The sequence below is a fragment of the Colossoma macropomum genome, unplaced genomic scaffold (assembly GCF_904425465.1).
Source record: "Colossoma macropomum unplaced genomic scaffold, Colossoma_macropomum, whole genome shotgun sequence".
In the NCBI taxonomy this organism is placed as follows: Eukaryota; Metazoa; Chordata; class Actinopteri; order Characiformes; family Serrasalmidae; genus Colossoma; species Colossoma macropomum.
Genome location: NW_023494799.1, coordinates 39,304,693 through 39,552,261, shown reverse-complemented (window position 1 = coordinate 39,552,261; position 247,569 = coordinate 39,304,693). Strand labels below are relative to the sequence as shown.

At 40.5% G+C, this 247,569-nt stretch overlaps 4 protein-coding genes across 6 annotated transcripts; 2 read left to right on the top strand and 2 right to left on the bottom strand.

Annotated features, from left to right (window-relative positions):
* Nucleotides 1-12,718: 12,718 nt before the first annotated feature.
* Nucleotides 12,719-30,173, bottom strand: copb1 (COPI coat complex subunit beta 1). Its single transcript, XM_036586513.1, has 22 exons — nucleotides 30,042-30,173; nucleotides 28,272-28,423; nucleotides 27,923-28,152; nucleotides 27,176-27,345; nucleotides 25,739-25,853; nucleotides 25,544-25,636; nucleotides 22,956-23,093; nucleotides 22,735-22,854; nucleotides 22,541-22,648; nucleotides 22,192-22,338; nucleotides 20,180-20,325; nucleotides 19,875-19,971; nucleotides 17,409-17,569; nucleotides 17,178-17,298; nucleotides 16,860-17,087; nucleotides 16,486-16,665; nucleotides 15,368-15,512; nucleotides 15,153-15,272; nucleotides 13,769-13,914; nucleotides 13,588-13,677; nucleotides 13,326-13,481; nucleotides 12,719-13,044 (listed from the first exon to the last, which is right to left on the bottom strand). Exons 2-22 carry the CDS (start codon nucleotides 28,360-28,362, stop codon nucleotides 12,985-12,987), a joined length of 2,862 nt encoding a protein of 953 aa, XP_036442406.1. The 5' UTR covers nucleotides 28,363-28,423; nucleotides 30,042-30,173; the 3' UTR covers nucleotides 12,719-12,984.
* Nucleotides 30,174-39,240: 9,067 nt separating this feature from the next.
* pde3b (phosphodiesterase 3B) lies at nucleotides 39,241-136,942 on the top strand. Its single transcript, XM_036586538.1, has 16 exons — nucleotides 39,241-40,640; nucleotides 115,147-115,197; nucleotides 119,922-120,170; nucleotides 121,592-121,737; nucleotides 122,375-122,493; nucleotides 122,684-122,900; nucleotides 124,427-124,518; nucleotides 125,627-125,802; nucleotides 128,212-128,346; nucleotides 128,796-128,907; nucleotides 129,110-129,223; nucleotides 130,658-130,857; nucleotides 131,060-131,263; nucleotides 131,494-131,655; nucleotides 135,445-135,688; nucleotides 136,486-136,942. The coding sequence occupies exons 1-16, from the start codon at nucleotides 39,717-39,719 to the stop codon at nucleotides 136,701-136,703; spliced, it is 3,363 nt and encodes a 1,120-aa protein (XP_036442431.1). The 5' UTR covers nucleotides 39,241-39,716; the 3' UTR covers nucleotides 136,704-136,942.
* Nucleotides 136,943-140,425: 3,483 nt separating this feature from the next.
* Nucleotides 140,426-149,992, bottom strand: LOC118818967 (vitamin D 25-hydroxylase). Of its 3 annotated transcripts, none has more exons than XM_036586541.1 (5): nucleotides 149,914-149,992; nucleotides 143,180-143,321; nucleotides 141,911-142,540; nucleotides 141,477-141,803; nucleotides 140,426-141,365 (listed from the first exon to the last, which is right to left on the bottom strand). In XM_036586541.1, the coding sequence occupies exons 2-5, from the start codon at nucleotides 143,193-143,195 to the stop codon at nucleotides 141,184-141,186; spliced, it is 1,155 nt and encodes a 384-aa protein (XP_036442434.1). In that variant the 5' UTR covers nucleotides 143,196-143,321; nucleotides 149,914-149,992; the 3' UTR covers nucleotides 140,426-141,183. The 3 variants fall into 3 exon arrangements, with proteins under 3 accessions (XP_036442434.1, XP_036442432.1, XP_036442433.1); XM_036586539.1 differs by lacking the exon at nucleotides 149,914-149,992 and adding an exon at nucleotides 143,834-144,181; XM_036586540.1 differs by lacking the exon at nucleotides 149,914-149,992 and adding an exon at nucleotides 143,736-143,786.
* On the top strand, nucleotides 142,162-154,309 carry calca (calcitonin/calcitonin-related polypeptide, alpha). The gene is made up of 6 exons (XM_036586542.1): nucleotides 142,162-142,334; nucleotides 151,093-151,170; nucleotides 151,594-151,816; nucleotides 152,514-152,605; nucleotides 153,072-153,206; nucleotides 153,826-154,309. Exons 4-6 carry the CDS (start codon nucleotides 152,520-152,522, stop codon nucleotides 154,013-154,015), a joined length of 411 nt encoding a protein of 136 aa, XP_036442435.1. The 5' UTR covers nucleotides 142,162-142,334; nucleotides 151,093-151,170; nucleotides 151,594-151,816; nucleotides 152,514-152,519; the 3' UTR covers nucleotides 154,016-154,309.
* The last annotated feature ends 93,260 nt before the right edge of the window (nucleotides 154,310-247,569 follow it).

The following is a 247,569-nucleotide window of genomic DNA, read 5'->3' as shown; positions in this document are numbered from 1 at the left end:
CAGTGCAGGAAAAGGGGATCAGTCAGTGCTACTCTCTGAAGGTCATGGGCAGCACACATAAGCAGCACCCTCCTCAGCACTGACAGCACAGTAAACTACGGAGAACGCAGAAGGCACGTATGGCAGCAGCGGCAAGTAAGGTCGAGGTTTGCACGACACTGGAAATGGTGCGTGAGTTGTGGCAGTGGAGTGGGGTGAGCTTAACAGAAGAGCAGAAACAGTGGCTGTGGGGTCCCTTGCGCTGTTCCAATGACATCTTTGCAGCCCCGGCCCCACTGGCTTCTGTTGGCTAACGAAGATGCTGTGGAGCAGAAAGTGAGGGAGATAGTAGCTTCAGGAGCTATAGAGCTGTCGGGCAGCCCCTGGGCAGCGCCGGTGATCTTGGCAACCAAAAAGGATGACAGCTGCCATTTCTGTGTGGACTGTTGGTGGCCCAAAGCTGTTACAAAGCGAGGAGCGGGACTACGAGGGTGAGCGTGCATTTGCTGCTCTCCCTGCTTGGCTATGTGAGGCACATGTGCTGGCATTTCCTAGGGGTATATTAAGGGCATTGGCGCCGTCCTTTCAAAAGGTGCAGGACGCAACTGAGAGAGTCATTGCATACTACAGCCAGTGCTGTCATTACGAGGCCCACTTCCGGCCTTCATCCTGATCACGCATTGCTGAACTGGCTCATGCAGTTCAGAATGCCTGAGGGTCAGAATTTAAGGTAGATCGAACCTTATGCCACAGAAGTTCACCACTAAGGCTCTTTGCAGGCTTCCATAGCCTCTGGATGCACGATGAGATGCTTTACTGTGTGTGGGAGGAGCTGGGGCCTGGGAAGCTTTTGTGTCAGCTGCTGTTGCCGTACAGCCTGTAGAAGACGGTGCATGGATCAGCAGGTGTAGGGCACTTTGGCATGGCACGACGCTGAAACAGTTCAAGCAGAGGTTCTACTAGCCAGACTGCCGCGAGGATGTGGAGCTGTATGTGCACTGCTGTGATCAGTGTATGACACCCTGCTTCAGTCCCTCCACTCTGGTGCATCAATGGGCATTATGGGCCCCTTCCTTGCCACTGATACTGGGATCCGCTACGTCCTTGTCGCCATCGATTATTTCATTAAATGGTCTGAGGCATATGCAGTCCCGGACCACAACACGGCCATGATGGTAGAGCAGCTAGTTGAGGAATTCTTCTGCTGGTTCAGGCTGCCAGAGAAGCTCCACAGAGATCAAAGAGAGCTGTTGGCTGTCATAGTCACATCTAGGCCATTTCTGCCCTGACCTCTATGGCAGGCATGTCAAACTGGGGACATTTCGGGCCAAATTGCTGTGGAGATTAGCGTTTACCTTCCTCTAACGCCCTGAATTCAGTTCATGAAGGCCTTGCTGAGCTGAATCAGGTCCGTGTAATTTGACACTATGCTGAAGTCTGCAGTGTTTTAGCCCGTGAGGACTGGAGCTTGACACGTGCTCTGTGGTGTCCTCTTCATCCTGATCATGCATTGCTGACTTGGCTCATGCATTTCAGAGACTCTGAGGGTCAGGTTGTGAAGTGGATCAGATGTTACACCACATGGGCCCACCGCTACAGTGCTTCGCACTGGCTCAGACAGCCTCTGGACACACGATAAGATGCTGTACTATGTGTGGGAGGGGCCAGCTTTGCGGATCGTTTCAACCAGATGCTCATCACTCAGCTCGCCATCATCACCACAAACTGTGTCTCAGGAAGGGACACTGCCCCAAGCTCTTGTCGGCGTGGGAAGGTCCCTGAATGCCTGGGCTAAGTAGTCTACCAGGTCAGGTCCCCCGCTGAAGGGAGGCCGCGGTGCGAGCAACGTGTGCCTGCACGCCTCAGAGATTTTATTTGGGCCGTGTGGGTCGTCGGGATGGCCAAACACCCTTACATTCAAATTTACACACACTCCTATCACACAGGAGTTGGATCATGCAGATGTGCCAAAACATTTGCATACACTCATTTTATGATAAGATTCAGTGACGATGATGATGACTGATGAATAAAGGCCTGGTGAGGACGGTAGGAAAAGAAGGTGAAACATGATTGGTTAAAATTATTTATCCCCACCTGCTGGTGCAAGATGAAGTAATCAAAAATCAGAAGACATAAAGCACACAGAAGTCATTACATTTACGTATGATTATGGGAAACTATTTTAAATGATATGGTATCATGAATCGTGCTTAATATGACCAGGTACACAAATTACCAGCAGAAGTCAGACTTTGCAGAGGTAAAGCTGTTCAGCAGCAACAACTACTAAGGTAATCGTTGCGATAAGTGTTACTTGCTAAAGTATGTAGGAATTTGGCAAATTACCATTAGCATTAGCATTAGCTAAATGTCAGTACAGTGACTAGGTGGCTTTGATCGGTGGTAAACCATTTAAACAGTACTGTCAGTATTTGTTAGCTAATTCAGACTAGCTAATAAATTATACAGAAAGAACTTAGTAAATTTATTTGTTTCCTTATTAAAGAAATAAGTCAAGTCGTTTTTTATAACAGGTGTTGTCACAAAGCAGGTTTACAGAAAAATCCGGGTCCGAGCCCCCATGTGCGTCGCCAGTGGCGACAGTGGCAAGGAAAAACTCCCTCAGAGCAAAAGGAAGAAACTTTAAGAGGAACCAAGACTCATTTCTTCTTTTCACCCCTACCCCTTGTTTTCGAGTGTCACCCTAACCCCTTTGAACTGAGTTACAGGGTAGTGGTTGAAATCTCCCTCTGAAATGGGACCCTCAAATAAAAAGAGCATCACTTCATTAACAGCTACCAGCGCTGCTCTGTAGGCGACCCTGCCAGTCTGCAGTGACAGCAGAGGAGGGTAAAGTTCACCGTTTCACCTTAAATGGCGCAGCAGTTACATTCTGGCGCTTCAGGTGTCAGAACTGCTGGACTATTTAAGGTGGAACAGGAAAGTTAGCTAGCTAGCTACCGAAACATTAGCATGTTATCAGTGATTTTTTATGCTTATTATGAAGAAAAGAATAATACCATAATACACTGAAACTACATTAAACTAAGATAATATGATGGTTATCGTAATTTTTTACAGAGAAAATTCTCACATTTGTGGGTTTCTTTGGTCTCTTGTTCAGCCATCTTGCCGGTTTTTCTTTTTTCCTCATAACTCTCTGTTTGGAGTCTCTGAAAAAACTCTGTTTGGAGGGTCATGTAGCCCCAACACTTCACCCTCCCCCTCTATCTCAACAAGAATCGGGACACCCTACCCTAGACGTGAACGTGAAAAACAGAGGGCTAAGGGCTCAGTGGTAGGGGAGTGAAAGGGGTGAAATGAGACTGGGCCCAAGACTCAGAAGGGGAACCCATCCTCCTCTGGTCGACACCGGACAGCGAACAGCGTTAGATAAGCCATAAGAAGCCATTAAGTGTTTTTTTTTACGTTTTTTTAAAGAGTGGGTGTTTTAGGCACAGTGCTCAAAATGCTGGTTAGCTATCTAACTCACTGGGAGCAGAGACGTTATGAAGGAGATATATGCGTTATACGTTACAATTACATACCTTGTGAAGGTAGGCAGTCAGGCACAACTGAAGAGACTTTTGTTTTGTTTAGTGGGCCCTTTTGTAAGAGACGACTGCGGAAAAATCTTCCCTAATTCTCATTGGCATGAGGGAAAACCAGCTTCATTCCGACACAGTCCCAACCAGCTCAAATAAGGAAGTTTGGGTCTAAGCTGTTTTTCTCTATGGGAAGAATGAACAGTATTTTCTGCTGTCTCACCCTGGAGTATTCAGAAATGTTCCAAAACGATAGATTTTGTACTAGATACACATTCTCCTGAGTAGCACGGCGTCCTCTGAATTGTAAAGTCACTTTGTAATTGAAAACCAAATATCAATCAAGCGAGCAAGTCAACATTCCTGTGCATTTAACCCCTTAAATAAACAGTTTTATTACACACTTCTTTAACCTAAGAATAGCTCAGCCAGTTTGCACTGAGGTCCCAAAAGTTACTTAAAAATGAGCCTTAGTATGTGATAAACTGGGATATTAAGGGGTTAATTGATGTTGCATGAAAGTAAAGCTGCTTTTGTATGTAAATACAATTATACACCAAAACCAGCTACTCAGACTGTATCCTACTTTTGCTGAAGCCACTTAGCTACCACAGCTGATGAAGCTTGCTTGTTTGTGCCGGGTATTCTGGCGGGTGTTTTATCTGATGCTCAGCAGTGTTAGCCTACATTTGCATTTTGACTCTTTAATCACCTCGCAATCCAGGGGCCCCTGTGACCTGTATGTACAGTAAAACATGGGCATTCAGTGAAGTGTATTGGGGTTGGAACATTTGGTTTACCACTGTGGACAAGAGCAGTGATTTCATTTTTCCCCTGAAGTAAAACACTGTAAACCCAGAGCTCCTTATTTAGGCACAGTGTGGACTATGAAAAGATGACACATCCTCAGAGGCCTATTGAGGAAACACAAAAGTGCAAAAATATCCACTTAAAATGACCAGCTTTGTTCTTTACACCAATCAGGCATAACATTATGACCACCTCCTTGTTTCTACGCTCATTGTCCATTTTATCAGCTCCACTTACTATATAGGTGCACTTTGTAGTTCTACAGTTATAGACTGTAGTCCATCTGTTTCTCTGATACTTTGTTAGCCCCCTTTTACCCTGTTCTTCAGTGGTCAGGACCCCCATGGACCCTCACAGAGCAGGTACTATTTGGGTGGTGGATCATTCTCAGCACTGCAGTAACACTGACGTGGTGGTGGTGTGTTAGTGTGTGTTGCGCTGGTGTGAGTGGATCAGACACAGCAGTGCTGCTGGAGTTTTTAAACACTGTGTCCACTCACTGTCCACTCTATTAGACACTCCTACTTTGTCAGTCCACCTTGTAGATGTAAAGTCAGAGACGATGCTGCACAGTTTGTGTTGGTCATCCTCTAGTCCTTCATCAGTGGTCACAGTGCGCTGCCCACAGGACGCTGTTGGCTGGATATTTTTGGTTGGTGGACTATTCTCAGTCCAGCAGTGACACTGAGGTGTTTAAAAACTCCAGCAGCACTGCTGTGTCTGATCCACTCAGACCAGCACAACACACACTAACACACCACCACCACGTCAGTGTTACAGCAGTGCTGAGAACGACCCACCACCCAAATAGTACCTGCTTTGTGAGGGTCCATGGGGGTCCTGACCACTGAAGAACAGGGTAAAAGGGGGCTAACAAAGTATCAGAGAAACAGATGGACTACAGTCTGTAACTGTAGAACTACAAAGTGCACCTATATAGTAAGTGGACCTGATAAAATGGACAATGAGTGTAGAAACAAGGAGGTGGTCATAATGTTATGCCTGATCGGTGTATCTGACAGTTCATAGTAGGTTCAGGGGGGAGCCTGTAGGAAATAATTTAGCAGCCTCTATTTTGTTAAATTTTTTTTTTCAGTGCTTTTTTGAATCCTCACTAATCATTAATCATTACACCTTTACTAGTAACTGGTTTCAGTTACTCAGTATCCAACTACTCAGTACATAACTAAAACGTTGATGTACTTCTCTGAGTATTTTCAAATCATAATAGAGAAGCATGTTTGTGAAAGAAGGAATCTACTTTTTACTGCGCTCCATTTTCGTCATTCACACTGAGTTCCTAATTCCTTTTCTGTTTTTAAGTTCATCGTGTTCTCTCGGTGACAGCACCTGCCACGCTCTGGCTTTGAAGCGTTATCAATTTATTTTAGCACAAAAGAAGCCGAAAAAGAGAACAGTGCCTAACAAACTTCAGTTGCTGTGCTGACAGGTGCTCGATTTACTAAGAAGTTCCACTGCAGTTCGACAGAAAACTCAGTACGTGACGTTTTTAGCCTCGGTAGGTACGTTTCCTCTATTTGAGTCATTATTGTATTGAAGTCTTTTACTTGAGTAAAGTTTTTGATGCTGCTCCCGCTGGTAATTATTTGCTTATCAGAGCTCGTACAAATGCTGAGAGACAGATATCTCATCCTCAGAGGCAGAGCAGTGGAACAGAGACGCGAGGGCGGGCCTGGTGTGTGATGTCCACGGTGCTGTCTGTTTTCACAGCTGCAGAACAGTGACTTCACACCCACTGGTCATTAACAAGTCCCAGAATCGATTCCTCTCCCATAATGGCCCAATGTGTGAGGGCTGGGCCCAGCTAATGGACCCAACGCTCCGTCAGATTCACCCAGAACATGACCTCTCCAAGTCTAAGCCAAGTGTGAAAGCAGATCAGTACTCAAGTCCCTCTTGATAGCGTTCAGCGGTTTCACAATGAAACTGACGTCAGGCCTGGTGACCCCAGACAGCATATTGGCCTTCTTTCGGGTATAAGAATGCTCTGTATGCTGTGTGGAGTGTCATTTACATGCTTTCTTTCCTTTGGCTCGCCCAAGCCACCTCTGCATGCCATCACTTTTGGGTTGCAGAAATAACAAATCCTTATTGACTCCTACTCCTGGATGGAGCCCCAGAGGAATTTGAGGAATTTCAATTAACTCGGAGTCCTGCGTTACATCCAGCACTCACTGGGACCCTGTGCAGCCCCAGAGGAGGAGAACTACAAACTGGGGTTCTTTCCAGCACATATTGTCCAGGAAAACAAAATACACTGAATGCAAAAGTTTTCTTTTTTATGATGTTTTCTGCAGATTTTAGGGCAAAATAGTATATTTGCTGAGTTTAACACACTGAAAACATATAAACTCACTGATCCTTTTCTTTGCCACTATACACCCTTTAACTGCTGCTGCACTCAGCACTTTAACTTTAGACTCATACTCTGCACATTGTAAGGTTTACAGGTATGACTGTGAGTGAGTGAGTGAGTGAGTGAGTGAGTGATGGTAGGAATGCTTGTTTTATTTATGTTATTTTATTTTTATTTCATTCACTACATGTAAATGTCTGTCTGGTACTGTGCTCTGTGAGCTCCTGTAACCAAAACCAAATCCCTTGTATGTGTAAGCAAACCTGGCCAGTAAAGCTTGATTCTGATTCTGATTCTAATATAAAATGTGCCATAACTTTTGCACAGGCTACATTTTATTTTATTATTTTTTTCCCAGTGGGCGGCAGGGTGGCGCTGTCGCCTCACAGCAAGAAGGGCCTGGGTTCGATTCCTGGCCGGGCGACCAGGGTCCTTTCTGTGTGGAGTTTGTATGTTCTCCCCGTGTCTGCGTGGGTTTCCTCCGGGTACTCCGGTTTCCTCCCACGGTCCAAAGACATGCGGTCAGGCCAACTGGACATGCTAAATTGCCCCTAGGTGTGAGTGTGTGTGTGTGAGTGAGTGTGATTGTATATGTATGTCTGTCTGTCTGCCCTGCGATGGACTGGCGACCTGTCCAGGGTGTATCCTGCCTTCCGCCCAATGACAGCTGGGATAGGCTCCAGCACCCCACCGCGACCCAGAAGGATAAGCGGTTTAGATGATGTATGTAAGTATTTTTTTCCCACTGTCAAATTCAGCAAATAAACAGCAATTGTGCATTACAGTGTGCAGAAGTGTGTCTCTGTAGAGGACATGTAGCTTATTTTCACTTAGAAAATCAACAAAACATGTCATTTGACCAGCAGCCCCCAAACCTTTGCATACGACTGTAGAGATTATAGCCATTTTAGTTAAAATTACAGATATAAACTTTAATCCTCTGTTTTTCTTCTGTTTTTCTTTACTCTGCAGGAATTCTCTGAAGACACCCTTAAAAACTCAACGTTAAACCTGTTAAATAGTGTTTACTGCTTTATAGATTTTCACTGCAGTAGTTAATCCACCATAACAAACAATACAGCAGAGATAATCCTTTTTTTTAAAGCCGTAGGATTTTATTGGGAAATCCTCATAACATACGAAACGACTGGATGATTCCTATTTTTGTGTCATTTTTTCCATCTCCTGCACATGATTACATTTTTCCAAGATCAATAATGTATCATGGTGATATTGAGACTTATGATTGCTAATGCTGCGCTGCGCTAGTCAGATTTTCCTTCAACTCATTAAACGACATGCTGGATGATGCTTCCTTCCACAGGAAGGACAGCTCTGTCCAGTTCGGTTCCAGAGGGAACGCTTTCACCAAATAGAGAGAGCCGGGGAAACAGAACGGCTGAACGTCTGTGACGTCTCCAAAAAGACAGATGATTCCAGTTTCATTCATTCACTTCATCTAAAACTGTTTCTGCCGGAAAAGAAAGGAAATTCTGCTCCCCATCAGGACTCCAGACTCACAAATGACTCAAAAATACAGACAAATCGAGCTTCATATACATCATCAGAACTGAACCAAATTTTTAAAGCTGGGCAGTTGGTTCTCAATTAGTGGGCACTAGTAAAGGCACTTCTTAACCACCCATCACGTTGTGAATGTGGGCATTTTTATCAGCCATAACATTATGACCACCTCCTTGTTTCTGCGCTCATTGTCCATTTTATCAGCTCCACTTACTATATAGGTGCACTTTGTAGTTCTACAGTTACAGACTGTAGTCCATCTGTTTCTCTGATACTTTGTTAGCCCCCTTTTACCCTGTTCTTCAGTGGTCTGGACCCCCATGGACCCTCACAGAGCAGGTACTATTGGTACTATTGGTGGATCATTCTCAGCACTGCAGTAACACTGATGTGGTGGTGGTGTGTTAGTGTGTGTTGTGCTGGTACGAGTGGATCAGACACAGCAGTGCTGCTGGAGTTTTTAAACACCTCAGTGTCGCTGCTGGACTGAGAATAGTCCACCAACCAAAAATATCCAGCCAACAGCGTCCTGTGGGCAGCGTCCTGTGACCACTGATGAAGGACTAGAGGATGACCAACACAAACTGTGCAGCAGCAGATGAGCTATCGTCTCTGACTTTACATCTACAAGGTGGACTGACAAGGTAGGAGTGTCTAATAGAGTGGACAGTGAGTGGACACAGTGTTTAAAAACTCCAGCAGCACTATTTCCCCGAGATCCATGTGGGACATTTATGTGGTGTTATGTCCCACAAACAGTCATAACTAATATTTCATGATCATTTTCCAAGCTCTCCTTATCCTAATCGTGCCTTTAAGACTGATATATGTAAATGATGTATGTATGTGTAAATGATTTATGTAAACAAGGTGCAAAATACTGGGGGTCCTGGGTATCTATGGGTCTCCTAATTGACCACTTGGACCCCAGTTAACGTCTCAAAATCAAAATCCTGAAAACAAACATATTGTGGCGTTATGCTGACTGTTCAGAAAAAGTAGACGCCCAAATACAAATTCAGGCAAAGTCAGCTGCAGCACTGCTCTGCCTCAGGGTGACGCTGTAGGAAATTGGTTCACCCAGTTGGTCTTTTACAGCCTAGCAACTGTAACTATGCTCGACATTCCTCTGAAAAACTTCACAATGTGCTGTAACGTATTGGTAATTCTGAAAACTTGCCCAATTCCCCAAGAGACTGGGGGAAAGAGTGAATCGTTACTCATTTCTCAAACCGAAGATGCTGAAGCTCACAATAGTGCTGCTATGGTGGGTGAATTAGCAGCCACCCAACTCTGAAGTAGCCAGCCATCATGGGACCCCCCGAGTGCCAGGGGGTATTTTGCTCCCTGTATGCAAATGTGTAAAAGTTCTGAATGGATGCATTGTATTGTGCCTCACTTAAAAAGCAGTGCAGTCTGAAAGAAATAACGTTAACGTGTGGGTGGAGCTAAACTGCTTTAGACAGCTGACAATCTGAAAATGAAGCTAAGTGAGGCCTGCAAAGCTGGGAAAGGCTAAAAAAGACATCAAAACGCTTCCAGCTCACAATTTCCACCATGAAAAATGTCATTAAGAAATGGAAGTTAAGTGTAAATGTGGAAGTCAAGAACTGGAAGAGCAAGAAAACTCTCAGACCCGACTGCTCATACGTCCATAAAGGCAAAGCAAAACCCCCACAGATGGACTGTTCTCGCTGACAGTCTGATCATGTCCTACACTGACATTGCAAACTGTTGCTCTTCTGTTCTGTCCTTACATATCGCATTAATTCACGAGCATCACAGTCACTGAATGTGCTTTCAACCACAATTTCTAATCTTATTTACTGATGTATTTCCCATACATTTATATGCAGATGACCGTTCACTGAAACACCAGCCAGTTGAGTGATCGAAGCTTCTTTCATCAGTGCTTCAAAAATGTACTTTAACAAATCTCTTTTAGAGCCAGTTAAATATTTCCCTCTGGCTATCTTTATCCAAATTTGATGGATCCTATTAGACACCCCTACCGCGTTGGTAGATGTAAGGTCAGAGCTCATCTGCAGCTGCACAGTTTGTGTTGGTCATCCTCTAGTCCTTCATCAGTGGTCACAGGACGCTGCCCACAGGACGCTGTTGGCTGGATGTTTTTGGTTGGTGGACTATTCTCAGTCCAGCAGTGACACTAAGGTGTTTAAACACTCCAGCAGTACTGCTGTGTCTGATCCACTCACACCAGCGCAACACACACTAACACACCACCACCACGTCAGTGTTACTGCAGTGCTGAGAATGATCCACCACCCAAATAGTACCTGCTCTGTGAGGGTCCATGGGGGTCCTGACCACTGAAGAACAGGGTAAAAGGGGATAACAAAGGTATGCAGAAATAAAAATGGATGACAGAACTGATAAAACGGACAAAGAGTGAAGATGGGTCATCCTACAGAAACGTCCACTTTTCTCTCTCCATAGGAGTCACTGGTGTTACATAAGAAAGTTAACACCAGTGACATTTTTAATGAAACAAAAATATCTGCTACAGAGTATCAAACCACATGTTGTCAATCATGGAATATCCACTAAAATATGTAATTTAATCCATTTGTGTTCTATTTTTTCACAATTACCTCAGAATAAAGTCGGTCACACCAGTGACTTCAGCTAAAAGCTTCATATGAAATCATGAGCTAAATGAGAAAATCTCTGATAACTGAAAGACACAGTGGACTCACCATGAGCTTTTCTTCATAGATCCTCAGAAAACAGGTAAAAGGAAGTCGAGTGATGTCATCAGTGTGACTTTTATTTCAAAATAAGAGATTTTTGTTATGCGGTAACACCAGTGACACGACTCCTGGGGACACACTTTCATAATATATTTTATAATATTTATTTGTCATTTGTTTTCTTTATGTCATTTAATTTCTATATTTCATAGTCATGTATAGATTATTGTAGTTAAAATTGCAGAAAAATTTGTTTTTTTCTTCAAAATGTGGCCTCAGCCTTCACACATGACTGTGGGGACGAGCTCTTCTATGGTGCTTGGAATTCTATATGATTGATTTAAAAACCAATATTGCTAAATTGAGGCTCAAGAAGGTGTAATTATTAAAATAACTTATTGTTTTATTTTAAAATATAAATAAATTGTAACCCTAACATGTTTTTGAAGTGTGATATATCTGTAAATGCTAAGGGACACAAAAATGGACGTTTCTGTAGAATCACCCAGATACAAGGTAGGTGCACTTAGTGGCTGGTTGGTGTTTATCACTTGCACCTACACACTACATACATACACATTCAGGAATACTGCTCTTATATGCTCTTGTTTCACATGCCGTATTTTATTTTATTATGGAATATCTCTTATACTTTAAAATACACTGCACCACTGAGCCATTTCATTCCTGAACACACACAAGAAATGTTGATGTTGGAGGCCTTTGCAGTGATAGAGTTGAAATAAGCAATCTGCAGTGATTATGAAGTCTGGCGCTGTGTGGAGGGACGCAGCAGCAGTTAAATGGCCTGTGTGGCACAGTGTGGGGCCTTTAGTTAACAGTGTGCTTCAGATAAAGTGCTCTCTCTCCCCCCCTTCTGGCACTGGATTTTAATACACACAGCACTCAGTGCAAACAGAGCTGATCATTATGCAATGGTATCTTAATTCATTAGTAAATAATGTGATCTTCTGCAGCAAAGAGCTACATGATCTCCACTTTACAAATTACATGTCAGTGACCGCTGAAAGGTTTCTAAAAGGTCACTGCGCAACACACACTAACCATCCACCACCACGTCAGTGTCACTGCAGTGCTGAGAATGATCCACCACCCAAATAGTACCTGCTCTGAGGGTCCATGGGGGTCCTGACCACTGAAGAACAGGGTAAAAGGGGGCTAATAAAGTATGCAGAGGAACAGATGGACTACAGTCTGTAACTGTAGAACTACAAAGTGCACCTATATAGTAAGTGGAGCTGATAAAATGGACAGTGAGCGTAGAAACGAGGAGGTGGTCATAATGTTACGCCTGATTGGTGTATATAGACAGTAGTATCAGCACTTTTCTCCCTTCTAATATTCACAGTAAATCTGCCTTCACAGCAAATGTACAGGGCATGGCCAACAGCCAAGTGTAGCACAGCATATAGCAGTCTTGTTTTGGACGGCTCCAGAATGAGGCCCACACACAGCTTCTTTCTCTAGAATGCAGGCAAGCTATACTTTAACACAACTCGTGTAAGACTTAGTCATCTGAAGTGCATGTGACCTTAACTAAATCCTCCAGACTTCGCCCAAGAGAAGACATCCTTTGTTGTGTCAACTGTGGTTATGGGGCAGAGACGTTAGCTGGCTCCTTACGGGTGGCACATTCATAAAAAGGGCAGCGGTAAATTTGGCAACATGGTTCGTATAAACAAAGACTGCAAAGACTAAAGTACCACATGACAGAACTACATGAACTAAAGGAATTCAACAAAGTACACTTTGATGGTCTATGTGGAGCAAAGTTTATTGATTACAGATTAATGAGGACACAACGCTTTGAGAACATCCTGTTGTAGAAACGTTGAACAATCCCCTTACGCATACTTCACAGGATTATTTAGCCTGGCAACAAAGCACTGTGTGCACACAGGAGTCAGGAGAGAAAGGAGACGAGCGATAGAGGATAGAGGAAATAAAGATAACCACGGTGCTTCCAGGTGAATCCTCCCCTTCAGCTACAGTGGCCTCAGTTTGCCTCAAAGCTTTATGAGGCAGTTTTCTTCTGGGAGAGATTAATCTTGTCACCCAGGCTCAGGGCCATACCCTATGTGGAAAAATATGGAAGAATTAGTAATAAAGGAGTCTATACAGCAGGTAATGTTCGTAAGAATTCTTTATGTACCAGGCAGAATGTTAGAATACCCTTCAAATACCCTTGAATTTCTTTTATTCAAGGGTAAATACATTTTTTTATTCATTCATAACATTATCATCTATCTTTTTACCTATACAGTTGCTGGCACAAGGGGCAATCTAACTTTTAAAATGTATTAATTTTTTTCGTGGGGAAGCAAAGAGGACACGGGAGCACTGTGAGCGGCTTACCTGGCTCTTGGCCCGGATGCGAATGTGGCCGTTGACTGGGGCGTCCGGACCCAGGTGGATGGGTTTCTCAATGCTGACATTTGCCAGGGCATCCTCCCCAAAAATGGAGCGGGCATAGAGATTGGCAGCCATGAAGCCACAGATGCCAGAGAGAGCCTAGTTTTCAAAGACAATCCAGATGAAAAGTCATGCATAAACACCTCGTTGAACACCACGTGACGGAGCGTGGATGAGGAAAAACTTCAGATGGCGGTGGCTTTACCTTCTCTGGAGTCAAGCACTTCATATTGGTAGAGCTGAGGATGTGCTGAAGATACTCGTTCAGATCTGTGATGTTGGTATTAACTGTAACCTTTAGAGAGGAAGAGAAGAAAAGTAAATACTATGAAAATGGGAGTTCCTTAGCATCATAGCACAATCAGGAATACTGCCTTGTCACTTGCCTTGTTTTCCCACTCAAATTCAGCCCACATCTGTCTGAACTCGGCATCTGTGCAGGAGGCTGGCTGGATGTAGTCCATGATGTCGATGTGTATGTCGCTAAGGACAACACAGTTTCTGTCGCTGGCCGCTCCAGACACGTCATACACTGCCAACCACGCAATTATATTAGCATCAAAAGATGCACAGAGTAATGTAAACATGTATTATACACGAATCAGTCATAACATTATGACCACCTCCTTGTTTCTATGCTCATTGTCCATTTTATCAGCTCCACTTACTATATAGGTGCACTTTGTAGTTCTACAGTTACAGACTGTAGTCCATCTGTTTCTCTGATACTTTGTTAGCCCCCTTTTACCCTGTTCTTCAGTGGGCAGGACCCCCATGGACCCTCACAGAGCAGGTACTATTTGGGTGGTGGATCATTCTCAGCACTGCAGTAACACTGACGTGGTGGTGGTGTGTTAGTGTGTGTTGTGCTGGTACGAGTGGATCAGACACAGCAGTGCTGCTGGAGTTTTTAAACACCTCAGTGTCACTGCTGGACTGAGAATAGTCCACCAACCAAAAATATCCAGCCAACAGCGTCCTGTGACCACTGATGAAGGACTAGAGGATGACCAACACAAACTGTGCAGCAGCAGATGAGCTATCGTCTCTGACTTTACATCTACAAGGTGGACTGACAAAGTAGGAGTGTCAGAGTGGACAGTGGGTGGACACAGTGTTTAAGAACTCCAGCAGCACTGCTGTGTCTGATCCACTCAGACCAGCACAACACACACTAACACACCACTACCACGTCAGTGTTACTGCAGTGCTGAGAATGACCCACCACCCAAATAGTACCTGCTCTGTGAGGGTCCATGGGGGTCCTGACCACTGAAGAACAGGGTAAAAGGGGGCTAACAAAGTATCAGAGAAACAGATGGACTACAGTCTGTAACTGTAGAACTACAAAGTGCACCTATATAGTAAGTGGAGCTGATAAAATGGACAATGAGCGTAGAAACAAGGAGGTGGTCAGAATGTTATGCCTGATCGGTGTATAAAGACAGTAGTATCAGCAGTTTTCTCCCTTCTCTTCATTACTTTAATATTTACATTAAATCTGCCTTCACAGCAAATGTACAGGGCACAGTGTACAGTGTAGCACAGCATATAGCAGTCTTGTTTTGGACGGCTCCAGAATGAGGCCCACACACAGTTTCTTTCTCTAGAATGCTTTAACACAACTCGTGTAAGACTTAGTCATCTGAAGTGCATGTGAGTAAGTGGAGCTGATAAAATGGACAATGAGTGTATAAACAAGGAGGTGGTCACAGTGTTATGCCTGACTGGTGTATAACAATGCATGTTAACAGAGCTGTGAATACATACCAATATTTCCAAATATAATGCCATTTTCTGTGGAGGCCACTTTGACGTTGGCTTTGATGTTGGCAAAGTCATGTGGGGCCAGAGTAAGAGGAGACGGCTTCTCCACCAGCTTAAGGTCACCTGCGATGAACAACAGGTTCACGATGAACAACACATTTAAAGAATAATGGAAAATGACAATACGGGGGTCACCGTTATAGGAATAGTGTCTGTACCCAATGTGGCCAGTTCCAAAGTGCAGTTCTGTAGGGTGTCACTGGTTTGATTGACCACCAGCACGTCCAGGACTATGTCGTACTGGTTGACATGGACGTAGGCCTCAGCATAGACCGGATCTGAGAAACCTGTCAGCTGTGTCACCTGTGTGGGGGGGGTTATAGGTTGAATATATTTTCTTGAAACATTTAGGTTTCAAGGTTACATAAAAATCAAATCAAATCCAACTTTATACTGAATCATACAGACATCAGAGGAAATAAAATACTTAATCTTCTTTAATTCTCACATTATACATTAGTGCTCAGCAACAATTTGTGGAAGAATCAAGATTATTTTGGTTCTTCAGCAAATTAGCAAATGTTCGATCTGCACTAATGTATAATCTGAGATTTAAGGATTTAATGAGTTTTACTGAGAACCTACAGTTGTATGCAATAGTTTGGGCACCACTGGTCAAATTATGCGTTTTGTTGGTTTTCTAAATAAAAAATAAGTACCTGTCCTATACAGAGAACACATTTCTGCACATTTTAAAACACAATTACTATTTATTTGGTGAATTTAACATATTAAAAAAAATATATATACACAATGTGACACATCTTGTAGTTTGTATTTTAAATTTTTCTCCAAGTTGTTAAAAATCAGCAAAATAAACAGCGGACACATCTAAGTGTTTCCTGAAGAGGATGTATTAACTACAAACAAAACATACGGTTTCACTGTGGTGTTAAAACCTCTGCATACAACTGTATAATATATAACTTATGGAACTTATCAAATGGTTTTCAGTCTTGGGGCAAACATGATCTAGCAGGCCCGACCGAACTGATTAGCCAGGGTCAGTCATCAGTGTGTGTGTAGAAGAAGAAAAACCCAAAGCAGGACGTCTGACGTGGCAGCAGGCATTCCCTGCTGAAAAACTGAAACGTCTGTACTCCGAGGACTCGGATCACCTGCCTAAACCCATTTAGCCCGTTTCAACCCACTTTCACTGAAAAAGCGGTCAGCCAAACTACAATGCCATCTGCTGGCCAAATATCAGATACTACACTTCCCCGTTCCTTTCACCTCACTGACATGAGTTAAGCTGCAGAACACTGTGGTCTCATACCTTGTTGAGTTTAGAGGCGAGGGGGTCAGCCGCCTCCTTTCTTTGTGTGTTGCCCATGGCAGCCAGCAGGCTAAGCTGAAACTGGTCTTCTTTAGAGGTCATCTCATTCTTAGCAGTCAGCTGCATGAACGAGATGGGGTCGTCTGCTTGCACTGTCACGTTTCGCTTCTCCGATTCTTTCTGTGGATCAAAATCAGAGTCAAAAAACAATATAACAAGTGAAAACAAGCATCTGCACAAAATACATTGTGCTATAAATAATGACAAATGTAGTATTAAATGAATGAACTGTATTATGTATTCTGACATGACTCAGTGCAGGTAAGTGGAGCGTGAATTGACAGATTTAAATGCGTACAGATGAAAGTGTTCACCTTCTGAGAGAGCTTCTCCTCCTCTAGGCGCACAGTGAGCATGTGGGACAGAGACTTGCGGCACTCCTTGTTGAAGATGTCATTCATGAGGGGTGAGCACTCGGACAGCACCTTGAGGCACAGCGAGATGCGATCCACGTCGTCGTCTGTGATAGGCTTCTTTGGCAGAGAGGACTTGCCCAAATGGAGCACTGTAGCCATGATCAACATGGCCTCTGCCACAAACGACTGAAAACAGGAAAAAAAGATGATCAGAACACAGAGGAATCTGCTGAACGGTACCTTTCATGAGAGCGTTATGGGTCACAAAGTTCTCACGTTTTGCTTCTTTTTGTCTTGAACGATGGCTACGTAGCGCAGGGCTACTTTAGTGAGCGTGGTAGCAAGAGATGCTGCAACATAGAAGTCTCCATCCATGAGAAAGCCCCTCAACGGAGGCCTGCAGGACAAAGAAAGGAATGGTCAAATAACAACAAAGGACAAACTTGAACTTTAACAATTAAATCTCAGTCATGGTTAAAAAGAGAAGTAGCACTGTGGAAGCTGTACCTGTCCTCTTCTTTCTTGGAGGGTCGGGAGGAGCTGAGGGCGCTCTGAGTGACGTAGGTACCCATCTCGGTGACCAACTTCTGGGCTGGTGCTGCACTCACCTCTTCTTCTGGCTTCACCTCTCCAGCCTCCTTCTTGATTTCGTTCTCCACTATGGGGATCTAGATACATAAAAACCATACTAAACTCATTCATTGCTCATAGTAGTATGAGAAATATAGCAGCCACCAATATGAAACACCTACATTTGACTCCAGGGATGCATCAATACTATCGGTTATCGGTCTGCTACCATGCTCATTTACTCATACTGAAATTTCCGCTGATACCACGTGCCGTAAGCCGAGTGTACGCGGCTGCACTAATGAACAAACAACTCAAGATGGCAGTGAAGGACGCTCTGCTGTGTTACTGACTCTATGACAGAGGGACACAAAGTCACTGGTCACTGTGTGATTTTAGCTTGTTTTTATTTATTTTATTTTTTTTATTTTATTTTTATTGGGGAAGCCTTTTGAAAAGAGCATAGAAGAAAATAAAAAATTATATCAAACAATTGTAACAGTACTTCAATTAGCACTACAATTATGACTAAGGACAGTTCCATTATGGGCCTATTCAGCTGCTTTACTTTGAATGCTTGTTTGCTTTTATATACCCATATAAACATAAATGCATACACACAATCCTATTTTTCTAATCTATGCTTTTCTTATGATAAACATATTTTGATAATACCATCCATAGCAATAATCATTATAAAAAAAGCGGAAAAGAAAAAAATATATATACATAAAAAAGGTTACCAACTAAAAACAATTTACTTGACGTTCTTACAATTTCTGACTTTCCCTTCAAATTAGCTCCTTAAAAAACTATTTACACTACAAAACTGGAAGTGTAATCTTTAATTCAGAGGAGAGGACATAAAAAGGTAGGCCATAAAAACCTACATGAGTTCTGGTTGCCAGGGTCTTATATATCGTCGCTGTCCAATGAAAACCATGTATCTCCATTGATTTTTAGTTTTCTACATCATTTCAACACACCGTCTGTCCTTTACATTGTGTATAAAAATTCATGATGAATGGACCAATAGAAATGCTTTAAAATCACTTGGAACAAAATCTCTTTACATTGACGTACATTAAAAAGTACGAGTGTTTTTGCCCTCTCCTGTAAAGTTAATATTTTGAAAACACTTGTCTTTCGTTGGACAGCGACAATATACTAGCCACTCAGACCAAATCCGACAGAATTTGCCAATCTTTTTCCTTAAGAATCTAGTTAGCTTTTCCATAATATAAATTTCATGAACAACGTCAAACATGTCAAACAACTGAGGGGGCTTAACTGATATATTTTTTCCAAACTATCCTCTGACCGTGATATTTTCCCCTCCTTCTCCCACTTTTCTTTAATATAAAATGTACTATCTTTCTTTTAGCTTGTTTTTAAGCTGACTTTACTCTGTTTGACTGAACAGAATTATGAGGTATAAATGATAATTCAGTGATTCTTTTGGAAAATAGGCTACAGACATACGTACATCACCACCTGGCTTCTACCTTCACTGCACAGTGTTAGAAGTGCTGCTCAGTACTCAGTGCAAAGCTTGTTATTCTGAATGAAACAGGTTTATTTGAAATTGTTCATTTTTTGATCTGTCTGTAGAGGCTGCGTCTCACGTAGCACTGGACCGAGCACTTTTGTAGTGTGAATATATAAATTGTAGGCATTGTCTGTCATGATGGTCTATTCAAACGTGCAGTGTGAGTCATCAAAGAACAATACTTCTAAATTTACACAATGTACGTCTGGCTTTAGAGGACATTCAACTACAGCCCAACCAGCCAAACAAAAAAAATTAAAAATAAATCCAAAAAACTAAGTTTAAAATGTGCTGTTCACTCCTCAGTTCACACAGTCCAACTGGAAACTAAGCTATAAAGAACCTGTTTTGAATTCAGCCCAGACTGCATTAATGCACAGTGCAGGCCAGCCAATCAGAACCATATTGCAAATCAGTTTGTTATGTATCAGTCTTAAAGGCGCAGTAACAAAAACAGCCTGTTTATTTAAGTCATAAGGAAAGGCTGGAAATGGGCAAGCAAACATGAATAATTACTGTTTTGTTACATGAACCCACAGAAGACTGTAAGTCTACCTCAGGTAAAAAGGAAAAAAATACTAGAAAAATGTCGACTGTGGGTCCTTTAAATATTTTAGTCAAAATAAGGAAATTTTAGAGACCGGGTAGGGGCAGCTAACACATCAATTTTTACTGCCCCTCCTGGTATGAATACTGTGCTATTGTGTGCTGAATAGACACCACCAGCCCTAATTAAAAAACTAATTATGGGCAAAACATTTAGACATAACATGGCAGAATAATTGGAAAACTTATTGGGAGGGATTTCAAGCTTCATAATCTTCTTTTATAAATCTTTACAAGAAACGGCATACCTCTCCGAGTGACCTGCGCACTTCTGTCATGACGCTCTGGATGTCCTCTTTGGTGCTGCAGTACTCTCCCAGGATCCACAAAGCTCCTCTGTAGATTCTAAACCAGGAACAGACCATGTTCTTAACAACAAATGCAAATCCAGTAGAACATTTGGTAACAATAAGCAGATCTGAACAAACGGGTTAGGATTTAGAATCTTTAACAACTGTGTGAAACACGGCACCTCTTAGAAATAAAACCACAGCATTACGTTCTCCTGACGGAAAACAGAGCAATAACGTTCGTACACTACAGCAAGACTTACTTGACAGTTTTGATGGCATGGAAAACCTCCAGCATTTTCTCAATAATGAGAGGCCTGAGGTTGTCAAACCTCTGGATGGCCTCCCGCACAAACTCCAACACATCAGCTGCAGCGGCTTCATTCGTGTCACTCAGGAACTCCATCAGCTGAGGTCAAAAACAAACATAATTCACGATCCACTGCTGCCCACAATCCATATCAACGGGAATCATTACCTGGAGTAAGAGTCTAATATTTAGGCCCAGAAATTCGACTGCAATAAAAAAAATGTTATTTGTTGGGCCATATGGAGAAAATACACAATATGTATTAAAATATTAAGTTTTTCTGAGATTTGATACATTTGCATACATAAAAAGAACGAGCAGTGGTGCATTTCAAAAAGAAATTCTATAAAAAATATGATTACAATGATTTTCGATTTAACAAATGACATTCTACACTGCTGTCAATCTAACCATACCGGAATAACTATGCTCTCTGTATTAAAATATGCAGGTGGTCAGTGTTCTTGAAGTACTGGTTATCCACAATACGCTTGGGAAAAAGTATTGTGAGGTATTATCATACTGACCACCCGACACTGCTTGCTTAAAGAGGGATTCCACTGATGTTTCAAAATTTCTCCATAATTAAAGGGTTAAGATGTAAACAATGCCATTAAGGGTGTTTTGATGCAAAATGCTCCACTCTAGATAAACATACAGAGCCATAATGTTCACAGACGTGAGTTTAATATCTCTAAAAGCTCCTTCACACTGGGTCCTATCACCACCACTGCAAATAAATAGACAGTTAACCAAAAAATTGCATTAGTCCTGCGAATGGCTGTAACCCCTTACACTATTTGCCATGATAGCCACTGGCAAAGCTCCTCTGACCTCCTGATGTTATTGGTAAGGTCTGTTCTCCATTTCTTGTTTGAAAGCCCAGTTTAAATTGTAATCTAACCAGCTGAAACCTGAGAATGTTATAGTTAATTGGTATAAATTGGTGTAAATGGTATAATTTTAACTACATGCAGTAACACAAGACATTTACAGCTCACCAGAGATGTACCATACATCACACCCCTATAATGCCACAAAGGGTCCCGTTACATTTCTTGTAGAGATGCATATTACAAAAAAAAATGTGTTTCATCACATGGAACAATGCTGGCATCAGTGGTGGACAGTAACGAAGTAAATGTAATTCATTACTGTACTTAAGTCGTTTTTTCGTGTGTCTGTACTTTACTGAAGTTTTTCCATTTTGGGGGGCTTTTTTCTTTCACTCCACCACATTTCAAAGTCAAATATCTCACTTTTTACTCCGCTACATTATGAGAAATCTGTCCTTCCTTTTGGTTTTTGTGTGTAGAAAAACATAACATGTCAAAACGAAAGAAGCGCGAAGCAAAAACACCAATCAGGGCACAGCGGTCACTTAGTTTTGAGCTTGTTTTGACCTGTTGGACATACCGACCCAGCGCAAGCATACGGTTGAATGTCAGTGCAGCAGCGTTAAACTTTTTATTAAACTTAAACTTGTAACTAAGTTGCAAATAAATCTTTAACTTTGCTTGTTCACAAAAGGTTATTTCAGAGCCACTCAGTTCTACCTGATGGAAACTGTTTGCCTTCAGTGTTTTGTGCTGATGATAATTTTAATAGACATCAGCGTCACTAATTAATGACATCCTATTAAAAGACTGGTGTTACAAGAGTGACACTAGAATATTTTCACTTAAAATGAGTTGATAAAGCAAAAGCCTTGTTAGAAAAATGATAATAGGACATCAGAGCCATAATTAATCTTTTAGTACATTCACTTTTGATACTTAAGTACATTTGAAGGCAAATACTTTTGTACTTTTACTCAAGTGGAGGTCTAAAGGGAGGAACTTCTACTTTTACTGGAGTAATATTGTACCTTGGGTGTCTCTACTTTAACTCAAGTATATGGTTTGTGTACACTGGTTGGCACTGATGGAACCTTGCTTGCTTCAGAAGGACTGAATGCAAACTCACCACTGGGATGACGTTGGCAGCCATATCAGGGAAGCGCACACTGCAGGAGTGGAGAGTGCGCACCAGCAGCTGTCTGTATTTGTCTGTGTCCTCGTGCTCTGTCACGTTATTGGTCTTGATCACCTCCTTCTTGAGCACTATAACCAACTGCCAAAACAAAGTATAAGAGCACAATTACTGATGATGAGCAGTATTTCAGTTAATTTTCAATTTGCTTTGACGACACTGAAGGACATGGAATATTTAGAGCTCTACTGACAGCCACACCTTTCACTGACTTGGAAAAACCCTGCTGTGACACTAAAAGTGGGGAACGTAACCTCAGCAACATAAAACACGATCAACTAACCTCCTCTACATTCCGAGACGACACCAGGTCCAGGGCCAGCTGCAGAGTCTTCTTGCGGACTTCCAGATCAGGGGTGGTCAGAACTCTCAGGATGTCCATTACCAGATCCTGAGATCAAAACAGAGCAGTCAGCCATCTCTCTGTTTCCTGTGCCCTGTTCCTAATACACATTCCAATATGGGGTCTATACGAACCTGCAGAACGCGTTCATGGGTGGGGTGTTCCTTCAGCTCGATTAGCCTGTCCAGGACAATGAGCTTGACATTGTTATCGCTCTCTTTAATGATCAGATCGATGTAACACTGAGCAGCAGCCTGAGAACACATATATAAAAGGACTGTTTAATTAAGACTATTCAAATGTCAGTGAATTTAATTAACGTTCACTGGATACGACGGGGAATAACATGCAGCACCTTAATGGCAGTGGGTGCGCTGGAAAGGGTGACCAGCGTGCCTGCCGCCTCATATTTTACAGCTGGGCTGGAGGACTGGAGCAAGTTGTAGATGCACCGGATGAAGCGTGCTCTCTCTGAGGGGTTTGCATGACACACCTACACATTTGGAGCGCAAGATAATATGACATTACACTTACAACATAATACCTGACAATATGCCCCAAAAACCTAAAAAACACAGGTTTAATATGTTTTAATGTTCGCAGTCGGTCAAATGTGATCTTAAGTCTCCATTTTCTGTTTGTGGCAAAGTAAGAAGTAAAAACGTTCAAATGTCTTGAGCGTCTCCTACAGTGGGCAAAGTCGTTGCTTAGCAACAGCATCTCAGTGACAGCGGAGTGATACAGTGTTGGTGAAAAAAAACGTGATGTTATGGTGAAATAACGGCACAGTTAGAACACTTCTCAACCAATCAGCTCGCGTGGCCGGAACTGACTATTGTATAATTGTCATTAACATCGCCTTTCCACATGCAATATTTAAATGTTTAAATCAGGCTGGTGTGGCACCAGATTATAGTATGCAGAGCCTTTACAGCTGTGTTAAAGCTTTATAAAACACCTTGCAATCGCAGTGCACAGCGATCCAGGTATTTAGGTTACAGTGTGTTATGTATGCGTGCTTAGCAGCCACAACACAGACATGAGAACTGTGCACCGTCCTCCGCTGACGGTAAATGCTTTATGAGCATTAGCAACATTTACAATAATGTGCGTAAGCCTAAAAATAGCTAGCTTAATGACAGAGGTGGGAACAATGTCAAAGTTGACTTATAGTAGGCTGCCAGATCACGTGCCGGACACGCCAGCGCAAACTCTCTTGCGCGCCCTGCGCCTCAAGTCCTCCTCACAGCTCCCTGCTGTGTCTGTAAGAGGTGAGCAAATATTTTAATTTCTGACTATTTTAAAAAAGTCTGATGTCCGAGAGATGTACCACACCGTCTTAAAACCGAATGTTAATGCTTTTAAAACATCTCCTGATTTTCCGTTACATTATGATGGCAAAATCTCTGCACACAGCGGCTCATGCTAGGTATGCCAACTAGTGAACTGAACTTTAATGGTCATGAGCTGAGAAATGTGACTGTATGCTTTTGAAATAACAGAGAGAGAAGAAAACTGGTCAAAAACAAAGTTTCATCTCTTACTTTTATTTTTTTAAGCACTGGGGGGAAAAAAAAAAAAAGATCTCTTGAAGAACACCAGCCATCTGCTGTTTGTGAACTATAATAAAGCATAACAAAGTATGTGACTAACTTTGCACTGTTGAAAAGCAATAATAATGTTAAAGCATTTATCTGTTATCTTGTTGCTCAATAAATCCGAATAAAGAAAGTAACAGAGTTTTGTTGCTTATTTTAGGCCAGTTTCGCTTTTTCGCTCACTGTAGAAAAAGCAGGACGACTTTAACCTTCTAGGGGTTGAAAAACGATTAAGAGAGCCTTCATGTACTGTTGTTTTTTTTTTTAACTTTCAGTGTTGTTTCGATATTAATTCAAGGTGCAGAAGTGATTGAGAATCAACATTAGATTAGAACACGGATTCAATGAAGTTAACATTGGCGCTTAAAAGTTGATTTAACTCAGTGAAAGGATGGACAGAAACACCTGTTGACTTTCTAAAATCTGAAGCAAGAGCTGATATTGTACCATCTTTTAAATATGAAAGCTTTAAGTACTGTTAATCTGATGGTGAGGATTTTGATGGTCTCCCAAGACTTGCATGGTTGTTAGAGGTCTCTATATCTTTTAATGATGTAATAAAATTACTCAAACTTTCTTATATATTATCTTACATCAAACCTCCTCAGAAATATATCCTGAAAAATGAGTCATTTGTATTTAATGATCATTTTGATTGGAAATAAAATAAACAAACGCTGGTCTCTGATTTAGTGATGTATACAGATTTGATGACAGTGTGTGAGTATCTTTGGCTTTGTTCACACAGCAGGTAAAAGTGGCCCAAATCTGATCTTTTTCCTCATATGGTGACACAGATGTGTGTCTGTGTGTCAGTGTGAACAGCAAAAAACACATTAAATCTGATATTTTCAATTCAGATTTGAGGCACTTTCACAGGTGGTACTGAAATCCGATACGTATCCGATCTGCAGCAATGCGACTCAGTCTGAACAGCCAGATCGGAATTCATGCGACTTTCACGTCAATTTAACTCTATTATTTACTATAATTTCACGCTGCTGAGACCTTCAACATTTAGGCTGATGTTTCTGTACGGTCATGATTGTTTATCTCTGGAAGAGCCGCGTGAAGAAGCGTGAAGCTCTGGTCTTTTACACATGTGGCTCAGTTTAGAGCTCAGTTCAGACTGATGTTGCATACAGATCACATTTAAAAGATAACGTGAACAGCCAAACAAAAAAAATTGGTGAAGAAAATCTGATTTGGGCCACTTTTACCTGCTGTGTAAATGTAGCCTTTGTCTCCTAAATCCGTAGATTTAAGAACAGCAACCAGACACTGAATGCATTATTGATAAGTGTAAACTGGGCCTGTAAGTTTATGTATGATTAAAGGATCTTACCTTATAGATGAGTTCAACAATAACAAGCTGTAGAATGTCTCCAAAAGTGTGCACTTGATCGATACAAGTGCTTAGATAATCAAGAGCTCTGTCCTGTAAATGGACAGAAAGGCGTTGTTTTAGTCCAATGATTTTAATTCTGCACTCAAAACTGTAACTACTGAGTGTCGTTACTCTCTGTGCAACGTTCTGTACCTGGTCAGCATGGATCAGCATCATAAAAGCATTTCTCTTGCAGCTTGCATCTTTTTCATTTACAAGAAAATCATGGATCAACTCCGGAGCATCTGGGATCAAATTCTCAAAGTTCCTGTACAAAATTGGGAAGAAAACAAAATACATGGCATGAAACAAGACGAACAGCAGCAAATACACGACAAATGCTTAGATCAATGCTGCTGACTATTAAGCCAAATGGCAGATGAAAATCAACAATGCAGATCAAATCAACAGTGAAAGCACTAACATTACAGGGTTCATTTCACAATCATAAAAAACTACCTTTTCCAAAACGGAAGAGTTTGATGTGGCACATAAACACTTAAAATTCCAAACCAAGCCATTGACTCCTTGGTCCACATATGAAAACCAAGCTTCAAAAACAGCCTGGACTCACTATTTTTCTGATGAGACATTTACCTTTATCTGCCGATTCAACCTACAATAATTTAGCCCCGTCCATTCAAGCTTCAGTGTTTTGGGCCAGATTTATTTTTGAATGAGACACAATACAGGGCAGCCAATCAGAACAAAGCTCACTTACATATATCAGTCTGAAAGGCACAGTGACAAAACACAGATTGCTTAACTTTAAGTGATAAGGGGAGATTGAAAAATTGCCTAGTAAAAATGAATTATGATTAACTGTAAAAATAAAATTATTTTAATTATAAAATAATTATGGGTTTTCGGTACATAAAAGCAAACAAACATAAATGGAGCTTGAGAGAAAGAAAAAAACAGGATATGGGCTCTTTGAAACATGCAGACACACACATACATATATACATACATATGTACACCGATCATGCATAACATTATGCCCACCTCATTGTCCATTTTATCAGCTCCACTAACTATATAGGTGCACTTTGTAGTTCTACAGTTACAGACTGTAGTCCATCTGTTTCTCTGATACTTTGTTAGCCCCCTTTTACCCTGTTCTTCAGTGGTCAGGACCCCCATGGACCCCCACAGAGCAGGTACTATTTGGGTGGTGGATCATTCTCAGCAGTAACACTGACGTGGTGGTGGTGTGTTAGTGTGTGCTGCGCTGGTCTGAGTGGATCAGACACAGCAGTGCCGCTGGAGATTTTAAACACCTCAGTGTCGCTGCTGGACTGAGAACAGTCCACCAAACAAAAATATCCAGCCAACAGCGTCCTGTGGGCAGCGTCCTGTGACCACTGATGAAGGACTAGAGGATGACCAACACAAACTGTGCAGCAGCAGATGAGCTATCGTCTCTGACTTTACATCTACAAGGTGGACTGACAAGGTAGGAGTGTCTAATAGAGTGGACAGTGAGTGGACACAGTGTTTAAAAACTCCAGCAGCACTGCTGTGTCTGATCCACTCGCGAGAGTGTCTTGTGCTGCAACTATGACTCAAACTCAAACATATCCCACTAACCTGTAGATGGTGTAGATGGCGAGAACTGCGTTGCGGCGCACGTAGCTGTGGCGGTGCTCCAGGCAGGCGCGGATGGCCGGCATCAGTGGCTCCAGAAGCTCTGACTCCTTCAACTTGCACAGGAAGCGCAGTGTGGATCCCCGGATGAACTCATTGGGATGCTGCAAGTCCTGGACCAAACAAATCAGTATCTTCAGAGCTTCTATTGCTACTAAAATATCAGCCTCTTAACACTCTATTGCACAGTGTGGCCACATGGCAACAATTACTTTCTCTCAATATTACTAAAAAGCAGTAATATAAAATCTGTGTTTTCCTATTTAATTGTGGGAAAAGGGTCTTTTACTTTAAAAGGACAAATAACTTATGATATTACATGACCAGGAATTCTTATTATTATGTTGTTATTACCATACATTCAAAATACCAATTGAAATTGTGTTTCCAGTATGTGCAAATATTGGGTCGTACATCACCAAGTATAAGTTGGATTTGTTTGGTCTTGTTTTCAATAAAAGTATGTTTTTAGAGAAAAATAAGATTTTATGATGCTTTTTATGGCAACAATTTACCAAATATCCCACTTAATTTTTAGAAATAAATATTTTTTTCAAATATTACTATTATTTAAGCAATTTTAAATAACCAAAACACATTAAAACATTTTTGATCATGTTTAAGTAATAATTCATGCAATAGAGGCTTAAACGTTTTAGCGCGAGTTGCAACGTTATGACTGACAGTTACCTTTCTGTAGGCGTCACAGACCAGGATCATCTCCTGCAGCAGTTTGCCATCAGGAGTTGTTTTGGGCACAATCTCCCAAAAGACCAGCAGCAACTTTTTGATAGTGTGGTCTTGAAGCGGGAGCACAAACCGGATAATGGTCATCAAAAGGCCTGGCAGCTTTTCACCATTCAGGATCATGATGATCACCTTCTTCAAAGCTTCAGTCTTGGCTTTTATCTCCCCCTTTTCTGTTTGTGCAACAGAACAAAAAGCAATTGACCACTTAAACTCATCAGCGATCCTGTGTGGAAACTACACGCAAAAAATTGGCATACTATGAAAACTGGATCACAGGGCAGTTGATTACCTAGATCAGCTTTAAGGCTGACTTCCGACGGGGGTTCCGAGTCATTAGGTACATTGATCAGGGTATAACACACATTCTCCGCAGCTGTCATGGTGCCAGACAGATCCTCGTCCCTACCAGAGACACCAGGCAGTGATTATGGATGTGATTTTCTGAAAAATGAATACAAGACAGTTCACAAAACACGCTGGCTAAGCAAAGGAGTTTAATGCATGTAAATGAATCTCTCCTTCATTTAACCAGCTACACTGCAATTTAGATCTCAATGCAGTCGTGTATCATCAAGCTCGTTAGAACTGTTACTTAATGTTAGTCAAAACTAAGTTATTCAGTTACCAGTGGTGGACAGTAATGAAGTAAATGTAATTCGTTACTGTACTTAAGTAGTTTTTTCGTTTATCTGTACTTTACTGAAGTTTTTCCATTTTGGGCGACTTTTTCATTTCACTCCACTACATTTCAAAGTCAGATATCTCACTTTTTACTACGCTACATTATGAGAAACCTGTCGTTCCTTTTTGTTTATGTGTGCATAAAAACATAAGATGTCAAAACGAAAGAAGCGCGAAGGAAAAAACACCAACCATCATGCTTTTGATAATTTTAATAGCCATCAGCGTCAGACTAATTAATTAATACGGTTCAACATCAGTGCAGCAGTGTAAAATTTTGGGAGAGTCTATTCAACATAAATGATGAACTAACCTAACTTTGTGTAAACAGACCACAATATAGAAATATGTACTCATATGCAGTTGTGACTGACGTGTCTTTATCTGAATTTATACAAACACATTTCATTTTATAGTAAATTAGTTTTGGCTAGTTTATGTTTATGAACAGAGACCTACAGATGCAGTTTAGTAAAGGAAACTCATTTGTGAATCTGAGTTTAAAGTTTTTTATTAAACTTAAACTTGCAAATAAATCTTAAACTGGAACTTTGCTTGTTTGTAAAAAGTGATTTCAGAGCCACTCAGTTCTACCTGATGGAAACTGTTCGCCTTCAGTGTTTTGTGCTTTTGATCATTTTAATAGACATCAGCGTCACTAATTAATGACTCTATTAAAAGACTGGTTTACCAAGAGAGACACTGGAGTATTTTCACCTAAAATGAGTTAATGAAGCGAGTCTTGTTATAAAAATGATAATAGGACATCAGAGCCATAATTAATCTTTTAGTACTTCTACTTTTGATACTTAAGTACATTTGAAGGAAATACTTTAGTACTTTTACTCAAGTGGAGGTCTGAAGGGAGGAACTTCTACTTTTACTGGAGTAATATTGTACCTTGGGTGTCTCTACTTTAACTCCAGTACCTGGTCTGTGTGCTTCGTCCACACTAAACTGGGAGAGGTTAGTTTGGGTGATCCGCTGTTTTAGTTATCTAGGCGGGTTGGACGGCCAGTCACTGACAGAGCTAACCTAGCTAGCAGCAGTTAGCTGCACAACCCATCAACACTGATTCAACGAATTAGAGAAATATAAACAGTAAACAGCCTCAATACACAACAGCTGGCTTTTTAAAGCTGTTAGTTCCGAAATGCAGCGGTTTGATGTTCTGTCGTTTGAAGTTTAGACTGAGCTTTCGACATTTACTGCCAACGTAGCTCGTTAGCATTAGCCTAGCCCGCTGGCTGCCTACGTGGATAACCGAGGCTTAACTACACCGACACGGCGACGGGCGAAGCGCCTACTGACACAATAAGAACACGGTCAGCTCATGCGCTAAAACCAGTGGCTGGTGCGGCGGCAGGTTCTTCCCTACCTTTACGGCGAGCTTGTTTTCCTCCGTTCTCCTCCGTTCTCCTGAGTCCGATGAGGTTCAGGATCCGAATGACGTGGAAGCTCCTCAACTCGGCCACATCAATACTACAGGCAGCGAGGAGGGACATACGCGCGTTTCGCGAACGAGAGAGACAGATGGAGAGAAGACCTGGGGCTGAGGCCCAGTCCCATTCCTTCTTTTCACCCTACCCCTTGTTTTCGAGTGTCACCCTAGTAGTGGTTGGAATCTTCCCTCTGAAACGGGACCCTCAAATAAAAAGAGCATCACTTCATTAACAGCTACCAGCGCTGCTCTGTAGGCGACCCTGCCAGTCTGCAGTGACAGCAGAGGAGGGTAAAGTTCAGCTCCTCACTGCTGGGCTTTAGTTACATTTAGGGCATCATATGATCTTCAAAGAGGGGGGCAATTATTTATTATCACCCACCCCTAATTCTTCAGTGATATGAAGCTGAAGTCACCAGATTCTTGTTCGAATTTTCCCGTTCCACCTTAAATGGAGCAGCAGTTGCTCCATTAACTGCTGGACTATTTAAGGTGGAACGGGAAAGTCAGCTGGCTAGCTACCGAGACACAGTGGTGGGGCGAGGGGAGTGCACTCGTTACACAGGCCCTGAAATACTGTTTCATCATCCAAATAGTGCATTAATTAAGCAGTAGAACACAGAGGGAGTGTGTTGTCGCGAAATAACATCCCGGCTGTGATTTGGTCGCCGTAGATCATCACAGCCGTGATGTTATTGGCGATAACACACTCCTCGAGTGTTCTATTGCTTTAATACAACAGTTAAATAAATACAGTAATAAATTAATAAACTGGGCCGTGAACGCAGCGTTTAATATGTTTTAATGTTCGCAGTTCCTTCACCAAATTATAGTTCCTTAACGAGCAGCTTGTTGCTCCGTCAGAGTAACGAGCTCCGCCCACTCGCTGCACAGCCGGCAGTTCGTTCTCCAGCTCCACTCAGACCAACTGACCGTTTGGGAATTTAGTGTCGTCTCATCTTCAGAGTCTGACCAAATCGGCTGTCGGTCAAATGTGATCTTAAAAGTGTCCATTTTCTGTTTGTGGCAAAGTAAGAAGTAAAAATGTTTGAAATGTCTTGAGCGTCTCCTGCAGCTGTCAAAGTCGTTGCTTAGCAACGGCGTCTCAGCGGAGTGATACAGTCTTTGTGAGAAACCCGTGATGTTTTGGTGAAATAACAGCACAGCTAGAACACTGCTCAACCAATCAGCTTGCGTGGCCGAACTTTTATTAGCGGCCGCCACATTGCCTCCACATGGCCGCCACATTGCCGCCACATCGCGGCCACTTTCACAGGAATTACTGGAACCGCTATATTCCTTAATAGGTTGCATCCTACAAGCCTTGCAGGCTGTAAGTTTATTATGAAGTAAATAGATGTCTGAGTAAAAAACTCACATCACACATGAGTTCATAAAGCCCCACTAAAACACTGTGTAGTTATGTTAGCCTGTTATTCTGGATTGTTCAGAGAATATTTAGCAATGTAATGGTTGTTTGGTTGATGTGAGGATTTTAAAAATGTTTTCTGATTATTTTTTCTTTTTCCATCGTTTTATTTGACTCATCAGTGAGATTATTCAGCTCTATATTAGTTTTATTTTTTGAAGAGCTTCTGCTTTTTTCACAGAACAGCTCTGCCACCTGAGAAGGTCGGTAAACTGGTGTTGGGTGGACCAAAGTCAGAAGCCCCATTCTCAAAAGGCTGAGACTGAGAATGAAGTGAGATATTTAAAGGCATAAAAAAATACAGGATACCTGTAAAAAGACACGGTAAAGAAATGTTGAATTTGCTTTTTAGTTCTTAAACATTAAATATTAAATGAAATAGTAAATATTAACTATATACAATTGTGTTGTGTTATTGCCAAATGAATAAATCCAAAGACATAAACAAGAAAAAAAGTAAAAAATAAAAAAAAAGTTAAAAATAGTCATAGATAGAAGAAACATTATATAATTCAAGTATTCTTTATTTAATTGACACTAACAAACATACTTTAATACAAGTGTTAATTACTTTGTAAACATTATTTATGTCCTAATAATGCTGATGGTCATGGTTTATTAATGTTAATAAACATAGTAATTAATGCTCATAAAGCATTACCAAAACAATTACAGCAAAAGAAGAAAGAAAGTACGAAAGTAAATGCAAAAAACGTGGACTCTTAATTTATAAGACAGGGACCGCAAACATCTAGAAGATGAAATGTTCATTACATAATTAAATATTTAATGTTGTAATTTCTACAATAAAATTGAACTGCTTTCCCAATTATTTCCATACACATTTAAAGTTTGTCCTTTATTGTTATTTAAATATAAAATACCCATTGATTTGCAATAAACCTACAAAATAGAATATCAATACAGTGTTTAATTATCTTTGCCTGTCAAGTTTAATTAAAAATGTAGTCTAGTTCAGCATCCTTAAATAGAGTATATACATAACGTATATATATATTTCAAATAAATTTATAAAATATTTATTGCAATATATGCAAATGGCCAAAAATGTATTTCTTACATTTATATTTAAAACACATTTATTTGTATTTGTTATTATATTTTTCAATTGTATGAAATTTTAATAAAGGTTAAAGATGTAACTAAGCATAAATGAACTGAATGAACGGTACTGACTTCTGTGTTTTGCATTGTACCTTGTAAGAAAGTCACACAAAGTATTTGCCAAATAAACACGATATCAAATCGTCAAACTACAGTGTATCAATATCTGCAACACTTGCTTTTGTCCTGTTAAAGGTCCATTTACCAACATTTACAATTAAGATACCGGAGTAAATTCATTTCAAGACATACAAATTCACTTCAAAGGGTTTCCAAACAGTAAAGTGCACTGGACGACGTACTTTGGCAATTTTCATACATTTTCAAATGTACTTCATAAATACATTTACATACATTTACTTTTCTATAATACATTTCTATGTGTAATATTTCCCCATAAATTTTAACGTAATATATTTTAAGTGCATTTCAAAATATATTTTCTAATATTATTAACATGGCAAAATATTCTGAAATGCATTTTTGTGTTTGGAATGTATTTTGGCGTGGATTGCAATTTATTTGAAATGTAAATGTAAATTTAGAAGTGACAGAGCAGCGGTGAAGTGACGGTCGCTAATAAAAGTGGTGGCGTTGTGGCTGTGAAGTGGCCGCGATGTGGCAGTGAAGTGGCAGCACAGAGGTGGTCGCTAATAAAAGTGGCTGCGATGTGGCCGCAATGTGGCTGTCGCTAATAAAAGTGGCTGCGATGTGGCCGCAATGTGGCTGTCGCTAATAAAAGTGGCTGCGACGTGGCCGCAATGTGGCGGTCGCTAATAAAAGTGGCCGCGAAGTGGCCACTTCATGCTGCCACAAGGGCAGCCACTTCCGTCTGTCACCCGGCACACAGAGATCCAACTCCTACTGGCAGAAGTGGTGTGACAGGAACTGAATAATGTGTCAAATCGAGTAGCGTAGCTTTGTAATTACAAGAGGGAAAATAAGTTAGCTTTCTAAATTATGAAAAATTAACTGTGGTTTTACCGTAGCAGGGTATCCATCTGTTTTTTGGTGGAAAGAAAACTAGAACTGCGTTCCAAAGTCCAGGCTGCATCCAAGGTAGTGAGGGTCCTCGGTAGGACGGTCCTATGAAGACTCCTTAGTAGCCTGTTGGTCACACAAATGAATCAGTCCTAACGAGGCTGCGTGGTGACACCACCAGAGCGGCGCCAAACTAGTGAGGGAGCTGGTGAGAGGAAATGGAGCTGGTTTATGGAGTTTGTTGCTTTTTCTTTTCTTCATGGAAACAGAGATGTTCTTACGATAAACTACACATACATACAAATACTTCTAAATATAATAAAATATATGGACGAATTCTTTAATTAATAGGTCGTTTTATACTTTATATGTTAACAAAGATGAATTCAAGTACGTGAACAACTTATACTATAAAACATGCTCTGTTCCAATGCTCAGTTTTCTACAGAGCCCAGTAGGGGTCACTAACGAGAAAAGGAGGAAAATCTGCCCCGCAGTTTAGTAATCCGTACTGGCAGTTTATAAACTGTGCCTACAGATTTGTGACCCATCCTCTCGTTTAGCAAAACTGTACCAACGGATCTGTAAACTGTACTATAAGCCAGATTTTCTTTAGGAAGATAAGACATGATTCTCGGCTTTCCTTACTTGCAATTCACTGGTATTAAGTTCTGTTTGCTTCCAGTTAGGGGGCAGGACCATTTTCCACAACTGATACGTGTTCTATGCTCTATTGTGAATAAAATATGGGTCTATGAGATTTGTGAATCATTGCATTCTGTTATTATTTACATTTATTTACATTTTACACAGCGTCCCAGCTTTTTTGGAATTGGGGTTGTATATTGTAAATATTCATTAATGACTATAGGTTAAGGATTTAATATTGAAACCGACTTAATGTTCTAACAATTTTTAGGGAACCCTTTTAGTCACGGGCCTCTAGAATCATCCTAACTTTTCCCCCTTAGGGTGCATAAAGCGTTTTTGACTAGTCATATTACCTGGGCAACATTGTTTGCCGTATAAAACCGTATCTGACAAGTTTCTGCGCTCATTGTCCATTTTATCAGCTCCACTTACTATATAGGTGCACTTTGTAGTTCTACAGTTACAGACTGTAGTCCATCTGTTTCTCTGATACTTTGTTAGCCCCCTTTTACCCTGTTCTTCAGTGGTCAGGACCCCCATGGACCCTCACAGAGCAGGTACTATTTGGGTGGTGGATCATTCTCAGCTCTGCAGTGACACTGACGTGGTGGTGGTGTGTTAGTGTATGTTGTGCTGGTGTGAGTGGATCAGACACAGCAGTGGTGCTGGAGTTTTTAAACACTTCAGTGTCGCTGCTGGACTGAGAATAGTCCACCAACCACAAATACCCAGCCAACAGCGTCCTGTGGGCAGCGTCCTGTGACCACTGATGAAGGACTAGAGGATGACCAACACAAACTGTGCAGCAGCAGATGAGCTATCGTCTCTGACTTTACATCTACAAGGTGGACTGACAAAGTAGGAGTGTCAGAGTGGACAGTGAGTGGACACAGTTGAAATGTATTTAAATATATAAATATACGTTTATAGTTTAAGTTGACCCTGTGAGAGTTTTGAGTCAGGCACCAGGAAGAGACGGGAGCAACACAACGTATACATTTAGAGAAATCAGGCAAATTAATGAAGACGTTAAATAACATAACAATCACTTAATATTTAGCCCATTTCAATATTAGTTTACAGCAAAATAAGAAAATGTAATAAACTCATTCTAAATAGTGTAGCAACTATCAATGATAAAAATAGTAATTGTGCTGTGTGCAAATGTTTATGCACTTTTAGTTTCAGAACTTATTGAACTCATCAGGCCTTCAGTGACTCATTAGGACTATGTAAGAATTGTTAGGGAAGCTAGTGAAGAATTTTAATTAGAAACTGTTGCTGACGACAACTCAGGAGTGTAAAATTCTCTGACTCTTCAAACCTTGTGATAACACTCAACAACCATGTGCTCCTCTAAACAGCTGCCTGACGATCTGAACATGAAAATAATTGATGCCTGCAAAGCAGGAAACAGGTATAAAAAGATGGACCCTCACAGAGCAGGTACTATTTGGGTAGTGGATCATTCTCAGCACTGCAGTAACACTGACATGGTGGTGGTGTGTTAGTGTGTTGTGCTGGTACGAGTGGATCGGACATAGCAGTGCTGCTGGAGTTTTTAAACACTGTGTCCACTCACTGTCCACTCTATTAGACACTCCTACCTTGTCAGTCCACCTTGTAGATGTAAAGTCAGAGACGATAGCTCATCTGCTGCTGCACAGTTTGTGTTGGTCATCCTCTAGTCCTTCATCAGTGGTCACAGGACGCTGCCCACAGGACACTGTTGGCTGGATGTTTTTGGTTGGTGGACTATTCTCAGTCCAGCAGTGACACTGAGGTGTTTAAAAACTTTGATCCACTCGCACCAGCACAACACACACTAACACTCCACCACCACGTCAGTGTTACTGCAGTGCTGAGAATGACCCACCACCCAAATAGTACCTGCTCTGTGAGGGTCCATGGGGGTCCTGACCACTGAAGAACAGGGTAAAAGGGGGCTAAGAAAGTATCAGAGAAACAGATGGACTACAGTCTGTAACTGTAGAACTACAAAGTGCACCTATATAGTAAGTGGAGCTGATAAAATGGACAATGAGTGTAGAAACAAGGTGCTCATAATGCCTGATCGGTGTATGACTGTGACACCTTTGTGACACCTTTGTAATTGTATGCCTGACCTTTTAAAGTGCATGCTTTCCACTGTCCAAAATAATATAACAATAATAATAATGATGTTAATAATAATAATAATAATAAACTGGACATATTTATACAGCACCTTTCATACATTGAAATGCAGCTCAAAGTGCTTTACATAAATTATGAGAAGGCAGACATTTGAAAAAAGTAAAAAATTGAGTAAAAGTGGTAGAAATAAATGAACAACTAAAAAAATAAGTAAAAAATCACTTAAATAATAAAATAGATGATAAAATAACTTATTAAATTAATAGAATGAAAAAAAATACAACTAGAAATCACAATAGGATGAATTAGAGACCAAAACTAGGGAAAAGCTAAAGTAAAAAGGTTTAAGCTACTTTTTAAAATTGCTCACTGAGGATGCTCGTTGTGTGTCTTGTGGGAGGGAGTTCCAGTTAGGAGCGAATACACTACAGGAGCACATACGCTAAATGCCACCTTACCTCGTCTTTTGGGTCTTGCTCCAGGAACAGAAGTTAATCCTGTGCTTGATGATCTTCTTAGCATCACTTTGGCAAATGACTTTAGTTACATTTTCAATGTGAGGTTAAAACTGAAGTCGAGTCAAGGATAACATTTAGAAATGGCAGGTAAGGGAAACTGTGGAGGTCAAGGTAAGATCTGGAAGATGAAGAAACCTCTTAGATAGAACTGCTCATACGCTGGTCAGAAAGGCAAAGTTAAACCCCCGTCTGACAGCAAAGGAAGGTTTAGCTGACGCAGGAATGGTGGTGTATCGTTCTACAGTGTAACATTACTGCACAAAAACGATTGGCATGGACGAACTATTATAAGAAAAACCTGTTCACAAAAGTCAATGGCGGACACACACCGATCAGGCATAACATTATGACCACCTCCTTGTTTCTACGCTCATTGTCCATTTTATCAGCTCCACTTACTATATAGGTGCACTTTGTAGTTCTACAGTTACAGACTGTAGTCCATCTGTTTCTCTGATACTTTGTTAGCCCCCTTTTACCCTGTTCTTCAGTGGTCAGGACCCCCATGGACCCTCACAGAGCAGGTACTATTTGGGTGGCGGGTCATTCTCAGCACTGCAGTAACACTGACGTGGTGGTGGTGTGTTAGTGTGTGTTGCGCTGGTACGAGTGAATCAGACACAGCAGTGCTGCTGGAGTTTGTAAACACCTCAGTGTCACTGCTGGGCTGAGAATAGTCCACCAACCAAAAATATCCAGCCAACAGTGTCCTGTGGGCAGCGTCCTGTGACCACTGATGAAGAACTAGAGGATGACCAACACAAACTGCGCAGCAGCAGATGAGCTATCGTCTCTGACTTTACATCTACAAGGTGGACTGACAAGGTAGGAGTGTCTAATAGAGTGGACAGTGAGTGGACACAGTGTTTAAAAACTCCAGCAGCACTGCTGTGTCTGATCCACTCGTACCAGCACAACACACACCACCACGTCAGTATCACTGCAGTGCTGAGAATGATCCACCACCCAAATAGTACCTGCTCTGTGAGGGTCCATGGGGGTCCTGACCACTGAAGAATAAAGTATCAGAGAAACAGATGGACTACAGTCTGTAACTGTAGAACTACAAAGTGCACCTATATAGTAAGTGGAGCTGATAAAATGGACAATGAGTGTAGAAACAAGGATCGGTGTATGTCAGTGTTTAATGGGTTCTCAAGTGTAATTACTCTTTAATATCTGTGTTATGCACTGTCCTTTTCATTGCCATTGTAACCCTGCAGTTTCCTCTGGGATTAATAACGTAATTAAAAACATAATTAATACCTACCTACCTATGCCACTGCAGTATAATACAAGAAATAGGCCTAAAACAAAACCCAGAAAAATCCTCAGTGCTTTTCAAACACTTTTCACAGTGTTATGTGTGTTCAGATGAATTTAAATAGCACTGCAAGTCTTCCATAAACATTAAACGTGGAAAACTACTGCGACTCAATGAATAGACCTACAATACAAAAACTATAATAAATAGGATCACAATATAACACAGAGAAGACAGCATAGGTGCAAAAAATAGAATACAATAAATTAGACAGGTATAACTGCACACTGTGAGGCTGACGGACAGTGTTAAAGGGGAACTCCATCGATTTATCAAACTTATAATTAATCAAACTCACTGCATAATTAAATGGTTAAGATGTAAACAGAGTCTCTGAGAATGGTTTGATGTGAAATGCATTGTTCTGCAGTTAGAATTGTTCACAGCAGTGGTGATACGAACTGGACGTCCAAAGCATTTAATACCTCCAAAAGCTACCTCAAATGAAATGGTTATGAATATGAGGCATTGGTTTAGGATAGTTTTGAGAAGGTTGTGGCCAAAGAAAAGTATTTTATCATATTTACCGCTATTTGACTGTGATTAACACTGCATATAGTAGTAAATAGTGTAGTATGTAGTATGTAGTATGTTTGCGTTGGAGACATTGCCACCCCTGGCTCTGTCACCACCACTGCAAAGAACATATACGAGTCAGTAACTTTCCCATCAAACCACTCTGAATGGTACGGAGCCCCGCTGATGACATCCTGTCAAAATAAAAATAATGCGTGGCCACGACTTAGTAAGGCGTGGGAATGAGATGATTAAGTCCTTGCCACAACTTAGTAAAGCGTGGCAACGAGATCCTAACGCGTGGCCACGACTTAGTTACCTATAATCTCGTTCCCACGCCTTACTAAGTCATGGCCACGACTTAATCATGTCATTCCCACACCTTACTAAGTCGTGGCTATGCATTAATTTTATTTATACAGGATGTCATCATCAGGCTCCGTAGGAATGGCGTTGTTTACACCACAGTGATTGAACTGTACAGAAATTTTGAAAAATCGGTGGAATTCCCCTTTAAAAGTGTAACCATGCAGCAGTATAAAACCTATTATTAGATTAATTATAGTGATCATTGGAGATGCAGTGTAAATACACACAAGTCAAAAACGATCCATTTAAGGTCCGCTGAAATCACTTGGATATGGAAATGATGGAGAGCCGCTGAAGACGGGCCTGTTTTCCCCACCTCGGCCTCTAGACGGTGCTGTAGAGCTCCGCCTTGCGCTTACAAAAAAAAGCCCCCAGAACCACAACAACAACATTTCACCTTCTTTTCCTCCTCGTAAGCCAAAATGCTGGAGCCCGTTTGAGCGAGCATGGAGCGCGTTCGCCCGTCGAGTGCAACGACCGTCGGTGGCGACGCGAGCAGACTTTAAAACACAGCCGAAGAAAAAAGAAGGGAGAAAGAAAGGAGAGAGAAAAAGAGCCGAAGCATGGCAGTGCGGGAGGACGGCGAGCTCATCCAGCGCAGCGGTAAGAGCAGGCAGCAGCAGCACGACGGCGCCGCCTCCGCCGCCGAGAGCCTGAGGAACGGCTACGTGAAGGGCTGCGTGACGCCGCTGAGGCAAGACGGCGAGCGCGGGCTGTTGGCTCACGCGTGCCGCCTGTGCGGCGCCTCGGAGCCGCTGCGGGCCTGGGCGGCCTGCGCTGGGGGAGCCCTGGCTGCTCTGGCCGCCGCGTGGCTGCTGGTGACTGCTTCGTCGTCATCGTCTTCGTCGTCAACGTCGCGCTGGAGCTCGGCGGCGACGGCGCTGCGGGCTTTCGCGGCCGACGCATGGCACTCGGCGAGCCCGCTGTTCAGCATCGGCTGTGCCTACTTCTTCCTCACGCTCTACCTGCGGCGGGCCGAGCGGGAGAGCGGCCGCGGCTGGCTGCTCGCTCTGCCCGCGTCCTGCCACCTCGGGGACTGGCTCTTGGCGCGTTTCGTGGAGAACGAGGATACGGAGGAAGAAGCCCAGGTGGTGGCGGCGAGCCGGCTGCCCCTCGCGCTAGCCTGCGCCGGCTTGCTCACGCTGGCACCCGCAGCTCTCCGGCTCCGCCACAGCGTGCTGGCTCTCGCGCTGGCCGCCGCCGCCTGGCTCGTGGCGCTCGGCGGGCTGGGCCGTGTGCCGCCCGCGCTCAGGCCCGCGCTCGCCGCGCTGGCGGGGACGGGAGGCGCCGCGCTCGCGCTCGCCTTCGAGAGGCGCTACCCGGCGCGGCAGGCCATGAGCGCCGCCGGAACTGACGAGAAAGTGCCCGTGGTGCGGCCGCGGAGGAGGTCGAGCTGCGCCGCGCTTGGAGAAGCGGCCAGCGCCTGTTACGGAGGAGCCTGGAAGATGCCTCGCCGGCCTTCGCTGCCGTGCATATCCAGAGAACAGGTAGGGGGTCGAGCCGGGCCGCTTTCCGCGGTGTGTTGGGGTTGTCTTGGCTTGGCACGTGGCAGCGTGGTTGCTGGTATTTGTGCGTCACTATGCGGGAGTTTTTAGTTGTAAGATCTTTTGCTCGCGCTACTGAGCTGAACTTTGGCGCTGGCGTGTGCGTCTGTGTTCACCCCATCATTCTCTGTCTCGGAAAGGGCTTCACGGTGGAATATAACCGATAAGCAGAAGCGGTCATACTTCCATTGGTCCATCTTCATCGCTCCAGTTTGGGCTGCTGGCAAAGCAAAGCACGCTTTTGCTCACTGCTGTATGGCCCAGTGTAGGAGCCGCTTTCTCTGGTGGCTGATAAAGTTGTATTTGCACGACTAGTTATGTCTTCATTATGATTTTGGGGTTCTCCTCTTGGTAAGGGGTTAGGGGTGCATAACTTGTTTTGCATTGATCTTATGCAGACAGTCTGTTTACTTCAGGGTGTTGGAGGGAGTCCTAGGCCAGAAGTGATGCAGGCCAGTAGAAATGAACTGAAGGACTTCAGGAGCTGCAGTCCTTGAGTGAAAATGTGTGCAAAACTGCACTAAACAAACCATCAGTAGTGCACATTACACAAAAAACCCAGGTGGTGAATATGGTCAAGATAAAACATGTTGAATGCTCTGAAACTTTAACACCACAGAATGTATTGGAGCACACGTTTTGGCAGGGTTAGCCAGTGTGCACAGGTTTTATTGTGCTGTTGTGGTTTCACCAGCTTGTAAGAAACAAAGTTGTGAGTTGTGCGAAACACTGATGTTAATTTACTCATTGAGTGAGAAAAAAAACTGTACTATAGGATGTTTGCTGTCTGCAGAAATGACACATTTAGTATAAGGTTAGGCCTGTTTTTGTTTGCTGCTGATAGGCTGAGATTGCCTTTGAATTTGTTGACCAGTCAAGTGTTTAAAAAAAACAAAACAAAAACAAACAAACAAAAAAAAACAGCCCAAAATCAGTGTTGAACTTCCACCAGTGCGCAATGTGTGACTCAGCTCGGCCTCATGGCTCATATTTGTATTAGAGAAAGTTGACCTTGAATCAAAGTCAGCATTGGCTTAGGTCAAGGGTCTCGCTGAAATATCAGAGTCAAGGTTGCCGCTGGTTAGCGCGAATGCAGTCGGTGAGTTTGGCGAGATGCAAATAGGGCAGGGTCCGGGCCAAAGCTCTTACTGACAGCAATCGTGAGTGAAAATGTGAGTGAACCCTGAGTGCTTTCACAATAGCGAGGAGCAGTGAAACTCTCCGTGGTGCTTGTTTGCTTATAAGCTTGTTCACTTGGTGCTCCAAGTGTTTGTGAGTGTGCTGTCGAGTGCAGCCTCGAGTGCACTGTTCCAGCAGTACTCATGAACTGAGGTCTCAGCAAGGCCAGTATTTCTTTCTTTATTTATTTTTTCCCCCTCTTGTTTAGACCTGTATGGAAAAACACTGTACATGATGTACAGTAGTTTGTAAACAGTAACTTTTATGAATTAAATTGGTCTCATTTTTTGTGTAGTTATTTCAGGATGTGCATGTTTTAATGTGAGCTACGATACCATTTTAGAGCCTATAACCATTGCAGAGCCCAAACCGAGCATGTGAGTGGTGGGGGTGGGAATAACCACCTACCCACCCAATTAATAATCTCATTAGAAAGAATGAAAGAATGTGGAGTTTGTCCTTTTTCTTATGCTTCATCTTGTTCATGTAATGTGCCTTGGCTGTTATGAAGTAGGCCTAAGTGGGTATATTTTTCATTAAAAAGTTTCATGTGTAATGTGTGTCACACTCCTTATATACTCATTCCTGGTTCATGTATCATTACTGGGCACGCTCCAGTGTGTAAATGCCCAATAAGCTTCATTCCTCATTTGGATTATTTCACACAGGCCATTGTTTTTAAAGAAAGTGGTGTTGTGTTGTGTCGTGTTGTGTGCGGTGTGTAAGGCCATTTTAAGAATGTGTGGTGGTTATTACTTGTTTTAAGTTATTTGTGTCAGCATAGAAATAAAGAAATAAAGTGTAAAATTGTGATTAAAGTGATGAAAATGACAAAATGAGCCTAAAATGAATTTGCTTCTTGCGAATTTGCTTTCTTTTTTAAGTGCACATGTGTAGTTTTTTGTGTGTGTGTGTGTGTGTGTGTGTGTGTTTATTTATGTACGTTTGTATGTATGTGTTTCTGTTGTCGGAAGAAAACCTTGTATCTCCAAAATGGTAACTTTACAGGAGAAGGAAAAAACCTACACTACTTTTAATGTAAGTCAATGGAGCCACACATTTTTCCAAGTAATTCTGGATCGTTTCTTTTAGTCCATTCATCGTTAAGTTTACACACAATGTGAAGAGCAACAGATATTTTCACATTGTCAAAACCCAAAAAACAACAAAAATGGAGTTACCAGGTTTTCATCCGACAGCAGCTCTATATATATATATATATATATATATGTGCATATATGTGTATGTGCATATATGTGTATGTATATGTGTGTGTGTGTGTGTGTGTGTGTATGTATATATATGGTGTGTGTGTGTGTGTGTGTATATATTATATTACATTTACATATTTATATGTATATATATATATATATATATATATATATATATATATATATATATATATATATATATATAATGTGTGTGTGTGTGTGTGTGTGTGTGTGTGTTATGTAGCTTAGTGTTTGACCACCGAGTGTTGTGTGTTGTTGTGTCTGTACTGACAGATGCTCCTATGTAAAGGTTTTGGTGATGTCCTGGTCAGTGCTTTCTCTCACGTGTGGCCTCATGACTTTTCCACTTGCACAAAGTGAGAAACAGCCCGGCACCTGTGACTCATTGCGTTCGCAGCCCTGCGTTCGTCACAGGCTGAGCTGTGTTTAGAACCAGTGGCAGGATTATGGCGCTTTTAAGGTGGACCCCTCTATGGAGTGGCCAGACTGTTTGAAATGTTTATGTGGCAGAGAACTTTAAATCACGTAAAACCATAACAAAGCCCGATCACTCTTAAACCCGGAGAGAAGGGCCGACAGTATGACGTACAGCTGCTGGTGGCCCTGGCAAAACAATGCCGTCTAAGTTAAGCTGTGGTCAAATTGTTTAGTCACAAATGTGTATTCTGAACCTGTGATGTAATTCATAGAAAATATTATGTCCTTCTGTTGTATCTAATTTTAGGTAAGATTTAAAGGTGGTTGCAGTAGAACCTAAAAGTTCAACCTTGTAACCTAATGGAGTTGCCTTTGTAACCCTTTGCTCTGTTGTAGAGCACATATTGACTTTGTTTTGTTTCCAAAATAAATCAGGTGTCATGTGGAAGTAGGCTTTGGGCATATCCTGCCTTAGGCATAATTCAACATTATCATCAAGTAAATCGTAAATTCCTCCCTCCCTTCATTACTGTTGCTATGGCAACCTGGTAGCATCTGCAGCACTTGTTGTAACAAACTAAAACATTAAGTAGCATGAAGGAAAATTGAGAAACACACAGAGGAGCACAGCTGAAACATTTCATAGTTATATTTTTGTTAGGGATGCATCGATACCAATACTGGTATCAGGCATTTTGCCCGATACTGTGGTCATTTACTCGTACTCATAAAAATTCACCAATACCAACTTTTTGGTACCAGCTGATACCGGGTGATGTAAGTGTACACCGCTGCGCTAATGGACGAACGCAGTGAAGGTGAACACGTATACACAAGTGCAAATTTTCCACAGTTCCCAAGTTTGATGACATTTTAATGGACTTTGCCTCCGTGTGAGCTGGACACAAAGTCGTCCTTCCGTGGACATCGCGCCTATTTTTAGCTTCAGTGCTCAGTGTTAGCAAAGCTGCTCAGTTTCTCAGCATTTCTGCTCAGTACTCAGTGCACAGCATGTTATTTTGAATGAAGCAGCTTTATTCGAAGTTGTCTGTACGCAGCCATGTCTGTAAGGGCTGGGTTTCACATAGCATCAACTGAGCGTATTCATATTGTGTGAAGGTGTCATAGGTGTTGATGATGGTGTATTCAAATGTACAGCGTGACAACAAAACAACAAAACCCACTCTTCTTTATTGCAGCGCAAGTCAATCCATAGCATAGCTTGATACTTCCTTTAAAATTAAAGTTTAAGGATTTAACTGTTAAAGTACATTCCACTCATTTACACAACAACTGCTTCTAAGAAGGTTACTGACTTTAGTCTGTTTGACTGAATAGAATAGCGAGGTATAAACGTTAATATAGTGTTATTTTTATTTATTTATTTTAAAGAGGCTGCAGAGAAACTGCATTGTCCTACCGTGAACGTCACCACATGCTTTTAGCTTCAGTACACAGTCTTAGCTTTATCTGAAGTTGATCATGGACAGAGCTGTCTGTAGAGGCTGTGTTTTGCGTAGAATGGACGGAGCGTTTACGTTTATCAAACGTCTTGGAGTAATAATACTAATCTAGGATCTTTCCTGGAAGAAAACCTCCAAAATAGTAACTTTACAGGAGAAGGAAAAACATACTTTACTTTTAATGTAAGTCAATGGAACCAGACATTTTTCCAAGTTATTTTGGGTCGTTTCTTTTGGTCCATTCATCATGAAATTTACACACAACGTAAAGGGTAACAGGCATTTTCAAATATGTCAAAAACTGAAAAACAAAAAATGGAGATGCAAGGTTTTCTTCCGACAGCAGCGATATGCTTTGTATCTAACGCTGAATAAAATTCCGTGACCTGATCTTAGATCAGCGCTTTTACTCCGAGATGCTTGATCAAAGTGGGCCAGCGTGAGTATTCAGATCGTAGGCTTTGCCCACACGTGACGTACAGCGTGACTCACACAGTGTCTGACTTTAGAAGAAGTTCAGATACAGCTCAACCAGCCAAGACTCAGACATAAAACTCCACACGTGAGCTCCTCGGTTGCGATGGCCACTACGCTACAGAAACTGATGTAGAAAGACAGATGAGGAGTAAAACTTCTGTACAGAACTCTTCTGATGTGGAGCAAAGTCTGCTCTTCTCTACTGCAGCGCTACTCAATCCAAGGTAGCGTTAAATTATATAACACAGCTTGCTAAGCATTCATTTTAAAATCTGCTAAAGTTTATGGTTAACTTGAACTGTTGAACTGCTTAGGTTGCATTTACACTAAAAACTACTTAATGCCAAACAGATTACTCAGTACGGTATCGGACTCGGTGTCATCGAGTACAAAAATATGTACTCGTACTCAGTCTGAAAAAAAAAAACGGTATTGATGCATCCCTGGGTTGGACGATACAGTCTTTCTACAGACCACCACGAATCATTGTACTAAAATGTATACTTGTTAATAGAAAATACAATGTATAAATGTGTTTCTGGAATTCTGGCCACCAATTCTTAATTTTTGCCACAATTTTTTCCGCTGCCATCTGTCCACCTGGGCTGTCAGTAGCCACGTTTACATGCAGCCTAGTAATCCGTTAATAATCAGACTAATAGCTCAATCGGAGTAGAACGCGTCCATGTAAACACTTCAGTCGGAATAGCCTAGTCCGATTGAGGCCATTCGGAACACAGTTTCCATCTGATTGATCAAGGTGGGTAATCCTGTAAATAATCCGTTAAATAGAAGAATAATATCCGTGTAAACGCCTGTATCTGATTACATTCCCTATCGGAAAGTTTAAGTCCGTTCTGATCATGTTCGTCGCGTCATAGTGAAAGTTTATACCGTTCAACATGGCGGAGCAGAAACTGGTCTGCAGAGGAGACGAAGTTTATGCTCTGATCTTTAAAAGACGGCGGTGGGACGGACGTCCAGCTTATGTGTCTCAGAACACGACGTCTTCCTCTCGGCCTTCTTTAACAAGGACATGTGAAGGACGTTTTCCTGAGTCTGACATCATTTTAAAGTAATTAAAAACACAAGCACTGCTCACTGCTGCTCGTCTCACTCTGACTGGACTCACGTGATGCTGGTTGTCATGGTAACGTCTACACTAAGCGGTTCTCTACACGTGTGTGTCATTTTGGATCTGATTTCTTGTGGTGTGAATGTAAATGGAGATTTCCATCAGATTGTTGAGTAGAGCGAGAATAAACATCTCAGCCTTAATCAGAATGTAATCAATCAGATTGGAGAAAACCTTTGCATGTAAACACAGCTAGAGAGGTCTTCTGCATTTTGATCCAGCCCTTTTTTTAGCTTTTAAATTGAAATAAATGCAACACCACTGTACAGATGTTCAGGGTATTATGTGTCCAGATGAACCATTTCTCAGCAACATGTTTCCACCATCTCAGCCAAATCATTCTAACTAATTTCCTTACCAACTGCTAGATTGTTCAGAGACATTTTTCCCTCACTTGACAGGAAGTGGTGCTTAGAGACGGTAGTGATTGACTGAGAGGCGTGTCAGACGATCAACTGGCATGGATCCTAAACTTCTCTGTTCCTCTGAGGAGGCCATGAAAGGTTAAGATGAATACTGTACACAGGACCTTGGGTACTCGTCTCTTTCACTAGCAGTGCTTTGAAAGGGCTTGTTTAGGGTGAGCGAGGGAAATGCTGCCCTTTTTTAGGAACCTGCCGCACTGGAGAGCAAACACTGAAATGTATGAGGTGGGCATTGAAAATGCACTGGTCATAGCAAAGCTTTAGTACTTTAAGGAGGGCAGTCAGGACTCTTTAGGGTCCTTCAACACAGCCAAGTCATTTTTGCAGAACCTCAGGTGAAGTTTGGTTTATTAAAGTACAAGTAAGGAAACTTGTATAGCTTTGTGTTCATTTGTGGTCATTTATGTGACGCCGCTCATATTTATTTTTGTTATATTTGGCATATTTTTTGGGTTAGTAACCATTTAATATTTCAAAATGATTCAGATTTATGAAAGCTGAGTTCTAGTCTTTAGTCAGACAGGCATATATGTAAATTAAACTTTTGTTCGTTGGTTTATTGGTGAGTCCAGTGGCCCTAATCTAACTGTCCCTCTGTTATCAGATTTTTAGACTGAGTTTTTAGGGTTAAGTCTAATCTTACCAGAAGATTTGGGAAGGATGATAAATTTCCAGCGAATTTGTTCTTGAACTTCTAGTCTGTCTTAGGAGCACCTCATAGCTGGGAAGCTGTGATGGAGGGTGCGAGTGATACATGAGAGAAACCAGGCTGTTTTGCAGGTCCTGGAATTGAGCCATCGGCTATTTTTGTCCGATGTTGGACATGTTTGTCATAGCCGCTATGAAAAAGGGCACGTTGGACGAGCTGACATCCTGTGTCATATGATGTTAAACATTTTGGCGCATCTGGAGCTTTTGACTTGGGATTGAAGTCGTGTAAGGTTAGCAAGGGATTTAAGAGCTTTCTTCCTTTAAATTTACAGCCAAATCTTTTTCATGTACTCAAGTCTCTGGCTCCTAGGTCATAATACACTACACACACACACACACACCACACACACACACACACCACACACACACACAGACACACACACACTGATCAGGCATAACATTATGACCACCTCCTTGTTTCTGCGCTCATTGTCCATTTTATCAGCTCCACTTACTATATAGGTGCACTTTGTAGTTCTACAGTTACAGACTGTAGTCCATCTGTTTCTCTGATACTTTGTTAGCCCCCTTTTACCCTGTTCTTCAGTGGTCAGGACCCCCATGGACCCTCACAGAGCAGATACTATTTGGGTGGTGGATCATTCTCAGCACTGCAGTAACACTGGCGTGGTGGTGGTGTGTTAGTGTGTGTTGCGCTGGTCTGAGTGGATCAGACACAGCAGTGCTGCTGGAGTTTTTAATGACTCACAGGGTAGAAGGGGGCTAACAAAGTATCAGAGAAACAGATGGACTACAGTCTGTAACTGTAGAACTACAAAGTGCACCTATATAGTAAGTGGAGCTGATAAAATGGACAATGAGCGTAGAAACAAGGAGGTGGTCAGAACGTTATGACTGATCAGTGTATATCTATGATGCATGTCTCACAGTGTCTGTTGAGGTTTTTAGAATGTCAAAAACTATTTATGTAAAAAAGTTCCTCAGCTAAATTGATTATATGAATAATGAAAGTTGTAGGTGAAAAATTCTGTTGTATCGCAAGTGTATAGTATTTACATCATATTTTCTCAATACACGAAATGCATCACAATATTTCGTTTTCTGAAGTTTGATAAGACGTAGAAAAAAGAGCCAGCGGTGCCAGGTTAAAAAATAGGTGAATAAAATTATTTTTTATTTCATATGATGCACTGTGTCAAGTTAAATCAGGCTACTTATGTTCTCTCTGTAGGAAAACCTACAGTGAGTGCTCTGTGTGTACTAACGATGTCCATGATGTAGACAGAAAAGCGTGTTGTGACGTGGTGTAATTTATCACAATAATCTTAAATATTGTCCTATTGGCCACTTCTGACAATGGTGATTAATCTCAGTAGTGAATAATGTGTTGCTTAGAAGTCTCTAACAGAACAAAAGCCATTTTGCATTTGTTTATTTTATACACCAAAAAAAGTAATTGGAAGAAGAACATGGAGCACACCTGTCATAAACTCTCGTTTATAGATGTGCACTTGTTAAATATGAAGTTGATTTTCAAAATTCAGAAAATACAGTTCTGACTCATGGTCACCTTGTAAAAAAACACCTTATGCAAGACGGGTCTTCAGGTTTTTTTTTGTCCTGGATGAGTGTGTTCAGTGTCCTTAGGACACCGAGAGTTTGTGTGAGCAAATGTAAATGAAAGTTCTGTCATTTACGTCAGAGACGCTTTTAGATGAGCCATTAAGATGTGGAAATGAACAGAGCTCTTTCTGACTGTCAGGTCTTTGAAAGTGTGAGATGTCCTCAGTTGGGAATCCCCTGTTCAGAGGTTACAGATTTGGAAAGATCTGTGTATTATGTATTTATGAAAGAATGAGGAGACTCACAATTCATAATTCATGGAGTGTAATTGGGAGTGGGTGAGATTTGTGTTTCGTGGTAGTTAAGGTATGAGTATGAGTTGACTGGGGCATGGAACCAAATTTGTAAGAAACAACATGCACTTGGGGCGCATAAATACCTTTTTGAGTACATATTTTAGTACTCGCCGATACTGAGTCCTGTATTATAATGAATTACTTAATTCTGAATAGTACTGTAAATGAGTGCAGTGTTTAACAATTAAGCAATAGATTAAGCAATAGAACACAAGAACACTTGTATAAAAGCAATAGACACTCAAGGTCATGTGTTATCGTGAGTAACATCACGGCTGTGATTTGGTCGCCGTAGATGTTATTGGTGATAACACACACAGTTAAATAAATAAAGTAATAAATTAATAAACTGGGTCGTGAACGCGGCGTTTAATATGTTTTAATGTTCGCAGTTCCTTCACCAAATTATAGTTCCTAAACAAGCAGCTTGTTGCTACGTCAGAGTAACGAGCTCCGCCCACTCGCTGCACAGCCGGCAGTTCGTTCTCCAGCTCCTCACACTAAATTCCCAAACTGTCATCACCACTGAGCAGCTTTTCAGTGACAGAAGAACAGCTAAACAACCTGGAATCAGCCAGAAATGAACCCAACACCATTCGCCAAACGTGTAGTCTGATCTTCAGAGTCTGACCAAATCAGACTGAGCCATAAAACTGCCACAATATCAAGTTCAGCTCAGTTTTGTCAGTTTTTGCCAGATCAGTATTAATGTTGTTTTGTTCCAGCCAGTCTGTAAAGCATCTTACAGCCCATTTAGTTTGGCGAATGGTGTTGGGTTCATTTCTGGCTGATTCCAGGTCGTTTAGCTGTTCTGTCACAGCTGCCGACTGAAAAGCTGCTCAGTGGTGATGACAGTTTGGGAATTTAGTGTCGTCTCATCTTCAGAGTCTGACCAAATCGGCTATCGGTCAAATGTGATCTTAAAAGTGTCCATTTTCTGTTTGTGGCAAAGTAAGAAGTAAAAACGTTCAAAGGTCTTGAGTGTCTCCTACAGCGGTCAAAGTTGTTGCTTAGCAACGGCGTCTCAGCGGAGTGATAGTGTTTGTGAGAAACCCGTTATGTTCTGGTGAAATAACAGCACAGCTAGAACGACTCTCAACCAATCAGCTTGTCTGTGTACTCAGACTTCGTTCACTGGCAGGTTGAGTTGTTTGTTAATTAGCGATGCGGTGTACACTGGCCTTACGTCACATGATATTGGTGAGTTTTTGTGAGCATGATTACGAGTAAATGAATGCGGTCTCGGCCCAATACCAGTATTGGTGCTGATGCATCCCTTACAAACACTCACAATGAATGAGACAAAACCCACATTTTGCTTGTCCTAAGGAAAAAGATCATTAGTTCAGAGGATAAAAGGTAAATTGTGTAAATGGTTGCTTTAATTTACACTGAACGAGAGAGAGAGAGAGAGAGAGAGAGAGAGAGAGACAGAGTGTCAACAACACATTGTGACTAATAGGCTCTCCATGAGCAAAAAGTATGATTTGAATACAAAAATTAGTTAATTCATTTTTGTTAAATGTGTTTTTCTAGTCATTCATGTAATTTTGGCAGAGTAGATTCAAGTAAACTAGCCTTTCCCCTCTGCAACAGCGCTTTATTATCCTGATTTAATTTTTGATTTTTTTTAATTATCCTAATTTGTAATTTCCTTTTTATTTTAATGATTTTCACTTTAAATCTATTGTTTTAATTTCTATTCTCCTTTACGTTTTAAATCACTCTTTATTTTCTCATTTGTAAAGCACTTTGAATGACAGCAGCGTATGAGAGATATATAAATAAACCTGCTTTGCCTAAACTCCGCAGAATCTTTCAGTTTTTCTATAGGAAATAAGTTTTGTGCTGCCATCACTGCTGCTGGGTGCTGATTGAGCCGACTCAGCGTATTGGCTGAGTAAAGCAGTTTGCGCTTGCTGAGTGCACTTACATGGACATTAATAATACAATCATTATTTGATCTGCACAGTTGTAGTCAAGTGGTCATGTAAACAACGCACTGCGGTGTCAGATTGAAGCTGTGAGCTGTTAATGTGATATCTTTTAGTTTTTCCTGAGCCCCAGCAGGACCAGACAGGGAAAAAGCCAGTAAACCCCATGGACTTAATTCGACACCACACCTGCACTAAAGTGTCAAGAAAGAAGGAAAGAAAGAAGTGTGTGTGTGTGTGTGTGTGTGTGTGTGTGTGTGTGTGTGTGTGTGTGTGTGTGTGTGTGTGTCCTTTTATAGATGCACATACACTGTGTAGAAGTCTGTTATTGGCTGATTCATGTAGACGCATCCCGTCACATTGGTTTACTGCATGTTAATGCTTTATCCGACTCGCAATTGGTTTGTTTGTTTGTATTCATTTCTAAGGTTATCAGGTCATTTAATGTATTCATTCATGTCCACAAGCTACGAAGTGGAAAGCGTTCCGTTTTAGGCTGTTCTGTGTTGAGGTAAAGAGGGCATTTGTCCAGAAAAAATACAAAGCAAAACAAAATGACCGTTTACAAATTGCAATTAAACATTAAAACACCAGAAGGCCCCCCCCCATTCAATTAGGACCCTCTCACGCACCCCCTCTTGTGTCTGATCAACCCACTACTCCCTTGCAGAACCATTGAAGCAGAAATGATCATTATTGTCACAGTGATATGAACAAAGGCTACTTCTGAAGCAAATTAAAATGCTTCTAAACCGAACTCTGCTGTGTATGTGAGACTCTACATGGCTGGACTGTATTCATGTTCATGAATTAATTATTGTTAGCAGAAACAGCCACTGGTGGACAGGAACAGTGTAATAGTAACAAAGTCCATGTAGTGCCTGAATCCTGTGGGCAGAAGTAGCTGCTGTGGCTTGTTTTCTCTTTGCCGTGGTAACTGACGCATTTGGGTGACGTCTTCACTAGTGAGTTAAGGTATAACGTGAGTTAGGGTTACCAGTGACACCATTGGTTATACCATTCTTTGTCCATCATTATTGGACTCAACTTGGAAATCAAGTCAAGTCAAAGTTTATTTATGTAGCGCTTTTTACAACAGGTGTTGTCACAAAGCAGCTTTACAGAAAAATCCGGGTCCGAGCCCCCATGAGCGTCGCCAATGGAGACAGTGGCAAGGAAAAACTCCCTAAGAGCGAGAGGAAGAAACCTTGAGAGGAACCAAGACTCAGAAGGGGAACCCGTCCTCCTCTGGTCGACACCGGAGAACAAACAGCGTTAGTATAAAATATAATACAAAACGGGGAAAAACAGGCGGAGCAACGGTTAATTAGATCGTTTTAGTTTAAGCAGCAGCATCATCAGGAGGGTCAGTTCATGAGGGTGAGGTTTGCACAGCGTAGTGCAGCGTGAAGCTCAATGGTGGTCAAGCCGGTCCAGAAGGCTGGTGAGCAGTGGCACCACGATCAAGGCAGAAGAAGCAACAGCATCAGACAATTCAGCAATAGAACACAAGAACACTTGTATAAAAGCAATAGACACTCAAGGTCATGTGTTATCGTGAATAACATCAGGGCTGTGATTTGGTCGCCGTAGATCATCACAGCCGTGATGTTATTGGCGATAACACACTCCTCGAGTGTTCTATTGCTTTAATACAACAGTTAAATAAATACAGTAATAAATTAATAAACTGGGCCGTGAACGCGGCGTTTAATATGTTTTAATGTTCGCAGTTCCTTCACCAAATTATAGTTCCTTAACGAGCAGCTTGTTGCTCCGTCAGAGTAACGAGCTCCGCCCACTCGCTGCACAGCCGGCAGTTCGTTCTCCAGCTCCTTACACTAAATTCCCAAACTGTCATCACCACTGAGCAGCTTTTCAGTCAGCAGCTGTGACAGAAGAACAGCTGAACAGCCTGGAATCAGCCAGAAATGAACCCAATACCATTTGCCAAACGTGTAGTCTGATCTTCAGAGTCTGACCAAATCGGACTGAGCCTTAAAGCTGCCGCAATATCAGGTTCAGCTCAGTTTTGTCAGTTTGTGCCAGATCAGTATTAATGTTGTTTTGTTCCAGCCAGTCTGTAAAGCATCTTACAGCCCATTTAGTTTGGCGAATGGTGTTGGGTTCATTTCTGGCTGATTCCAGGTTGTTTAGCTGTTCTTCTGTCACAGCTGCCGACAGGATGGTCAGCCATTCAACTCGGCAAAGAAAGGAAACACACAGAGTCAGTTCTGTAAAGAGGGACTGATCACAGATTACAGGGTTAACAGAGCAGCAGAGACTCCAGCAGGTCTAGTTATTACAGCCCTTTACTAAAAGGGAGAAACCAGAAAGGTAACAGAGACACGAGGCTGCCTGAGATGTCAGCGCCCCTCCACTCCACCGTCAGCAAACCTGAGTGAACCCATGAGGCAGCACCAACACTCCCAGTTTACCATAATACTCTGAACCCCCAGATCTGCACCTTTTATCTAACAGGAGAAACTAGTTATCAAAGGCTCCACTAAACAAGGGGGTTTTAGCCTAGATTTAAAGACTGAGGCTGTGTCTGAGTCCCGAACACTGACTGGAAGATTATTCCAAAGCTGGGGGGCTTTGTATGAGAAGGCTCTCCCCCCGATGTAACTTATAATAATTTTAGGTACTGTTAAGTTACCCACAACGGGGAAATTTCACCTCACATTTAACATCCATCCATGCAGTGAAACACCACATACACACTAGTGAACACACACACTAGGGGCAGTGAGCACACCTGCCCAGAGCGGTGGGCAGCCCTATCCACAGCACCCAGGGAGCAGTTGGGGGTTAGGTGTCTTGCTCAAGGGCCTCTCAGTCACGTACTGTCGGCTCAGAGGATCGAACCGGCGACCTTCCGGTCACAAGGCTGGTTCCCTAACCTCCAGTCCACAACTGCAGCACCTTGTGATCTAAGTAGGCGTGATGGTTCCTAATATGAGAGAAGTTCACTCAGGTGCTGAGGGGCGAGTCCGTTTAGAGCTTTATAGGTCAGTAAAAGAATTTTGTAATTGATGCGAAATTTAAATGGCAGGTTTGATAAAACTGGGCTGATATGGTCAAACTCTTCCTGTGAGACTCTGGCTGCAGCGTTCTGGACTAACTGAAGCTTGTTAAGGCTTTTGCTGGAACATCCAGACAGCAGGGCATTACATTAAAGTGTTGTTCCAGCTCAGATTTGCTCTTCTCGCTCGCCGTTTGAAACAGGTTGACTAATCAGCCATCCAAGATCAGCTGACCAAACCTGCGTGTGTTTTCTTTTTTCTTTCTTTTCCGCAGGTTAAGTCATCCAAGTCATCCAGTTGAGATTACACGCTTGACAGCTTGTTGAACATGGCAACAGTAACCAAGGAAAAGCGTTCTTCTATTGTTATGAGCTTTTAACAATAGAAGAACCCATTTTGGTGCTGTACAGAACCCTTTACAAAAAGGTTCTATATAGAACCATATTTAAACACGTTCTCCATCAGTCTAAAGAACCATATGCAGAGAACTCTTGGTAAAAATGCACAGGTTTACAGCTAGAAATGATGTTAAAACCATGGATTGTGTGAAAAACTACAGTGACTCCATTGGCCGTCTTTTTTATTATTCTTCATGACTCATGATGTGGTGTATCTTGCGGGGCTTTCCTTGGAGTTTAGTGGTCCTACCTCAGGAAGTCACATTTCCTGTAGTTCTGTGAAACTGTCGTGGGACATGAACTGATACTGTTGTCTTAGGGGACATCAGTGCTGAAAGGTCCATTTTTAATTCAAAGTCATTAGATAATAATTACCTCTGTTACTTGTGTTGTTGGAGTGCCATGAAGTAATGGGGTAATTTTAAATTTGAGGCGGTGCCAAATGTAGTAATGGACCAGACATTTGGGCTAATGCTCATATGTAGGGACGTACTGACCCTTGTTCACTATGATCAGAGATACAACTTGTTTACACGTGCAAGTTTTCAAATGTAGGTACTGCATCCAGATGTTGACTGGAAACGAGACCCGCGTGGAGCTGGGCTAAAGCTTTCGCATCGGTAAGCCTGCATTTGGATATGTAGGCGGACTAGAGTTCGCAATAGGAATTTTTAGCACCCGTCATGGTGTCCAGGAATGATGTAGACGAGTGAAACAGTCAGGCAATACTAATTAATACTAATTAATAATAATAATAATTCTTTATCACTTTTTAACGCAAATGTCTTTTTGTTGTAGAACTATTTGCCAATTACCTGCCCCTACGTTACGCTGAAACATCGGCCTGTTTTTGCATGTCAGTCAAACTGTCAAGGAATATTAGTGTTCCGTCTTCATCACTGCTGCCAACATTTATCTGAATAGCCTAGGTACGCTCTTTTAGGACACAACACCCAATCAGAGCACGTTTTAGTAGCATAGACACAAATCAGCTTTTGGTTACGCTTGAACAGCTTTGTTTTAAATCATTTCCAAGATCTTATTTTCTTTTGCAGGGAAATGAAAAAGACAGGAAAACAGAAAATTGTAACTGCAAAGTCTAGGCTGCAGCCGAGGTAGTCAGGTCCTCGGTTGGACTGTCCTATGAAGACTCCTCCTTAGTAGCCTGTTGGTCACACAAATGAATCAGTCCTAACGAGGCTGCGTGGTGACGCCACCAGAGCGGCGCCAAACTCGTGAGAGAAAATGGAGCCGCTGCATTGAGTTTGTTGCTTTTTCTTTTCATCATGGAAACAGATGTTGTTCTTATGAAGTACGATAAACTACACATACATACAAATATGTCTAAATAAAATACAATATATAGGCGATATATACGATATATGAACGAATGCTTTAATTAATCGGTCATTTTATACTTCATAATGTAACGAAGACGAATCCAAAGACGAGAACAACTTACATTTTAAAACAAGCTCTGCTCCAACGGCTTCGTTTTCCGGCATTTTCATGGTGCTGTTTTGTTTTTTCTCCTTTGCGTGATTCGTGCGCAGAGAACTGGGGGCAACTGAAGGCCTGTAAGGATACATCTGATGCGTCCTTCAAATCACTCAGAACGTGGGCTGCATTTCTAGGCTGTATATGAAGGGTCCTACACTTTGGAACGGTCTGCTATGACGTAGCGGCCGAGAAATGCAGCCTAGACTTTGGAAATCATCTACTGTGTTACGCTTAAAAATGTATGAACTTTGGGTAAATGTTGCTGGACACTGTGTCTAACAAGACTCTGATTTGTCGGGCTTGGAGAGGTTTTGTATGATTCTTGTTAGGTGTTCAATTCAATTCGGTTTCACTTTCACAGACATGCTTTAGTTTACAGTGGTAGTGAGGAATTGGTGAATTAGCATTTCGGGTCTGTGTTTGTAGAGCTGCTTTGTGTCGTAGTGCTGTTATGATGTTACTGTGCTGTGCTGTATGTGACCTGTGCTGTATGTGACCTGTGCTGTATGTGACCTGTGCTGTATGTGACCTGTGCTGTGCATTAGCGAACATTTTTTGTTGTTCACTGGTAGTTTTACAACTGCAAATCCTCACACTGTCATATGTGCCCCAAACCTGACTACTGCCTCATGATATTGCTGCTGCCTCGGTAAATAAAAGTGCAGAAAGTTCACTCCTCTGCCTCTCGGTGCTCTAACCAGCTCAAAAAAATTTGAGTGAGATATTAACCAAAAATGTTTTTGTTTGTTGTTTTGTCATTGTATCATGTTGTATCACATCGTAATACTTTTATCGTAATACTTTTCGTATCTTGAGTTTGCTGACGATACCCAGCCTTAGGATAGAGGCAGTGATATTGATATTGATCGCGCATAGGGCACCCGAAATATAGGGTACCGAAAATCATTCCAAAAACGCACCGGCCGAAGCATCTCCACACTACAGAGTACGGAAAAGTCTTAAAAAAAAAAATCACTGCCTGTTTTCGGTATTGGAGTAACTTTACAACTAATGCTAAACAACTCGCTGACGCACAGAAACGACATATTTATCTAGAACACAGCTAGGTAAATATGTCGAAGAGGTCAAAAGTTTGGCTCTACTTTGAAAATGCTACTGAGAACAGTTCCAGGTGCAGCAAGTGCCTTAACATAGTCGCTTCCAAAACAGGTGACACATCAAATCTGATGAAACATTTGATTACATATGGAATTAATCTCCATCAGCAGAACTGCAGAATTTCCGACTGCATGAAGAACAGCAGTGCGTCGCCGCCGGAGAATCTAATATAGAACTCTAATATAGAGGCTAAATATATTACATCCACACCAGTGTTTCCAGTGATAAAATACCATCAGGTTAACAGTTTACTGAGCTCCTTTTTCTCACTTTGCCAGATAAAACTAACACTCATTACTCTGCCGTTAGTCAGCCGTGAAAACCGGTTAGGATTTAGCTAAAACTAGCATGTGTTAGCTAGCTAGCTGGCTACAATTCAGCCACCGTATGAACTTATCTGTAACGTTGATATAATTCATGTTCAGTAGGTTTCATAAATGAGCCCTATAAACTACTTGCATGTCGTTTCGGTGTTGGAGGTGAGGGCTTTGACAGTGTTTGGGCCAGTTTACCAGTTCTACTCACACTAATGCAGCTGCTCACGGAGAAACAGCCCCTTTCACTGTAGCAGAAAAGCTCAGGATGTCAGTTGGGAGGGACGAAGAGCCACAGAGCAGAAACCAGTTTAATTCTTAAAGGACTGCAGCCCTTTTCGACTGCTGAGTCTCCCTGGTTTAGGTAGGACACGCAGATAGATCATTTGTTTTATCCCTCTATGTCAGACCTGTAACGGTGGTTACAGTTGTGTGTTTATGCTTTGTGAAATACGTTTTTCTCTGTGTTTATTTATTTAGAGAGAAGACAAAAGCATCAAATGCAAAGTATCAGCCCCATTCAGATATATGCCGTCAAACACACTAATACCGACTGGTTTGCAGTACAAAAACAAAATTCTAATAATAATTATTCCTTTTATGTATTTTTTGTCACAAGTTATCGAAAAAAGTATCATTTGGTATCGATATCGTATTGGTATTGAACATTTTCAAACGATACGCAGCCCTACTTGCGTACGCGGGCGACATCCAGATGCAGGACGCGTTTGGGTCAGGGACTAAAGTACTACATGGGATTTGATGGTAAATCAGTGACGGAGTTTTGAGGTAATTGTGTGTTGGAGATCTTTAAAAATAATAAATTGTCTGGTGTAAATGTCACAAATTTCTGTGTCCAAAATATTGGAACTTCCTATTGGTGAGGGAAAATTCAGTCAAGCTTAAAAAACTCAATTTCATCATTAAATTAAGTTTGTGTGTTTTGCTTGAAGTTGATATGTTTTCCAGATGAAAATGAAATGTAAGTAGATGAGGATGGGAACATATTTGCCGAATAAATACTGTTGATGCAGGCAGAGAGGTCGCATGACTGACCAGGTGTTTCTGTTTTTTGCCTGGTAGTGGCTACGAAACGTGACAGAGGTTGTCAGAGTGATTTGTTTTTCTTTGGCATGGGAGACGTAGCATGGTTCCAAATTATGCCATGGAGTGAAACTTATACAAGCTGAGCAGTAGTGCCCAGAAATATGCAGCAGTACGGTTGTGGTATGATTTGGTCAGACGGTAAAGAATGCTGTTCAACAATATACAGGTCCTTCACGGAGAAGAGAGCCTCAGTGTGCATCTCCTTTTTGGGGTAGTTTTTAACCTGTTTGCATTCTAGTTTTTGACTTGCTGGATATGAACTCGTTTTAAAGCTTCAGTGTTTGTCGTTCGAATGTCGGATGTATTGAACCTTCAACTTTACCCCTCACGCTCAGTCTGAAACAACACCTTGTGAAGTAAGTCTCATGAACACACTGATACCATTGTTTTCCAGACAGTATGAGTACCTATCTTTTAGTACTTGCTGATGCGGAGTCTGATACAATACTGAGTAACCTACTTAGATAAATAGTTGTTATATGGTATAAATGAGTGCGTTGTACCTTAACAGATCAATCATCTAGCTGATTTTTAATGATGTGCATTAGCTAGATATGCTACATTATACGACAGTTAGTTCCGGCCAGCTGATTGGTTGAGAAGTGTTTTTCCCCAAACACTGTATCACTCCGCTGAGACGCCGTTGCTAAGCAACGACTTTGACAGCTGTAGGAGACGCTCAAGACCTTTGAACGTTTTTACTTCTTACTTTGCCACAAACAGAAAATGGACACTTTTAAGATCACATTTGACCGACAGCCGATTTGGTCAGACTCTGAAGATGAGACGACACTAAATTCCCAAACGGTCAGTTGGTCTGTGTGGAGCTGGATAACAAACTGCCGGCTGTGCAGTGAGTGGGCGGAGCTCGTTACTCTGACGCAGCAACAAGCTGCTCGTTAAGGAACAATAATTTGGTGAAGGAACTGCGAACATTAAAACATATTAAACGCCGCGTTCACGGCCCAGTTTATTAATTTATTACTGTATTTATTTAACTGTTGTATAAAAGCAATAGAACACTCGAGGAGTGTGTTATCGCCAATAACATCACGGCTGTGATGATTTACGGCGACCAAATCACAGCCGTGATGTTATTTCACGAAAACACGCTCCCTCTGTGTTCTACTGCTTGGTTAGTTACCTTGGATCGAGTAGCTGTTCCACGTCAGAAAAGCACATTTCATAGTTTTGTTCTCACGCTCCTCATGTTTGAACAACAGTCTCTGTGGCGCAGTGACAGCAGGAATCACAGGAAAGTCTAGTGCCTTTGAGGAGTTTTACATCTTTTCAAAGTTTTTTGATTTGGCTGGTTGAGTTAGTGTTGAATGTGTTCTAAAGCCAGAAAATACTGTTCTTTGTTGACTCACGCTGTACGTTTGAATAGGCTGTCATGTACGAACAAGGCCTATGATTTATATGCTCACATCGTATGAAGACTCTCGGTCCGATTGACACGCTACGTGAAACTCTGCCCTTACAGTTTCTAATAAAGCTGTTTCATTCAGTATAACACACTGTGCATGGGGTGCTGAGAAACGGTGCTGCAGCAGCTCTGCTAACGACACTGTGCTCTGAGACATACACGGTAGGACAGTACCGACTCTCTCTGTAGCCTGTTTTACACAGACAGTTTTGAAATGATCAGTGTCTGTACACTTATTCCCCGTAAAGTTGGCACATACAGACTTTGGTAGCGAATGTGAACTTTTTCGCCTCTGTTTAGCTGGCCTTTGTGTGCCCACTATTGAGGAAGTGCTGGTGATTTTGTGTTTGTGTGTTTAACAATGGGCAGAAATCACACAGTGAATTCCTGTTGGAGTTTAAAAAGTGGGTTTGTTTAAAGTCACCCATGACTTTATATCGACTTGAGAAACGACTTTAGCAGCATACAGTAGGCTTGTGTCAGTATCAGGTGGTATCAGATGTTTGTATCGGTGCGTTTGGTAGTCATGGACGTGAACGCAGCATGACTACCAGCAGATGTTCTTTTGGGCCCGTTTCTGGGTTCATCAGGTGTTCAGTATTGAAGGACAGTTCATGTTGTTGTGTTACTTATGAGTTTCTCATTTTTTCTTTCTAGTGTACTATTTTACTGTAATGCATGTACAGTCAGGTATTTGGTTAGTATCAGCTTTACACAGTTTTAGTCTGTGTCTAGGTTTTCTCATTTGAATCCATATACTGAAAAGGCAAGCTCTGATCCTGAGGTGGGCCCTTTCAACACTACTGCGTATCTGTGTTATATAAAAATTGTGTAAATAGAATTGTTGAAATTTTTGAGCTCCATTTTTTTCTTACAAACGTCACTGAATATTAAACGTCATTGATGGTATTTTTTCCTGTTAATTATCTCAAATAGCTTAAAATGTTTGTCACTATTTTTGCAGTCTATACTGCACTTTATTTTTTTTATAATGTTCGTATGTTAATTATGTTGGTTATCAGTAGTCTTGATAACTAATAATCGGTATCAGTATCAGGCCTGAAAAATCATATTACACAACCCCTAATTGGAACAATATCGTGATAATACTTATAACCATGGTAATTTTGGTAACTATTATTGTGACATTAAATTTTCGTACTGTTTCATCTCTTATCAGGTATCAGCTGTTATTTAATTCTGATCCTGTTCTACACGTTAGTCAGAAGTTGTGGCTGTAAAGATGAAAGTACTGTGGAACCATTATGTGGTATCAGCATTAAAACCGTTGTTGGCAGTAACTCTGTTAGAACAGAACAAACTAGTCTGGAACAAAGATCTACATGCATTTGATATTTCACGAAATACTGATATTTTCAGAATAAGAATATTCAGAAACGGGCAACAGCCAGAGTCCATAACGCCACGGAAACAATGATTTGTTTTTGGACTGATGCCATTAACTATATTTAGACTCTGTAAACACCAACATCTCGATAAACTTGGACCCTGTGTTATTTTAGAGCTTTTTCCAGTAGAAATCAGCAGTTTGTGAAGAGCTTAAAAACATGCTTCAGCTAGCGCAGAACCTAATGTATAGTCTGAAGTGTGGTCACTCCCTCATTCACGGGCAAGATGACCAAAAAGCATGTTTTCACTTTAAGACAATATGGTTAAAAACTGTTAACTGTTCATTGTTGCCAGACTGGGCAAAATCCCCTTCATATGTAATCATAATTTATAAAAATGTCTAACTTTTTTTTACCCCCCGTATTATATGGTATTTCAGTTAAGGCTCATTTAAAACTGTAAATGAAAAAAAAACAATAAAATGTTAAAAATGGATTTTGAAATCCATATTTTCAACTGTTTAACATCTGAAAACGTGTCACACTGCTAGAAACTGTGCAAGAAGTCAATAATCCTATCAATTTTACAGCAGTGAAGTTAAAACAAGTTACAGTTCAGCAATTCAAGTACTTTTTTTTTTGAGATATGTGTAAAATATGCACCAATCAGGCATAATACAGGGTGTCCCAAAAAAATTCACTTCATTTGAGATGTGAATATCTGAGTAACTACATGTCCTGGCAAATGAAATTAAATAGGCTTCATGTTGAACAATACAAGATTTATTTATCAAAATTCAAACAAGAAATTCAGAGGGATGTAGATTTAATAACTGATTTCACAGCTTCACAAATGTAACACCTTCCGATACTGGTGGTCGTCCAGATCCCTTTGTCCAGCACGGACAGCCTTCCTCTCTGAACTTTTTGTGCCATGTTCAAATCTGCTTTCCAGTTGGTGCATTTATATTGACTTTTCTCGAAAATGCTGCTGCTCACTCTCGTTTGACTGTTTGAGCTATTCTAACACACAAAATGCCTTTTCATTTCTAGTGAACGCCAAAAAAAACATTAAACTTGGTTAGTTTTTACACATTTTGTTAAAATTTGAGATCATTTGAGGGAGAATTGGCTGTTATTAGAAATGATGTCAATTTTTTTTGGGACACCCTGTATTATGACCACCTCCTTGTTTCTACCCTCATTGTCCATTTTATCAGCTCCACTTACTATATAGGTGCACTTTGTAGTTCTACAGTTACAGACTGTAGTCCATCTGTTTCTCTGATACTTTGTTAGCCCCCTTTTACCCTGTTCTTCAGTGGTCAGGACCCCCCATGGACCCCCATGGATCATTCTCAGCACTGCGGTAACACTGACGTGTGTTGTGTTGTGCTGGTACGAGTGGATCAGACACAGCAGTGGAACCATCATTATTTGATAGCCACTTTTCTTTGTAACAAATGTCTACTCAGACTAGGGCTGAATATCGTTACAAAATTTGTAGATATTGATACCAAAATCAAAAGTGCTGAGTATCGGTAAAATTCTGTCAGTATTGATACCGATCTCAGTAACGCAGAGTGTGTCTTAGACCAGAAATGAGTGTGAGGTGCTGGAAATGGCTGTATTTACTGACAGTAACAGCTTGAAGACTAATCCAGAAACGCTGGTATCAAACTGCATAATGAACAGTTAATTAGTAGTCTAGATCAATTAGAACTATCATGCTTATTGGCTCATTGATGCTGATAAGACTGCTTAGGTCATTTTTTAAATGCTCTGTAGTATTAAAGCAGTTCAGTTGATACTTTTAAAGGTATTTAATTTCAGTACCACCCTGATTACTGATACTTTGATCTGTACTGATTACTGAACAATACTTTTCCCCTGCACGTTTTTTGTAATTACAGAACGAAAGTAGTTGTAGCTTAAGCCTGAAATGAGTGTGAGGTGCTGGAAGTGTGTGTATTTACTGAGTGTGATGGACTGCAGAGTAATCAAGAAACACTGGTGTTTAACATGCTTACAGAATGTAGTTTAGTCAGCCAATCAGCAGTCTAGCTTTTGGAACAAGCATGCTTATCTTGCTCAGGCCTGGATGCTGATAAGACTGACTACTTATGTGCTGAAATTCATTATTGAATGAGGGAGAATTTTTGGGGGGTATCCCCCTTTTTAATACCTTCGGACTGTCCGCAGACTTTACTGTACTATGCGGTACTGGGGTGGGGGTGGTGGGGGGGGGGTGTAAGTGACGTGGCGCTGTCCTGTGTTATTTCAAAGTCATAAAATAAATAAAAAAACCCCACTTTGCGTACATGGTCACCAAATAATTGAACACTGCACGATTTTCAAGGCATCATTCAGTAAATAAACCAGTGCTGTGAACTAGGAGAGGAGACCTGGTTAGCGTTAGCTTAGCTAGCATGATCACATCCAGATAGGAAGAGGATATGGCAGGAAAGCTGGCGCACCACTGGCTTTTTGCTCTGTTTTCTGGGTGAGTGGTGGAGCAGAGTGTTACACAAGATGCCACTTTTAATCACTTATTTTCTCCTCGCAGTTCAATTTACTAATTTTTTTTCCTAATTTCTTTCTTGTTTGTAGTTTATTGAATGGAAAAGTTGTGCGTTTAAAATCTGTTTGAGGAGATTAAGAACTAGTTGGACCTTGTGTGCAGGACGATAACCTGGGTGGACCAGCAGTGGCAGCGGAGAGCTGATCTTATCAAGCTAGCAGACCAATAAATCGCTGTTGTTGGAAGAAAACATCGTATCTCCATTTTTGTTGTTTTTCAGTTTTTGACATAATTTGAAAATACCAGTTACCCTTTACATTGTGTGTAAATTTCATGAAGAATGGACCAAAAGAAACGACACAAAATAATTTGGAAAAAAGTCTGGTTCCATTGACTTATATTAAAAGTACAGTATGTTTTTTCCTTGTCCTGTAAAGTTACCACTTTGGAGAGGTTTTCTCCCAAAAACAGCGATACGTAGCGATATAGGCAGCACTGCGAACCATACAACGTGTTCAATCCCAGCACACTAAAGCAACAACTCAACTTTAGATGATAATGATTCAAATCTGTGGAGAGAAGTCCAGTTTTGCGGTGTTTGGATCTGTAGCTGGGTCAGCTAACTTATCCCAGACTTACCCTTAATAGACCCAAACAGTGCCACGCCCTGCAGCACAGGCTTGATTCTGACTAACTGCTGCTAATATGACGCTAATATAGGATATGGAGTGCAGAGTTGAGTGACTGGTGTTGGTGTGACAAAGCTGAAGTAGAATATGTTGTGTGGTATGTTTGGCTCTTAGCCGTCGCTGAGACACTATCATGCTGAGGGTTTCCCCCTCTTTCTGACGGCGCCACCTATAGTTCACCAATCTGTGAATCCTTCTAAAATACAGATGTCTGGAACGCGTTTATTTGGCTGTTTAGACGTGAAATGGAAAACTGAGACATCATAATTTTGAAATACCATCATAATTTTTGTAAACCAGTGTATTTCTTATTACTGTTATGCTGCCCAACCTTGTCGTATTGAAGTTATTTAGTCGGTGCCTCCAAAGTATGCCATCAAAATTGAACGGTAAACATGCCATATAACTGATAGATAGAGCTGCTATATTACTAAGGGCTTAACATGCAAACATGAACCTCATGCAACCCAGAGTTGTGCACAACTTAGATATGTGTACAGTATCATTTGCATTAACTGTAAAAGTATTTACACCAATAATATCTAGTTTGCAAATCAAAATGACAGAAAAAAACAGTTTTGAACAGTGTGCATCACGTTATGCATGGATAGAACGTCTGAATAACTGCAATAACAGAGATAGTCCATAGTGCAGTTGGTGGAAAAAGATCTGTGCACTGTTGACAGGGCAATTCCACCAATTTTTCAACACTTTCTGCGTAATTTAATTGTGCAGATGTAAGTTAAGTTACATTTTAAAAGTTTAATATATACTGTATTAAAGCAGTTAATGGTAGTGGTATTATACTATGACATGCTCAGTAGCAGCGTAGATGGTAACTCGCTCTTACCGTAGCCAGCAGAAGTGATGCTAGATGCACATACAAAGGAAGGTAAGCCAGGGGAAAAGACCATACATAAGAGGTTAATAAAACAATCTAAACATTATGCAAATAGATGGCACCAGGAACCAATTGAAATAGACCAAAGTAACACTTACCAGCTTAAAATGAAGAAAGCTCTTATTCATGTGGGTTCAACAAGCAGCTCCTCTGTCTCTGCACTCCACTGTTCATGTGCTGTACTTGCAGGTCTCTTCACCTTTTTCTTGTCTCTCCTGGCTCCCTCACTGGCCGTTCCCCGAATCAGTCGTTGAGTTACATCGCTGACCATCTCACACTGCAGGACTTGTGAACATTTTAAGCTGTTGAAATCAAACGTTTGAAAATACAGGACCTTTGATTTATTTTGGAGCTAAAGATTACGTTCCCCCCTCACGGTACCAGAATATCCATGACATCAAACGCTTCCGATTGAGCTTCCGACTGGAAAAATTGCTTCAGAGTGTGAAAATTTATCAGAAGGGTCAGTCAGTCAGCTTCGCTCATTTACATGCATTTATTGATGTCAGTGAGGGAAAACTGATTAAAACCAACAACAGGGAGATTTTTTTTTGTTTTTTAATTGTATAGAACTTACTGAGTCAGAATTTTTGTCAGTGGCTGCAATAAGAACCAGAAGTCTGAGGAATTTACTGGCTCTAAAAGTCACCTCATAGAAATCGCGACCCCACGTCTGGTTCCTGTCACTGTCATTCTAAAGAGATCTGAATAACCAAGTCCACCATTTCACATCAAACCATACCGAATTACTCCGCTCAGTCTCAGTGATTGAATTTTAGTTAACAAAATCAGTGGAATTCCCTTTTGTTTTAAGCATCGTGAGCTTTAACTATAAGGTTCTACTGGACTTTTGTTAAAATGTACTTATGAGTTATGTACACATAGTTTGGTTAGCATAATTTAGTGCTGATTGTTGTTGCTGTGGTAACTCATTCCGAAAAACAACGCTTGTAAAGTCTGTATTTAAAAAATTAAAAAGATTATAGGCTCCTTCTTTGAAAACTGCATGCTAACTTGACTTTATGAGGTTCTTATCTATGGTCCAATGAGTGTAGCTGATGAGTGAGAGGAATCCCAAAGCTCAGTGGGCTGTTTTACATTATAAGCATTTCATTTTGAGAAACTCTGAGGGCAGCTGCAGTGAGACGATGGCAGTGAAGCAAGAACAAACAGCACAGAGGCCGTATCCAGAGTTAAGTTCTCATAGCGCGGAGATAAAACTTAAACAGTGGCGTTCAGACGTCAGACTGCTCGGACAGTCGCGCACGTGTGGGGTGGGGTTTGTGCAAAACAGATGCTTCTCCCAGTTATCCACCCTTCAGACTGAAGTAAGTCACCGAGGTCAGTGTGGAGAAATATAAATGACCTTATGAAGTTTGTATAAATATGTATAAATAAATACAAAAATAAAAAACAAAACTAAATATTAAAGGTTTTATGTAATATTTTTATATATAGTGATACCTCATCATTCTGAAATATTATCATAACATCTGTTGAGGTAACTTGTTTATGTCAAGTCGTACATACAGCTGCAGAAAGAAGCGAACACGAGTGAGAGAGAATATTTTTGGTGTATTGCAATAACTACATACACAAATAATTGATTTTTACTGTAAAATTAACCAGTGATTGTTTGCAAATACTTGAAAATAAAATGAATGTAGCACAGTGTACAACAGTGTATTCCACTGAATCAGATGCCTGTATATTTAGCTACATTTCAAGGATTTAAAGTATTTATGATGTCAGTTTGTATCTGAATCCGTCTGGTGAAGTTTTCATTCCAGCTTTGGTTTAGTTGTGGAAGGAATCTGTAATTCTAAACACTGAGAATGAAAAGGTTCTCTCTGCATTTGAATCATCCTAGAAAAGGACTTTTATCCCAGGGTTTAATGCTCAGTGCTTTAAAAGTTTGTCAAAGCGGTGACTTAAAAGTTATTAAAATTAACACTACTACAAAATTTTATTTTGAGAGTGAAATCTGGTGTTCAGTATTTCAAATGCGCACTGAAAACGGATGGAACCGTATTATTCAAAGCCAACGTTATAGCATCCTTAAGTAGAGGCCATAATGCGGTAGATCCACAGCATTATTCTTGTTATGGTTTGGGTTTGTTTACTTAAGGTACTGTGCAACCGTCTTAGGCACCTAAGCACTGTGATTAAAACCATTTACCTTGGCAGTACGTATTTTTAAACATTATATATTATTAGAATAGATGCAAATAAATATTTTTTATCATGAAAAAGCAGTTGGTGTGAGGTAGTTTGAAAAACAGTTAAGTTCTAGATATCTTTTACTCCCCTAGCAATTGCATGGATTTGTTGAACTCCATCACCAGCACATTTGAATTTAACATAACATAAATCGGTGATTAGCCAAACCAAATACTGGACAAAAACCACAAATAATACTGGGCTGCGCTGTGTAGAGACACTAACATATGTAAAAGCATGGCTTATTGTGTTCATTCAAAAAGTAGTATTTTCATGAGCAAATAAAAGTTTATTGCATAATTACAGTTTTTTTTGCTGGAACTTTTTCATGTGTCCAAAGTGTTTGCACAGTACTGGACAGTTAAGACATTATGACGGTTCAAAATGCTGAATTGTCATGTTGTGTTAATTTTGTTTTGGGACAAATGTATTTAACTTAGTGTACAACCTTTCATTGTCTCTTCCTTATCAAGCCCGAGTTTGTCTTGACCATGTGTTTTAAGTCCAGCAAATATTCCATAAAATGTAATATATCTGATGATAAGACTTGACCGATATATCGGTCAGCTGACATTAAGGTTTCACAGATATATCGACATGATGTCTGCATTACATTTGCGAATTGTGTCTGACTCTGCGTTTGTTTGTTCTCTGTCTGTGCAGAAATGTTTGTGGGATGTTCTATATTGCTAGTTATCTTCCTGGAGCTGTAGGAACCTTAACTGGGCTGCACTGACGTTAAGACTGACAGAGTTCAGTCTGGTAAAAAGTTTTTGAGAGGTTTTTGATTATGATCCTGTAGAATCTGGAGAATAGGCACTACCTGCTCACTGATGAGCTGATGATGAAGTTGTGTATGAAAATAGCAAATAGGTGAAAAAGCAAGCTTTCAATTTCAAAGAAAAAGCTAAATGAAAATGTTATTTATGTAGTATACAAAAAATACTAAAGTGTAGTAGTAATAATAATAATAATAATAATAATAATATGAATAACAATAATAATAACTATTTTGTCCCTCCAGCTAAATGATTACAGTGGAATGTGTCCTGAGCCGTTTCTTTCTACAGAATAATCGAGACTGCATATAAAGTACTGAATGTACAGTAAACCCTTGCCGGAAGCTTTGGCAAGTTTTCACAGAGCTGCATTAGTCTTCATTTACATTATCAGTAAAGATAAGTGAGCCACTTATAGAGGGGCTGCCATGCACGGTTAGCCTTAACAGCCCTAATGAACAACTTTACATTGGTAGAAGATTTTACTATTTTTGGTCTGATCATGCATTTGTGTGTGTGTGTGTGTGTGTGTGTGTGTGTGTGTGTGTGTGTGGTGTAGCTTTTTACGTCCACTTTCTGAGTGGATTTGGACAGCCGTTTCAGACGGCACACTGCGGTGACTGTAGTTTATTATTCTAATTTTGACTGATTATTCAAATCTGCTTTTGCGGATTCACTCATGACATGGCGATAGATACAGTGAGTCAGAATTAAGAAATGAATGGAATTATTAAATGAATCCACTGAGAGCACAGAAATAACTGCTCTACTTCAACTGCAATAACTTCACTTGCATTCAGCAGGAACACCAATGCCATCACAGTCCCATATCATTGACTTGATTTAATTGGTGAAATTTAATTAACACAAAATATTAAACACTACTGTATTTATACCACTACTAATACAACTGCTGATGATAAACGTTGTTGTTTGGTGTTGGTGGTAGTCGTAGTAGTAGTAGTTATGGTTGTCATGATGGAAGAATTTGTAATAAACTAAAGTGCTTAAATTAATGTGTAGGTTTTGTAACTAAAATTCATATGGTGGGGGGGGGATTGTAGGGAAGGACCCCACACCCCCCAGCATTTGATTTCAAACTGCTCCCATGGACATTTCAGTTTCGAAACACCCCCCCCCTTACCTCCTTTAGCATCCAGTTTGTTTGCTCTTCTCACACAGACTGCTGTGAAATACTCCAAAGCCAGGCACCAGAAAAAATACATCCAGTAAATAATAATAATAATAATAATAATATAAGTGATGTTTGTATTGTTTTGTAATGGTTGCATAAAGTGCTACTACAACAAAGCAATAAAATTCATATACCCAGAAAAAAATATTGTAAATTTTGCAAATCTTTCTCCCAAAGCAACACATTTTTGGGTTTGGTGCAGCAAAAAAATAAGAATTTGACTGTATAGGCGCAGCACTTATTGAAGCGCTGGTCTTAACAACGTAGTCGTCTTGCTGGTGTAGTAAATAATTACGATTTACATTAGTAGGTTTAGTCAGCTTAATATTTTTGAGGAGTCATGTACGGTCAGTAATGCCATTAACAACCTCAGAATATGTGATGGTAGAGGGGGTGTGTGTGTGTGTGTGTGTGTGTGTGTGTGTGTGTGTGTGAGAGAGAGAGAGAGAGAGAGAGTGTGAGGCAGCAGATCGGCGGAGTGGAGCGCCTCTCAGCTGTCACGTTCTCCTGCTCTAAAGCCATGTGGAATGATATAACATTGACGTCACTAAGCAGTGACGTACGAGAGTGTGACTACAGAAAAAAAGCCAAGTTTTACTTATTGCCCTGTACAATTTACTGACTGCTCTGCGCCGTGATCAGTGCGCAGACTGCACTCTGTATCCTGAGGGCACTCCGCCGTTGCATGTTTTGCATAGAGAACACGATTATGCTGCTCAGATGCCTCGCTGTTTTATTTTAATGCAGCATATCAGGAAAATAAAAGAGCTGATTAAGAACTCTTGGTTTTCAATTATTCTAAACGGGTTTGAGGTTGTGTGGCTTGTGTGGTTAGTAGGTGTAAATGTGGTACAAAGCCACCCAAACCAGTAGACAGGAACATCATCATGCAAAACTTGTTAATTGTAATTTCTTGATTGATAATTGCACTAATATTAGTATTAATATATTAAATATTAAGTTGACTAACATTAGTGTTTTCCCTAATCGTTCCTAAGTTATGGTTACCCAGAAACCCTGGTGAGGGGTGTGTGTGTGTGTGTGTGTGTGTGTGTGTGTGTGTGTGTTTGCGTGCTGGTGTATGTTAGAGCGCGTGGATGTTTTTTTATTTTTGCTTCAGCCTAACGTTACGCAGCGTGAACGTGATCTATAGCTGTAGTAAACCGTATACCCAGTAGAGACTAGTGTTGTAGATTAAAGTCAGATTAAGGCCGAGGTGGTGAGTCATTCTTCCTGCTTTGCCCAAAGTTACTGCATGACCAGTAATCAAATTAAAACCCAAAGTGGGACTGAGGCACCACACAGAGAGCTTCACATAATGTGTGGTTGCAACTCTGCGTTTGCCCATTAGAATTGAGTGGGGCAGTGTAGCTGGACAGGGGTCAAGGAAAGGCCTGGTTTTTGGTCAGCTAAAAAAGCCTGTCTCACTGAATTCCCTTCCAGCCCACACCCTCCTGTGTATGTGTGTGTGTGTGTGTGTGTGCGCGTGTGGGTGTGTGTGGATGTGGATATATGGATGCCAGATCATTCACGTCCCACACTTATGATTTTAATATTAAAATGTGTAACAAGTAATTACTATTTTGACTTGACTACTAAATTTACACTACATTGTATAAATGCTACAAAAATATTTAAATAACTGATGATGTTAATCAGTCTTATATATACATTTATGGATTTCTTTTTCTTTGCTGCAACACTGAGCAAACCTAAAATAATAAGTTTTTCCAAAGCTGAACAAATCAAGTTTTATGGCAGCATAGAGCACGGTCAGAAAATATCCGGAAACCTGAGCTCGGCATCCCTGAATTCACAAAAAAACGAGGTAAATGTCATCTTTTCAGATTCGGTATGTTTCTGTATGTCCTTTCTGTGGCGTTTATGTCTGCAGTATTTTGTAGTTTTGTGCTAAAGACAGCGCTGTTTGACAGTTATACTCAAAACCCTGAAAATGTCTGTATCTTGATGTGTCCTTACAGCAACAGCAGCTCTGAGTGTTGCAAAATTCCAGTTTTGAACAGGCCACGTTTTACGTTTCGGATTTTTTTTCTCCCCAATGTTAAATTCAGCTATGTGTGTTCTCTGTGAAGCATGTGATAACTTATTTTTGTGAAAACCACACACACACACACACACACACACACACACACACACACACACACGTTTGTCTTGCTATACATATGAGGACGTCCATAGGTTTCTATTGATTTTTGTGTTACTGTAGCTAAATAATACTAGACCTAACCCTAACCTTAACCTCAGTAAGGTTTTTCTGCTCTTTTAGTCTTCAAATAAAAAAAAAAATTTTGGTGAAAACAACACATGCTCAGGTGAGGACCAGCAAAAAGTCCTCACTTGAGCAAAAATGTCATATAGTCCTATTATAGTGAGGACATAGGGTCCTCACAAGTATAGCACTACAAGAACACACATGTAATTTAATCAGGGGTGCCTAAATCTTTGCATCTTGTTGTATATAATATATAGTGTGTGTGTGTGTGTGTGTGTGTGTGTGTGTGTGTGTGTGTGGTTTCATTTAAATATATTCTAAAGAGCAAATAAGATTTGCCCTGAATGTATCCTGTATCAACGACCTAAATTCGGTATCGCTGACCACTTTAGATGTTTCTGTGTTGACGTTTGAATGTGGCCTAATGTGAAGCGTGCATTTTAATGCCTACTTCAGCTGATGACCGCATTGTCAGGACCGAGCCGGACTGTTTATAGCCGCGTCTTTTATTTACTCCTCCAAACTTCTCCTCCTTCTTGCTTCAGGTTATGTTGCCCAACATCAGTTTTCCCTGAGTGTGTTTGGTCGCTCGTAATATGTAGCTGTCATTCAAATATTTGTAAACAATGCAGATGCTTTTTTATATTTGCTGACATATATATTATTATGGTATAGTAAAATATAATATTGTCTAAGTTAAACGTTGTCCTCGTATTAAAAGTTGCTGTCTTGTTCTGAACAATCTCTTTATTTTTTTTTTGTTGGTGACTCTCATTTTAGGAGCACTGCTCAAAATATCAACTCAAAACCCGACAAAGTGTCTCATTGTTTGTTTAAAACACAGAGTTTTCGTCCTCTTGCTATGCATTGTTTCAACACGCCGTGTTTCTCTCTGGGCCATGGCAGTTCAGACCTCTCACAAAGTGGCTGCCGGTGTGTGTGTGTGTGTGTGTGCGCGCGCTCGTGTGTGTTCGTGCGCTTGTGTGTGTGTGAGGGCCGTCTGCGCTGGCTGGCTCGAAGGGGTTAACATAGATAATGTGCTCTCGCGCTGTGTCTCTCTCTCTCTCTCTCTCTCTCTCTTTCTCTCTCTCTCTCTCTCTCGCTCTGCCTGCAGACTGAAACAGGATGCAGCGACTGCATTGTCAGCCTGCTGGTGTGAGTGCAAACAGATGAGGAAATGCTGGAGCGGCTACTCCAAAACTCGGTAACCCTGGAAACCGTTTGCGTCACGATCACCAGCAATTAGGTTGCAGCTCTTTAGTTTTTCATGCTGGCGCTGCCTGGCTAGGCTGAGCCACGGTTGCTAACAGTGAACTAGCAGTTCTGCAAGAGAATTTCTTTATGATCCCTGCTTTTCACTTTATGTTCAACTTATTTTTTTGTATGTATATATGGGGTGTGTGTGTGTGTGTGTGTGTGTGTGTGTGTGTGTGTGTGTGTGTACATATATGCTTAAGCTTTACTGAAAAATTCACTCACAGTAGAAGTGAATAAAACATTGTGTGTATATGTTTTTAGTATTTTAGTATTTATTACCTTCTTGGTTTTGTCTCCCGGCCGTAGATGGGGGTCAGGAGAACTGATCTCCGGGTTAGAAGTAGCTGCTCTACGGTAAAACGCAGCGAGTCTCACTGAAACAAGCTGAGGTTTAAAAGCACAACGGCATTTGTTTTTGGTTCTGTGCGCTCCAGCTAAACTTAACGTAACGAACATTTAGTTGTTTGCTGTTCATTTTACAGCCGGAGACCGTCTCAAGTAAGATTAGTAGAGGGTGAAAAGCCATGAGGCAAAGCTAACGTTACAGTGCGTCGCTGACAGTTAACAGGCAGCTTCTTAACAACCTTCTCTCTCTCGCTCGCTTGCTCGCTCGCTCTCTCTCTGTCTGACAGACAAAAATTGCTAATTTTCCTGTTTATTGATAAATTAGTTCTTCCAAATAATTGAAAAAATAGAAAAAGTAACTTAGAATGGGATATTTTTTCCCTTTGACTCCATTACATGTTAAAGCCTTGTGGATAAACTTGCAAACAATCTTTTACAGAAGGAAGAGTCCATTTTTTTTGCTCAGCATTGGCAGCTTCAAACATTGCTGAGCTATTTTGTGTTTAATGTGAAACCAAATATTCTCTATAGGGTTTGAATCTGGACTCTGACCAGCCAGAGCCATCAGTAAGGACCATAATATTTTGTGTGTATGTGTTATTTTATTTTGTGTGTGTGTGTGTGTGTGTGTGTGTGTGTGTGTGGATAAATATATCATGATTATATTTTTCTAATATCTCATGGAACGTTTACAGACCAGTTTGACAATCAAATAGAGGTGTTTTGTGTTTCTGAGGTTTCAGTCTCTTTTTATCTCTCGAGTTTAGCTGACGTCAGTGGTTTCTATGGATACGGCCAAAGATGTTAAACATTTTTGCTTCTTTTACTGTTTGTTGGTGAGTGTGTTTTTGCTAGCTGTGGTTAAGGGATGGTTCTTGTTAGTTGGGTATTCAGTGAATGGCGTGAGTCTGTAGTGTTGTTAGATTCACAGCTCTGATTAACGCCTCGCTGTCAGTATTGTGTTTGTAGCTCTGCTTCATGTTACTGCACTGTTAAATGCTTAGTGGGTGATGTTACTGTGCTGAGTGTGATTTGTGATTTGTGTTCGTGAACATTTAGTTGTTTGCTGTTCATTTTACAGCCGGAGACCGTCTCACGCATAACATATTAACCGCTGCCTTTGTGATTACACACGAAGAGGGTTCACTCCTCTTCCTCATCCCTGAGAGTAAACCACAGGCCTTAGAAGGATCCCTAACATTGTTGTGTGTGTGTGCGTGTGTGTGTGCGTGTGTGTGTGTGTGTGTATATATATATATATATATATATATATACACACACACACACACACACACACACACACACACACACACACACACACATATATACATATATAAAATGTGTGTGTGTGTGTATGTACATATATACATATATATACATGTATATGTATATATCGTTGTTGTTGGAAGAAAACCTGGAATCTCCATTTTTGTGTTTTTGTTTTTTTTTATTTTTGCCATAATTTGAAAATGTCTTGCTGAGGTTTTTTAGGTTTTTTCCTTTGCTTGTAAAGTTATCATATAACTCTCTCTCTCTCTCTATATATATATATAATATAATATACACACACACACAAATATGTATTATATGTAAACAGAAAAGTTTTAGAATTATGGAAAAATGAAAACAAAGAAAACTTGCGCACTTTTTCTGGGTAACTGTTCAAATTTAAGCAAATTTGTGTTGCTGACCGTATTAAGATCTTTGTAGTTCTGTTAAAGCTTGTGTACAGACGACTCTCGGGTGGATCTGATCTACTCTTCAGACACTTTTGTCACTGTTAGTGGTCAGAGTCCTCGCCAGCTCAGTGCACATTGTCCTTAAAAGAAAAAGAGGACAAACACTAAGAAATGTTGAAATTCTTGTGAATATTTCAAAGATTCTACTGTTGACTTAGATTGTTAGGCTGATAATCTAATTTGAAACATTTTGTATTAATTTAGAAAAAAATGCAAAATAGAAGCAGACTGTGTGTGTGTGTGTGTGTGTGTGTGTGTGTGTGTGTGTGTTCAGTACTATTCATGTATCTGCTGTCTTGTCATTGCATCATAAACATGTTAGATCGATTTAAGGTGGACTGGGTTTACGAGGTTAAATGTCTTACATACGCATTATGGCAATATGTGTGTTTTTGTGTATGTAAAGTGCTAAAAGGAGGTACAGAGGTTTTTAAACTAAACGATTGTTGTCCTGACAGTTATACTGTTATTTATATTTAGTTCTCTATTCATCAGAAGTTCCCTTGCCTCGCTGTCTTTGTGTCAACACAGCCTGTTCAGTGTCAGCGGCGCAGCCTGACGTTAGGGGGTCATTAATGGTCACACTGTGAGATAAGCGTCTTTTCTGGGACGGTGTTGAAGTGGCACGTCCCCAATTTGCACCTTTCCTGAGAGTACGGGGACTCTGGCCTGCTCTGGGACGACGTCCTCAAACAAGGAGACCATTCTGGCTGGGTATTAGCCGCACAGTCGACACTTCTCATTGGTCTGAGTGGACCTGGGATTTTCTGCATGGCTTATCTGGAAAGCTTTATTGCACCATACGGTTGCCAGCCATTCGAACAGTTAAGGTGGCCTTGTAGCTTTTAAGTCTGCGAGGGGGCTGTTGAACCTCGTCTGTGACCGGGTTTGAGTGGTGGGGGGATGGAGTGGGGTGGTTGCTGTTTGTCCATTTCACTGGCTGCGAGTGCAGGGAGCGCTTGGCTCAGTTGGTTAGGAAATAAGGGTCAGACAAAACATATGGGGAGGTCATGGATGAAGTAGTTGGATAGAAAAACCTCCACAATGTTGTTGTTTTGGTGTTTTTTGAAGGTACATGATGGCTTTAGTTTCATAATTACTGTTGATGAACTGAGCTGTAGGCTGACTATTCAGTTATTAATGTTTAGACTTGTTCAGTATTTACTTTAAATTATTTGGTAACTGCTGTAAAACTAATGTAGGTTATGTGATGATGACATGGAGTAGATGTGCAGTGTGAGGGGTTAAGATTCAAATTCAGACTGATTTTTAATGAGACGGATTATTCTTATTATTCTTATTATTCTAATTATTTTTCAAGTTTTAAAAAACACATCTGTGCCTGTCAGAATTGTGAATGCATTGTTCAGGTTCCTTAAAGGATCATTGTCCTCTGTCTCCCTTTCTCTCTCTCTCTCGCTCACTTTCACTCTCTCTTTCAATTGAAAACAGTGTCAGCGCTGCCGCTTTTACACCAAAAGACTGTTGCTAGGTGACTGCTGACGTCAGCCGTGGCTACAGAGGAAGGTCTGTGTGTTTAGCTGCCGAGGGCGAACCCCGACCAAGCAGGACAAAACTATGAACCGCTCTCAGTCCCCGCAGCCAAGACCTCTAAACTCCAAAGCTGTGTAGCTCAGCCCGAATGTGCTCCTCTCCGAAAAACTCCCCACACGATCGCTGTGAATGGCATATTCTGAATTACTCCAAAACTGCTCCCTTGTCAAACTGCCAAGTATGGCCTTCCCCCCCCTTCCCTCCTCCCTCGTGCGAGGCTCGGGCTATGATGACGTAGGTGCGATTTTGCAGAAGGGGAGAGAAAAAAAATCAATCACTTGTTGTGTCTGCAGCTCTGAGTTTTGCCTATATGGTGTCTCTGCTGTAAACCCAGACATGTCCTGAAGTTTCATTGCTTTTATTCTCACAAGTAGATCAACATTTTTTGAAATTGCTTTTAGTTTGTTTACTTATTTGTTTGTTTGTTTGTTTGGGTTTTTTTCTTTTTTTGGTTGGTCCAGTAAAATGAAAGGTGTTCTAGGCTGGTTTGGGAAATTTAAAATGGCCTTTGGAAATCGACAAAATCTTACTCTGAAAAGGTGTTTTTATTTCTGAATTTCTGGTTTTATTTGATCTTTTCTGGGATTTCTTGAAAATAAAGTGCTTTTTTTTTAACATTTATAGTGTATTGCTCTCTACAGTGATTAGTTAGTACGCTAGTGCAATTTTGGTGGCTAACTTACATTAAAAGTAATGTAGGTTTTTTCTTTACCTGTGTGTGTGTGTGTGTGTGTGTGTGTGTGTGTGTGTGTGTGTGTGTGTGTGTGTTTTATATGTAAACAGAAAAGTTTTTAAAAAAAATGAAAACGAAAGAAAACTTCCGCATTATTTCTAGGTAACTATGCACATTTGTGTTGCTGACCGTATTAAGGTCTTTGTAGTTCTGTTAAAGCTTGTGTACAGACGACTCTCGGGTGGATCTGATCTACTCTTCAGACACTTTTGTCACTGTTAGTGGTCAGAGTCTTCGCCAGCTCAGTGCACATTGTCCTTAAAACAAAAAGAGGACCAACACTAAGAAATGTTGAAATTCTTGTGAATATTTCAAAGATTCTACTGTTGACTTAGATTGTTAGGCTGATAATCTAATTTATAATGAAACATTTTTTTTAGTAATTTAGAAAAAAATGCAAAATAGAAGCAGAGTGTGTGTGTGTGTGTGTGTGGGTGTGTGTGTGTGTGTGTGTGTATTCATATTTAGTTCTCTGTTCATCAGAAGTTCCCTTGCCTCGCTGTCTTTATTTTAATGGTTCATGTGTATCACTTTTGTCCTAATTTCACTGTAGTGTTTATAGGTTTATACTGTGTTGGTCACTTTGGGATGTTGTGTCTTTTTGATGTGTTTTTTTTTTTTTTCTCTCCTGGTTACAATAAACAACACGGTAATAATCACAAATTGCATTTTATACAATACTTGAATTATGTTTTTACACACTTATCAGCTCATAGAATGTGTATAGGCTGCTTTAGTCAGTTAGCTGGTGCCGTTTGTGTAAAATAACATTCGGGTTTGTGTGGCTGTCCTGTTTACATTTCTTCGTGGATGATTGCTGCTTTTGCAGAGCTCAGAAGCTCGGCCCTGCGCGGTCCGAAAAACACCTCAAGGCATGCTGTGGCGTAAACCTCTTTCATATACGCTTGAATGTTAGTCGTAAAATGACCTTCGTAAGGAATAGACATGGACAGAAAAACAGTTAATTTAAGTAATGAGGCAGAAAATGACTGTCTGTTGAGCTTGGCGAGGTGTGTGTATGCCTCCGTGTCACTCTGGGACTCGGTGTGTGTTATGAATGACATGAGCTGTCGTTAGAGATAAACAGGCCACTCAAGCATGTGCCTAAATGAAGAGTGTGATACGCGTCTGTGGGAATCACGTGGCCATTAGTGCCGAGAGAGGAGTTGATACTTCAGTAAACACACACTCCAACGGTGCTGGCTGCACACTGTATTAAATCATAATTGTTGCCCACCCAAACTGACATGTATGACGCACAATAGCTCTCCACCAGGTTAATGACTGAAGCCATCAAAGTGGTGCTTCAGAGTGGGGTTTGATTCTTAGGTCTGTCAGCTGTGTGATGCTTTTTTGTTGAGGGGGACAAAAAAAGAGGACAGTGGTAGGATTGCTTGAGGATTCAAATTTATTAGAAAAATATATAATCATTGCAAATGCAGCAGAATGCAAAAACATTTATTTTAAAAAAAATTATGATAAGTTTATTTTATTGGACAGTTTGCGAAGCTGATATTCTATAACACTGGAAATGTCAGAGACCACCCTTCATACATTTAAATGTCAGTCAGTCCGGCCATTGGGTACACGTTACTCAATTTTAGGAGAGATTCTTGAGAAGATTCCATACAAAATGATCTATTTGCAAAAGGAAACGGGACATTCAAAGTGGAGTTCAACAAATGGAGAAAATGGGACGTGCAAGAACTGGTAGACCACCAAAACAACACTGTCACCATCAGATAGAAAGAACTTAGTTTCCATCTGTGCATCTGAGGAGATCTGGTTCCATTGACTTACATTAAAAGTAAAGTAGGTTTTTTCCTTCTCCTGTAAAGAAGGAGGGTTTCCTCCGACAGCAGTGATATACAGGTGGACAGTGCGCGAAGAAATACACAAATAGTAAGAGAAAATTTTCATGTATGTGGGAAAGGTAACTCTTGGTAACTCGACTGCAGATTTGTTTGAAAAACTGTATGTATTTATTTATTTATTTGTACATCTGGTAAAATGAAAGGTGTGCTAAACTGGTTTGGGAAATTCAAAATGGCTTTTGAACAAATTATTCTAAAACTCAAAGCAAGTTTCCTGAAAGGAATAGAACTTGGAAAGGACACAGATACTGGGGGGAAAAAATGAAACTGTGCTTCTGTTTTTGAAGCTTCTATAAACACATGCTTTCTTTATTTATGTCCTAATGCTGAAAAATGACTTAATCATACCTTAAAGGATGTTTTGATGGGAATTAAATAAGTGAAAGCTGGTCTCTGACTTTTGCACAATACTATACAAGCTGGATTATTTCCCTTTTTTTAAATAGAGGGACTGACCCCGTCAGTAGTCTCTAGGGATGTGGAGTGTAATGAACATTTTGTTGTGTTTTGTTTTCGCCTGCGCTTGGAGAAAGACTGCAGCAGCTGGAGGGCTTCAGCAGCGCTTTGAAAGAGGGATAACTCCAGCTTTAGAGATGTAGAAACACAGCAAAGCCTTTTCCCCTCCCACATGCACTGGGTGGAGTAACGGGTATGGAGGAGGAGGGTGTGTGTGTGTGTGTGTGTGTGTGTGTGTGTGTGCACGCCCTGGGTCGCTAAAGTTCTCTGGCATCAGCCTGTTTCCTGATAGACAGGCAGATCTGATCACCAGTGCTTGATGACAACAGAGACAAGCCTTCGTAGACACACACAGGCTCAGGTGTACGACAGTGAGCCCGATTCCTCTCCATATCATTTTCACCATAGGCATCATGGCTCACTGGACAAAGCCTGATCTGTGCTTCACATGCAGCTCCTCTGTGCCCTTGATGACAGGCCTGAGAGGTAGAACCTGCTAAGAGATGCTGTGGACGCAGGCCTAAGTGGTTTAACGTTACTCAGCAACATGTTTCCCACACAGACCCTGCAACCTTTTACTAATAATTACTTTAAAGGGGCAGAAAGTGGTCCCGTTATTTTCGCCCGATGGTCTCAAATTTAATTAGCGGTCAGTAATATGTGCCCAATATAATAAACTGTGCTACCATTTAAAGCTGAAAACTCTGTTTTCAATAATATATGTTGAATTTGTTTAAGGTACGTCTGTTAATTGTTTTTATTATGATTCAACTACTGTACAACTCTAATAGGTTTATTGTGACTAATGTGTAGGTAACTGTAAAGGGGGGGGGGTGTCCAAAAAACGATGACCTGTACAAGCTTCCGTAATGACGTAGTCATATTAAAATTAATATCCAACATGCCTTTTATTTGAAAACTGGTAATCATATAACTTTATTAAAGTAGATAATTATAGTACACCTTTTATAATTTAATAACTTCTTTAACCTTTTATTGACCAGCGTATATTTTGGTTTGTCCATCTGAATTTACATGACCAAATCGTAAGGCAAATTGTTCAGTAACTGCATGAAATACATGTAAATTTTTATTTTATTTATATATTTATTTTTTGTAAAAGCTCCCCTCAAATTAACAGAACATGTGTTTTATGATCACACATATTGCTATATGCTTACAATTTACTGCTGAAAGGCAAAAATCTTAGACGCTCTTTGTATTATTTTATAAAAATAATGTTTACAGTGCAGATCACTGAAGAGACGCCATCTGTTTATAGTTTATAGCCCAGATTTGTGGAAAAATGGGTCGACTTTCAGTAGAAAAGAAAAAAATGTGAGTTCAGCTTCTTTTATTATAAGGGTTTAAAATTACATCACCATCTATTTGACTGGAAAGAAGACAGTTAGCTTATGAAATATGAAAGTTATGAAGGATATGACAAAGTGCGTTTTGGAACCACCAGTGGTCCCAAGGAGTTGAAAAGGTTAATGACTGCCCAGAAACTTGAAATATTGAGTAAAGAAGTAGAAATACCTTCTTTGATCTAGTATTTAGTGTTTTAGTCTATGTTGTGTAAGTTATTATTGAATAAAATAACAGCAGTTACTAATAAGACAAGGGATTCAACTTTTGAACAGAAGTGTATATCGACTAAACCTGAATGTAGTTATGTACTGATCATGAATTTTTATGGCTGATTTTGATTCCAGTTCCTTTACAACCAAACTGGGTTATTTATCTATGTAACTCTCTGTCTGTCCATCCTAAAAACACTGTATGGGCTAAATGAATACATTAACACATCAGCGCATTTCCAGTTCTTTGTTAGCCGAAGTCCCAACTTGTATTCATTTATTTCCTCTGAAATAAGCCGATCTGAATTTTTAATATTAGAAATGAAGTTGACTGTTTTTAACTTTTTAATAGTCTTGTGTTGAAGATAGGAAGCAACTGGGTGTCCAGCACAGTTACTCAAGCATTATAATGCTACGACAGTTTTAACTGTAGCAGCACAAGTCAACCAAAATCAAAATAATAAGTTGGCTTATTAAGTGTTTTGAGAAATAAACTACCTATTCCAGGTAGGTTTTGGCTGATTTCTGATTTATGATGTTCTCTTCAGGTCATCTTGTTATGCCCCACAATCCCAGTTGGCTAATTTTTATCAGTGTTAAAGAATCGGCTTTATTTTTATGTACAGACAGAAACCACAGACTTTCTCTGTGAGAGAGAGAGAGAGAGAGACAGAGAGAGACAGAGACAGACAGACAGACACCAACTCCAGACCATGGTCCAGTCCCATTTCACCCCTCGCCCCTACCACTGAGCCCTTAACCCTCTGTTTTGCGCGTTCTCGTCTAGGGGTAGGGTGTCCTGATTCTTGTTGAGATACAGGGGTAGGGTGAAGTGTTGGGGCTACATGACCCTCCAAACAGAGTGATATGAGGGAAAAAAAGAAAAACCAGCGAGATGGACAAGAGATCAAAGAAACCCACAAATGTGAGAATTTTCTCTGTTAAAAAATTACAATGATCACTGTATTTTCTTAGTTTAATGTCGTTTCAGTGTATTATTGTCTTTTTCTTCATGACGAGCATAAAAAAATCGCTAATAGCATGCTAATGTTTCGGTAGCTAGCTAGCTAACTTTCCCGTTCCACCTTAAATAGTCCAGCAGTTCTGACGCCTGAAGCGCCAGAATGTAACTGCTGCTCCATTTAAGGTGGAACGGGAAAATTCGAACAAGAATCTGGTGAATATCTGACTTCAGCTTCATATCACTGAAGAATTAGGGGTGGGCGATAATAAATAATTGCCCCCTCTTTGAAGATCATATGATGTCCTAAATGTAACTAAAGCCCAGCAGTGAGGAGCTGAACTTTACCCTCCTCTGCTGTCACTGCAGACTGGCAGGGTTGCCTACAGAGCAGCGCTGGTAGCTGTTAATGAAGTGATGCTCTTTTTATTTGAGGGTCCCATTTCAGAGGGAAGATTCCAACCACTACCCTGTAACTCAGTTCCAAGGGGTTAGGGTGACACTCGAAAACAAGGGGTAGGGCTAAAAAGTAGATATGGGACTGGGCCCAGTGTTTTGTCTGGCAAGCTGCGCAAGATGTCTTTAGCTTTTTCCAAAGTTTCCCCAATCCAGAAAAGATGATGCCGATCAGAATCCGATAGACAGATCAACAGAAACGGCCCTTTTGAAGAGATTCTAACTTGGATGTCTTCGTGTGTTCTACTACAAGGTAAGAAGAACAAAACTACCCATTGTTTGGAACGCTCTGCATTTCTCACCAGTGACCCTTAAAGATCTGACCGTTGCTTACTTCTGACTGATATTCTCCTAGACCTTTAGATGAGGACTGGGCTACTTAAAATGATTTAGTCAGCGCCAAAGCCGGAGCTGTGCCAATAATATTTATTATCCAGGGGATGTTCTCTCCGCCTGTAATTCACGAGATGACCATGTTTGCCGTGTTTTTGTTTTCATTAAAATGCGATTCAAAGGACTGTATGGCGATAATAGTTTCAAAGACCCTTGGGGATCAAGTGGAAAGTGTTCCTTTGCATTCTTCGGATGCCTCGCTCTTTCAGCGATGCTGTTTGGTTAGTGCAAATTGACACCACATGTACAAGCTAACTACGCCGGGAGAAGATAAAGGATAATTTGTGTCTCAAAATGGCTGCTGGGAAAATACAAAAGATGATATTTGCACTCGGTTAATCAAGAGATGGCATCAACAAATATTTGGTTTAAGGGAAGCGGATTATAAGGGCTTTTGATGAACGTAAAGTGCTAAAAATATTTTATGGGAGGCGAAACACAGACTGTGCCTTTTTCCTGTAAAACTAAATTTGTATTTGTTTTTCTTGAGAGCTGAAATAGTTCAAAAGCTATAATTACTCAGTAGTTATGAAGAGATTTAAATGCTCATCTTTTTTCCACTTTGCCAAGTATCTTAACTGGATTTGAAATATTATTCGTAGAAGTGTGAAAAGATCACCTGACGCTCAGGCTTTATTTATGTAGCCTCTGATTGGAGATTGAAGTGGTACAGACTATGTAAGAAGGTGTTGCGTCATACTAGAAGTTTGGAAAATATACTGTTTTTTTTTTTTTTGGCAGACTAAAAAGGCGTTTAGGTTGTCAAACAAGCACTCTTTCTAGCAGCTAAAGCGGCGTTAGCTCAGTTATCACAGACTGTTGCTGTCGGGATTTGATGCTGCTACAAAAGTCCAAATTTTCCAGCCTGGATTTAATTACTGGTTCAAAAGTCCAACCTTTAAATCCGTCTTGAAATTTTCTGGCATGAAGTGTTCGGAGCGCACACATGACCGTTTCTCAGAAGAAATCTGCTTAGTCACGGTTCATGATACAGTAGCAGCAGTCGTTTTTATCTCTGTGGCATATTTACTGGCGAAGTAAAAACCTTTTAATAATTCCACAGGATGTGTAGATCCTTACTGAAGCTGCCTGGTAGGTTCATGGTAGATGAAGGGGGTGTAGCCAAGCCATGCAGTGCTGTTACACACCGATCAGGCATAACATTATGACCACCTCCTTGTTTCTGCACTCATTGTCCATTTTATCAGCTCCACTTACTATATAGGTGCACTTTGTAGTTCTACAGTTACAGACTGTAGTCCATCTGTTTCTCTGATACTTTGTTAGCCCCCTTTTACCCTGTTCTTCAGTGGTCAGGACCCCCATGGACCCTCACAGAGCAGGTACTGTTTGGGTGGTGGGTCATTCTCAGCACTGCAGTAACACTGACGTGGTGGTGGTGTGTTAATGTGTGTTGTGCTGGTCTGAGTGGATCAGACACAGCAGTGCTGCTGGAGTTTTTCCTCATAAAAACGTATCAGAGAAACAGATGGACTACAGTCTGTAACTGTAGAACTACAAAGTGCACCTATATAGTAAGTGGAGCTGATAAAATGGACAATGAGCATAGAAACAAGGATAATAAATCATAATGTTATGCCTGATCGGTGTTTATCTACTACTGTCTATTTCTACTGTCTGTCTGTTGGTCTATTTATTTATGTGTCACACAGTTTAAATGAAGTTGAAATTCCATAAGAAGTCAAGAACTAGATGAGAAATACAAAAGGAAATTAGCATGTAGCTGATTTATTTAACAGGAAATCATTCCTGTTCAGGGTTGCGCAATATGATGATATATATTATTATTATTATCATGATAATGATAAATATGTGACGTACAATATGGATCTAATTGGTACTTAAAGGGACTAAACAGAAATCAGTCCTGTTTACTTGGATTTAGTGCTGCACAGTGTGTGAAATGTTGAATAGTAATTGTGTTCGTAGTTGTGACTGTAATTTTCAGATGTGGTACTAGTGGCTCTTTTTCCTCTGATGACTAATGTTGGTCTGGCTGATGGGATACAGCAGTCATGCTTTGGATCAGGCTCAGGATACTCCAGCAGGATCTTAGAAGACAGAGGACCAAATGTACACATGATTGCAGGCGCAGCACAAAATGAGCCTTAATGTGTTTGAAATATGAGCCTGAATTTACCGTTCGGTTTACTAAGACTGTGGCTTATCACACGAACTGCGTGTAACCAACGCCAACTGACCACTTGTTCGTGAGGTGTGGTATTAAAAGGCACAGTGAAGTAATGGAGCAGTCGACAGGCTTGAGACAAAACAGTAACGTAAGAGCACGGTATTCCGTACACTTCAGTGTTCCGTACACTCGCAACTTTTCCTGTTTCTGTAATAAAAAACACTTTGTTGACATTTGTCAACGATACATCTGAGACATTGTCATATATCCCTTTTTCCATCAAATCGGTTGGAAAGACCATCTAAGCTGGGTTCAAATCTGTGCAAATAGTGACCGACCCCCCCGGCGCGACCCAAACATGGCGGGTGGGGAAATCCAGGGATGTGAATTTGAATGGGGTGGGGAAACTTTCACGGCCGGTTAAAATGTGTTTTAGCACGTTTAAATATCACATTTAACACTTAAACAGTGGACCATCACTATGAAACACAGCGCGTTCAGTACTGAGCTGTTAATCTGAGTTTACACCGTCAGCTAAGTGACCTCAGCAGCCTCCTTTCAGCTGCGCAGCTTCACAGCACTGACTCACTTTCCTGGGCTTCTTTTCATGGTAGCCTCATTCACTGCATATATTGTTTACATTAATTCAATTTTATAATCAGTATAATCAATTAATGTCTATTTTTATCAATTAGATTTCATAAAACTCCAAATAAAATGCTGGGAAAACACTGTACGGAAAACCGCTCCCTCTGTGGAAGCTGGTGTACGGAATACTGACGGCACAAACCGAAGACACAGACGATGACGTTTTTTTTTCCTATTTCTTTAAAAGTATTGGCCCAAATGTGACCAATCAAAATGCATCTTAGTTGCCAGGCAGATTTTGCAGAGTCCAACCAATCATTACACCCTGTATGACTTCGGGTTTTTCCGCAATAACTGCTGAAACGAGAAAAGTGCCGAAGTACTGTACGGAACACAGCACTCTTACGTTAAGTGGAATTTCAGTGATAAAGAAATAGAAACATCAATAAACCCAAAAAATTCTACAGGGGTTTTATTTTACTGAATCTGTGAAATGAGGATGTGGACTGTGGGCTTATTACGGCTGCATCACTGCACATTCTGCAGCACATCTTCTCACACGCGCAGACGTCCCAAGAGTTTAAACAGTGTTATTTGGGTGGTAAATATCCTTTCAGCACATGTTCGCTGTGTCTGCTGCCGTTGTTAACAGAATAGTTTGATGAAATCTAATTAACATGATTTTTCACTTATCCCAGGTGCAGTCCATCAGCCAAGACATGTTTGGTATCTGACGTCTGCTTCTCTAGTTTACAGTGGGAGATGCTCGACTAACATTGCTGACAACCAAAGCTTTGGTTGTCACCAAACTCATAAATGCAGATCTCATTGGCTTTTTTTTTCTTTTTAATAGTAAAACTGTACATGCAGATTATTTAAACATAAAATTGGAACTACCGTATCATTCCCATAATGCCCTGCTTTGTAGTATTAATCATAATCATTTTATTTTAGCATAGCTAAGCCTTAATCACTGTAAGACAGTTAGGTAGAGGTTTCATCTCGAATAACGATAAAGCTACGAAATTAAATGTTGCGTTTCCTTTTGTATAAACAGCCAACAGAACAAAGAAATCCAGGCAAGTCGAGTTTATCACTGATTCCCAAATGATAAAGTTCGTGTTACGTTAAATATCCTCGACAACTAACCTTCAGTTATACTTACAGCCTGTTGATTTCAGAGAGTAAAATGTGTGAAGCAGTAATAGCTCCTGTCACAACAAGCCAGCATCACCATGAGTAGCTCTTGAGGAATATATGAAGGGTTTTTGTTGAATGCATTATAGATCACTTTCAAAATGTTTTCTTTTTATGATGTGCGTTATTGGGAGTGGCTTTACACATACGAAAAATATCCATCCAACCACCATATGTTGGTGTTTTTTACCAGTAACCGCTGTAATTAGATATATTTTCCAGGTAAGCTCAGTTGGCAGGGTCAGGAATCAAGACCAGTTTGGTTTTTTGAGTTTTTACACAGATTTAGTTCTTATTAGGGGCTCTAGTCTATAGGCCTCACCTGGTCATCTGAGAACTGCATCAAATGGTCAAAAAAGCGCTGCAGAATCCGCCACATCAGCCACATCACGATGGACCTAATGAGGCACCTAAGATCTTCCGATCGGCCCTTCCTAAAAATCCTCTCTTGAGGGTTTACCATAATGTAGAACTGTAACTATTGAGAGTTTAAGTGTTAAAATCATTAACCGTCAGCTACGCCGCTCACGTCCACTCTTTGTTCCTCTTATTTGCCAACACACAGCCCCATGCTCCCTGTTTCAGCTCCATCTGCAAGCAAGTATTTACTTTCAGCAGTTATTTTGTCTTTCTTTAATTGAAATAATTGTTTAAAGGAAATGAATTCTTTTGCCCAAACAGCTATTGAAAGCATTAGTCTCCATGACGCATGTGAACCTAAGGTACTCACCAAGGGAACAGCAGTTCCACTAATTGGTTCCTCTTCTCCCATGTGTTAAATGCCAAATCAACCTCTTCGAGCCGTCGGCAGCTGCAGCTTCTGTATCTTGTGTTTCGTTTGTTATAATCTGCCGCGGATCACGACGTACCGAGAATGTGGTTTTTGGGAGCTTTGTGATGGGCTGCCTTGCGTTCAGACAGCCATTGTCCTTATCAGCTTCCCTTCTGGAGTCAGGGTTCAAACCCTGCTAATTACAGGATGTTTGCACCACAAACCAACGTATGGATAGTTACACTAGCAATTTCATACGCACAATTGAACATGTGAAATTAGTGGCGGTTATTACCTGCTGTTTAGTTATGGTATGTAAATGAATCCAAGAAATATTTGGACGAGACTGAGAAACAGTGTTACACTTAATTTTTTTTCTAGTTTTAGTCTTATATCTACATTTCCATGGGGGTCAAAGGAAAATGAGAAACCGGAGTTCAGTGGACAGTGGAACTCCTAACAACTGTGCAAGACCTGGTAGACCACCCAACCTGTCGCCCTCATAATGCACTATAAACAATATTTCTAGCTTTTGTCATTCAGAGCTGTAGTCTTGCATTATGAGACCACGCTGTGGGTCTGGAAGTCTGTGTTGCTGGTGAGAAGCCATTACTGAGAAATGGACAAAATGAAGATCATTTGCAAATCAAGCAGAGAAAACTGCTGGTGTTCTCAGAACAATAGACTGGACACCCCAAAGTCCAGGACAGAACTTTGGAGATGTGGAAAAATATCCAGGCATCTTGTAAATAAACTAAAAGCTAGTCTTCTAAAAGGAACAGAAGCTGTATTTTGATTTTATAATTTGTTGAGGCTTCTGTGTCACTTTTTGCTTGACGTTTTTTTTTTTTTGCTTTGTTTCCTAAAGCTGAAAAATGAATAAATTGAACTTACTGGCCTTTTTGACGGGAAATAAATGGGTGGTCTCTGATTTTTGTGTGCTGCTGTATTTTACATTAGTACATACATTTTCTTCTTCTTCTTCTTCTTCTTCTTATTATTATTATTATTTATTATTATTATTTTTATTATTACTCATTTTTTCCCCCTCTCTTCTGAAGACCTTGTGCCTGGTGGTGCTAATAATGGGAGTGGTACTGGAATTTTGGGATTTCAGTTTAAGGGGATTAGGAAGGAGGATTGGTACATGAGCTACGTAGTAGTTCAGTCAGAAACAAAGACGAGTCCATTTTAAATACTTGCTCATAAATAGACTGAGTGTTTCTGTTTTGTGGTTATTTTTCAGATCCTGTGCTTGGGGGTGGGTGGAGGGGGCAAATATTACAGGGTGTGGAATATTACAGTGTCTAGAAAAATATACCTGTATTGTAAATAAAACTCCGAAATGTTTAAGCACCATCTTCTCTTAGATAGAAAAAAGAGTAACACCCAGCACTCCAGTGTGCAGACTTATAATCTACAAAAATAACAAGTGATATCTTTGTAATTAATTATGCATTTTCAATTCCAAGAAGCATGGAGTGTTATTTGACTAACATAGAGGTCAAGATAAGCATGCAAGCTGGACTTCATTATGCTGCAACAATGTAGTAATAAATCATTTAGTGATAATTTTAGTTAATGACATGATAAGGAAGTGCCAGATGTATTTTTTTTAACTTTGCTCTGAAGTTTACTCAGTAATATGGCTGTTAAATTAATGTACATTAATATCAACCTCTGGAGCCTCGAATTAAAGTAGTTTACTAAAGGATCATAGTACAAGTACTTTATGAAAAACCATGAGTATCACGTAATATGATGCTGTTGGGTTGTTTATTTTTTTGTTATTACACAGTACTTTTAGGAGTCTTCTGCACAGCCTGCTTAGTGGTCACACCCATTTTATTGCCCATTCATCAACAAAATATAATACACGTACAAACCATCACATTAAAACACTGGTCTACACAAACATGTCACGTTTGTTGGTATGCCAACGATAAAAATCAAGCTTTTAAATTCACATTATCTAAAACTATGCATATGTTGTTATAATTGCTTGTTGCTATTTTTGGACCCCTCCCCAAACCCTCCAGCCACCCCAGTGGCAGCATAATTTTTCACCTGTTTCACCTGTTGTCGGAAGAAAACCTCGTATCTCCAAAATAGTAACTTTATAGCAGAAGGAAAAACCTTATTTACTTTTAATTTATACAACAGTTAGTCCGGCCATGCGAGCTGATTGGTTGAGCAGCGTTCTAACTGTGCTGTTATTTCACCACAACATCACGGTTTTTCACAAACACTGTTTCACTCCGCTGAGATGCCGTTGCTAAGCAACGACTTTGATAGCTGTAGGAGACGCTCAAGACATTTGAACGTTTTTACTTCTTACTTTGCCACAAACAGAAAATGGACACTTTTAAGATCAGCCGATTTGGTCAGACTCTGAAGATGAGACGACACTAAATTCCCAAACGGTCAGTTGGTCTGTGTGGAGCTGGATAACGAACTGCCGGCTGTGCAGCGAGTGGGCGGAGCTCGTTACTCTGACGGAGCAACAAGCTGCTCGTTAAGGAACTATAATTTGGTGAAGGAACTGCGAACATTAAAACATATTAAACGCCGCGTTCACGGCCCAGTTTATTAATTTATTACTGTATTTATTTAACTGTTGTATTAAAGCAATAGAACACTCGAGGAGTGCGTTATCACCAATAACATCACGGCTGTGATGATCTACGGCGACCAAATCACAGCCGTGATGTTATTTCGTGCTAACACACTCCCTCTGTGTTCTACTGCTTAAATAATTTTAAGTAATTTTGGGCCGTTTCTTTTGGTCCATTCTTCATCAAATTTGCACACAATGTAAAGCTAACAGGCGTTTTCAGATTATGTCAGAATCTGAAAAGAATGGAGATACAAGGTTTTCTTCCGACAGCAGTGATGTCCATGGTGAAACAGGCCAGGTCTCACACTTCCAAAGCGAATGAATTTTGTGTGCAAAACTTTGTGTCAAGTTCAACTTTGATGGACTTTAACACATGAATCTGTGCTCTGACCAGTAGCACTACTGCTTTGTCTGCGTGGAGCTCTAAAGGACGTACATGTTGGTAAACAATATCTAAAATTGTGAAATCATTCATTTAATCAGTGTCTACCCACAAACCTTTTAACAGGTCTTCCCCACAGGCTATAAATTAACACATGAAAAAGACAGTGATGATGGAGTGTCAATCAGGAAACGGTTGGTGAGCTGTTCAGCTTCCTAACTGTTATGTTAGCTCCTTGGCTAACCACAGCTGCACACCAGTCACTCCAATGCCACCAGTCACAGCAGTTACATACGTTTTTTGCTACAGATTAGTTTGCAGCACTGTGTTGTGGCAAATATATAAATATCTGACTTTTGTGTTTTTGCAGTTTGATAGGCAAGTTAGCCAGCTTGATTAACTGCGGTCACCCAACTGTTGCCGACCACACAGGTTGTGTTTACTACAGATCAGTGTGCTGCACTGAGGTTGTGAGTATATAATTATCTGATGTAATTATGTTCGTTTGTTTGTGGTTTTACTCTTATGGTTAGCGTGTTAGCCAGCTTGATATCTGATGTTAGCTGCTTGGCCAACCGCAGCTGCACACAAGCTACCCCGCTTCTGCCAACCCCAGCATGGTTTTATATATTTTATATTATATACTATCAATCAAGACTGATTTATAGACTGATTCTTGAAGTCAGTCTTGAGTATATGATTGTCATATACGTTCAGTGTTGAGTAGACAGTTGTCTGATGTAATTATGCTCATATTTGTGTTTTTACTCCTTATGCTTAGCGAGTTTGTTCGCTTTCTATCTGAACGAAAATGGGGAATTTTTTTTACTGCCACCAATCCAGACCAGCCTCAGTGCTCATTTCAGCAGGTGATGCAGATTGAAAATGTGTAGTATGACTGTGACTTAAGGCAGCATTCATACTCATACTTCGACAGGGCTTTTCATTTGGTGCCGGTTCATGATGGTTGAAGAGTGTAAGGACAGGAAATGCTGTTATGTACTATTTGTGAGTGTTTATGTGTGGCTTTATCGTTATGACTGGAAGTCTGGGCTCAGCACAGTTAGTGTAATTTCGTTTCCTTGATTTCCTTGCCCTGTGACGACTTCAGAACCCATTAAAGTAGGTATCTAAGGCTGAAATATTTGGTTTGAATGAAGCTGAAAAAAATAATAATGAAAAAAAAACAAAATCAGTGGCTTTTGTCTTTGTGCATTGGTGATACCCAGTGGTGGACAGTAACAGAGTAAATGTAATTCGTTTCTGTATTTAAGTAGTTTTTTCGTGTATCTGTACTTTACTGAAGTTTTTCCATTTTGGGCGACTTTTTACTTTCTCTCCACTACATTTCAAAGTCAGATATCTGACTTTTTACTCCGCTACATTATGAGAAATCTGTCGTTCCTTTTGGTTTATGTGTGTATAAAAACATAACATGTCAAAATGAAAGAAGCATGAAGCAAGAGCACCAATCAGGGCACAGCACGCCGTTTGTTTTGAGCTTGTTTTGACCTGTTGGTCATACCGACCCAGTGCAGCACACGGTTCAACGTCAGTGCAGCAGCGTAAAAGTTTGGGAGAGTCTATTCAACATAAATGATGAACTAACCTAACTTTGTGTAAACAGACCACAATATAGAAATATGTACTCATATGCAGTTGAGACTGACGTGTCTTTTTCTGAATTTATACAAACACATTTCTTTTTATAGTAAATTAGTTTTGGCTGGTTTATGTTTATGAACAGAGACCTACAGACGCAGTTTAGTAAAGGAAACTCATTTGTGAATCTGAGTTTAAAGTTTTATTAAACTTAAACTTACAAATAAATCTTAAACTGAAACTTTGCTTGTTTGTAAAAAGTGATTTCAGAGCCACTCAGTTCTACCTGATGGAAACTGTTTGCCTTCAGTGTTTTGTGCTTATGATAATTTTAATAGACATCAGCGTCACTAATTAATGACATTCTATTAAAAGACTGGTTTACCAAGAGAGACACTGGAGTATTTTCACCTAAAATAAGTTGATAAAGAAAAGTCTTGTTAGAAAAACGGTAATATGACATTAGAGTCATAATTAATCTACTTTTGATACTTAAGTACATTTGAAGGAAATACTTCTGTACTTTTCCTCAAGTGGAGGTCTAAAGGGAGGAACTTCTGCTTTTACTGGAGTAATATTGTACCTTGGGTGTCTCTACTTTAACTCCAGTACCTGGTTTGTGTGCTTCGTCCACCACTGGTGATGCGACAGTAGAGTGTGGTGGAATAGTGACAGGCTCTTTCTGTCTTGCCTTAGCAGCGAAGCCCTTCTACCTCTGGCACTACTCTTTCGATCTGACTCATGCTCTTTCTCGTTTTCTCTTGCTGTCTTCTTTCTTTATTCACACTTTAACTTTCCTCCTTCTCTGAATCTCTCAGTCTCCTTCTCGTCCTGACGTGGGCCTACGTTTTGGCCTAGAACAACACTGATATCACATCACCCCTCGCCAGTACAGGACCATTTTATTATTCCCATAAAATAAGTCATTACACTCTCACTTGGCGACAAATTGGCATTTTTAAGGTGTTTCGCAAGGCATTCCTTGGGCAAAATTCAACGTCTATTAAATTGCAGCTATTACAAACAAAGTATTTCGGCCAAATCATAGAGTGGTGAGTTGATTGACAATAAACTGTGATTTTGCACGCTCTGCCAGAAAGCACGACTAGGGAAGCTCTTAAACAGACCGATGGTATGTTGTGACATTTTGAGGCGATGGGCTATTAGAACAGGTTTCAACTCGCCTGTGGTTGTTTGGATGGAAGCGCGTTCCAGTTTATGATGCAGGTGTGCGCGAAGCTGAGAGGTTGAGCAGGTGAGTTTGGCATCGTGGATGCTTTCATAGTTCTGCATGCCATAACTCTGCGTGTGTGTGTGTGTGTGTGTGTGTGTGTGTGTGTATATGAGCAAGAGAGCTCTTGATCCAGCCTAGCATTTCCTTCAACAAACCAAAGCCAAGCAGCTTGTTTGTGGCTGCTGATTGATTGTGTGTTGATTTCTACTGATGTACCGATGTAGAATTTTTGGGCTGATGCTGATATTCATAGTTTTTCGTGTGTTTATATGCCGAGGCTGATAAATTCAGGTTTATAAAATGTGGAAATTGGGAGTGAAATGGCAGAACAAAACCTTGTATCTCTGAAATGGTAATTTTACAGAGAATGCAACAATTTTTACAAGCAATCAAGTTTTTACAAGCCTGTTCAGTGTGACATTTTAACATAAATTGTAAATGGAGTTTTCAAATTGTGCAAAAAAAGTGCAAAAATGACAAATTTAAGATCCAGCAGCGCAACGGCGACAAAATACTGTAAAATGAATACAATGCAGACATGCAGCCCAGTGCTGTCTAAACGTTCTGCTCTTCTAGAGTACAAAAAGTACAGAATGAAGTGTTAGTCGAATCCAAACGTCTGTCCAAGGCTCTTTTTTATTTTAGCATTTTTATTTTTTTTTTTTTAAAGCAAAAATCTCCCCACACCAACATGATTCCAACATCATTGTGTATCCCCTCTGATTTCTGTGCACAAATGTTATCGTGGTGTTATTGTGATGTTGTATAAAATATAATTAAAAAGCTGAAATTGAAATAATTCAGATAATTTCACAACAGATGTCTGTTTTATTTAACCCTTGATTTTTCTTAATAAAAGCAAAATAAATCTACAACAGAAGTTTTTCACCGTAGTTTTCATCGACTAGAAAGTTTGGCAAGTTCAAAATCAGACACTTTTTATATTGCGCCTGTATTGTACTGCTGCAGCTTGTATCATTTACCTATTTACTCCCACGGTCGCCTTTAAAAGATAATCAAATACGTTTATTATTTACATTTCAGATGTTTATGATAATTTCATTATATGCTGCGGTTTATGACTAAAACCTTTAACTGCCTAATCCATAAACACAGTGTATGAGGTCAGTGCAACTTAAATCTAACTGCAACAGAATAGGGGTTATTTTGAGGATACCACCTCAGTGCCAGTGTTTCTGCCATTAAATGTGCAGTTTGTTTTTTTTTGGAGAGTGTCCGTCCCCCAAACCTTAGGGTTAATTATCATTCAGTGTCGTGGCCCTTTGGTGTGTAGGTTTAAGGTCAGCATGGTGCACAAGCTTTTATATTTGTTTCAATATTTTACTAGTTAGTCTGAAATTGTTAGGAAAACAAATTAAAATGTGTGTAACATGGATGTGAAGGGTGTAATAATCATAATATAGTTTAATGCTTCCACACCTAAATTTCTGAAGGCTATTAATCACAGGTAAAGGCAAAATAGATAGAGTTAGTGTTTAACCGACAGCCCAGATAATTGTCCGTGAAAGCGGTGAGCCTTGGGCCCGGAGGCCTGGACACTTGTTTGTAAATGATTTACTTGTCAACATGCGAATTCTCAAGGGGTGCTGTGATAGATGGCAGCTCAGCTGGTGGTACTGCTGTTGGCTGCAGGTCTGTGGGCCCCAAGAAGTGAGCTGCGGCCCTGTTTATGTGTGCAGTCTATCCTCACTGATCCCCCCCCCCAACCCGCCCCAACCCTCGATAAAGCCAGATGTTCCCTTACAAGGCCTCCATCCCGGGACGATCTGGCAGCTATGGCCATATCAGGTAGAGCCTTCCTGTTGTGCTCCGTCTTCCTCTCCCTCGGCAGTGTGCTCTGCGGCACCAGTGCCAGCCCTGTTTGTATGTTTGACCCTGGGCTTGCACAAACTGGCCGGGCCAACGAACAGAGAGCATTGCAGAGCTCTGCTTTCCAAAGATGATAGTGTGTCTGTGTGTCTCAGTGAGTGCTTATGAGCAGAAAGGCCTGATAAGAATGTGGACAAATTAATTGCGTGTATTAAGATTGTCAGTTGCTCAGGTCGCTAAATTGTGAAATACTGGACTGAAAGACTTGGACCCAGTCCCATTTCTTATTTTTACCCCTACCCCTTGTTTTCGAGAGTCACCCTAACCCCTTGGAACTGAGTTACAGGGTAGTGGTTGGAATCTTCCCTCTGAAATGGGACCCTCAAATAAAAAGAGCATCACTTCATTAACAGCTACCAGCGCTGCTCTGTAGGCGACCCTGCCAGTCTGCAGTGACAGCAGAGGAGGGTAAAGTTCAGCTCCTCACTGCTGGGCTTTAGTTACATTTAGGGCATCATATGACTTCAAAGAGGGGGCAATTATTTATTATCACCCACCACTAATTCTTCAGTGATATGAAGCTGAAGTCAGATATTCTCCAAATTCTTGTTCGAATTTTCCCGTTCCACCTTAAATGGAGCAGCAGTTGCATTCTGGTGCTTCAGGCGTCAGAACTGCTGGACTATTTAAGGTGGAACAGGAAAGTTAGCTAGGTAGCTACAAAGACATTAGCATGCTATTCGCGATTTTTTTTTTATGCTTATTATGATGAAAATGACCAAAATACACTGAAACGACGTTAAAGTAATATAATACAGTGGTTATCGTAATTTTTAATGGAGAAAATTCTCACATTTGTGGGTTTCTTTGGTCTCTTGTTCTCCATCTTGCCGGTTTTTCTTTTTTTCTCATATCTCTCTGTTTGGAGTCTCTGAAAAACCTCCATTTGGAGGGTCATGTAGCCCCAACACTTCACCCTCCCCCTCTATCTCAACAAGAATCAGGACACCCTACCCTAGACGTGAATGCGCAAAACAGAGGGCTCAGGGCTGAGTGGTAGGGCGAGGGGTGAAATGGGCCTTGTAGTGCATTTTAAATGTAGAGGTAGGCAGCATGCAAAACTGAAATGTCACAATATTTAAAGACATTTTACGATACGCAGTATAAATCATGAGATTTAGTTTTTTTTTCCAAGCTTTGGCAACCTGGAACAGACAAAAGACCAAAGACCTGTAGTACCACATTTTAGAAGATACTGTCAAAACTACAAACACAGTGATGTTTATTCAACATTTCACACACTGCATGTTGTGATGTAATATGATATAATTTATTACAGTAATGAAGATTATTGCTTTTGCCCATCTCTGACCAGAGCAAATGATATGATGCTGTGTTAGAATTTCTTATGATTTAAAAGCGAATCTGTGCTGTCAGACATTTAAAATAATTACGTAAATAATCGAGATTAAAAGTAATTAATTTGTCCTTTGGCACCATGTTTGAATGTCTCTGTCATTTCAAAAGCTGAAGCCACACATGGCGTCTGCGTATGTGTGGGGACTTCACTTGCTGTTTACTTAGTTCTGTGCATCAAGTGGAATCGAACCTGTAATGGAAAAGTTGAGTGTTGTACCTCCTCTTGATACTCACCACGAACAATGACCATCTATTGCCCGGCGAAAGTTCCTCATAGAAACTGTTAAACGGTTCCACACAGACAACGTTTTCACTGTTGCTCTGCTGCGGCTCGAGCTGTTTGAATGCATCTCAGGGAAATTAGCTGAAGTCAGCTTTGTGTTCACCAGCTTCACTAGTTACATTATGGTGTTTGGACAAGTCTGGTAGAAGAAGCTGGCGAGCATGAAGCTGTTCATGTCTTTGTCATTAAAATGTGATGTCTTCAACTTTGTTTTAGGCCTGTTTCATCTTTGTTCCTTTTGGTCATCATTTTCCATTTTGGACGGAAACAAAAAGTGCGATTTTTGGTCATTTTCAGCCGAAGGTTTTTGGTTTTAGTATTGTGATTTGTTCTTGCCATATTGCTTTTACATGGGATATGACTACAAGAATGCCCTGCAGTCAGTGGTGCTTAAAGAGTGAAAGCCTAACTTCATCACTGGCCACAGGTCAGATGTATTATAATGTAGATGTCTTTTGTTAGCCGGCAGACTGGCAAATGAAAACAGGGCTTAAAGAATTCGAGCAGAACTGTTCAAGGTATCCATGTGGGCAGGGCACATGGCCAACATTCTGCCCGGTTTGTGTGGGCCCGTTTCTGCTCGGCAGCGCAGCAGAAGTCCGGGTCAACAGAGGATATTGAGCTCAGATAAAAACATGCACCCAACGCCACCTGCCTGCAACTATTTATGGGACTTTGATTTAGTGAGTGTGTTGCAATAAACTCGATCAGATCAAATCTGTCTGCAGGGTCCTCCCAGCACAGTGTGGAGCAAGGCTATTGGATACGTTGTCCACTGGCCAGATTGTTTGGTGTGTATTATCATTATTATTATTTCTGATATTCACTTTAAATAACGTTAATCACTTTTATCTTGTTGGTCAGTTCAGTCGGCTTGGGACACGCCGGCTTTTTCTTTCACGGATGAACGAAACGGACGAGAAGCTGAAATTCGGCTGTTCTTTGACGCAGGATAAGTGACAAATCTGAACCTGCGGGCCAGTCTGGATTAAGCAGGAGGAGCGGTCAGAACTTGAGGCCCTTCGGCACGGCTCAAAATGATTTTCTAGAACGAAGCAGGTTAAGTAAACTTTAAAAAGCAGACAGGAAAGACTGTGGCCTATACGAATAAACAGGAAGAATACGCCGGGCTGAGAGAGCAGCAGAGCCTCGCAGGCTGGAGACGTTTTTTCGCGCAGCGCTGCCGGAGACTGTTTAGTAAAGCAAGTCGATATGTCTCACACTCGTGCTAGAGTCTTCTGTGTTCCCTCTTTTGGCGCAGGAGCTTTCCGGCTCAATTTTTAAAAAAAATATTCTGCAAGGATTTTAAAGTAATAAGAGAGGAGAAAAAAAAACAGTTAAACAAATGAAGCTCGAAAGCTTCCAGTGTTTTCTGGGGGGGGGGCAGTAGACTTGCTTACAGTGGTGAATATTTCACACCAGCAGTTTTATGACTAAAAACTCTCGTGGGCGTTTAGTCTGCATTGTCCCGTTTTTGTGCTGGCTAGTTGACTCGTGCGACGGCGGCTATTTTTTGTGACTGAGGGCGCTGAACAAAGACGGAATGGTAATGGGCCATTTGAGCCTGAAACATGCCATTGTGGGAAAAAGTTCATCATTGACGTAATAGTGTTGACCTTCCTCAGCTTGTGGCATTTTTGTTGTTCCTGCAAACACGTGTTTGTCATTATGCAAGCTCCTCGCCGCCTGGCGCGCCGCCAAGAGCCCAGACTGGAAGCCTGCGCGGGGGGAGAGACTGACAGTTTAGCAGAGATTTCCGCGCAGAGTTAGTAGCTTTTCTGCTCTGCGACTGTGAAGTGGCAGTTTAATCTGCTTCTGCTTCTCTTTTCTGTGGCCCTTTTCTCAAAATGTGAAACGTGGGATGTGTTAAGGAGGGATGAGGGAATCAAACAACACCCGAATGGTGTTTATTTTCTTTTGCACAGTTGCTTTTGTACTGTAGCACATACTTTATTTGGAGGGTTTTTTTGTGGGTGTACGATTTTAAACATTTTTAGTTTTTAAAAATGTTTTTCACTTTGACTGGGGGGGAAAAACAATAGTCAGAGGTAAAACAGTAGGGCAGAAGGGAACATTCCAGTTTTAACTCTTATTTAACTTGAAAAACAAAAAGTTAAATAAAGGATTTTCACACCACTGACATTGACACCGTGCGTAATGTATGGCCCAAGAATAGTGTTAATAGCATTTTATTTCAGTGTCTGTGCAGCTGGTTTTCGTAGAATCAAATAACGAGGAGGGAGCAGGAAAAAAAAAGGAGTAAGGGGGTTGAAAAGCAGGGCTTCGTCTCTGTGCGACAGCATGAGGCTCGGATTTACTGCTGCAGAGGCTCGGGTTTCACTGCCAGGGCGCCTCGAACACATTCGGCCTCGTGTCCGAGCCAGAGAGCGGCCCTGTGGAAAAGCCTGAAGGCCTGAGGCTGCACGCCTGAGGTCAGCACTGACTGCGGAGGGTGGGGGCGGGTTAGGAGACTCAGAGGGACTCCACATCTGCCCAGATGGAGGTGTGGTTGGGAGAGAAGGAGGGCCCCAGGGAGACACAGCTGTGAAGGGGCTGGGTGCTGCTGAACAGCATGCTGCTGGGCTGGGCGCTGCTGGACAGCATGCTGCTGGGCTGGACGGCCCTAGACAGTACGCGGCTGGGCTGGACGCAGCTGGCCAGACCTGCAACTTGCGTCATCAGCATCTGGTTGCGCTGCAGGCAGGTGGCCTCACAGAGGCTGTAAATTAGAGAGCCGCTGAAGCAGCTGGTCAGACTTGGGGATGGCCCTTTTTACGTGACTGCAACACACAAGCACAGTGCTGTGCAGAATTTAATAATAATAATAATAATACACAATTAGGAGTAAGTCTTAGTGAACCAGTAAGTTTTAGTGTAAATTGTGATTTAAATTGTCTCTTTATATCTTACACACAGACGATGGTCCTGTCTCCTCTGCGGTTGTAGCCCTCTCGCTCTCGTTCTGCTAGATTGTCTTTTGTGTGCGCTGATTGTTGATTTATCCATATTTTTATGTGAGCAATGTCCATCCTAGTCTGCTCAAGGCATCCTGTGGTGCTGATGTTACTCATTATTAATATTGCTGATATTGTATCAGTGTTTTGCTTACGTCAAAGCAAAACTGACTTCCTTCAGTGATGAATTCATGGCATTGCAGTAGCTGGAAATAAGTGGGTTATTAAGAGAGCCATCAATTGAACTTTATACCATATAAAAGTATTCGAATGAGAGGCTGCTGGTAGGGAGTCATAGCAGCAGTGCATTAGCAGCTGGGCTTCAGGCCGGAGCTGTAGATGGTTCGAAGTGTCCAACTAGGAAAAAAAAACTGGTATTATTGATCACATTAACATGTTTGACAGCACTGATTACAACATATGAACATTAGTACGGTAAATTGTGATTTTTATGTCTGTCAGTGTGTTTATAATCAGACTAGACTAATGTGGAAAATATTAAAATCAATTTTAGTGAGGTAAAAATTATCACTGATGTCAGCCGATATCATTTTATTAGGGGAGTAACAGGACACTCAGTCCATGATTTGTTTGATTTTACTGGGTTCACCTTTCAGTATTTCTCCTTTAATGTCAGCAGATTTTATTTACATATCGGTCAGGATGCAGTCGTATGCAAAAGTTTGGGTGCCCCAGTTAAATTACATGTTTTTTTATTTATATTATAAGTGAAAATAAGTGAAAACACATCCTCTACTGAGAACACACTTCTGCACAGTTTAATGCACTTTTTTGTAATTTAACATTATGGAAAAAATAAAGGATAAAATGCCCTGTACAGAGGTTATTCATTCATATTTTGTTTTTTGTTTTTTTCTATATTTTTAATATTTTTGAACTCCACAAATAGGAACTGTGTACTAATATGTGTTGGAAAATGCCATTTTTTTTGTTTCCTATGTGCTGCCACACATCTTGCGCATGATTATACATAATTATTGTCCCATTTATGCTTGCACACTTATGTACAAGGACACACTACCGTACTACAAGAAGTGGGCCGTCACACACATGCAAATTTAAACTCGCACTCTCGCCAACTCGTCTGCTTCTGTTTCTTCTGACGTCAAGGATGCTGTAAGCGAGCAGCTCCGGTTTCCCCCACACACTCAGTTGCTTTTGAGAGTATTCATTTCAGCCCTGCGAGAGCAGATGCTCTGGAGCTCCCCCCACCCCCACCCCAACCCCAACCCCTGAGGGCCCTCTGCTCCAGGCCATGCCAGAACGGTGGCGAAAGGCCAGTTAGCAGGCCGGTGGTGTGCAGAAGCGTGGCAATGGAGAGGCCAGCCAAGCTCCAGGTCCACCTGCCTCGGCCTGCCGGGACCAGCCCTACCTGGCCATTTGAGTGAATAGTGGCAGTTGGAGGGCAACAAATAGGGCAGATAGTCAACAACGGTCCTTATTTGTCAGCAATGTTGATTATAAAAAAAAATAGTTGATGTGCTGTTTATTTACAGGGATTCTACTGATTTTCTGGATCTACTGAAGTTATTTCTGGATAAGTAAATAGTGTGAGGTGTTAAACCACACAAAGTTATTATGGGAAAGGGCCATGAATGTTACCTGATGCCTGAGTCATTGTTTATAAAACACGTTTATGATGGAGAGGGACAGGCAGGTCATTATAAGCCGAAGTATTTCCCAAAAAACATTATTTTTTGTGTTTACCACTGTTTTACCAAGACACCTGTAGATTGACTGGTCTTTGTGAATAGTGAATAAAATGGTCATCATTGTGGTGTAGATGAGGGGTCAACTGATTATCAGCCTAACCGATAATCAGAATCGCATTCCTGACAAAACCCTGATCAAAATAAAATGCACTTCTCTAGTCTGACCTGATGTCCCGCCCACAGTGTTACTGGATTAAATGTGATGATGCATCGAGGACGGCCAACCAGCACGTCTGTAGTCTGTCTCTGTGTCCTGTGATGTGTCAAGTAAACCCAAACATGCTTTTCAGTGTTTGTGAGGGACGTGGGAGCAGCGCTCTCCCAACAAGAGGTCAAGATTGAACAATGCAGTTGGGAAAAAGCTCAGAGCACTTGGCCATGTAAATTCACTCACTCTAGCCAGACTAACGTGCGTGTAGCTGAAGCCCTGCCCGAAATATCACGATTGTTTAGTGAGAGTGAGGTTTCTGTGTGTGGAGCAGATGCGGTGTGCAGACCTGTACTGCTTCTTTAGTAGTTTAATGCGTTCAAAATATGTGTGCTGGAGCTTTAATGGGCGGCAAACTGTGCAAACAGACCTGCAGAAAGCGGTAAATTTTCGTGAAATCGTAGTTCATCAGTTTACATTTAATAAAAAAGTTATACACAATTTCTGCTCATTTTCGCCAGTTTAAAGTGCAGACAGCTGCAGCTCGCTGCTTACGAAGATCGCACCACTCTGCTTAGGCTAAACCAGCTGCTCCCATGGAGTCATGCAGTGCATTTTCAAGAGCCAATCAGAATCTGTCTGATACACTCAGCATGTGCAGCTCCTGCTTGCTACTACTAGAGGGGGCAGTCGTGGGAACCAGCCCTGTGACCGGAAGGTCGCTGGTTCGATCCCCTGAGCCGACAGTACGTGACTGAAGTGCCCTTGAGCAAGGCACCTAACCCCCAACTGCTCCCCGGGCGCTGCGGATAGGGCTGCCCACCGCTCTGGGCATGTGTGCTCACTGCCCCCTAGTGTGTGTGTGTGTTCACTAGTGGTGTTTCAGTGCACAGATGGGTTAAAATGTGGGTGAAATGGGACTAATAAGGGTCACTTTATCTTAATCTTAATACTCCTACTCACATGACATGCATTTTTGGTTAAACAACAAAATGGGAATGAAACATATAACATTCATAAACCCACTGTTTTGTTACTTTTTACCGTTAGTAACAGTCTTTACTGCATGTTTGCTCAGATGCTCACCGTAATATTTGTTTAGCCTGTATCTAGGATTTTTAGCTTCCACCCATAACCTGAAAAGGCACCTGATGTGCTTTAAACTCTGTCAGTGACTCATAGTATCTATTTGTTGTATGTAAAAATTGTGCAAAATGATATATTTGTTTGGAACCCCTTTTTTGAGCTTTTTTTCAAACATCAGTAACTATTATACATAAGAGCTATTTAAGTGATTTATCTGTTTAAAGATCACTATAGAGTGTTTTAAGTTACTGTTTTTGTAGACTATACTGTCTAAAGCTCAAAGCACTTTATTTCTGTCTATTTTATTTTTATTCTAACAAATTTATGGTGAATGAATATCAACCCCCAAATATCAGTTCTTGTGTCTGTCCTTGATTTGCTTATAATCGGTATCAGCTTTGAAAACACAATATTGGTCGATCCGTGTCATGATTCCTGGTTTCTATCACCACCACTGTAAAGAAACTGTCTCATTTCTCTACAGTGCACTATTTTACATCAAAATCAATACGTTTGTTGATGTTTGAACAATTCAGTTATGCTGAATTTTTACAAAATCGTTGCCATTTCCCTGTAAAAACAAATACACGCTGTAACGTTCTGTAATTTTCATATCGCTGCTGTCGGAAGAACCTCATATCTCCATTTTTGACATTTTTCAGTTTTTGACATAGTTTGAAAAGACCTGTTACCCTTTATATTGTATGTAAATTTCATGATGAATGAACTAAAAGAAACGACCCAACATAACTTGGAAAAAAGTCTGGTTCCATTGACTTACATTAAAAGTAAAGAAGGTTTTTTCCTTCTCCTGTAAAGTTACCATTTTGGAGATACGAGGTTTTGTTCCGACCACAGCGATGTGGTACATGCTCATTTTGACAGATTACATATTTTCAGGCAATATGGCTTCTTTTATATTGTTGCACCATGACAGAAAAAATCGCTTCATATACGGATGAAACACTGAATGATTGTGGTGCTGTTACTGCAAAGTGAGCGTAAACCAAACAACTCCTAATGGTTTGAGTAGTCAGTTAGTAGGGATGGTTCCTGGGCTCCTCCTCTTCGGCTGAGGCGAAGGATCAGCTCACTCTTTTCCATCTGTTTTTCAGAAAGCCGCTAGTCATGTGACCTTTATTTCAAACTCTTTACTGGCAGTTCAGTTCTGCATCTATTCCCTAGCTCTGCCCAGCCCTGCTGTCATATCAAAACACCCCGGCAGAGTCCTGAACCAGACCAGGATTTCCACCCCCCTCCAAACTCGGAAAGTCGCAGACAGTACCGGTGACCGTTCGATAACCCTTCCCACCCCCCCACTGCCCTCTCAAATAAACGGCAATGGATAAAGCAGACGCTGGTCAGGCCAGTCCGAGACAAAGACAATACAGAGCTGCCGGCAGCGGCTCCACAAAGTTCACAACCAGTCTTCATGAGGAAGACGAGACTTGAAGCTCCACCTTGATTGAATTTGTCGCGGCGACGTTAAGATTCTATTTGGGACTTTTGTTTTTAGAGCCTACAGTGTGCCATTGTGTGGAGGGCTGTGCTTTCTGGCCAAAGCAAAAAGCTATCCTGTATGTGATGTCATCGCAGAAACGCTTTCAAACTCTCCCCGTGGAGCACAGTCCATTACCTCATCATGGCTGGTGTTAATAATTGATAGGGCAGCAAGTGATGCATCAACCCATTTGCAGTGTCTGTTTGGTGGTGACCGAGCGCATAAGTCATCTGGTGTGAGGAGGCAATCTTGCTCTCTCCACTGTGAGCCTTTGGAAGTCCTACTTCTGTAATTTGGTAAAAGATTCCCCTTATGATTAGGAGGGGCACTTGAAGGAATATTGAATGACCATAAGTGCACACTAACTGTTTTGCAGTCAAGCTCTGAGCAACACCTGGACTGGACTAGACTGGACTGGACTGGACTGAGAGGAGAGGTTGGTGTGAAAAGGCCGCACATTGCTGGCTAACCCCGCCCCCCCGGTGCAGGAATGTTCCACAGTCCTGTGAGATCAAACCTTACAACCCAGCCCCTGTCATTGTTTTGATCTTGGATGGCAAACACTCCGGTCAGTTATATAGCTGTCAGTGAGGGTCTTGGACGCACCCTGTACCAGTGTCTCATTAAAAATATTACTCTTTTCTGTATACACCGATCAGACATAACATTATGACCACCTCCTTGTTTCTGCGCTCATTGTCCATTTTATCAGCTCCACTTACTATATAGGTGCACTTTGTAGTTCTACAGTTACAGACTGTAGTCCATCTGTTTCTCTGATACTTTGTTAGCCCCCTTTTATCCTGTTCTTCAGTGGTCAGGACCCCCATGGACCCTCACAGAGCATTCTCAGCACTGCAGTAACACTGACGTGGTGGTGGTGTGTTAGTGTGTGTTGTGCTGGTGTGAGTGGATCAGACACAGCAGTGCTGCTGGAGTTTTTAAACACCTCAGTGTCACTGCTGGACTGAGAATAGTCCACCAACCAAAAATATCCAGCCGACAGCATCCTGTGGGCAGCGTCCTGTGACCACTGATGAAGGACTACAGGATGACCAACACAAACTGCGCAGCAGCAGATGAGCTATTGTCTCTGACTTTACATCTACAAGGTGGACTGACAAGGTAGGAGTGTCTAATAGAGTGGACAGTGAGTGGACACAGTGTTTTAAAAGCTTCAGCAGCACTGCTGTGTCTGATCCACTCATACCAGCGCAACGCACACTAACACACCACCACCACGTCAGTGTTACTGCAGTGCTGAGAATGCTCTGTGAGGGTCCATGGGGGTCCTGACCACTGAAGAACAGGATAAAAGGGGGCTAACAAAGTATCAGAGAAACAGATGGACTACAGTCTGTAACTGTAGAACTACAAAGTGCACCTATATAGTAAGTGGAGCTGATAAAATGGACAATGAGTGTAGAAACAAGGAGGTGGTCATAATGTTATCCCTGATCTGTGTACATCATATTGCTAGAATGTCCTCTACAAATAATATGTTTACACATTTCAAGAAGTGTTGATGCAGGGGTGCGTGGCTGCCCAGGTATTTGGTTTTGGGGCCAGTCTTTAAATACTAAATTCTTTGCAACAATTTTGCACATATTTTGGAGCAGTGTATGCAAGTGATGCGGAGTGGAAGTGGAGACGGAAGTGGAACGCCATGATTTTACACAGTGTGGAGCGGCTTTTTTAGAAATTAGAGCGCCTGTGTTTTCTGTGTAAATACCGCATCGCTTCATTTCTGCGTATGGGACTCAGCGCCACTCTGCTGGTGCAGCCTCTTACCTGTTAACATGAGTGCTGAAATGAAAAGCAACACGTTTTGCGCCGCTCACGCCACTCAGAGGCAGCATGTGTGAAATGCTGTATGTTTGCGCTGCAAAACTGTCGAGCAGACCTGAACTGAAAATTCCCACCGATTGCAACCAAGTTCTAAAGATATTGCACACTATTAGTCCCCGGAACGGAGTTATAACAGAGTTATAGCGGAGTAATTACAGAACACTTTGAGCGAGAAGCGACACCATTCCACTCCACTTACATACTCTTTCTCTTTGGGAGTAAATAAGTATATTATACTATGCTTTGCGACTATGAAACACGAGTATCTTAACGTAAGTGCATTTCCAAGGACTTGTTGTTAAGGACGTGACTCAGAACACCGACTCTATCAATTTGTCCTATTCAGTTTGCGATCATACCGACCGAGCCCTTATCATTAGCATAGTGTAGTAACTTAGTAACAAACCTTTATTGAGTTTTAGTTCAGTGCAAACTCAGCTTAATACGACTGCTCCCCCCTAATAAGGTGATTAGGCTGTCAGAATATCCCAACTATTCTTTTAATGCTGGTAACATTTTCTGATGAGGAGATTTAGTGATCAAAATATTCTGCCTATACATTTTGATGCTAGTATCATTTTCTGACATGGTGATTGAAGCTGTCAAAATATCCCACCTACAGTTTCATGAAAAGTGCTACCTATAAATATCCAAGGCTAACTGCTGTAGCTGATTAGGCCTCAGTCTGGAAACAGTGAAAATGTATTTTCTCTGACTAACATCACTGAGGAAAAAAAGAGTATTATTATTTTTGAACTGTAAAAAAAGTTTTCAAATGTATAAATTTATCAAATGTAATTTTTTTGTGCTTCTGTTTTTCTAGCCTCATAACACCAGTGCTGTTATCTATGATAAACCCACAGCCCCTACTTTTATTTCAGCCAAAGCAGGTTTTCTTTTTCGGTGCCCACAGTTAACCATCTGCTCATTGTGTCTTTACAGATACTCGCACATCCCTTGTTGATGCTGAAACGGTGTTCAGTGTGTTACCCTGCTTCAGAACTGAAACATTGTTTTGAAGAGTGGGTTGGGTCTGGAGAAAACTAGCTCACAGGCCAGATTTGGCTCATAGGCCACTGTTTGAAGATGCTGCATGTAAGGTGTTATGGGCTTGGGCTTTTCTGGATAAACGAACTGTTTGCCTTGCAGGCACTTGTAGGTTCTTTGGCAATTGGCTGTTGTCAACAGACCACGGTCAGTTACTTGCAAGCACTGATTTTAAATCCGTGACATTTTTTGTTCCCCAAGATTTTAAATTTATTTTTAATTTAATAATTTACTTTTCTCTTTTACGGCAACATTACCTTTGATTTCCGTTGCTGCTTTATTGCATTTACTTGTTTCAACTTTGGAAAAACGCATGGTTTTGTAGTTCTAATTTCTCCATGTAGTAATTTGATATTCTTTGGGGTCAGCGGAGACTTCAGAGCGGGCGGTTGACCTTGTGTTTGGAAGGCAAACTGGCTGACTGCAAGAGCCAGGACTTTCCCACACTCGCGGCAGCTGCAGAAAGGCAGTGTGCTGTGAGGAGTGTTAGGCTGCACTGACGTCAGCAGACTGACACCCACAGAAACGCAGACGGGGACAACAGCACTCGCTGCACACTCATCTCTGCTTCTTAGCCCCAATGTTTTTCTCTCTCTCTCGCTCTCTCTCGCTCGCTCACTTGCTCTCCCCTTTCTGTCATACGTTATGTTAGTATTGCACACACCCAGAATCCACTACAGATGTAGACTAGATTCCAGCGATGATATTTTGGACGCGGTTTTATGCTGCGTAAACCAGCTCAACAGTCGAGATGCAAAGGCGCGAAAGCTAACAAACAGAGGTGCATCGGTTTTGAAACAGTGTTGTGCTTCTGAGTCTTACGATTTGGTCTCACTGTGTGCTTTTCGCCCGGCTGTGCCATATAGATGTTGCTTCTGACCGCTGACTGTCTACGGTCTACGGCTAGTGTGTTTTTTATGGCTCCTCCTGACTTTGTTGCAGGGGCCTCCTGCCCACGGGTCAGCACACTGGAGTAACGGCCTTATCAGCTCTGTTAGAGGTTAAAGTGTAGCATATCGGTGAAATTCTCATTACTGCAACTTTATTGATTTCCAGAGCATTTACCAACACTGTAGTGATTAAGAGGCTTGAGAAATTTTAAATGCTAATTCTGACCTCTGGTTCACCAACATGCAGAAACATTTCAGTAATAACAGAATTGTTTTTTTGTTTTTTTTTTAAATGTGTATATCAGTGAAATATTTTTTCTGAGATCCCCTGTTAAATGCTGGCATGTACAGTTTAAAACCAGAATTTGTCTGATTATTTTTTTAATTAGTTAGCTTGTAACATTTCTTTTTCTTTTCTGTTGCTGTAATGATATCTATATCTGTCTTTGTTCAGGAAGATATAAATAAAAATGTGGAAATAATGTAACCTCACTGTATCTTTCTGTATATACATGGCAAAAATGCACCCAATTTGCAGTAGTTTGATCAAAAAATAATTTAAATAAAAAGTGTGTGTGTGTGTATATGTGTGGGTGTGTGTGTGTGTGTGTATATATATATATATATATATATATATATATATATATATATATATATATATATATATATATATATATATATATAAACCCTTAAACCCTTTTTTTTGGTATTTTTAAAGATTTTGTATATTTTTTTAAATATATATAGTTGCTGTTGGAAGAAAACTTCTCCATTTTTGTCATTTTTCAGTTTTTGACATAATTTGAAAATACCTGTTGCCCTTTTCATTGTGTATAAATTTCATGAAGAATGGACCAAAAGAAACGGCCCAAAATTGCTTGGGAAAAAGTCTGGTTCCATTGACTTACATTAAATATAAAATATAAAGTAGGTTTTTTTTTTTTCCTTCTTCTGTAAAGTTACCATTTTGGAGATAAAAGGTTTTATAAATAATTTTAGATATTTTATTTGTGTAAATTAGCAGTCTAGAAACAAAAAAATTATATATATATATATATATATATATATATAAATATATATTATTTTTGTTTCTAGACTGCTAATTTTTCTAGGTCTCAGTGTTGTTTTATATCATTTAAATAATTGTTTTAAATTTTAAATAACATTTAGATTTCAACTGTAAAAAAGATTTCAGAATGAATAAGAATAAAGTGATGATAAAATTGACATCCAGAGTGCCTCACTTGAAACTTGATCAAACCTCAAGCAGTTATTAATATGACAAGTGATTCCAAACTTGAGGCTGTTTTGTATGCATGACATACAAACCCACATGCTCTTCATTCACTCTGTATGGTGCTCAGTCCACTAATCGATAGTGTCTTTCTTCGGTTTCTCTTGTCGCTGCCTGGTTTCACTTTTGCAGTAAATCTGTTATCAGTCTGACGTGACCGTCCCCAGATCACTGCTAACTCTTCCTTTATGCAAGCAGCCTCCAGAGTAATTAGCAATAAATGTATCGGAGGAGAAGAGGTATGATGAGACGCAGGCTCAAGAATATGATCCAGAGGGTTGTGGCTTATTGGAAGATATTGATGTGCAGCAGGTGGAATCAGTTGGGTTGTGTTTGCGTATTTGACGTCAGCCTCATGCTGGAAACGTCTTCAGACAATGCAGAGGTGATTGTATCAATAACGAATCGATCTGTTGTCCTTCGCATTCTTTGAACGTCCGTTTTTGCCCGTTCTCGCTTTTTAAAAGGCAGCACCGACGGGTGAACGCCAAAGTATAAACACCCTCATGAGTTATTGTTGTTCTCACAATATACCCGTAGCTTTTTATCTTTCCTGGAAAGCAGGACACGTCCACTGTTTTGCCCGAGTACTGCTATAACCGGAGAAATCTGAAACTCTGTATGTGGGTGGGTGTGTGCCGCCGTGTATTCTGTCGGTGGAGTAAGGGCACACAAATGGGAGCTGATTGCCACCACTCTGTCCATGAGCCTGTATCTCTGCTTCTAGAAAATGGAGGTGGGGAGGCTTGCATAGAGCACTCAGCATGTCACCTCCATTTACGCACAACGGAGCTTTAGTCAGTGGTGGAAAGTGTACTGGAAAAATTCTGTATTTTTTAGCTCTCCGTCTGACAAATAGCTGTAAACTTCTAACTGCGCTGAAGTACTTAAAATCAGTGATTCTGTTCGATCCCAGTTTTAGAAAAGTGAAGAAAAGCTAGTTGTGTGGTTCTTTTTTTGAAGCTGATGTTTATTTTCACTTTCCATGATTCAAACTAGATGTAAGCTCTGTATTTTAATATTTTAAGAGTTTGTAAAATGCAGCCTTTCTGGATGTGATAAAGTGTTGAGGTCCACTCACAGTGCAGTGAGATTGCATAAGCAGATATTCTTGAGGAAAAGCAATGAAGTGAGTTCAGAATATGTGCAGTAGTGGGGTTAAAATGTTCAGTGTGCAGAATCTGAAAAACAGTGGTTGTTCCTGTACCTGCAGTCTTTACCTTTACACCTGCATTAACTGTAGTCATGATAAAATGTGACCTTAACACAAACGAATGGTATGAATGTTGTAGTATTGAATTATAATTTATACAATTATATAATATTCAACAAATATATAAAATATTTTTTATTCCTTCTAAAAAAAAAGGAAAAAATTGTATAAACAGTGCTGTGCAAAAGTCAGAGACCACCCATTAATTTACTTAATGAATTTCCAGTCAAAATAGCCATTAAGTACAAGCTATTCACTTTTCAGCATCGAGAAGAAGTAGAAAACATATTTAACAGAAAATTACGCAATGACTAAATATAATTTTTTCAGTATTTAGTGAGTCGACTCTTTGCCTTTATTACAGCTTCCATCTTTTTTGGGAGACTTGGTTTTAGTTTTTTAAAGAAATCTGCGGGAATCTTTTCCACATCTCTAAAGTTCAGTCTTAAAAGTTGGTTGCATGATCCAAGTGATCTCAAACATATTCAGTGATGTTGAGATCTGGACTTTGGGTTGGTTAGTCTGTTATGAGACCCCCACAGTTGCTTTATTTATTTATTTATTTATTTTCATTCATTTAATTATTTTTGGTCCATTTCCGTTTTTTTAGAAACAGTTTCTTGGAAGCTGTACATCCTCTCAGACTCGTTTTAATGGGAGTGTTCATCGTTGAGTTGTCTTCTCAGAGTGGAAGGACGGACAGAAACACTAGTGGATGTTTCAGATCTGAAGAAAAAGTGGAGCTGGATTTTCTCTTCGCTCTCTAAGCTTTAATTACTGTTTATCTGATGGCGACCGTTTTGGTGGTCTGCCAGGTCTTGCATGGTTGTTAGGAGCCCCAAAATTTCCCTCTGCTCCCCACAGTTTTGGAAACAGCTGTTCTTTGGCTTTCCCCTTTTTTATACATGTGCGTTATCGTATTATCTAATCTCTCTGAAATGTCTCCTTAAAAAAAGAAGAATAACTTGTACTTGACTGTAAATGTAATGAATGAAGTCTGGTCACCCAGCTTCCTTTCTTTTTTTACCAGCTTATATATTACAGTGTTCAGCTTCTCAAAGAGACCCTCCTTGTAGATTCAGCACTGAAGGTAAAAAAAGCAGGATGAAACTAACCGTATGTTCATCTCGAGCCGCGTTCTGTCTCCCTCCCTATACTTCTAAATGTCGTCTGAGTGGCTGCTGTGTTTACGTAGGCAGGCGCGCGTATCAGCCGTAGGCCGAGTCCACTCTGAGTGGCTGCTCCCCTCGTCAGACCTGACGTTTTGAAGCGGGTCAGCGAGGACCCGAGAAAAGAGAGAGCTGTGAGTGTCCACTGTGTCATCTACCGTAAACAATTCCTCTCCTCCTGACCCATCTCTCCCCCGGCCCACTCCCGCCATCCTGGTTTCCATGGTGTTTGTACCATTATTTGCAGGCCTCTGTCGGGTTGCCATGGCAGTGCTTATTTGCCATAGTGAATGCCTGGTGGCGTTAAGCAGATGCTGATGAAAAACAGGGATCATCTCTGCCTGATCAATGAAACATCTGAACTTGGAGCAACCAGAGGTGTCTGGCCCCGCATGAAGAACAACACTAGCTAGCCACTAGACTGGCATGCTGTTGTGGCTTTTGCTAATTAGGATGCTTTAATTCCACTTTAAGCTCAAGTGTTTGGACAGTGTTCATGTGTCCTCTCTGCTGAAGGTTCCTTTTAGGCAACTAAAAGAAATGAGGTATAATACAGGTCCAGGGCTGGATTTGTTGGTGTATGATCACAGTACCCAGAAAGAAAGCCCTCTTGGAAAGAGTCTAGCGCTTCCCTCGCCACCCTCCATCTGCAGGTGTTTGAGAGCTCTCTGTATAAGCCGAGGAGGAGCCAGAGGACGTGCTGTTGGGACAGGTTTGGCACGGAACTGCCTGAGTGCCCCGCTGCTATTGACAGATCAGACAGGCAGCACAGGTGCAGGAGACTACCGCTTTGTCTGATCTGCCTTACTGAGCACCCTCTCCCAGCACACGCTTCTACGCACAGAGATGTCTCGTATATCACCAGTGCTCCCCCGTGTGGCCTAACTCGGTGCATCTTTTCAGACAGACTGCGCTCTCAGGGATTAACATGGCGACCACTCACCCATCCATACTTACAGCTCACGGCAGCAGTCAAAGTGTCCGATTATCACTGTCTGTGTAATATTACTATTGCAAGACGGCACCAATTCCACATCCAGCCCAGAGCAGCAGAAAATACCCGAAATATCACTGAAGTGTTTGTTGCTATATTACTATAGGTCACATGATAACAGCCACATGTCACCTAAAGATAACAAAACGTAGGTGGAGTAGCTGGTTCCTTTTTTGGAATAAAGGTCTAATTTTGTACACATTTGCACTGCGATACCTGTTCTGTTGTAAAAGAGCTCAAATTAATAAAGAGCTGTGGGTTTACATGTACAGTCATATGCAAAATGTTGGCCTTAAATTGCATGTTTTGTTTATTTATTTATAAGTGAAAATAAGTGCACATCCTCTACTGCACAGTTCCTGTTTATTTGCTTAATTGAACATATTGTGCAAAAAAAAACGAAGATAAAATGTGGTCTGTGTGAAAGTTATTGCATGTTTTATAGTTGATTTATTTTTTTTCCAATATATTAAATAGAAATGAGCAGAAAAGTGGCATAATGGAGTGTTTCTCTGTGGAGGATGTGTAACTTATTTTCACTTTGAAAATCAACAAAATCAAGGAACTGGACTGGAGTGTTTAAACGTTTGTGTACAGCTGTGATGTTGACTATGCATTTCTTCCAGGCTGGTCTTGTTTGTTTGAGCGTGGGGCTTTTAGAGGACTGTTTATAGTGAAGTACCTCATTGTAGAGCTTAGTGATTTTTAAAGGGAGGAAAAATGATTATCAGTATCAGCCGATACAACAAACCCATAGTGGGAAAGAAAAGTGGTACTGTGGTGTTTTAAGTAAATTTAGGTTTTACAGTTAAATTTCTTTAATTTATCCTGAGCAAATTTAATACTTGTCCTTTTAGTTGTTTTTAAGATGGCTCATTTTCTATTTTGTATTATAAACAATTTTATTATATATAAATGTTATATATTACATACTGTATTATCTTTTATTGGCATTTTACCATTTTTTATCAGTCTTTAGGTAGCAGAATTTTGCACAACTGTAAAACGCTGCTTTGGATCAGCTCGCTATCCTATGTATCTGAATGCTGCCTATCTGTGGCCCAGCTCTGCGATAGTGTTGTGGGACTTGGCTGCTGTTGGGTGACTTTTCTGCGAGACAGATAACGTGGAAATGCACTCAAATGACGTAGTTTGGCCAGATAAGATCTGAGAGCGCCATTGTTGACGTCTCATTGTGGTTACAGTGGTTTGCCTCTTTTTTTTTTTTTTCTTGTTTTCCTTTCTGCGAGAGGCCCAAACTCGCTATGGCTGCTCAGCCTATGAAATAAAGTAAACTTTGCCTGCTGATGAAGAATAGCTTCAACTTTAAGCTGCTTTGTTTATTTCAGACTAATTAAGTTTGTATGTATGGATTTTATTTGCTGTAATCATTTCTAACATGTTTTGGCTCTTGGCTGCAGCTCCACACAGTCTTGCTTCTCCACATGTTTTATTTTGAGCGACAGCTGTTGAATGATCCATGTTCTAAATAGCCTTTTTGTTTTTTGTCTCCTCCAGATGATCCTGTGGGACTGGGACCTAAAACAATGGTACAAGCCGCAGTATCAGGTCAGCTTTTATTCCGTGTTTGGTTTTCTGCTCAGTACTTTAGGTGTGTTTGCTCTCCCTGACTTTCAAGCGCTACTTTTACTCATTGTTTGACCGCGTTGCGCTTACGTCACCAGGGGCTACTTCATTTTCACTGATTGTTGAACGAGGCTCTTAAGATTAAAATAGGTCATTTGCTTAGATAATCTCATGATGTAACGTTTCCCTAAATGTTTTACTGTGATACAGGGTTTAAAATGTCTTTCTTTTTCTTTGACCTTTTCATGTTTTTTTTTTTGTGTTTAAAAGTAGAAGTGGGTGTCGAAATTCAGTACTTGTACAATGCCAACCAAATTACTCAAATACCACTGAGTACCGAAAATTCAACATCAAATCTAATTTTTCCAAAATCTTGGCTGAAAAGCAAAAAATGTTCAATATATATATATATATATATATATATAATATGACACTGTGACTGAAACATTTATAGATGCAGATTTTGTGTGTGTAAAAAGCAAAAATGGAAAAAGACGGGTTCTCCTAGGGCAGCAAACTCAAAGTAACTATTCAGTGATGGGAGAGGTACAAGATAATCCATCTGCATCCACCAGGCATGTTCAAAATAAATTCTAAAACAAAGAAATTCCTGTGCACACCATCTTAAAAAAAATAAAATAAAAATAAATAAATAAAAAATGACATCGGTATTTACTGACACATGGCAATATGTATAAAAATGTGCCGACACACTGGGGCCTCTACTCAGGCCTTCATCAGGACACAAAGGTAGTATATCGAATGGCACAGGAAAATATATATAAAATAAATATATATATATATATATATATACTAAAATGGCATATATTTTGTAAAAGCATTGTGGATGCAGATGGATTATCTTGTGTGCTTGTATGTGTATGTATGCATATATGTATATATAAATATATGTATATATAAATGTATATCTGTGTGTGTATGTCTACATATGTGTATATGAATAGAAAGACATTTAAAAAAATTACTATATAGAGATTTTATTTCTATATTTCTTGTATGTATATAAACATTCTTGTATGTGTATTAAAAATAAGATATTTTGTACAAATATTTTACATGGACTGATTTTGATATTTTAGAAAAATGTGTATTTTGGTATGTCAAATGTTTTGTTCATTTTCTGTGTAAGAAGAAGGTAACATTCTCTGCAGAGAGCAAATAATAATAATAATAATAATAACGAATGAATAAAACACTTGAAGAGTAAAATGTGCCATAACTTACAAACTTATATATATATATATCCACATATCCACAATGGAAAAGTGCTGGATGTTTGTGCTGTTGTGTTTTTGCACCTGTCTGTGTGTGTGTGTGTGTCTGTGTGTGTGTGTCTGTGTGTGGGTGTGTGTGTGTGTGTGTGTGTGTGTGTGTGTGTGTGTGTCTGTGTGTGTCTGTGTGTGTGTCTGTGTGTGTCTGTGTGGGTGTGTGTGTGTGTGTGTGTGTGTGTGTGTGTGTGTGTCTGTGTGTCTGTGTGTCTGTGTGTGTGTGTGTGTGTGTGTGTGTCTGTGTGTGTGTGTGTGTCTGTGTGTGTGTGTGTGTCTGTGTGTGTCTGTGTGTGTGTGTGTGTGTGTGTGTGTGTGTGTGTGTGTGTCTGTGTGTGTGTGTGTGTGTGTGTGTGTGTGTGTCTGTGTCTGTGTGTGTGTCTGTGTGTGTGTGTGTGTGTGTGTGTGTGTGTCTGTGTCTGTGTGTGTTCTTGAGGGTATTCACAGTGTTCTACAGTAAGTGGTGCATGCAGGTAGGACAGGCTGCTCTGTTGCACTGTGTGCTGTGGGCTCAAACACAGTCCTGCCCCAAACCCTGAAGCCCTTTGATGGCATCAGCGGCAGGGCCTCATCTGCGCAGCACAGGAGCAGGCTAGCAGCTAGCCTGTTAGCATGCAGAGGCCCGTTAGCCCCTTCCATCTGGCCTGTGCTGATAACTGCAACAAGGCCGAGTGGATTACCCTCAGCTTCGCTTACATAAGGCCTGCCAACTGACGTCAGAGCGCAGAGGAAGTGCTCACTGTGCGCTTTTCACTGCGCAAGCACACACACACACACACACACACACACAGGTGGCAGCCATACCAGCACTCTACTTTATTACTTACATCACGACTCGCTACAAAAAGCCACACGTCTGAATCTAATACAATCAATAAAATGATCTCAGCATGTACGCACGGGCTGGAAGATGGATTAGATCAAACTGGGATTATAGGCATCTGCACTTCTGCTGTAATATCATTAAACTTATGTTTCTCTGAGTGGATTTCAGAAAAAAAATGTCTCTTGTTTTTTTTCTTTGTGGGGAGAGTGGTCTGCTTTCAGAAATACTCATTCCCTGCAACAACAGCAGTTTACTTAGTCTTAAAAGTCTCTCCGGAGCGGATGAGCCAACCTGTGACCTGTTTCTGAAATGGCTGCCATAGCTGCAAACCACCACTAGGGGACATTAGAGGACCCCTAGTCTGTCCTGATGACCAAAAACAAAACAACTTTAAAACAGACGTTTCCAGCGAAGGAGCAGTTATAATGGATGAAGGTGGAATGAGCGAAATATGGAATGAAAGTTTTATTATTTTTGCTTTTTTATACATACAGTAAAAAAACATGAGACCACTCGTGAAAATGCTTCTGTTCTGCATTCCTTTATCATTTCATACAAAACCTTTCAACACAGATTATATTATCAGCCTAACAATTTAAGTGAAATATACAGTCTTTAAAAGATTTACATGGATTTTAGAATTTCTTAGTGTTTGGTATGTCCCTGTTTTGCTTTAATGACGAGTCTGTGCAAAAGCCTCTAGGTAGCTCAGATCCACCTGTGAGTTGTCTGTGCATGAACATCAATATAAAGGGGATAAGATTTTAAAAAATCTTGAATATTTACTTTTCATAACTGTTTATTTTTATTTTATTTTTTATTGCAAATTCTAAATTGATCTTTTATTCATTTCCAGGTTTAAATGCAGAAAAAAACATCCAGTTTTTCAATGTATTCTCTGACTTTTTGGAGACTAGATACAGTTTAGACAGGTGTTATAAAACACATTAATAAATAATAATGATGTTGAATTGAAACATCACTTAAATTGAACCTGTCTGTCAGTGTGAAGCAGACTAGGTCTCAAAAAGCAGCACATGATGCCACGTTCTAAAGGGTTTCATATACAGATGCAAAACAAAGTCATTGAAATCTATCAGTATGGAAAGGGTTATACAGTCATTGCTGAGGCTCCGGGTCTCCAGAGAACCACAGTGAGAGCCGTTATCCACAAATGAAGAAAACGTGGAACAGTGGTGGACCTTTCCAGGAGTGGCCAACCTACCAAATATTCCCAAAGAGAGCCTCAACGACTCATCCAGGAGGTCACAAACGAACCCAGACTAACATCTAAAGAACTGCAGGCCTCACTTGCCCCAGTTAAGGTCAATGTACACAATTCCATAATAAGCAAGACAAGGCGCAAACCACTGCTGACCAAAAAACGGCCGATACGCCCATGTCACATTTGCCAAAAAACATCTACATGATCCCCAAGACTTTTTGTGATAATGCTCTGTGGACTGATGAGTCAAAGGTGGTACTTTTTGGAAGACATGGGTCCCTTTACATCTGGTGTAAAGCTGACACCACATTCCACCATAAGAGCATCATACCAACAGTGAAACATGGTGGTGGTAGTGTGACGATCTGGAGCTGCTTTGCTTCTGCAGGACCTGGATGACTTGTCATAACTGATGGAACCATGAATTCTGCTCTCTATCAGAAAATCCTGAAGGAGAATGTCTACCTGTCAGCAGAAGCCCAAGTGCAGTTGGTTTATGCAGCAGAACAATGTCCACCTCCGAATGGCCCAAAACAAACAAAATTAAGGTTTTGAAGTGACTGAGTCAAAGTCCTGACTTGAATCCCATTGAGATGCTGTGACAAGACCTTAGACAGGCAGTTCATGCTTGAAAACCCTCCCATATAGCCAAATTAAAACAGTGTAGTAGCCAGAATTCCCCCACAGCGATGTAGAAGACTCATCGCAAGTTATTGCAAACGTTTGATTGCAGTTGTTACTGCCGAGGCCGGCACAGACAGTTACGGTTGATACAGGTTTTGAAAAATCTTTATTTTCAATAAATAGTATGATCATTTAAACGCTGGATTTTACTCATGTTGTCTTTATCTTATATTAAAATTAGTTGGATAATCTGAAACATAAATGTGACAAATTAGCAAAAATAGAAGAAAACAGGTGGGGCAAATATTTTTTTTACAGCGCTATATATACACGTGTGTATGTATGCACACACACACACACACACACGCACACACACACACACACACACACACACAGTCATATGCATTACCCCCAGTTAAATGTATAACGCATAACACATCCTCTACAGAGAGCAAACTCTGAAATATGGCAGTTTTTGCTGACCTAACAAATGTAGTTACAACTATATATATATATATGTATATATATATATATATATATATATGTGTGTGTATGTGTGTGTATGTGTGCGTGTGTGTGTGTGTGTGTGTGTGTGTGTGTGTGTGTATACATATGTATATGATGTTTAAGATGAGAATGCCAAACTGCCAAGCAGAGGTTCTAGACAGCAGTAGTGGACGCTTTGGTCATTACAGAAGTTGTTACCATGTTGTAAACAGTAATGATGTGCATGTTGTGCCTGCAGGGCGCTGCCTTTGGGAATGGTGTGGACCTCTCTGTAATAAATGAAGCCAGGAGCCTGGTGGCGGAGCTGCTGATGGACTCTTCTCTCTCTCCGCACGTTCTCTCCTCACTGCGCAGTGTGAGCAGCCTGATGGGTGCCTTCTCAGGTTCCTGCCGGCCACGTGTTAACCCTTTTACCCCGTTTCCGGGCTTTTATCCCTGTGCCGAGATGGAGGACCCCTCTGAGAGGGGCGAGAGGAAACCCCCTAAGGTAGGAGAGCAAGCTAGGCTGTCTGAGAAAATGAGGTATTTACATGAATGGGTCATTTCATCAAAAGAGAACCATTTGAGTCCACAACACTGATGCCTATTAGAGAAAAAAATCTAATAATGTTCTTTTATATATATATTATATATATATATGAATTCAAAGTTCTTAACTGTTACTTTCCACCAACTTACTTGGTGATTAAAAATAATTGTCACATTAAGTAAAATAATAACAATAATAATAATTATAAAGAATTTCGCTTTTATGCATCTTTGACAGGGTATGTAAGGCATTGTATGCATAATGTATTCCCCCATTACATAAAATAGATAATGAAACTTATTTTATGTATATATTTTTTGCAATATTCACAGAAAACTTATGTTAAACTGTTAACTGTTTAAAAAAAATGGATGGTCTAACTTTAATGACAGGCGGTTTAGCCTGAAATATCACAATCCCCCATCACAGTACCCTCTTTCACAAGTTCAGTGTTATGAGGATATAATTTGGTTATTTTTACCAAAAAAAGGAGAACGGTTATTAAAGTGCAAAAATCTGTCTCTGTAAGAGCAATATGTTATTGAAACTATGATGGACATGATTTATTGACATGAAAAAATATTTAAATTAGCATATTCATTAAGCCCCGTTCTCTCGGAATGACTCCAGTATAATTAGACTTGGCAGTCTGAAGCTAGTCTTGACAAATTGTGACAAATTTTTTTTTGTTGTTTAGTAAGCCTGCAGCTCACACTGTGTGGGTTAAACGTAAAGTGTTAAAAGTTTAGATATAGTTAAAAAATAAAAAATATATATCTGAAACATCTCTGACTCCGTTCAGCTAGATCGTATAACCTTAGCGTGTTTTGTACTGTGCGTCTGTTTTGTTATATGAGCCTATTTGCGACACACTGGCGTAAATGTTGTGGCAAAGCTCATTCCATTATAAGAATTTGAACAGGTATTATTTTCCACTAGTAGTACTGACATCAAATGGCTGTTGTGGCCTGTGTGATAGGCTAAAGTCCATCTTCATAGCTTGCTCAGTGCTAATTGGTAGGGTATGGTGTTCTATTGACCATTTATCTACTTTAGTCGAAAGTGCACTTTAGTCACTGGACTTGTCTTGGCTCAGCCGAATTTGGGGTAAGAATTGATGCCCCTTTGCCTTCAGTATCATTCTGTTATTTATTTATCTGTAGTCTCAGATGATTGGCCACTGTAGTGAACATAAAGTTTTCTTTGTAAAAGGTGAGAGGCTCTCACAAGCACAGAGCAGTTAGTGCGTATCAATGGGGGCTTGTTTTGGAGCAAACTTAAACTGACGCAACTCATTAACGTGTCCGTAACACCAGTTTCATCATGCACTTGCATGTTCTGTCCCTCTCTTTCTAACGCAGTCTCTTCCTTTCTCTCAGGGCTTGAGCAGCAGGAACAGTCTGCCTACTCCTCAGCTGAGACGGAGCTCCGCCTCCTCTTCCCTGCCTCCTCTGGAGACGCTCTCATCCCCTCGCTGGGAGCGCAGTAACGGAAAGAGGCCTCACGCTGAGCTCAGCAGTGGCAGGTCAGCCTCTGAAACCCGGCCCAGGAGATCATAACACATGCCACACTTAGAGCACTGCCACGAAACCACTGCCACTTTTGTACCCGTTGAGGAAGGCTTGGGGGACAAGACCCCCCCAGTGCCTCCTCCATATAGCATCAGCTGCAGTGCCAGACGTCACAGTCTCTATTTTTGACTAGGGATGGGGCATAAGGTCGTACACCATGGCATAAAGCAAAATTTAAACTGTAGTTCATTTTTTGCTGTTATAAAGAAATACAAAAGGCTCAAGTCAGTGATTTCAGTGTGTATTAGCACTTTTTATGTATATTCAGTATATTTAACCGTATCACGATAATACCAAAAATATATATAATTTATTTAGTACTATAATTTGTTTAGTACTATTCTATCCATATTTTTGAATATTTGAACGCTTTCTTTGAGGCTGAATTTCAAATTTAAACAGACAGCCGTCCAGTATGGTTTCTTGATTTTTCTCTTTATGCTTTTTCATTGTTGGTCCTCAAGGTGGCAGTGTTGATCAGACACTGATCATTTTTAGAGAGAAAACCTTGCAGATGTGATCTGTGTGAATCGCGTACGTGAAACATGAACTCTTACCCTGTAAATGTCATCTCTCTCATTTACTCTGCAGTGTTTCCAGCAGTCAGGGGTCTTTCTCCAATGGTCCCAACAGCAACCTGCTGACCATCCCCAAACAGAGATCATCCTCTGTAACACTGTCATATGGTCACACCGTCCCCAGAAGACCAGGTCAGGATTTTTTTACCAGTAGGGAAAGCCAAGATAATTGTTTCACACTATGTAACCCCCACCCCTATGGTAATGTTAGTCTTATAGATACTTATAGTACATTTTAATAGAATATTTTGGATAAAAGCATCTGTGTATGTGAGATATTCATATTACTCTGATATTGAAATGGCTTCAAATTTCTTCTCAGGTGCATCTCCAAGCCTGAGTCCTGTCAGTTCACCAAGCCACAGTCCGCCCGGAGCTCCCAGCTCCACGCTGGTCACCCGCTCGCCAGTGGAGTTCCCCGACACGGCCGACTTCCTCACCAAGCCCAGCGTCAACCTGCACAAGCCGCTGGGCTACACGCTCAGCTCACCGGACTTCCAGCAGTACCGCAGCCCTGCCTCGACCCTGCTGTGCACCAGGTACAAGCTAACAGCCCCTCACCTTCTCCTCACCCTATACTAGCGGCATAAACCACTGACCTCACAACACTTCAGTACGAATTCTTTATGAAACAGTTCAGTGCATGAAATCTCTAATTTCAAGGGTCTGTTTACAGAGTCTTGGAATGTAGACAATAAAAAATATATATTGTCCAACATATTAGGACATGCATCATAGAATATTATAGTCAATTACCAAAATTGTGCAGCTGAATCAGAACCTTTAGATTCATTTTGCACCCTTACACCTTGTCTTAACAGCAAGCGTGTGTTTTTAAATGTAGTATTTCATTGTGTAACTCAGAGCCTTTAGGAAAGAGGTCACTAATAGGTGGAGTCCGAGTCCGGACCCAGACGCTGTCCTATGCAGACCGGGACCTATAACTGATAAACTATGGAGATTTATTTAATTTCCACAGGGTGGTCCTGTTTTAATCGCCGTAACTTTTCTAGCCTTTTCGGTAGCTTTAGCGGCCCGGGATGCTCACAGACCAATTGCATGCAGTGTAAATATCACACATGACGCTACTCAGCCAATCAGATCTGTGCATTACGATGAGCACTGAGACTCAAGTGAGTGATGCACACACAGGGGAGGGACGAGGCGAGAAACAGCAGTCAGAGAAGAAATTGAGCCAGATTATTTTACATGCCGTGCTCTAAAAGAGAAAACTGACAATAAATGTTGTTGAAATATGACTGAACTGTACTTTATTTGATTTGATATTCAGTTGTTGACTGTATAAGTTGTTGATATACCTACTAGGCTACTTCAGTAAACAGTCTATGGCACTGAATCATAATACAGGTTGGACATTATGATGTTCTGGACCTTTGCTTGAGGAAATTTTCTCTATCTGGACCTTATTGAATTTTAATCAAAGACCCCTGCTTTAGGATGTCTGTAGGGGAAACATTAAGTCTGCAGATCAAGTCAAAATGTAAACAAACTACAGGCCTGTTGGTTAATAGCTCAAGACTTCAACTGCCAGTTGAGATCATGTCTACGATGAAAAGCCATTGTTTCGGATTATGTTGTTTTAGCTACGTATTTTACATTTGTGTAAATGATTTCAGTTAATATCCTGCTGAAATTTACAGGAAGGGTCATGCAGTCCCCTTTACTGTGTTTTGATGAATGACCTCTGGCCTAACTGCAATCATTTTAACAAGGTTGCATCATTACCATGTCAAAAATAGAAACATAGGATCCGTAAAAAATGGTGCGGCGCGTCACGCTCTGACACTCACAGGTGGCTAAGACACTTTTTCGTGGTCTCCTTATGTGTTGCATGTTAGGTCAGAGCAAATCCACCACACCTGATCGAACGAGTGATGGTCTTCAAAAGATCTTGATTAGCTGGGTCAGGTGTGTGATATTTTGGCTGGAGGTGAAACCTGCAGGAAGGTGGCCAGTCTGTTCTCCTTCATTCACATCTTGCGTTCTGTGTGGATCTTTAAGGGCTGTGTTGAGCTGTGATTGACAGTTGCTGTGTTTGTGACAGTTGTGGGCGGCAGATGGTGAAGGGCGGGTCCAGCGTGGAAGCGGGCGAGAGTCACCCGCCGTCAGCAACCGATATGCAGAGGAGACGCTCAGGTTGGCTGTGACATTCCTGTTACATCAGTCTCTCATTTCCCATGCCAAACCATTCAAAAACAGGATTAGGGTTTTCCTAATATTGCAAATTCACTCTAGTTATAAGACAAATGTTGATCTGGACGTCTGGTGGCCAAGTCAGGTCTGGTTCCTACAAAGAACAGTGTATATCCTCAGTGTCTTCCCTGTCCTACTTTTAGATATCCTACTTATAAATGTAACCTTTGCCTGAAATTCATAGATTTTATTTACACTTGAAGAGATTTTATGTGTTTGTGTGTTTGTCAGAGGGAATCCCCTCCATCCCCCCAAACACAGCACAGCAGCAGCTCATGGTCATTATTTAACCAGTCCATATAGTATTTTATTTCTATGAGCCAATTAGAACTTAGGTAACATCTGCAATGTCTCCCTGAAGAAACCGTTTACCCTGGTTTTCATCAGATTTGAGAGTAAGCTCTTTCATACTCGTTTGTTGATTTCATACAATTCTTCAGTTTAATGGTCTAACTTTATTACAGTAACATTAAACAACTTAACGGTCAGATAAACTATAATTAACAGTAGCTAACAGTTAAAGCACTTTAAAGTGGGAGGTAAAGTTTATTTCAGGTTCTCGTATTTGAATTGTTTTCTTTAATAGCTTTTGAACATATAGTGCAAAAAAGGTAAATATGTGTAATTTATTATTGTTTGTAACAAAGTTTTCTTTTGAAGTTGATGCCTTTTTTAACAGAATGTATTGATTTCTAAGGTCTGTCACAACATCTAAAAGCAGAAGAATTTTAACAGGTCAAAATACCTGGGAATCACAACAATTTCTGACATTAAAATATGTGAAAATATTTTACGGTATTAGTTTTTATTAAAAGTTTCTCCTGAGGGAAAACGTCTCCTATAATGGCTCTTTTCAGGGTTTCTTGTTTTGTCTGCCATGGTTCACTCATTATAGGTCTGGATCCATATTCCTCTACAACAGCTTAATGATGATGCCTGTTGTAAAAGTGCGAAGCAAATTCATGAAAAGTTGATGAACCTATCTTTTAACGTTGACCTGCGATACTGTTAGCAATTAAATCAGATGACCGGAGTATTTGGCTTTCCTCAGCTGAGGGGGCAGAGTATGGCGGGGATGGCCTTATCAGGGAGGAGAGCGTGGAGGCAGAGGCTCAGGGAGAAGGCACTGCGGCTGCTGGAAAGGCCAGAGAGCGAGGGCAGCCTGACGAAGAGGTGGAGGAGGAGGAGGAAAGCTCCAGTGTGGAACACACCCCATTCGAGCCTGAGGTACAGTAACCTCAGTGGAACAGTAAACATATCTTAGTAGAATTTTAACATTTTAGTCCTGCTCAGATCTCAGATATTGCATAAAATGTACGTTTAACTAAAGTACTCAAATTTTAGTTTAGCTAAAATACTAGAGGGCTTTGTTTTGTACTTTTCTTAAGCAGGTTCAGTCACCTTTGGCTATTTTTTGATGTCAAAAGGTGCTGCAACACGCTCTAGGTCTGAAAAAGAGCAGTCTTTACCGTCAAATATGCTAAAAATGGACCAGTGATGTCTTTGGTCATGTATCAAACAAAAAGTGAGTGAACGTCTGCCAAGAATCACGACGGCACTGTGATGATTTTCCCTTCAAACTCTCACACAAAAGAAACCATCTGCACACTGAGGTCAGCTTATGAATACAAAACAAATTTACCTCTGTATATTTCATGTAGCTTTGCTGAGCTGAGACAAACATTTTGTAATGAGCAAGCACTCTCTTCTGGTTAATAAGGCATATTTGTGCAATTCTGCCTCAGGTATTAGTTATTAGTTATTACATACAGCCGACCTCAGCTTAATCTTACGGGGCCAGATGTGATCTCATCATGAGAATACACGTCCGAGGACAGCTTGTTAAACTTTTGTTGCTGGATTGTGGTTCAGTCCTCTGCTAACAAGATCATCCCCACCCCATGTTGTGTTCACCGCACCTACAACACACATCCAGATGCCTCAGCCGTGCAAACTTGTTACATCCATGGGCTACGACAGAATTACTGTCTGTCTGACAGTGTCGACATGCGCACTATTGGCTGCCTTTACAAGGAACTGAATTGGTTTAACATTTTCACCCTTGGTTGTTCTCTCCCTGCATGTAGGCAGTGGCAGGTCTTTCATTCCTAACATTTACACCGATCAGGCATAACATTCTGACCACCTCCTTGTTTCTACGCTCATTGTCCATTTTATCAGCTCCACTTACTATATAGGTGCACTTTGTAGTTCTACAGTTACAGACTGTAGTCCATCTGTTTCTCTGATACTTTGTTAGCCCCCTTTTACCCTGTTCTTCAGTGGTCAGGACCCCCATGGACCCTCACAGAGCAGGTACTATTTGGGTGGTGGATCATTCTCAGCACTGCAGTAACACTGACGTGGTGGTGGTGTGTTAGTGTGTGTTGTGCTGGTCTGAGTGGATCAGACACAGCAGTGCTGCTGGAGTTTTTAAACACAGCGTCCACTCACTGTCCACTCTATTAGACACTCCTACCTTGTCTGTCCACCTTGAAGATGTAAAGTCAGAGACAATAGCTCATCTGCTGCTGCACAGTTTGTGTTGGTCATCCTCTAGTCCTTCATTAGTGGTCACAGGACGCTGCCCACAGGAAACTGTTGGCTGGATATTTTTGGTTGGTGGACTGTTCTCAGTCCAGCAGTGACACTGAGGTGTTTAAAAACTCCAGCAGCACTGCTGTGTCTGATCCACTCAGACCAGCGCAACACACTAACACACCACCACCACCACGTCAGTGTTACTGCAGTGCTGAGAATGATCCACCACCCAAATAGTACCTGCTCTGTGAGGGTCCATGGGGGTCCAGACCAAAGTATCAGAGAAACAGATGGACTACAGTCTGTAACTGTAGAACTACAAAGTGCACCTATATAGTAAGTGGAGCTGATAAAATGGACAATGAGCGTAGAAACAAGGAGGTGGTCAGAATGTTATGCCTGATCGGTGTTTATCACTGCTGTCAGAACAAAACCTCGTATTTCCAAAATGGTAACTTTACAGGAGAAGGAAAAAACCTACTTTACTTTTAATGTAAGTCAGTGGAACCAGACATTTTTCCAAGTTATTTTGGGTCATTTCTTTTGGTCCATTCATCATGAAATTTTCACACAATGTAAAGGACAACAGGCATTTTCACATTATGTCAAAAACTGAAAAAGGACAAAAATGGAGATGAGGTTTTGTTCCAACATCAGCATATAGAGAAGTTCTCTGTACATGACCTGGAATGCTCTTTTTTCTTTTTTGGCCAGTCTGGTCCTTGTTAAAGCAGCCAGCTGTTGCACAGGCAGACTAAATCTCTGACATGGTAATTAAGCAATTTTAGTTTGGAAGGATCGCAGCCTCATGGTCAGGGTTCCCATGCTTTTGTGTTCTAATGTAGCAGCCAGATTTATAGCAGTGAGGTCTCTGAGCAAGCATGTGGGTGATGGAGTAGCCTGAGGGAGAGAGTGGTGGGGGTCTAAACCATATGAAGCTGTTTGAGCGCTGACTGCATGATGGTTGAGGTTTCTCTGTTCCTGCTGATCCAAGGTCTGCTGAGTGATGTGTTCTGGAATGACTCAGCTGGGGATTAGGGGGAAAGAGACTGATCCTAGATCATACAAAATCACCATCTGTTGTTTATTTTGCAGGGTGAGCAGGAGTTTAAGTTGGACCCCCTGTTGGAGGACCACGAAGCCTTGATGGAGAAGCTCAACAGCTGGAACTTCCAGATATTCGATCTTATGGAAAGAACAGGAGGGAAGACGGGGAGAATCCTCAGCTATGTTAGTACACAGAGAATTTATGGCTTGACGCAGCAAACAAATATTTTCTTAAGCCCACGCTGTCGTTCCTGAACCAAAACACATTTTAAAAGAAGGTTCACGAGTTAATCTGCATCCACCCGAGTAATAATCCCTTGCTTTCTTATTTCTCTTTCATTTAATTGTTGCATTCTGCTGTTCCTAACCATAATTAGGCTTATTCAGCAAGATGAACGCATGTCAAGACACGGGTGATCCTTCTAGCGCTTTTAGTTTAATTGCAGTACATTATTCCTCTCACAGGATGTGATTGGCACATTGTATTGTTTCATGAGCCACAGTGGTGATGATCCTTTACTGCGCTCTTGTGTTGAGTCTGTAATAGTCTCTGCTCATCAGGGACTTTACGCCTCAGTGAAGGCCTGTTGTGTTTGTCTTAATGAAGTTTTGTTTGTTTGGCTGTCTCTCAGGTGGCGTACACTTTGTTCCAGGACACGGGTCTGTTTGAAATCTTCAAAATCCCAGTCCGGGAATTCATGACGTACTTCTGCGCTCTAGAGAACGGCTATCGTGATATTCCCTGTGAGAGTTAAATTAATGTTGTCAAAAGTGAAACTTTGAAATTCCATGCATCAGAGCATCCACTTTGGCAGCACCATCAATGATAATTTGCGTAATTGAAAATTATAGACCAAATGAAATGTATTTGACAGCCCACGTCGCTGTCTGTATTCTTCTCAGGCCTAGCAGTCAGAGACTCACTGTAAATGTATTTCCTCCTTAGATCATAATCGTGTCCACGCCACAGACGTCCTCCACGCGGTGTGGTACCTGACCACAAGGCCGATCCCAGGCTTTCAGCAGATCCACAACGAACACGTGACGGGAAGTGACACAGGTACCCAGCCACTCGCAGCCAAAGCCAGGCATGCCAATGGTGCCACGGTGACAAAACACCACATTTAAAATAAATTATTATTATTATTTTTAATGGATCGTCACACAGGGCTGTACAGTAGGGTGGAAACATTTGTATTCATAGCCGTTTCTCTGCTAATTATATCCCATGTACCTCTGATCCGTTGGGGATAAATCAAACCCAGCCACTGCCCGCTCCGTGTGGTTGTGGCCAGGAGCGACTGGCGTCCGATAAGAGAGAGCCTCCATTGTGATTGAGATCAGAGGCTGCCGTCGCTGCTGGCTCAGCATGTTCGGGACTTATTTTAAGAATGCTGATGGCCCTTTTAATTTCTAAATGGAGTGCAGTCTGAGTCACTCGGCTGCTGTAGGCGCTCAACATGGGAGAGTAAGAAGTGCTCACGCTTTAGAGGTGTTGAATCGCACAGGAAACCAGTGACCTCACTTGCTGGCACACGATTCTGCAGTGCAGATGATGCCCAGATGGGCATTTTAAGTATTCTAGTGGAACATAAACCGGTATGCCAAAAGGCTCTTTTCAAGCCAACTCACCCCGGGCCTGTCTGGTCACATCATGGCCTTCCATGAAAAAAAATTCAAGCAAAAACTTAATTTAACTCAGATTACAAATTTCAAAGCAGTACTTCAGTTTGGTTTTAGTGATGAATTTTTAAAGTTTGCCTCAGTAGGTTCTGAATCACATCTTAAATGTCTTACAGATATCTAATAATACTACTTAAACCCTAAATGTTTGCAAAAATCATTTTAAAAACTGCAAAATTCTATTTCAAAGATGAAATATTGCATAAAAATATATCTTCAAGTAAATTAACCTTACATGGGCATTTATTAACATGGAACCAGCTGATTTAAAGTTGTGTTGTATTTAAAGATTTTCATTCCAAAGTCTGTATTTCTAAAAAGATGTTATCAGTTATAATTTAGCATTGATATATTTCTTGTGTGTGTAAATCCCAACTGTGTATATCATGTAAAAGAAAAAGAAAGAAAATTCTTGAAATGGTCTGTAAAACTTTTTGGAAATCCTTCATTTATTTTTATTTTTTTATACCTGGTTCATATTTCACTTCAGTTATTCTCTAAGCCGTTAAACACAGTGTTTTAGGATGTGATTTAGAACTTCATGGGTAATAAATCCTAACTAAAATAAACATTTGGAGCACAGATGAAATTTTGCTTGGTTGCATGGGTTAAATTAAGGTCTGTGATTTAATTTTTTAAATGGAAATCTAAAAGTCGTCGGTGAGTTTGAGTGGAATTATTAAAACTGTTGTTTTCTATTAATGAAGAAAATTGTTGTGATAAATGAGCCCACAAAGTGGCCCACTTCTTTTGTGATTTTCATTAAAGTGAGCCTTTGTTTAAAGAAATTTCCTTTTTTTCCTCTCCTCAGATTCGGACAGCGGCATCTCCCCAGGCAGAGTGTCCTACGCCTCCTCTAAAAGCTGCTCTATCTCAGACAACAGTTATGGTTGCTTGGCCTGGAATGTCCCTGCCCTAGAGCTAATGGCACTATATGTAGCAGCTGCTATGCATGACTATGATCACCCTGGTCGCACAAACGCCTTTCTTGTAGCCACTAACGCCCCACAGGTAGCTGACAACAGACGTAATGTGATTTCTTGATTGTGGATATTAAAATATTGTTTCCAAAAAGTGTTTTTAGCATTGAAAAACTGTTGTGTGGTTCAAAGAGAAACTTATTGTACTGAACTCTACTCATTTATTTAAATAACCTTAGAATTTTTTTTTTTTGTTTTTTTTGGCTTTTGTCTCTTCCCCCTCTTTGTGACAGGCGGTGCTGTACAACGATCGCTCAGTTCTGGAGAACCACCATGCTGCCGCTGCATGGAGTCTTTTCTTGTCACAGCCCGAGTTCAACTTCCTGTCCAACCTGGACCACGTTGAGTTCAAGCGTTTCCGCTTTCTCGTTATCGAGGCCATTCTCGCCACAGACCTGAAGAAGCACTTTGACTTCCTAGCGGAGTTCAATTCCAAGGTGAAGAGCGCATGTTAAAATGCCAGTCGGCTCTCAGGAGGGTTTTTCTTTAGAATTAGTTATTTAGAACTCAACTCCAACACAAACGTGGCCAGAGTTTTAACCCCTGTCTGCACATTTTAGGTACAGTAGGCTTACCTGCAGTGAGACTGTGGTCACCTTTCAGAGGTGAACACGTATGGCGGTGGTTTTAACTGATGCATTTGAACTGTGTTCCTTCTTGTTAACAGGTTAGTGATGTGAACAGCCCAGGTATTGACTGGACTAATGAAAACGACAGGTTGCTGGTTTGCCAAATGTGCATCAAGCTGGCAGATATCAATGGGCCAGCCAAGGAACGCAGTCTTCACCTGAAATGGACAGAGGGCATCGTCAATGAGTTTTATGAGCAGGTATGTAGTTTTTTTGCGATACAGTTGTTAAAAAAACCATTTGTGAATTGGATGTTATGATACGCAGTGTATAAAAAAATATTTATTAATTGTTGGTCCATATCATTTCAGCTATATCATAGCAATTTTCCTCACTTTTTAACAAATAATTCTGTTTGATGTAGTAAGTAAACATTTGTTAAAGTTTCAAAACGTCCTGTTCACTCAGTCCACAGTCGATATATGAAAACTAAGCTGCCAATTTCTTTTTTGAATTTACTGTTTTTGGATGTGACAAAATATATCAGCTATTCAGCCTATAAACAGTTTAGCCCCACCCACTCGCACTAAAGTTATAGGGAGTGTTTGAACTGCTTTTTGAATGAGGTGCGATGCAGACTGCAAAAACAGTCTGTTTAATTCTAAGGGATAAAGAGAGGTTTAGAAAATGGTTATGAAAAAATTCTGATTATGATATACAGACAGATTTGGGTCCTTAAAAATATCACGGTTGCGCTACTGTTTTGTTGGTAAAAAAAAATATATATATATATTGTGATGCTTATTGTCTATTGTAAAAAATGTCAAGCAATGTGATGTTATATAAATCCGGTTTTATTTAAAAACACACTCTACGTTTTTACATTGTCTTATCATATGTGAACCTCTAGGACAGTGATCATAACCCAGATATGAAGAAGAGCCATTTTGCCCTTTCATTAAAAATCAAACTTGCGAGCCACAACATTTAATGTCCATTTGTCTGTGATGACCATTTTGACTGTGAGTGTCTCAGTACGTGCTAATGTACTAGTACAGGCTAAATATATAATATAAATGAAAATCCAGACTTACTTTGCTCTGCTTTAAGCTTTAGCTCAGCTATAGCCGCTTTTCTCGCATCTCAGGCAGGAAACTTTTTCGCAAAAGTAGAACAGTTTCTTGTAAAACGTCTCTGAATGTTTGACTTTTTATGAGGCTGCAGTCGCTTCTCATTCGCCAGCTTCTTGTTCAAATTCCCCTGTTCCACCTTAAAATGGTGCCTGAGGCGCCAGAATGTAACCGCTGCACCATTTAAGGTGGAACGGGAAAATTCTTCCAAGAAGCTGGTGAATGAAAATCTCCGTGACTTTTTAGTGTTTGTCAGTTTCTCATTGCAAATTAAACATATCAGGGAACCAGCTGGAGTGATTATAAACGCAAATCAGTAAATTTGTCTTCAAATTCTCAATATCTGGCTTTAAATCTTTCTCTTTGCTATTTCGTTTGCTACTATCTAGGCGAGATTGTTGTCTGTGTTGCTGTGTGACCAGCAGTCTGTGTGCCAATCTTCAGGGTTGAAGGTTGGCAAGTTAGCAGTTATTATTAACTCCGGCGTTTAAGACCATTTATTGTTGTTCAGTGTTGGAACGATCAGCAGAGCTTTTTTTTATTTAAGAGGATATTTTTTTTTACCTAAAAATGGAACAGGGCAGTAAAAGAGCCGCATGTTGCTGACACCTGCTCTAGGAAAACGATCTTTAAAAGACTACAATTGGAGACGCTTTCAAATCAGTCATAAACTGCCCTGCTATTTAAAAAATCTCACCGTTTTAATTAGTTGTCCAAAATAAATGTGATATCGTCAAAATGGATTTCCAAGATCTCCAAGCTAAGTTTATGATGATTATAACATTAGAAATCCTTTCGTAACTTTTTTCAAAGACTCTGGGCTCAACCTACAGTCAAGCAGATCAGTTGGTCAATTGCAAAATACAGTGTCATTTCTGCTCCCTCTATAGGTGAACATCCTGCAAAGATCAGTGCAGTGGTATGCTGTAAGATCCTGAATTGGCAAGTAATAAAGACCCTTAGAGTGACGGCAAAGGATCTTCAGGCGTCTACCGCTTGATAACAGTCCCTGTCTACCCTATAAAAAATAATGAACAAGGGTGGTATTTGTGCGAAGTCACCACAGATGTTACCAGAAACATTCCAAGAACCATCTTAAGTTTGTCCAACTGGATGTTCTGTAGCACTAGTGGAGCTCTGTGGGTGGAGGAAACAAAGGCTTGGAGAGACAAAGCGCTGCATACACTGCCAACAAAACCTTCTGTTAAGCATGGAGAGAGTATAATGGTGTAGCTCCTCAGGGCTGGCAACCACTGAGGGACCCACAAATTCCACGCTATATCAGATCATTCTGCAGCCACTGTCAGGGCTTGCATTTGTGATCTAAAACAGGGTTTCTCAACCTGTGGGCCGTGGACCACCAGTGGGCCGTGAAGCACTTCTAGTGGTCTGTGAGCCTGAACTCAGGGGGAGACAGTAGGTCATGGTGGGCTGGTAAAGATGTATAAATAAAAGTCTAATTAGACGTCATTAGTTTGAGACGACGCAGCTGCGGGCGCGCAGTGCAGAGTTAGCCAGGGACTGATAGGTTCCTCGGGGTGATTCTGCTACCTTGTTCGGTGCAGACCTATCAAACTTTTTTCTTTAGTTCGCTCCGTTTTGGCGTGTGTAAACACTCCACCTGTACTCGGGTCTGCATCAGACGCCGGTTCAGCAAAACCCGCGGGTCTCGGTCCGCTTCCAACCGAACCCTGTTGAGTTCACTGCTGGTGGGACGCATTTTATGATCAAACGGGGGAAATTCACCAGTAGAGCCGGCTTTACTCTTCTTCTACCAGTGCATCAGTGCTTTACTGTCAGCGACTCTTTACAGACTCTCACTGCTCTCCTCGTTCCTGCAGCTCGAGCTGCTGATAAAAACGACAGACGAGCCTTAAAATAATAGCGAAGATCTGCGTTTGATTTGAGTTGAACTCAAATTGATGAACTACTGACAAAGAAGCAGAGATCATGTAATGATCATTATTATTATTGTTGAATGTGATGACACTGATCCAGAAGTCCACTGAGTGGAGTGAGGATGATGTCAAATGAGGTGCTAAAACCCTCAAAACTAAAGAGACTCCAGACCAAACAGTGCCTCCTGTGGGAGCCACAAGAGTTTTTGCAGTGAAAACGTGATGGACTGCAGCTAAAAATCACTGTCCACATCCACATCTACCTTTTTTTTTTTTCTCCTTTTTTGACGTCTCTGCAAATGTTTTTTTAACATGACTACAAATTTTGGTTTCTGTACTTGAAGTAAATTCAACAATCTGATCTTTTCAGGCGCTAATCCCCAGGTTTTCAGTTTAAAAAAAATATTTTTAAAAAGTTGATTTTATTTTTTTTGTGGTCCGCTATGCTTTACAGTTACAGACAGGTGGGCTTTGGGGTGGAAAAGGTTAAAAACGCCTGATCTAAAACTCAAGAGGTTGGGTCATGCAACATGTAACCACAAACACAACAGAGTGGCTCAAATAGAAGAAATAATATATTTTAGAGTGGTCAAGTCTGAGTCCTGACCCCAGTCCTTCTGGAATGCCGTGATGTGAAGCAAGCAAGACCAAACAGTTTGTAGAGGAATGGGCCGTAATACTTCTTACTGTTGCCGCTGTTCCTGTCTGATTAATAACTGATTGGTTGAGATTAATGTTCATAAAGTGGTTTGAACAGTTTTATAAATATAATCTTTCACAAACTGTTTCCAGTGTTGTTGATGCTGGTTTAAGCGTGTTTTTTCCCGATAATATATGCCACTGTAAACTGTTCTGTCGTTTGTTAAATTAAATTCTTTATTTAATACTGTGGCTTTTTTGCCGTACATGCATAAAATCCAGATAATTGCAAAGGCTTCACAAACATTTTCTATTATCGGCTCCTTTGCATCGGCACTCGTAGCTTATTGATGTAAGCAATTCTCGGTTCTCTGGTTTACAGGGTGATGAGGAGGCAGGTCTAGGATTACCCATAAGCCCTTTCATGGACCGCTCTATGCCACAGCTGGCCAAGCTTCAGGAGTCCTTCATCACACACATTGTTGGACCTCTCTGCAACTCGTATGATGCGGCTGGACTGCTCCCAGGCTACTGGATCGACGAGGAGGGCTCAGATGAGGAGGAAGAGGAGGAGGCTGAAGACACTGAAACTGATGATGAAGAGCTCGATGAGGAGCTGAACCTGAGTATGTTGGCTGACATGTCAGCTCTGCGTGTTTTAAACAGTTGTCTTTTCAGTATTACACTGGTTAATATAATACAGAGTTTCTGCCAAAGGTCCTGTGTGACCCCAGTCTACTCACCAATATACATTTTTAAAATTTCAGAAGACGATTAATGATTTTGTTTATTTTCTAAATGCATATCTAAAGTGTCTAATTTGACTAATTAGCTGTTTTGCGTACAAGTTATCAGCAAACTGCTTCTACTCGTACGCACTGTACTCGTACACAAATGTTTACGTTTACACAGGATCATGCAGTGCTGGACGATTTTCACGATTAATTTGGTTAATTCTCAGCGCATATATATATACACACACACACATATACACAAAAAGAAGCGTTGGAACCGGTTTTTTTCACAAACACTATCACTCAACAACAACACTGACAGCTATAGGGGACGCTCAAGCCATTTATTCATATATATATATATATATATATATATATATATCTATATATATATATATATATATATATATATGTGTGTGTGTGTGTGTGTGTGTGTGTGTATACACTACCTGCCCATATAAGTATATTTAATTTTTTCACTAAATAAGCAATGGTTGGGTCAGTTTTCAATATTTTTAACTTCAGTGGTTCGAGTTTGACACCCCTGCTGTAGAGGATGTATGACCTTATTTGACCAGGGGTGCCAAAACTTTGGCATTAGTCTGTAGCAACGAAAAACAGCCAGTTTAACTGTAGTGGAGCCTTTAAGCTCAATTAATTACACACTAATAAAGAGTTTCTCTTTGCAGAATCCAGGAAGGGCCGACGCCGTCTGTTCTGCAACATCATGCAGCACCTGACTGAGAACCACAAAGAGTGGAAAAATATCATGGAGGAGGAGGAGAAGAGCAAGGAGCTCCAGCAGCAGCAGCAGCAGGCTGACAGCCCGAGCCTTCCTCCCTCCTCCTCGTCCTCTGACGACATCCAGGTCATTCAGGAGGAAGCTGAAGAGGAGGAGCGTCAGTAGCAGCGGGAGTGAGCTGATTGGCTGTGGCATGAAGCTCCGGGAGGGACTAAAGCAAAGGGCGCTCACTCTTGGCCCTCCCACCCCTCCACAGAAACTCACATACACACATGCACATAACAGACACGGACACACACAGCCCAAATCGACACCCACGGGGAGACCCTGCTGGATCTCCCACACTGAAATCAGTCACTGTGCCGACACTCTGACGTTACCGCAGTTCATGTTGTGTTGGAAGAGGCCTTACTACTGTGAGAGCATCCTTGCTGCAAATGGTGGGAGCCCCACTTCTATGCACTTTGACCCCATGGAGAATCAATGGAGGACGAACACAGCTTTGAGGACGTTGACTTGAGGGCCGTGAGGTATAAAAGAAAAAATAAATAAAAGGAGGTAAAGAAACCCTCCATGGTTACTTGGCTGTGATGCTGCCTTGAACGCAGAGCTCTTAACTCTCCTGTAGGTACTTATAATTATTTAAAAAAGACAGATTTCAGAAATTGAATGGAAAAGCGTAAGACTTTTCAAATAATTGTCACTTGTTACCAAAGCGAACAGTTCAAAAACACGAGGCCGAGACTATTTCAGGCTCAGTGTCAGGAATACTCGAGAAGCATAAATCAAACGTGCCTGTCTGAACCTTTTCATGTTTTCCTCCCTTCCCCCATGTGGTCTGGGAGACGGACTACGCAGGCTGCACTGCTGGTGCAGTCCCTCCTCATGCTGGCGACACGAAACACTGTATCACTGAACTCAGCCACTAGGACTTAACGTGGAAATGCTGACATTTGACTGAATGAGAAAAAAAAAAACGAACATTTACTCCTGCATCGTTTTCGGATGCTTTTTTATTCATGTGTACCACCTGCCTTTTCTTTTAGTTTCTTTGTCATGTTTGTTTGAATTTTTGTGTGTGCTCATGGGTTTTGAAATGCTTTTTTGTTATTGTTTTTTTCTTTCCTCTTCAGGAATGCTGAGTTGCCAATTGTTGAATTTTTTTGCTTTGTGAAGTCCAGCTGTGTTGAAAGCATAGAGTACGGAACAGGGAAGCTGTTCTAATGAAGGGATGTTGCTTTTTTTTTTTTACGTTTTGACATATATATTCTTTCACGGTTACTCAGGATTCACGTGGATAGATCGTTCTGTCGTTGTCAACAGTTTCAAACACGCTCGAACGTCTGAATTTTCATTTCAGGGGTAGGAAAAGGCATTTTCTTGTGTGTTTGTGTTTGAAGAACTTGAAATTCAGTCTGAAGAAAGAAGATGCTCTCCACGACGAGCGTCACCCCACACGGCGACCACTATCCGTATCAGCTGCCCCGAAACTAGAACAGTCTTGTCTATTTTAAATTTTTTTTTCTCCCCAACAGTCTCTTGATAAGAAACGGGATCCAGGAATGTATTTGATGATGAAATGTTTGTTCAGTGTAACATAGCTATCCATATGTAACGGGCAAGTTTTGCTTTTGGGTTGCATTACTTTTGGCATTATTTGAACATCCACGATAGTCGGTTCTCATTTTTGTTCTCCTTCTGATCACACTGCAGACTCACGCGTTCTTACTGAACATAACCATTGCCAAACTCACAACCAGGCCAGTGCATAAATTTGAAGTGATCCAGGGTTTCACCTCGAAAGCTGTACACTTTTTTATATTTTCTTATTCTTCACCACGAGGCAGGTTTAATACTAATAGTTCTATATATTTTTGTCTGAAGCAAGAACTCTAGGCATTCCACTAGAAAAAAGGAAGTATGCAGATGGGGGTGGGGGGGACTGACACGCCCCTCTCCTTCATCATGTCTTTGTCTGGAGAGGAAAGTTCTCAAGTAGGCAGTGTAAAACAAGCTAGTATATTTAAAGAAAAAGAACTATAAATGTGCACATTTTACTACCAAACAAGTGTTTAATCTCTGCACAGAAAGAGTATCTGCATATATATATATAAATATATATATATTATATTATATATTTTTTAATTAATCAACTGAATGCGTCTGTTTTTCTACATACAGCCGACATATATTGTACATTGAGAAAACCTGTTATTATCATATTTGTTTCCAGAGTTTTTAATCTAATACTATTTACGGATGTGGATATGTTTGGGTGTGCTATTATTATTATTATTATTATTTTTATTATTTTGGGGTGCACTGTCTTTGTGTTCCTGCTCATAACCACTTTTTGCTGAGAGCCCCCTTCTTTCTGTTCCTCTCTCTGAAGCTGGATGCTGTGACTCAGCTCACTGCGACAGTGCCAAGCGCCCCCTCGTCGCCTCTTCCTCTCTTGCTCTCTCTCTACTGCCCTGCCCTGCTGCTGGTTTGTTTGTCATGCACTTTGGCCTGCGTTCAGTACGTGTTCTTCATTTTGGGAGTGGTTGGTGGGAGGTGTGCTTTCTTCACTCCCCCCCCCAAAATTGTTCCCCTCCAGACATGCTCATCCTCACCTGTGTCCAGGAGTCCAGCTGGCTCTACCCACTCCATCCCTCCTGCCCTCATGCTTCGTGGCTCGTGGCAGAACGCTGCTGGACACTCGGAACGGCTTTCTTCTTTCCTTCCTCTGACCGTTGTCGAAAGCCGACTGTTGGCTCCTCACTGCGCGTTTGTTCTTTTCCTGCACGCCACAGTGCCCTCCATCGTCATCACCACGTATATGAACAGCTGTCACCTTTTTATGTAGCATTTAGATAGCAATGTCTGATGTAACCGTTTCAGCCTTTTCAAAGTTGTAGGGGGAAAAAAATTCACTTTTTTTTCGTTATTATTTATAGATGTCATAAAAACACCATCCCTGAAAAACAACTTTGTCAGTGTCGTTATTCAGGTCTGTATGTGTGGCTTTGCATGCATAATGTCACTGTCAATTACAGACAGCCTTCCTCCACAAGCCTTACAGGAGGTTCTCCAGTGGGTTGAAGGCAACATCTTTCACCCATTTAAGCGTTTTCCAGACACAGGCACAACATCCCTCCTTCCCTCTCCCTTTCCGTGGCTGATGTGAGACATTTTTGACATTGTTTGTAAGCCGCCTCTCGCCACATGTCACTGTTTACTAGCTCATGCTCACAGAGGAAATCCCAAGCATCCTGTTGCCTGTAGGATGACAGTGGGTGGATGAAGAGTCCCTAGTCGCAGGGTCTCCCCTGGACTGTCCACATCATCCCTGCAGACGGCTTTATTGTGACAGCTTACCCAGCAAACCTGCCCCTTCTGCCAATCTGCTTCAACATCTCCAAGTGGAGTTGCTTTCATTCTGGTTGGCCGCTGATTGAGCTGGAGTGCTAGACTTGAAAGGATATTAAAGGAAGAACACCCAGTGTATGAGTGGGAGACGAGATGTCGTCTTTAGATAATATGCCCTCCCTTTAAACCAGCTCTCCATTTCATCAGTGGTACAGGGTGTACAGTTTCTGAAGACAAAGCTAAATGCGTAATGTAAATTCATCCGTGCGAGCCGTTTATAAATTTGCTGCTGTAAGCAATAAACCATCACCGTGAGCCAGTGGTCCTGGAAACAAAATTAGTGATTCACAGTGATTTGCTGCATATTGCAATAACCGTATGCCAAAAAAATCCCAGCAGGACTCAAGCTGTGTAAACTCCTGCCAGCTTGCTTTTGAATTATGTATGAAATTGAAGGCAGGGGTCATTTCAGGAAACAGACAAAACCACAGACCACCACAAAGGAGCACATTAAAACACACTCAACTCATACTGTATACTATCAAAAAGTTTTATTGTCAGTTTATTCATATTTATATCAGAAAGCTTTTTACAGTGCTCAGCATAATAAATGCATGTAAAGCTGATGAAACAAAGAAACATTCATACAAAAGATATTAATGACAGCACCAGAAATATGGAGATAACCTAAGCCCTGACAGACGATTGCCACCGAGATAAACCAGCAGGCCGTTGTTGGTTCAGTGCTGATACGTGGCTGTGATCCCAGTTCAGCGGCGTGTGCAAACCTTTCTGGGAAAGTCAGCCGGTCTCCTTTTGCTTGGCCTGCTGCTGAAACGAGGGAACCGTGTGTACTCATTTCGAGGAATGTTGAAAAAGAGGTCTGTAAAACTGGTAGAGATAAACTCTGTAAATTATTGACATAACATGCCTTCCCTTACATGGAAGAGCACAGTGTCTGATCTGCTACACAGCGCTGCTCTTTTTGTCTTCTTTTTTGGTTTAAGTTACGAAAGACACGTGATCCACGTTTTCCGTGGTGTGCTCAAGCCTCTTACTCAAACGAATCCAGCTTTCCGTACACTTTTCCATGCCTCGTACGCAAGAGCTCTCTTATCGCTCTCTGCTTGAGTTCAGTGAAACCATACAAAGGGCAAGTTCAGAAAATTTTGCATTGCCAGCTCCAGAGATCAGTTTTCTCTGCAGAAAATATGACCGAATTCAAAGCAAGGGAGCCGAGTTGCTCAAGTTTTCTCAAACGATCCCCTGAGGTGAGAGAATGTGTGACGAGGTTTTACTGCTGTCTCCTGATAGCACATATGGAGTAGGGGAGAGGCTGCAGCGTCATGCCTAGTTTAGGCCTCAGGCTGGGTATGCTGCCCTGAGGGAACTGCAGATGGAACCTTTGGAGCAAAGTGGTGAAGAAGAGGAACATCTCCATTCTGGCAAGCTGCTCACCGAGGCAATGACGTCTTCCTGAGAACCGTGAAGAAAGAAAGGTGATTAATAGGGTTGGGTAGGTTCCAGATATAACATTAGATCTGGAATGAAAATGTTCAACAAAAACGTTGACCAAACACTACCTACCTGCTGAAAACGGAACAAAGGCATCTCGTCTCACAAAGTTGCCACTGCTGTCCAGAAACCTCTCGGGGCAGAAGACAGCAGGTTCATTCCAGTACTTCTCATCGAAGTGCACCGAATACAAGTTGGTGATGACCATTGTCCCCCGAGGAATGGTGTAGCCACGCACCACTGCATCCTGAGACGTGGCCCGGAAGATGCCCAGAGGAACGATGTTGCAAAAGCGCAGCACTTCATGCAGCACTGCCTCCACATAGGGCATCCTCTGCTTGTCCTCCATGGTTGGTGCTCTGCCATTTAAAACGGAGTCAATCTCCCTGTGAACCTTCTCTGCACAAAGGGGAAGCAAAGGGTGGACGTGACTTCTCAGAACATTGTTCCAGCTCTCAGAGGTGATTAGTATGTACATATGATCTATAGTGAAATGGTGCACCTACCTTGTATACTGGGATAGAGAGCCAAGTAGAGCATGGCCCAGCGCAGGGTATTGGTCGTGGTCTCCGTGCCTGCAATAATGAGCTCCCCCACTGAGAATATCAGGTTCTCCCTGGAGAAAGAGGTGCCCTTGTCGTTAGCGCTCTGCTCCATCTCGTCTAAATAGGCGTCGATGTAATGTTTTGGCGAGTGCTGCACTCTGCCCTGGGAAAAACGTTCGATGATCTGCAGCAGGAAGTCATACACCTTGTTGGCATTTCGGAAGAGTCTCTGGTGTTTCCCAAAGGGCACGTATTCAAGCCAGGGGAACGCGTTGTAGAGGAAAGCCCAGGCACTGGCTGCCAGTTCCACATTCTCACTGAAGATTTCAATCATGTGCTGGAAGTCACGGTCGTCGTAGGTAAAGCGCTGTCCAAAGATTATAAGGTTAGTAACGTTTGAGACGGCGTTGGTAACGAGGTGCTTGGGGTTAAAAGGTTTTCCCTCGTACATGTCAATAGCATCCACAAAGTACATGCACTCTTCCGAGATCCTCTGAAACATCGTTTTTCCGCTGCCGAAGTAGCGGAAGCTGTTAACGGCCAGCTTGCGGTGTTCAATCCAGCCACGTCCGTATTTGCAGTTGAGAAGTCCTGGAAAGTGAATTAAAGTGAAGGAAGAGTTTACGCATGTTTGCTTGGTCTGAGGCCAAACAGTGGGTCAGTGTCTAAACATTCCTGGTGCTGTGTGCGTGACTCAGATCAGTTAGTCAGGATGCTGAGTGTATTTTGGCCAAAATGCAGTCCTGGCCCACCCCCATCATCAAAGCTAACAGTGCAGTATGTTAAAAGCAAAACTCGGAGACAAACACGGTCCCAACAATTACATCCACACGGGATGGGAAACTGTTAAAGTTATGAAAATGTGAACTTTTCCTTTAAGCAGTGATCTTTACTTGATCAACCTTTGCGATTTCGTAGGTTTCCCACCAGTGACCAGAATTATTTTTATAATCTGGTTACGTCAGACTTTAGACTGAACTTTCATCTCTAGTTCTGCTTTCACACCCCGCCCTTTCTGTCTGCGTCTGAAATCTCGGCTCAGAACCAGGCAGGCCAGCTGATACACTCGTGCTGTAGATGTTTTACAGTCCTCTCTGATTAACAGGATCACTTTCAGTTCTGGGGGTTATTCTGTTTCTTCTATTTCTGGGACTTAGTTACACAAAGAAATAATGGGCTACAGGGTTTTGTTCTAAATAAGGGTCGTCTGCTGTTGAGCTTCAGTCTTACCTCCCATTTTGGTCATTTTCTGGAACAAAGGCAGAGATGGTCGGTCTGCGAACACTTCACTCTGGTGATAAAGACATTCTTTAATGGCATCATAGCCGTTCAGAATGACCGTTGAGATCCCTCCCAGGTCCAGACTAAAGATCTAGAGATAAATGAGAAGAGAGAAAAAAAAATAATAATAATTAATTGAGCCACAGGCTTCAGACTTCTGAGTGTGCCAGATCGCTTCCCCTCCTAATGGAAAGTGTCTCACAGAATGGCTGGATTTGACCATAAGCAGACGCTACAGTTGAGTGTGGCGGCAGCTCTTTAGTGGGGCGTGCTGACTCAGCACGTCTTGCTCGGTTTGCGTGCCAGAACTGCAACGGGAGACGCTCCTTTGTTCTCTAAGCGCTCCTTAATGCAATGGAGGTTTGATCGAAGGCTCCTCTGACACATTTAAAGATTCATACAGCCTGTCTGCCTCTCTGAAAATGAAGACAGGTAGAAAGGCAGCTGCGTGGGTTTTTAAAAAAAGACGTGAGGAGGACAGACAGCCCTGAAAAACTGCACAAACCCTGTACATCACCGTCCCTGCTCCCCCTGATCGGCTCGGCTCGTTGTTTGAGGCTTTACTAGCACCGAATGTAAGAGGAGCAGAGAGGAGCGCCGTACCTGTCCATAGACTTCACTCTGCTTCTTCATATAGACGTGCGGCTCTGAGGCGAGGGAGAGGATGTTCCCTATGAGAGGCAGAGGAGTGGGTCCGGGGGGGAAGCCTCGGGGTCTGCGCTGCTTCACCAGCTGCCGAACCACCAGCAAAATAAAGCAGGTCAAAATCAGGGTGCACACGTACGAGGCTCCCTTTCCGCACGACAGAGCCGGGAGGGAGCGCGGACTGTCAGTCGGCTCCATGTCTGGCTTTATCTCCACACTTTGCGCGCTTTGTGAAAACTTCTCTGGCTGCTCTGTGTGAGAGGCCAGTATAGCGCTGCACATGTTTGCCATCCCCCGCCTCTGCAGAGCTAAGATTGGCCAGACGATCACATAGGATCATTACCTATTATTGATTGACCCACAGGTTTGATTAGTTTCTTTGAATGAGTGGCGCTGACTGTTACTCGGCGTTTGCGGGACTAAAGTCTCTGCAGGTCTCTGTGCTGCGCTGGGCTCTGTTCTGTGCTCAGACAGGCTGTGATCAAAGCGCAGATAAAAAGGTTTATGCAACTTAATCCCCAAACAGAGGCTAACATATGGGTTTCAAATATATATTCAAATATGTATGGATTCCCCTTCTGTATCCTGTCATACATATGGACATACATGTGACATGAAAGCCAACTATTGCCATTTTCAAATATGGGATATATATTTCATTCATATACATGGATATATATATATATATATATATATATATATATATATATATATATATATATAGGGCAACAGGCATTTTTAATGTGCAATTTATGTTAAAAACTGAAAAAACAGAGATACAAGGTGTTCTTCCAACAGGAGCGATATGGATCATACATGTCTGATACATGGTTGAATCTGTTTGCTTTAGAATATTAAATTACTTAAATGTGTTAAATATATATATATATATATATATATATATATATATATATATATATATATATATATATATATATATAATTTGCTGCTGTATAACTAAACTCTTAAAAAACATGCACATTGTAAGCCAGGCAATAAAATCATTAAAATATAACAAATTGAAATATTGCTCCTTGACACATTTAAATAATTTAATATTCTAAAGCAAACAGACTCAACCATGTATCAGACATATATGTATGATCCATATCACTGCTGTTGGAAGAAAACCCTCGTATCTCCATTTTTGTCGTGACCCAAAATTACTTGGAAAAAATTCTGGTTCCATTGACTTACATTAAAAGTAAAGTAGGTTTTTCCTTCTCCTGTAAAGATACTATGTTGGAGATATGAGGTTTTCTTCTAACAGAGATATGTTATGCATATATGACCATTATTTGACACTTACATATAAGCACACATCATTTAAAATACATGCCTGGCTCTTTATGATATGTCCATACATGGCCGTATATCAGATTTCTGTGTGGGTCGACAGCTAGCGCTAAAATTAGCCAGTGTGTGATGGGAGTTTTAACAAACTCTCTGCAGTGAATGGAGGTTTTTTCATAAAATGCAGAATTAAAGCCCAATGTTGAGCAAATAAGTATTATTCTGAAATATGAAAGAGAGAAAAGCAGCGTCGACTCTGTTTTTCCTCTATTACAGAAATGAAAAAGGGTGGATGTGATGTTCTTTCAAACCACAAAACTGGGATTTGAGACGGGTAGGCAAACAGATTTATCTCGCTCTGCAGGGTCCCAACTAGACTGCAAACTTTGACCTCATGGTTTTGAGCCCAGCCCTCCCTCCTCTGGCCCCCCAAGGTACACGAAAAAATAAAGAACATTCTACCATTTTGACAAACGCTCAGCAGGACCCCAGCAGTGTACGCTGTAAAAAGTGGCTCATTAGATCTACTTAAAAATGATTTCATGTGGTAACAAGTTAATTAAATAGTTTTATTCAACCTAAATAAATGCTTGGAATAAACAATTCTTTCAACGTAGTTTTTTAAGTTGAATAAAACTGGTTGAATTGTTTGTCACCACATGAAGTAATTTTTTAAGTAGATCTGATGAGGCGCTTTTTGTGTACTCGGTACACTGTAAGCCTAGATAAGTTGAATTTACTTTAGAAATTTGAGGAAACTGGTTGCCTTAAAAAAATTAAGTAATGTGTAATGAAAACGAGTTAGAGTAACTATAATTTTTGTGTTAGGCTAACTAAAACAAATGTCTGTGCAACTCATAAAAACTCTAATTATTTAATTTAATTCATATTTAACGTCTTGAAATTGAAATTTAACTACGTTTCATTAGGCAATTGAGAATTCTTTCCTAATTAAGTGATAATGACCACTTTGACAAACACCAAAGGGTTAACCTTTACTGTGAACATGGTCACTGGCCAACACAAACCCCCATTCATCAGCAAAGGGAAGAACAATCTTCACTCTTAGGCAACAACACAATGTCAGGCTGCTGAATAAAGCATATATAGAACACATATGTTTGAGGAAAGGCAGCCTGGGTGGAATGAAGGACACTGACGGTGAGTAAAACAAATGGAAAGAAACACTCAGTATGCAAATAGACGAGCCAGGAGCCAATGGGAAAGAAATATACGTTTAATCTAACAAGATCGCGTTAACAAAACAAACGTGTAACTGTATTTCACAGCTTACTTAGCTTCACTCAGTTTCACACATTTGTTCAGCAACTTTAGTGAGAAAGAAACGATTAAAACCAACAGAAATGTCGTCATTTTTTGAATGTAGGATTTCAAAGTTGCTATAGCAACAGGCTAAATAGCAATAAGTTAATTCAACTCAAAAATGCCATTTGAGTGTACAAAATCATCAAAAAACGTTCCCTTAACTTAGAATTGTTGAGCAATGTGTGGGATATACTGAGTTTTATGTACAACAGACTTAATTTATTTGAGTTAAAACAAAATGCGGGATTACAGTGTATCCACATTTACATCTTTATCTGAAATAGTTTTTATATTAGTCTGACATTGTATTTGTGGTGGTGTTAAGACATTAGAGCAAAAATATTAGGCTTTCAAATTCTAGTTAGGCTGGTTATTTAGGTAAAAACATACACTGCCATTAATTTTTTCAATGATTAATTCACTCATTCTTACTTATTCACTTCTTTGTCACCATTTAAACCTTGTTAGTTCATGTCCCTCGTGATATCATGCACAATTCATCATGCCATATCTTTTAAAAAACTTGTTTTTCTGTAAAAGCTTGTTTTGTGTCTCCTGTTTGATCAAAATATAACAACTGTTCCTCACCCTTATATTGTCTTCTGGTCTTTGATTGCATCTCTGTGCACCAGCAGGTGGGAAAAATAATTTTAACCAGTAATATCATGTTGCATTTCCTCCTCTCAGTGCACTCAGCTAGATCTCAAGACTATTGGAAATACGTCACAGAACAGAATGTGTTACGATTTCCGATTCACATTGACTTTCATAAGTGGACCAACATCATAAACTGGAGCTTTCATACTCTCCAGTTCGTAGTAGTGAATTTCCAGTTGCCAAGCAGACCCGTCCTCTAAGGCTATAACCTTAACCGTGTATAATGGTGAGGGTTAATTCCAGTTTACTAGATTATGCTTATATGAATAGAGCCATTGGCCAAAAGCAGAACTTGTTTCAGATGTGGGACTGATGTCTACTAGTGAATCAAATAAGGTAAAATTCTGCTAATTCCTGATATTCTAGAACTCATGACACACAAGTTTTATTGAGACTGAGCCATGGAGTCTAACACCCCATTTTTTTCGACCTACAATGTTAAGTATGTCAGCAGTGCCTGAGGAGAATACTAAGCAGTTCTCCAACATGAGCAGCGCACAGCGGACAACAGGACACCAACCATTAAATCTGGTTGTCTGCAAACCATGAACTAGCCTGTATAAACGCACTGGCTGTTGGATTTAATTTTAGCCCTCATTCTGCAGATCATGTCCACTGGGAAGTATCAAATATAGTCAAGTATCACCCTGGAGGTTTTATAACCAGAGGTAGGCCCAATTTAACACAAGCATGACAAAGGAATCTTAACTGTTAGAGGACTTTACCATCTTATACAGATCATTGCAGCACAGTGTTTTAGGAAGCTCAATCTAGACTGTCTCTCCTGAAATATTTAGTGCAGGGCTGCCCATAGTGTGACCTGCAGGCCAAAGTTAGCCTATGAGGATGTTTGATTTGCCAGAAAGTTACCTCAACCTCATCCACTCACACAATGACAGAATACACCGATCAGGCATAACATTCTGACCACCTCCTTGTTTCTGCGCTCATTGTCCATTTTATCAGCTCCACTTACTATATAGGTGCACTTTGTAGCTCTACAGTTACAGACTGTAGTCCATCTGTTTCTCTGATACTTTGTTAGCCCCCTTTTACCCTGTTCTTCAGTGGTCAGGACCCCCATGGACCCTCACAGAGTAGGTATTATTTGGGTGGATCATTCTCAGCACTGCAGTAACACTGACATGGTGGTGGTGTGTTAGTGTGTGTTGTGCTGGTCTGAGTGGATCAGACACAGCAGTGCTGCTGGAGTTTTTAAACACCTCAGTGTTGCTGCTGGACTGAGAATAGTCCACCGACCAAAAATATCCAGCCAACAGCGTCCTGTGGGCAGCGTCCTGTGACCACTGATGAAGGACTAGAGGATGACCAACACAAACTGTGCAGCAGCAGATGAGCTACCGTCTCTGACTTTACATCTACAAGGTGGACTGACAAGGTAGGAGTGTCTAATAGAGTGGACAGTGCGTGGACGCTGTGTTTAAAAACTCCAGCAGCGCTGCTGTGTCTGATCCACTCGTACCAGCACAACACACACTAAAACACTACCACCTCGTCAGTGTTACTGCAGTGCTGAGAATGATCCACCACCCAAATAGTACCTGCTCTGTGAGGGTCCATGGGGGTCCTGACCACTGAAGAACAGGGTAAAAGGGGGCTAACAAAGTATCAGAGAAACAGATGGACTACAGTCTGTAACTGTAGAACTACAAAGTGCACCTATATAGTAAGTGGAGCTGATAAAATGGACAATGGGTGTAGAAACAAGGAGGTGGTCATTAAGCTAACTTTTAAAATTCTTATTTTGGTTTTAAAAATGTATTTTTAAAGTATTTTAGTAGCAAAACAGTGTAATATTATAAAATACATGTTTTAAAATCTTGATTTGAAACCTACCTCCTTTATCTACATGCTGCTTTGTGTTTTTGGCCCTCAGCCCACCAAACCATTGCCCTTTGCTCCTCAAGACAAAAAGTTTGGACACACCAAAGATAGAGAGATTTTTAAGTCCATTAGAATTTTTAGAAAAAGATGTTTAATGGAGAATTCAACACCAGGGCGTTTACCACTGTTACTGCTAGGCTAACATTTTCAGTGCATTGTGGATGCCTTAAAATGTAGCAGAAAAATACTTTGCAAGTAACTGGATCATAAAATCATCTGAAGTGTGTGAGCCCACCTTGTGTAATACCTTTAGTGGTTACCTAATGAGGTTCTCTGTAGCGAGTGTTCCTGTTATTCGATCAGTACGGTCCGGTACAGTCCTGTCCTTTTTCCTCTCCAGTTTGTTGTGGAATGGCTTTTATTAGCACTGTGGCTTTCTAGTTAGATCCTTCTCCCAATACCATGCAAGCAAAAAGACTTAAGGGCCTGGCTGAGGGATCGCTATACAAAGATCCATACCGGCCTTCGCATAATCCAATATAATGAGGCTGTTTATCAGTTTATAATTTAGATATGTCTCCAAATTGATATTTAGCTACATACAAATTAATAAGAAAAATTATAGAACTTTTCTAACAGAATTATGGTGCTAAACACAATCATAACGCTGCTGTCGGAAGAAAACCTTGTTTTTCAGCTTTTAACATAATTTGAAAAGACCTGTTACCCTTTATACTGTGTGCAAATTTCATGACGAATGGACTAAAAGAAACAGCCCAACATGACTTGGTAAAAATTCTGGTTCCATTGACTTCCATTAGAAGTAAAGTAGGTTTTTTCCTTCTCCTGTAAAGTTACCATTTTGGAGATACGAGGTTTTCTTCTGACAAGAGCGATATTCAAAATCTCATACTCACGAAATGCTTTGGCTGGCCATAAAGACTCCCATGTCCTTATCAGCCGGGGTCTTTTACTCATCCATTTCTCGGTCCTGTAATAAGCGAGCATATCATGGCAAGCCTGAGCACTTCAACACGTCCCATTGGTTTTTAATGGTGGCTACAAAAAAGGAGGGCATGTGATCAGTTAAGCACACAGACGAGATTGGGAAGGCTCCAGTGTGCACTCACTGATTGATGGCTAACACTCAGTGATTAAATCTCATTTCCTTAATGTCCGAGGATGGACCGTGCACGCTCTCCTCTCTCCACTTAATGCAAGGCTGTGTCTCACCAAGGGTTATGGATCGTGTTTGGTTTCCCTCTCGAAACCTACACGGATCTCGCTTAATCCCTGCTCTGCTCGCTCTGCAGGTGTTCAAACAGTCCATTTGAGTGACTGATGTGGTCAGGGAGAGAAAATAAAGACGTCTGATTGTTTTCAGACATAACCTTATTCTTTTTACCTCATGATGTGTTTTATCCACAAGCAGACAAACAACAAGCTTTAAGCACTGGGATTTTTCGACTTGCTGTGACATTCTGTGAGAGCTTTCAAATGTTGCTTACATACATGGTAGAAATGAATCCAGCATCCGTACCACGTCGTCTCTGAAACGCAAATGATTATCTGTCGCTTTAAATAACTTACACAAGGGTGGGTGCACCATGAGATGTTGGAGCAAGAACAGATTGGAAAGGTTACTGTATTGACTCGAAAAGTTTGAAGCAGCAGATGGAAAGTTACAGCAGGGCTTGCCGGCAGACTGCGCTAGCTTCGCTGATCTATGGACGCGCTATGCCTTAGTGCGGTCCTCCTCCGCCGGAAGTGGCAATTCATTAGACTGAAGGGGCCATTTGAGAACACGAGTGCAGTTTGCGTCTATAACGGGGCCGAGTTGGGGTCCCCGCTCCCGTCACGTCTCCCTGATTTACTGCTTCAGTCATTGGCGCTCCACTGGGTTCGATAGCACTAAAAGGCTTGTCCGTACTAATGGGGTTCGTATGTGACGCAAACACATCCTCTCCGCAGAGACGCTTTACGAGGTCTCAGCCAGTAATGAAAAAGAAAGTCGGATGATGTTTGAAGACAAACAGTTATCAGACAAACAGATACAAGGCTCATTATTGTCAACCTTTTCTTTGATTTCCACTAAGGGTCACATCGCCACGGAAGCCCAAATAAGGAAGAGAGGACTGCCGATCGACTGGGCACATTGTTACTGGATACACACAGTACGAGCAAATCTGATTGTTCCTGCAGCTTTCGCATTATGACTTTCACTAGATCGATGTAAACCTTTCCTGCTCTACTCATCAGTTTTTATCTCACTGATTTGAATTTATGTAAAGGTTAAGAATAAAGGCAGCATAATGACCACCTGTGGAAAGTAGATGTGCAATACAAAACATGTACTAACATGTTTATAAACAAAGAAAAAAGTTCTTAAAAATGATGCTTGATATAACTGAGTAAAAGTACTAATGTTCCAGCTGTTTATATCTTGCTGATTTATATGGAAGGACAGATTATGTATTCTTCAGAACATTACCTTGTGAGGTGGAACATTGCTGATCATTGGTGAAATTTTGTGAATGGAGCAGTTTGTGACTGAAGAATGACGTCATTGCTGTGACATACTCTTCATCACTTTCCAGAATGGAGGCCTCTCTGATTGGCTGGACGCTGAAGCAGAACTCTCTGGTTGGCCCACGGAAGATCATTAAACACCCACGCTGTCAATAGTGGGACCCTCATGGTGGGTATATAGGCAGCTGTCCTGCAGCTAAATGCAACAGACTCTAAATTTCATCACGTTGAATTAACCGTTCTGCTTTGCAACCGTCCTTTTCTACTTTCAGCAAGCTATAACATCACAAGGTAAGTCGAGGATTTTTCTATCTCCAAAAGAAGGTGATTCCACTCATCTTCAGAGTGGAAGACGACTGGGGGAAATCTTATGATTTTTAAAAGAAAACCTTTATTATGAATTATATTGAAAGGAAATAGGTGGTTTATATAGTTCACTGAGCATGCAGGAGTGGAGAAATGCAGGCTCGGTGGATTTTCAAGGAGACTTGGAATGCTCCTCGCTGCTGGATGGGGGTGCGGAGCAACAGCTCATTACACTAATGCACAGGGTCCCACGGGAGGCGCAGTCAGGAGCCCCTGTAATCCTGCTAATATCTCTAATACTTTACTTACAGGCTGATGGCAGCAGGAGATCACAGTACGGACTGAACAAACTGGAGCCGATATGAGAACATGTAGAGAACCTGTAGGGATTTGTAAGGCTTAGGTCTCGTTTATTTTGGGCTTTTTCTCCAGGAGGGAAAAATGAGGTCTCATGGTTTCAACTGAGTTAGACGGGATGACCATTTTGAAAACATACAGTAAGAAATGGAAAGGGGTGATAGACGAGGGATGGAGGTATGAGAATGGCTGGTGCGGCAGCAAAAGGATCAGTTTTTAGAGAAAACTGGTAGATGTAGACAGTAAATATGAACAGGAAAATTCAAAATGTTTTTCATTCTCATAGAAAAAGCTTCTGTATCTCAAAATACGTTCTTTGCTACAGGGGATCATGGTTATGCTGAAGATTTCCGCTTTCCTTGTTGCCTACGCTTTGATCATTTGTCAGATGTACTGCTCAAACGCAGCTCCGTCCAGGTGAGGCACTGATCCCGATCTTTGTCGTCTATGGTCTACACTAATTTTGATAGAATTTTAGACTGTTTGATAACACTGAGGAAAAATCTCATATCACTAGTAAATCAAAATTTTAAGTGAAGTTCATTTTTTTATGAACATAATTACGAGGTTGGACCGTAAGTGTGCGGATGATTTTATTGGAGGTTGCAGTATCAGGGAGCATGAGTCTTCTGATTACATCAGATGAATCCCGGCCAAACCCACTCCGCTTACGGCGGTATCGATCGGGTGATAAATCTAAACTTGGCAAGCGGACAGCTTTTAAGTGGCACGCTCTTAGCAGATTGTTTTGATTATGATCAGACTTTCTTGCGGGGAGCAGAAACCTCTTTTGACATGATGTAAAGCAGCGTTTACCGTAGACCGTCCTTTTTGTTCATGATCCATTGTGGGAAAAGGTAATCACTCAAGACTGTGTTTTCAGGCCTGCTCTGGAGCCCTCGCAAGACGAGGCTACACTCACTGACTATGAGGCAAGACGGTTACTAAACGCAATCATCAAAGAGTTTGTGCAGATGACTGCGGAAGACCTAGATCAACAAGAAACTGAAGAGAACAGGTAGGTGTCCGTTCCGAAGGCTGACTGAAGTGTCAGCAACAATCTGTAATGAGAAGAAAAGCAGGATAATAATTATTTGGAGGATACTGCACTGATTTTCTCTCTCACGTTTAAGAAGTGAATGATCTTAAAAGGCTTCTACATGAGAGCAATTCCGCATAGCTGTAAGGGGTGCCAATGCTTTTTAGAAGGGAGGTATGTGCAGCCAAGACCTACCACTCATCGGTTTTCATAGCGGGAATGGATTCATGCAACGTGTTCTCTGCCATTCTAGCTTTTTGCATGGAATTTTATTTACCCATGTGGTTTATAAGGGCTTTTGCCTGCAAAGCATGTGATCAGAAATACCAAATGGCATGGAGGACAGCATGATCTCTGAAAGACTGCAAAAGGAGATTATATTTTGCATGATCTGTTAATTGTAGGAATGTCGAATTAGCCAGATAACATTACTGTACCATTACTGTAGTGACAGCAAGTACGACTATGAAGGTAACTCTATGTCGAAAGGAAGCATGCTTGGTTTGATATGCATCTTACTGTTTTTGTACAGAACAAAGTGTGAAGTTTTGCATGCCTGTGTTACTGTGAGTTGTGCATGTGATCTCTCCTCTAACAGCCTGGCTAGACCAATGTCCAAGCGCTGCTCCAACCTCAGCACCTGCGTGCTGGGCAAGCTGTCGCAGGAGCTGCACAAGCTGCAGACGTACCCTCGCACCAATGTGGGAGCAGGGACCCCGGGCAAGAAGCGCAGCGCTGAGGCCGGCGGCGTGTTCGCCGGTTACAGAGAGGCAATCGATCGTGTCTAAACGCCCACCTGCTGGCTTGGTCCTGATTATTTGAGTGCTCAATGCATGTGGATCTTATGGCTTGCCTGAGTGATTTGACAAAACCCATTCCTTTTTCATTTCGAACCTTCTTTGGCAGAGTGACAGGATAGACTGTTTAACCTTCATGATTCTAGTCTTTTTGAACCTTCGTATCTCTCTAGTTTCAAACCATTTAATCAAACACAACCCACCTGGGCAGCTCTCGGTAATGAGCTCTGATACAGTAGTGCAACATGCCTCTCCTTTGACTTGACTCTCATTTAATAAACCTATTTTTACAAAGAAGCATTTGTCTACTGAGCTTTTTCGCAATTGACAAATTTCACAATGCATTGTACTTATAGGTAAGAAATCAAAGTCACTGTGCACTCTAAGTATGTTTTTCAGAAATGAAGTTAAATATATTTGAACATATCCATATTGTTGGTTTGAGTCCTGGTAGTTGACGTGATCTCTCCCTCCTTTTTTCCTCTAGTGTTACAGCACAGAAGCGAGCTTGTAACACAGCCACATGTGTGACCCACCGCCTGGCAGATTTCCTGAGCCGCTCAGGTGGGATTGGAAACAGCAAGTTCGTCCCCACCAACGTGGGATCCCACGCTTTCGGCCGACGAAGGAGACTTAGTCAGGAGTAGACGTTTGGGTGGACTCTAGCAATATGGTGAGAAAGGTCCTCAATTTAGCCAGAAAAACTTCACATTCGTTAATAATTTGCATGGTAATTGCTCATATTGTGGCAGGTCACCAATCTTTACTTCCATAGCTCTGCTCTGGCCATGGTCAAGAGAGAAAACCCCATCCCATCTGCATCGAGACCCCTGGGAATGGACATTCCTCGCTCTGCCACAATGGACTCCTGTTGACTGCACTGACCTGTAGAACCCAACCCAACCAATCAGCTCATTCTCAAACCATTCATTTCTGCTCTCACGAAAAAAGTAAAAAAAAAACAGTTGCATCCATTCAGAAGTGAGCACGCTCATCCTTCCGCTCATCTGAAAGTGGAGGGAGAGCGATCGTTCGTTCTTTTCTTTTGGCCGAGAGCACATAGTGTGTACAGTACAGTTTGGCCTATGTTTCCTCTCCTGTGTCTCCTCAGCACATCGCAGTATTGTGGGGATGAAATTAAAGCAGTGCCTCAAAAAAGGCTTCCCTGAATATGGACGTGTCTTGTGCCTTGATGTAAACCACTTTACATGATGCTGTTGTACAGAATGTCTGAAGCAAAAGAGGGAGGTACAATCAATGACTTACAAATTGTAACAATTGTGAATCTGAGCAAGATTAAAATGTATTTTAGATACATAAGGTTTGGGTACTTGTTTCATTGCCTGTTTCAGTAATGACTTGCATAATGCGGCACTCACTGCACATGTGGACCAGTTTCCTTTGCTAAGGTATCCTAAACAAGACTTCACACAAATTACCATTGATAGCTGATGATGTAGATGATCATAATGAAATACTGGAACCATAACACTGTCGGTAAATGGAGTGTGATAAGTCAGTCTGACTGGATGAAGTCCACCGATAAAAGAGAGAGGTTCATTCTCATCACTCCTAAACTAGCCATATTTAATGACTGACACCAAACACCTAAATACAGAAAACAAATAACTGAAACTACAAATCTATCCAGAACTGGACTGAAATTACTCTTAAAGTTCCACAGAACAAACTCTTTCAAATTCATAAGTGATGATTTACTTTAATGCCATCATGTTACTGTACATTAAAACCTTAATACCCCAACTGTCTGAGGGTCTGAACATAGCAAGAGCAACAGTTTGTATCCCTACTGAAAAGCTTATTTTTCTTTTTAAACAGGAGCATGCTCAAAGACCTGCACATAATGTTTTGCTTATTAGGCCCGCTGAGCATTATAAAATGACATTCCACTCGAACCCCCTGGGACCGGGATGTCATTAGTCTCTGTCAGTGCTGCTTTGTAGCTAATTAATAAGTTACTTTCTAACTGCTGACAGTTTTCGCCCATGGGAGCATGTTGTTTACACGCAAATCAATTTCTCTGAATCCAAGCAAAAACAGTTTTTAAAGAAGAGGAATACGATGAAATAAAGATGAGGAAGAGGAAGATGAAGAGCAAGACGTAGATAAAGGAGGCCGCAAGGAGGAAATCAAGTTAACTTCACAAACTTCTTCAGTAATTGAGCAGGACGCACTGATCCATAACACTGACGTCACTCATCCAATCAGGATCCACTAATCACACTGACCAGACAGTTCCTTATCCTGATTTCAGTGAGGAATATCTCTGTGGGCAACGCAGAGCCAGACTATCCACTGCATGATGTTCTGCATTTCAGCAGAATGAAAGAAAGAAGCAAAGAAAATTTCAGTCTAGTTTTGAGTCCAAAAAATATATTTAATTATTTTATACACAAGTACATGAATTAAGCTTTAACTGCTGAATTGAAAGTGAATAAAGAATTATATTGTTCTTATATTATACCACTGATGTGGTGGTGGTGTGTTAGTGTGTGTTGCGCTGGCCTGAGTGGATCAGACACAGCAGTGCTGCTGGAGTTTTTAAACACCTCATATCCAGCCAACAGCGTCCTGTGGGCAGCGTCCTGTGACCACTGATGAAGGACTAGAGGATGACCAACACAAACTGTGCAGCAGCAGATGAGCTATCGTCTCTGACTTTACATCTACAAGGTGGACTGACAAGATAGGAGTGTCTAATAGAGTGGACAGTGAGTGGACATAGTGTTTAAAAACTCCAGTAGCACTGCTGTGTCTGATCCACTCAGACCAGCACAACACACACTAACACACCACCACCACGTCAGTGTTACTGCAGTGCTGAGAATGATCCACCACCCAAATAGTACCTGCTCTGTGAGGGTCCATGGGGGTCCTGACCACTGAAGAACAGGGTAAAAGGGGGCTAACAAAGTATCAGAGAAACAGATGGACTACAGTCTGTAACTGTAGAACTACAAAGTGCACCTATATAGTAAGTGGAGCTGATAAAATGGACAATGAGCGTAGAAACGAGGTGATCGGTGTATGTAATTCTTACCATTATAGAGACTCTCTTTTCCTGCCCCCCATGTTATCTGAGTGTGTATCTGACCGCTTTCATCACTGTCCGGCTAAAGTAAGTCTGTAGTAAATCTATTAAATTCCACATTAACAAAGTGAACAGTAACTATCTTTACAAACTGCTTTATAAGACAAACTCCAACTCTTGCTTTTCTGAGTTTCAAGAAGAGACAGATATTTGGCCTCTTTCTTTTCATTCTAGTAGTACAGATTAACCTCACTTCGGTCATCTAGACCAGTAGCTGCTGCTAAGTTAGCTATCTCACCTGCTAGCTTGCACAGGCATGAAATGATACCTGCACACTCCTGCAAATGTATACACTTAGTATCATGTGTAGAGTCAAGTAAGACTTGAAAATTTGAGCAAAAACACTTTCAGTTCTATAGCTGTTAGCATGCATGTAGCACTGAGGATGACTTCAGCTGCAAGACAGAGAACTTCCATCTGAAGCTCAAGCTTACATAAACATAGTAGTACTACACACTGTTTTCTTAAGATACGTCAAACAGAGCTCTTTGGTCAACATCATGACCATTTAGGAACTCTGGGTCTAGTCCAGGGGTCGCAACCCAAATTTTGCTGAAGGGCCATTTTGCCCTTTCAGCAAAAATCAAATCACCTTGAGAGCCACAACATTTTATATCCATTTTTCCATCATGGCTGTAAATGTGTTTTAGTATGTGCTGATGTCCTAGTATAGACTACAAAAACATAGAAGAAAACACAGACTTACTTTGCTCTGCTTTAAGCTTCAGCTCAGATATAGGGGGGTTTCTCACATCTCCAGCAGGAAACTTTTCCTCAAAAGTAGAATAATTTTCTCGTAAAATGTCTCTCCTCGACTTTTTACGAGGCTGAAGTCGCTTCTCATTCACCAGCTTCTTGTTTGAATTTTTCTGTTTCCGCTGAAACGGTGGAACGGGAAAGTTCAGTTCAGCTTCATGACTGTTTGTCATTGCAGATTAAACGTATCAGGAAACCAGCTGGTCTGATCATAAATGCAATCCATTCGTCTCCAAATTATCGATGTTCGTCTTAAATCTCTCTCTTTGCCTTTTCATTAGCAACTAGCTAGGCCAGATTCCTGTCTACGTTGCTATGGTGACCAGCAGTCTGCGCTGATCTTCAGGGTTAAAGGTGAATTAGCAGTTCTACATTAACTCCAGAGTTTAAGACCATTTATTGTTAAACTGTGTTGAACGATCAGCAGAGCTTTATTTTACTGTAAAGGAGGATTATTTTATTATTACCTACTAATCTGATTCAGCTGTGGAGCCTCAACAGGGCAGTAAAAGAGCTCCGGAGCCGCACGTTGCCGAACACTGATTTAGGCAGATTTCTCTATGGAGAAAATCAATGGCATATTTGAACATCGTTGCTAAGATGCACTGCTGTAGCAGTTTGAGTAGCTGTTGTTGGTATATAACAGTGTTTAATAGCAGATTTAATAGTAAATATACTTTTCATGCAACATCATTTCAGTGCACAGGAATGTTAGCTTGCTTGTAGCATGTATGTAGCATTATTCATGTTTTACTGTTTAGCAGCCACATAATTCGAAAGATCCAGTAAAAATTGGAGGAAAATACATCAGGTTTGAAAGATTTTTGTTATCCACAGAGCACAACGGTGGAGACCCTTAGAACATCAGAGGTCCACTTTTCAATGAATGGTCTATTTCTCTCTTTCCTTCTCTCTCTCTCTCTAAAATCAATCAATCTCTCTCTCTCTCTCTCTCTCTCTCCCTCCCTCCATCCATTTGAGCCCCTGAGCGACGTATGCCTGAGTCACCACATGGGAGCCACCAGAGCTCCATCTCCGTTGGCTGATCTGCACCATTTCGACCACCATGGAGCTTCACACTGTACAACACTGTGCAAACCTCACCTTCATGAACTGACCCTCCTGCTGCTGCTGCATAAACTCAAACTATCTAATTAACCATCGCTCCACCTGTTTTTCCCTGTTTTGTATTATATTTTATACTAACGCTGTTTGTTCTCCGGTGTGGTCCAGAGGAGGATGGGTTCCCCTTTTGAGTCTTGGTTCCTCTCAGTGTTTCTTCCTCTTGCTCTGAGGGAGTTTTTCCTTGCCACTGTCTCCACTGGCGACGCTCATGGGGGCTCAGACACATATTTTTCTGTAAAGCTGCTTTGTGACAACACCTGTTGTAAAAAGCGCTACATAAATAAACTTTGGCTTGACTTCTCACAAAAAAGCTCTTTGTTGTCAGGTGTTTTCTGCCACCTACTGTCTGTCACGTGAGACGTCTCTGCATCAGGGACAGATCCTGCACATGTGCATTTTAACAAGGAGACTCGGGGACATAAAGATATGCTGGTCCATCAATCAATAAATAAATAAATAAGTAAATAAAAAAATATTTCTGCACTGTACCAGTCAAAAGTCTGGACATGCCTAATTCTGCATTTCTCTAAATTTTAAAGACATTTTCATTCAAAGGTTAGTGCTTTGTTAAAGACTTCAAAGGCTAAAGTTTATTTAAAGGCTTCTAAGACAGACACAAATAAATAATAAATAAAAAAATTATTAATATGTTTACAAACTGTTCCCAACAAGTAGTTTTCAGCAGCCAAAAAGTGCTCAATGTATGCGGGAACTTCATCAGTCTGCTGACTAAGCATCCCAGATGCAGTCCTATGCAAACGTTTGAGCACCTCTGGTCAAATGACTTTTTATTGATTCGAAGCAAATGTTAACACATCCTCTACACAGGACACAATTCTGCACACTTTAATGCACAATTACTGTGTATTTGCTGAATTTAACATACTGGAAAAAAACCTCAAACATAAAATGTGGCCTGTGCACATTTTATATGTTATGTTTTAGGTTTTTTTCAATGTGTTAAACTCAACAGATAAATAAAAATTGGGCCACACTTTATTTGGATGGTCCCCTGTAGATGCTACACAGATACGTAAATCATTAAATAACTTTCTGGTGATGTTCATTTGATTATCAACACCATTATGGTTAGGATTAGGATTAGGGGTAGGTGTAGGTTTTGTCTTGAGGTTAGGGTTGGGGTTAGGTTTAGTGTTAGGGATGGATTTGATAAAACCTTTCACACTGAACTTGTTTTAAGTTGAATGTTACTTAAAGACAGACTGAGCATTTACATCTGCATCTGTAGTGGACCATCTAAATAACACTCAACGTCAGGTTCAGTTGCATTTAATGGATATTTAGTTGAATGTTACTTCAAGATATACTGACCATTTACAAAGCATCTACAATGGACCATCCAAATAAAGTGTTACCAAAAATTGTGCACTAGGATTTGTAGAAAAATGCCATATTTCATATTTCATCCTCTTGGTAGAGGATGTATTAAATTATCTTCAATCAGAAAATCATCAAAATGTAATTTGCCTGTGGAAACTGCATATGACTGCAGCTCTGCAAAACGCTGCTTGGGAGATACGAAGCTGCTACATGTGCTTCATCACAGGTGTCCAAATGTTTGACTCGTGCCGTGATGCTTTGCAGGCACTCCGTTTTGGACATAAGGTGTAAGCAAAGAGTGAGAAATGTGATGTGACCATCCTCCACGTAAAAGGAATGAATGAAGTCCAGAACATTAAAAGCCCTAATCCAGGATTCCCATCGTGTCGCTCTAAACGAGGATGATGGCACATCACCAAGTGCTCCTTTCATGTCCTTTTTTCACACAGTCCAAATGGAGCCTGTCCAGTAAGATGCTTTGTTAATTAACCTCTGTGCCCTTATAGTAGGAGTGACTCATTTCATATTACTGTCTTCTCTGCCCAGCCCATCCCTTTCTGCTAATAAGGAGATATCGTATCCTCTTGCGCCTCAATTACTGAAAAGCAGAGGCTAAGAGCCAACCAGCCAATTTATAATCGTGCGCAAACTTTTACATTAGATTTCTGCACCTTATTGCTCATTGTACAGATCGTACATATCTGTTTCATTTCTGTGGCGCCTGCTCATCTCATTACGGTGGCCAAGACTGAGTGAAACAAGGAGAGGCACTCGTTTAGAAATACCACTTGCAGAAATATCTCCTTCAGCTGTAGGACAGCTTGCACTGCGTGATAAACAAAGCAAAATATATACAATATATATGGTACTGTGCAAAAGTCAGACATCACACTTTTGTTTCTTCAATTTCTAGTCAAAATGACCATGAAGTGTGAGTTATTCATATTTCAGTGTTTGGAAAAAAAGCAGAAAACACATTTATAACAGAAAATTACACAGAAGCCTTCAACAATAAGGCCCAGTCCCATTTCTTATTTTCACCCTTACCCCTTGTTTTCGAGTGTCACTCTAACCCCTTGGAACTGAGTTACAGGGTAGTGGTTGAGATCTTCCCTCTGAAATGGGACCCTCAAATAAAAAGAGCATCACTTCATTAACAGCTACCAGCGCTGCTCTGTAGGTGACCCTGCCAGTCTGCAGTGACAGCAGAGGAGGGTAAAGTTCAGCTCCTCACTGCTGGGCTTTAGTTACATTTAGGGAATCATATGATCTTCAAAGAGGGGGGCAATTATTTATTATCACCCACCGCTAATTCTTCAGTGATATGAAGCTGAAGTCAGATATTCACCAGCTTCTTGTTCGAATTTTCCCGTTCCACCTTAAATGGCAGCAGTTACATTCTGGCGCTTCAGGCATCAGAACTGCTGGACTATTTAAGGTGGAACGGGAAAGTTAGCTAGCTAGCTACCGAGACATTAGCATGCTATTAGCGATTTTTTATGCTTGTTATGAAGAGAAAGACCAAAATACATCAAAACAACGTTAAACTAGGATAATACAATGCTTTATCGTAATTTTAACGGAGAAAATACTCGTGTAATTGTGCTACCTTGTCAATGTCCTACTATACCACATATTTTTAGGTAGTGCTCCATATGAAACTGTAGGTAGGATATTTGATTACCTAAATAACCCTGTCCGAAAATGCTACCAGCACTGAAATCTATAGGTAGGATAATCTGATCCTAAATCTCTTCATCAGAAAACATTATCAGCATTAAAAGAATAATTAGGAATTAACACTTAAAGCACAATAAAATGTTTAAAACATTAAGTTACTACACTGTAGTGATGATATGCGCCTGCTCAGTAGGACCACTCGACGAGTAGGACAAACTGGTAGAACACTGATTTTTCTTTTTTCCTCATAACTCTCTGTTTGGAGTCTCTGAAAAACCTCTGTTTGGAGGGTCATGTAGCCCCAACACTTCACCCTCCCCCTCTATCTCAACAAGAATCGGGACACCCTACCCCTAGACTTGAACACACAAAACGGCTAAGGGCTCAGTGGTAGGGGCGAGGGGTGAAATGGGACTGGGCCGAAGTATAATCTCACATCGATCAGCATTTAATTTGTCCCTACTGTCTCTTTACCATCTGAAAACCATCAAGTTACAACTGTGTCCCACCAACGAAGGGTTCCAAAAGGAGTCACTGACATTATGTTCATTCACTCAAGCGACCACCCAAACACACTTTATCCGCCTTACAAATTTCTTTCTCATGTGTATCTAAAATGGCTAAAGGAGATATTTTCTGTTGTTATACATACGATAGTTCATTTGCATGACAAAGAAGGTAAAAAGAAAATAGGTGAAAAAAAGTTGCCGTTTCCAAAACTACACTAAAATCAAAAATAAGACTCCTAACAACCTGAAGACCTGGTAGACCACCAGAACTGTCAGCAGTACTTCTAGCTTTCGTCTTTGAGAGAAAATCAAGGCCCACTCTCCTTTAGATATGAAACGTCTGTCCGCCCTTCCACACTGTGAGAAGACAATTCAACCCTATGGGTCTAAGAAAAGGATATAAACAAAATAGAAGAACATTTGCAGTATAATGCTGAAACTGGACATCTGACAATGAACTGTCCACCCTAGAGCCCAGACGATAACACTAATAAATGCATTTGGGATCGCTTGGATCGTGAAAAGCAGAGAATGCAACCAACTACTAAGACTGAACTTGAGGTGTGGAAAAACATCCATGCAGATTTCTTTGAAAAACTGAAAGCAAGACTCCCAAAAAGAATAGAAGCTGTAATAAAGACACATTAAATACTGAAAAAATGATACTATATTTAGTTGATGAGGCTTCTGAGTTATTTTTTTGTTAAATACATTTTTCTGCTTTTTACTTGATGCTGAAAAATGATTAACTAGTACTTAATGGCCATTTTGAATGGAAATGCATTTTGACTTTTGCACAGCACTGTAATTCTTCCCTTTTAGATGAGGTATAATCTTTGTGGCAAAACCAGAACGTTGTCGCTATAAAACGTGCTAATTGAGGAGTTTACAGTAACCAGTCCTCTTTCCATTCCCCCACACCATGATGTCATTAGCTAAATGTATTAAACTCACAGTTCTGTGGCTTAAATTAAAAAAATGGACTGATCTAAATGGAAGCCATCAACACCCCAAGGCAAATAAAATCGCAGCCACTTAAGAGCATTCTCCAAATGGCAGCCTTCCAATCCATTAGGCTATGACAAATATGATCCAGGCATGCAGGGAAAATATGCAACAATGTAAAGCATGGAGTGCAGGAGCTCATGACGCAGCACACTGCAGTGCTGCAATGTGATGGAGGACACTAGATAATTGTGCATCATAGTCTGGGGGACAGAGCTGTTTCTGAACATTTGGGAGCAACATCCTCCCTGGTGGGACTGGGTGGCTACCCCCGACTGATCATATTGTTTTGTTTGCAATAAAGAAAAGAATATCTCATTAACTTTAATCTGAATATAAGATGACTAAATGCACAAAAAATTTAACAAAATATATTTATTATTTTCTTAAATTACATACAGTACCGTGCAAAAGTCATTATTTAATTTTATTTTCAGTCAAATCGACTATTAAGCTCAAGTTATTCATTTCACCCTTTAAATTATTACAGATTCCTTTCTTTTTGGGAGATTTGCTGTCAGTTTTTTAAAGAGATGTGCTGGGATAATTTTCAAGCTTCTTGTAAACACCTCCAAAGTTCTGGCTGTTATGCCTCTTATGATCCAAGTAATCCCAATTATGAATTCAGACGCACCAATCCATAAAACCTTACTCCACATCTCAAATGTTTCAGTGTTCTAATGCAGGTTCTTCTTTTTGGTCTATTCCCTTTTCTCAGTAATGGCTTCTTGACAGCTGCACATCCTTTCAGACCCACAGTGTTGTCTTCTCACAGTGAAAGGATGGACAGAAACACATGTGGAGCTTGATTTTCTCACCTCTGTCAAAAATAAAAACTTTAAGTACTGTTTATCTGTGGTGACAGTTTTGGTGGTCTGTCAGGTTTTGTTGTTAGGAGTTCTATTTTTTTCCTATATGCTTAAAATATTTTTTGCAGTCCATTTTTGGAAACTCCTGTTTTTGCAACTTATTTTTCTTTGACTCTTCGTCTTCCTTATGCAACCATATTATCTTATATCTGATCTCCTCAGAACGACATGCCCTTGATAAATGAATAACTCGTCCCTAAAGGCCTTTTGACTGGAAATGAAATAAATGAAGGATACTCTCTGAATTTTAGACAATACTGAGAATGATACACTAAATTACAATGTGTATTTGAGGGTCATGTGCGTAATGTCTGCTGTCTTGATGTCATCTTTTTAAGATGTTTTTCTACCATAAAAACAACAACTAAAAACACAGGACGAATTAGCTGCTCATGAGCCCTAAGCGATTGTTTGTATCACTTACAGTAAGATGTTGGTCCTGCTGGTGGAGTAAGAAAGAATAAAATCAAACTGCAAGTGTAATTTGGTAAGAAGCAGTGATTAAACAGGAATGAAAATGACTCTTATTGATTAAAAAAAATAGCTCAGGCCCAGAGAAGGTGGCAGCATTTCTGGATCCTGTTTATATTTGGTTTCTTCTTTGAGTTTTATCTTGCATTTGTGGATGCAGTGATGAACTGTTTTTTACAGACGGTGGTTTTCAGAAGTGTTTCTGAGCCCATGCAGTGATTTCCACTACAGAATCATGTCTGTTTTTAATGCAGTGCTGCCTGAGGGCCCAAAGATCACAGCCAGCAAATACTGGTTTTCAGCCTCGTCCCTTACATACAGAGATTTCTCCAGATTCTCTGAATCTTGTAATGATATTATGTACCGTAGATGATGAAAAGCAAAAGTTCTTTGCTATTTTACGTTGAGAAACGTTATTCTTGAATTGTTGCACTATTTGATCATGCAGTTTCACAGAGTGGTGAAGCCCTCGTTATCTTTACTTTCTGAAAGACTCCGCCTCTCTGGGATGTTCTTTTGATACCCCATCATGTTACTGACCTGTTGCCAATCAACCACCAGGTGTTTAGCATAACACAACTTTACCAGCCTTTTGTTGCCCCGTCCCAACTTTTTTGGAACATACTGTTGGCATCAAATTCAAAATGGACATATATTTTTTCAAAAAACAATAACATTTCTTAGTTTCAACATTCAATATTTTGTCTTTGTACTTCTGTAAATGAAATATAGGGTTTAAATGATTTGGCACATCATTGCATTTTGTTTTTAATTTACATTTTGCACAGCGTCCCAACTTTTTTGGAAATGGGGTTGTAGTTTATTCTAATATAAAAATGTAAAAGAAATGTAACTGTACATTTACACTTGCATGCAGAATGTGAGCAATGCCTGTTGTCACTATTGGCTGAGGCCTACTGTAAAAAGCAATCGCCTTGATTGAAGGCAAAGTGACGCACATTCTCTAATGAGATCAATGGTAGAATATAAAAAAAAACAATATTTAGAGGAGCAGGAGAAGTCTGACAAAAATCAATTCTTTCCACATCGCTCTCGGTGAAGCCCTTGTTTATAGAAGATGAAATGGCCATTTTGGCCCAAAACCAGACAAAATAGAGTAGCCAGCTCTCAAAGGAGATCCCATTCTGTGCTGATACAACAGTGCAAATGAATAGACCTGCCTTTTTATTCAAATGAATAAGCAGTTTCTGAAACTAAGAGTGGGCATAAAAAAGACTTCCTTAAATAGAAACACTTCTCCATTTAAAGAAAGAACTAAGCCTATGACTACGCTGCCAAGATACATTTCAAGAGGTATTCTGCTGCTATAAATACAGTACCGGGTGGTTTTAGTAGCTACAAATGCAGTACAATAGAACTACTATATAAAAAAAGCTTGAACAATACAATGTACGTGAATAAGTCTTCACAATTTTTTTTTTTATTATTAGCCATATGGGCTGATCACATTAGGCTTTAACCCTATGAGGCCCATTACTGCAGCAGCCAATTTTGTATAACTTTTTTGTATATTGTGTATATCAGCATTTGCTGATATTTAGTGGAAGTCATTCTTCCTTCTAGCCATGCAGTGTTTCTTGTGCCACTGGTTGCCACACCTTCTTAACAACCTTTAGTAATCGTACCCCAAGAGATCAGCTTTAACTTCATCAGTCCAGAGCAGTTTCCAGAATTCCTCTGGCTTATCTAGATTTTGTTTTGCATTCTTCAGACTAGAACTGCAGTTGATAAAATATGTTCTTTCAAAACATTCTGCAATGTTATAATCAATTTATTTTATTTCTGTAAAGAGCAAAAAAAATAAAAAGAAAATAATAAACACAGAATTTTATTCATTTCAAGATACCAAACTTTGCAAAGACATTTAGTGAAAAACACCTACAAAGGGCATATCAAATGCTACAACAATGATACTGCAGCTGAAGAATTACAGTTCTATGAACAAGACTGAGTAAATGTTTGGTCAAATTACATATTTTCTTTGTTTTTTAGGTGTAAAGAAGTATATACAACCTCTGCAACAAACAATTTTAAATGCAAATAATTATAATGCACAGCCACTTTATATATGATGCATTAAAAAGTAAAAAAATAATTATTCTGGCCTGTACAAAGGTCTGGACATCCCTCCAGCTGTAAAGTCTCAGAACATAATTAACTCATTAGGCCTTAATTGTCATTAGATGACGACTCCGGACTGTAAAAAGTTCTATGAAAAATGCTCTGACTCTTCAAACCTTGTGCTAATATGTAACAACCACAGGTTCCTTTAAGCAGCTCACTGGGAATCTGAAATAAACCTAACTGAAAACGAAGCTAATGAATGCCTACAAAGCAGGGAAAGGCTATAAAGCAATATCAAAGTAGGAAGCTCACCATTTTGACTGCACCATTAAGAAATGGCAGTTAAGGGGAAGTGTGGAAGTCAAGGCAAGATCTGGAAGACCAGGAAAAGTCTCAAATAGATCTGCTCGTATGCTGACCAGCAAGGCATGCAAAAAAAAATATGACAGCAAATGTCTGACACGGGAGTGGTGGTACAACATTCTTCAGTGTTGCTTTTACAAACATGATCTGCATGAAAGAGTCATCAGTAGGAAACCTTACCTACAAGAGCGTTCCAGTCACCCTAGTGGTTCCCTCCAAATGAACTACACATATTTTAAGGGTGATTCCAAACCACAGGGAGTCAAACTGTCCCGTTGGAAGGGAGCTTCAAACGGCATAGAAAGTAGGGAACAATGGTTTATCATTTTGCTGGAAGATGCAGGAAAGTTTGCCCATCAGTCACTGCAGGTCTCTTGAGGATTGAGACTTCTTGCAGTTCCAAATTATGGAACACCGTATTTAAATATAGTTACTGCATTGAAACACTTCAGTTGAGATGACTGCAGATCTGAATACTTTCATTTTTGCATTTTTTAGCTGCTAGAATTACTGTATCAACCGAATACTGTATACTGTATATTGCTGCTGTGGTCACTCATGCTCTCAGCACTGTGTACTGCCTGTGTTCTGTTTTGTATTTATTGTTTTGTATTTTATTGCAAGTCTTTCATATTATTTATTGTATTGTATTGTACAATACAGTACAATTAAACTGTGTTTATTGTATTGTCTCGCACTTGTGTTCCTGTGTTGGTCCTGGAGGAATGTTGTTTTCGTTTCACTGTGCACTTGTATTCAGCTGAAATGACAATAAAGACTTGACTTGATAAGTCTTCTTGATAAGATGCATGTTGCTTCATGTTTGATTATGATGTTGCAGGACGTTTCGAGAGATGGTATTTATCAAATGCAGTTCCCCTAAACGACATGCTGTGCTCAAGTGTGAAGGGGATGTAACGGTACTGCTTAGGGACCCTGTGGAATGGAATGCAGCTCCAGCTCTGACAACATCTAGATAAGCCAGAAGCATCCTGGAAACAACTGCTGTGGACTGAAGTACAAACTGATCTCTTTGGCTGAAATCACCAAAAGGTACTGGAGCAAAATGGGCAGCATTTCATTAAAAGGAAACCTTGCAACATGTTAGGCAGCCAGTGGCACAGGAAACCCTGCACAGGTAGAAGGAAGAATGACTTCCCCTCCTCGTTTCTACACTCATTGTCCATTTTATCAGCTCCACTTACTATATAGGTGCACTTTGTAGTTCTACATCTGTTTCTCTGCATACTTTGTTAGCCCCCTTTTACCCTGTTCTTCAGTGGTCAGGACCCCCATGGACCCTCACAGAGCAGGTACTATTTTGGTGGTGGATCATTCTCAGCTCTGCAGTAACACTGACGTGGTGGTGGTGTGTTAGTGTGTGTTGTGCTGGTACGAGTGGATCAGACTGAGAATAGTCCACCAACCAAAAATATCCAGCCAATAGCATCCTGTGGGCAGCGTCCTGTGACCACTGATGAAGGACTAGAGGCTGACCAACAGAAACTGTGCAGCAGCAGATGACCTATCATCTCTGACTTTACATCTACAAGGTGGACAGACAAGGTAGGAGTGTCTAACAGAGTGGACAGTGAGTGGACACAGTGTTTAAAAACTCCAGTTCAGTTATATAGTAAGTGGAGCTGATAAAATGGACAATGAGCGTAGAAACAAGGAGGTGGTCGTAATGTTATGCCTGACCGGTGTATCAGCAATCAGGAATTGCAACACAGTACATGGATAAACTGAAGATGAAAAGAGGCTGGCGTCTACAACAGGGCAATGATCCAAAACATAAAAAAACACCATAAGCTACTTTAAGAAACGCAAGCTGGAGCTTCTGGATTGGTCTCACAGTCCCCTGACTGTAAAGACCATTCAGACCTCTGAACATCATTGACAGTCTGGAGGTAGATCTTAAACATACTGTGTATTCAAGATGGCTCAAGAATACTGCAGAACTAGAAGTGTTCTGGAAAAATGAGTGGGTAAAAATTCCAACTTTAGTATGACTGTGTAAACTGATTTCTACCTAAGAAGTGACTTAGTGAGATGTCCAAACCTTTGCACGTCACAATTACTATTTTATTTTATTATTATTATTAAGTTACTCAAGCCTGAACTTTTGAATACAACTGTAAGTTTGTGATTTTAAAAAAAGTCTTTGATGCAGACTCACTGCAGGTTAACACATACCAGTTAATTTACGTTTCTGTGTATAGTGTGTGACTCACTGGCTTTAAGGAATAACCTACAGTATAGAACCTAAATTTCTTTAAATGTAAAGCTCAACAAGAGTGGACGCACTGTACCCTTCACAGTGGCTTGACATTCTCTGTGCATTCTGGTTTGCTGGTTAGTGCTTATGATCTGATGAGTGGTGGTGAACTCCTGAACCATTAAATTGACAGTGTGACTCATTCTTTGTTCCTCATCCTTCGGTCAGTTCACATTCAAATATCAATAAGCCATGAAATGGGAGGAATCAGAAAGCGGGTATGAACTTGGATCACATTCCTGTGGCGTGGGTGGAGAGGATGTCCAAGCACTGGACTGAAACTCGATCAAATCTTCAGTGTTAACGATCCATTTGTCATAAATCTGCATAGTTAATCATGCTTTAGTGGAAAGCGTGCTGGAGGGAGTGGACTAACGAGCTGTTGAAAAGCTCAATACATGTAAAAAAACGTAAGACCAGGGGTTAAACTGGGATGCAGGAGGCTATGAAGCCCCACAGTGAGGGAATACTATTGTTTCACATATGTGTTATTATAGAGAAGGTCTGGCTGCAGACATGCACTCTCAGCCTGACAAGCAACGCCAGCCTACTGATGACATCAGTGCTGCTCTGCCACGACTTCATGAGGAAAAACAGTGAACCACGTACTGCTGGGCAACAAGAGCTACACTGAACATATATTAACGTTGCCATACTGATAACAAGGTAATTAAATATGGAAACTTTTAAAATTAAACCTACCACGACGATCAGACATGAATGTCGGGTTTATTTGTAGAAAAAAACTAACAGCCGCTGAAACTCATGAAAGCCATAGCTGAAGACGATCAGAACCAAGTTATAAAAACCCATAATATTGATTAAAATAGAACTCATTAAGGATTCTAGGAGGTTGTGATGTACAGTCAACGTGGTACCGATTATTTTTGCCGTCTCGTCAACGTCGTCACAACCTCCTAGAAAGTTGTCAGACAACGTTCATAACTTTCTGAGGAATTACATTTCAATGTTGTGACAATGTAGAAAAGCACCAAACAGACGACGCTGTGGGCACCGAAACAGTACAGTGTCACAACGTAACTGTGTTTGCAGGGCCGTTAGGAATAAAACTTGATTTTTTTTTTTTGCTTCCTAACGGGAATTGGCTTGATGGTTGCCGTTAGAGACCATTAGGAAACGATCAAATGTATGTGGAATCAGGCTCCCGAGTGGCGCAACTGCGTAAGCGTTGGCCCTGTCATCAGGAGAGCGCAAGTTTGATCCCTGGTGATGCTACAGCCGTCCGTAGCCGGGAGTCCGAGAGAGCACAATTGGCCTCACTCTCTCTGGGTGGGTGGGATGGCTGCTCTTCTCCCCCCCATCACTCAGCACGATGCTAGTCAGCGCAGGCGTCTGTTAGCTGACGTAACAGATCTGGCAGTTGGCGTTTTCCTCCGAGCGCGTTCAGCTGTCCAATGACGTTGTGTGAGCGGCAGTTCGAAAAGAAGCGGTGGTGCTTCACAGGTCTCGGAGGAAGCCTGTGTTAGCCTTCGCCCTCCTAGCGTCGATAGTATCGTGTGTGACTGGGGGAGTCCTAACTAGCGGGTGGAATTGGAGACGACTAAATTGGGGAGAAAAATGGGTAAAAATTGAAAAAAAAAAAAGTATGTGGAATCAGTCCCAAAACACCTGATTAAATGATCAGAGTCCTTTACACTGTGATATCAACCCATCAGGAAAACACAGAATACCATTAGCGTCTACTGAAAACCACCAGGAACCAACACTTTTAATGGGTTCTATGACTTTTTTCAACAGGGAGGTACATTAAATGTAACTCTATAACCGTGTTATGGACGAAAAATGGATTAAGCGATGAAATCGCTAAGCAGCAGCAGCAAAAGTTACCGTGCTGTTGGGCCGCTTCTGCCGTTGTGGCAGAGAGTGCATGTACACGTGACGTCACTGGGGCTGAGAGTGCGTCTGTCTGAGAGTGCACGTCTGCAGCCAGACTCTGTTGTTATTATACAAAATTCTCTGCATTGATATAGAAATTGAAATGTTATGAACACTAGTTTATCTTGCCATATATATATGATACTTATTTTATTTAAACTTGTTTTAAATATAGCCTAGTTAGTTTCTGTCAAAACAAACAACAATGAAGCAACAGACTCAAGATGAAAAAATACAACACTGTCTCAAAAAAAGAATTTTACATTAAAATGATGAAAATTAGCTAGAACAACAAAGTACTGACAGATTATCAACATGTACACTCTGCTAACTGTACCTGTTCTCTAAAGAAGATTCAGCACATCTACAGAAATGAATTAAAATTAAGAACTTAGAGTATCCAGTGTTGTAATACATAGAGTAATAGATATCAGACAATCAGAGCTTGCAATTTTGTCCAATCACACTAGCACACATAGATGGAGCGTCTGAGACTGCAGCTTCCCTGCATGTAGCACTAAAGCACTTCACAGATTTACACAGATTTAGTGTGGAAATTATGTAGTGACTGGAGCAAACAGTGAACACCGGCTAATACTGTGAGGACTGTTTGAATTTGCAGAATTCCTGAGATCACAAGATCTCAAATTGCTAGTGGGACTGTTTTTGACTGCTTATGTACTGTACAGCCACGTCAAATGGAGACTTATCAGTAAGTAAAAACATATGTGCCACTTTTTTTAAATTATGTGAGTTTTTTTGGGGGTGGTGGTCAAACAATGTAAAGGCCTATATTATGGATAACATGTTCTTGAGAAGGGCAGCATGGTGGCGCAGTGGGTAGCGCTGTCGCCTCAAAACAAAAATGGCCTGGGTTCGATTCCTGGCCGGGTGACCAGGGTCGTTTCTGTGTGGAGTTTGCCTGTTCTCCCCGTGTCTGCGTGGGTTTCCTCCGGGTACTCCGGTTTCCTCCCACAGTCCAAAAACGTGCAGTCAGACTGATTGGACATGCTGAATTGCCCCTAGGTGTGTGTGTGTGTGACTGTGTATGTCTGTCTGTCTGCCCTGCGATGGACTGGCAAACCTGTCCAGGGTGTATCCTGCCTTCCGCCCAATGACAGAAACAGATGCACTAACATGCCCTGCCTTTGTATTATTATCAATACATATCTACTGTATTATGATTACTTTAACTGTAACTGTAAAATAAGTTTTTTCCAGGTGAAAAGTTCGTATTTGTACCTTTTCATAACCGAATGTTTTAAATAGAACAGTAAAATAAAAGCCTGGAGGCGAGACGGGGTGTGTGGAGTCAGTACAGCTTAGAACATATCATTTCAGTAATTTATGGTTCAGTTATGTTCCCTGACTACAGGTACTGAGATGGACCCTTGAGGAGACCACCTCAACACCCCAGTGACAAGAGGGGAACTGCCCCAGTTTCGTACCCTTCTTTCTGAGAGTGAACACCGGACAACTCAACTTGCTTGGAGAAGTAAGTGTTAACTGACATGTTGGCTGGCATCATACTGAGCGATGGGGAAGCGGGTGGGCCATCCTACCCACCCAGACAGAGTGAGGTCAATTATGCTTTCTATGACTACCGGCCAAGACAGCTGTGACATCGACAGGTCTCAAACTTGCGAACTCCCAATGACAGGGCCAACATTCAGTATGGTAACTCTGTCCACCTGATTTTACATTTCATCACAGTAACTCAGTAAATGTAATTCGTTACTGTACTTAAGTAGTCTTTTGTGTATCTGTACTTTACTGAAGTTTTTCCATTTTGGGTGACTTTTTTCTTTCACTCCACTACATTTCAAAGTTAAATATCTCACTTTTTACTCCACTACATTATGAGAAATCTGTCGCTCCTTTTGGTTTATGTGTGTATAAAAACGAAAGAAGCACAAAGCAAGAACACCAATCAGGGCACAGCGGTCACTTAGTTTTGAGCTTGTTTTGACCTGTTGGTCATACCGACCCAGTGCAGCACACGGTTCAACATCAGTGCAGCAGCGTAAAATTTAGGGAGAGTCTATTCAACATAAATGATGAACTAACCTAACTTTGTGTAAACAGACCACAATATAGAAATATGTACTCATATGCAGTTGTGACTGACGTGTCTTTTTCTGAATTTATACAAACACATTTCATTTTATAGTAAATTAGTTTTGTCTAGTTTATGTTTATGAACAGAGACCTACAGATGCAGTTTAGTAAAGGAAACTCATTTGTGAATCTGAGTTTAAAGTTTTTATTAAACTTAAACTTGCAAATAAATATTAAACTGAAACTTTGTTTGTTTGTAAAGTGATTTCAGAGCCACTCAGTTCTACCTGATGGAAACTGTTTGCCTTCAGTGTTTTATGCTTATGATCATTTTAATAGACATCAGCATCACTAATTAATGACTCTATTAAAAGACTGGTTTACCAAGAGAGACACTGGAGTATTTTCACCTAAAATGAGTTAATGAAGCGAGTCTTGTTACAAAAATGATAATAGGACATTAAAGTCATAATTAATCTTTTAGTACTTTTGATACTTAAGTACATTTGAAGGCAAATACTTTTGTACTTTTACTCAAGTGGAGGTCTAAAGCGAGGAACTTCTACTTTTACTGGAGTAATATTTTACCTTGGGTATCTCTGCTTTAACTCCAGTACATGGTTTGTGTACTTCGTCCACCACTGCACTTGTTGAAGGCCACACCCCCCCAGCGATGGTTCCCTGCTCGCCAAACCAAATTTGCACCCCAGCAGCAACAAGAAACCGCCTACGGATTTCTTCAACAGACTGAAACTGCAGAAGCTTCACCCTGTAAAGAAAAGTGAATACTGTTGCCGAAGGTCCACCAGACCATTAGTAGACCACAGATCCTATTGTGTCCTTGAAAAGAGTCTACTGGCATTTAAACCATGCATCCACCCTCAGATCAATATTACCCACTTGCATTAGAGACCCACACGCAAACGAGTGGACACCATAAGGCAGTGCCCACAAAAAGCTGCAGTCATTGTCTGATCAATAATGAACATATTTGAAAGCATTACATTTCAATAAGCATGATCCCACTTGTCTTAGTTTAAAGTGAAGGGAATAAAAGCCATAACGTCATTCGCCACTGTTTACAAAACACGGCCTCTGATCAGTCAGACAGGAACTCACGAAGCACTGCTGTCACAGCTGAATGTAGGATTGTTCTCGGAAGTAATGATGGAGCCTGACTGACTGTTCACAGCAACAAGGGATGCCGAGATCCGATCCAGTGGAGCAGCATTAGAGCCTATCTAGGCTTATTTTAATGGTTCAAATATCAGCTAAATTAAACCCAGTCCACTTTGTTTTTCTCTTTGCTACTGCCATAATCAGATATCATGCATAACTTGCATCAGTGAGGCATGTTTACATAAGTTAACACAGCAGTTTAAATGTCTTCATTGTGGACCTGTTTTAAGGTGGAAAACTAGCCACATTTCATACAAATATGAGCTGGTCCGGTTTATTTTCTGTCGCCTGCCAAGAGAATCATGCCATGTACAACAGACAGTCCTGTAACATTTTTCACTCACGAGTCACAACTGGTGTAAAAATGAAACCGTCACAGAAACGCTCTGCTTTAGCGCTGCTCCTAGTTTAAAACCACTGTTAGCAGTAATGTCTTGTTCCAGGTCGAGAGAGAAGCAGGCGGCTTGTGCATGATAGAGCAATTTGAAATCATAGCATATTCACAATAATGGTTATTTCACTTAAGTAGTCCACAAAAAAAAATCCAAAATATATGCCATCATGCACAAATTACAAATTAAGTGATTTTACTGCCACAAGTAACTTCAGCCAAATAATCAGAGAAGGCAATTAAAATGGATCACACATGAATATTGTAACATAACATCACATAACATAACATCACATCAACAAACACTATAAAAAAGCCATTGAAAAAGTAGGCCAAGGAGATAAAACTAGTCCAGTGTGGAATCCCATTCTCATCAGGTAAAGGAGGAAAAAAAAAACATTGTCAGTGTTTTTTTTTTCCTTTTCTATTTTCTGGGAGCTATATGTCAAAATATTGACTTAGTATTGCAGAATAATGACTTATTTTCTCAAAATATTGACTTCATATCTCGAAATAATGATTTATTTTCTTGAAATATTATTTAGCATCTCAAAATAATGACGTATTTTTCAAAATATTGACTTACTAATTGACAATAATCAGGCTCAGATCATCCAGTGAGTTTTACAGCCGTGTGTCCAGGGGCCCGAGCCTCCAGGGAGCACCGGTGAGCAATTATGAGAAGATCTAAACAGCTGTTTTGACTCACGGTGGGAACTTTACTAGCAACACAGCAAAGAAAACTAAATTGATCTTTCATTGTGTTTTGACGTCTTTCCTAAACATTTTCTCCTCCAATCACAGCTTCGTAACCGTTCACTATCGCCATGACCTCAGTCAAGAATTCAGGTTTTTAACTAGTGTTCCTGTAAATGTACTTTGAATTTGAAGCTTTGGATATTCAAATATGTCCCTGCGGGTGTGTAAAAGTGAGACTTGTACTTTGAGTTAAGGAAGCCCAACAGCCAGTGTCAGTCAATGTCAATGTCAGTCATCCGAGTAAGAAATAAGTTGATTCGTTCTTGTTGGCGGTGAATCGTGTTAGTGTTTTGTCTCGATTGGAATAAAATATGGTCTTACAGTAACGACACATCCCACACTGCAGTTAGTATGCTACCATTGTGGTGCAGCTTAGGCCTCATGTTACCTGCTGTGATACTGTAAAAATGTCACTGGCCACCTAAAAAAGGGCAGCCAGGTAAACAGGTAAGGGCCCACCAAACATATGTGCCCTGGGGTATTCCCAGAGGCCTGCGAATAATGGCTTACTTTCTCAAAATACTAAATTATTAGGTTGGAATAGGTCAAAATATTGACCTATTATGCAGAAATAATAACGTATGTTTAAATAATTTAGTATCTTGTAAGGACTTACATAATGAGTTGCCTTCTAGAAATGTAATAACTCATTATTTTGACCTTTTATCTAAGATCCTTCAATAAAGTCATCATTTTGAGATTCTAAGTCAATATTTTGAGAAAAGTAATTTCAAGATGCCATTTTAAGAAGTCAGCCTTTTAAGAAAATACAGAATTTTTTAAGGAAAAAAGTCAATGTTTGACACACTGATGCCAGAAACAGAGAAAGAGAAAACTCCCACAGTCCAGAGTGCCATTGTGCACATATTAGACAACATGAATTTACCAGTAATTATATTAATAATTAAATAACATTAATTTAATACAATTATATACAAATAGAAATAGTGAATTGGACGTGTTAAGCAGACAATAACCGGTGGGGGGGGGCGCTACCAGAGTTTCCTTCACTTCATCTGTTGTCCATTATCTGGCCCAAAGAATGCTAAAGAGAAACACCAGTAAATAAAACCAACTACTAAATTCTGTAACATTTAAAGGGGCCAGTAAAATGTAGTCAAATACACAGTACGCCATTACTTTAGTTCTGTATTTGTTTCAAATGGTGTAAACTGAATGCAGCTTGTGAGATGCAGCTGTTTTCAATTAAACACATTTTGCTTGCAGGGCAGCATTTCATTACAAACACAATGTTATGCCACATTACATCATTCAGATCAGTGTTCAGTCTGCCAGCTCACTAGAATTCACATCAACAGTATTTTCTCCACTGCATTTCCCGTGTTAACTCTGATCCACTCAGACCAGCGCAACACACACTAACACACCACCACCACGTCAGTGTTACTGCAGTGCTGAGAATGACCCACCACCCAAATAGTACCTGCTCTGTGAGGGTCCATGGGGGTCCTGACCACTGAAGAACAGGGTGAAAGGGGGCTAAGAAAGTATCAGAGAAACAGATGGACTACAGTCTGTAACTGTAGAACTACAAAGTGCACCTATATAGTAAGTGGAGCTGATAAAATGGACAATGAGTGTAGAAACAAGGAGGTGGTCATAATGTTATGCCTGATCAGTGTAGCTCTGACATACGTAGAGAATAGGTGTTCTACTCAAGTGACCGGTCAGTGTATACGTATATTCACTCTTTCAAAAGTGTAACTTTTCATTTCCATCAATGTCAAACTAAAGCTGTGCGCAAAGATGCGTCCTCACTCTAATGTAAATTGTACAGTGCATTATGATAAACAAGCCACAAGCCATCTGACATGAGCACATTAAAAGGTAAAACCTTACTTTATGACCGCAGCTCTTGGCTTTAGTGAGACAGCTGACTTCTGCAAAACTGAGCAATGTGTAGCGCGAATCTGAGTAATAAAATTTCATATTAAAACAATTAATGTAGTGCAGTACAACTGAGACAAAGTGAAACATAACCTTGCCACTTTAAGAGGCAGAGAAAATGACATTTAAAAGGTCTGTCAACTTATTTCCTTAATCTGTTTGTGTTCTTTAGCTACAGAGTCCTTTATAACTGTCAGATAAAGAGCAACATTGGCGATTGATGATTGGTGAACTTTTGTGTTTCCTCTGCTGGTTTTGAGCTGAGTGAGAACGTAGCGGAAGATGCTAATGTCAATACCAATCACATTTTCCATCAGCGGCTTTTTACCACAGCTCTTTACCACACAAACCAAAGTCTCTTTCGTTGTGCCACACTGCTAACAATGAGCAAGCCAGCATTTAAAAACACCACTTAGGCTAAGTACAGCAGAGTCACATCTGCACTGCCTATGTTTCGCAAGATTAGGTCCTTTGGAAAGACTGAGATATTCCCTCTACTGTCACTGGATGGATGATGAGGCTGGGCAGAGTGTGCAAGTACATTAATTAACCTCCTTCTGCAAAGTTTGTTGGCTATTTTAATTTAGCGGTAACACTTCACTGTAGGGTGCTGTTCATAAGGCTACCTACATAAGCATGTCATGACAACTGACATCATAACAACTGACATCAGCCTACATAAATGTTTAGAGTACTTATTCTAACAGGCTTAATTTGCTATGAAGGTTAAATTTGCCAGTTTTGATCAAAGTTAGCTAAAGTAGTTTTTATGACTGAGGATGCCTGTTGGAATAAGCATTTATAAACATTTATGTCAATTGTCATGACAAGTTTATGTAGGTATAAAAAGTACCCAACAGTAAAGTGTTACCAATTTAGCCAACCAATGGTAATATTGTTTGAATGATTTGTCACCTATGATGGACACCGAGACAATAATTTAGCAAATGCTAACACTGCTTGGATGATTGGCCTGGTTACTGTGGTCTCTCACAATCAAACTTAACTTTACTTCCATAATCCTTTGTCTCAGTCTGACTTCTGCCAGAAAATAAAAGCTTTAAAAGTCAGCTGCCATGGCTTGTTTGTATTTCTATGACTACATTATTGTCAATCACTGTGCAGTCAGAAATGCCCACACAGTACTCAACAGGTAGAGTAGCTGAGGTTTTCTAGCTTTTAAGTCCATTTAAATTATGAATTAGTATCACTGAAATATTTTTTTTATATTTTGGCACTCTTGTTGTGCCGTTTATGCTCCAATAACCCTCTTTATGAGATTGATGTCTGCATGGCTTTGAACTATTTAATCCTAGACACTGTTCGCCTGCCTCACACTATTCTTCATATATTCATATTAATGTCATCACAGAAGCCATGGACCTAATTCTCATTCTGATAGGCTTCTAACAGTAATCACTAGTTTTCACTGGGTAATCTAAATATTTTTGTTTAGTTTAGACTCGTTTTCTTTATTCACATTGTACATTCATTAATCAGTCCTTCATTCTGTTCTCTCGTTGTTTTATTGTCAACCAGAGGAGGATGGGTTCCCCTATTGAGTGTCGGAGCCTTTCAAGGTTTCTTCCTCTTGCTCTTTAGGGAGTGTTGTAAAAAAAAAAATATATACAAAAAAATTATAATTTAATTGAATTTGCAATCGAGGTTGCTACTACATGTGCTTTAAATTTGTACCTAAACCTGCACTACAGTAGTATTACTGAGTCAAGAGGAGAAAAAACATGCTAAAATTCAATATCTGTGCACTGCTGTGAGCCACCCTATAAAACCTGAAATAATAATATAAAAGTCAGAGGTTTCAGGTCGGATTTTGTGAGAGATTTCTGGACCATAAGCTACATCTTTACATATTAACGTCCCGCACAGCTTTAAAAAGAAGGCTGGGCTTGATGTTTAGGTCTCAAATACAAAATTAACACTATAATGATAAAGATATTAAATATAAAGTACATAATTCACTCGCAAATGCCATCATCCGCTCAGGGAAGAGGCCCGGATCACAACCCACGTTCCAAAAGATTCTTTATCCATATAACAGACTGTTCACTGTATATAGAATACAACACATAACTGCTAACAGTACTCTAACAGTACGCAACATACCGTATATATATATTGTATTTATAGTATTGTGTGTATATATATATATATATATATATATGTATATACACATGTACATATCATTCATAGATATATCTATAATTGTGTATGTATTACACATATAGTTATTTATTTCATAGATATGTCATATTTATGCCTGTTATTGCACATTTGCACTATACTGAAGTTGAATCTATCCATCTATCTATCTATCTTCTGCACATTACATGCAATTACACATTTCCACCAGAGAGGTCTCCAAATCCCCAAAACTTACATAAAGCTAGTTTAAAGGGTAATTCAGCATATAAAAGCTCACAAATTGGTGATGAGTGTTTGGCTTTTGAAAGTTTGTTAATCAAAAATAATATATCTATACAGTCTGAGATAAATATCTGACACAGACTGCTATCCACACACCACCATAAACAGAGGTCCCTTTTGGACGTCACTAGCTTCATCATATTTTACCTGACCAGTATCGTCAGTCTGGTCAGACACAGTATTCATGCCAGCCAAGCTCAGTCTTCGAGGGTAAAAAGTCAATGACAAATCTATGGAAAGAATATGGAAATTTTACTGGCCAAAACAACTGCCACTTCAGCTTCACTGTTAAAAATGGAAGAGGGCCGAGGTTAATTTAAAGTGTGTAAGATAAACTGATGAACAACAATGCTTTTGTTCATTTAACATGTAATTTTGCTTTGCTTTGTTTTTATTAAAGAATTTATTCGACTTGAATACATCTAGCTGCTGTACATAAGGCACATGTTTAGGTTCAGTTGCATGTTAAATTAAATTTGTGCATTTAAATCAACACTGTCTACAACACTTTGTGACGTATGTAGAGATAAAAAAGCAATCATTTCCACACTATGACCACCAAAGTTCAGTCATAAGGGAGGGTTTAAATAGGTTCATTTGTCTGATCATTAGAAATTAGCAAGGAACTAGATGTAGATCAGCTTTCACACATAGAAGCCTGAACTCCAGAAAACTGCAGTCATGTTTAGATGGAAAGCATTATGCCTCAGTGCCATCTTGTGGCTGAACATGAACATGTTCAGCCAGTTTCTCATTTCCAACAGTAACCGTCTCGTTTCTGATTTTGATTTTTTACTGCCATTATTTTTACCATGAAATGGTAATTAAAAAACTCTTATTAGTCATTCAGAGTGGTTGGGTGTGAAATGGTCCATTCTAGAGAAACATACCGACTAAGAAATTTTCACAATGGTGGTGATAGGAACCAGACATCTGAAGAGTTTAACACTTCTTAAAGCTAAAAGAAATGTATAACACAAAATGGTTTTGAATATGTTGCCCAATGACTGAGGCATGGTTTTATGGTAGTTCTGAGATTCTATTTTACAATTACAACAACATTAGATGACAAATGTAGGTCATTTTTGTGTGTAAGACTTTGCAACCCATGGTTCCTATCACCACTGTAAAGAATTCTGACATGGTAGGTTTCTCTACGATACACCATTTCACATCAAACTTTGTTTACATCCCAACAACTTAAAAAATGAGTGCAATTCATTTATTTATGAATTCACGCATTGTGTTTACATCTAAGCATATTGGACTTTGACCACTGCTAAAAGCTGAAGTGTGTAGAGTAGTTGATGCACTAAAATCCACACTTCATCTGCAAGTTCTCTGTGATTAGAGGGCAATAATTACTAATAACACAGTAAGATGGCAAGTGCTTCTTCTGGTCTAATCTCTAATAAAGAGAGCGTCACTGGTGTATTTTTGGGTGCATTTCTGGCAATTTTGTCCCTTTTGCTCTTTCTCCATTGGCTAATTACTAATTTATAAGCTAGCCATATACTGATCACTATTTTCACAAAATATTAACAGATACTATCTGGATTTGACATCAGGTTGTCAAAGAGATCATAAAGAATCATCTATTGTTGAGCAAACAAGAAGAATATCACACAGAAACACCACCATAAGGAGACAATTCTGGCATCTAGTGATTCAAACAGGGCACTACAATAAAAAGTAACAGATTTGACCTGTTTCTATGTTTCCATGCAAATTAATTTACGTTTTGTTCTTCTTATGAAACTTAGCAGTCAAAACTGCTCTGATCTTAGTAAAGATGGCATATCAGTACAGATGAGTATCGCTATAGAGCGAATTTCAGCAGAAAATGCCTGAAAATGTACATAAAATCAAAATGCAATAATGTGCAAATCATTTAAACCCTATATTTCATTGAAAATGCTTCAAAGACAACATTTCAAATGTTGAAACTGAGAAATTTTATTGTTTTTTGAAAAATATATGCTCATTCTGAATTTGATGGCAGGAACATGTTCCAAAAAAGTTGGGACAGGGTCAACAAAACGCTGGTAAAATTGCGTAATGCTAAAAAAACATGATCGGGTATAAAAGAGCATCTCAGAGAGGCGGAGTCTTTCAGAAGTAAAGGTGAGGAGGGGTTCACCACTCTGTGAAAGACTGCACCATCAAATAGTGCAACAATTCAAGAATAACGTTTTTCAACATAAAACAGCAAAGAACTTCTGTTTTTCATCATCTACAGTACATAATATCATTAAAAGATTCAGAGAATCTGGAGAAATCTCTGTATGTAAGGGACAAGGCCAAAAACTAGTATTTGCTGGCCGTGATCTTTGGGCCCTCAGGCAGCACTGCATTAAAAACAGACATGATTCTGTAGTGGAAATCACTGCATGGGCTCAGAAACACTTCTGAAAACCACTGTCTGTGAAAACAGTTCATCACTGCATCCACAAATGCAAGTTAAAACTCTAAAACGCAAAGAAGAAACCAAATATAAACAGGAGCCAAAAATGCTGACACCTTCTCTGGGCCTGAGCTCATTTAAAATGGACTGAGGTGAAGTGGAAAAGTGTCAGACGAATCAACATCTGTAATTCTTTTTGGAAATCATGGACACTGTGTCCTCTGGGCTAAAGACCACTCAGCTTGTTATCAGTGCACAGTTCAAAAGCCAGTATTCATGATGGTTTAGGGGGCATTAGTGCACATGGCATGGGTGACGTGCAAATCTGTGAAGGCACCATTAATGCTGAATGATATATACATGCTTTGGCAACATATGCTGCATCCAGACGACGTCTTTTTCAGGGAAGGCCTTGATCATTTCAGCAAGAGTCTGCGCGCCAAACTGGCCTGCCTGCAGTCCAGACCTGTCACCACTGAAAACATGTGCCGCATTATGAAATGAAAAATATGACAAATGAACCCCTGAACTGCTGAGCAGCTGAAATCCTGTATCAAACAAGAACAGGAAAACATTTCACTTTCTAAACTACAGCAGTGTCTCCTCAGTTCTCAAACACTTACAGAGTGTTGTATAAAGAAGAGGTGATGAAACACAGTGGTAAACAGGCCCCCGTCCCAACTTTTTTGTAATGTGTTGTTTGCATCAAATTCAAAATGGGCTTTTTTTTTCAAAGAATATCTCAGTTTCAACATTTGATTTGTTGTCTTGGTACTATTTTTAATGAAATATAGGGCTTAAATGATTGGCACATCATTGAATTTTGTTTTTATTTACATTTTGCATAGAGTCCCAACTTTTTTGGAAATGGTTGTATTTTGTGCAGCACAAAAAACTCTACAAACAGATAAAAACCAACACATTTTGTTTTACTTTTGACACAGAATGTGTTAAAATTAGAAAACAACATGACACAAAAAGTGTTAAAAAAGGTAACACAAGTAAGTGTGTTGTTACTTAACACAATGCAACCCTAAAAAAAAAACAACAAAAAAAAGCCTTGGTCAACCCCCCACCACCCCAGCCATATACTCAGGTTTAGTTATTCTGCAGGGTCTGCTGCTCTCTCCCGCTGTCAAGGCCGCTACACACCCAACGTGATTTTTGCGACACTAAATTAATCGGAGCACCTGTAAAACTGATGGTATCTTGTACACCAAACGCAACTGTCCTGATGGCGAAAATGCTAATTGTTTTATTTGACCTCTGTTCAATTTTTGTGAACTTTTGCTGGCGACTCTGGCCAATCATGGTCACCTCTGCTGTTGGCATGACAACAACCAAGATGATGGAGCAGCTGCGTTACAGCAAAGTGAACTTTTTCACAAACGCTAAAAGGATCAGAATCTCCGAAAGCAGCTCAAACTGAGCCACAAGCTGGACTACGAACTAATTTATAGCCTGTGTGGAAGCACTCAGTGCTTCATCTTCTGAATAAAGTGATGACAGCATCCATGCTGGAGAACAGCTCCCACCCCATGCATGAGACTCTGGCAGCACTGGGCAGCTCCTTCAGTGACCGGCTGCTTCACCCCAAGTGTGTGAAGAAGGCTATCGCAGGTCCTTCCTTCCTGCTGCTGTTAGACTGTACAACCAGCACTGCTCCCAGTAGAACCTCCTCCACCCCCATTAGACCTCACACACCTACAGAACATAAACTGTGGAATTCAACACCATTTCCTGTGTGCAATATAATCAATACTCCATGTGCAATATTTTTAAAATATATCTCTATAGTGTAAATATTTCTTGCTTTTCTATTTATAATATTTATATTGTTCACTCCATGTGAATTTCAGGCAAATGTCCTTACAATGTAAATATCTTGGCTTTATATTTATTTATAATTCTTTATATTGTTAATTTTTGTGAAGGATAGAGTATATTTTTATCTTATTTTTTACTTTTATTATTGTATATATCGTCTATATAGTAACAGGTAACAAACTGTAAAAACCTTAAGTACTTAACAAAGTTAATCACTTGCTTGTTAATTCTGTTCTTGTTACTTCTTTTCTTGAGTGCCCTGCTCTCCCTTTGCTGCTGTAACACTGTGAATTTCCCCACTGTGGGACTAATAAAGGATTATCCTATGTTATCTTATCTTATGAAGATCTTCACGCTACAGTCACTTTTCCTAAACAGTCAGCATCGCTGTTTGCTGGATCTGCGAGGAGCGAAAGAGATCTTACATCTCCAAACGCAGCTCAGACTGAGTTACAGAGATCCGAGCTATAAGAGAAAGTTTTAGCTCCTCCCCGTTCTCCTTCCGCTTTTCCGAAGTGGAAAGCGCCCTGCACTGTCACAGTTTGCCGTTTTGTGAGAAGACTGTCTCACAGATGTTCTGCCTGTATTTTTTGCAGCGTGAACAATTTGGTGAAATTAAAAAATAAATAAATAAATAAATCGTGCTGCGTCTGGTGTGTGCAGTTTTGATGCGAAAAAAAATTGCATCAGAATATTTCATAGTTTCGTGGCATTTTTTTTGCGTCACGTCTGGTGTGTAACGGCCTTCAGCGTCCACCTCATCTGATGTCAGGTTTATTTTAACGGTAAGGCGTGCACACACACACACACACACACACACACACACACACACACACACACACACACACACACACACACACCTACCTCCTGGTAACGTTCTATATTTTATACATGCACTCGCTCATTGATGTTACAGATTTGGCTGCAATAATAATTATGAATACAGTACTGTGAAAAGTGGGCGGCACGGTGGCGCAGTGGGTGGCGCTGTCGCCTCACAGCAAGAATGGCCTGGGTTCGATTCCCGGCCGGGTGACCAGGGTCATTTCTGTGTGGAGTTTGTATGTTCTCCCCGTGGCTGCGTGGGTTTCCTCCGGGTACTCCGGTTTCCTCCCACAGTCCAAAAACATGCAGATTGGACATGCTGAATCGCCCCTACGTGTGAATGTGTGTGATTGTGTATGTATGTCTGTCTGTCTGCCCTGCGATAGACTGGCGACCTGTCCAGGGTGTATCCTGCCTTCCGCCCAATGACAGCTGGGATAGCACCCCACTGCGACCCAGAAGGATAAGTGGTTTAGATGATGTATGTATGTATGTACTGTGAAAAGTGCATTTACGTGTACTTAATAATCAAATATGTAATATATATATATATATATATATATAATGCATAATCCGATATCTGCAATTATCTGATTATTCAAGTGGCCACGTAAAAAACATATACCAGTCTCTTAGATCAGAGTAAGGTCCAAAAATCCTGATAAAGAAACCCGATTAAGAGGCTGGATTTTAGCTCAGTAATCAGATTTCTCAGCGCATGTAAACTCTTACTCAGATTTCTTTCGGATTTCTCAGTCTGAGCATGCGTGAGATCAGGCTGTGGTACCGGAAATAGGCAAGCAGCATTCAACACAGCACCCACGAGACAGCAACAAAACACTTTAGGAGTGACCCTGAAACCAACGACACTACCCTCTGCTCGACGAAATAAAGGATTTCATTATTCTTCATCTTCTCGATGATGTATGTTCATATTTTCAGGTAAAGTGGCGCGATGCTTAAAAAAAGCTGCGGCATGAAGTTTGAGTTTATGTTACGTTTACTCTGTGAGTTTATTGGCTCGTTGCTAAGCAGAAATCTGATTACTGTCTGACTCATGTAGACCTGGAGTTTCCCCATTATCTGATTACTCGAGTGCATGTAAACACATTGATCGGATTACTGACAAAATCTGATTTTCTGCAGTTATCAGATTATGAAGCGCATGTAAACACACTCAATAACTAAATGTTACTCTGCCAACTTAGACGCCTGGTGAACAAGCAAGCTAGCTTGCAAATTACATAAGACACGTCTTGCTATTAAGAGTCTTGCACGTGCACAATTGAATTCACAGGCGTCACCAGCTTCTTGCACAGTTTAGAGTAACAAATTGCATCAGTGTACTTTAATGTCAAAACGTGTACCTGCTAAGTGTGAGCACAATAGCCTACTTTTAGATACTAATATTGAGAGAAGCACTTACAGTAAAAATAGCTTTAAAATAATTTTAAAGCTCAGTAGATTTTAACAAAAATTACTGCACTGTTATCGGTATATCCACATACAGTGGAACCGAGCTATCCTGTCAGCTGTGTGATCTTTGCCATGTGAGGAATTATCACTCAGCAAGACTTTTCAGATGTGCTTCGTTGCAGTGGGACTTTTTTGCATGCTTCATAAATATATCTGAAGTACATAAGAAAAGAATGCAACATCTGTTTCTTCTATCCAGCAATTTAATTAAAAAATGATCAAATTATCTCAATTATTATCTCATTTGACAGATTGCTTTTCTTTCCATTTTCTGCCCTGAAGACTGAAGCCTGTACAGCTAATCCACTCTTTATTCTACCAGCCCCCACTACTCATCATTCCACATATGCAAGCCGATCCTATTCAATTATACACCATATTCATATTATATTCATAATGCAGTACACTGCACCAGGATCTTCTGGAATTAATTTAACATAATTCCAGGCCTAATTGGACTTCCGACATTTCTCTTCTAATGCAACTTTTGTGTTTGATCCAGATCACTTCCATAGGAACTTTCCTAAGACTTTAAGACGTAAAGCAGCACAGGCTTTATGAAAATTTAAGGCCACACATATCTGTGGCTTTTAATTGTGTGATGAAAAGAGAAAGAGGAGAAGAGAAACTGAATGGGTGCTCAGTAGGACCGATAACAAGAATTTAAAATAAAAATGTTGAATATAAAGAACCAAGAAGAAAATTAAAAACTATACAATTATATACAATGACAGATGCAGTGAGCTACCACACATACGTGCACATGTACATATATATATATACACACCGATCAGACATAACATTCTGACCACCTCCTTGTTTCTACGCTCATTGTCCATTTTATCAGCTCCACTTACTATATAGGTGCACTTTGTAGTTCTACAGTTACAGACTGTAGTCCATCTGTTTCTCTGCATACTTTGTTAGCCCCCTTTTACCCTGTTCTTCAGTGGTCAGGACCCCCATGGACCCTCACAGAGCAGGTACTATTTGGGTGGTGGATCATTCTCAGCACTGCAGTAACACTGACGTGGTGGTGGTGTTGTAGTGTGTGTTGCGCTGGTCTGAGTGGATCAGACACAGCAGTGCTGCTGGAGTTTTTAAACACCTCAGTGTCACTGCTGGACTGAGAATAGTCCACCAACCAAAAATATCCAGCCAACAGCGTCCTGTGGGCAGCGTCCTGTGACCACTGATGAAGGACTAGAGGATGACCAACACAAACTGTGCAGCAGCAGATGAGCTATCGTCTCTGTGTACATACATATTTTTTATGTACATATATATATATATATATGTGTGTGTGTGTGTGTGTGTGTGTGTGTGTGTGTGTGTGTGTGTGTGTAAAATCGCTGTAATATTTATGCACAGAATTGTGATTTTTTTTTTTGGTCAGGGGAAAAAAGCAGCAGAAAACATTTATTTAACAGAAAATTACACAAAATCCTCAACAACTGAACATAATATCAAAATTTCCATATTTAGTGTGTCCACCTTTTGCCTTTATTACAGCTTCCATTCTTCTCAGGAGACTTGATTTCAAGGAATCTGTAGGATTGCATTTTCTGCTTCTCAAAATCCAAATTATCAAACACATTCAGTGATTCTGAGGTCTGGACTCTGGGGTGGTCAGTCCGTTTTTGTCTATTTTCCTTTCTCAGTAACAGCTTCTTCACCACTACACGTTCTTTCAGACTCATGTGTTGAGCGGTCAGTGGAAGGATGGACAGAATCACTTGTGAATTTTTCTGATCTGGAGTGTGATTTTCTCTCAAAGAGGAAAAGCTTTAAGCGCTCTGATGGTGACAGTTTTGGTGGTCTACCAGGTCACGCCAGGTCATCACAAGTTCTATTTATTTCATTATTTTTTATAACTCCAGGTTTGGAAACTCCTTTTTTCTCCTTTCTCCTTCCTCATGTAGTGGACTCACCATGTAATCTCCTCAGAAATATCCCCTGAAAAATGAATAGCTTTACAAGTTCAAAAGTGTTTTATGAAGACTACTACATACAAACATACATACAAACATACATACAAACATACAAACATACATACAAACATACAAACATATTCCTTTGTAAGAAGTCAGTGAACCGAAAGTGAGTATAACTGTGATGTTATTTCCGATTAAGGGTAATAATTTCTGCCAAAATATTTTTATGGCTCCTTGACTGTTTGTTTGTTTACTAGACAAAACCAATTAACAGCTATTATTTTTTCAATTGTGGTCTTTTATGGGCTGTTTGTAGTCATCATGGCTCCACATTGCAAGCAATTGTCAAAAACAGTAAAAAGCAGACTGTATCATAAGAGCCACACTAGCAGTAACTAAAGGCACAACTGCCGTCCTTGAAAGATTATTAGCGCGCAATCTGCTATTTACCCAATTTTGCACTCACAAAAACAGACGGGCTTGTGCTTCCAGCTTACCACAAGATTTATCATCAAAACTCAGCCTCTCAGCTGGACCCAGACATTCATTCTTTCATTATCATTAACCGCTTAATCCAGACAGGGTCGCGGTGCTAGATCCAGACAGTGTACCACAAAAGAATATGACACGCATGACATCAGATGGGGTTCAGCAAGTTTGTTGTGGAGCTGGCTATGACTATCACAGTGACTGTATAGTGCCAGCTGTGAAACATGGTGAAGGTAGTGTGCTAATATGGGGCTGTAAGAGTTCAGCCGGTGTAAGAGAGGTGTGTATACCAAAATTCTGAATGAATAGTTGATTCCCACTCTCATGACCCTCGGCAGCAACACAGCAATGAACCTATACACACCGTGAAAAGCACAGAAGTGTTTTCAAAAAAAGAATAATGTGAAAAACCACCAACTGGACAAATATGATCTGAATCTGATTTGAATCCTGAGCACTGTTGGGGAATCTTAAAACAGAAAGGAGAGGAGTGTGACCCCTTTAGCACAGAAAAACTGGAAAAAAAAATAATATGAAGAAAGGCAGAATATCTCTTCACATATTTGTGATATAATGGTATCATCTATGTCAAGGAGGCTTGAAGAACAAAGGTGAACATACATAATATCAGAAAAACAAATGTGAACAAAGTGAAGGATGTACTGACTTTTGTTGCAGTTTCTTTTAATGTATGTTTCTTTTATAATGTATAATAATTTTGTTCTTTAAATAAAAACAAGTTGTATTGAACTGAAATAATTTGTAATGTATTAAACATTTTAGTGATATTGAAAAGGGGTGTGCTCAGTTTTGTTGTATGCTGTATATTAAACCATAACATGACAATATGCAGTACTGGGCAAAAGTCAGAGACCACCTTTGGAAAATACACAGGTGTTTCAGTCCATCCTTCCACTGTGAGAAGACAAGTCAATGATATGGGTCTGAAAGGATGTGTAGCTGTCAAGGAGCTGTTACTGAGAAAAGGAAGTAGATAAAAAAGAATGTGTAAATCATACAAAGAAGCTGCTGGCGTTCTCAAAACAATGGACTCAACATCACTAAATGTCTTTGGGATTATTTTGGATTGTCAGAAGCAAAAAATGCAACCAACTTCTAAGACTGAACTTTAGAGATGTGGAAAATTATCCATTATTACGCCTCTTACTGTGGAGATTAGGTAAAAAGCTAATCTGCTTGCATATGGAAAAGGAAAGTCAAATGAAAACAATGAAAAACTGAAGTCATATAAACGTTACTTATTGCTTTTGTTTTTGAGAAAGAGGAGAAAATCAAGCTGCTTCAGATCTGAAAAACTCCACAGGTGTCTCTGTCCATCCTTCCAACGTGAGAACAAAACCCAACACTATGAGTCTGAAAGTGATGTGTAGCTGTCAAGAAGCTGTTACTGAGAAAAAAGAAGAACAATTCAACAAAGAAGCTGCTGTTGTTCTATGAACACTGAGTTGACCACCCCAGATTACAGTCCTCACCATCGCTGAATGTGTTTGGGATTATTTGGATTATGAAAGGCAAAAAATGAACTGATTTCTGACACTGAACTGAAAATTAAAGAAATGAAGTGTGGTCTCTGACATTTGCACAGTACTGTACATCTTAACATAGCTAATTTTGTAGCTACTCTGCTGTAACATTATTTCTTAAAATAATTTGCGCAGCTGCTCCTTTACAAAGTAAAAGGGGATTAAAAACACTAAAATTATTCGATCACTTTCACCAGATCCCTGTAAAAGCACTTTGCATTAGTCGGTATCATCACAAAGTGTAATTCCTTTTACAGTTTTTTCGGATGCCTTTAATACAAAAACGTAAAGGCATATTTTACTAATCATATATAACATTTTGTCAGATAAAAGCCTTTTACCTTGTAGTATTGTTTGTCATTTTCCTTGTAATTCTCTGCAGTGACTCAAGATGGCAGCAGAGAACCATGTTTTGAAGAACAGTTGATTGATATGATAACCTGGATGTCCAAAAGTTAGTAGACTCCTGATCATGTTTCTTCTGAAATCAGGGGTATTCATATTGGGGTGGGGGGAGGAGGTTTTACACTAGATGTTGGAACATTGCTGTGAGGATTTGACTGCATTAAGCCACAAGAGCATTAGGTACTGATGTTGGATGATTAGCTCTGGATCCCAAACAACACCAAAGACACTCCATTTCATCCCAAAGGTACTGGATGGAGCTCCATCACTCTAGAGACCACAGTTCCACTGCTCAACAGCTCAATGCTGGGGGTCTCTATACTCTTTTCACTGATGCTTGGCATTGAGCATGGTGACCTTAGGCTCATGTGTGGCTGCTCCAGAGCGTCTCGCTCTATAGACCACTGTAGTCGTGTCGTCATTTTGTAGTCGCCGTGCTCTTATGTCCGTATTAGGAACTCCGGGTCTAAGCTTCATTTCTCTATGGCCAGAATGAATAGGGTTTTTCGACAAAAATCGCCTCTATCGCCCCCTGTGTTAAATAAAAATGTCCAGAACCCGATATGTTTTGTCCTATCAACATGCTTCCATTGGTATTTGGGAGAAAAATGTACACAGGACAAAACGTATCGGGTTCTGAACGGGTGATAGAGGCGATTTTTCAAAAACCCTATTCATTCTGGCCATAGAGAAATGGATCTTAGACCCGGAGTTCCTAATATGGGCCTAATGTATCCTAATATTTTGCCGAGTGTGCGCAACTAGGCGCCTGTGTCAACACTGGGTGCACCTTAATGTAGCTGAATTCACTTATTAGAAGTGTCTACTTACACCAACTTACTCATACACTCACTGGACGTTTATTGGAACCCTTAAATTATAAGTTTATAACCCCTGTCCACCTTGCTGATAAGGCCAGATGGTATAAGCACAGTGCCATCATGTGGATTAGGGGTGATCTTGCTGCAGCTTTTCATGCTGTATAACTGCATTCCATACATTTCATTTCACCTAACTAATCAATTGTTTGAAGATTGAGACCAACTGATCAAACAAGTGGAATCAGGTTTGCTTCTGCTTCAATGGAACGAAAACCTGCAGCCACACTGGTCTTCTGTGGACAAGACTGGTGACCCCTGCTCTAAACCTACATCAGTGGTCACAGCCTGACCACAGAGCTGCTCTTAGCTGGATATTTTTGGGTGACGGACCACTCTCAGCCAGCTGACACTATCACTCACTCTCAGTAAGAACACCAACAGCGCTGGTGTGCTTGATCATACTGTGGCACACAAGCCACCAAGCCACTACCACGTCAGCGTTGCAATATCCGCAGACATTATTACGCCTCTTACTGAGTTTACTGTGTCCTTGCAGGCTTTGGGTACAAATTATATTATATAATAAATATTATATACAGCACTATGCAAAAGTCAGAGGCTTTTACTGCTTTTTTCCTGACCCTGAAACTGATGGCCGTTTTGACTTTAAATTAAATAAATGAAGGGTGGTCTCTGACTTTTGCGCAGCACCGTAAGCCATATAAAGAATCCATACTGAAGTTTTTCATGTTACAGGTCCAGTGAGTTTAAGAAGACATTTGTCTCAGTACTACATTTTCTAGATAAATGTTCTTCCAAGACTTTGAGCATAAATTCTTCCACCGTCTTACTGGCATCACTCACCATCTAAGTCACTGTTATGGCCATCAATCATAGTGCACATATGCAATTACAGCAACACGAATCCTCCTCTTCAGAACAAATGAGTAGTCCTAAGTCGGCATAAGGACTTCTAACAGTTCCGCACTCTGATGTCAACTTAAGTAGAGTACTATACAGCGATTATAGACTATAGATCCGTACTGTATCATGCATAGCGCTCCATCACTGATCTGGTCTGGCCATAACTAAAGTGCCCTGTATCGTTTTGCCCTCTGCAGGCAGTCTTGAAGTGTTTTGAGAGAGGCCTGAGCCTAATTGTCCAGGCTTTCTCATTAGAGTAGGGCTCTATCGATGCCCATGCTGATAATGAATCGGTTGTGATGCTTTGACCGTTGGGCTGTGAGAGAGGCTCTTGTGATCACACATGCATTAAGGCCAGGCCTGGCTCTCTGTTAGGCTTCTGTACACCAACTGAGACACGACCACAGCCGTCTGATCATGTTGCTGCACCAGCTCATGGGACTGGTTTAAAATTAGCTACAAAATTATGTGAATGATACAAGAAACCCAGTGTCTCTCTTCCTCACAAAACTTGTGATATATCTATAGCCGACGCGCTGTGGTAAGGATTTAGGAGTGTTATGGTAAGTGTTTGATTCTGACGTCAAGATTCAAATTCATTTTGAGTTCTAGTTATATATACAGAGATGGGTTAAATTCAAAATAAAAATTATCTAAAGTGGGATGTCTAAAATAAAAGGGTGATTTCATGACTGGGGTGCCGTCTCACTAATATTACATGTACAAATATGTAAATAACATAAATGTAAAATACATTTTCAACATATGTGAAGAGTCTTTCACAGCAGCCTGTTTATTCTTCAGATAAATCATTCAAAATATTAAAAAATGCTATTAACAGCAACTACAAAGCGACATTTTTTCATGTCCCAGCCCACTGTAACTGTACTTTACACCACTAAAAATCAAATCTGTACAAAACAGAAAATGCTTCAGAATTAACAACAGGTCTTGCCTTTTTCATTTAAGGATTAACAGATTCAACTAGATTTACATGTATGAGGTTAATCAGCCAGCTTTTAGAACCTTTTAGGGACTTTCATTATGTAGATAAATGTGAAACTGTACAGACTTCCTAAAATCAAATAACCTTTTCTGAGAGAACTGAAAAGATTTGAAACTCTCCATTATGAAATATCAAGAAAACTTATTTTATTAATTTAAAATAAATTAAGTTGCCTTGATACGTCTACCTTCATAGTGGAGAGCTTTGAAACTCTCTTTAATAATTAAAAAAAAAAAAAAGATTTATTGTTAAATTTAAGACTTTCTGGCCTGTTAAAATTGCAACTGAATAATTTGTTTCTGTCCTTTCCCTTTTAAAGTAGGGGCAGTTCATCTCTCTCTCTCTCTCTCTCTCTCTCTCTCTCTTTCTTTCTTTTTTTAACATTTCATGCCTCATTTTAAGTAGTATTTTCAGGAAAGCGATACAGTACTGGTTTAAGAGAGTTTTGAAAACAATTTAGTTTCCCTGAGTTTGAAGCTTGTTTAAATATTCTCATATCATGAATTTTGGACTAAATGAAAATGCTTAAAACAAGATTTATATACTAGTTTGTGCTCATTTTAAATAACTATTAAGATACTTGAACAATTAGTGTAGCCGAAATCCAGCTACAGCGCCTTAAAGCAATGAAACATTTCGCTGGATTTTTTCTCATTTTTTAAGAAATCTTGTTAAGTGAAATTTTCTCACCATATTGGCAGATAAATTTGCCAAATTCCAGTAGCTTTTTTTTTTTTATTTGATGTTATTGCTCTTCTTTCCTGACACTTTTTTGGTACCTTGAAAGACCACAATTAAAACACTTTAAAATTCTTATTCTTATTACATCCTTTTTTATGAGTCATGAATTATAGGTTATGGAAAATGTATGTTTTAGTTGTGTCCCACAACATTCACTCAACCCTCTTACCTGAACACATTCACACTATCAAATATTTGGAATATTCAACAAAACACGTTGTTGCATCATCCAATTTTCTCAAAATCATGGAAAGAAGAAACTTTGTACTCATTTTCAATGTTTGTTTAATATAATCGTGATGCTTTTTGTATTGAAATTCAACACAAGTATTGTAGTAATATTTCATTGTTAGGTTATAGTTGGAAACAAACAAGTTAAATGCCCAATGGAAAATGATCCGTTCAGAATCTGCGGTATCCAGGTAGATGAAGCCAAGCAAGCTCTCTCATTAATTAGGGCTTTAAGAGCTTAACGGAAGGTCAAAAATGTCAGAATAGCCACTAACATAATTAGGAACTGACCATAGAATCAACCAATCACATTTCCAACGTGTCCATGTGAGACCAAGTCCATGAGAAAAAAACTCTCGGCCTCCTGCAAGTCCTACGTATGTCACTCACTGTGAGTATGAGTCGTAGCCTGACCAAAGCATTTCAGTCAGATGTTAGGAATGGAAAACTGTGGCAGAAGCTCTGCGTCAGTCAAGGGTCACTGAAAAACTACAACAACGTAAATATATCGTTGCTGTCCGGACAAAACCTCGTATCTCCATTTTTACGTTTTTCAGTTTTTGACATAATTTGAAAATGCCTGTTGGTCTTTACACTGTGTGTAAATTTCAGGATGAATGGACCAAAAGAACTGACCCAGAATGACTTGGGAAAACAAGTCTGGTTCCATTGATTTACATTAAAAGTAAAGTAGGTTTCTTCTTTCTCCTGGAGAAACAAGGTTTTGTTGCGACACCAGTGATATGTTAGTATGTCAGTTACAACCTTTGAATAAAACATTTAGTGTTTTTTACAAGCTACAAGATTTTTCAAGTCCATGTTTCATATAGAATCGCCAAAAAATGTTCCTTTGAATCACTGTTTGCTTAGTAGCTTTACGGTAACATACTACTAAACTTTCTTAGGGCCACTGACAGAAATCAGCATTATTAAAGAGGTGTTTTTCCCCATTTTTATCCCCTGAACTGAAGGCCTGGCTCTTAGTTATGGTTCGGCACTGTTAAATATTGATCTTGTAGAACAGTGTGACTAGATGGGATGCACTCTGCTGCTTAGTTTAGATCACTGAGGTTTCCACAAAACAAGGCAATGAGAGAGTTTTGAATTTCGATACGCAGTTTCAAAGCTTCATGTTTCTGATACTGAACTGAAACCGCTGCACCGTCAGTAAGGACACTTTCTTACGCTTCCATGATGAAATCGCGGTTTGGTTCGCGCCCAGACCTTCTCTCTTTGTCTTTGAATCCGAACTGCAGAAGATCATTAGCAGCGGGACCTGCCTGTCGTACCTTTATTCACCCACACCCAGACCAAAAGAGCTGTGAAGATCACATGCGCTCCGTATTGTCTTCCAGCCACACTTTTAACATCAAACAGCCAGTGTCTCTGGAGAAACAGGGGCAGCGCAACCGACGCTCACGAACAGAGCTCAGCCTCGCCTCGCTCCTTTGACATGGCTAACTATCACCAGAGGCTACCAAAGCCACCTTCTGGTCTACTAGACGTCCTGTAGCTGACATTCCTACTGCTCTCTCCAGCACTCTGTCACTCGCCACACAGAGGTGCGTTTGTGCGCTGTTCTTACAAAGCACCACTTGTTCACAGGTTCAGTGAACACTATAAGTCGTGTCTGAAAAAGGCAGCCACGGGTCCAGATTTGCACGGTTTTACATGTTTGACCAACAAGGAGGGAATTTAACCCTTAGAAGCCAGAAGTTATTACCTTCATTCTGCTATGCTGACTGAATTATGTAACGTTAGTAAATTACATGATAAATTACATATACACTTAATTTACACGCTACATCAACAGATTCTGCAATTCTGACTTTATACTTTGTTTTGAAATCAAGAAAAACAAAAACATTGACAAGACTGCAAAAAAAGACTGTTCGATAACTTTTCATCAAATTAATAATTAAATATCCCTCTTTCTGCTTATCAAACTCAAGTATGTAATTGACGGAAAGTGTAGAATCTGCATTTCCAAAAGAATTTATCTGCTCCTTTTAATGAGATATGAGTGAGAAACCGATACAAAATTGAGAGAAAGCATTGCTGCCAGTTCAGGCTACCTGGGAACATCTAGAGCCCTGAAAAGCTCAGTAATACAAAGGAAAATTTAGAAACACAGAAATTAAAACATTTTTCATTCAAAAATAAACTAACTTTACCAGCTGTACAGTGCAGACATGCATGATTGAGAACTGGCAAACTATTCATGTAGGCTCATATAAACAAACAAAATATGAAAATGGGAACAATGTTTACATCAATCAAACCAGGAAAATTCTTTAGGCACTTCGCATTAAAGCGAGAGGTTTTCACGTCTAATAAGGAGGAGATTTTAGTAACGGAAGCTAAAACATTAAATGAGCTAAAGTTAAATCTAACACTGGAGCTACGTTAGATGCTGAGAAGGACTCGTCATCGTTTACACAAGATATTTACAGCAAATTTTAATGAAACGATGTTGTGAAGAACTGCATGTGTACAACAGCATTAATATTCATCTTTGCACACAGTGTTTTAATCACTGTCCAGCCCTTTTATTCTGACTGACTCATCAAGCTAACTTTCAGCTAAGTTTAAGAAACTAGTTAGCTAACTGATCGTAACATGTTTGGCCAACATTATGTGTTGTTAGACTTTATATTGAAATGATTTTTAGTAAATACAGTAACCCAGATATAATTTAGCATTATAATTCTGCCTGTTAATGGTTTTGAATTCGAGGTATGAGTTTGGTCTTCCACAAAAACTTTTACAGCTTTAGGAATGAAACAAAAACATCACCACCCCCCAGATAATCAGGGTAGCGCCTCAGGCATTATACGTTCTTATGTCCTATTTGGACGCGATTAGTTTTCCATGGGGAGGCGGAGTTAATGCTAATTAACCGAAGATGTCTGTAATGTTTACGACCTACTCACATGGGATAAGAAATCTCAGTATAAATGACGGAGATGGGAGTGGCTGCTCCATTTGTGCACTGCCTTTATGGCAGAGAAGAGCAGAAAACGTGAAAACACTTAATTTAGACATTATTCCATTTACCCTCATCTATCTAGCAGCCTGTTACTGTCATTAGCTTGGGAATTCACCACATAAAACTTTGTAATTTTCACATTAATGTTTTAAGGTAGTGCACTTGAGGTAGGATAGTATACTTCGGTTTGATTTCAGCCAGAGAGCACACAAGTACAAGATTTTTTGAGTGTCTCCATAGTTTTCATGAGATTTTTATAACCTGGGGTTATTTCTATGGCTTGATACACAGCAGGTATAACTCTAACAGGTATAAAACTGGAATCTTCAGTAGAGTTTTACTGTCTGTAAATAAACTGATATGGTGCATTCAGACAGGACTAGAATCCCTTAGAAATTTACATTACTCCCAGCAAAAATGACGTTATGCTTCTTCCTCATGTAAAACTAATCCTGTCCCGATGCTGCTTTAATCGAATAATTCTGACAAATGTACTGCCAGCACTGTTCTCACCGCACATTTGTTTTGAGGGGTTTTACTGAAGTTTTTTCTGCACTTGACAGAGGAAGTGTGATTGGCTGAGAGGTGTGCCAATCATAATTTTGCTAATGGTCAGGCGACACGAATTATACTATCCTTTTGTTATCACCAACGATAACCGCGACGTTGAAGGTCTAAACAGACGGCAGCGGCTTCTAAGAATTTATAGTGATGCAGTTTCATGCTTTTCAATGCTGTCTGGACGCTTTGCTTTTGTTATGACAGGTATTTTGATGAATGTCCCTGTTTCCCCCCGACAGACTCTCAGATTTATGCTTAGCTCCGCAGACATCAAAAAGAGCAAGGGCTCCCTTTGGTGCAGATAAATTTCTTGATTATGAGGATAATTCATAATTTTTGGCTTTGAATCTGATCCTGTCAAGGCTGAAGGGGATGTATTATACTAAATAAACGTTAGACAGCGAGGAAGGAGGACAGGGAAAGTTCATCACTGGAACGAAGTCGTGCATCATTCAAACTCTGAATGCAGCATCGCTGGGTTTTCTTGGAATGAAAGGTAAAAGAGACGTATCCTGCAGGACGTACTGAAGAGCAATCTGACATCCCTTCCAGGTGAGACGGTGCTTCGCGCCGGCCAGCCTGTGTCCTGTCAATACCGTCTGCCTGCTTTCTGCAGGTGCTGCTTGGCTCAAAGGGAACAATGCCGGCATTTTGCTTAAGTATGAACAAAGCCTTTGTCTGAGGGACGCCGAGTGAGGTCCAAAGGTCCGTCGCCAGCTTTGAACTCGCAGGTCAAAGACTTCACAGAACCACCAGGGCCATTTCGCTGCCGTGCTGCAGGGTCATGTGGGAGCCCCAGTCACATTTGTCCTTTTGATTGTTTCTTTAAAGCCCCGGCCACAACTATAGGTCATTTGGGTTCTTTTATGTGGAGATACCAGGCCAGAATCCTCTCTTTCTTCTCCAGCCCTTTAGGCTGTGTACATATCATGGTAGAGAAGCCACTTGTTGGTTTGGTTTGGTCCCTCCTTGGCCTGAACAATCGGGATTTTACAAAAAGTTTCAAGAAAAACGTTTTTTTTTTTTCTCCCAGGTCGAGTAGATTTGTAACAAGGTTTGTGCTCATGCTAACACAGCAAGGAGCAAGAACGTGAACCCTCGAGTTCATAAAATATGCAAAGCGAAGGCACCACACAGAATAGCTGAAAACACAGGTTCTTTTGATGTTAACTCCTTTGGTTGTGCATGTCTTCATTCAAGTAGCCTGTGGATGTTTTAACCTTCTCCAAAACTCTCTCCAATGTCTCTCTCCCTCTCTCTCTGTCTTGCTCCCTCTCTCTTTTTCTTTCCACATCAGAGCAACACGGTGCTGCAGTCTGGCCACTGATTTTTATTTCATGAGTCTCTCTCTCTCCTCTTCTCTGTTCAGCTCTCTGCCCACAGCAGAATCACACTGTCCTCCACCTTAGACACCAGGACTCCGAAGCCTTTGTTGCTCCATTGGCTTTTTGCAGGGCTGCAGTCTTACTGAGTCACACTCTCCATAATTACACTCTCGGTCAAAAGTCAGAGCACATCTGCTTTGCTTATCATTGTGTATCTTGTATCTTCTAAACTGTTTTAATCTGTTTACGATCACTCGGTTGTTTATCATATGATACATGTGTTTTATTTAAACAGATTTTTTAAATAAAACCCAAAAAATTTAACTTCTGCCTCTTTCTCAGATGATCGATCAGGTGATCTCTATGTGCCAATTTTTTTAAAGCTGTTTTTAAAGCTAAGGGTGGTTATTTTGAGGAACTGAAGTTACAGACTAGTTCTCAGTTTCAGCTGCTTTAATAATCATTACATACTGTATTTCTTTAAAAATCCACCTCTTAAAACCAGGCGTAAGATTGTAATACTGTCCTAAAAGTGTGATGTTGGGAGACTTGCTTGAACAATTGCTTTAACTGGACATGCGCAGGCCTCAAACATGATAAAGGAACATTTACCAACAGAGTAGCAACTACTTCAGCTCTCAGGATCAGGTGTGTGGGAGAAAACGCAGAGTGAACTATGCTGTGAGGTGGCCGGAACAGGCCTGCACAGTCTGCATTACTGCTTCATAAACTCTGTTTCTTAGCCAGAGTAGAAAAACACCAGTGTAGAATGTTTTGGTGGGAAAGATCTTCATTTAAAAACACTGGGCCTCTTTCACCAATATCTTCCTGGGTTTTTTCTTTAGTTAGTTCTTGAGAAATAAAAGAAAAAGTCTCCGTCAGATACATGACGTGTTCTTAAAGCGCAGAACTGTTCTCACCTTTGTGCTCTTGAGTGTGTGTAGATCCTGTTCTTACCTAAGAACAAATCCCAGATAAGAGAACACTGGTGAATGAGTCTTCGTCAAAACTGCGTAAGAAGAAATGTCTTCTTTAGGATGGTTGGTGAATGAGGCTCACTGCTATCTCTTTGTCATTAAACATTCTTTCATTTTTTCTTTTGTCGTCTTCTTAACTGTGCTGATTAAACACAGCACCACAAAGCGCACAGTCAGTAGGCAGGCCTGTGCGCAGCCTTGGTAAAACAAGTCTTCATTTTAAACACTGTCAGCACATACTGAGGTCACATTAAGGCACATTTTGAGCTGGATCTGCATTCATACCTACATCCGTCCTACCCAGAGAGACGAACTACATAGAAAGATGAGCTCTGATACAGCCAAGAGTTTGATACGGCTCTGGTGTCATCATGTTCTCTACACTTAGTTTCATGGTGATTCAAGTCAGGCACATGTTAGCAAATACGCAACGTAAGCTTTTTGCTAATACCGATCCACAGTGCAGCTGGACCACTTTGCAGAGGAGACTGGCTGCTCGGTGTTGAGTTTTGCAGCTATTTCATCTGTCCTGATTCACTGTTCGTTCCTGCCTTAAAATGTCTCTCTCTCTCTTTCTGGCACTTTCCCTTTACCAATTTTCTTTGTGGCAAAAATATGAGAGCGTATCAAACTGCGCCTGTCAAAATGTTTTGACACGCTCCGCATCTAAACAAGAAAAAGAGTAGATAGGAACACCTTGTCGTTATGGAACACATGCAAATACAAAGATGACGCCATGAACCGCAAAGTCGGGACATCCAGAAATTCAGTTTGAAAGCAATAACTGTGAAAAATTTCTCAGCTTGATGGAAGAATTTGTCATTTGAGCTCCTTTTCTAGCACTGGCTACATTTTTTCATGTCAAGGCCTTTCACGAAATTACTGTACGATGGTCATAAGAGCTGTATGATATGGCCAGTGCCTGAATCTAAGACCCAAAACAACTGATGGCTGCTGCGAGAACAGAAAAGGGTAGCAGCTATTAGTATTCAACTGACCGAGCGAGCCTTTGATGCAGCCAGTGGTCCACAAGTCACACCAACATCTAATGAGACCTGATATCTTGCTTTTTAATAGCCGTGAATATTTCAGACAAAAGCAAATTGCATTTGTTACACCAACAAAACGTCTGGCTGCACAGAGGCAATCTGCCAGGCTGGAGGGACACATGACTGATGTGTGTTTATGCATGCTGGTGCATATAAAGGCAGTGGTTCATTACACGCGGCTCTCTTAATCCCACTTAATCAAATGACCACATGTCATGGATGAACACTGCCTGCAGCTAAATACACATGTATAATTTAGCTTTCCAGGTGAGACTCTGTAACTAGCGTCTATTTTTCCATCAAAGACACTCGCATTTGTTGTTGGAGCCGATTGGGCTGATAACTTAAACAGTCTTTCTGTATCCGTGAATTAAAGGCACCACATCAAACTGGACATCCCTATAGCCATAGAGTCGTATGCAAAAGTTTGGACATCCATGGTCAAATTACATTTTGTAGATTTTCTAAGGAAAAGTAAGTACATATCCTCTGCAGTGAGCACACTTCAGCACATTTAAATGCAGAAGTATTGTTTATTAGCTGAATTTAACATGAATAAAGATGATCTGTGAAGGTTCTAGCACATCACATATGGACAGTTCTATCAAATTAGTTCAATGCGTGGTAAAAAAAAATGCTATTTATAAACAAATAAGTATTCAGACCATAGATATTTACAAGGTTACACAACATATATATATATACATATATATATATATATATATATATATATATATATATGTGTGTGTGTGTAGTGTATATATTTTTTCTCTCTCTCTCTCTATATATATATACATATATATATATATACATATAGATATGTACTCACAATATCATTTAGAGGGTATTTTCACAGATTCTTTCACAGAGAGGTGGCTGTCCCAAACCCCAATCCCAAAATTTCAGGCTCGATTGAAAATAACACTGACACTGTTAAAGATTTTTTCAATTTATTTTAAAATGAATTGAAATATTTAGACTATTTAGACTTTGTTACCCCCTTTCACCTGTTCTTTAACGGTCAGGACCCTCACAGGACCACCACAGAGCAGGTATTATTTAGGTGGTGGATCAGTCTTAGCACTACAGTGAAACTGGATTTCAAGGAAATGGTGGCGTTTACAGTTTATGACAGAGATGTGTAGTCTGCTTGTATAAACATTACTAATTTTGTTGAGATACTTTTTACATCATTTGCCAAAACCAAAGTGGGTTATGTTGGATTTGGCTCTCTGCCAGTCACAAGCTGCTTCTTCCTTCTGTTCCCAATCAAAACAAACGTTATATTCTTGACCTGCGAGGCAAAATCTTAACATATCGCTTTAATGAAATAATCGCTTGACTGAGAGCTTAAATAATGTTATTCCGCTGGTTAATATTATTTTTTCAGAACGTTTGAGATGTTTGTGCCTCTGTTCAAGCTGTGACTGCTATTGGCTACACCTTTTCAGCGCAAAATTACGTCTGCTTTTAAAAGACTAAATCCATGCAAAACCGGCTGCTGTGAGTCACTCAAACTTCAGCAAATCGGTGGGATAGAATCAGCTGATCATCTCCACTCACATCCACACCCAACCCCCAATGCATATGCATGAGGAAGAGAAGCGCACTGTGCATTTTTCCAAGCACTCGCCGCAGAAACTGTGTGTTTAGGCTCATGTGCCAGTTTCGTACATAACATGTGGGCAGAATCCGCCTGAATTGCGTCTGAAACTTGTGCAAAAGGCTTAGGACATCAGGCCCAATGCATTTCTAATGCCACAGCCCTGGAAAGCACATTCATGATCAAGGCCATAACTAATACTACTTTACTGAGGTCCATTTTGCAGAAAAATGACCTACATCTCGTAGTGAATAAACTAACTGCTGAATATTTGTTCCTTTCCAATCCTTCTTTTACAACATAAAGAACTATTACTATTTCATACATTGATTTAACTCGTTACCTGGTTTATGTCATTAATCATTTATTTATATATTTACATATTAATTTTCAGCTGAAAATACATGTTGAAATGTATGCTAAATCACAGTTTCTCATTAATTTTATTCCTTTTATGTCTCTCTATGCTTGTCTCTTTTTCTCTCTCTCTCGTCTCGGTCCTCACTGAAAAAGCATACATTAGACATACGTTAAAACTCCATACCTCTGCTAACGGGAAAAGTGGGCTACTTACAGTACTACTATAAGTAGTACACTTATAGTTACAGTGCGACGCCCATTTCACATTCTCGTTGTGGTTTCGCTTCCCAAGGACCCTCGAGCAGAGTTAGTGAGTTAGCACGTGTTCATTATCACTCAAGCCATAGTAGTTAATTGTACAACTTGACACTGATTTAATTCAGTTCCGTGTTTTTTCATGTTTGCTTACAAAACGTCAGGCAAACATATGTACTAATTCCCTTTGGGGCTCCTCCCAGAGTTGTTGATGACTGTGATATGCATGATTAATACAATAACATCATCGCAAACCAAGGAAAATAAGATCAAGACGGGGATGTAAGATTAGCCTTCACATCAGACATGACGGGCACTGACGATGAACTGAAGGCTTGAGGCAGCGGCGGACAGCAACTGTTGCTACTCTGTAAAAAATGGCTCGTCAGATCTAAAAAAAATACTTCATGTGGTAACAAGTAAATTAACTAGTTATATTCAACTCAAAAAATTACTTTGATTGACAGAATTGTTCATTTAAAGTACAGGGAGATTCACTTGAAGAGACCCGGAATATTCTGTTGTAACTCTCGTTAGGATGAAGCAATCTGAACAAAAAATACGCTACATACCTTGATGTGTGTGTAATCGATTGCATTACATGCGATGCGGGAAGTGATCTCCAGCAAACCTCCAGTAAACGGAGGTTAAACGTTGCGACGGCTGTCCGGCGCCCACCACATCGCGCCGACGCAGGGGCATCCTGGCTTGGTCGAAGCTCCAAATGCTGAGGAGCACATTGCACGTTGTTTTGTTCAGATTGCTTCATCCTAGAGAGAGTTATTACAGAATATTCGGGGCCTCTTTCGAGTGAATCTCCCTGTATTTATTTAAGTTGAATAAAACCAGTTTGTTTACTTGTTACCACATTAAGTATTTTTTTTTAGGTAGATCTGACGAGACATTTTTCACAGTGTAAGCAGTGATAGGAGGGCTGAGAAAATAAGGCAGAGTTCATCTCATGAATGGAGATACATAAAAATCCCTCTGGAACTACCGAGGTCAGGACCTCTGTGTCCCTTATAGCTAGGTACGGCCATGTTTGTGTGGTGATTTAGTGTATAATGTTTATTCTGGCAATCAATTACATTTTTTGGCCATAATTGCTGTGTCTTGTATTTGGCAGTCAAAGCTATTGTCTTGCTAACTAACTCACTACTGATTGCAATGCAGTTCTTATCTATTTTAGTTGTTTAGCTAATGTTATCTGTGTCTTGCTAGGATTTATTTGGATTATTTATAAGTATAATTAATCATGAAACGTTTCAGATGATATACCGTAACTGTATTATACTACTACTGTACTACACCATGACCAATATGACAGATATTATATTTTACATTAACACTGATAAGTAATATACAAGTATTTTTGGATAAAATTTAAGAAAATTTAAGTAAAAAACCTGCCCCATTTACAGACAAACTGAGGCACCCATGCATGCAGTATTCAGTGAAACAGCGCCGATTCTTTCTGCAACCAACAATCAGAAATATGCCCTTTTCAACAGTTTGCCTCATCTTCCTACAGTGAAGCTATGCTCATTTGACATTCTTCTAACTCCAGCGCTTGGTGTGCGGACACCGTGCAGGTGTTTAGGACTCTGATGATGTAATTGGCCACAAGGGGAACAGACAAGAGCACGGCAGCCACTGATCTGCCCCTCTGCTTATTGATTTTCTCCGTCTGGCACTAACGAAAATAATTGCCACATGTAATGTATTATTCAATTACAAGACAGAGCTCTCAAGTTCAGGGGGTTTTGATGGTCCTTTTTGAATCACAGCAGCCCTATAGATAATTCAGTACGAAGACCCCATTAAGGAGCGCTGATATTAAATGCCCTGTGTTAAAGCTCAAATTTATTAGAATCGTCCTCGGCTCAAACTTTTCAATATGCCGGCCTTTGTATAATTGAGCGGAGCGGAATTAACTCTGACAGAAGTTTCCACCATCTTTTATTTATTTAGCGTGAGGGTCTACTTCTGGGTGAGGGAATCATGAGGCATGTGAAGGAGCTGAAGGCGCCACCGAAATACAATTTCCAGAATGGAGAGGAAGTTTCGCTGTGAGTGGATGAAAGACCTGCGGCTCCCAGTTGTTAGACCCAGATTTTTTTCTGAATTGTAACATCCGGCGTGCTGTATTGCTGCGTTCCATGGGCTTCAACAGAGCTGCGGCAAATGAGTACTTGAGTAATTGATGATATTTTGATGAACATTATTTTCGAACACTGATAAACGAAATATAAAAAACAATATAAAATTGGATATTCTGTTAAACTGATGAGGCTTAGGCAGAGCGTGTAAGTGGTGCGGACTGGGAGCGGAGTGGGAGCACAGCGTCATGACTTCTCGCTCAGAGAGGCTTTTCAGAAGGTCGGCATGTCAAGGCTGGAGTATACTTTCCATATCCAGTGACATGTGACATGTAGTTCCATTCAAAAATGTGTCAAGACGCATTTCCTACCCAAGTGGTCCTGTGCCGTCAGCGTGATTTCTCAATTGCAGACAAACAGTTGAGTCTCATGCAAAAATGCATACATACACATATATATGATACATTATCACCTTTCCATACTAACAGAACAGGTACAGCAGCTCACCCTCCTCTACTTGTCCACGTTTAACTGTTGTTGCTGTTGGAACGACAGTAGATCCTGGTCTGATTTGTCCTCTATCGCCCCCTTGAGTACTAAGTATTTCAACCCGCACAGCAACGTAAGAACGCAAAAGCTTTGGCCAACTCTGTCATTTGCGTTCTTGTACTTGCGTTGATTATGTTTCTGGCCTTATATTCACTTGTGGCATGAATCAGAGGTGCACTGATATTCTCCCATCCACTAGATGGCCCTCTTCAAGTCTCCATGTTCCTGTTTTCGCTTGCACCGGCACCACCACGCAGTTTGAAATTTTTCCGTGTGCGCAACATGGAGTGAAGATCCGCAGAGCTCTGATGCAGGAGCGTGTCTGGGTGTGTGACATCATTTTAGCCACGCGGACCCCCCGGACGCGTCAGGTATAAACCAGGCTTTGTGTTCTCTCTCTCACTCCAGTTATTGGTCAATCCCGCACGCCAGACGGTACCTTGACCTGAATGATGACTCTACAGCTCACACACCATGGCCATTCATACACAGCTGCCGTGTCTGAAATGGTCACTATACTCACTGTAATCACTGTACCCTTCATTTGAAAATGTGGACACTACGTCACACAGGTTTGCTCATTACTGTGCGACAGCAGATTCCGTTGCATAAACACTGTAAATGTCATTCCACCAGTTTACTAGAACTGCTGAGCCTGACTGCCTGACATCAGAAGAGCTTACTTACTTACTTACTTACATCTGTAACAGGTGTAAAGAGAGGTCTGTGGAGATGCTGCCATTGTAGCTGGACTTGATAATCCTCTTCCGACAAGCTACTTGTGAATCTTCAAACCAACCAACACTGTGCATTATGGGTATCCCATATCCGCTAGGGTGCATCGGTTGTACACTACTTATTGTGGTGCACTGTGGGATTGTTTGAGAGCACTGGATTTTCTGCACCATAGATATACAGACCTAGATGCCGTGTTGGGTCTAGCCAGGCATGTCAACCATTTCGGGGCGGTCAACATCGCTGCTGGACTGCATTCAGTACCATTACAGAGCGGCAGTTTAAGAAAGAAACTGTCAGAAAGTGGGATAGGATTATATAACGGAGGGAACGTAGTGATCCACACTCATGTCTGTGTGATGTTTATAGATATGGCCGTGTGGTTAATGAGGCACAGAGAACCTGTTGATGTGATTGTTTTTCCTCTGGTTTTATATGAAGCTTATTTCATTTAATAGTCTATTCAGGATCTTAACTTTATGTAGTAGTTATTTATTTACAGTGATGGTTAAAGCTTTGTAGGTAAGTTATAGCATCCCTTAATCTGTGTAGATATTCATAATAGATTAACGTTAGCACCTTCTTACACAAATCCTGAAGTTAGAGTCTTATTTGCCGGCTTCTTGTTCGAATTTTCCCGTTCCTCCTTAGATGGTGCATCAGCCAGCTTCTTGTTCGAAGTTCGAAAACCCAAACAAGAAGCTGGCGAACAGGAAGCCAACTTTAGCTCCATCCTTCTTACTGTGTTGTGGGGTTTATTTTATTTTTATGTGTATTGAGATTAGAAGAGATTCACGCATTGATGGATTTGCTGATTGTGAGATTATGTTTCTACCAGAGCTCACAGGCCTACATACTGGAAATTCCCACTAATCGCAAAAATGTTCTCGAGACGTTACACAGAGCTCTCTTAACAGAACTCAAGCAGAGCTTTTTTCAGATAAGGAACAATGGGCCCCATTCACAGTCTTCCTAAGATTTTTCTTAAATTTGTTCTTGAGAAAAAGTCTGAGTCAGATTCATGACGTGTTTGTAAACTGCAGAACTTGTTTGCACCTTTGTGCTCTTGAGTGTGTGTAGATTCTGTTCTTACCTAAGAGTAAATCCCAAATAAGAAAACACTGGTGAATCAGTCTTCATAGAAACGGCATGAAGGAAGAAGGAAATTAAGAAGAAAGTTCTTCTTGAGAACGGCTGGTGAGGCCCAACATACAGAAATATTTACCATCTTCAGTCTGTATTATCTAAAGAAATTTAGTTATGGTCGTAACCCCTTGACCCTTTAGACGGCCTTTTCTGAACAGGGTTTGATGATTCTGTTGTAGTGCTGACAATGTGAAATAATCATTGTAGCAACTTTCCAGTACTGTTATCAGTACAAGAGCAGCTTATGGACAGCAAAACATGACTCATCTAACATCACCTGAGTGACTTGATTTGAAGGCAATGACTGGAGGAAGATCTTTATTACCTAGGCTGGATCACCTGGTGTGGAGTGAATTCCTCAACAGATCCCAGGAGAATGAGCTATGACCCTTGACCTTTCTCTAGGCTCTGCACCTGTGATTCTGGAAGTGACAGAAGGAGCAGATGTGAGGTTCAGTTATGCTGGAAAAAAAATCCCACCAAACAAGCAGAAAGATTTGAAACAAAGGATTTTCAAGCACGAACAAAAAGACGACAAAAAGATGTGACCAGCCGTGGAACACGTTTCACTGATAGAACCCCCTTTGTTTAAATACCAGAATTAACAATGTAAAGAATTTACAAAAGAGTGCATTAAAACATACAGAACTAAACATAAATGTAACAAATAAGAACAAGACACTGAGAGACATAATTTTGTCTTCTGTTTATGAGTCTGTTTGTAGTCTGTTTATGCATTTCCAGTAGTAATATTCAAAATTTGAAGTAGGGGTTAAAACTGACAGTGTGAGTGAGCAAATCTATATTTATTATACCATTAAAGAATTTTTGCAGTGATTCAGGAGAAACAATCTGTGGAATTTTGTGGGATAATTTGTTTTTCCTTGCATCTGCATTGTCATTTAATACCATTATGACTAACTTTCTGAGCAAATATGACTCTGAAAAATGTATTAAATTAATTTATACAACAGTTAGTTTCGGCCACGTGAGCTGATTGGTTGAGAGTCGTTCTAACTGTGCTGTTATTTCACCATAACATCATGGGTTTCTCACAAACACCGTATCACTCCGCTCAAGACATTTGAACGTTTTTACTTCTTACTTTGCCACAAACAGAAAATGGACACTTTTAAGATCATGTTTGACCGACAGCCGATTTGGTCAGACTCTGAAGATGAGACGACACTAAATTCCCAAACGGTCAGTTGGTCTGTGTGGAGCTGGAGAACGAACTGCCGGCTGTGCAGCGAGTGGGCGGAGCTCATTACTCTGACGTAGCAACAAGCTGCTCATTAAGGAACTATAATTTGGTGAAGGAACTGCGAACATTAAAACATATTAAACGCCGCGTTCACGGCCCAGTTTATTAATGTATTACTGTATTTATTTAACTGTTGTATTAAAGCAGTAGAACACTCGAGGAGTGTGTTATCGCCAATAACATCACGGCTGTGATGATCTACGGTGACCAAATCACAGCCGTGATGTTATTTCACGATAACACACTCCCTCTGTGTTCTACTGCTTAAATAACAGTACAGTCTTACAGGAGGTTCAAGAGATTCTGTAAGACAAACTTTTCCATCGCATTTGACGATTTCAAATACTGGGACATTCAAACGTCAAATGTAAACATACATCACCAGTGAAATAATGGTTATAAAAATAATGGATATAAACCACTAATCATGGTTTTCAACATGTATTCACCCTGAAATGTCCTGACACAGCTATCTTCTGATCCGGAGGAACTCCTTGACACCAATCAATCTGGATACAGACCAAAACACTCAAAAGAAACCATCCTCGTGTCTGGCTCTGAATCTTCTACAAAGGCAGGGGGAACTGCATGTCTTCAAACCTCACCCTCCTTGACTTGTTAGCTGCCTTTGACACTATGAGCCATCAGACACCCATTTCAGCACTTTCAGACTTGATCTTCAACTTGGGCCCGATCTCATTTCTTCTTTTTAGCCCTACCCCTTGTTTTCGAGTGACACCCTAACCCCTTGGAACTGAGTTACAGGGTAGTGGCTGAACTCTTCCCTCTGAAATGGGACCCTCAAATAAAAAGAGCATCACTTCATTAACAGCTACCAGCGCTGCTCTGTAGGCGACCCTGCCAGTCTGCAGTGACAGCAGAGGAGGGTAAAGTTCAGCTCCTCACTGCTGGGCTTTAGTTACATTTAGGGCATCATATGATCTTCAAAGAGGGGGGCAATTATTTATTATCACCCACCCCTAATTCTTCGGTGATACAAAGCTCAAGTCAGATATTCACCAGATTCTTGTTTGAATTTTCTCGTTCCACCTTAAATGGCGCAGCAGTTACATTCTGGTGCTTCAGGTGTCAGAACTGCTGGACTATTTAAGGTGGAACGGGAAAGTTAACTAGCTAGCTACCGAGACATTAGCATACTATTAGCAATTTTTTAATGCTTGTTATGAAGAAAACAACCAAAATACACTGAAACGACATTAAACTAAGATAATAAGATGGTTATCGTAATTTTTAACAGAGAAAATTCTCACATTTGTGGGTTTGTTTGGTCTCTTGTTCAGCCGTCTTGCTGGTTTTTCTTTTTTTCTCATAACATTCTGTTTGGAGTGAGCCTCACCCCGACCACTGAGCCCTTAGCCCTCTGTTTTGGGTGTATTTTAGTTGAGATAGAGGGGTAGGCTGAAGTGTTATGACTACATGGCCCTCCAAACGGAGGTTTTTCAGAGGCTCACTCCAAATGGAGTGTTATGAGAAAAAAAAAAGAAAAACCGGCAAGATAGCTGAACAAGAGATCAAAGAAACCCACAAATGTGAGAATTTCTCAGTTAAAAAATTACAATAACCATCATATTATCTTAGTTTAATGTCGTTTCAGTGTATTTTGGTCGTTTTCTTCATAACAAGCATTAAAAAATTGCTAATAGTATGCTAATGTTTCGGTAGCTAGCTAGTTAACTTTCCCGTTCCACCTTAAATAGTCCAGCAGTTCTGACACCTGAAGCACCAGAATGTAACTGCTGCGCCATTTAAGGTGGAACGAGAAAATTCAAACAAGAATCTGGTGAATATCTGACTTGAGCTTTGTATCACCGAAGAATTAGGGGTGGGTGATAATAAATAATTGCCCCCCTCTTTGAAGATCATATGATGCCCTAAATGTAACTAAAGCCCAGCAGTGAGGAGCTGAACTTTACCCTCCTCTGCTGTCACTGAAGACTGGCATTGTTGCCTACAGAGCAGCGCTGGTAGCTGTTAATGAACTAATTTTTGTTTTTTAATTTGAGGGTCCCATTTTGTAGGCCAAGATTTCAACCACTACCCCTTGTAACTCAGTTCCAAGGGGTTAGGGTGACACTCAAAAACAAGAGGTAGGGGTAAAAAGAAGAAATGGGACTGGGCCTAACTCTGTACATTGGTTTAGAACTACATACCTGCCCACCAGGTTAAGTCTTCAACTTCTGGGCTCCTGACATGTCCTTCCTTTAAATTCCGAACATGCCCATAAAGCTAGGTCTAACTGCTTTAGTGTCCTTTAGTGCCCCTCAGTTGTGGAACAATCTTCCCTGTGAACTCTGCATCTCACCTTCACCACAGTCTGAGGTCCCACCTCTTCAGACACTACCTAGCTTTTGCAATTCTTAGGGTAACACCTCATTAATTTAATTCATCAACATATGGCATGGCTCATGTCTTTTATGTTACAGATTCTTGCAGTAACTATAGGTACTTCGCATCGATTTGGCTTCTAAGGCACATTTTCCAAGCCTCTCTGAATAAAAGCGTCTATAAATGTAAATTTGAATGTATGTGCCTATCACAAGCAGACGCATTCTTTAGAAGGGTTTTGCAGTGTTGGATGGGTTTAAGTGAAAACTGCATTCTTGTTGATGAGTTCACAGTCTTATTATAATGTTGTAGTTTTGGAATAGGTGGGATGATGCCTGCAATGTTGTCAGCTTTAGGGTATAGCCTCATATCAAGACAATGGGACACAGTATGTTTGGAAATGTCTCTCCATTTTTGGACCCACCCTCATTTAACAAATAGCCCATTCAATGAAGTTGTTCTGTTTCTGGGGCTGAGGAGATTGTAGAGCAAAGCTGCCAATCGGGCAAGAACAGGCATTCTGTCCTGCATAGCAGACCAACTCTCCCCAACACTGATCTTCTCTATGTGCATGTAGCATTGGCCATTCTTTAGCTGACACTTGGGGAAACAGTAGGGGGGTAGATTTAGTCCTGTATTTACTTCAGGTCATCTTGGCTGGATCCAACACAGGGAGGCCATAAATACCTCCATGCAGGGCAGCCACGGCCTCCTGGAAGAGCTGCAAACAGCCACTCAGTTCCTTCTCATTCAGCTCCCTTAGCTGTTGTCTTTTCATGTGCAGAGCAGCAGGTTGTGGAGGGTGAGGACAGTTTGGCTGGATGTCTCTTCCAGTTTAGTCTCTAATCCTCTAGCAGCTCTTTTAGGACCCTAACAGTCTTGAAGAATGGTGGGTGTGAAGCATATATAATGTTCAGGTTCTCGCAGGGTACTAGACAACCTCAAGCCAAGAGTCTTGTCCACATGATATGACAGCACCTGCATGTAGGTTACCCATGTCCATGTAAGTTGTCAGCTCCAGGCAAAGCTGAAGGGCCTCGCAGAACACCCTTCCTCACAAAGTCACACAGCATGTTGGGGTTCTCCAGTAGTAAGTTGAGGAATACAGTCAGACATGCGGAAAAGGTCAAGAAAAGTGGTACTGAAAGTGGTATCGCAACAGCTGCATAACAGGAGAAGCTATGCTTCACTCCTTGCTCAAGGCAGCTTTGTGACTGAACACTCTCATTCCTGAGGGTGTCCCAAGAACACTTAGTGACTGTAATAAGCCAGAGAAGCTAAGAGCCTGCAAGAGTCATGGGCAAAGTAGGCTAATGGCTCAAGGGAGGTATCACAGAGCTCCAGTTCTGCCTGATGGTGGTCGTGACCATCTCTCTGCTGCTTTTGGACGTGCACTCTAGAAAAATGTCTCACTGGTGCTAGTGTGTTCTTTCATATAGAGTTCTTGTTCAGGCTCTTCACAGACCAGGATAGTTTGCTCAGGAGCCGCTGAAGCCCAGTGGACGAACATACTAGACTAAGGCGATATTCATGAGATGAGATATAGATGAGACTGAGAGTCCTAAGACTGCCTAGTAAGGTAGTCACTAGTCAAGTCAAGGTTTATTTATATGGTGCTTTTTATAACAGGTGTTGTCACAAAGCAGTTTTACAGGAAAACCTGGGTCCGAGCCCCCATGAGCGTCGCCAATGGTGACAGTGGCAGGGAAAAACTCCCTAAGGGCAAAAGGAAGAAACTACAATAGCGATGCTCAAAATTTGGCTCAAAAAAGACACTATGATGTGTACTTGACGGCTGAAGGTAGTTCTGGAGACAATGCTAGCTTACTGATAAAAGCCTTGGCAGAATTGTTTTATAATGCTTCAATGCTTCGGCTCAGCAGGAACCTATCCGCAGTCTTATCAGGTAAGTAGCTCTGGGCACCAGTCAGGTTGACCAGCACTGCTGTTGGCTGCCATATTGGAACTAGCTAGGGGGCACTCAAGCAACCGGATTGTTAAGTCAGTCAGCACTGAGTGCTACTCAGAAAAGTATTAGGACAACCCAAACTGGTAAGACAGTACTAGTAAGGGGCACCTCATGCAATCAGCAGTAAGGTACCCAAGCTGGTGAGCTTCTTCTTTCACAGCCCTTGAAAAACAGGACATGGTCCTGGAGCTCTGTCACCTGGATGCATGCAAGCAATTCAAGTTGTCAACATGTGTCATGCTGAGAAGAAGGAATTGGATATCTTCAGTGTGAGCAGGTCACTTGTATTGCTATCTGCATCACTTGCTTGTCAATGTGTGGCTTTCTTAGTATAAGATTTCTGGTCAGTAGACATGAAAAAAAGACATTTGTATTTCAATAAACAGCTGCTTTAGTACAAAAAGAGAGTTTTGGTTGGACGGAACCTTTGTAAGTGTCAAAAATCAATTGAATCTACTGAGTTTTTGGACAAAAATGTTATTTGCGAACAATTTCACTCACATTCTGTCCTTTTCTAGCATTTTTTAAACACTACAGTGATGCCTTATTTGGCTCATTCTCTCTCTTTTCACAGGCCTTCTATAATGAGTTACAAACAAAACAATTGGAGTAATCACTGATGAGACAGAGGAGCCAGGATGGAGTTGGAGTAGGTTCCAGAGCCAAGCACCAGGTCCATGACAGAGAGTTTCAAGGCAGTGTTCAAAAAAATTAAACAATTCCTCAAAATAGCCATAATTTACCGTACAGTCAACTGGAAATCAAAACTGACTGACTTTTATAATGTCGTTACTTCATATCACATTAAGCATCACTCATCATATCACATTTCACAATATAAAAAAGTCCTCAGGTTATTAAAATAAGTCTTCAAGAAAAGTTATTAAGCCTTTAAGTTTTGATCAAAGATTACAGAAAGCAAGACAAAAACAAGAGTCTGGTTTTCTGTAATCTTTACTCAAAACCTAAAGACTTTTGTCTGCCCATTAAACGTCTCTTGGTTTTTGGCTATGTCATCATGTATTAGTGCACTGGGACAAACCAGTTACCAAGAATATCTCAGTTAGCTCAGAGACCCCCTCAGTGCCATGTTTCACTGGGAAATATGTCACTTAACAGAAGTAAAATGCATTACAATTTCCAATTCATGTTAATAAAAACTCTATAATAAAAATTTCACCACGTGTCTTTCACAGCCTTCCTTTCTAACTAATTCAGAATTTAGATGGAAAATGTCTTAGTCTGAACGGCTATTTCCACGTAAACTTTCTTAACTTACCTGGGATTATCTGCAATTATTAAAACATAATGAAACATTGAGTTATCAGAAACATATTTATGTAGTTTTAAGCACAGACAAGCATTTGTGGAAACAACGACTACTAATGTAGAACTGAAAGTATAGTATTTTAAAAGAAAACAGGATTTTATATACTGATTATATATCACACAGCTGCAGACAGACAGTTATGTTCGGTACTCTGATAGCTAAAAAGATCTTGAGCAGCAGTCAGCAAATCTCAAATCTAAATGTCAGCTTCTTCAAAGTTCAGGACCTTGAATTTCATGCAGCTGGGCTGATTAATAAGGGCAGACACAAACGTACAGCACACAAAAGTGATATACATCAAAAAAGTGACAATGATTCCCTCAGAGCGAAAGAGCTTTCAGATCTCCAGATCTGACTTCAGGGTACAATTACGGTGGAAAAATTTGTTTGACTGCCACGTTTTTATGAAGGATAAAGTACATAACGCGGACGTTTCGAGGGCAGAGCGGGGTGAGGGCGAGTTTTGGGAAACCTGCTCTCATCTCAAGTGTGTGTGACAACTGCTTTTTTGGGGTTAGTTCTATCGTGCCGCCAAATTCATTTGATGTGGAATCCATACAGATTTGGCCAGCCTTTCCCAGGCTCTGCCCATGTGTGTCAGAGGGCATTTTCTGCGGCAGATGCACACTTAGCCAGCCTCATTGGAGCTGACAAGACATTTTAGTTATGCAGTTTGAAGGGGTAATTTATTTATTTTTTTCCTCCCTTCTCCTCACAGAACTTGTGTGTTCAGATCCTTGTTGCAATTGATCTTCTTTTGCAGATCATTACATTTAAACCCTTATGGAGAGAATACTCCATTAAGCCTCCATCTCGCGCGATCCTCCCTGCAGATTGATGCATTAAACCCTCAAAATCTCAAAAACTTAAAGAACTCAAAAATAAATCAAAAATGTAAGAATACTACAGGTCTCATGGACTGTTTTCTGAGGGAAAGGAGAACGAAGCTGTGGTTGGAGTCTTGAAATAAGTGGAGAGATTCTGCCAACGGTGCAGATTCTCAACTTTCAATATGTGTTTCCATTTGAGCTTCATGTTTGTGAGAAGAAAAGGAGATATTTTATTTTGATTTGAATTTGATGACTGATGACTGAATCTGTTTTGTGTAAAGAAAAAAAAACACATTTTACTTTTTTGCCACATTTGTCATTCGGTATTAAAACACATGTTAAAAAGTCATAAATGTACTTGAATTACTTGAATGTTAATTTAATTCCTTGTGTTACTATATACATCGATCAGGCATGACATTCTGACCACCTCCTCGTTTCTACGCTCATTGTTCATTTTATCAGCTCCACTTACTATATAGGTGCACTTTGTAGTTCTACAGTTACAGACTGTAGTCCATCTGTTTCTCTGATACTTTGTTAGCCCCCTTTTACCCTGTTCTTCAGTGGTCAGGACCCCCATGGACCCTCACAGAGCAGGTACTATTTGGGTGGTGGATCATTCTCAGCACTGCAGTGATACTGACTGGTGGTGGTGTGTTAGTGTGTGTTGTGCTGGTCTGAGTGGATCAGACACAGCAGTGTTGCTGCACAGTTTGTGTTGGTCATCCTCTAGTCCTTCATCAGTGGTCACAGGACGCTGCCCACAGGACGCTGTTGGCTGGATATTTTTGGTTGGTGGACTATTCTCAGTCCAGCAGTGACACAGAGGTGTTTAAAAACTCCAGCAGCACTGCTGTGTCTGATCCACTCAGACCAGCACAACACACACTAACACGCCACCACCACATCAGTGTTACTGCAGTGCTGAGAATGATCCACCACCCAAATAGTACCTGCTCTGTGAGGGTCAATGGGGGTCCTGACCACTGAAGAACAGGGTAAAAGGGGGCTAACAAAGTATCAGAGAAACAGATGGACTACAGTCTGTAACTGTAGAACTACAAAGTGCACCTATACAGTAAGTGGAGCTGATAAAATGGATAATGAGCGCAGAAACAAGGAGGTGGTCAAAATGCTATGCCTGATCGCTCTTCGCTCTTGGCTGGTCTTCCTATGCGGCCATCAAGCCTCTGCAACTCATCCAGAATGCAGCAGCACGGCTCGTCTTCAATCTCCCTAAGTTCAGCCACGTCACCCCACTGCTGCGCTCCATTCGCTGGCTTCCTGTAGCTGCACGCATCAGATTTAAAACCCTGATGCCTACAAAGCCCAAAACGGACCAGCCCCTCCCTACTTGATGGCAATGGTCAAAACTCGAACTGTTCCACGAGCCCTTCGAGCTTCGAGAACAGCTCGGCTTGACCCGCCATCCTCAAGACGCGCGGAAGACAAGCATCAAGACTTTTCTCTGCACTGCCAGGAAGTGGAACAAACTCCCACTGGCTGTCTGAACAGCAGAGTCAAATGTTTTTCAAACGCAGACTGAAGACCGTCTCTTTATATAATGTAATGTACTGCACTTATTGAAATGTATTGTGTTGTATTGCACTGCTCTGTGTTTAACTCTGTTCCTTTTTCTCTGGGTATCAATAGGGACTTTTTGTTTCGAGCAGTATCTGAGCTCAGGACCGGCTTTCTCTCTAACCTATTGGTGACTAGCAAAAATACTTTCTCTAGATAGACAAAGCACTTTTTGTAAGTCGCTCTGGATAAGAGCATCTGCTAAATGCTATAAATGTAAATGTGAATGTTGCTGAGCTTATAAATGGAAAGTCCATTGATGACTCTCGTGATTAAGTTATTTCCAGCTGTTGCCACAGTGAATTTATCACCTAAACTATGTAGTCAAGTCAAATTTATTTATATAGCGCCTTTTACAACAGATGTTGTCACAAAGCAGCTTTACAGAGAATCCGGGTCCGCGCCCCCAGTCAGCAAGCCTTGGCGACAGTGGCAAGGAAAAACTCCCTCAACAGGAGGAAGAAACCTTGAGAGGAACCAGACTCAAAAGGGGAACCCATCCTCCTCTGGCCGACACCAGATAAGAGGACAGACACAAAACAGTATAAGTGGATACAGTTTAACACCACTGTGCAGTGCGCCGGCCGCATCTCAGGTCAGACCCTCTTAGGACAGGCAGCCGCTCAGCTCAGGGAAAGAGGGGGGGTGAGAGGGACATAGTTAGGAAAACAAATTAACCAAAGGCTCGACTAAACAGGTAAGTTTTTAGCCTAGACTTAAAGATGGAGGCTGTGTCTGAGTCCCGAACACAGACTGGTAGGCTATTCCAAAGCTGGGGGGCTTTGTATGAAAAGGCTCCTCCCCCTGACGTAACTTTATTTATTCTGGGTTAGGTTGATAATAGGAAATAAGGTCACTGAGGTACTGAGGATCAAGGCCATTCAAAGCTTTATACGTCAGTAGAAGAATTTTGTACTCAATGTAGAATTTAACTGGCAACCAATGTAAGGTACACAAAATTGGGCTAATGTGGTCGAATTTCCTGGTTTTGCTGAGAACTCTGGCTGCAGCGTTCTGGACTAACTGAAGCTTGTTAAGGTTTTGGCTGTTTACAGTCCAAAGTATCACTTACAAGCCAAACCAATAATATCATTAATGTTAGCACCTTCATCAGACTACACTGGGTCTCACAGAAGACATATGGATAAATCAGTGTACAGAAAACTAATAAAAGCAACAGCAAAGTGGACGGTTCCAGTTCCCCTCCAAACCACACGGAACGTAGCGAGAGGCTACAACTGTGGAGGAGTTGGAACATGCAGCCGCTGTAGCTCTCCATGATGAACAATGGAAACTACACTTACCTTATTTTCACTTTATTTTTTCAGATTTCATGGTCATGTTGAAATAAGATAATGAGGCTTAATTTGTTGTGCTTTTATGCTTTTGAATAGAAAGAAAATCTGTATGGTCAAATTTGAGCAAGTAAGTCAAATACAGTTAATCACATTTATTATTTAAATTGTTTGACAGCCCCAGTAATTACATTTAAATAGTGGAGCACAACAACAACAACAAGGCTTCTTAGGCTTGAAGATATGCCTGCACCCTTGGCAGGTGAGCATGGACCACTCCGTAAAATCTGTTTGCAGAAGAGTTTAGGAGTAAACAAACACATCAAACATAAAGGACAGGAGGATGTGTGGGATAAACCTCCAAAGCAGAGTGGACATGTTCTCCTCCTCGGGGGGACCTGATGATTTGTTCATGCTCTGCATCTTCTGACCCCTCTGTCTCTTCCTCAAAGGCTGCTCATGTCCAAGGATGTTGTGAAAACACTTAGAGGGGTCCCGACGGAGGTCTCCTCATTCATGTTCGCACAGAGACATGGCTTTAAAGAGTTCCTTTTAAAACATTTCTCTTGTTATCGGTTAACAACCAGTTTCTAACCAGTGTAAGACCTCTGCCATGAAAAAGGCACAGGAGGTTAAATGACAAAATTTATAAGGGCTCCCGTTTAAAAAAAGGGTTCAGGGACAAAATAAAGTCAAGAGAAATCATGTAAACATTGTCATACTGAACCTACTCACCCTTCTGTACTCTGCACTGAAGTGGAATTCCATAGATTTTTCTGAAAATCTGCTTAATTAAATAATTAAGATGTAGACAAAGTCATGCAGAGAGGTTTGGTGTGAAATGCAGCGTTCTAAAGAAACGTAGCGATTCGGAATCGTTCGCAGCGGCGGTGACAGCAACAACCAGACATCCGAAGAGTTTAACCCCATTGAATCGAGTGTTCTGCCAGCTACGAATTTGGCCTTTTGCCACAAGAGTTATGGCACGTGAATGTTACACTGACCAGAGTGAAAGTGTTGCCATGTAGAATCAGAGCATTTTATGTGTCACCTTGTTTCCTATCACTGTATTAAAGATGCACAACACTGCCTTTATTGGCTGAGGTCCTGTGATAGATTACCAGTGAACATGTAAGCTCTTTCAGCAGTTTGAATCAGTAAATGCTTATTATTCATTTTTTAAATCAGATTAATGATAAAAGCACTAATGTTTGAATTATATTCTTATTTCTGTGTGCAAAAAGTAAGTTTGTGACCCAAACTACATTAGAATCTACACATTTTTGGCAATGTTAGCTCATGTTTTATATATATATATACATATATACATTTTTTTAACCCCTTACATGGCCAGGGCCCAAAGTTTTATTACACACTTTGTATTACTACAATTAAGCAACAGAAGATGAGAGGGAGTGTGTTATCGTGAAATAACATCATGGCTGTGATTTGGTCGCCGTAGATCATCACAGCCGTGATGTTATTGGCGATAACACACTCCTCGAGTGTTCTGTTGCTTCTATACAACAGTTAAATAAATACAGTAATAAATTAATAAACTGGGCCGTGAACGCGGCGTTTAATATGTTTTAATGTTCGCAGTTCCTTCACCAAATTATAGTTCCTTAACGAGCAGCTTGTTGCTACGTCAGAGTAACGAGCTCCGCCCACTCGCTGCACAGCCGGCAGTTCGTTCTCCAGCTCCACACAGACCAACTGACCATTTGGGAATTTAGTGTCGTCTCATCTTCAGAGTCTGACCAAATCGGCTGTCGGTCAAATGTGATCTTAAAAGTGTCCGTTTTCTGTTTGTGGCAAAGTAAGAAGTAAAAACGTTCAAATGTCTTGAGCGTCTCCTACAGCTGTCAAAGTCGTTGCTTAGCAACGGCGTCTCAGCGGAGTGATAGTGTTTGTGAAAAGCCTGTGATGTTATGGTGAAATAACAGCACAGTTAGAACGCTGCTCAACCAATCAGCTTGTGTGGCCGGAACTCACTGTTGGATTATGGATGATGAATAGCTCAGCCAGTTTGTACTGAAGTCCCTGTAGTTACTGAATAATAAGCCTTAATATGTAAGACTGGGATTTTAACAGGTTAAGACATTCAGTTCGTTGTAAGGCAGTACAGTACCTCAGACTGATCACTATTTCACCGTTATCAACATGTAAAAACTCAGAAGCCACCATGTTGGATACAATGCACCATTTCACATCAAACCACTCTGAATGATTTCACTTTGAATCATGCTGAAATTTTGAAAAAACAAAAAAATCAGTGGAATTCCCCTTTAAAGTAGAAAAAAATGATCTGACAGCTTGCTAATTTTAGAGTGGAAAATCTTGCCAGATGCAAATGTTTCGTTTGATCATTCTAATTATTAAGCCCACATCAAATGTTAATTCTTACACATGTTTAGTACACATATTAATAAAACAGTAATGAAATCAAGAAAGAGCGTTTGATCAGAACCAGTACGGCAAATCTTGAGCGCGAGACAGACACCCTCCTCTATCTCTTTGTGCTGCACCAACACCCAGATTTAATAACGAGCCTCTCCAAAACACTTGTTTACAGTATTGATTGAGGCTGGTGTTCTCCAAACGACTCACTAGTGTTAATATTTATCATCGTCCTTAATTGGTTTGATGTCATTCCTCTAGTTCAGTCGGCATGTGTGGCGGCGCGGCCCTGGTGTTGTTTCAAAGTCTTTATTATTACGAAAGTGCACTCGCGTTCATTAAAGTTTCACGTTCCATTTTCGTTAGGATGATTCTGATCCTGTATATGAACGCGGCTGCGGAAAGATCTACCCCTGCCAGCAATCACAGGGGAGCCACAAAGTCTGTATTAATTATCAGGAATATGGTCTCGATCGAAGATGTTAATTGCACTGATGGTCGGCTATGTGGGGAATTGCCCGTGCATTTCAGGCAGGGATAATAAAAATGAATTTTTAAACAAAGGGATCTTAAAATAATATCTATTCTACAGAGAATATCCCACTTCAAAGGCTGAACTCGGCGCTTTGAAATTTATCTTTGTGGTCTGAGATGTTAAAGAGGAGCCTTCTGAATGTTTCAGTCAGTTAAAGTTTGTTGAGGAGCAGGAAAAAAAAAAGAAAACAAGAGTTAATTAACAGTTATTACGAGCCCTTTCAAATTTAATTTGACTTTCAAATATTAGCATTTATATATAAACTATGCTCCTGGCATCTGCAAATGAGCTTTCTCATAACAAATTTAATTGGGCTCCATTGTGTATCCGTGCCATCGCTGAACATCCACTCACAATAATAGCAAGAATTATCCGACATGTTCAAGTACGCCACAGCTGCGAGTCCTATTATTGGAGTGAGATGGTGTTGTATCTGTTGCGTTATCGGCATAAACAATGAAAATGTGTAACCTGGCATGTTCAATAATAAATAAGCACAGTGGTCTTGTCCACTCATAATTAAAGGGAATATTTTAATGACTTTCAGAGGGACTCGGTATGATTCTCTTCACGCTTATTTCAGGGCAGCCTTACTTTCCTAAGTAGACAGAAAGAAGATCAGTATTCAGTGTTTTCGCTTTATGTGTGCTTATATGAGATGATGGCTTTTAATGAGATGATTAATTATTAAACATTGTTTAGCTCGTGTGTAAAAGTAATTATGCTTTTTTGGAACAGGAGGCACATCACTCAGCTCCACGCTGTCAGACGCTGACTTCAAGTATCGCCTTTGTACTTGTGTTAAAATGTTAAAATTGTCTGGATGAGTCAACCTCCCTCCCCAATTTCTCGCCCCCTCTTTTACCCCTAACCACCCCCCCCCCTTCCATCCCACCCCTGTCAGCCCTGATTTCGCCTGATGTCACTGATCAAACGCACCTGCCAAGCCCTGCCAACATTCCACTGCATGTTTGCTAATTATCTTCAAAGGCTCGTAGACTTTGTGCCTAATGGAGGGGATTAAATTCTACTTAAGAGGTAGGGATGGGTTTAGTTGTACATTACAATGCTATTTATTTACCCCTTTTCTGGGCGGGGGTCTCGAGAGAGCGAGCACGCCATAAATTATTGAGGGCAAATTGAAAACTTCCAATTTTCTCTTGGCCCCAGTAAGTGGGCCTGCCTCCATAGGTCGCGTGCACACATTTCCAGCGGTTTTATGAGGTTGAAACCGTCTTGAGATAGAAAGTGGGTGGTATTGTCTTCAATCGTGTGCAGCTACTGAGTTCAAACCTCCTGATTTGCATGCGAATTAATGGTGCATTATCATCTAAAGGCATTGCGGTACTCGCAGAGAACAAAGCAGAAAACAAGAAAGCAGCCCCCTCTTCACAGTTTCCTTGAAGAGAGATCATTAGACAAAGTGCTTTTAATTGTGTTCTTATGGGGGATGTTAGCTTTACAAATTGGTAATTACGCTCTAATAACCCAGACCACATGAGAGAAACACTTAAAGAAGGCTCGTCAATCCACGAATGCCGTAGATGCCCGCTGAGGGTTACTTGTCCGATGCCGCGAAGACACGGAAACTATCTAGTTTTCTTACTCCCGTTTTTTTCCCAGGTTTCTCTCTACCTAAAGAGAGGATGTGACTGGCGGAGCTGTGTGAATATTAAAGGCCTAGCAGCAGGAGGTGACAGGCTCTTTCCTCCCTCTTCACACCCCTAGTGTTGCTCAGCTATAATTATTTAATCTGACTGTTTCTCTGCCTCCCTCAGAGGCCTTGAGCAGTGCATGCCTTTCACACTCTCTCTCCAGACAACCAGCGCTTTACTGCTGCAGAACTTCACAGATGTGTGAAGCAATGACCAGCTGGCAGTGGCACAAAGGACTTCTGCAGGGACAGTCTGGAATAACGCCCATGAGGTGGAGATCTAGTGAAATACGTCGCCTTCAGCCATCGAATAGAGCTGAGATTGCTTAGATAAAAGCAAGTGTTCAGTGTAGGGCACGACCGAAATGACGCGACTGAGGCTGATACTGATTTTAAGAAGCTACTTTAGTGACCAATATAATCGTCGGGCGGATTGTTAAATATGATATGTCCATTTTTCAGCTGTCAAACTTCCTAAACTCAAATAAACAGCTTGCAAAGTCTTCACTGCCATTAAAACATTGGGAATCACTTGTTATATTCATAATTGCTGAGGTTTTATTTAATAATAACTCAAAAAGTGTGGACTGAAATACTACAAGCTAGACGGCAGAAGGTATTTTACATTCTATTCAATACTTTACTTAACATCAATAAGTTATTAAATTACTTAAATTATCTATGTAATTTCTTTATAAGTTATCTGCTTTAAAATTTGATCAGTGTCTTCACTCTGTTCACCCCCCACACATTTATATTACACATGTGGTGTTGGGCTGAACCCGCGGGGAGTAAAAGTGTGGAGGTGCTGTGTCCTTCACTCTGTTCTCCTCCTACATGGCCTGCTGTTATTGTGTGTGTGAGGGTGGACAACATGGACAGGCTGCTGACTGGCTACAGCTGCTAAAGGAGAACCCTACGCTGGACACTTCTGATATTTCAAACATCTGGTATTTTTACATAAATTGTTATGACTGTATTGATTTAATGAACCAATAATGCAGTGGATCACCAGACCACTGAGTAACGAACACATCAACACCACATAAGGGTGGATTAAAAGTAACACTTCTGTCTTCTCCTGTAAAGTTACTGTTGTAGAGACTTTTTTTTTATCTATGTTAACTTCCTCAGTGATGCTTTCTTAATCATTATTGAGAGTTATGGATTCATGTACAGCTCTGTTCATCACTCTGGACACATCTAACACTCCTTTTTTACGGTTTCAGACACATTAATTGCAACTCATGTAGTTGAAGAGTTGTAGCATCTTCCAAACTCGTGAATGTTGATTGCAAACTCTTGAACAGTAGTGTGACGTGCAAAGCAATATGAAATAAGCAATTTATATCAGTAAATATGGTAGCATGGAGGTAAACTTATCAGAACTCTTAGTGGTTCTGTTAGTTTCTGTTAACAAGCACTAATTTTTCTTATTTTTCATCAGAACTTTCACAGATAGGTTTTCATAGTGTTACAACGTGATATCCTCAGGCCAAACATTAGATTTAGCTTGTGCTATTTTATCTATGATGATGTTTTGTTTTCAGTTCTGACAGTATTACTGTAATTAAAGTGAGCGAGTGGTGTGAAAGCATTAAATCTTCTGACGTGAATGTTTTCTGACGCCAGGGACCTGATTTATAAATCATGCTTCAATATCTCTGAACTTATTCATAAGTTCCCAACATCTGCTTGCGAATGATTTATAAAGACATAAAGTTCATCAATTCCACACTTTAGTGTCTGTTTTAAAGTATGTTACTTAGAAAGTTGCACCGATCTTTGCACATTTTTACATAAACTGTTTTGAATCTTTAGTTAAACATGAATTTTCACATATAGAGTTGTTTTAAGATCAAATCTGTGTGTGTTTATGACAACATAAAACAAGCTACTCAATATCAGTGCTTTATAGGCAGGATTTTTGTCCATCACAATAAATCTGTAGAGCCACAATATCAGACGATAATATAAACCCATTGATAAATCGTTCAGGCCCTAGTTTAGTCAGTCTCACAAATCCTAATGACACAGTCACAGCCATAGTGTTGTTCATACTGATGCACAGTGTAAACACCGGACTCATGTTACGTAGCCGAAGTACGCAAGGCTCCAAAGTCGGGCAAGAAGAGGACATGTGCATGCACCCATTTTAGAGCCGAGGGCAGAGTGGGTGCGCTAAAAATGCACGCAGGTCATACTTGGCTGACATTACAGCAAGCAACAAGGAGGAGAGGAATTTCACATTAATCTCCTCCAAAGACTCAAAAGGGGGGAAGAGGAACCTCTGGCTAGACGAAAAGCGTGCTGAATAGCTGAGGTCACATTTTCTCTCTAATGCATTTTCACAATTGCTTTCACCCAGCTGGTGTGACCTGACCCTAAACTTAGAAGACCACTGAAGTTGTTTCTCACGCGGGGTCATTTCCTGTCTTGCTAAAGAAAAAATAGATGTCGCTATAAAAGCGTACGGTTCAGAAATTAGTGAAGACAAATGTGCCGATCGAGCCAGGGACTCGTTTTTTCACATCTAATTTACACTTAATTCCCACTTCTTGAAGTTTACACTTTTCCAGCTACAGATATTCTATTCCATTGTGAACCAAACTGGTACCAGTTAGTGCTTTTTGTCATTGTATCTTCCACTCTATATTTAAGTCGTGTATCTTCCATTCAAAGTGAGGAATCTAGGAATCTGAGGACGGCACTGGTACTGTAGAAAACTCAGCACTGAGGCTACCACACTCTTGCTTAGAAATTCCTGAATGTGGTTTTCAGTGGCTACTATGAAATTAAAAAGGCACTTGATAAAATGTTTGCTAGTCTTGTAACAAGTCAAGCAGTACCATGTGGTTGTTACATGGCTGTATGTCAGCAGTTCCAGACTGATATCAACAAATTTCAAGTAATAAATCAAGCAGAATAGGAGCCTCGATCTGAAATCCCAAAGAATGTGCAGGATTTATAATTAGCAAGAGCAAATCTGTTGTTTTTCTCTTTCATAATCTCCTGATGCTGCTTGATGCTAAACTTAGTCTTCAGCTTTGTGAAACTATTCATGTGAATTTGCATAAGAATTTGGCCCAAGTAAAGTCATCTGAATTCATATGAATTTGCAATCATAAGACTGAAGGTGGTGCATCACCTTCCTCACCTTGTGCTATGCTGTTAGAATATAGATTCACTTATATCAGTTTACGTGTTGGTTATATCCTCATTAGCACTGGTCAGTCGTCCAAGAAGTCGGTCTGCTGAAGCTCTGATAAGGGTTTATGATGTAACTATAACTCTGGAGCGAATTTAAAGAATGACAGTGATTTTATGTAGGGTCTGATATTTGGAACATGCACACTGCTTAAAAAAATGTATAAAACTAGCTGTACCATGTCAGGAAAATTGGTCAAATGTGTGAGTTAGCCAGCTAGCAATCTAGTAACTAATTTAATTTAACTTTAAATGCTTTCGGTCAATAATAGCTTTTGTATTCGGACAGGATTCGTTTTCCATGGGGAGGTATGATGATGTAATGTTGTCTGTAATGTAATGTTTATATCTGATTCACACCAAAATGTGAGATAAGTGTGAGTTGGCTGGTTGGCAATACGTGAGAGCAACAAACCATAACAGGTAAAAGCTTTATTGAAGTGTGAGTTAAAAAAAATTACTGACAAACACGAATCAGATGGGTCTAAAATCAGTAAGAATCTGGATGTTGTTTTTAGCTAACCAACCTTGGTAATGTTACCATATCTTTAAAATGTAAACTAGATTTCTTCACTTTTCCCTTTCAATCATGGTATCTTCATGTTACAAATGACTCCTGATTTTAGGTCGTATCACCAGCAGGTGAGGAAAAACAATATTAACCAATAATAACTGTGGTTTTTCTGTGGTCCTCCATAAAACTGCTGTGATACCACAACTGTAGACAATCCAGAGGTCTGAGAACCATTGAGGGGAGGAGTATATTTGTATATATGCATATCTGGAATCATTATTGCATTTGTTCACTTATTAAGGTATTTAAATAAGGCATCAAATAAATGACTGTTAAGCCTTTGTTGTTCATTTTTAGTGAAGTGAAGGTTTAGTTTGTGAACTACATGCTTTGCATCAGTGACACTGTGTGCCTTTGTTTATTCATAAAAATATAAACTATTTTCTCTTTGGAATTTGTTAAAATGGGCCAAAAAAGAAAGTGGATATTGTCAAAATGGGATGATATATATTTTGGTGACCATTAATATATTTTGGGAAGGGGGCGGAGGTTCATGCTGTGGCAGCTCTGCTTACAGTAGACTTCTTTATCATGACTGTAAACACTTTGAGTATTTTTCAATCAAAGTATCTCTGCTTTGAACATCACTTAGATCATCAGCAACCAGTGTTTCAACCACAGGAAAGTAAACAGAGAATGAAGGGAGAAATAAACTTGCTAAGGTCCAGTGAAGCTTCACGGTTTAAAACATGGAAAAATCCCCACACTGGGACAGTTACACTATAGAATGTCTCCTTAACATTAAATCTATACAGATAAATACTGAACATAATATCTGGGCCTGCTTTAAACATTAGCAAGTGTTGGCACGGCTTTAACGTAATGCTTGTGGTACTTTGTATGTTAAAGCATCAGTTGCGATAGCACTTTTGGTAGGACATGATTTTAAAATGCAAAAACACTTTATTAAACACTAACATACAGGCTAACTGGGTTATCTAAAATCACTATCACAGCAGGCGATCACATACGTGAAATCTCAATGCTCCTTTTGCTTAGAAGTGATTTTACTTTATTTTATATTATTTTATAAATTTGTGTTTTTACACTTTTGACTGGTGTGTAAAGCTCTCAATGGTCTAGCTTCTTTATGCAGAATTAAAGCATGACAAATCATTAACCACAAACATAATTCCAAGAGGCGGAATTTGGCTTATGTGTATAACTGAGTGTCTAACCATACCTTAGCTTTTGAACAGTTTTAGGATTTAAAACTTGCTGTAAAAGAACATAGGATCAACATATGAACAACAATGATCAGACATGGTCACAGTCAAAAGTCTGACTTGTGAGTCTAATAATAGGCTAAAATATCTATTATAAACATTGTAAATTATCGAGTTTTCCAGTCATTTTATGAACTTTTTAAAATTTAGTTTACTCTAAGAGTCACAGAACTGTGTTTGTGTACTAGCCGTTACTTTTTAATCCCCTTTATAAGAAGCCTAGCGCAATGTGATATTAGCGCTAAGCTAACTGTGTTGCTATGTGTTGTTTTGTGTATTGTTGTTAGTGTGTCATGTTTAGGGCTGTTACAACTGTTCAATAATATAAAAAAAATAAATAATTAAAATATTTGAAAACTGAAAAGCCAAAACTCGTTATGTGGCACAGCTTGCAAGACTTCCAGGAGATTAATTCAATATCAGTTTCAACTCCAGATAAGTTTCCTACTGTTAATAATACATTAATAATAATAATAATAATAATAAATAATAAATAAGAATGTGCCAGTTAGCTGTCCAGAGCTGTAGGAAAATGATTCGACTGCACTGGCTGTTAAAGATGGCGTGGCTGAGTTTAGTAAGTGCCCCAGTATAAAGCAGATAAGACCGGCCTCGAAACCTTCAGCACTACAGCTTTCACTGAGAAGAATTCACAAACAGTTGTTTTCATTTTTAAGACAATGGATAAAAAGTTTTTGCTGTTTCTGCTCTGCCACCACTGCTGTGCAGAGCCAGATCACGGTTGCCAGATCAGGTAGGGTCAGCATTCTGCAACTTGCTATGGAATAACTAAGTTATTTTTTTACCTTGTAGTATTTCCATTAGGTTTTTCTCAGTTAAGATTTTTTTCCTGAGTTCTTAAAATAAAATGCATTTTCTTATTGATAATATTTGATAGAATACTCAAAAATCAATATTTGATTTTATTTAAATATAATCAATATAAAAAAAATATATGATATTTGCAGCCCCAGTCATGTCACTCGCTCTACGTCTACTCTTGCCTTTATAGAGAGTTATTTCCAGCTTGGCAGCTTGTAAAATAATTTCACACAAATATTCAAGAATACATGATGATATCAGAATCATTCTGTTACCATCATAAACCTGCTTGAAAAATTTCAGTATTTTACAGATGTTTAGATTTGGCCGATATTCCACACTAATATTTGAGAATATACTTATTGTACTCTGGAAGAGATGCTGGGCCACAGTGCTAAAATATTTGCATAAATAAATGATATATATCTCAGTAATGCTAATCCAGGCAGACAGTCCCAGTTTCTACATTTTATAAGCATTTATGTATCGGTATCGTTCATAATAGACACGTTCATAATAAATTTGGAAATTGGCGTCGAACCACAGTTCCCATATCAGCGCATCTCTACAAATTCCACAGTCATGCTAGCTTACCCTGAAAACTAATGGCACCAATAAGCAGTAAAGTGATATTTAGAGCTATTTAGGTTTTATAAGATGTGCTACTGTCTCTGATTAGCCATTAATTTGGAGTCAGCACATTTTAATTTGCCACCTTTTAAGACTGACCCTCCTGCTGCTGCTGCATAAACTCAAACTATCTAATTAACCACTGCTCCACCTGTTTTCCCGGTTTGTATTATATTTTATACTAATGCTGTTTCCAGTGTTGACCAGAGGAGGACGGGTTCCCCTTTTGAGTCTTGGTTCCTCTCAGTGTTTCTTCCTCTTGCTCTGAGGGAGTTCTTCCTTGCCACTGTCGCCATTGGCGACACTCATGGGGGCTCAGACTTGGATTTTTCTGTAAAGCTGCTTTGTGACAACACCTGTTGTAAAAAGCGCTATATAAATAAACTTTGACTTGACTGGCTTTTTTTGGTGACTTTGCTTAATTTGCATGTCTCTTTCTCTGATCAGTCAGTTTACTTATCAGAAAGGCTCACTGGCCTCCTCTGGTAATTCAGTTTTAACAGCGGGTAATTTGTTAATCCTTGCACATGGAAGAAACTTCTCTAAAGTTAGTCGTTAGTTAGAGATTGATAAAGAAAAACAACACATAATTTGATCTTAGTTGAGTTTTTTAGGAGGCTGAGCCTCTTCTGCTGCCCCCATCGGACCACCATAGCTTTTATGTGTAACAGTAAGTCAGCAGTATATTAAGCCACAAATAAAGGGAAACAGACCAGACTTTACTGGTTCAGAGCGAGAGGCTCCTATTTGTAATACTGAGGTAAAGAAAGGTTCTCACTCTTTGCACTGTGCTTTGCAACACGCTCTAGCCTGAAGCACCCTAACTCCGCTGAACAATGTACACAGTGTTGCTGGAGACACCATAACAGGCCCTGTAAATAATTCACACATAATTTAAAATGGGTAAATCAAACAGAATATTACACATCAAAGGCAGCTTCCTAGAAGAAAAAAATTCATTTTTGTGGAAGGAGGAGGAAGAGGAGGAGGAGGAGGAGGGAGGTGTGGAGGCCGTATTTTGCGTATGAAAAGTGGAACACATATATTTATCATTAGAGAAGGTTCCAATTCCCAAGCTGGCAGAAGTCCAGCTGCTATTGGGTTTTTCAAGCATCCACAGTCATTTGAGTCATGAGGAAGCAATTACCAGAAAGAAGGGAGAACGTTCGATGCTCATCCGTTTAAAAGAAGAACAGGTTTTCTTTGAGCCGCCTGCTTTCTGTGTGTGTGTGTGTGTTCCCAGGCGCTGCTCTAATAGTGAAGGGGGCACTCTGACAGTGTGAAGTGCAGGCATTTGGGCGAGGAAGTACCTCGAGCTCTTCAAAACAAACAGGCCTCACTCTCAGCTGAGTAAACACACTTGCACACACGCACACAAACATATCCCCACACTCCTGCCAACACTGATGATGGCAGAAAGGTTGTGAAAACTCAATTTTTATACAATTTCCTAGTTCATATGGAGTAGCTTAATGTGAGTGCCAACGACCACAAGGCCACGTTTACTTTCAGTTCTGTTAGTTCTCCAAAAACACCTTAGAACCTTCGCTGTGCTCTCTGCTTTCTCTACTCCAGCACATGCAAAACCCTGTCTTCGCTTGTACACACACACACTTAACAGTACTGTGCAAAAGTCAGAGACCACCCTTTATGTAGTTAATTTCCAGTCAAAACAGCCAGTGAGGACAACTGTTTTATTGTCCACAATATACAGGGAGATTCACTCGAAAGAGGCCCCGAATATTCTGTTGTAACTCCTGTTAGGATGATGTAATCTAACCAGGCTACATATCTTGACGTGTGTGTAACTGATTGCATTACATGCGATGCTGGAAGTGGTCTCTGTTTTCTGCCTGACACATGAAGGGGTACGGGGGGTCTGCACTCGGAAGTTGCGAGCGGAGGTTAAACTTTGTGACAGCTGTCCGGCGCCTACCTCATCGCTCCGATGCAGGGGCATCCCAGCTTGTTCGAAGCTCCATATACTGAGGAGTTCATTGCACATTGTCTGGTTCAGATTGCTTCGTCCTAGAGAGAGTATTACAGAATATCCGGGGCCTCTTTCGAGTGAATCTCCCTGTATTTCTGAGGGAATTAGATAATCAAGTCAAAAGAGTTTCCAAAACTGGATTTGAAAAACAAAACCCTAAAAGATATGGAAAAAAAATGGGACTCCTAACAACTGTGTGAGACCTGGTAGACCAAAACAGTCACCATCAGATAAACAGTACTTACAGCCCATGTCTACTTATTTTCCTGATGTTTTTGTCTTTGTGATGTTTTTGCTATGAACTGGCTAAGAAAGAATGCTGTTGGTCTTCTCTGTTGGGATATTTTAAAACGCTTCTGCCCTTTCTTTTCTGTTCTATTTGAGTTGGGTGGGACTTAATTTGGTGACATCAGATCTGCCAAAGTACCAATCAGAGTTAGTAATATGCATACGCAGCTACTCGCACTGCTCTCCCATAAATAAAGTTACTGCTCCCCTGCTGCTCCGAGTCCCAGACAAAATTCCCAGCAAGCAGGTTATTTAAGCTTTTCAAAATCTGTTAATGGTGCTTGTTATGAAGTTTTATTATCATTGTTGTTTGTAGTGTAGCTAGACACGGGAGCTTGCGTAACCTCAGGAGCATGGTCCAGCAGTTCGCTAGCCAGCTACAGATTATGAATATAAAGTTTATAAAGTTTATAAGTTTATATCAGACACGATATCTTTGATCTACCCAAAATAAGACGAAAGCCTGAATTCTCGAACATTAGCTGCATAATGTGAGATTTCTAAAATGACCGTTTGACTGCTTGGTTTCTGTTTTGCACTTACTTTTCACTGTCTGTGTTTACATGCAAAGATTTTTGTCAATCTGATAGAATACATTCCAATCCAAATAGATTAAGACTGAGGTGTTTATATGCTCACTCTACTCAACAATCTGATGGAAAATCAGTAGGTAGTAGATTACTTGGGCAGTCAATAGTAGATTACTTGGGCAGTCATAGTAGATTACTTGGGCAGTCGATAGTAGATTACTTGGGCAGTACATAGTAGATTGCTTGGGCAGTAAATATTAGATTGCTTGGGCAGTAGATAGTAGATTACTTGGGCAGTAGATAGTAGATTGCTTGGGCAGTAGATAGTAGATTACTTGGGCAGTAGGTAGCAGATTACTTGGGCAGTAAGTAGTAGATTGTTTATGCAGTAGGTAGTAGATTACTTGGGCAACAGATAGTAGATTACTTGGGCAGTAGATAGTAGATCACTTGGGCAGTAGGTAGATTACTTGGGCAGTCGGTAGTAGATTACTTGGGCAGTAGATAGTAGATTACTTGGGCAGTAGATAGTAGATTACTTGGGCAGTAGATAGATTACTTGGGCAGTAGATAGTAGATTACTTGGGCAGTAGATAGATTACTTGGGCAGTAGATAGTAGATTACTTGGGCAGTAGATAGTAGATTACTTGGGCAGTAGATAGTAGATTACTTGGGCAGTAGGTAGATTACTTGGGCAGTCGGTAGATTACTTGGGCAGTAGGTAGTAGATTACTTGGACAGTAAGTAGTAGATTGTTTAGGCAGTAGGTAGTAGATAATTCATGTAAGTATTGTCATATTTTCATCAGTATAATGTTGATTTTTCATTTGAGAACGAAACATCGAGCAGGACGTTCCTTTTGACTTGTTTGTGTGACATTAATACATAAAGATGTATGACGTCCAAAAACTCCCAAGAAATCTGACCCGACACCTCTGACTTCAGATTATTATTTCAGGCTTTAGGGTGTCTTGCAGCAGCGCACACTCACCATATTTTAGCTTGTTCTTTTTCTCCTGACTCAGTGACGATACTTTTTTAATTCTTAACAAAAAATCTTACATAGTGCAGCTTTAAATGAAAGACTGATTGGCAGAAGCAGGTTTTGTATAGAAACTATAAATGCTGGACTCCTTTGAGGAGAGCTCTGGAACGGTTAGGCTAACACACACACACACCACAAATCAAATCACAATGTATTCTTTATTTGTTTTTGTGTATTTGTTCTTATTATTAGTGCACAATGATATCAGAATCATATCCATATTGGTAGATTTGCTTTAAAACTAAATACTGGCATTGGACAGTTTAGATTTGACCAACATTTCAAACCAATATTTAAAATGGTATATTTACATATTTACACTACCTCCTTAAAACTAACTCCTTCTTTCTACACTCTTTGTCTATTTTATCAGCTCCACTTACCATTTAGGTGCACTTTGCGCTGGTCTGAGTGGATCAGACACAGCAGTGCTGCTTTTAAACACCTCAGTGTCACTGCTGGACTGAGAATAGTCCACCAACCAAAAATATCCAGCCAACAGCGTCCTGTGGGCAGCGTCCTGTGGGCAGCGTCCTGTGACCACTGATGAAGGACTAGAGAATGACCAACACAAACTGTGCAGCAGCAGATGAGCTATCGTCTCTGACTTTACATCTACAAGGTGGACCGACAAGGTAGGAGTGTCTAATAGAGTGGACAGTGAGTGGAAAAAACTCCAGCTGCACTGCTGTGTCTGATCCACTCAGACCATCACAACACACACTAACACACCACCACCATGTCAGTGTTACTGCAGTGCTGAGAATGATCCACCGCCCAAATAGTACCTGCTCTGTGGGGGTCCATGGGGGTCCTGACCACTGAAGAACAAGGTGAGAAAGTACGCAGAGAAACAGATGAACTACAAAGCGCATCTATGTGGCAGGTGGAGCTGATAAAATGGACAACGAGTGTAGAAACGAGGTGGTTATAATGTTATGGCTGACCGGTGTGTTGTACTAATGAAGAAACATGGTTTAAGGGATGCTGGGATACTGTGCTAAAATATCTGAATTTTTTTTTTACATTTCTATTAAATGCTGATCCAGGTATGTATAGTCTATGCATAGATTTCTATGTTTCATAAATGTGTATGTATTGGCATCAAAATAATAATAAAATAAATAAATGCTTAGTGCCAAGACACACAGCTTTACTTATAATTTTTAAATGCCTAAGACACACAGTATTATATTTTGATTTTTTTTTATAAAAAAAATTTATAAATCACAAGAAAATAGATAAATGTGGATGATGCTTAGACAGAAGAAAAGTGTTCCCTACATTTTTATCGATATATAAAATGGACATAAAATGTCCAGCTAACCCCATTTCTGTTATTTGTTTTAATTTGGATCATTTTATTGGTTCATTTTTTTCTATCATTAATTTCTAACTTCCATTCATCATGTGTCACACTAGTTGCAAGGCCCCCTGGGCAGAGAGGGACCCTCCCCAGTGGCTAAGGACTCTTTCCAGGCTAAAGTGTAAAGTGTGAACTTTTGTAAAGCATCCTTGGGTTTGAAAAAGGAGCTACATTAATTAAACTTATTATTATTATTATTATTATTATGGTCACCATCACAAAATATTCATACAATGAAAAAGGCAGCTGGTGTTTTTAAATAATGTAAAAATATTAAATAAAGACGGCCTACATGTTTTTGCTTTGGTCAGCTGAGGGAGTCCTGAATTATTCGAAAACTAGTGCTGGTCCAAACAGCATTTTATGGGCTTTGAATACTTCTTAATATTTCCAAACAAGTGCTTGAACACTTGTCTTCAAAATCACCCTCATTCGGGTTTCTTCAGTAGTCAGAATGGATCCACATCCATTTCAATCAACACGTCAGTCTGCACTGGCTGCACTACACAAACCTCTCATGCCTGTCAAAATACAATCCCTTCTGACCTTTCAGGTTTTTTTCTTTTCACTTGAGTGTGATTGACGTGTAAACTCAACAGAGATCCAGTCAAATCACACTCTCTTACTTTCTACAGCGTTCTAAACTATATTTAACATGAAAATTGAATGAAATTTGATGATCCTGTTGGTGCGGTAGATGCAGAGCAGCTCCTGTGCTGTAACGGTGTGTGGAGGTGACTGTTGCTGTTTGTTGCTGTCGAGTTTAAAATTTGCTGTAAAACTGTAAAAATTCGAAAAAAAGAGAGAAAAAGAGCTAATATTCCCTCTTAAAGCGCTTATGTAAGCAGGTTAAGTTGGAGGCAGTGTGGACTGGATGCATGGCGGTACTTGGATAAGGATCACTAGACTTACATATCTGAGAAAATTTTAAGAAAAGTTTGTTGTGCTTCCATGGAACAGCTACCTCTTTCTTTCCTTTTAATAATGTAAATGCTTCACAACTGTATTTCTATTTCTTCTAACATCCTTATTTAAACTGCCTCTGATATGTTATTTCTATACGGACCATTCTACTGAATTTAGTTCAAACTGTGGGCCTGCAGAAAGAAACAAGACCTTAGAAGTTTACAAGGACTATATTATGATCTATTCAAACCTAAGGCATGTCAAGGAGATAATAATAAACTAAAACTTTATAAAATCATAATGTATAGAGTACTTATTATTGGAAGGTGACCATCCCAACCTGTAAATAAAAACTTCCTTTTTTTATTTATTTATTTTTTTAAAGATTTTTAAAATGTCTCCTAATACGCTGAAAGATAATAAGTTGAACTAAGTTGTCTACTAATAAGTTGAAAGATACATACATACATACATCATCTAAACCGCTTATCCTTCTGGGTCATGGTTTGGTGCTGGAGCCTATCCCAGCTGTCACTGGGCGGAAGGCAGGATACACCCTGGACAGGTCTGAGTTGAAAGATAAAAAAAAAAAAAATCTTTCAACACGAAGTGGAAAGATTTAGATTTATCATGACTTTGAATTTTTAAATATAGAAATTATCCCTTGTTTTTGTGTCACTAATGATACACAAAGAGTCCATAGTCGGAGTCTTATTTTAGCCAAACCCCTGCAGTTTAAAGCAGGAAGTGAGGCTGCTGGCCCTCATGGCCACATGGAGAGCAGATAGATCCCTTTGTTTTGAAATAAATGTGTCCCAAAACCTGGAAATCAGTTTCCAACATTAACAGCCATCACTGCCAAAACCTTTTTCTGCAATTAAGTAAACGTGTTTTTGTGTTTTATTGAAAAACATTACAAATTTAAGTGTGAAAACTGTTCAAAGCTGCGTTTGAGTAATGCTCAAAATTAACTGCCCAACCATTTGTTAAAGTTTCAGTAGTGTTACGATTGTTTTTAGTGACAGAATGAAATGTTCAATCATTGATTTTAATAAAATGAACGTAATTAAGGTATAAGGTCATTCGAAGTAACAGGATTTTAGTTTAGCGTCCAAATCATGTGTTTCACTCATATCAATGCATTCTAACAGTTTTGTCTAATCACAGCACAGTTTCCTGCATGTGCTCTAATATTCAGGACTCACAGACGACAGCGGTAAAAGAAAGCTGGAACCATAAAGCCCATTAGAACATGTCTTATTCACTCCCAGCCAGACTCGCACTCCTCAAGCTTCAAAGTTTGTTTTTTATTTTTTTTTTGCCAGCCTGCGACACGGCAACCGTAACCAGGGAACTTGAGCGTCACAAAGAGGGCCTTTGGACCAACCCGAATCAATCGATTTCTCTCCAACACTTGCTTTTTCATCCCTCTCTTTCACTCGAAGCCTTGATCCCCGTGTGTGTGTGTTGAGTAAGAGGCTGGGAGGCTGAGACAGAAAGTGAGAGAATGGCATCATGAAATAACAGGTCTTCTTAGTTAATGGGACTCGTCCCTACCGTCCGCTTTTAACGGAAAATGGACAGTGTTGATTTGGCCTTTGACAACTTGAGCTCATTCCATCCCATCCGTACTGAATTCCCTGGTGAGCAAACACATCTGTTCATCAATATCATTTCTGATAACCAGCACAACAGACCATATAACAGCCCCGTAAACAGACAGACACCTCTGTCCCTCCTTCTCAGCCCTCCCTCTTATCCACCCCTGAAACATCATGTTTATTTATGGCCTGCTTCATTAAAACACATTTTTATTTACTCAACAACGTTCTGGCAAAATCCTCCGGAGGATTCCTCCAAATTCACCGCTAAATCAATGAACTTAACAATTGACATTTTCATGGCATTTTCATACTAGCCTGATCAATAAGTGCCCCAAGTCAGTCACTCCTGAGGCAGGAGATGAGTGTGGATGTGTGCAGCGTAACACGGCCTGTGAGCCAAGAAAAGAACCTCTAATTCTACTGAGTCCCTGATTAAATGCAGTAAACACATAAACATAAGGGGTCTGCAAATGAACACCGGAAACACTGTAGGAAAATACTTCATCAGTATTACCTTAATGTCAAATGATTAATGACAGATGACCTGGCTACCTATTTTTTGAAGAATATGAACGTTTTTAAATATTTACTGAGGCATTTATGGTCATTCAGTATGATGGGTCAGGAAAAAAATAGGAAACATACATTTAACAGAAAATAACACAGAAGCTCCAACATCAAGTATAATGTCAAACTCATCCGTATTCAATTTATCCACTTTCGCACACCCTACTGTCCCTTCAACTCGCATCCGTCACATCCCAAAGGCTGTTCCCGAAGGCGTCGCTGACATTATATTCCCCTTAAATCGAGACACTAACATTCACACAAGCAACTGCCCAAACACAGCTTAGCTGCCTTGCAAATCTCTTTCTCATGTGCATCTAAAATGGCTAAAGGAGACGTTTCTGAGGAGATCAGATATAAGATAATCCAGCTGCACAAAGAAGGAGGGAGTCAAGGAAAAACAAGAAAACTGGAGTTCAACAAAATATTAAAAGATACAGAGAAAATTTGTCTTTCCTAACAACCATGCAAGACCTGGTAGACACCAACACTGTCGCCATCAGATAAACAGATCCACTCCTGCTTCAGATCTGAAAACATCCACAGGTGTTTCTGTCCATCCTTCCACTGTGAGAAGACGACTCAGCGCTGTGGGTCTGAAAGGATGTGTAGCTGTCAAGAAGATGTTACTGAGAAAAGGATACAGACAAAAAAAAATGCACTAAAACTGGACAAATATTACTGAGAAAAGGAAATGGACAAAAAACACCAACATCACTGAATGTGTCTGGGGTTCTTCGGATCACGAAAAGCAGAAAATGCAACCGACTTCTAAGACTGAACTTTGGAGTTGTGGAAAAATGCGCCTGCAGATTTAGTTAAAAAACTGAAAGTCTGCCTAAAAATGTAAGCTGTACTAAAGGCACTACGGAAAAAATGATAATATATTCGGTTGTTCAGGCTGCTGTGTAATTTTCTGTGTTTGTTTTTTTTTTAATGCTGAAAAAATGACTAATATCTCTTTTGCCTGGAAATTAAATAAAATTTTAGTGATCATCCAATATTCAATTTTTCATTAAGGTAATTCAAGTGTGCTGGTGATGGAGTTTAACCAATTCATGCAATGTTTTGGGGCATTTGGGATATCTAGAACCTAACTTTGTTCTTCAAACTAGCTCAAAAGACATTAAAAGAAATCCCTCTTACTTTTCTTTACTGTATTTATGTTTATATGCACTAAAAGTATGTTAAAGGTGATTCTACAAGCAAAAACACACTTATTACCAAGATAAATGCTGGTAAACAATGTGCTCAGTGCTTAAGTGCCTATAACTTCCTCACAGTATTAATATAAGCAGTCATACCTACAATTTATTTCACTTTTAGCTTTTATACCATTTGAAAATGGAGGATTTTTCCCTCCTCTTACCATCCTGGGAGAAGAGGTTTTGTTACGACAGCGATAAATACGTACCAGCATATAGAAATAAATGTGTAAATTCTTAACTATCAACTATTAATTGTTTTATTTTTCAGTGATGATAATTTCTGCAACATTCATGAACTCTAATTTAAATCTACACACTGACATACACACTGTAAAAATAACCCTGGCAGTGTAAGCATAAGCAGTGGATTGTTGGTCTATAAATAAGGCTCGGCCTGCAGACGGCCAAATGGTGGCGCCATAAAATCAGAAGAGAGCTCATCCTGGAAAGCAGAACGAGGGGAGAAATGTGGAGCGATGAAGCCGGAGCCTCTCAGCAAGACACGAGTGCGTGTGTGTGTGTGTGTGTGTGTGTGTGTGTGTGTGTGTGTGTGTGTGTGTGTGTGCACCACGCGTGCTCTGCCCTGTAAAACTAGTGACTGAAGAAGCAGAAAACAGTGCTCATTTTCAATCTCTGCCACCAGGCTCAGGAGGTGAGGATGAATAATGCTCAGATTCAACTGTGCAGAAACAGAATCATACTGCTCTCTCCCAGACGCAGAAAATCAACAGCCCTGCCACCACGCTCACAATTACACACACGCCGGCCGCGCTAGATTGCCTGTGTGGATGTGTTGCCGGCACCCCGCAACTCCTGAAGTAAGACCTACTACAGTCCAATCAACTCAGCCAACACATACAGCAAACTCACAGGACGCTCAAAAGCGGAGCTGCAGAGGTTCCTTTCCCTCCGAAGATTACCGAGAGTGGGGTTCAATTCCGAGGAGTCAAAGCGCTCTAATTGATAACGGCATTCACTCTGACAGGACACTCTGAAAACAAGAGGAGACGATGTTTCAGCCTCTTCTGAACAAACGCCACCACATTTAAAATCTTCTGCACATCTCTATGAGGAAGAAAATACTCCACACCCCCAGTCCTGCCTAGAATCGTTCAACAGATGAATTCTGAGAAGTTTATTAACCTCCAGCAGTGTTTCAAAATGAAACGAATACAGTTTCTCATTGCTTTATACAGAAGGTCTATTAATTTATGTAAGATACTGCCTTCGGTTCCTTTTCTGAACCTTCAGCCTATAAATATCTGATATAGACTGTAAGGAGCTCCTAATGTGAACTCAGTAGACATATTTAAAAATATTTTGTCCTGGTGAGAGAAAGCTGACACACTGTACACACACATACACGCCTCTCACAGAGATGCATTAAGGCGCCGCCAATATGTCGGCCAATATTGAGGTCGGATTTATTGGCAGTGAAACAAAAAAGCAATATTTTGTAGTTTTATTTTGTAACAAAAACAGATCTGATATTATCAAATCATTCTGATGACTGAATCGTTTTGTGCTTGTATGGCAGTTTTTAGAGACACTGCTAGGTTGACAGTCACCTCTTGCTCATTTCTACTGCAGTAACTACGTTTACTATTAGGGTAACATGTTGTAACAAAGAAAATAACTTTCTATTAAGAGAAATGATGATAAAAAAAGAAAAATAAAGCTATTTTAAACCAACAAAACCGCCTGGCAACTGTTCTATTAGAATACGTAATATGTAATCTATACTACTCTATGTGACTATGTAGAAATTATACAGATATTAACGCCAGTACTGCGCAAAAGACCTGAGACCACCCATGTTTTATTTCCTTTTCAGTGAAAACAGTTATTAAGTAGAAGTTATTCATTTTTCACTCTTAGGGGAAAAAAGACAATTACACAGAAGCTTCAACAGCTAAATATAATATCACAATTGTCAGTATTTGTCTTTGCCTTTATCACAGTTTCAATTCTTTTCAGAAGCCTCATTTTCAGTGTTTTAAAGAAATGTAGGATATTTTTCCACACGTCCAAAGTTCAGTCTTAGAAGCTGGTTGCACTTTCATCTTCTCACAATTCAAATAATCCCAAACACATTCAATGATGTTGAGGTCTGAACTCTGGGGTCCAATATTCTGAAAGCATTTTCGTTTTTCTTCTTTTTGTCCATTTTTTTTTCTCAGTAACATCTGGACAGCTACACATCCTTTCAGACCCATAGTGCTGAGTTGTCTTCTCACAGTGAAATGATGAGCAGAAACACCTGTGGATGTTCTCAGATCTGCCAGGTTCTGCACTTTATAACAGTTTTTTGAACAGTTTTTTTTCTCCTTCTTTATGCAAGTGGGTTGTCTTACATCTAATCTCCTCAGAATTATCCTCTGAAAAATAAATATATAGATTAAATGAAGGGTGGCTGAATAAGAGCTGTATAAAAGATCAGTCCATTTATAAACACGTCCAGTTTTAGTTCTTTACATGTACATCAGCACAGACTTCACAGCGGAAAACTCCATGACACATCTAAGTTTACCCCTGTCTGAATTTCCCCTTTGAATACTGACATTTCTTTAAATATCTAATGAGTCTAATATGAGGGAGAGCTGTCATCACACATGCAGCACTACAGAAAAAGCTGCAAACAGTCAACAAAAGCTCCATGTGCAAGAAACTGCATTGATCTAAGTTAGTGAGTTAGCCTAGCAGTCTTAAGCAGAATTTGGATGGGGTTTAGTTCTCCATGGGGAGGTGGGATGGTGTCATTTTACCACAGGGTGTCTGTAATGACTGATTCACATGTGATAAGAAAACTCAGTATGAATAACAGAGATGACAGTGGCTACACAAAATATTTCATTTAGCCATTATTTTGTATATACTAACCACCTTAACCCCTTAACAAGCCACGCGCCCAAAGTTTTATACACTTCAATAACCTAAGAACAGCTCCATTAGTTTGCACTGAAGTCCCTGTAGTTACTGAATAACAGGCCTTAGTATGAAATAAACCTGGAGTGTTAAGGGGTTAAGACACCCTGCTGCAGTGAATGCATGGGAATTTACAACAGCAGTCAGCATCACTGCATAAAACCTCATTTTTTTGGCCATATTACATGTTTAATATTCAGAGTTGCACACCTGAGGTGGGAAACACTGCAAAAAAATAGCTGTTTTAACTTTAAAAAGTTGAAATTCTAGACGTTCAACTGCAAACAAGTTAACAGAACAAGAATCTTAGTCTTACATTCTGTTGACTTATTATTTGGAGTTCAATAAACTAAACACTTTCACCAATTTTCTTTCAAAGGGCAATACATATTAGCTTGATTCGAGCCACAGAGAACACAAGTGAGCGCTTCTCCGAGGAATAGGCGAAAAATTCCTTTTCCACCGGACACGACAGCCTTGCTGACCTGACAATTCACAAAGGACTGAAGTTGACCAGCACTGAACCAGTGCTGTGTATGTGAATGTAGTGAATCATCTCAGTCAGTAAAGCACCGTTTAACTAAAACTGCTGGAGTTTAATTTTTGACTGTATAAATTATATTGATAAACAATTATCAAAGATTTTACTAAAAATTAATATCGATTACAAAAGGTTTCATATCAGTCCAGCTCCATTAGACACAGTTTCACACACTCACTTACACACAAACGACAGTGATAACTTTTCCACTGCCTCCTCTTATCGCTCCCTCTCCTGTCATCTCCCCTGCTTGTCTGTCTCAGGTAAACGTATCAGACGGCGGCGTGGCGTGTATTAAAATTCACACCGCGCAGAGCCAGGCCAAGAGGATGTCCAGGGCAAGCACTCTGAGAATTGCAAACAGTCCACTCTGTAAAACTGACTAGCATCTTCAGGACAGCAACATCTGCAGAAGAACTCACCCCTCCCCTGCTCGCCGTTTAAGATAGCCACGGCTATCGCCGCCACTAATGGCTTTACCTGGTGGCGCCTCGTTCGCATAACTGACGTTCGGTGGAGCCGGCTTTGGCAGGCGCTCGATCTGGGCAGCGTCGGTAGCTAACTTCTTTATTTTATCAGCAGCGCCCCCCCCCCAACCAAAACTCCCGCCAGCGAATTCATCCTGCAGCAATTACCATATGTTGTGATTGTGGTTTTGGAACAACACCGTGACATCTGTGTTATATTGGCATCTGGGGCACAGTGAGGGAACTTCCACCGCCTGCATTCCGCATCTACATCTACAGAGCAGGTGCTCCTCCGGCCTGAGCTCACTGCTGCTTCTGCTGCTGCCGGAGAAGAAGCTGAGCTAAAACACTGCCTGTGCTTCTGGCTTAAATCTGTCTTAAAATCTGTCGCTACTGTAGTTGGAAATGTTTGGAAACACGATCAGTTTTGCTGATATGATGCGCGTCAGGGATGTAACAGAATATGAATGCGTTACTGAACTGATCATGTGTTCCAAACAGTTTCGAACACAGATCTGAACAGGCGGTGCGCTGTTTTCTTTCCTTCATGTTTTTGTTTGCCTCTGAAGGTTTTAATGTGTAGGAAGGACTTTGCAACTTGAAGCTTTTTCCACACTTTTTCAGTGATCATGCGAAAAGAAACGAAGAAACTTACCGAGTCAGAATGGTTCACAGTGGTGGTGATAGGAACCAGACGTCCAAAGTGTTTAATGCCTCTAAAAGCTCAGAAAGATGCATGAAGTGGTTATGAATGCTGCTTGAGACACTGTTTCACGATATTTTTTAGATGAAGTTTTGGCATATATATATATATTTATTTAATCAATTCATGGTGGAAAAGTACTTTAAGGCAAAATTACCTAATAAAAAGATATTTTTGAGATTTACCACCATTATTAACGTCACATATGAAACTATTTGTAGCTTTACTGGTGATTTCGGACAGTAAATAAAATATTCACGTTGTAGACACTGCAAGCCCCGGTGCCTTTCACCACTCGTGTAAAGAATGTAAATCTCTGTAAATCTCAGTGATGGAATTATGCAGATGGTTTGAAAAAGGGGGGAATTCCCCTTCAAGATGTTGACCGTTATATTTTCTGAACAAAATTGAATCCATAAGTGATGTATTAAAAAACCTCTGGTACGCACTTCTGATTAACACCCAGCACTATTTCCAACTCGAATCTGATTAAAGATACAGATAGTGGTGTTACATTACACTATTAACGCTCATAAGAATTGAGGAACATGTATTTTATGAATTTGTCATCTTTGTGACAACCACTATGACACAAAGAGCCACCTCATGGCTGAACTAGCAGCGTCCGCCTTCAACGAGCCAACTCAAGGCAACTCAGTCAATGGAAACAGGATGAAAAAAGCAGCGCAAAAACAAGCAGATAGTGTGTCGGGTCCCTGACCTGAGAGTCTTTGAATATCGCTTTCTCTTTTTTTTTCCACTGGATAGAATTATGCCTCATGGCACACGACGGGTGGAGGAGCGTAAGGGGGGTGGGGGGGCTGGGGGGGATGAAGGCGAGCTTTTAAAGTCAATCATGAAAGGAATGTCACTTCACTAATTTATTACAGCTGTAGCAATTAATGTATTAATCTGCAGCTTTCATAAAGCATTAGATTACATAAAGCAGTCAAGAGACTGAATAAATGTGCTCATTTAAAAGTACATTGACAATGAAATGGGAACTGTGTAAAATAATATGTAACATAAATATGTATTTATTGCCTGTGGTGCTGTGCTGAGGTGAAGGTGAGGCGGCTCCCGGGAGACAGTCGAGCCCAACAAGACAGAGCAATCAGGAAAACATACACAATACATAAGGCGCCTTCTGAAGGGACTGAAGCCACTGCAATTACTCCCTTTGCCATTTTATTGACCGCAGATCAAGGCATGGCAGCTAGAAATCTTTATATTTGTTAAAGCAACCTTCAATTTTTATTACCAAGGACCCGTATCTTTATACGGGCACTGTAGAATACCAGTCAACAACATAATTGTGATCATTTCAAAGTCTCCTGCCTGTGTATAGGGAAGGCAAAGGGGGGGGCCATACGATTTTAGAGATTCTGTAACAGATCCAGAACGACAATCTGTTTTAAAGAAGCGTGTAATTAGGCGACCGACACATTCGGCGAAACACTGCCTTAAACACTCCGACCGCAGCACAATGTTTTAATAAATGGGAAGAATACGTCAATTAAAAAGGAGCTATTTGGGCCTTGACGGAGGGGGCGAACCCTGCAGTATAGGCAGAAATATAATCAAACTCACATTTTACATGGTCATAAATTAGAGCGGGAACACGAAGGGGAAAGACAGAGGGCTTGGGAATCTCCAAAGCGAGAGGAGGAATAAAACTTTCATGGTTTGGAAAATAAACGAATTATCTTCTGAATTATAGCTTTCCTCCGAGTACAGCTTTACCACCATGCGACATTAAAAACATATGCGCTCTTTTCAAGCTGGAATCGCTGGAGGGAAATTCGTTTCCTCTTTCCTCCGTCGCATTGTCACCAGTCTCTCAAGGGGGGGAGCGTCATGTACTGTCACATCTGAATGAACTGGATAGCAGGGATTACACGTGCAGGAGGTATCGCCGCTCTGTGTGCGTTCCCTGAAGGTGTATGCAAAGTGAATAAATGTATAAATCATTACGCTTTTATTGCTCGAGAACTCCCACAATTATCAAGCCACAAACTGCTCCCCAACACGGGGCCCCAACACGCTGAGAGACGTGGAGACAAAAGACCATTATGCAATTTCCTAATCATATTTCATAAACCTTTTAGAGAGAGAGAGAGAAAAAAAACCCGTCTGATCGTTCCTGCTGAAAATTGCCCCCGTGATTTTCCCCATCCGATAAATAAAAATGCGCCGACACAAAGAGGCTCAAGACAGTTCACATTAGCGAACGTTTCTCTTGTCTCGCATCAAAATGCATATTTCATTCGAGCACCGGAGTGAGGGCTTCAGCAATAGCAGCGCGAGTTTGCTTCGAGTGTATCCCCTGCTTTGACATTTTCCCATTGTGCCGAGTAGAGCGGCAGGCAATAATTAAATATCAGGTGCATAAGTCGCTCTTTAATTTGACATGTGTGCTTCAGGCAATAAACACACGTGGGGCAACGGGGAAAGGCATAATTGCGGGCGAACAAAATATCATATCAAGAGTGAGGAGGGGGATCATTGTATCAGGTACACTGTGACAGCTCGTTTGATCATTACGCCAGGGCTGAAGAGGTTGGCTAATTAGTTGCCATTAAAGCTCACCCCCTAATCAGAGGTCGCTCTTGCATAAAGAATGTCGCTCGCCTCAGATGAATGAACAATGCCGTTAACCCTCTCCTGCCCCCGAACCCCTGGCAGCTGTACGTACCGAAATGAGAGGGAGGGGAAATACTGGGGAGCGTAAAGTGGGAAGCTGTGCGATACCTGATACAGTAATTAACTTTTTTGGCCTAATAGCTGGACTTTAGCAAGGGTGCCTAAAATGCATAACAGGCTGAGGTGAGAAGTGAGGACTGAACCCGTGGTTCCGGCAGATGTTTATGTAGGTATTTTTCCTTTATTATAGATATTTACAGCTACTTTACAAAGCACATTTGAGGATTTTGTGGAACCGTTTCATACCACAGACCATCTGGTACCACTGATACCACTATGTGACATTTTTACTATCATTATATACCATGTTTATTAGTGCTTTTATTGGGTACCACTAATAATTTTGTGCATTTTTTTTTTTTACGACTGTTTGGTACTAGTGGAACCATTTTGTACCATATCTTTACCATTTACCATACTATCATTTGGTACCTCTGATATGATTCTCTACCAGTTGTACTGCATTTTGGTACTGTTGCTACGATATTGTGCCATTTATTTACAACCATTAACCATATTGATTTCATTAA

Bases quoted from the DNA above. Each gene is read 5' to 3' on its own strand.
- copb1 (XM_036586513.1), bottom strand. From the start codon at position 28,362: ATGACAGCTGCGGAGAATGTGTGTTATACCCTGATCAATGTACCTAAT. The intron at 15,513-16,485 runs GTATGAGACCAC...CCCCCCACACAG, and splicing joins TCGCCTCTAAACTCAACAAG to GTGACACAGCTGACAGGTTT. The intron at 15,273-15,367 runs GTACAGACACTA...TGTTCATCGCAG, and splicing joins TTTGGAACTGGCCACATTGG to GTGACCTTAAGCTGGTGGAG.
- pde3b (XM_036586538.1), top strand. From the start codon at position 39,717: ATGGCAGTGCGGGAGGACGGCGAGCTCATCCAGCGCAGCGGTAAGAGC. The intron at 40,641-115,146 runs GTAGGGGGTCGA...TGTCTCCTCCAG, and splicing joins CGTGCATATCCAGAGAACAG to ATGATCCTGTGGGACTGGGA. The intron at 122,901-124,426 runs GTACAAGCTAAC...TGTTTGTGACAG, and splicing joins TCGACCCTGCTGTGCACCAG to TTGTGGGCGGCAGATGGTGA.
- LOC118818967 (XM_036586539.1), bottom strand. From the start codon at position 144,166: ATGGCAAACATGTGCAGCGCTATACTGGCCTCTCACACAGAGCAGCCA. The intron at 143,322-143,833 runs GTACGGCGCTCC...ATTTATCTCTAG, and splicing joins AGAGTGAAGTCTATGGACAG to ATCTTTAGTCTGGACCTGGG. The intron at 142,541-143,179 runs GTAAGACTGAAG...TTCACTTTCCAG, and splicing joins GAAAATGACCAAAATGGGAG to GACTTCTCAACTGCAAATAC.
- calca (XM_036586542.1), top strand. From the start codon at position 152,520: ATGGTTATGCTGAAGATTTCCGCTTTCCTTGTTGCCTACGCTTTGATC. The intron at 152,606-153,071 runs GTGAGGCACTGA...CTGTGTTTTCAG, and splicing joins TCAAACGCAGCTCCGTCCAG to GCCTGCTCTGGAGCCCTCGC. The intron at 153,207-153,825 runs GTAGGTGTCCGT...CTCCTCTAACAG, and splicing joins CAAGAAACTGAAGAGAACAG to CCTGGCTAGACCAATGTCCA.